Genomic DNA, 248875 nt, shown 5'->3' with positions numbered 1-248875 from the left:
AATTTTGAAAATTAGTCATGTGTGATATGTTCATCAGTAATAGTCTATGAATCAGAAGATTCCTCAGAATACTCCCTTCTCTCCGTTTACCTTGATAGAAGGTCCCACTTTGAAGTGTGATTCATTTGGGATATTTACTTTGCCATCCCTCCCCATCCCCACCCCCAAATTCACTATTTTCAAATATTAGTTACCATCTACAGAGCGTTGTCCTATAGGTTTGCCTTCATTCTTTCTAATTCTCACAATAGTTTTAAAAAGTGTGGATTTTCATGTATAGAATTCCCCCCCCCCCCAAAAAAAATACATTTAGCAACGATGGAAATCATACAAGATGGTGAAATTTGGGAACTTCATCTTTCAAGCCCCATTACGGTAGCAATCAATTATTTGCATTTTTGTTTCTTGCCAGTCATTGTCCCTCTTACTTACCAGAATGTGCTCAATGAATACATTTTTTTTCCCCATGAAGTAGGCATTTTACATGTTATTTTACAGATGAGGAAGCTGAGGTCAGAGGGCTTCAAAACACACCAACTCTAGCCGAAACCAGTTTGGCTCAGTGGATAGAGCTTTGGCCTGCGGACTGAGGGGTCCCGGGTTCAATTCCAGTCAGGGGCATATACCTTGGTTGTGGGCATATCCCCAGTGGGGGGTGTGCAGGAGGCAGCTGATCTATTACTCTCTCTCATCGATGTTTCTGACTCTCTATCTCTCTCTCTTCCTCTCTGTAAAAAATCAATAAAATATATTTAAAAAAACAAAAATAAAAACAAAACAAAATAAAAAACACCAACTCTGGAACCAGAAAGAGCCCGCTTAGAATCAGAGGTGTGCTGGTAAATGTGTAAAAGCTGGCTTCTCAATGGGGGAACAACAGCCTGATTTGTAGCATTTGCCAATTTCTCTGGTGTAGATGCCCTAAGCATGGCTGATGCCATGGGGCAAGCTACTCAGCCTGCTGTGCGTTAACTTCCTTCTCTGTAAAATGTAACTCCAAAAACCAGGGCCGTGCCTAGTTCAGAGGCCTGTGTAAATGCTAGCACCCTCCCTTCATTCAGGAAAGAGAAATCCTCCAGAGAGAAATGTCTGGTACAGGATTTTTCAAACTGAATCACGAATCCTTATTGGATTGTAGAATCGATGTATTTGTGGATTGCAGCTATAATTTTTTTTTTAAGAGAAGAAAAGAATAGGAAAAAACAACAACAACCTAGAATAGAACAGAAAACAACCTGAGCGCAGCAGGCGTGGGAAGAGTATGTGTTATTCCCTGAAATCTTTGTTTTTACGCCTACATATGTACAGGTATGTGTACTAGATCACGGTGAAGGTATGTTTCTTGCTGTAGGTTGAAGCCAGAACAGTTTGAATTCACTGGGTTAGTGAGCCTCACTTTCTAGAAAGAGGTGCTTTTACCTTATAGAGGGGTGAGGTGAGAGGGAGGCTGGCATTTCCTTCTCTGCAGAGAAAATGGGGATCCCAGGGCAGACCCTGGGTGGCCAGTGTAGGATGTGTGTTTGGGGGGACAGGGGTTGGGCCCCAACACCCTTGGCCTCCGCCATGGCCAGGGTAGGCTCCAGGCAGCCCTCAGATTGCCTCACCAGCACCAGAGGAGGGAGGTAACCGTGCATGGGGGAGGAGGAGGAAGCTGCACAGGAAATCCTGGCTGCAAGCTCGCTGCTGCTGGAACCCACCACAGCAGCTACCAGACAACCAACAATAGTGCCGTTAGGTAAAAATAACCCCTGGGGTCTGTGGTTCTGCCATGCAGGGGCAGGGGCATGCTGTCTAGAGCTGAAAAGTCTCCAGGCTGTAGCTGGGGTCCTGCTGCTTGGCGCCAGGCATTGCCTTGATTTCCTGATTGCGAATTAGAGGGCAGTTTTCCAGGTGCAGGCCCTGGGGCTGGTGCCAGGGATGGCCCCTTGGCCCAGGGTCCCGGCTCCTCTGCTCTCTTGCACAGGGAGGTATGCAAATGCACTCATGCTACGACCTTACCTTCTGAATGCACCATCCCTTCCAGGTGGATTTTCATCTTAAAAGAGGGTCCCAGGAGGACCTCCCCAAAGCTCCTCTCATTCAGGGGGATGTTGGGCACCATGAAGACAGAGACCAACCTGGTAGCCCTCCAAGGCTCTCCTTGACCATGGCAGGGTCTGACCCTGGGCTGAACCCAAAGCCCCTGTGTAGGCTGAAGAGAAAGGTCCCGGCCCCTCCGTGCCCAGGCTCCACCAGCTGTCCCTCCTCCAGCACTGAGGACTGGAGGGAGGAGCTGAAGGTCACACCCAAGGTCACTTTACCACAACAAAGCCCCGGAGGATCTGCAGCCAGCTCTGGGACACAGAGAGGGCTCCCCTGTTTGTTCTGGCCTTGATGTGTGCTTACCGGCTGGTAATCTAGTGAGAGCCTGCTTCTCAGCTTCCCCTGCCCATCCCAGAAGCACCACAGCTCTCAAAGACTCACAGAGTTCACCCGGACACTGTGCCCCCGTTTGCCACACAAATACACACATCTGATCTTTCATTCATCTCCTAAGCGGCATTTTTTAGGAGTAGAGTTGGGCACAAGGGTAGAGTTCAGGGGTGTGTATGAATTTGGACGGATTTAAAATGGCATCTATATTTTCATTAACCACCAAGTAATTTAACATTCCCTGCTGTGAGGAAGGTAGGCAACCAGCCTCCGTAGTGTCAGCACACCTTTGATTGTCTTCAGTAACAGTCACGTGGCTTTTCATTCTCTTGGGACACTGGCAGCTATTATGAATTACCATCTGTAGGTATGGCCACCTCAACATTACACCTCCTGCCCAGTCGAGTTAGGTGAAGCATTAATAAAGGAGGACACATGATTTGATCACAAATGTGTTTTTAAGAAATCTTTTGAGAGCTGTATTGCAGCGTAATTGATTTTCTTTGCAACACTCCGAATTTTGTTTTATTCATCTAAAGCATTATTCTAAGAGGATTAAAACTCCCTCAAGTTGCCGAAAGCATCCAGGACACAAAAAGATTAAGAACCCGCTGAGGCTCTGGTGCTGGGGCCTGAGCTGAGCTGGAGAGGAGTGTGCAAAAGTGAGGAAACCTCACCCAAACCCCAGGGGCTCAAAACCAAGAGAAAAACCCACGAGCAAACCAACCGCTGCAAACTCGCCTGGGTGCCGGCAGGCGGAGGTCACGCAGACCGAGGGACACTTGGGGAATACCTGGGAAGGCCACTACCTCATTTCAGACTCTCGGGGGATGGGCAGCCACCTCTGACCAAAGAGGAGGGAGCCCATCGACCTGCCCCATCCCGGGCTCCTCCTGAACATCTCAGGGCCACGGGTGGGACCGCTTCTGTCTGCCTCTGCCTGAGACGTTTCTCAGAACTTTCGGTGCTAAAACCAGGAGTCCCGGGCAATCGGTAAGGCGGTTGGTCACCCTGTTTGGACAACCCCACCCCCTTCTGACCTAGGACTAATTCAACTGCCTGGAATTTGGGTCAACTTATTCCCATAAGCACCTTTTCTGTCCGTTTGCCCACCTCTGTTTGTACCTCCCTGGCTCTGGCTCTCTTCCCTCCTGCCCTATTTCCCAAGTTGGTCAAAGTCCCCAGCTCCTGCCTGTCAAGTGCTTTGACTTCCAGGGGCCTGCAAAGCACAGCTTGCTCTTTGTTTCTAATGGAGGCATAATTTACATAAAGTGCTCAATTCCCATGTGAATAGCCCGGTGGAGGCTCACACACCCATAAAACCACCACCGAGGTCTAGATATAGAATGTTGTCACACCCCAGAAGGCTCCCGAGTGTGGCTTCACTGTCAATTACTCCTCCACGGAGTGACCACCGCTGGGACCCCACCGCCTTCATGGAAATGGAATCCCGCCCTCTGTAGCGCGCAGGTCCTGCCAGCGGGGCCAGCGTTGACAGCCTGGCCGGGAGGAGCCCATCTCAGTAGCATCATAAACAGGACTGGACGGAGAATGCAGGGAAACATTAGGCCTCGTGGCTGAAGGGAATAAAGAGCCTCATTTTCAATTCAGGACTCCAGGTCTCCAGGGACTGGGCTCAGGAAAACAGAATTGAGATTCAAATCCAGGATCCCAGGGCAACGACCTTCCTTCAAACCTCGCTGCCTCCTTAAGCCTTGCAAAAGCCAGGGCTGAGTCCTGCCCGCTGGAGGTTTTTGCCTGGGAGAGGCCTAGTGGGCATCCTCTGTTTGCCCTGCTCCTCCTCTGCCCAGGTGCCCCTGGAACCTGAAACTGCAGGGCTGCAGAGCTAGGTGCTCCATGCTCGCTGCACATCAAAATCACGGGGGAGCTTTAAATCATGCTCAGTGCGCAGGCCTCACCCAGTGAAATCAACGTCTCTGAGAGGAAGAACCAGGCGCCACTATTTCTTTAAACTCCACAGGCGGTTCCAACTTTCTCAGCCACGTTTATAAAGCAGAAGCACTTCTCAAACCTTATGTGTGGGTCCATGGGGGATCTTGTTACAAATGCAGGTGCAAGCGGGGCCTGACATTCTGCATTTCTAACAAGCTGATGCTGAGGCCAACCCCGCTGGGAGGTCCAGGAAACACACCTAGAGGAGCAAAGCTATTCTGCCCCATTCTTCCTGCCTCCTAGTTCTTCATAGAAATGGGTATTTTGCATGGATTCATTTTCAGTTTGTCTCCTGAACATAAGGCTCACCCATCCACCCAAATAATTATGTATTTACCCACCTTTCCTAGGGTAAGGGTACCATGATTTACCCATGTGATCACTATGGGCCAGATATTATCATCAACAACTTTAAGGGCAGGGGAATAAAGAGGTTTTAAAGATATGACAACATCGGGTGTGAGGGATGGAAAGAGATTAACCAAAGAGCTTATATGCATCCATGCACAGCCCATGGGCACAGACAATGGGGTGGTAAAGGCCTGGAATGGGATGGAGGCTGGGTGATGGGGGAGAAGAGTGGGAAACGGGACATCTATAATATTGTCAACAACTTAAAAATATATATGACAACATCGAGTAGAGACATAGGGAGCAGGAATAGAATACTTAATCACATCCGCTGGGGCTTCCAACAGAGATTAGAAAGAAAATAAAGGTATACGATATTCAACAAGAAAATGGAGAGAATTTGTCATAAATGATTAAAAGCAACATCCCAAGTATTTGAGAAGGCCATTAAGTCTCCCCCAAAAGATAAACACACATGTAGACACAACAAACTAAAACATAGAAAACCTAAGACAAGAGGGACATCCTAAAAGCAGCCAGAAAGAAAAAGACCATTGACTTCCGTGGAATTAACAGTAACGGACTTCTGAAGCCCTCACCCCTCCCAAAAGGAAAACACTTGGAGATGTGACAGTCCCATTTTCATGATGAGGAACAGGAGCTCAGAGGCCCACAGAGCTGTTGGGAGCTTTAACTCCCAGGTACGAAGGCTCTCATGGCTAAATCACCTGCCCCTCCCTACCCACCCCTCATAAAATTTGTGAGTACTGCATCAACCTTTTGGATCTAATTAAAAATTGACCGTGGAGGTCCAAATCTCACTTAGTCAAAGTACAAACTTCTCTAGAAAAGGGTCCTGTCATCTTTCTAATCTCTGCCTCCAATCACGTGTTCACTTCTGAGCCCCCTGAGTCCTTGCCTGGCCCAGTCAGACTTTCACCAAAACTTCTTTCCATCATCCCTTCCTTCCTCACCACCGCCACTGCCCACCCCTGCCCAGCCCACTGCCCCAGTCCAGGACTATGGCAGGGCTTCTCACCTAGAGCAGTGGTCGGCAAACTGCGTCTCACGAGCCATATGCAGCTCTTTGGCCCCCTGAGTCTTTAGCAAAGGCCAGCTTAGGAGTGCCCTAATTAGGTTAATAATAATGTACCTACCTATATAGTTTAAGTTTAAAAAATTTGGCTCTCAAAAGAAATTTCAATCATTGTGCTGTTGATAGTTGGCTCTGTTGACTAATGAGTTTGCCAACCACTGACCTAGAGGGTTAGAGAGAGCTGTCCAGCTAAATGCCCTTAAACAGCTCCCCCCAGAACACCACAGTCCCAGCTCTTTTCTCCATCCTTTACCCAACACCACCAGGTAGGTTGGGGTGTGGGATCCCCCAATAGTCCTGCCACCAAAGAGAATTTCCCTATAGAGGTGAGGGCTATGTCCCCAGCATTGCTATAGCAATTTAAGAAGCCATCTTACTCTCCCTTCACCAAGGGCAGGACAGATGACAGTAGATAGCAGACAGCAATGACGCCCAGCAGGACTTCCCGGCTAGCTTTGCTCATTGTCATTTTCTTGCTGATAGGGACCAGCAATGAGTAGAGACATGGAAGCCTGTGTCTTGTGGCTGGGGGGAGGGAACCATGCATGAACTCTCACAGGGGTCTTCAAACTACGGCCCGCGGGCCACATGCAGCCCGCAGAGGAGTCTGATCCGGCCCGCCAGATTTTTTGGGCAGTGAGAACAGCCGAGGTGTTACAGTAGGAATTAGTAGTTCATATAGTCCAGCCCTCCAGCTCTCTGAGGGACCGTGATCTGGCCCCCACTTTAAAAAGTTTGAGGACGCCTGCCTAGGAGGTGTGACTAAATCACCACTGATGAGCATACGGGGCCATCGTGGGCCAGCAAGGCCAGCTGTCCAGTGAGGGCAGCCTTGTGTGATAACAAGGAAATGAATTTTAGAGTTGGAAAGCCCCTAGGTTCAAATCCCAATTCCCCCACCACTCACTAACCGGCCCTATGACTTAATTCTCTGTGTTTTCATTTCCTTGCCTGTAATTTGGAGAAAGACAATAATAACTCAGTAGAGTAATTATTGTAAAGATCAGGTATGTATCACGTGTGACATCTAGCATGTATCAGGTTTAAAGAATTCTCTGCCGCCGAGAGGGTTGCAGGGACCAGGGCATGTGGAAGGGGTCAGTGAGCTGAGCCTCTGGCTCACAGAAGGTGCTCACCAAATGTGGCCTGTCTTCTGTCCCTTTCTTGACAACCATCCCTCTGATGCAGACCAAGCCATGTCTCTGCTCTTCCTTTAACCCAGGTAACAAAGGAGTGTGTGGTAGGGCTGAGATCAGGCTGCCAACCTGCTCCCCTCCCCACTCCCCAAAGCCACCCTTCCTGGGAGCCTCCCTTGACCATTTGCAGCCTGCACCTTTGCTAAAATTCCCGGGACCAAGGAACGTCTAACCCCAGAAGTGCAGTGGTTCTTGTAGGTGAGAGAGAAGAATGTTGGCCTGTGGACTAGTTCACGGTGGCCCCAGCTCACAGGCTGCCAGGGATAATCACTGTTTATCAACTCAACTTGTTGGAAAAAATGACTACAATTACATTTTACACATCAACAGAAAGGAGGAAAAAAAAAAAAAAAAAAGAAAGAAAGCCCATTGGAATATCTGAGTCACTCTTCAGAGCCTCTAAATTACTCATTCATTTGTCATGACCCTTCTCCTTCCCGCCTCCCCTCCCGTGCTGGGGAAAGGGCAGGGCACTGCACCCGGCTTTTGCCAGGTGCTTGCCAGCCTGGCCAGATGTCCCTGCAGATCACCTAAGATTTGGCCCTTTCAACAGCCGCCAAAGAGTGAATTATAAAGAGACCAGTGGGGCGTGGAGGGTCTTTTACCGGCTCAGTGCTCTGGGCTCCTGGTGACTCGGGTGTATCACTCACACACAGTTACAAAGGCTGGGAGGAATCACGTTGACAAGGAGACTTGGGGCCGGCATTTGTGCCAAAATGTAAACCTTCAATGTTTATAAAACCAATCGCTTCCCTTAGAGAAAGGGTGAGAGGACTGAGAGGTGTCTCCTTCCCATCCCAAGCCTTGTACCTCTTCTGCCTCCAGAGGTGAGCCGACTAATACATAATTTGAAACAATCCATATGCCCCCTAAAAACTGGGCATAAGTAAAACTCTGGTCTCTAAGATCACAGGTGAAATGTACAGAATCACTGATAGTAAGAATATTTTGGGGATCCCCCACCCCTTGGAGGATCTAAGCTTCCGCTTTGGTATTATGACCAGTGGTCGGCAAACTCATTAGTCAACAGAGCTAAATATCAACAGGACAATGATTGAAATTTTTTTGGAGAGCCAAATGTTTTAAACTTAAACTTCTTCTAACACTACTTCTTCAAAATAGACTCACCCAGGCCGTGGTGTTTTATGGAAGAGCCACACTCAAGGGGCCAAAGAGCCACATGTGGCTCTTGAGCCGCAGTTTGCTGACCCCTGGTATAGACTTTCTCCCCATAAATACTACACATTGCACACCCAAGGATTTCACAAGTTGCTCTGAGAGGCAAGGTGTTGGGGAGCCCAAACTGACCTGGGCAGACATATTATCTGAAAAAACAACAGACTCGGTGGTGAACTTGCTGTGAAGTGTCCTTCTGTCTTAGGAACCCCTCTCCCACTTTTCCCCTTCTGTGTGTTTTCTAAGACTTCTCCTCGACAAGCAGGCCCTTTGCTTATAGAAAGAGAAGCAGCGTGGGTACTGAGGCCCATGGGCCCCTGTCCCAGGTGGTAATGCCCCCGGGTCTCGCCTTTCAGCTCATTCAGATACCGAGACATTCTTTCCAAAGGAGGCAATCCGATCAGGCGAACCTCAGCACAAAGTGCCCACTGTCAGGGCCTGATGCGTAGCCCGGCCTCTCCCAGGTCATTCCATGTGCCCTGACGACAGGACTATCTCTCCACCAAGCCCACAGTCCCTGGTGCCCCAAAGGGAATGCTACTGAAGGGCAAGGCGAGACAGGTTTTCAGGATGAAAATGCACACTGTGAGTGCTGCCGGAGTCTTGGCTATTGTCCATTCATTCTTGGATTTGGTCATTAAACCTGTGGGCTGCAGTGGGCGGTGAGCAACAGGCCCGGGCTGGAGGAGGCTGTTTACCAAGCAGTTTTATGCCCGCCAGTCTGTCTGTGAACTTTGGACCGTTTGTCTACCACCGCAGTACAATAATTATCAATAACGATAGTAATGATTTATTTCTTACATGTGTATGACATTTTACCTTGTTGAAAATGCTCGTGAATCTATTTTGATTGTGATAAAATATTCATAAAATATAGCATTTTAACTGTTGAGTGTCCAATGCAGTGGCATTAAGTACATTTGTAATATTGTGCAACCATCATTACTATCCATTTCCAGAGCTTTTTCATCATTCAACCCAGGAACTCTGAACTTTCTTGTCTCTATGAATTTGTTTGTTCTAGGCGCTTCATATAAGTGGATCATATAACTCATATATATCCTTTTGGGTATGGTTTATTTCATTTAGCAAAAACATTTTCAGATTTATTCATGTTGTAGAATTTCATTCCTTTTTATGATTGAATAATATTCCATCATATGTACTGGTATATGGTACTGCATTTTGTCTATTTATCGGCTTATGGACATTTGAGTTGTTTCCAGCTTTTGGCTGTTGTGAATTATGATGCCATGGACACGCGTGTGAGAATATCTGTCTGAGTCCCTCCTTTGAGTTGTTTTGGGTATTTCCTAGGAGTGGATTTTCTGGGTCATATGGTGATTTTATTACATTTTCCTATTTATAGTGCAAGAAACAACTCTTACTTGATTATAACCAATTAAACATGAAGATACTGAAGTCAGATAAGTGAAGGGAATGAAATCACTCAGTGGAGGTTGTTACTAACCCCCACTTCACAAGACAATCATCTTACATTTACTTCTCCAGCAAGAGGGCATGTGGGAAGATGGGATATTTTTCTTGATAATTAATTCATTCAGCAAATCTTCATTGAGCACCTACTGTATGCTTAAGCTCTGGGGACACAGAAGTGAACAAAATAGCAGGAAGTCCCTGCCTTTGTGGAGCTAACATTCTAGAAGGAAGAGACAGACAATCAAATAAGTAACAAAACATCTAGACTCTAGTGGGCCTGACAGTGATTGTAATGGAGAGAATGAAGCAGAGGATAAGGAATGCTGAATGGGGCTGGGAGTGCCATTGTAGACTGGGTGGACATAAGAGTTCTCATAGGGAAGGGAACATTTTAGCAAAGACCTGGAGGGTGTGAGAGAAGGAGCCCCAGAACATCTGGGAAGGGCATTCCAGAGAGAAAAAACTGCCAGTGCAAAGGCCCTGGGCCAGGAGTGTGCCTGGCCAGGTGAGTCACTCTTGTGGCCCTGGAGGGTTGATTCTTCTGTACGGCATCAAGTAGTCTCTTAGACTTGCCACTGAACTTGCCACTGAAGAGGCAAGTTCTCAGGTCCCAGCTCACACTGACCCTCTCCTAGGAATCACAAGGGTGGCAGCTGTGTTTGCTCTTCCTTGGTCTGTCGGGTTCTGTTTTCCGGGAGATTTTGCTAATGGTCTGGTCTGTTCTCAGGTAGAGCTGCGATGTGGCCCCTAGAGCCATGGGGTGGCCCATTTGCACTCCCCCATCACCTACACACACACCGAAGCGGAGGAAACCGTTGGTGAAGAGATGGCGAAGCGGATGCACAGAAAGGGGAGAGGAAGGCCTGAAGCAGAGATAGATCAGCATGATAGATAGACCAGAGGGACTGACACAAAGACTGGGGATGGGTGTCGGGAGAGAGCCTGTCTTTGGGGTTCCAATAGTTCCAGGTTCCTGTCTCTCCCTGCAGAAGCCCCCCGGGTTCCTCCTCTCGGATTTCACCAGCTAGCCCATCTCCATAATAACTTGGACTCCCACCTGCCCCTTTGTCTCTCCTAAGTGAGCTCCAGAGCCCACCTTCTGGGATTCTTCTCCTTCTTGCTGCTCATTCTTCAGAGGCCAGCAAGCACTCTCTCTCTGGCCATCTGTGTCCCTGAAGGAGTGGGACTCCAGGCCAGCCCCTGCTGGCTTTAGGCAGCAAAGAGGACACTGGCCTGAACTCAGGTGCCGGAGTTCGTCCTCCAGCTTGTCCACGTACTAGCCACACAACCTTGAACAAATCATGTGAATTCCTTGAGACTCTCTCTTCACTTCTTTTTTTTTTTTTTTAAATAAATATATTTTATTGATTTTTTACAGAGAAGAAGGGAAAGAGATAGAGAGTTAGAAACATTAATCAGCTGCCTCCTGCACGCCCCGCACTGGGGATGTGCCAGAAACCAACGTATGTGCCCTTGACCAGAATCGAACCTGGGACCCTTCAGTCCGCAGGCAGATGCTGTATCCACTGAGCCAAACTGGCTTCAGCTCTCTTCACTTCTAGTGTGGAAGTGGGGGCTGTAACCACCCCGCCCTGCCTGCCTCTCCACAGTGCTGTGAAATGACCTAGAACCTATATGGACAAGTTCTCCCGTTGTCAAATGCTATGTAAATGCAAGTAGCATGACCCTCCCCAGACCAACCCCCTCTCCCCCGAGCCCCTCAGCCACAAGCTCGTGACTTAGCTGGCTTCCTTGGCCGGGCGCCCTGTCACTCAGCCCTGCGGCTAAGCCTCCACCTCAGTCCCACCCAGCCTGGGTTCCACCCAGCTTCTCTCTCCTTCCTGTTTCCTCCTTCTCTTACCTTTTAAGTTTTCCTATTGAGTTGGTTACTCTGAATCAGTCCACCCTTCACTGGCTTCTCAAAAATCTGCATTTTTCCCCTAAGCTCCTTTGCTCTATTGAAGTCCCCACCTTCCCTGAACGGAGGGGCCCATCTATAACCCCACCCACCCTCCCAGAGGCTCCCCACCATCTCTCTCCACCTGCCTCCTGTAAGCCTGGTGTCCTATCTGTTCTAGAAAACACTCAGAGACTCTGAACCCTATGCTCTTTCCCCTTCAGAACCGACACATGTGCTGTTCCCTCTTCCTGGAATGCTTTGCCTGACCAATCCCTCTCATCCTTCAAGAATCAGCTTAACTGTCTCTTCCTCAGGGAGGTCTTTCTTGATTCCCAGATCCAAAGGGCCCCTCTCTCACCCCACTCATGCTCCTAGTTTCCTCTTCCCTTTCACAGACTTGGCATAGTTGTAAATATATAGTTACCTGTGTGATTTTTGTTTAATGTCTGATTTTCCACTAGAATGAGAGAAGGATCACATCTATCTTGTTATTTCTATCTAATCACCTTCAACCTAATAGATTTTAAATAAAAATTTTAAAATGATAACAAACTAACACATGTTCCTTCATACCCCCTAGTTTGGTACATTTTTCCCATTGGCCTAGCATGCACCAACCCTGTCCACAGCCTCCATTCTTTCCCTCCTAGAAAACTCCTACTTATCCTCATGACCCAGTTAAAAAAGCCCATCTCTACAATTCCTTCCTGGGTCCCTCCTTCTCTGGAAGCTGATAGTCTTTTCCTTCTTGTGGTATTTTAGTGACTTGCTTGGGGACCTTCTTCCTACTGAACCTGAACTCCACGGTCATGTCCCTTCCTTCCAGTGTTGGTCATGCTTTTGCTGGACAATTAGACAAATAAATGAGCACCTTACTTAGCTGTAATGTTAGAGTAATGAATGTACATTGAGTAATGTACATAGAGTAATGAATTGCTCAACGTATGTGCTGAACTTGTATCACCATAAAGTTCTTAGGCTGCGCTCCCTCTGGCCAGAGCTTTTGGGATCTTCTCTAGTTGGGTCTGGAACAGGTCTTTGACGCAGGCTACTGGATGGGCTTCCAGAGTGGGGAAGGCCACGGCATTCTCTGCTCCTGAGGAGTGGGAAGGGGAGGTGCCAGCCCCATGTCCTCCTCCGCCCCAATTACTGGTGAGCTGTTTTCCTGGAGGGGGGAGAGGAGGGGCTAATTCTGCTTTAGGCCCCAACTGGCAACCATGGAACTGTTCAGAGCCAGCAGGCCTTTGTTCCAGACTGCGGAGGGTAGGTAGAGACCAAGGCTAGGATGGAACGAAGCGAGAGTCTGCACCAAGGATGAGGAAATGAAGACGTGCTTCACAGCCAGGCTCCTGGAAGGCAGTTCCTGGAATTTTCCAGCAGCTGCTCCCTCCTGCCCGAGGCACTGGTCCTGAGGAAGGGCCTCTGCATTCTCAGGACTGCCACTGTGTAGCGCGGGTCCCGGCCCAGGCAGCTGGGTAGGAGCCCGCTGTGTTGGTTCACGTCTGCTGACCAAGTGGAGAGAAGAGCGGGCCTGGCAGGGCCCGGGGAAGTCACCCGGGAACGCAGCTGAGGGCCCCCCACCCAGCACGGCCCCGCCCTGCTGTCCTCAGGCCCACTTTCTCTTCCCCTGACCAGCTCCCCAGCCTGAATTATAAGGAGGTAGGGGTGGGGGTTGGGGGCGGGAATGACCTTTGGAAAAGAACCACCTACCATGTGTTAGGAAATAGCGCTGGAGAGTGGGCAGGAGACCGCTGTCCCAGGTCAGCGCAAGGTTGACCCTGTGCATAATAGTAACAGTAGAAGCCAATGCTTAGGAGCACCTCCAGAGCAGCAGGCCAGTCACTTTACCTTACACAGCTTGTCCTGTTTAAGGACCTACACCTCCTCACATGTCTCCTAAGCCCCTGTATGCAGTGGTTGTGGGTATACTGTAGGAGGCTCCTCTCATGGGCCACCTCGGCCCTCTGAGCCTCACTGACTCTGGAGCTCTGGCCTACTGGCTTCGCTCCAGCTGCCTCTGGGGCAACCAGCTCAGCAGCGGTTCTGACAATTTTCAGGGGATGCAATCTTCCAACCCCTTCACCTCATACCGGCACAGTACACCTCTCCTTCCTACCTCTGGGCTTCTGTGTTTCCTCTGAGGTGTGAGATCCCAATAATGGGCCTATACTCACAGCCCCAAAGGGTGAGGGTGGGCAGACCTTTGACCAATGGATGCAGGACCCTAGACACAATTCTTCCCCTTCTTCCCCCCTGAAGGGGCTGTCCTGAGACTGAGTGCTTCACACACCTCTGGGAAGAGGGCCCCATCATGTCAAGCCATCGGTTTATTCAATGTAAGCGCGGGCCAGTCCAATAGCAAACTGAATGTTGGTTCTTCTTGCTTCCTGCCTCTCCCCACTTTTCGTTTGCTCTTGCTTCCCCCAAACTCACCCCCCCCCCCCAATAAAGCGTAGCATATCAGTGTGTGCCTCTCGCTCTGCTTGCTGAGGCAGGCTGGTGGGGAAACAGATATGAATGCATTTGGCTTATGCTAAGGAGAAAATAAGATTGACAGGGAATTCCAGGCTGAACATGATGAGTTTTATTCTGTGATAAGAGGGATCTGTGATTTGCAGAAAGACAAATCTCATGGGTGGGTGGAGGGGAGACATGAGAAAATGGAGACAGAGTCCAGCTGGTAACCATGGCACGCATCTGGGAAGAGCTGGGCTGCTCTGGCAGCTTTGGGGTAATATTTGCGCGGTGGACTGTGGATGACCACTCTATTCTGGAGGAATCTTTTGAGACTTGCTTGAAACGTTTTAGGTGGGAGCAAAATAAGCCTGAGTCCAGGGCCAATTTTCCCCATTCCTGGGGCAGACAGTGATTTGTAAGCAAGAGAAGGACGTGCTAGGATTTGCATTTAAGAAAACCTTTCTGGCAGCCTGAAGGAGATGAAGGGAAAAGATGGGGAGGGCAGAGAGAGACCCAAGCAGAACCCACTGCTTCTCTAGAGAAGGGAATGAGGACCAGCTCAGGCAGCAGCCATCGCAGGGGTTGGTACACCAGGTTTGGAATCCATGGGCTTCATGTGGGCAGAGGAAGAGGGAATAGGGTGAGTGTGAAATGATCCAAGATTTCCCATTTGGGCTTCTGGGTGGTTCAGAAGAAATGAGATCCACCTGAAGCCATTAGAGGGGTTACCAGAGGCCAGGAGTTTGCAATCACACCTTCTTGAGTCCTCAGAACCAGAGGATCAATTCCAGGAAGGAGGCAGCGCTGGGACCCGTGCAACCTAGCACTTACCCTCTGGGAATCTGTCTGCTGGGCTTTTTCTGCCGCTGGCTCAGTAGGACGTCAGCATTCACATCAAGATCCTGAGCATCTGCGTCTTCTTTTGCCCATGACATCACAGACTTTCTCCGGTTCGAGGAAAATATTTCTCTGTGTAAATGTGCCATCTGGTGCCCTGATGACCTTGGCATTTTTAAATGTGGTAGATGCCTCAAATTTACATCAATAGTTCTGGTACTGCCATTCTATTAGTCTAGGGTCAGGTCTGACTCTTTTGAATGAAAAAAATGTTAGTGAAGAATTTCATTCATAAAATGTTGAAATGGCCTCCCTCGTTCTCATTGAACGATCCAGAGAAATGTCCTCAAGGCCCACAGAGTCTATGTTTAGTCCCAATCTGTGATCCACCCTCTTATCTATTTTCAGAAGAAAATGTTCCTCCATGAGCTATCTACCACACATATCATTCCCCTCTCTTTGATGTAGCAACATGCCTTCTGGCAGGAGATCTAAGAACAGTAACTAAGTGGACTGTTGGAACCATGACTTTTGGGAGGAAATGTACTTTGTCCACACCAGGGTAAAGAAAGAGTTAAAAAAAATTTTTAAACCCAAGCAAATGAAACTCATTTACTTCCTCTCTCTCCTACCTCCCCGGACTGTGAATTTGAACCAAGAGTAAATAGTATCTCTAATGAGCTTGTCCAAGTAACAAAGTGCCTTCCCCCTGCCAGGGGTCCAGGAAAGACAGGAACTGGGGTGCTGCAAGGATTCTTGTTTCCCCCCAGGATAATGAATATTTGGGGCCCAACACTGACAGCTGAAGAAGACGGAAATTTTAAATGTAAACATCACAGTTTATACATTTTGCAAATTGTTGGGGCATTCTCTCATTTCCTCTATCTCCTGTGTGTTTCACACATACATGTACACCAAAGAAAGCCAATGAACTGTACTGGTGAAGTCACATTCAGGGTTTGTTGTAATTCTTAAAGACACACACACACACACAAAACAACAACAACAACAACAACAAAAAACAAATTACTCCTCCCCGCCCCCCCCCAATATTAACTGAAGGTAACAGAGATCCACCTCAATATGAAACCCCCTCGACTATTAGGTGAGGGGGGAAAAAAAAAATCTGAAACAAAGGGTTAAATTATGTGCGCAATGAATGCCATACAAATGATCTGCCAAGATGCAGGCCCTACCTGCCTCACAAAGCTAAGAAAATGCTAACTCTGGTCTGTCTCCTGGCATCAGATAGGCAGCTCTTAAATGATCCCAAATACCAAAACATGCCCAGGCTGTAGTTCTTAAGCACTGATGCTGAAATTTCCAAATAACAAACCCCAAAACAGTTGGTTTCCAGCAGTGCATGGATATGTTCAAGCCTGATTCTGTACAAATCTAGGGGAAAAGAACAGAAGAATCTAGAAGGAGCAATAAGTGGGGAGTGTTGGGGAGGGGGTATGAGGGGGAATTGGTGAGGATAGGAGAGCACTGAGTAGAACAAAATTCAAATGATGGGGTGAAAATAGAAACAGTCTCCCGGAGATTAGGAAGAGCAAGTATATTATTAAAAAATAATTCTCAGAGAAAGGTAAAATTATGACGCGCATCCTATATAATAAAGAGCTAATATGCTAATTAGACTGAGCAGCCAAATGACTTTCTGGACGTCCTTCTGGACAACATTCCGGACAAAGATGGGGCTTCGAGGGCCGGGCCTCTTGCACAAATTTCATGCATCAGGCCTCTAGTACAGATATAAAATTGTACATATTCAAGAATTTATTTTCTTCATGATAGCAACCAGGCAGATGTTCAAAGGAAAAGTCAAAAACACACAAATTTATATAGAGTGAAGGAATGTTAAGATGAATTGGAGATAAATGGAGATAAAACTGGTTTTAGGAAGTCAATTAAATCTCTATCAGTTCAGAATTTACAGAACTGTCACTTACAGAACATTGCAAGATAGCTCAAAGACAATGAACAATAGAATTTGAGAACCGAAAGGATGTGCTATAGACAATGCATAGTTTTCTACAATATTCATAGATGTTTGTTAAGCAGAAGTTGTTTCTTTGGGGGCTTGCAGTGGGCAGGGACATCCCTTCCCAGAGAGGATGAGGTTGTGGAGTGGTTATACCCATAAAGGATCAGGGTAGGGATGTTGATGGGGGCTTCTAAGGCAAGAAGAAAACAATAGATGCAGCCTAGTACTTTCATGATTTATTAAATTTCTCTCTCTCTCTCTCTCACACACACACACACAGATACACACACACACACACACCCTAGCACTAATGTGGAATCAGACTATGAAAACTAGTAGAGACCTCCTTGTCTAGAGACCTCCTAGTCTAGGCTCCCCATTTCACAAATGAGACACTAGACTGGAATTTGCTCAAGGTCACTCAGTGTCTTAGTGGCTATGGGCTTGGTTGTTTATAGTATGTAGCCTAGTGGCCATGGCCAGGTGTTGGCAGAGGATCCACCCCTTCCTCACCCTCCATAACACCCCCACCTCCACATATGCAAAGTTTACTAGCATCATCAAAGAGCAGTTTTCTCGGGAAGAGTCTAGAATGTTCATCATAAAGGTGATCCTGGCTTTACATTATGCTCAGCAGTACACAAGATACACATCTAAATCTAGTTATAACAAACATGGTTGTCATGTGGCTACCTTCATAGAATTTTCAAAAAGCTTTTTTTAGAGGAAACATTTAATAGCCCACATCTCTTAAATTAAAAAGGAAAAAAAAAAAAAGAGGTTAAGAAATTTGAACAATGCATTCCTTTTCCCTGTAACAAGGGAAAGCATTCCAAACAATTCCCTTGTTCCTTCTAAAGTTAACTGTTTCAGCATTGAGTTGAAATTTTCTGTTGTGAGAATGTGGCATACAGGAATGTGGTTTAATTACTGTGTCTCTGTGCATTCTCTTTCCACCACTTCTCCAACTCTTGCCCTGTCCCCTCCCACAGCAGAAATGGCACTAGGGGCCTTTATGGGTGGAGGGGGGGGGGGGGGAGAAGAAGGCACTCCTTCCCCATAGCACACTAGCAAGGGAGGTCAACATGTTCAAATGGCCATCAGACTGAAGGATTTCTTTTGGGATTCCAGCTGTCCCCAGTCCTCACTGCCTCCCTAGCTTTTGTTCCTCCACGAATCCAGGGCTGGTAATGCAGACCTTGCTGTAGAAAGTAAGTCAATGAATAGAAGAAATTGAAACGGGACAAACTGAAAATGAATTGCAGGCATGGTGGTCAAGAACTTGTTTATCTAATGTATGTACTCTACATTGATGGTCATCAGTTCATCCCAAAGCTCCTGGGAGTGGATCTCTCTAGCTGGGCATTTCAAATAAGGGTTAATCTACAAATCACAGGTACTCCCTTCAGAAAGAAGCAGACCAGGGCCAGGGCAACTGGGAACCAAGCAGGGGTGAGTGGACCTTCCTGGGGCAAGGCAGCAAGGACAACAGGGGGGCTGCCAAGTGCTCCTCTGTACCTCACCTCAGGGCTACTATCTGCTTTAGGAGTGAACTTTGCATTCAAATGTCCATCTTGGAGACTCTAAGAGCCTCTGCTGTGAGTGCTCAGTGGCTGCTATTATCAACAGAGATAGTGAGGACAAGAGAAAGCAGAAACTTTGAGGGAAGAAAAATACTGAGAGAAAGTTTGGATATAGTGAACCTGGGGAGCCTGAAGGACTCCTGAATAGATATATCTCTAGACCACATGTGTCAAACACAAGGCCCGCGGGCCAAATCCGTCCCGCCAGGCCTTGCAATGTGGCCCGCACCGCGCTCTCATCACTGCACACCGCTGCGTTTCCATCACAATGACAGTTTATGACTGTTCAGTAAACCATTGGGCCCGCGATTTAGGCTGGATTTTAGATTTTGGCCCCTTCTCTGATTGAGTTCGACACCCCTACTCTAGACCATAGGACGGAAGAGTCCGGAATTCAGAGGAGCAGGCAGACTGCAAATATGCAATGGGAGAGTCATCCATGCCAGTTGGGCATGGGTCAGAGTTTTCTATCCAGCAGCTGTGGGGTGTTGGTTAGGAAGAGACTGACCCCGCATCCTGCTTCCACTGTTGTGCATACGCATTGAGTGAAAGGCAACTGACTGCAATTAGCAAGCGGAATACAAAGGCCCCCTGCCCACCACAGAAGGGTTCTCTGCTGTCAATCCTCACTTCTCATGGAACACTGTGGTCCCTGTGGGTGAGTGGGATGTTCTGATTCATCCAGCAAAGGATGGCAGTGTTTGTGCGGCTGTCATCCGGTAGCTGGATTTTCTGTCCATATTAGGCTGGGAGTAAGGGTGTCCTTCTGGGCTCTGTAAACCACTAGTGGGTGATCCGATCCGTTTGCACCTGCCACATCACTCACCGATGACTTCAAGCTGCTGTGGCAGCCAAGAGAAGAGAAGGAATGTGTGGGCAAGGCATTGAGTCACCTGTGTATCTGCCCTCTGAAGACTCAAAAATGCCCACTCTGTGCATCCTGAGTGATTCTGTGCCAGGTTCCCAGACAAACATCGCCCCCAGCTTTCTCCTTCCCTCTTTCTTTCTCTGCACTCAGCCCTGCCTACTCTCAGCGGACCGAGTCTGCACTCAGTCCTAATGTCCAGTCATCTGCCTCCAGGGCTGGGAGTTTTAAGAAAGGGGTCTGGGCTCCAAGAAGCAGTAAGACCTGATTGGTAATGAGCCCTAACTAAGGAGGTAGAAGACCTGGGTTCTGATTAGTTGCATGGCATCTCTCATCTCGTTGACCCTGAGTGTCACCGTCTGTAAAATGGAAATGATGGAAACGACACTATTAACATCTAATGGTCTTTTGACAACTATAAGAGAGGATGTCTTTCAAAAGTGTAGCATGTACTGGCAGCTGACACTTCTGAGTGTTTACATTTTATCAGGCACTCTTCTAAGCATTTACACATTTACTCACTCGTTTAATCCTTATGGTCCCTATAACAATCCCAAGGACCAATTATCCTAATAGGTGAAAAAAAGTGAGATACAATGACGTTACCTAAATTGTCCAAGCTCCCAGAGCTAGAAAGGGGTAGAGCCATAATTTTCAGTCATTCAAAAGCAAGTGGCTGAGAGCCCACAGGCTTAGTGTTTATAGAGTGGGTGGTTCTCAAAGTGTGGTCTTTGGGCCAATAGCTCAGGAAGCAGCAGCAGCAACATCTAGGAACTTGATAGAAATGCAGTTTCTCAGAACCCACCCCAGACCTACAGACTCAGAAATTCCAGGGGTGGGGTTTGACAAGCCCTAACAAGTAATTTTTCTTGTCAGGATTGAGACCCACAGGTCTACATTCCTCATTCTACCTCCTTAGCAGACAGCTGAACAAATTAAATCCTTTTCCCTCCCCTTCTCTCCTCACTCCCAGTGTTAGCACTTTGTGTGTGATTGCCATTCAAGGCTCACAAGAACCTTTCAAGTCTGGTTTCCACCACCATCCTACAGACAGGAAACCCAGACCCATGGAGGAGCAGTGTCTTGCCCAGTCCATACCACCAGTAATTACTGTTTCTGAAGTCATACTCCTCGCTGCTCCCAACTTATGACATTCCTCATGCTGGCCATGTCATGTCACCCCCCGGCCCCCTGCCCCTCTTCCTCACTCAGTCTCCCAACAGGGCCTCCGGACCCCAACTTGCAGGCCCAGCACCATTACTCCAGGCTCAGGAACCAGTCCTGGCGCTAGGCCCTGATGCACCAGTCCTAAGTTGGCTCTATTGGCATTTTCTTGTGACCTTCTGCTTGAGGGTAAGCAGCAGAGAATCTCCCAGGTTCCCATGACCAGCCTCCACTTGACTCCCAGCTCCTGATACAGAGATGCTGTATGGTTTCCCCTGGGTTTGGGCCAGCTGATGAGTTCTCCAGTCTCTTGAGCTTATCTCTTGGAGTCAATCCCTCCGGGACACAAACAGTTGTCCCTTAGTCCCCGCCACTAGCACAGACCCTACTTCCCTTTCCTGACCTCTTTCCCCTGCCCGTCTCAGGCTTCTGGTCACCAGGCTCCACCATCCTTCACTAATTGCCAGTCTCTCCAATCCATGACATTGACTCTTACTTATTCTCTGCCTCACTGAGGAAATAGGAGCCTGAGACCCTGCCCTTGAGACCATCTTCATGCAAACTCTTCTCTCCTTTTGAGAAAGGAAACCTTTGCCCAAGGGGTTGCTGCTATCCCATGGGCCACCCTATTGCACCCAGGCCTGTCCCTTTTGCCCCTAAGCCCCTGACCCTGGTCCTCACTCCCAGTGGGACTTCCCAGCAGTGGCTCCCTCAGAGGACCCCTGGCCTGATGCCTCATATGTTCTCTGTGGGCTTAGAGTCAAGATCAGGTCCACATGCAAAGAGGTCAGGGCCTCCAAAATGGATGTTGAGGACTCTTGCCAGGTGAAATTCAGAATGAGACTTGTTGGGGACATCTGTCCATCCATCCATCTGTCCCTTCACCAATACCACAATCCCCATTACTGTGCTGTGCAGTGCATCTTAGTGGTAGGTAGTGTGAATCTTCAACTTTTTTCTCCTTTTTCAAAATTGCTTTGGCTTTACCTCCTCACATAAATTTTAAAATCCACTTCCCTATACCTCCGGAGACTTCTGCGATGATTTTGATGGGAGTTGTGTTAAGTTTATAAGCCAGTTTATGGAGAATTGATAGCTTAACTCTGGTGAGTATTCCAATGCATAAACATGCTCCCTTGAAGAGGCTGGAGGATGCTAAGACCCAGCCTAGGTATGAGGTGTCTCCCAGCCCAACTCTAGCTATAACATCTGAGTGATCTTGGAAAAGTCACTTCCCCTCTCTGGCCCTCTATTTCCTCCATTGTAAAAATGGAAAGGTTGGGTTAGATAAACTGCAAATTCCCCTTTTAGCTCAGATATTCTGTGATTCCCAGTGTAACTTTGAACTGGCCTGCCAGGAACATATGCAATGTGATTGGGTCTCCTCTCCGGACCTATCTGATGAGATGGCCCTACAGCCACTGTACCAAAAAGGCCAGCTCCAAACGAAAGAGTTTATGTGGGACCCCTACTGAGTCAAGAGTTCGGGGGCTACAGCCAGCCAAGTGCCCTTTCTTATTCTTGGGGCAACACGGGCCAGCTGAGGAATCCCCCAATGACAGCCCTGGTAACCTGGTGACTCTGGAGGAACCTCTTGTTTCCTGGTGAATATGGGGTCCCTGAAGACCCCATTGCTTCTGATTGATGTTGGTGTCCCTGGTAGATCCAAGTGTCCCTAGAAGACCCAGTGTCTCTAAAGGAACCTGGTGCCACTGGGAGATCCTGGTGTTAACAGAGAGCCTTGGTAGATACTGATGTCCTTAGTAGATCTGGGTGACCCTCAATACCTGATGTCCCTAGAGGTCCCCAGTGTTTTTGGAACACCCAGGAACATCCAGTGTCCCTAATGGATCCCAGTGTCCCTGGTAGAGCCAAGTTTCTCTGGAAGATCCCGATGTCCATGTGGGCTCCAGCGTCCTTGGTGGATTTGGGAGGCATGATGGACGCCAACCTGTCTGTGACAAAGCAGCAGACATGGGCTTGTTTCCTCAGCCCAAGGAAGCAAACAGACCTCTTCAGGAATGCAGGAGAGAAGGGGTTCCTGCCCCCATCCCACCCTCCTCCTGGCCAGGCGAGGGGGAGAAAAGCCAGGTGGCCCCGAAGTGCTATTTATAGTGCTAAAACACTGGAGGCAACCCAAATGCCCGGCAATCAGAGACCGCTTAGACAAAGCGTGAGACGAAGGGGCCCTGGAATCCAGTGTAGCCACGAACAACGACAAGTATGCAGGTTATGCATCAAAGTGTGCAATAGATAAAATAACGTCAAATAAAAATGTTGAGAATCAAATGGCACTTGCATACCATTACAGGGATGCTAACATGTTTAGAAATTCCATTGACAGATTTGGAAAGAAATCAGTAGTAATGCAAACAGCCTGTGATTGATAGCATAAATCCAGCAGCTGCTCGGCTGAGGCGCTGTCCTAAGTGTTTTGGGAGACCCAGAAGGGACTGTGGCCCCAAGCTTGTCCCAGAAGGACCTCACAGCGTAGTTGGGGGTCCATCACCAAGCATGAGTCTGTGAGCAAACTCTGACCAGAGGCTGCTTCTGCAGTTTTCTGGAACCCGGGCTCAATGGTTTGGGGCCTCAGGGCCAGGGTCTGCAGGCCGAACCCCCTCCAGCTGTGCCTTCTGGAGTCCCCCAGATCCCCGCTGGGGCAGATGGGCCTCCAGCTCTGTGCCACTGGAGCTCCTGTCCTTTGGGTGGAAGGAGTGGTGGGTCACTGCCCTGCGGTGGGTCTGCTGCCCTGAGAGCAAGGGCAATCCAGAGGCCCTGCTCGGCCAGCAGCAGTGGGCCAGGCTGGCTGGCAGGGCCCTGGGTTCTGACTCAGGCTCCCCTGGCCTGCTGGTGATCTCAGGTGAGTCACTTCATACCCTAACTTGGGCTTGCACCGCCCTACCTGGAGGGCTTGCGTGGTGCTTTACAAAGCACTTAAACTTTCACTAAAATAACGGCTTCTGTGATGTCTGTTTATGGGTAAGAGACACAGGGAGCCTCAGGGATTAACCCGGGTCCCGATCCTAGGTGCTTCCAAAGGGCTAGGGCTTGAGGGTTTCTCCAGAGTCAGGTGTTCACTCTCAGAACAGTCCCAGCCTGACCTCTGGGACCAAGGAGAGTGTTGGCTTGATCTCTGCACAGTGATCTACACTGGCACCTGCAGATATGGTGTTTAACTCAGCCCCCTGTGGATTCTAGGGCCTCAGTGGGTCCTTTGGGTAGGAGGCTGAGGAGCCAGGCTTTGTGCCATAATTACATCACCCCCCTGGTTGATAGTTAATTAGTTAATTACTGTGGGAGAGGCAGAAACGCCAACTCTAGGCTGGAAGCAGCACTTAAACCATGAGTAACTCTCGTTAATTCTGATACCAGGTCTGTTCTGCTGGGAGCACGGGGGCGAGTGAGGCTCCCAGAAGGCCCCTGGATGCCCAGGGCAGCTGAGCACTGGCCAGCTTCCAGGGCAGGAGAACAGGCATGAATGGCCCCACAGTGCCAGCCCCGACCCAGCAAGAGCTGGGGTTGGGGGTTTGGGTGGTGCCCAACTAGGCTAGGTGGGTTTAGACACCATCCCTCCCCACCCTGGGCTGAAGGAAGACCCTGCCTACTTCCGGCCTCTCTCCTGAAGGAAGTGCTATCCAGGCTTTTGGAATTCTTCCTCACGGACCCTTCAGAGGCAAAGCATTCCATCTTTCAGCCTCTCTGGGTGGCTAGCAGAGCAGCTGGTGGTCACAAAGAAGCTATGAGACTAGGTAAGAACACAGTCACTTCCGATACTTACAAAATAATTATCGTAAAGGCAGAAATGATCTCATTAGTGTTGGGAGACATGTCAGGCTGTGCCCCCGCCCCCTCACATGATAAAAGATCAGAAGATCTCTCCCCCAGCCCCCAGCCACTGCCTCCTCAACGACCTCCCCACCTCCTCAAGGAGAGGCGACTCTATCATTTATCATCCAACCTGGCAGGGTTGGAGAGCGAAGGAAATGGTGCTATTCATCACTCCCTCAGGCAACAGGCATACACCATGACCAGCCCCGGCAGACCGGTCACCTTTCCTCAGGAGGACATCCAAACTGCTCTCTGTGGCACATGGAGTCCTTCAGGACAGGCGCCTGCTGGCGTTGCAACCTCGTCTCTGGACACATTGCTCCTCTCCCTGCCCCCAATTTATCTCTTTTAGTTCCAGTCCACTCTCTCCCCACTGCATCTTTGCATATGCTGTTCCCTCTGTCCCCCCCTTTTAAAAAATATATTTTATTGATTTTTTACAGAGAGGAAGAGAAAGGGATAGAGAGTTAGAAACATCAATGAGAGAGAATCATCAATCAGCTGCCTCTTGCACACCCCCTACTGGGGATGTGCCTGCAACCAAGGTACACGGCCTTCACCGGAATCGAACCTGAGACCTTTTAGTCTGCAGGCCAACACTCTAGAGCCAAACCGGTTTTGCCCCCCCCCCCCTTTTTTTTTTAAATCCTCACCCGAAGATATTTTTATTGATTTGAGAGAGAGTTTGAGAGAGAGAGAGAGAGAGAGAGAAACATCGATTGCCTCCCGGAAACACCCCAACCAGGGATTGAACCCACACTCTAGTATGTGTCCTGACAGGCAACCCTTCGATGTACAGGGACACTCCAACCAACTGAGCCACCCTGCCCAGGGCAGGAACATTGCCACTCCTTCCAACTTATTTCAAACTATCTTCCAATTATCAGTATAAACAGCACTTCCCCTCAAAGCATTTACCAACCTCCACTTCCACTTTCAAGTCTGGGTGAGATGCTCCTGCTCGGTGTGTCCCTCTGTCCACCCCTTATCACTGCACTTCCTCCCTCTCTTGCTGGTCCAGTCTCAGGTCTCCACTGTGGCTCCATGAGCTCAGGGACATGTCTGTTTTGACCACCATTGTCTTCCAGAGTATCTTCCCATACAGAGTGATGCTTTGGAGTGAGGCAGCTTATCAGAACTCATGCCCTTTTCAGAACTTACACCCCACCTTGGTGAGAATGAGGGGTGTTTTCACCAAGGTGGGGTATTTTCATTCAACAAGGGGCAAAAAACCCCAGCTGGTTTAAGCTAAAGTGATAACATTTTGATTATAGGTTTCAAATGTCAGCAGCCAGTTTGGAAATCACTCCCCTGTAAGTGGTGGCAAATTCCACTTAAAGCTGACCCTGGTCTGGCTGAAGGTCATAGCCGGAAAATCACCCCTCTCTTTGTGACATGGAATCACTTGAACTCTCTAGTCCTTGGGAATCCTTGGAGCATTTTATTTTTTTTAAATACTGACCTTTAGTCTCAAGAATAATAACATTTTAGTACTATTTCAAGGTTGCAAACTATTTGCATGTATATTAACTTTTCTACCTCACACAACCTGGCAAGGAAGCAAGGCAAACCCTCTTACACATGAAGAATGGATACCCAGAAAGGGCACATCTTTTGCTGGAGGCCTCACAGCCAGCACACAGCTGAATCTGGAAACCCATCTGGGGAGCAGTGCCCGGCGGGGAGGAGGGTGCTGAGTACAATCCCAAAGCTCTCTCCACTCCATATGTCATTGTCAGCTCAAATGATGTTCTCCCATGTTTTATTTTCCCCATTCAGTTATAACTATTTAAGATAAGATATTTATTATTTTCATATTTACATATTTTCATATTCCTTCCATAGTTTCACATGCTTCTAGAATGTAAGTTCAAAGGAGGCAAGGACTTGCCTCTTGTCCGCAGACACATTCCTGCACATGGTGAGTGCATGATACATATTTATTGAAGGGGATTATTTTTGTATTGCAGGGGAGAGGCCCATGGCAGAGCTTGTGGGCACAGAGGGTCCTCAGTAGATGCTTTAGACCCATGCAAAGGCAAACACTGGCCCCTCCAGGAGGGTGATTCTGCGAGGTAGGTGTTCTGTGAAGAAGGCTGGCTGCTGAGACTGATTGAAGAGCCTAGATATTTGGGAGGTAGTTGTGCCTTCATCTGTACATTCCACCTATTGAGAAAGAAAGGTCTTAATAACAGCAAATGCTAGGAGCAGAGATGAGGCAAAGCCTGGGGCTCAGGCTTTGGAGCACTTAAAATGCCCTCTTCCAGGGCAGAACAATTGATTTCACAACAAGATTGCAGCTCGAAATCCTCCCCTGTAAGAAAGTGTATCAGGAACAGGAAAGCTGGGCATGAGAGGGCAAATCAAGACTATGAATCGAGGATAGAAGGCTTATGTGCTGACTTGAGAGTCTAAAGTCAGGGGTGTCTGATTGGGTCAGGCCCATTGTTGGTCAGATTGCCTGGACTCGGTCACTTCCCTCCTGCAAGTCTTCGTATCCTATGGTTATGTCATCTCGGTCCCATCAGAAGAAGGTGCTGAGCTGGTGGTATTAGAATGGATACTAGTATCCTAAACCATTGGCTGATTTGGGGAAGGCAGGAAGAAATAAGAAGACCTGAGCCCAAAACACTCAAACCTGAAATATTTTTCTATAGACTGCCTGTTCACAGCGTCCCTTTCTGGAGTGCTACCCTTAAATAATAAACCCTGGGCCTAAGACAAAGAGCAAGTCCGTGTCGGGTGGCAGCCAGCAAGCCTCCCTCCTGTGGCCTGTGATCATCTGTTGGCAAGGAAGGAAGCCTTGGCCCTCACGTCAGAGAAGCAGCCAGCTCACTCAAGTGCATCTGAGCCTGGGCCAGGCACTAGGAATGCTAGAGTTTCTTTGCTCCCACAGGTGACTCATGGTCTGGGCTGTCATTGGGACCTCAGATGTGAGTAAAGCAGACCTTGAAAACCATTTGGGGTCAGGAGTTGGTGGAACTGTGACCAGGGATGGAACTGGGAGCCTGAGCACACTCAATGAGGGGGGAACCTGGTAGAGAAAGGGATGTCATTTTAGAGGAGTAAGGTAGACCTCCCAGGAGTGAGGCCCGGGATAGGGGAGGAAAGAGAAGGTGGGCATACTGGAAAGTTCAGGGAAATGCTTCCACAACTCATCACTTCCTCTCTACCCTGACACCATGTTGGAAAGTTGGGCTCCGTTCAAAAAAATATCTAAAATTAAAGGACTTCAAAGAGCATCTGATCCTGTTCTTTCTTCTACAAAATGTGGGAAATGAGTCCCCAAAACATTAAATGACTAGTCTAAGGACTTCCTGCCGTCAGAGGCAGAGCTGTGGGGAGAACTGGCTCCGACTGGTCTCAGAGCCCCTCCTTTACCACACTCCAACCTGACAGGATGTTGTGTAGCCGGTGCTGAATGGAGCTGGAGGGCCGCCAAGTCTAGGACAAGAAAAAGCATGTCAGAGGGTATCAGGTGAAGACAAAAACACAAACACCAGCATCCTGGGGGATGGCAAAAGATTGTGGGAAGAGACAAGGAAAGGCAGACTCTAAGAGTCGATTATATATCAAGGACAACTTGATGAATAACTTGTCCAGGGACTTACTGTAGTACTCATCGTGATTTAATATGAATATTTGTTCTTACAGGTGTTTCTCTCACTAGCCTGTGAGTCCCTTGGGGCAGGATCTATGGTTTTCCTTTTAATTCATCATAAAATCCATGACTCAGTTAATGTCTGGTGGGGGAATGAATTAAAGCATGCATGCATGAATATCAGTAGGGCTTATGGGACAGGATTTCCAGAGTTCCATCCTCAACTCTGCCACTTACCAGCTATAAACCTAGGCCAGTGGTCGGCAAACTGCGGCTCGAGAGCCACATGCAGCTCGCCAGCTGCGGTTTGCATCTCTGTTGACTAATTAGTTTGCCGACCACTGACCTAGGCCAAGGAACTGAAAAATAGGAGTAATGACAGTACTCACTATATAGGACTGTGTGAGGATTAAATGGGATTGGGGATATGAAGTGCTTAATAAATAGTAGCTATTTTTGTGATGACTCTTTTCGGGAAGCAGAACCAAGGAGGAAATTGAATTAAATGAACCTGGAGGGTGGCATACAGCTCCGGAGGAGTTAGGCTTAGGCTCATTGTGTGTCTTGGTTTCCCTCATCATCTCCACTTTCCTCTCCCCTTGAAAACCAACTCATCTTTATTTGAGAAGATCTTTATTTGAATCTTCCTGATCTTTGTTTAGGAAGATCTTTATTTGAGGATCGGGAACACCTTCCCTGTGTTCAGTTTATATGTTGCCATATTAACACTTGCTTTAGTCTAAGAAAGACACATTAGAACTAACCACGTGTTGGCGAGAATGTTGAGAAACTGGAACTTTCATGTTGTAAAGGTGCAGTGTGAAATGGTACAGTCACTTTAGAGAAGTTTGGCAGTTTTCTGTTTTTGTTTTTTTTTTGTTGTTGTTGTTTTTACATATGAAGTTAAAAATACTTGTACCATGTGATCAAGAATTTGACTCCTGCCTGGCCTGCATAGTTTAATGGTTGAATGTTGACCTATGAACCAGGGGTTCCTGGTTCAATTCCCAGTCAGGGCACATGTTTGGGTTGGGGGCTCAATCCCCAGTGGGGAGTGTGCTGGAAGCAGCTGGTCAATGATTCTCTCTCATCATTGATGTTTCTATATCTCCTCTTCCTCTCTGAAGTCAATGAGAGAAAAAAAATTTTTTTTAAAAAAGAATTCTCCTAAGAGAAATGAAAACACATGCCGACACAAAGACATATATACTGTATATTCATCACAGCCATATTCATAATAGTTCCAAAGTGGGGAGAAAAACAAATGCCCCTCAGCAGATGAATGGATAAAATATCCTGTGGCATATCCATACAGTGAGATCCTACTCAGCAATAAGAAGGAACAGACTACTGACACATGCAGCATCATGGATAAATCTCTAAAACACCGAGAGAAAGGAGCCTGGTACTAGAGAAAACATACTCCATCACCCCTTTTAGATGAAATTCTAAAACTGGCCCAACTAAATTATAGTGAGAAAAAGCACGCTCGTGGTTTCCTGGGGTGGCGGGGCAAGGGGCGATTTGGGGTGATCGAAATGCTGTTTTCTGATGAATGGCATGTGTATGGCTGTACATACACTTGTCAAAACTCATAGAACTGAACACTTAAAATGGGTGCAATTTTTGTATATTAGCTCCGTCACAATACAATAAGCTTAAAAAGAGAAAGCAATGTAACTTGCTTGCAGTTGTCCACATCAGCAGGGGCTGCTGGACCCTTAAAGAGGAGTCTGTGTGCATCAGCTTAGGTGAGCTGGCCCGGGGGAGTAAGGGAAAGGATGGGTGGGCCCCACACAAAGAACTCAGAGGCCAAATCAGCCACGGGCGAGCAGAGACATAAACCAGCCAGAAAGTAACGGCTTCTAGCGGCAAGTGGCGGTGGAAGGGAGCAGGGGTGAGAGAGGGAGATGGGAGGTTGCAGGGCAGCGGGTGGCGAGTGGAGGCCTCTGCCAAAGAGCTCCACGGAGGCAGTAGCTTCTCTTTCTGGAGGCTGGATCCAAAACGCTGCCCAGTTTCCTGTAAGGAAAGACCGCGGTCCCTGTAAACTGGATTTTTTATAGCAAGCTCAAGAAGCATGCTTTCCACCCAGGGAAGTGAGGTGCCCACTCTGGCCCTACCCCTGCAGGCTTGCTTGATTTAATTGGGTTCCTGGAGGGCAGCTGGTATTGAGTTGCCTGAATCCCACATGATCTTAAGGTCCTCTGACACTGACCATCATCTCAGCTTGTCATTTGATTTTCAGGGCTGTGATACAATAGCAAAGTGCCAAAGATCAGTGATTTCATTGCTGGCTACCATGCACTTACTAGGCAGCAATAGTGTGCAGTTCAATTATTAGGAATGTCCTGGGGAGAAAGATCAGTAGAATGATTGCTTCTCTTGAGGCCTTATGATCTATTTAAGACACAACTATGTTAGGCAAATATTTGAGAACTAGAGGCTCAGTGCATGAAATTGGTGCACTGGGAGGGGGGTCCCTCAGCCCAGCCTGCGCCCTCTTGCAGTCTGGGACTTGCTCCTTACCACCCAGCTCAATGCTCCTTAGTGCTGGAGGTGGGAAAGCCTCCTGCCACCACTGCTGCACTTGCCAGCCATGACCCTGGCTTCTGGCTGAGCATTGCTCTCCCTGTGGGAGCACACTGACCACCAGGGAGGCAGCTCTTGCATTGAGCGTCTGTCCCCTGGTGGTCAGTGTGCATCATAGCAATCGATCATTCCATTGTTGGGTCAATTTGCATATTAGGGCTTTATTGTATAGGATAATTACAAGGAAGAAAAGAATGGATTAATGACTATATATTCAAGATCTTTGACAATAAAGACTTTGCCACCTCATGGGAATCAGAATATGAGGAGAGAAGGACTATGACATTAGGTCACTGCATGTTTGGGATTTCAGCATGTAAGTGGTTGGGCTACTTCATATATATAGAAACACTGGCCCCAGATAGGGCCTTGATACAGCAAGGCATTATTATTTTTTTAACTTTGTTATCTTTAAAATAAATGTTAGGTAGATTTATTATTAATATATCTGACCATGATAACATTGAAAGACAAGGTTTAGAGAAATGAACACCTGGATATGACTCACACCAGCCACCAGCACAGAGCTGTCGTGAATCTAGTCAAAGGTTGACCTCTCCCCTGTAAGTCACCCACACGCTGCTCTGAGAGGCCAGGCTCAGGTCTAGGCTCAGCGTTTTGCCAGCTCTGCCAGGGGTCAGAGCCTCATGTCCAGGGACTAAACTTCATAGCCCGTAAGGCCATGCATGTCAGCTTTTAGGAGGGAAAGCCCTGGGTTAACTCCTCCAAGGTACATAGGCGCATGATGCCATGGAGACGAATTTTCCTTACTCTCTGTCTACTCTTCTATTTTCTTCTTTGAATGACCTCAATCCAAGCAACCACTACTTTTCCAACCACATCTGGTATAAAACATGCAGTTACAAAAATCCCAGCTTCCACCAGAAACAACTAACATATGAGTTAGTACAGAAAAAAAAAATCTATTTAAGGACCAACACATGACAAGGTTATATGTTTGCCCATATAAAAAACTGTCCAATAGATTTGTTACTCATTTAAAAAAATTTTTGTATCTTTTTCCTTACAAAAATGTCATAAAACTTAATTACCTCACTTAAAGAAATAAAATATAAACGATATTTATTTAAAATTATGATTTCACCAACTTGATGTTCATTTTTTACTTGACTTCTCATTACGTACAACACTGAAAATGTAAACTTTTTCAAATACAATGTTTTCCTTTATGGTAAATTTAGACAAAGCTTTTTAAAAATTAATAAAAGTGCTAAGGCTTTTTGAAAGAATTGAGCAGATAGAGCTATTTTTTTTTCAAATAGAAAATTGCTTTTTTTAAGATTTAAAAAATAAAGTATGCACTCACTGTAAGGAAAAGACACATGCACACATGCACAAGTTCAAGTTCTCAATGCTGGTGGCACATCCCATCACCTGGGAGTTTTAAAGGACCTGAAGCCTGGGCCCCACACCCAAGAGATTCTGATTTAATTGGTTTGGGCTGGGGCCTACATGGTAATAGTGACTTAAAAGCTCCCTGGGTGACTTAAATGTACAGCTAGGGCTGATCTATAGAGAGGCATAAATAAGAGAGTACCACCCATACTCCCATTCTCTGGAGCTGGCTCTTTTTTATTTTCAGTGAGTTCAACCAGATGGGTCATTGGTGCAGACTTTGGGAACTGAATCAAGAAGTGAGAACATTGGTGTCTATACCTGTCAAGGAGCATCAGCTGGGGTGCTCCAGGTTTCCTATACCAGAAGAGATTATCACTCCCATTGTCCTGCCTTGGGAATCAGGTTTTAAAGCCTGTGTGGCCCTATTTGTCTTTATCTCTCAGGAGCCCAAAGAAGCCAGAAAACACAAACATCTAGGTGGCATTTAAAGTCTATGAAACAAGACTCTGGGAGACCTGGAATGGGAGATGTGGGAAATTCCACAGTAACTCCAGGGCACTGGGCATCCTCCTAAGCCCGCCCAGCCACCAGCAAAGGATACTTGGCTAAACCCAGAGCTTCTTCATTTGGTTGACTTGACTAAAAGCAGGGACATGGGCTTGGAAACACAATGGTCTAGTGACATGGAGAGGACTCACATCAGAGGAAAGGTGGTAGTGGTGGTGGTGGTGGTGGTGGTGGTGGTGGTGGTGGTGGTGGTGATTAGAGATGGTTTCTAAGAATGGAAGAATCTGAGAAACCCCCTGTGCCCCCATGTTCCTGACACTGCCTGGAGTTCATTAACTGTACCAAAAAATTGGTCCACCTCAAGCCCAGTTCCAGCCCTGAACTTGGGCAGCAGACCTGGAGAGTGAGAGTCCCACTGTATTTATAGAATGAGATATGAGGCCAGATTGGTGAACACAGGGAGTCCAACCACCCACTTCCCAAGGTGTTGAGGGATTATTCAGGCAACAGAGCAAGGTGTTGGCAGTCCTGGGAGCAGAGCAGTTGTCTCCTGACCACCAGCCCAGTGGCCTTTCTTACCACCCTGGGGCTGTAGCTCATTTGTCCTTACCTTGTGTTGTGCTGGAATGTCTTGAACTATCATTTACATTTGCTACCATTTAATTACACATTGGATATGAGTCTTGAGGTTTTCTGTTTCTATTCTAAGACTGTAAAATTTTTTTTTTTAGTCCTCACATCAGGATATTTTTCCATTGACTTTTAGAGAGAGTGAAGGAAAGGGAAGAGGGGGAGAGAGAAAACATCGATGTGTGAGAGACACATTGGTTGGTTGTCTCCCACACACTCTCCCAAGCCTGCATCTGAGATATGTGCCCTTGACCGGGAACTGAACCCGAGACCTTTCAGTCCATGGGCAATAGCAGCCAGGGCTCTAAAACTGTAAATTTGGGAGGTGAGGAATGAAGAACAATGAGGCAGTAGCAATATTAATAATGGTGACAATCATAATGAGCAACATGTATTGAGGGTCTCATATGAACTTGGGTATTTTTCTATGTGCTTTGCACGTTCAGTTCATTTAATCACACAGTGACACTGAGATGTAGGTAATTATATCAATCCTTATTTTACAGATGCGGAAGCTAAGACTCAAGTGCTTCAGCCAGGGGTTGAGCCCAGACCATCTGAATGTGCCATCGGGAAGGCTGGCACTGGTGTTCCAGCCTCCATGAAGGATCTGGGGTTCAGTCTCCCCAGGGAGTGGAGGCCAGGCTCCTGGGTTCCCAAGGCTGGGGAATAGTTCAAGACAGAGCAACAAGCAGAAAAGGGTGGAGAGCAGGGGGAGGAGGCTAGCTGGCTACCCTTTTGTTTAGGGCACACACATACCTTGCTGATTAGCAACGATGGGAAAGGAAACATACACAGAGGGCCCTTGACAGCTTAATGGGGTTTTAGAAAAATACACATCTATATTTTTAAACTTTTTTTTTCCATTCAAACATTTTTAGCTTCATGTTCTGGTCTGAAATAGAAACTATCTTAGATAACTCTTCATCCTTAGGCTCCCACATTTGGAAAAGGTCTTGGCTCAGCTTGGGTAAGAATGAGAGAGAGCAAAAACACAAGCTTAGTACAGCATCTGGCACACAGGTAGTAGATGTTTAATTGATACTGCATGAATGCATGGGTCATTGATGGCTGGATGGATGGCTGGATGGATGGCTGGCTGGATGGGTAGGTGGGGGGAAAACATGGTTATCCACAAGACACTCTGAGAATTTAGAGACCCTGCTGGGGAGATATACTTTGCAATGACCAAATCCAGGGTCACAACTAAAAAATAAGGGCCTAACCCCTTAGAAACAATTTAAGCAAAGTCTGGAAAAAGAAGGGCACATACAATTCAGTTCCCATGTGCCGTCACTTTTAGAGCTTCTGACTACTCTGGACCTCTCAGATCTTTCCTAAACACACTGTGGCAGATTCCATAGTTTGGTTTGATCAACATCCATTTCAATACCCTTCTGCCTTGGCTTCCTGTAATATAGGAGGTAGACAGAAATACTCAAATTCCTGTCTTGAAAATTAGGTACCAGGTTAGTTATTCCATCCCGGCTGGTTCAAGGTAGGTTAAGGTCTTAGAGGAAAGCTGCCCTCCAATATAAATGGAATAAGCTTTGGCCATCATTTAGCCCTTCTTCCTGACTGGAGCTATGATGCAATGTTTGGAGGAGCAGCAACCATTTTGTGATAAACAGGGCCTTGAGCTAAGGATGTCAGAGCAGGAGGACAAAATGAGTTGGGTTCCCCAAATGGCCTCATTAAATTTCCACACTAGCCCTGTGCTCTCTCCCTCTGGTCTTATATGAGAAAAGTGAACCCCTTACTTGTTTAAGCCACGGGGTTAGGGTTTTCTGCTACCCCCTGCCAAACACAATCCTAACTGGCACACAGATCGTTCATATTAGGCCTGCATTCCTTTGTGCATGTGACCCTCCCTGTCTGAAATGCCATTCCATGTCTTATTCAATGAACGCTTATTTTCCATTCATCTTCAATCTCTGTAGACTTCCCTGAGCTCCTCCCGCCCCTCCAGGCTGCTCTCTTTTGTATCCTTGTATCACCTAAGGAGACCATTTCTCCTCACCCATAACATCCCAGACAGAATCTCTCATTTCTTCCCATCTTGGGGTTTCATCCACATTGTCTATAAAGAAATGCTCAGGTCTCATCAATCTTGAACAAACCTAGGTTTGCCCGTGTTGCCCCCGTAAGCTACCAGATTCTCTTTACCCTTGCACTCTGACCAACTGTCCTTGGTTTTCCTCTGACAGGGAATATGGTGTAAGGGAAGTGGAGTTGAATCTACTAGGTTTGCATCTGGTCTCCACCATTAACTGCTCGTTTGTGTACATTTGGGCACCTGATTCTGAATTGTTAGACATTCATCAGTAGCGTGGGAATAATCATCTCAATTTTTTAGGGTTGTAAGAAGTTAGCATGGCCATGTGTGCAAAGTGTGTGGCACAAAATGTGTACTGGAGGATTCATTTCCTCACTGTTTTATTTCCTTCCTTCCTTTCCTCCCTCCTCTCTTCTATTCAAGGCACCTGACTAGTTTAAACAACAGCAAGTTGACTCAAGCATGATTTTCCTCCTTCTGTCACTCCTCAGCATGATCTACTCCAGGCTTTCATCCATAGCGTATTTTCAGTTCCACTTGTCTGTTTCTCGAAGAGCTCAACTACTTTCACAGTTTCATGCTTCTGCTCATAGTGAATCAATCACCCCTGATTTTGCAAAGCTAGGACTGACTCTTCTAAACCTCACGCCCCATCCTCTACTCCCTGGAGACATCTCCCCCCGGAGGTCCTGCACTCAGCTGCATTCCTCTTTCTTCCCAAGCAGGAAACACTTGATAAACATTGACATGCCCAATGTCCCTGAAGGTGGTAAGGAACAGGCATGATGAATGGCACCACCTCATCAATCATGACAGCTATGAGACACAGGATGTACTCTCTTTTAACAAAAATGATATAAATTGGGAATGCTGTGTATGAACCAATATAACGGAGTTGGAGTCTCTTGTTAATATTGGAAAGCGTGGCTCCCAGCAGGAAAAAGGATGGGAACAAGGTGGAGCTGAGCTTGCATGTGCGGCCTTAAGCCCATTAGGGGGATTCTGGACTGCCATCTTGGGAGAGCTCCATCTCTGTGCATAGAGGGAACGCATTTATCCCTTCCCTTAGGGTGAGCCTTAGGCCTTCGCAGTGCTCACAAGCACCTCCCACACACCCCTCCTGGACTTTTTTAATGCCTAGTTTGCCCCAAACAGTCCCAGTTCTCTGCAGCAATAACCCTGAAGCCCCCATAAAACACTTGGAGGCTTTGTATGGAACCCACCCCCACCTCTGGGCCTGACTCTCTTCTTGGAGGACAGGACCTCTTGCCACTGGCCAGGCCCCTTGCTCAGCTCCCCCAGCTGACCCACTAAAGAAGGGCAGAGGGCAGAAAATAACTCATGAGAACCAAAAACAAAACCCCATTGGAACCACAAATGGAAATGGCTTAGGAAAACAGGGTCCTGGGATGCTTGGGCTATTAATAAAGCCATGTGTGCCTCAGCCCTCTTCTCCCAGGGAGCAAGCCAGGCCAGCTCAGGGACAGGCATGTTCATTCTAGGAAAGACCCCACTTTATCAGATGAAATGTGCTCCAGACCCTGTTCCCTCCGCAAGCCCCTCCCAATACACACACACATGCACCTTTCTATCAATCTTCTAGGCACTACATTACCTTCAACCCCCTCTTGGCCCCAGTAAGGGAAGAAGGCATGGGAACAAAGGGTACTGTACTAGGACTTGGAGACTTCTGAGGACTTGGTCGGAGGTAACTATGTCCTTGTGTTTATTCTCTATGACCCTGGAAAGATTGAACTACCAGGACTTGTACTATATTCTCATTAAGGATAGACAGACAGATGACATATACACTTGCTCACAGATTAGTAGGGGATAAAAAATCCCTAGAACTTTCTTTCCCCAAAGTTGTCTGCTGTGTGCAGCTTGAGTAGCCGATAGAATAATAATTTCCACTTCTTGCTTGAATTTTTACCACTTCTCTCTTCTTTACTACTCCTCCCCCATGCCCTGCCCCAGGATCATGGGGAACCCTAGGGAATACTCTGGAATGGACTGCTGCCTGCAGAGCTAGCCCTTCCCAGCTCGCATCTACGAAAACAGCATGTGAACTAATTGTCACCTCAGCCATGAAGAAGCTCTGAGTCACAGGCTCTAACAGAGATTCTGAGAGGGAGAGGGGACCCCAGGTGGAAGTCCATCCAGCACCCCACCCTCAGGCAGAGAAGGTGTCAAGCCTGTTGTGTGGATGAGGCTGCTGACACAGCAAAAGCCCCTCTCTGGAGGGCTACATTGCTGCTGGATCCACCTGCTTCCTGAAAATGTTACAGCCTTGGACTTTATCCTGGCTTCTCGCCTCCTGATATTCACTAAACCAACCTGGGCAAGGGAGGGGGGCAGAGCCATGACAACCCATCCATCCCACCATCCCCACAACATTTAGTGTGGTCAGGAAAGCCAGAGTTAGCCACTCTCAACCTGATTCAGGAATAGCACATATCTTTATTAACATAGTCAGGAGCTTAAGTTCCATTCAAACCACCCCATGTGGTGGGAAGACCTGGGTACAAGTTTCTATTCTGTCCTTTGCAAGTGGGAAGGTTGACCTTGGGCCACCGTCAGTTTCCTGATCCATGTAATGTAGACACTATTGTTAAGCTCCAGATTCCTCAAACAGCAGAACAGATGGCAGCAACCGCTCTGCTTTGTACACGGTAGATGCCCTTTTTTCTCACCACTGGACACCTGAGCACAGCTCTAAGCTCATCATAGGCATAGAAAATTGTCAAAGAAATGAACAATGAACCCATATCAACCTATTATTTCGACAGGAAATGCTTTCAACATAGCTCCCTTTCATGTTAAAGCTGGTGATTTATCTCAGTGTTGGTTGGGCTTTGGTGGCCTGGAGCATAAGAAAGTATAAGCTTTGGTTCAGGGACAGCTGTTTGGATCAGAACTGTCAGACTAGGCCACTTGGTGTAGGACGAGTGCAAGCTACCTGTGTTGTGAGTGCTGCTGTGTGTTGGTGTGGGCACTTCTCATGCTTCATTGCAGCAGACATTATAACAGAAGTACCTTGGCCATGTAAGTTGCAAGTCCCCGGTGGTGGGCAGGGCCACAGGAATAGTGCACATTTAGCAGGTGCCAGGAGCACTGCATGCCCTGTCACATTTGATGCATACAGAGAGGCTAAGGCACTTGCTAGAAGTCACCCAGCTATTAAATGGAGGAGCCAGGATTTGGAGCCCAGACTCTGACTTGAAAGCACTTGCTCTTTAGCAGCTGTGCTACTCTGAACCACACGCAGAGCCAAAGAACCAGCCACAGATAGCCAGCGCTGGGTGGACTTCACCCAGACCCCTATCTTGTGGATGAGGCCCAGAGCCTCTGGCTTACAACCCATCTTCAAAGTTTGCTGTTTGTACAGCCCTCCCCATTCCTTCTCCATTCTGCTGGCTAGAGCTAGATCCCCTTCACCCACCTTCCCACTGCCCCACGGTCCCTCCCAAGGCAAGAAAAGTAATTTAGAAGAGACAGAGATTCAATGCGTCCTAAGCACACCATCATTTGCTGGAGACTGAACAATGACTCACTCACAGCACAGAGACTCGCAACAGTAGTAACATAATAAATGGGTCGCCATGAGGGATAGTAGAGACTCATTGTCTTGAAAGTTTAAAATTTCGATAGCTTGCATCCTTCATGGACAGCTGAGGCAAAGCTGAAAGGACAAACTAGCTCCAGGATTCTTAACCTCATCAGACCCCACACCTGCTTTTGTAGCAAATAGTTTATAATACCCCATATATTATCCTGAAATAAAATTCATGAAAATATAAACCACCTATATACTATATCATTTCAAAATTTCAATTTAATGCTTTAATTATAACACAAAAGAAGAAATAAAACAATATTATACATATATATTATATATACATATATATATGTATATATGTGTGTGTGTGTATATACACTCATACACACACAACTCAATATGTGATTGCCAACTACCATTACACTAAAAGACATACTGAGAGATGTCTGGATCTCTATGTGGAATCACTGTGAGACAGCAGCTACCCATGTAGACTGATAGCCGTGTGTTGTCTTTTTGGTGTCTCTAACACCAGGAGCAGAGTTGCCATTGGCGATGTGATTTTCCAAAGCAATGAACAACTCTTAGAGTACTGCTCGAAATCAGCACAAGTTCCCCTCCATGCTCACTGTAGTTGTATTTCTGGAATATTCAATATTTATTAAAACACACAAAATACTTTGTTTTTATATATAATATGGAATTAGAGGTTCCAAGCTCAGACACCTGGGGTTTTCAGTACATGAATGTCTAGAGAAATAGTGGAAAGACAGGTGGGTTAGAGAACAGCTGTTTGTACAGGACTGGCCCATGCATACCAGGACACCTAGCATTTGTGGCCCTGATCAGCAAACAGGAGCAGCCCATAGTTTTCTGGAACACTCCTGGAGGCTGAATTGCCCCCTTCAGAAGAACTGGATTAGGTAAGCTTTCAGGTTCCCCCTTCCCAGCCTCTGCCAACAGAGAGTCCATGGGACGCAAGGCTTTGGGCTGAATGATGGGGCCATTGTGAAGGGGAAATTCAGATAAACACCCTATCCATGCCCTACAGTGTGGTGGGGGAAGGGGTGAAGGGAGAAGGAGTAAGAAAATGAAACATGTAGTTCCCACCTGGCTTTGAGCATCTGGGGACAGGAGCTGTGAGCTTAACTCTCCTTTTTAACCTCCCTTTGGCCCTGGTATGGAGATTTGCTAAGTCCATGTTGCCTGTTGGATGAAGGAAAGTCAGCAGATTGGAGGCTAAAGAGGCTGAGCCTCTGTTTGTATTATGTTGCAGAGATGATTGAAATGAAAAGTGGGTTTTGGTGGTGGTGGGAGGAAACATTCTCTTGGTGACAACTACTGACCAAGAGTGTAAGGGAGACTAGGAATCAACCCAGTGACTGCAGAGTCAGCGGGTCAAGGAAACCAGGAAGGAGCTCTAAGGCATCCCCCTCCCCCAACATGCATGCATGCACACACTGGGTTGCCCCCTCCACCTCCCAAAGGGCATGCTCTTCAATTCACACCAGATTGTCCTCTGGGTCAATTGTCCTCCTATTTACAGATTGGGGCCAAAGCGACTGCCATGCCAGCCAAGAAGCATCTTGCTTGCCTCCCAAGAAGTAACAACCTATCCTAGGCTTGGCCATCCTTGAACTTTTCAGGTAGAGGCTGTTCTGGCCAGAGGGAGGAGAAAGCAATGCTTAGATTATCTGCTAGGCTGAGCAACCCTTGCTTAGGGCACCAGCCAAGCAGGGCAGAAAATGTATTTTTGGAAAGATATTTTTTAAGCAGTAAAGTAGTCATCAGGGGAACAATCAGAAATCTGTGGCACCTCTCACATTCTTCTACGATTTAGTCCTAGTTTTATTTTTGAACTATGTGTGTGTGTGTGTGTGTGTGTGTGTGTGTGTGTGTGCATGCTATAAGCTTTTCTGTGCTTAGAGTGAAGCACCCTGCAGTTAATGGTTCAGCCTTTGGAGTCAGACTGGCGGCCTCTTATTAACCACATGACCTCGGGCAAGTTACCACTTCTTTGTGAGTCAGTTTCTCTCTGTATAAAATGGGATGATTATAGTACTTATTTTCTAAGATTGTTAGGAGGATAAAAAAGAATTAATATACAAAAAAAAGCATATAGTACAGCACTAAGCATATTGTAAGTACTATGTAAGTATTTGCTATTAGTGGTAGCATTACTATAATATTAATGCCACTAAAGGTCTTAGTCTGGCCCTAGGAGAAAACATGGGAACATGGGAACGCTGTATGCTCCCACACCTGCCAAGGAGTCAACAGCTCTTGAGTTTCTGAATTTTGTGTTACAAGGATTGAGAAGAAAAAAAACACACAGGGGATTTATGGGTAGGAGGAGTTTAAGAACATTGGTTTATGCCAAGTGCTTGCTTTCCCTCTTCTAAGGATGACCTTGATTTTGGGCACTGGGAGTATAAAAATGGTTTGTAGACTAGGAAAAATCACTAAAAGAATCCCATTTCTGGAAAGTTAGGTCAAAGTTGGCTAGGAGTCATTGGAGTGGTAAAGAAGGTACTTGATGACTATGGTCGGGCTGCTTGAGGTTAGCCTTCTGCGTGTCTGGATGTATGTGCATGTAAGTGCATGTGTGTCCATGTGTGTGCATGGGTCTATCAAAGCATTGCTGAGGTGATGGGCTTCAGCTACAGGGGCCATTGAGCCATATATCCCTTTGGCTTTAAGGAGCAAACATTAACGTTGGGCACATCCAGACAGTGATGACTTTGCTTATCCTAACTTCCTAGAAATTTGGATCATTTACTCAACAGGTCAAGACCCTACCTTGTGCCAGATGCCACGAAGAGAAACTAAGATATGGACATGTACTGATGCCAGGCTCTAATCGGAGCACATTTGATCTTCATAGTAGTCTTATGAGCTAGCTATCACTATTTTCATCATTCCAGGGGAAGAAAATGAGGCATAGTTCTTTAATAACTTGCCCAAATATGCACAGTTTATGATCAGAGCTGTAATTTGAACCCAAGGAAACTGGTTCCAGAGTTTATGGTCTTAACCTCCAATCTTTGCTTTGGGGCTTTGACCCTCCAGGCACTTAAGGTGTGTGTGTGTGTGTGTGTGTGTGTGTGTGTGTGTGTGTGTATGTGTGTGTGTGTGTGTGTGTGTGTGTGTGTGTGTGAACAATTAACAGGTAACTCAAAGAGGAGCTATAGCTTATGTCCAACAGTGAAGCTGAGGGCCTCATAGGAAAACAACCAGTTTTAATGTCCAGGTCTCTTCTCTTTGCAACTCCATCAGAGGATGCTCTTGTTGTTCCTACTACAGCTTCTTTAGATGCCTGCCCCTCTAGGATTTTACCTTTTGCCATTTTCTGCTGGAGGTATAATAATCACCTCCACTGCAAAGAGAACTCTCCCTACCCATAGACCCCATGAGAGCAAACCTATCCCTTCTTTTGTTGTGTCTATGTTGATTGGGGAGGAGGGAAAGACTAGGGATTGACGTGGTTCCTTCTTTAAGTCCAGTCACTTGATTTTTTCTAGAACTAGCAATGGCAAGTGTGAAGCCACCTGTTCATCTAGCCCTATGTGGCAAAGGAAAGGACATCATTGGTGGTGAGTACAATGTAGACTCTCCCATCTGCCACTGTGTTTGCACTTGGGACTTGAATCTAGCAAAGAGGTAAATCGTGAGATGAGGTGCTAAGAACTAGCTTCATACAGCCAAGCCTTAAATACAAGTGAGTCTGTCCCTGTAGGAATGAACTTCCAGTCTTTAACAAGACCACTGGCACAGTAGCCATCAGGGAAAATTGCCTTGGTGGCCTTTGGGTCCTGTTGGCTTTGATTCCGATCTACCTCTCCTAAGCCCCCTAAGAACTTGGAGCAGCCCACTTGCTTTCTGGTTTTCCATCCTGCCTAGACACCCACTCCAACTGCATTCCTGAGAGTTTTGGTTGCAAGCAATAGAACCCAACTCTGGTTCACAGTCATTGGAAGGGACCTGGGTCACTCACAGAATCAACAGAAAGGCTAAGGAACAGGGCGGAGCCAAGAACCAAGGGTGGCAAAGGCTTGGCTAAGCCCAGTAGCTCAAGCTACTGCTGCCACAGACACAGCCACCATTGCCACAAGACCCCCTGCTGCCCTGCTGTAGCCCATCAGCGCTGAACACTTGGCAATCCCCCAACCCTCAACTGCAACATGGCTGCCAAGAATAATCCCTCATGGGACCTTGAGACTTTGCATGATGTCTCTAGATTTCAAGTGCCAGGCAGGCGCCTGCGATTGACTGCACCTAAATCCCTGCGAATATTCCAGATATCAGGGCTGAGGAAAAAGCTCTCTCCCCCGCACTTATTTTCCATAGTTGGGAGAGCCATGCTGTTCATCTGTTTGATTAATTTCCTCCAAGAAGAAAGGGTTAGGAGGAGACAACCTTTTTGAAAACCCTGCCCTATTGCAAATTCCCCTGAAGGGGTGACATTCTCTTTGTTGGCTGGGGAAAGGTATCCAAGCTTCTCCCATGGGTTCTCTTGCACACAAACGAATAGGTTTCCATGTTAGCTAAACTAATTTAAATATAATCTTTGTCATTTGCAGCCAAAAGAATCCCGAATCAGTACTTTCATCCCCCTACCTGTGGTTCTCAGCCAGGGATGGCATAGCCCCTGGGGATGTTTGGAAATGTGTGGAGTGTTTGTTTGCCATTTGGTGTATGTTGGCTAAGGATGCAGAGCATCCCGAGAGCCACGGCACAGTTAAACACAGGCAGAACCGCTCTCGTCCAAAAGCCAATAGTGCCGCTGTTAGGAAACATGGCACCTGCAATGGGACATGACAGATGGCACTGATCAACCTCTTCAACTCCGAGTTCCCACTGAGGTTGGCTGTGGCTTCATTTTTCTCGACACAGTGCAGAGCTGTGACTGATTCCGCATGGTTGGCAAAATCACACATGTGCCATCCCTGAGGAAGACCAACTAATTTTTTACAGCTAAAGAGACTGAGACAAGGAGAGAAAGCGTGAGTTACCCCAAGTCACACAGCTCAGTCTAGAGCCAGTTCTCTGCCCCGCTGCGTGCTCTCACTGTGACATTCGGCGGCCCTTGCTCTTTTCACCCAGGCAGGCTTGGGAAGTCCAGACTTGCCTTCAAAGTGTTTCCAGGAAGATTTCGGGGAGGTTCCCTGGCTCAGGGCAGGGCCCCGGGTGCCAGGGTGCCACCTGCAGAGGCAGACAGTAAGTGGGAGAGAGGCTGTCTGCGGAAGAGGCTGAACTCTGTGGGCAGAGCTGGCACCCAGCAAAGGAATAAACAGGGAGCTGGCCTCTCCCTCAGGGGAGAGCAGGGCTGAGGATGATTTGCAGAGACCTGGAGCAGTTGTTTCAACCAGATAATCACACAGGAACTAATTAGCACCACCTTTGAGCACAGCCTTCTCTGGGCTGCAGGATGCTCAGTGGAGAAGAGAAACCCATTAATTACTTTATCAGGAAGCACTGATAAGTACCTGAAAAAGAGGTACCTGTCCCAGGCTCCCAGCTAATTAAAGAGGGCTGCAGGATGAAGGAATGGGGAGAGCAGAGCGCTCACATTGATCCTCAGCCTCAACTGCCGCCAAGACTGAGTGCAGCTAGGGGCTTCTGCCCGCCCATTCCCCCCAGAGACTCTACCCTAGCAGTGTAGCAATCCTAGCCTGGGTCTTTGGGAATCAGGGAGTCTGCTGGCTGCAGTGCCCACCAGACTGGGGGCGGATGGGTCCTCAGCAAGATGTCTGGTCTATTTCCTGAGACTCCACACAACAGCCCCACTAGGATGTGCTGTGCTGTGTGCATCTTCTCCTTGGCATTATTAGCATGCCATGCCCATCTTGTGGGGGTGGAAAACAAGTCTCAGAACCCATTCTGTCTATAGTCAGGGACCTCTCAGGTAAGGAGAGGCAGGGGACCAACTTGAATCCAGGTTGCTTGCACCATGCTACATTACTCTGTAGGGTCTGAGGCTCAGTTTCTAGCCAGTAGACCTGGGCTCTAGTCTGGGGCTCCTTCTTCAGCTTTTGAGGTTGATCCCATCATTTCTCAAAGCCTTGGTAACCTCATTAGTGAACTGGGGCCAATACCACCTGCTCAGTTGGTTATAAGGAGGAGCACTATGCCACAAGATTACACACTCAGATCACCTAGAACGGAGCCTGTGGGCCATTAACTCTTAATGCACCGGTTTGCACACTAATTTCTAGCTGCAGAAATTTTAGTTCAAATGCCATCTTACAGAAATGACCAACATGCGAAGAGCTAAAAGCGGGACTTCTCTGGGGGGAGTCTGGCTCACTCCCTGCTGCAGAGACCCAGCTGAGCACACACAAGTTTTCAGAGCAGTTAGACAGGCCAGAGCTAATGGGAGCAAGACACCCTGCTATCTCAAGGGCCTTGGAATAAATGCCCCACCTTAAAACAAGTGGTGTCCTTTTATCTCACAGAGGACCTTAATGACCGAGAAGGGCTAATGGATTTATATATGTCCCTCTTGCCTTATTCTCAGATGGTCACCTGGCTAGGAAAGAGGGAGGGAATATAATATGCATAAACAGGACCAAACTCCTGACCTTGACATCCACTGCTATACTCTAACCCACCCCTCTCCACCCCCCCACCCTCCCTGGCTAGGCAGCCAGTGGTCCGTTAAGGCAACAGTGACATTTTGTGTAGACATGTTTGTTTTAGGACTTCCAGGAAAGTAAAGGGGGGGGGGGGGGGAGAGTCACATTATTAGTAATAGCATTGCTCCACCTTATATGGTAGCTTAGAGAGGTTGGAATGCCTTTTCTAAGGACACATCTGGAGATAAGAGTGGGGTCTAGAAATCCTGAAGTCTGGATGCCAGGAGGTGAAATGGTATGAGTGCACGTCCTCATTTCTCAGACCTGGAGAGGAGATGCCGCTACCCTCCCGCACCTGCACTCAGCTCTGCCCTGCCAGGAGGTAATTATTTTATTTGCCAAAGGTGGCCTAGACTCACAAAGTGAATTTGCCTTCTGAGGTCAGGATTGAGGGGCTGGGACAGGAGCATTTATTGCAGATTCTTCCTTCTGGGAATGTATCTGTAATTATAATAGAGGACATTTTAACTCATGGATATTTGATCTCCTGCGTCTGCCCTCTCCTCTGTCAAATCGGCTGCTCAAAATTCAACTACTATCCGTTGAATGGCCAGATGTCTACTCTGGGCCTGATACTTGCAAGGCACATCTCAGGTGTTACTTCACTTAATCCTCAAAACTGCTGGCAATTCAGAATCCTTGTTCCAATTTATGGACATGAAACTGAGGCTCAAAGAAGCTTGGGCCCTTAGCCTTGGCCTCACAACTACTGAGTGGTCAGAATTTGAGACCAAGTCCTTCTGAGGTTAAGTCCAGTGCTCTCTAAAGCCTTCCCCATGAAAACTTTCCAGAGAAATCCTACCTGTGTCCATCATTCTAGATGCTGCCCAGCAAAACAACCTGGAAGCACTGAACAGCCTAGAAGATTCAGCCTAGAAGGTGATCATGAGAGAATGGGGAGACCTGGGCTCTAGTTGGTTCTAATTTTAATCAGCTAGCTAGCTCACTTCTCTAGATCTCAGTGTTCTCAGCTATAAAGCAGAGGGAGTGGCCTTCTGAGCCACTTCCTGCTCTAACCCCCACTGATGACTGCCTGTGTATGTCTGAAGGCAGCTGTGCTTGGTTGTGTTTCAGTCTGACATGTTGACATACCCACAGGCTTTTCTGCCCATGCTCAGTCTGTCCCCAGGAAGGATGCCAGGCCTGCCTCCTTCATCCTCCTGTGCTGTGGGTCCTCACCTGGTTTCCCAGTTCATGGTGCCTGAATTCTACTCTAGGGAAGTTAGAAAGGAATTAGGACCCTGGAAGGTGGAAGGTGACACAGCCCCCTGGTGGTTGTGGAGGAGGCAACTGCAAGTGCCTGAGCTGAGGACTTCTCCCTCAGCCCTCTGGTGCTCCCAACAGAGCAACACTTGGGCTGGTTTTAGTTTGGTTGTTGTTAATATTTTTGTTGTTGTTGTTAATTTAAAAAAAAAATTTTAATTTAGAAAGGGAGAGGGAGAGAGAGATAGAAACATAGGCTGCCTTCTGCATGCCCCCCACTGGAGGCCAAGCCCACATGTGCCCTGACCAGGAAGACAACCGGCAACCTGCTGATGCATGGGACAATGCTCAACCAACTGAGCCACGCCAGCTGGGCTCTTGGGCTGTTTTAATAAAAAGGTAAATGGATGCTTCCCTGTGCTCATTTTGTATTTTCCGGTGTGTGTGGAAATCGTAGACTTGTTTAAAAAAAAAAAAAAAAAAAAAAAAAAAAAAAAAAAAAAAAGTCAAATGTATTGTGAAGTGCAGTGAGAATTATAAGAATTCCAATACCAGCATTCAGGCTCAGTGCTTGACTGTTCCCTGGAAGCATCACCCCTCCCCAAGGGGTTCACAACAGAAGCAGATCACTGGATTGGCATACAGGCTACAAGGTGGTGAGGAGGGGGAGAACCACATAAAGGGTCAAGTTTATCCCAGTAGTTCATTAGCAAAAGAAGACACAGGGAGGTGCTAGGGAACAATACGAACAATACGACCTGGCCCTTGTCCTTGTGGAGCTTAGCATCATAAGGGAGTAGACAGACAATAAATAGGTACAGTAATAAATATGTAATATCAAATTGTGAAAGTGCTAGGAAGGTAAGCAGAGTGTAAGGGGAGGTGTGGGAAAAGGCTTCTATTAAAGCATGACTGTAAAAGAAGCTCAGTTTGGGATGAAAGTCATGGAACCATTGGTTTAAGTGATGGGGAAAGAGCCTGAGTCAAGGTCAAAGGTCCTAGAATAGGGGCCCTGGACTTTTTCTATAAAGAGTCAGATAGTGAATATGTGAGGCCCCATAAATCTCTATATTGCCTGTGTTCCAATAAAACTTTGTTTACAAAATAGATGCAAACAGCATTCTGCCAATTTGTGCCCTAAAACAAGACAGCACTGGGTATGTGCCAGGAAAGAACAAGGCTGGCCAACAGGGAGCAAGAAAGTAGTGTTTTGAGGTGAGCTAGAGCAACAGACAATAGTAAGGTTGTGGAGGGCCTTGTAGATCAAGGTAAGGAGTTTGGGTTCAATTCTAAATGCCCTGAAAAGCCACGGCAAGGTTTTAAAGCAGCAAAGATTCCTCTGGCTATTGTATGGGGTTGGAGAGAAGAAAGGAAACAGGAAGATCATCTTAATCCAGGGAGAGAGAAGGAGACTTAGCCATCAAGTGGACATGACAAAATGTGGATGACTTTGAGATAGGATTTGGAGGTAGAATCGGTAGGACTTGCTGATGGAGGCATGTGGGGCTGGGGAGAAGGGAGCTCAGGTTTCTGGATGGAGCAAGTAGGTGAATTTACTGAGAAATAGAAGATAAGAAATGGAGAGTCTAGGGTCAGTGGTCAAGGGATAGATTTGGAGAAGCAAATCAAGAGTTTAGTCTCAGACAGGCTAAACTTGAGATGCCTGTGAGACATCCAAGGATTTCAGAGGAGGGGTAATGGGGCTCCATGATGTACCTCCTTCCCTGGTTCCACGTGGCTCCATCTGCCCTGGCTTCGCCTTTGCCCTGATTCCCGGGTGGACCCACCCCAACCATAGGATGGCCTCCCCATAGTCACAAAGCTTCACGGCCACTGCTGTTGCTTCATCTCCTGACACTGCTGACCAACCCTCCAGGGATAAGAGTCAGGCTTCATCAAGATTTCCATGACTCCTGTCGTGTCAGGGGGCTCAGTGACTCCGGAGCCTAGGCCCAGCCACCCTGGGCCTCTGAAGTCTCCAACTTCCCAACTGCTGTTCAGGGGGGGCCCAGTGACATGACCAGAAAATGCAAAAGGGCAAACATTGATTAATGTAAGACAGATGATAGGAAGGAACAGGCAGATAAATAGTTTGCCTTCTGCCCTCCAATAACTTTCAAGAGATGGTGGTTCCATATGGCCTCACTGGATGGCTTTTGTCACCAACGAGCTACACATTTCTTGAGAAACTGTAGCCAGTTCCACAACATCCCACCTCATGTTTCTTCCCTCCCTCTCTCCCTTACTCCCTTCCCTCACTCTCACCCTTCCCTCCTTGCTTCATTGCCCCTTTCCCTTAGTCCTGCTTTCCTGGTAGTACCTCCTCCAATGAAACATTTTGCCTCAACTCAGTGTTGCAGGAGACTGGGCTAATATGAGGGGTTTAGGTGTTAACTGTGGTAAGAATCATTTACTTATTTCACAGACACTAAAAAGGACTTGCTATATGCCAGGTATTGTTCTGTCCCTCAGATGGTAACTCCTTTTATCCTCAAAGCAAGCCTAAGAGGAAGGTATTACTGTCATCCTCATTTTACAGATGAGGAAACTGTGACAGTGTAAGCAGCCATTTGGATTAGCGCCATCCAATAGAAACATAATGCAAGTCATATATTTTGAAGTTTTCCAGCAAGCGCATTAAAAAAGTAACAAAAATGGTAAATTTATATGTAATAATGTATTTTATTTAGCTTAATATGTACAAAATATTATAAATTTTACATGTAGTCAACATTAAGCGTTTTTTATTGAATAGTTTATTTGTTTTTATTTATTTAGGAGGAAAAAGGAAATATATATATATATTTTTTAAATCAGACCCACAAGGAAAATATGTCACAGTCCTGAAACAGCAAACAGACAGGTTGTAGTATCATTTCAAGTAATAAGTTGGTAAAAGACAAGGTCTTATCAAAACAGTAAGGTGCCAAAGATGGGGTAGGAATACTGCATGTGGCAAAGGCTCCAAAAAAAGTGGTTTTAATTTAGTTTAATTTATTTCAATCACAGTTGATATTCAATATTACTTTATGCTAGAGGCCCAATGCATGAAAATTTGTGCAAAAGTAGGCTTTCCTTCCCTTGGCTGCCAGCACCAGCTTCCCTCCGGCACCCAGGACCTGGGCTTGCTTCGCTCCAGCTCCACCTTCATTAGGAAGGATATCCTGAATGACATCCGGTCTAATTAAAAGTATATTACCCTTTTATTATTATAGATTATTACAGATTAGTTTCAGGCATACAGCATAGAGGCTAGACATTTACATAATTTACAATGTGATCATCCCAATAAGTCTAGTACCCACCTGGCACCATACATGGTCACTATAATATTATTGACGTTTCTTCCCTATGCTGTACTTTGCATCCTCATGACTCTTTTGTAGCTACCAACGTGTACTTCTTAATCTACCTTCTTTCGTTCATGTAAGTCCTTGAAATCCAGTGTGTATTTTAAACCCACAGCATCTCTCACTTTGCACGAGCCCCATTTCAAGTGCTTAATAGCCACTTGTGGCCAGTGACTACCCGAGGGGACAGTGCAGAAATAGCGCGTTGTCTTGGGAGTGGATAAGAATGTAGAGAAGGAAGAATGCCCTCTAATTGGAACACACCGGGCATTCCAGAGGGTGACTGGACAAAAATAGTTATCAGGAAACCACTCTCCAGATCCTCCACGTCCATGGCCCTCTTTCCTAAAATGGAATTACCTGGGGATAAGACTGAATTCACACATGAGGGCTCTCCCCACTTCAGGAAAGAAGGTCAGGGAGGGGGGGGGGGCACCCAACATACAGGTCAAGTCCCTGGGCAATTCCATACCCATAGGGTCTGCTGCACTCAGTTTTCATTGAATGACTTTGTTCTTGCTCTTACTCTCATCAAAGAATGCAAATGCTGAGGCAGAGGCCTGTGAGAGCAAAAAGAAAAAGTATTAAATGCTAAAAATGGCTTTTTCCATTTTAAAAAAAAGTGATCAATAAATTACTTTGAAACATAAGAAATGATACGGGGTAAAAAAAAATCTGTGGAGGAACTAGGAATAGTAACACACCTTCAAAGAGATAAAAGGATGGAACGTTTCTAAATGTTAAGTGAGCTCTTACATTTTTAAGTGAATCATAGTTGGTATCAAATCATAGTTCATTGGATACATTGAAAAGTGTGGTGTAACAGTTTTAAATGTCAATATTTACAATATGCCAGAGATTATCCCTCTCTGCAGCTATTAAATTTAAACTTAAACAATATTTAGACTTCATTTTTAAAATGTACTGGAGGTGGGAGTGGATAGTTTTAAAAAATTATGTTAGGGATACATACATAAGCAAGCAAGGGTGAATGAATGTCTATGCTTTTTCTCACGTCTCTACACTGGCCCCCGGACCTTCTCAATATTTGGGTAATGATGACATCAAGAGGCAATAAAGACGGGGACGTGAAGGAAATGGGGAGGTGTTAGTACACATTATCAGTTCTGAGCTGAACAAGTTCTAAAGATCTAATGGACAGCATATAGACTACAGTTGATAGCACTATATTGTATACCTGAAATTTTCAAAGAGAGTAGATCTTAAATGTTTTCACTATAAAAACTGGATCTTAAAAAGGCAATGAAGAAATAAATAACCTTTTCTTCGGAACTCTGGAAAGTAGGTGGGAAGCCAATATATAATGATTGAGTGCCCACCATGGCCCTGGGCCTAGTAGAGGCTTTGTGTCCGTCAATCTTTATTGTTCACGGTGGGCACGATTAGCCCCATTTTACTGAGAGGAAAATGAGGGCTCAGAGGGGTGAATGAGTGGCTGATGCAACTTACAGCTGCCTTATGCTTTATAATTCAGCCCAACTCTATCTTAATTCAAAACCAGTGCTTCTCCATTGTACTACGAAGCCTCTAAAAATCAGAGAAGTATCTGAATCCACCTTAGGGTTTTTTCTCACTCTGACCAAAACAAAGGCTCTGTCTAATTCTTTCCTCCAGTCATAACATTCCCTAAGGCCAGGGACATAGCGCCCTCTAGCGATGGGGCAGACAATTGGAGGTGAGCTGGTTGGATTCCAAGAGAGCTTGTCAGGCCCCTCCCATTTCCCTCTCCCTCCAGGCTCCACAAGAGAGCTTGTCCCAGACTCCGCCCCTCCCCAACCGCAGTGATCAAAGGAAGGGAGGAAAACAAGAGGCAAAGGGCTTGATGCTGGATGGGGATTTTGGTCAGATGTTGAGTTTACCTGGAATGCCCCGGGCTATTTTGGGCAGGCAGACATCCTCGGGAAACAATGAAGTGGGAAAGAAAACAACTAAAGCAAAATACAGAGTCCAGTTTTTGCCAAGTCAGCCCCATGCGGTCCACACAGGCCCTGGAAGTCCAAGTCAGGGAAGGGCTGAGGCCTCAGGTGTCCAGATGACTAGCAGGAATGTGAGTTGTAGAAAAAGGTGGTGACAAAAGGGAAGATCCTGGGTGAGGTGAAAGGGGAGCCCACCCTGGCCCGAGGTGGAGGTTCCGCTCCATCATTAGCTAGTGGGGTGACCTTGGGCAGGTAGTTTCCTGTAGAAGATAGAGAGACTCATAGGGTTGCCTGGGATTTCTGTAAGAAGGCAAATTAAAAGCCAGGACCATAACATGTTTTGATAGAATGCTGACAACTACTGGCTGTTCCTGCTTGAGCACCAAGGGGACTAGTTAGTACTATGTAAACCAAGCATGTCAAACTCATAGGCTAACATGGGCCAAGTAAACTAGGCATGTGGCCTGCGGGCCACAAGTTTAACATGCTTGATGTAAACTGCGACTGTCCTTAAAGCTCACATTTCTCAAAAGGAACAAGGAACACACCCATCCTTTAATGCAGCTGGCTGGAGGAACCAAGAGGAAAAGCATTTTCCATGTTGTTCTCTTTTCCACCACCGTGGAGAGACACACCCCTCTTCTAGGTTCTGCCTCCTCTGAAGAGGAAAGACCCCATCCCTCTTTCTTCCTGAGTTTTGAGAATTTCTGTTACTGTGCTATAGGGACCAACCTGACCCTCCTTTCATCCGGTCCTCTCCTATCCGGCGAGGGTACACTGTGCTTGGTGTGGGGGTGAGGGGATGTGAGAGAGGGAGTTGTTTTCCAGAGCGGTTCTAACCGTGGCCAGTTGGTGCAAGCCTGACTTTCCAGCCACAAGTCCCCTGTCCTCCAAGTTCAGGATCCAGCAAGTCACACCCCCAGGGGCTGACTGTGGGCAACGCTTGGCACCTTGGTCAGACTTGAAATTCCAACTGAGACGTTTGTGCCAAGGAGGCTACACTGCTCCTCAGATCCCTCCCAGGGAACTAAGGGAGGAGAGAAAGTCTTGCCTTGGAGAGTTAGTGTCCATGGGCGGCCATAAAACCACCACAAACGGGCTGGCTAACAACAGCAGGAACCTAATCTCTCACAGCTCCAGAGGCTAGAGGTCCAAAATCAAGGTGTCCCACACAGCCGTGCACCCTCTGATGGCTCCGGGCATTCCTCGGCTTGTGGTGGCACAAGGCCAGTGTCTCTCTCTGTCTTCATATGGCCTTCCACTCGGTGTGTCTGTCTCATCTTCCTCTCCTTTCCTTTATGAGGACATTATCACTGACTTTAGGGAAATCCTTAACTTAAATCTGCAAAGACCCTATTTCCAAGAAAGGTCACCAGGTGGTAGGTCTTGGATATATCTTTCTGGATAAAAAAAAATTTTAAATATATTTTATTGATTTTTAACAGAGAGAAAGGGAGAGAGATAGAGAGCTAGAAACGTCGATGAGAGAGAAACATCGACCAGCTGCCTCTTGCACACCCCCTACCGGGGTTGTGCCTGCAACCAATGTACATGCCCTTGACCGGAATCGAACCTGGGACCTTTCAGTCCGCAGACCGACACTCTACCACTGAGCCAAACCGGCTTTGGCTCTTTCTGGATAAAATTTAACTCATCACACCTGATCTGGGGTTACTTTAAAATCCTGGCTTGTTAGCTTTGTGACTTTGAAAATGCTAGAGAGGGGGGTTACAGAGGCAGTGAAGGGGAAAGGCTTGCAGGCCAAGGGTCAAGACAGAAAATGATAAAAAGCAGAGGCAGGAGAATCTTTTCTTTAAAAAAAAAAAAAAATATATATATATATATATATATATATATATATATATATATATATATATATATATATTATTGATTTTTTACAGAGAAGAAGGGAGAGGGATAGAGAGCTAGAAACATCAACCAGCTGCCTCTTGCACACGCCCTACTGGGGATGTGCCCGCAACTAAGGTACATGCCTTTGACCGGAATTGAACCTGGGACCTTTCAGTCCGCAGGCCGACGCTCTCTCCACTGAGCCAAACAGGTTTCAGCAGCTGGAGAATCTTGTGTCTGGAGTACCTTGTTCCTATCCTGCCCCATTTCTCACCCCTTCCCTCTTTGCAGCACCCCAGCCTCTTCTTTTCCAGAGGAGGAATGAATGAGCCACCTCCTTCCTGAAGCATCCAGCGGAGCTGGGGAGCACATGCAGGAACCCGGCGGCCAGGAGCTTAGCCAGCCCGTTCTGGAAACAGACATCTGTCTGTGCCTCTGTCTATGCCCCTGGCCCTCACTGCGATGGGGGAATGTGACACCTTGACCCTGCCCAGTCCTTCTGTTATCCAGAGGGAGGTTAGCGCAGGTTGTTGGGATGAAGTGGGTAAAAGTTATAAGCTGGAAGCTTGGAGTATTTGGGGTGTTTTGCCAGTACCTATTTCCAGACTCATAGAACTGACCATACACTAAGGAAGGAGGAAGAGGTGGTGGCTAAAGGGCAGGCTCTGGAGTCAGGCTGTCTGGAGTCAGCACTACCTCCTGGCCACTTGCAACTTCAGGCAGGAGAAATGGGCTTAATCTCTCTGAGCCTCAGTCTTCTCATCTGTAAAATGGGAATGGTGAATGTATCGATACCTACCTCACACAGTTGCAAGACTTGAATGAGGTGAGTGAGGCACAGAAAACACAGTGCCTACCACAGGGCAGCTGCTGTAATTAAAGGAAAAATCATCATAATGGTGTTGATTAGAAAAATAACAAAAAGACCCCAGTTGCCTTGTTGAACAAGATTCTCCAAAGAGCAAAGTTTTTAGAAAGGGGTCGGCATTTGAATCACGTCAGCCCCGCAGCCACAGAAGTGCTGACAAGGCACCAGGCTCCTCTCCTTTCGGTCTTTTTGGTTTGCAGGCGTGCTCCTCTGTCTGAGGAGTAGCTTTCCAGCTGCGAGATAAACACAATGGACTGGGAGGTAGACATTGTTCTCCAGCAGCCTGGCCCCAGCCCAGCTGGAGAGAGCATTTCCTTTTCAGCATTCCAAGCGGAGACTGTCCCAAAAGATGGTTAAAAATCAGCTTGCAGTGGCAGCCGAGTAAAAGGCACTGAGCTCCGGAGTGGGGGGCAGACAGGGCATCCCAGGTTATTACATAAGCACGCTCACATCTTATATAATCCACTACTTACTACCGTGTTTCCCCGAAAATAAAACATCCTTCGAAAATAAGACCTACTTACAGGTTTCCTTCTGAGTGAAATATAAGGCATCCCCCCCGAAAATAAGGCTCTCGAAAATATTGCAATAAACAAGTCATTCAAAGACAATTTGCGCGTGGAAATTAATGACTACATTGAAAATAGAATGGAGAGAAATCAGCGTGGAAACTTTGTGAAACCTAAACTGCAAAAAGTTGTGACTTGGGTGAAGAATTCATGGGAGAAAATCACTGACAGTTGCAAATGCACAGTTGCAAATGCATTGCAAATGCACTGCCAGCAGGCTACCATGACAAGAAGTACTCATTTAAAGACAGTGCTATTGCTAAACATGAGAGATTTGGTCCACTGATTCTGAAAGAAATGGAGTCACAAGAATTCACCAGGAAATTCAGGAATTGGATTGTTATGATGATGTTCCAGAAGATGATGACATGATTGTCATTGAATAAATGAGTAAATTCTTGATACTGTAGGATTCACAGTTTGTCTGGTTTGTGTTGACAACTACCGTACTACCGTACCGTATACAGGTAATAAATTTCCTTTATTTTCATTTAACAATAAATGTGTACCGTATTCTTCTTCATGGAAAAATAAGACATCCCCTGAAAATAAGACCTAGCGCATATTTGGGAGCAAAAATTAATATAAGACACTGTCTTATTTTTCGGGGAAACAGGTTAGCTATGTGTCTTTGAGCAAATTACTAAGTCTCTCTGAGCCCATCACACAGGGCGGCTGAGAGGTTTAAATGAGATGATATTTACCAAACACCAAGAGATGATTACTATATGATTGTCCTCCCTTACCCTTCCTTCCATTGCTCCCAATATGAAGCAAGATCTGGGCAGCCAGGGTGATGTGGTCCTAATCCACTGTCTACATACAAGCTGGGATCTTAATAGAGCCCAAATATATTTAAGACTTATTTTACCATGTGATTAATTTTACCCTGTGAGCAGATTCATGTGAAAGTTTTAATGTGATTCAAGTGTGGAACCATTTTTTGAGGACCACAAAGGTGAGTCCAATGAGACACTCTCACAATAGCTGCATGTCTCACACACACACACCATACACACACACACACACACACACACACACACACACACACACACACAGAGCAGCTGGCAGAGCCCACGCCCTGGTTAACGTGATGGGGCATTGCCAGCATGGGGCTTCACTGGCCAATGAGGACCCCATTGTCTAGGGTCAGGGAGGACTTGTGTCACCTGACTTCTGCTACAGTGGGTCCTGTCATGGTCTAGGTCTTAGCACCCCATGTTTTCTTTGCATTGTCTCATTTACTCCTCAGACAACCTGTGGATCAGGTGCTATCAGTGTCTCACCTTTATAGGTGAGAAAACGAATGCTCACGGAGGGCAAGAGACTTGTCCCAGCCGAAACCAGTTTGGCTCAATGGATAGAGCGTCGGCTTGGGGACTGAAAGGTCCCGGGTTCGATTCCGGTCAAGGGCATGTACCTTGGTTGCGGGCATATCCCCAGTGGGGGGTGTGCAAGAGGCAGCTGATCGATGACTCTCTCTCATCGATGTTTCTAACTCTCTATCTCTCTCCCTTCCTCTCTGTACAAAATCAATAAAATATATATTAAAAAAAAAAAAAAGAGACTTGTCCCAGGTCATTCTGCTGCTCAGTGATTGGGCCAGGACCCTGACCCAGGTCTCTATGAGCCTAGAGCCCTAGAGTCACCATTTCTACACAACTTTCATATCGAAACTGGAAAAATACACACCTTAGGAATCCGTCCTCTGTGTGTTTTTGGACCACCAACATGGCATCACCTGGGAGTTTGTTAGAAATGCAGAGTCTCAGGCCCGCCCCAGCTCTGCTGGATTAGGGCCCATGTTATTTTTGCATGCACCGTCACACCTGAGAAGCCCAGTTCTAGGTTAGATGTGGTCTGATTACTAGTGTCCAGCATGTTCATAGGAAAGAAAAGTGTTCACGGTCAAATGAGTTTAGGGAAGAGCAAGTTGAACAAAGCCAAACTGGCCTCCCTGTTACTGGATCTCTTGGTGCCTCTACCAAGGTGATGTGTACATTACAATGTGCTAATTGGGGGTGGAGTTTACAGTATTCCTCCAACTTATCTGACCTTAGAGACCTTTCTTTTCCTTCTCCGTTTTCTTTTTTAGGCAGCATGCAGAACTAGTGTACCAAATGCATAGCTTTGCGGAACGACGGAGTTGGACCAGCTGCCTCGGAGCACAGCTGTTGTAAATGAGGTTTCAAGAAGTCGTTTTGCCCAAGGTGGCAGGCAGCTGAGTCAGCTGGCGGCTGTGTGGGACTGCGTGGGACTGCGTGTCAGGCCTGCAGACGTTGTGTACTGTGTTCTTTCCAGGGCCTGGCTCTGGGAGGCCCAGAAAGTTAACTTTGATCCTGACCCATCGCCTCACAGTTATGAGGAAATAACCAAGCCCCGTGATGGAGCTCGGGGAGAGGAGGTTGGAGTCAAACAGGTTAACGAGCTCCGCTCCAGAGTCCAAACCGCAGGCCTGAGATCACAGAGCTAACAAGTATCCAAGCAAAGGAGGGAACACAGGTGCGTCTGGTCCCAGTGCTCGGGCTCCCTTTTTCCCTGGAGGCAGGGATCCTTCCAGTTTGGCAGCCACACCGGGCAGAGCCCAGATTGTGTGAAGGTTGAGTCCTGAAGAAGGAACCGGGCCTCCTGGCAAGCCCTCAACCGCAGGATTACAAAAAACAGTGAGTCACAACCCAGTGCTTGGGAGATAGCAAAGACAGCGTGCATGTGTGTGGGGGGGAGGGGGAGGGGGGGAGAAGGGGGTGCGAGAAGGGATGGGGATGGGAGGGGACATTTCTGGATTTCTAAAAGGGGGCAGGGATTGAGAGGTGCCTACCACTGTCTGAGGCTCTCCGTTGTGAAGGGCCTTCTCTGGATCTCAGAGGCAAGTCTTCCAGTTGATGCCAGTTTGGTGGTTGGGTAGAACAAGGCCATTTTCTTGTGGCAGAACAAGCCCTTTATCTGGGCATATCAGGGGCAGGGCCAGTGAGAACCAGTGAGGTCATGGAAGCATCCTCTTAATCATCCAAAAAACAACACACCAACATAAACCCTCAATGGTTCACCTCCTCTGGCTGCACCTGCCTCTCTTCGCTCTGGGCCTCCTCCTGGTTTCCCTTTGCTTGGATGTCCACGATTCTTCGGTGTGATCCTTGAGCCCATACTTGTAGGTACAGAGTGTGTGGAAGTCAGTCCACTGAGCCACAGTCGATGGAGGGAGCTTCTTTGGAGGAAGCAGGAGACAGAGAAAGTGCCCTCCCCAGTGCCAGGCGCTGAGCTTGGCACTTAGCATGGTATCTCATCTCCCAACAGAAAAATAGGCGAGCACTGTCTATCCCCCCTTTCACTGGTTAGGAAACTGAGTCGCCGAGGGCCAAGGAGTGTGCCAGAGGAAACTGAGGTATAAGCCCTCAGCTTGTGTGCTCTACCACACTCTTGGGCAGGGGAGGTCTTAGTCTGCGGAAGCAGACAGAGGGAAAGGAAATATCGGGGGGCCATCCAGCTCTGGCCTTCCCACGCTCGGCCCCTCAGACCTACCGTGGAACCATCGAAGGCGAGACTCTCAGACCAGATCCTAACTTAGTGAATCTGCATCTCCGGCTGGTTGCAGCTTGTTGAAGCTTGCCCAGTGATTCCAGTGCGGTCAAAGTTGAGAACCAACCTCCTTGCTTTCTAGATGGGGACACCGAGCCCCTGAAGGGGAACCATAACACCAGTAAGGAGCCCAGCAAAGGGGCTGTTTCTCCTCCAGCCAGGACTGGCCGCTAGGATCACCTTTCCCACGGAATAAGTGTGTAGCCTTGAGCGAGCCATTTAACCTCGGGATGAAAGACTTAAATATCTTTAAATTCTCTCAATGGTGTAGGTGTTCAAGAAACACTAGCCTGCTCCCTACCCCACCCCCTCCCCAAATCCAGCCCACTTTCTGCTATACAGAGATGGACAGAGAAGATTCTGAGCAAGGGTGGGACTGAGATTCTGACCATCCTTGAGCCTTAAGGACAAGGCAGGGCTTGGGATGCCCTGGCGGTGTTGCCTGTCCAGAGGGGTCCTGGGGAAGGACCCAGATGCCATAGGTTGACTAGTGAGAGGTGACTGGGGGAGCCAGCAGGGCGAAGGACACTGGGGTGAGACCGCTGCTTCTGATCAGACAGGCAGCCCAGAGTGAGTCCAGTCCCTCCTACCAGGAAATGCAGGTGGAGCCACCAGGTGGGCAGTGGCGCTTTGTCTTAAAGAGTCTGGCAAGGTACCCTCCAGGCAGGGACAGCTGAAAGGCAAGGTAAAGCATGCGCTTCCCCTCCTGCCCGGGCCTTGGCTGTATAAATAAACGATTAAAACCCTGTATAAATATCCTCAATTGTTCACGGTGCTTGCTGCCAGCTCAGTGGGATGGGGGTGGGGGGGGGCACTTTCACTTCCTTGGTCATCTGTTTCTTTGATATTTAGCTTGTTCCTAACAACCATTGTACGACTTTTGTCATTAAAAAAAAAAAAAAAAGAATAAATTTTGAAAATGCTAGTGTGAATATTTGCAAAACACCAGTTACCTGTGTGCTCACGTGGGACAATCAGTCATTTGGAGGAAGATTTCCAAATCGTAGCAGCCCAGGCACAATTTGGTGCCCCTCTCTTATGTGAGCTGTTTTAAATGACAGCTTCCTTCATCCTGGGGTTACCCTTCACTCTCCCAACAGGAAGCATCTAGGTCTAATCAGCTCTTCTCTCCCTACTGTTGCTTTGCCACTGGAAGCACCCCTGCCTTCTTCCCCGCGCATGCCCAGGTGCTCTGTCAGCCCCCATCACATCAGAGATGTCTTTTCACCTCTTGGTCCTCAATAGCAAGAAGACACATGCCTCAGGGTGCAGGATTACTTGTCCCCTTAGCAAAGGGTAGCTCAGTGCAGGAGGGGTAGCGGGAAGAGGCTCTAGAATATGAATGTGCTGGAGAAACATCACTGATTCATGCCCCAAGCCTGGCTGTGTCCAGGTGTAACATAGTGAGGAGACAGCAACAGGGAGCATTTCAAAATGAGAAGCTCTGAAAAGCAAAGCAGGGGCTGGCTAGGTGCCCAGGTTCCACTCCTCTGGGAAGTGCTCACCCTGATCCTGCTCCTTTGCCCAGCCTGACACACCAGGCATGGGAGTGCTGAGCAGAACTCTACTGTGGTATCACATCACATTAGCTTAGGGACAACCGTGGGGGCACTGGGCCTGCCATCCACTGAGTGGGCAGAGGTGCTAGAAGACGTGGGTCTGCTTAAGTCATGGGTGAGCTTGAGTCTAGTCTTAACATACACACTTTTCACACAATATGGTCCCCAAATGTAAGACAGTCAGCTCAATGCATGCTCAGCCTAAGTCACAGCGCCTGTCCCCATGCTGGTGTGGACACCGGCTGGTGGGATTTAATGAGAGAGAGTTTGTCAGTCTCCAGCATGGTACCTTATCTTTTTGTTGTTGTTTTTATCATATTTTTATTGATTTCAGAGAGAATCAATAAAAATATGAAGAGAGAGAAACATCAATGATGAACAAGAATCATTGATCAGCTGCCTCCTGTACCCTCCCTTCACACCCCCAATTGGAGGTTGAGCCTTTGACCTGGACATATGCCTGATTAGGAATTGAATGTGAGCTCCTGGTTCAAACATACTAGGTTGATGTTCAACCACTGAGCCAAGTCAGCCTGGCCAGCACAGTATGTTCTGAAAGAGAAGTCGAGGAGATTTTGACCTGCACACTCCTTCATTGTGCCTTGAATTTAGAGAAAGTACCTCCGAAGGGTGGGATCCCAGCTCCTGCTTCATTGGCTGCCAGCATTCCTTTGTTCTCTTCCCATCCAGCTCCAGATTCTGGTCCCCAGCTTTTGACACCACCTGAGGCCTTTGCCTGGGATGGAAGGCCAACTGCCCCATCACAGGGGCTCCCTGGAGTATCTGGGTTAGATCAGAGGCCACCAGAATTTGGGGGGTTCTTCCAATCCTGCCATGGCCACAAGGACTCGAGGGCCGGGTAGTTAATGGAAACGGTGTTGGCTTTCTCAGGGAACTCAGCTGGAAGGATTTGTGTTTAAGGGTGCCAATCCCTTCCTAGTCACAGGAATCTGAACTATGAAGACACTGGATGGGAGACAAGGCCCTGGGCTCGGAGACAGATAAGTGTTTCTCTGGAAAGGAATCTTGGCCTCCTGCAGACCTGGGAAGTGCCAGGGCTTAGCTCCTGCGTGAAGATTGCTGGCGCTGACAGCTGGGAGCCAGGGCTCTGAGGCAGCTTGTAGCGCAAGAGCCCAGGAGCCAGAGGTCCTGGTGCGGGAGGAGCCCTTCCAGCGCTGTTCTGCGTTCCGTAGATACCCACTGGCTGGCCCCTCTTATGGTGTCAGAGCCATTTCCCAAGCACCTGCCACGGTTATCAGCTCAGGCTGAGTGTTGCTGGAGTGCAGAGAGAGGGCAGAGGGAGAGAAGCAGCTGAGGGCTTCCGCCCTGGCAGCTCAGTGGCCCAGGGGAGCTCCGAGAGTCCTGGGACGCTGCGCATTCCCCACGGAGTTGTCTCCAGGCTGCTGTTCAGAGCACGCACTTGGGGTCTGGAAGGCTGAGACTCCAGTCCCATTCCTGCTAGATTTAGACTGAGGGCTGCGGACAACTCACACTGGACTTCTCTGAGCCTCAGTCTTCTCACCTGTCAATTAGGGATAATAAGACCATCCTCACGGGATTGTGGCAAGGCTACCCAAGAAAAGGGACAAAAGGCCAAAGGTGTGTCATAAAGTATGAGGCTGCTGGGATAGGCTGGGCCCCCTGATGGGGGGACAAAGAAGGACAGGTAAGGATCCCAGACAATGGAAAGGCTCTTTGCTTCCTTAATGATGTCTTTTGTTTCATTTCTAATAGTGATTTTGAGGAAAGGAGAGGAGCTCCCTGTGAGGAGAGAAAGGATCTAGAACACAGGGTGGTGGTGTAGGAAAGAAGGCCAAGAGGAGCTGTGACCCCTCCTCCTTGGGGACCATGGGGTCTGCCTACATATTTTTATTTCTCACATATCAGGCCAAGACTCCTTCAGTGCCTTGGAGTAGAGAATACCTCTTTGCCCAGTGCACCCCACACCTTGTCTCCACCTGTGCATTCCAAAGCTGGCGCCAGGCTGGATCACAGCAACCCAGTCTTAAATGGCACCCATGCTTCCCAGTGTCCATACCATAGGCCAGAACCAGACAGATGCTTCAATATAGGGCGTAATGAACAGCCCACTGTAGAAACACGGAAGGAAGTGGTAACTCTGGCTTGGGGAATGAAGGAAAGCTTCATCAGAAAGAAAGAGATGAACTAGCACTGAGAGATGGCTAAAGTATTGATAAAAGCCTGAGGGAATATTGTCAGCCAAGACTTGGAGGCAGGAATAAATGAGGGCTGGAAGCATTTTTTGGTAGATACGTCACATGGCCCCCTGACTCAGAGCCAATCACTTCCCTGTGCATGAGTTGAAGGAACGTGAACTTTGGAATCTAAAAGGTTTGATTGTATATGAACCAGGTGATCTTAGGTAAATTATTTAACCCCTCTAAGCTTCCATGTGTTTTTCATCTTACTACCTGCATTAGCCATCTCACAGGGTCCTCTGAGCTTCAGATGTGCTATCATGTAAAGCAGCTCACCAGTGCCTACTTGGCACACAGTAAGCAATAGCTAATGTCTCCTCCTATTTCACCTTCCCTACAATGCCAAGAAGCTGCTCTGCCCCCATCTCAACACCATCCTTCTCAGGAGTCTGGTGGGTTACTGAGATGTTCCAATTCCTCAGAAGCAAGCAGCACAGAGGGGGAAACTAGCTGTGGGCTAGGATGACATCACATGTACACATGATTTCCCCAATAAAAGGTGCCTTCAGACGGCATCAGGAGAGGAAGCTTCTAAGGAGAGCCAAGGGTGGAGCTGGGAACCAACAGGAAGAGGGGAAAGGGGAGAGAAGAAGGAGGGCCACATTGTTTTTCATTTGCACAACTTCCAGCTCTTTCATTGCCATTGACACGACAAAGCCAAACTTCTTGGCTCAGGCTTGATTTTTTTTTTTCCTTTAAAAAAAAATATATTGTATTTTATTGATTTTTTACAGAGAGGAAGGGAGAGAGATAGAGAGCCAGAAACATCGATGAGAGAGGAACATCGACCAGCCGCCTCCTGCACAACCCATACCAGGGATGTGCCCACAGCCAACGTACATGCCCTTGACCGGAATCGAACCCGGGACCTTTCAGTCCGCAGACTGACGCTCTACCACTGAGCCAAACCGGTTTCGGCGATTTTTTTTTTTTCTTTTCTGCTCTTTATAAAAAATCCCAAAGTGAAGAATGTATCTCCTTTAGAACTGTGTCTGACAGCCCAGTCCTTTCTGTCTGTGAGGGTCTAGCTCAGAGCTAGTCTGTTTTGCCAAGGTCAAAGACTGAAGTCATTGGCTCCGGCACTTGGGAAATGGAATGCTGCAGAAGGCCAGGCATGGAGGCTTTCTCCCGGTGGAGAGTGACCCTTCTAGATGCCTTTCCTGTCAGTCTTTTAAACTCCTGTCCTCCTTCACACTTCCGTGTGTGTGCACGCTCGCGGGTGCATGCATACATGTGCATGCCTTCATGCTGTGTCCTCTGTAGGGCCACATTCTTAAGGGGGAAGCATGTCCACGTCTGTCTGCAGCTAGATCTGCAAGAATCACATGAAATGGAGATATTAGGCAATTATTCCAGTTCTTCAGTTTTAAACTACTTCTACCCAATATCATCAGATAAGGAAGGTTGGAGTAGGTGGTTCATTCTGCTCAAATTACTCATATAATAACCTTGATTTTCCCATTCACTCCATTCACTCTGGGTGTATGAGACAACATTTATCATTAATATCAGCCGGGTCAAAGAACATAGGTATTAAATAAACCTTGTAAATGAAGATAGAAGTTCCCAGCCCAGTCTCAGTGGTGTGTTTAGTCATATATTCAACAGACATTTTTCAGGCAACAAATATTTATTTTGGCAGACACTGTGCTAGGTGTTGGGGATACAATAATAAAAAAGCAAACTTGGGTCCTTGCCCAGGTAAAGCATTTATTTTGGTAAGAAAAAGAAGCAACAATCTTACCTAATAAAAGAGAAACATGCAAATTAACTATGTATCACTCCACCATGCCCACAGCCAATCAGAGTGAGTATGCAAATTAACCCAACAGAGATGGAAGTTAATTTGCATATGGAGGCAGAGCTGCTGGGAGGGGCATGAAGCCTGCTACGAGGGGTCGAGGGGTGTGGAGGGAACTATAGGAGCCATGCTCAGGACAGAAGCGAAGAGTTGCTGGCTCCCACAGACTTGCTGGCTCTGGGCAGGCTGGGAGCTGGGACCTGCCGGCCCACGGGCAGCTAGGAGTGAAGCCAGGGGAAGAAAGGCCTATTCTTGCCCGAATATTGTGCAAGGGGCCTCTAGTAACTAAATGAACAAATATGATGATTGGAAATTATAGCAATGGTCAGAAAGAGTAAAAAACTTTTCTATGCTTTTTGTAAATAAGTTTTGATAACCGTCCACAAAATTAATTGACACCTGTGTGTGAAGTTAGAGTGCCTGTGAAGATACTTGGTGATTTACCTGGTCATCACCACTAGCCTCCGCCAAGGCCAAGGGCTCACCTCAGGCTAACTTAAATCAACAGGTTGGCAGGGAAAACCTGAGTAGCCCTGAGCCCACAGCCCAAATAGCTGAATGAGCAAGTCACTTTAGTCTTTTTTTTTTAATATATATATATATATATATATATATATATATATATATATATTCTATAAAATGGGCATCACATCAACCCTACCAAACCCAAGGGTTCTTGTGAGGATCAAGGGATTAGTGGGTGAAAGTGCTCTGAAAACCATAAGATAAAGGAAGCAGTGTTGGTAAAATTTCTCTACGAAGAAGTTTAGTAAATCCAAGAGGGAAGGGAAGGGGAGAGGGAGAGGAAAAGAGAGGAATAGAGAGGAGGTGGGAAGAAAAGAGGGAAAGGGGAAGAGATGAGTAAGGATTGTCCTGGCATTATCCTATTTAACCCCCATAACAACCCTATAGAAGTCTCATCCAGCCAAAACTGGTGTGGCTCAGTGGATAGAGCATCAGCCTACAGACTGAAGGGTTCCAGGTTTGATTCCAGTCAAGGGCATGTACCTTGGTTGCGGGCACATCCCCAGTAGGGGGTGTGCAGGAGGCAGCTGATGGATGTTTCTCTTTCATCGATGTTTCTTACTCTCTATCTCTCTCCTTTCCTCTCTGTAAAAAGTCAATAAAATATATATATAAAAGAAGTCTCATCCTCATCTACAGATGAGTAAACTGAGGCACAGAGAGCCTAAGGAAGACACATTGCTAATCCGTTGGGAGCTGGGTTTGATCTGCTCACGTTCAAAGCTCTGCTCTTTACCACAAAGCCATAGCCAGTGGAGGGAAGATGACAGCCTCTCTGCTCGCTCTCTCTCTCTCTCTCTCTCTCTCTCTCTCTCTCTTTAACTTGAGACTTAGGGTCCAAAATTGGGCTTTCCAGGGAAATGCCACAGGTGATTCTAGTTACAGGAAGAATGTGACAAAAACAGACAACTTCAGAATATCAAGAGATAATTTATCCACTGTTTTTTTGTGGATCAAAAAAGGCTCTGTAAAGTTTAGATGGCTTGCCCAAAGCCAATAACTGATTTGTGACAGCATCGAAGAAAAACAAAAGGGGGAGAGGGTGGGGGGGAGAATAGATTGATTGTTTTTCAAACTGTGGATGCTTCTCACTAGTGGGTTATTAAAAAAAAAAAAAAAGTCAGTAGTGAGTTATAACCAGGAGTTTTAAAGGATAAAATAGACTAGGGTAGGAAATAGAGTACCTCATAAAGGGAAGTACCGCTTCATGATACTTCTCAGTTCCCTGTGTACAGAGCTTGAACGAAAAATCCCTGTGTGCCATCATCAAAATCTCTGAGTGTCCCAGGCTGGAGAGCAAGCATGGAGGAGGAAGAGACCCATGGGACTGACAGGATGTTTGAGCAAAATCCAAGATTTACTCCTCTGATTCAAGCAAAACAGCTCTAAAATAACCACAGAGCCTATTTATAGCTTGTGCCAAAATTACTTTTCCTTCATCTCTGGCGTTGACCAGGAGGGCTCCTCCACAGCACACTGTTCCGAGAGAGATGACAGGGGCCCAGAAAAGCCATCCTGCAGGAAGGAGGCCAGGGGCCAGACTTTTATATAAACCCCCAAGCTGTTTCCCTCGCCTTACTTCCTCTGCCTGCCTGGGGATAAAAGCAGGGCCTCGGAAACAGGGAACAGCATCCTTCACAACAGGATGTAGCGGGGGGACCACACACTGCTCTCTGAGTCAGGCCACCAAGGAGCCAGGCTCTGGCCCCACATAGTCACTACAGGGCACCTTAACCCTTCAGAGAACAGGAGCTGACACAGCTGAGGGCCTGAATGGAGGATGCAGGGGCACTTTCCAACCTGTGACCCTATGGACAGGCCTACCACGGGCTTGGGTTCCAGGTTCCTGCACCTACACCTACACCTGGACCCCACCCAGTACTCAGAACTTGGCAGTTGAGAGTAGGCATCATTTCAAGGATTCCTTTCATGTCAGAGGCATGGTTGGGCTCGTGTGTGTGTGTGTGTGTGTGTGTGTGTGTGTGTGTGTGAAATGGGGGAGGATGTGGGTGTAGAAGAAACTAGAATAATCAGGAACCTCATTCCTGGATCATGGGAGAGGTTGGGTGAGGGCCCCCAGTGTTGGTTACAGCAGTGCCAACCTTTATCTTCTCATATGTACAGGGATCAGTGTATACATGGGTATGAGGAGTGGGAGCAGAGTGAGAGTAAAACTATTTATGACACCAAGGAAAACTTTCAGTCTTGATAATGGATTATAACTAAAGAGCCAACCAAGTGAGAATAGAAAAAGTAAATATTGAACACTACAGTCAATTTCATGAGCCATTCAACATTTAGGTCTAATTTCCATATAGACCGGTGTTGATTATGCTTGTCATTAAATTGCATGTGAGACTGACTTTGTTGTAGGTTTATTTGATTGCATGAAGCTCTGCTCATAGGTGGTCAATCTTCATTGAGTGTTGATCCTGATTCAGAGCTGCTGTGCTCACAACTTAAAACATTCCGAAGGGAATCCTGAGAACTGGTTCCAATCTCTGCCCAGAAATTGCCTCCTTGGGAGAGAAGTGCCTGCTCGGGGCACATGGCCAGTGAGAGGTAAAGCCAAATGCCTGAGTGTGCTGACGCCCAACCCCTAATCTGCAAGGCTGGGCTGTTCACAGTCCCCCTGTCTACACCCCAGATATTCTGGTGGGAAGGACTCCTAGGAAACAGATTCCTGGGAGAGATTCAGGGCGGCTGTGAAGCAGGGCCAAGACTGTCTTGCAGCTGGAGACACAAGAGTCTATCTTAAAAGACCACAGTATCCAATGAGAGAGACACACCTGACTTCTAATCCCAGGTTTTCTCTTTTAAAAAAAAAACCTTGGCCAAGTCACCTAATCTTTCTGAGCTTCATTTTTCACATCTCTTAAAAGGAGATCATTGTACCTGCCTACTGAACTGTGAGAATTAATTGAGAACAGTGAGCAAAAGCTCCTAGCCCAGGGCCAGTAGAGAAATCTCAGCACTGGAACTTTCCCTCTTTGTAAGGCTGGCATTGATTTAGAGCTGACCCTCAGGGAAGGAAGGCCCAAAGCTGTCAATGCTCAGGGTGGTCTCGTAGCAGCTAGGGCTCCTAACTCATTGAGTTCTAAGACTCCCCTTCCTTCTAGCATGGCCTGGGGGGAGCTAAGGCAAAGAGTTGCTGCCATGGCTGCAAAGCAATTGTGGCTTGGAAAGAATCTCTGGCATGTGTCATGTGTCCTCCACAGCCATGATCCATGGTGTGTTGGAAAAGTGCTTTGTTCCGGGACCAAGAGGTCAGTTTGTGGGAGGGTCGCCCATAAGTCTGCATGCTGGGCAGCTAACTCGTCCCCAGAGCCATCTGCTCTGGATCACAGATCCAGACAGAGACTGGGTGGTTTGTGCCTGAGCTTAGAGAGGGCTACTAATGGGGGAGAAAGAGGCAAGGCCAAGGATTTGTGAGGAGAGGTCATGGAGTGGTTTGCCTACCCGGGTGACTAGTAGAGACAAGGGTTGGTTTGGGACACCTCAAGAACCAAGTTTTCTCAGCTCAGTCACCCAACTTCATTGGGACCCATGCAAGTCATGTCCTTTCTTTGGGCCCCACTTTCCTTATTGGTGAAATGAAGGGGTTGGACAATTTCTAAGTTCTCTTCTAGCTTTGCTATTTTTAGGCCATAAACTCCTAGTTTTCTTACAAGGCCCACAGTTTCCTATGAACAGAAGCCATAGTTAAGTAAGTTGAAGTCAATAGGATGGAGTGCAGAATGGGAAAGGGGGTGGAGAAGACAAGAAGTAAATGCAGAGGGTTTAGTTTTCCCAGTTGGATGACTGGTATGTACAATGTCACTTTCTTTAATTTTCTGCCATCAGATTTATTTTGTATCTCAAGCCCCTCTTCTGGCTGATTCAGAAAAACTAGTGTAGTTACTTCCAGGTAAATTAGTTACTTCCAGGCGAATCAGTCACTTAAATCATTTTCTCAATCATTTTAGTTCTCAGCTCTATTAAATTCAGAATTTTAACTTTCATTTCCCCTCACCCTATCTGTGGAGAGAGGGAGACTATACCTCTGCTCAGTCTTCTCTGAGTTCTCCTTTGAAATGTTACATGTTCCTGTGTGATCTTCACAGTGCCCCTACCTACCAACCTCACCTAGGCCTGCCTCTGGCCCAATGCTCCATGCTCCCACATTGTCTCTGCATTGTGCCCTCATTCCTGCCCAAGGTTCTCACTAGGCACATTTCTACTACCCCTGGAAGAGCCATTGGAAACCTGGGGTGGAGGGTGAGGTGGGAGGGTGGGGGTGAGGTGTTCTTTGTCTAGGCATACCATCTGCCACTTCTACTCTATAGCTCTATAGCACACCATGGATAACTTTGAAAACTCTCATAGAGTGTTGCTCAGTAAATGTTTGAGCCAATGGCTGGGATCTGAGATCTCCACAGCCTTGACCCAGCCAGGCTTGAGGAAGATCTGTGTGGGACTTCTAAATCCATGGGGTGTGGAGGGAGAAATGCGTTGTCACCATCTTGAAGTTAAAATGAGTAAGATAAACATGGAGGCTTCCTTTAGAGTAGAACAGGCCATAAGGAGCTGCTATTGAGCCTTTCTCCTTCTACCTTGGGAAGAAGACATTTCTTCCCTCCTTCAACATACCCTTTTTGGATCTCTTCTGTGGGGTCCAGGCACTGTGCTGGCACTGAGGGCATGGTGATGAATGAGACAGAGACGAACTCTGCCCTCCCAGAGCTTGTAAGAGTTACAGACAATGAAACAAAGAACTATGAAGAATGTGGATACTGTGATGCACCTGGGGAAGCATATGGATGTCTAGGAGCACTTGGTGGGAGAGGAGTGCTTAAGGTTAGTCAAGGGAGACGTCCTGGGAAAGGGGAAATTTAAGGGGAGACTGGTGTTTTAAGCCAAGAAAACAGTATTTATGGATGATAAATCCCCTGCTGAGATTTGTTGATGGTTGGAGCACAGAGGGCTACAGGACAGAGGAAGGTGAGGCTTGAGAGGTAAGCGGGTACCAGTAAGAGGCGAATGAGTGCCCCTGGTTTGATGGCATCAGCTAAGTACTCACTTCCTCACTCCCTTCCAGTCTTAAATCCTGAGTGCAGATTCTAACCCTTTTCATGTCTTCATAACATCTACCATGGGGCTGTGCATACAGTAAGTGCTCAATTAATACTTGTGAAGTCATTGACCAAGGATAGGGATCAATGAAAAGTGAAGGACCTAGTTCTACATACAGACTCTTAGAAAACTAAAGCATGCACTTCCAATCACATGACCTGTAAGTTTATAGCCCTGTAGTTGCATTTTAAAAACTAAAACAAAATACTTGTTAAAAACTAATAGGAATGTGTAAAATCAGCACTGGCAAGTCTCCATTGGCAGGCAGGGAAACCTGGCTTCCTGAAGGCTGCCTGGCTCCATGGCTGAAATATGCCTTGGGTAGAGATGCAGAGGTGAAAAGTCACTTGCTTCTGGGAGCAAGAAATGAACTCAAACTCAAAGTAGCAGGTTTCAGCTCTCTAGGGCAAGACATTGTGAGTCTCAGAGTGTTAAGGATTGCCAGGTCACTAACAGTCATTGCGATGGGAATTCAGAAGAGGCAGCCAGTCCTAGCTGGAGCCCTTAGGGGAAGGGAGAGGTTGCCAGCTCTCTCCTATGGCTGGGCCTCAGCCAAGTCAAAGGAGCCCACAGCCTCCCAGAACCAATCCTCTCTGTCTTTCAGAAGGCCACTGCCCCCCCCCCCCAACTCTTGTCCCTTCCAGCCACCCTCTTCTGCCTGGGCCTTACCACTGAGCTGTCCATGCCTCCTCGGTATACATTTGCTTTCACTTCTACACACACACGCAGGCCATCCTCAAGCCCAACATTAGCCCCTATACCAATCCCTTAGTTAATTTCTCAGCAATTTAGATATGCTTAATGCAGAAAGTCTGGTTTTCTGGTTCAACATCTTCAGATATTTTCTCTTCTCACCCCTGATCTCCTTCCTTTCCAGGCCTTTCTTCCCAGCCCTCATGCCCCCCATTGTTTGATTTAGGAGTTGAATGAGTTTTCTAGAAACACGCCACAGAACTAAATTCCTCAGAGGCAATGCAATAAATTATCTGAGATATGCATGAGTGATGGAGCCTTTTGGTAGGAGACGCTGAAGAATGCTAATCATGGAAAAACACAATTCAAGAGGCCAAATTTTACAGGGAGCAATTAGTATTAAATGAGACCATGTCAGAGGCACCGGGGCATTGGAAACTGGCTGCCCTGCCTCCTTTTGTGAGTCAGGTTTACTAAATGGAACAGAATGATATGTAACCAAAATACTGGAAGACCATTTCTTTGCTAAGGAGACCCAGCCAACAAACACAGTGGAAAAAATAGGAGATAGCTCCCCCCCCCCCCCCCTCTCTCTCTCTCTCTCTCTCTCTCTCTCTCTCTCTCTCTCTCTCTCTCTCTCTCTCTCGGAGTTTATTTTCCAATCTTCTGTTAGAGGACAGAACCTAGAGCCTTGAAAAGTTCTAGGATTCAAAACAATCAGTGAGCAAAATTCTTTAACTCCCCTGAACTGGGTGCAGATAAAAATGTCACTTTTAAAGAAAGAAGGAAAACTGGAATTGTTAGGTTAAATGTTTGTATTTGCGAACCATCTGTCCTGTGTTAAGAAAAGGATTTTTTTTTTTTAATATATAAAATAAAAATCTGTCTTGTCATCTAAATGATTGGCTGGTTTGTGCCCTCATGGGGAGTCTAAAGAGAAAACTATTTGGGTTTAAAAAAATGGGAAAAATTAGTCACTAGTGATTCACAGAGACTATAAATATATGGCTGTGTTGTTCACTTATGTATGATCCAGCTGGGATGAGCTGTTTGGGAGGAAATAGGAAGATACACAAACAGCGCTGAGAGGCAGCCGAGGCCCTGCTGCACAAGTGGTGGAGTGACCAAACCTCCCCTCAGAGCCTCCCCTTAGAGCCTCTTTGTATCAGTTCTCAGTCCTGCCTGCAACAGCCAGTAGCAGCCTCTGTTAACTAGCGTTTTTCCTGAGCCACAGAAAGCTACTTTGGGGAGATATGGATACATATGTAATATTATACCTCAATCCATTAAAAAAAAATTTTAATTAAAAAAGAAGTGCTAGGAAAAAATTCAGTATATATATTGATTTAGGAGTTGAATGAATTGGTCATACTACTCTGGCCAAGTCACACCGGGCTGATAGTGCTAGGGAACCCGCATCTCCCAGGAGCAGCCCTCAACCAGTGACGAAGGAGAGTGTGCCTAACATCCTCACCCCTGGGGAGGGAGAGAGCCCAGGCTCTACACCTTTCCCAGAATTTCCCCATAGGATTGATTCTGCTCTGCTCACCCACAGGAGTAGCTGGTTAATATCACACCCTTTATTAGCTGCCCCGCCCCTGCCCTACTTCCTCCCCCCCATACCCCTGTGTTTCCTGCACTTGCCATAAAAACTCCTTGCCCTTGAATACTTGCCTCAGGGCGTGCTTCTGGGGGAATCCAAGCTGAGACACTGAGCTACATTTTTTTTCCTCCCTGTGGCCTAATGAGCCTTGTTATTATTAACTTCCTTTGCACCTCTTTCCCTGCACAACACCCTCAGCCGTTCCTCTCCTCACCAGACTCAGCCCTTTACCTGCCTTCACTATACTCCCTGCCAGAACCCTCCGTGCTTCCTCAGCTGTCAGTGCAGGACAGAGTCACCAGTAGGTCGGAGTGGACCTTGGGTCTGGGTGGCTGAGGCTTCCTATTGGTCATGCCCTCACCCTGGGCCCCAATACTCTGCAAGTTTTCTAATCAGGTGCTATGGAGTCAAATTCCAATAGCCGATCAATAGCACTCCTGGATCTGACTGTCAGTGTCCACCTCATTGTCCATTCTACCAGGAGTGGAGCCCACAGGGGTGGTCAGGGCTGGCAGGAGAAAGAACACTGCCATTTCTGGGGTGCCCGGTTAGTATGTTCTAGGCTCTGTGCAGGTGTAGCCTTCTAGCAATTGGTAACAAGTACATAGGATTCTCATGCAATTTTTAAAACTAACGATTGCATCCACAATAAAAGGAATGACTTTTATAGAAATTTCAGAAATCATAAAAAGAAATGAAAGAAAAATACCACCCATATTCATGCCATCATGAAACCACCTGAGATACTAGTTTTTCTCCTCCTGCCCCTTTATCCTTGTGTAAGCAGTAGAAATCACACTGGCTTCCTTCTCCACTCAGTATTAAAGTAGGAGAATTTCTCCCATGTCTCTTCCTACTTTGCAAACATTAGGACAGAATGCTTGTCTCTTGCACATTCTATATGGTGGAGAGAGAACACCCCGTCCATTCCTGTGAGATGGGCACTTTGGGGAAGAGTTCTTTTAGCATCGCCGATTGATCAGTGAGATCAACAGAAGATCAGAAGGGGAACTGCCTCTTTCTTGTCTCTTTTTCTGATTTTTTAAAATCAAGAAGTAACTAAAAAATTGTTGTTTTTGGGGGGGTTTTTTGGTTGTTTTTTTTTAGATAAAATATACCAAATACTCAGCTAGGCAAATTGAAAATGGTTGCTTCTGGAAAGAAATAATGGCAAGTCTTATTGAACTGCTTGCCTCCTTAAACCTTATTCTAGTGTAACTTCAGTGAAAATGAAACAACTTCAATGAAGGGGGATGAGACATGATTTATCGACTTAACAGCAAACACAGGTTTTGTTATAAACTTGGTAAACGTCATTTTTAAAAATGTTTATTGTTTATAGTATTACAAATAATAGTACATATGTCTCCTTTTTTCCCACTCCATTGACCTTCCCAAGGCCTCCCCTACCCAGCCAGTGTCTTGTGTAAACATCATTTTTAATGGCTCCATATTATCCCATTATTCTACATTTTATTTATCTTCCTGTTATTGTACATTCCAACTGCTTCCCAATTATATTTAGATACTACTGTGATGAGCAACCTTGTGCATAAAGCTTTTTTTTTTTTTTTTTGTAAATTTGAGATTTTCTTTGTAAGAAAATGAGAGTGCTCACAGGATATAAGAGTGCTCATTTCCCCATACCCTAACCAGCTTTGATTAAATTTACTTTTAAAAGTTTCAATTAAGTAATGAGTGTAAAAATTATTTCCAATTTTCAACAGCTGATTAATGAGCTCAAAGACCTCCAGCTGCCCAGGAGCATACAAGGTTAAGAAGTGGTGGAGCTGGATTCTAAGCCCAGTCTGTCTGCCTGCCAAGTCCTCATCTCAGTAGAAAGGCCTGGTGGAGAGCAGTTACTAGAGGAGTTAGGTCTTAAGACCAACTTTTTTTATTGATTAGGTAGTACTCTTTTAGTCTCAATTTCCTTGCCTGTAAAACAGAAGTGCCTCACCAGCCCATGAGATAATGAATATCAACACTCTTGAGAAATTCTAGAAAGTTCCATTTGATTATAGACTTCAAAAGGGCATGGACCCGGCATTCTATTTTCTCTCAAATATATATCTGCATCTCGTGTTTATTTATGGCAATTGTAGGTTAAATGCTTTAGATGAATTATCTCCTTTAATCCTCCTAACAGCCCAATCAGTTCGGTATGATGGATTCTGGTTTTGAGATGAAAAATTGAGGCTACATCCCACAGCCTGAAAATGGTAGAGATGAGCTTGAACAAGGTGATCTGACTCTAGAACTTGGGCTATTAATTGTTTTAAAATTTAGGTTTTATTATTCTTCAGATATGATGAGGCCAATGGATTAGGAGATGATTTCTACTAAAAAGAGAGTTTGTTACGGTTCTCAAGAGGAGGGGCACTCCATGTCACATAGCCACTAGGGGATGTCCTAGGTTCTGTCAGGAGGCAGAAGGAGTGAGAGAAAAGCATGAGCAAGAGCTTTCATTGTAGTTTTCCTCGGAAAGAATGGATTTGGCAGGGTAAACAGGTTACAAAGGTTTGGTTGACTAGTTTGAATATTTCAGCAGCCCTCCCCCCACCCCTTTTCCTGGGGGATAAGTGAAGGTGCTTAATAAATATATCATTTTCTCCAGGTAAGCAAGAAGAAAAAGAGACCCTTAGCAACATTAATAGCCAGGATTTAGAGCTATGCTTGTGAAGGGCTCTTAGAGGAACCTATGGAGTTTTCAGATTCTGTCTAGTGAAGATCTCATGAATGTTACCAGGATTCCTGACATTGTCTTCAAAAAATACATGCTTGACTCCTTACCTGACTAGGAATCTGATTTTAATCCTCTCTCTCCAGGGCCCAAATGTCTGCCTTATTCAGGCTGTCGGTCACCTGAAGAACACAATCAGGAGATTCTGGCTGTTTTTCATCCTCACATTTCTGTCCTCATCACCCAGGGCATCCCAAGCATCTTTAGTCATTTACATGTATGCACACAAATAAGAGTGTTTATTGTGCACAATGATTTGGATTGGTCTAGTTCATAGTTTATAAATGTCTTCCAGGAGGACCTGACTAACAGAGTCCTATTTAACACATTTTGCCACATTTGTCAGAATTGGGGATTCTGGGAATTGACAGGTGGAGGGCTGAATACACCTTTTGGGTAGGCATTCTGAGCTCTAGAATGGGCCTATGACCAAATGGAGGAGTGTCCTTGTGTTGTGTTGGGACCTAAAAAGAAAATTCTCTGCCCTCAAGTTTACAAAGAATAAATGGCAATAGAAAGAAAAAGATCCACCACATTGAATATTGTTAACATGAAGTGAAAATATATTTCAAGGGGATCATTGACAAAGGAAATATGCAAACAGCAAAATAAATATAGTATACATTTGATTCTGAACTACTGCATTCTCCAGAGGTTCCCAAGGCTCCATCCCATCTGCTCATGCCAGTGGGATGTCCCACTTTACTCTCTATCTCCTCTCCCAGTCCAGCTCATTGGAAGCTTTTTTTTTTTTTTTCCAGAGAAAACAAGAACCAATGACTGTGCAAAATTAGAAGGACCAGAAAGTAGGAGAAAAAGATGAGGATTCAACTCAAGGGAGGAGCTTAAAGGCCCACCCCTTATCCAGAGGCTGTCAGGTCCACTTCCTTCACCAGCCCCATTCCAAAAACATCTCTCTACAGTTATTCAGGGATGCCTGTTGCCATGGCTACCGGGTGACAGATGCTTTTTGAATCTGGTATATGAAGAGCTCTTCCAATTGGAATTCGACCCGGAGCAGGTGGCTATTTTTAGCCCCACATGCTGCTAATACATGCATTAGAAAAGTCAGTTCCTTGCCTTGTACTTAAACATCATCTTTCTCCATACCCTCCCATTTCACTGCCCAAGTGGCTGAGTCATGGACACGAATTTTTGTTTACTGTTATTGCAATGTGAAAGACACAAATAAGACCCCAAGATTCAGTTATAAGAGCTGTATTTCAGGCTCAGGATACTCATCAGGAAGCCAGCACAAGCCCAGGGCAGTGTGTGTCAGCTTTCTCTCTCAGATGGAGGGCTGTCCTCTCCAGGGCAACTCTGAATGTTGATTTCCCACTTGATGCTCTGAGTGGCTGGCACCACCTTGCTCAGGGACTCTTGTGTTTGGCCCATCTTTCATTAAGGGCAAGTTCTCAATCTCTGTGCTATTATTTGCAAAACAACACTTAGGATTCTGTGTTTTTCCCATGCATATATAAAGGCAGTCTAGTCTAAGGAGATGAGTTATAGACTTCTTTCACCTCCAAGTTAGTTTGACATTGAAGGGCTCACATGATGTGACCTAAAGTTATCTCTCTAAACTCTCAAAACTTGCAGACTCCAAGCCTGAAATTTCCAGGGTATTCTCCAAACATGCAGTGTACTCCCACTGGAATTCCTACATGGTTTTTAGTGCCTGTATCAAACTCCACATGCCCAAGAATTCCTCCCTGCACCTCTCTCCCTACCTCTTAGTTAAAATCATTCAAGCATAGCATTCTTTCCTCCCTTTAGATTCTCATATTTCATGAGTAAATGTTTTAGAGCTTGAATCATTGCACATAGCATCTGGTGCAGTTATATGGGCATTTCTTAACTTCCCCTTACTGCAAACTTTACAGAACCAGAGGGCAGTTTTTCTTCATCTTGTATCTCTAATGGCTGATTCAGGGCTTTGCCAATAGAAGAGACTCAAGAAGTATCTGTGGAATTGAATTGCTTTATAAAAGTCTTCAGACCATGTTTCTAGTATTAATTCTGTCACTGACCTTGAATATAACTTTCCCAGATCTCAGTTTCTACATCTGAAAAAAAGAAATGACAATATATACTTCATTTCTCTCACAACTTTATCATTAGCACCAAACTAGCTTTGCCTTGTAAATGATACCTTCTAAGATAAAAACACGTGTCCTTTAGAAATGGCAAAAAAAAAAAGAAAAAAGAGTGAGGAAACACTGTAGGAATGCTGGATCTATTACAATTAGATACTAGAGCTATAGAAAGCCTCATGACAATTTTAGCAAGCTACCCAAGAAGAAAAATAAGTGGGGTTAAGGTGGAGGACAAGGAGGAAGACAAAGAGGCAGGAGAGATAGAAAGATATCAATTTGAAAGTGTGGTGTGGTCACAAATCATACACAGTCCAGTTGATGGCAGAGGGCAACAGAGCAGAAATAGTCACTGATATGAATGCAGTGTGGAAAGGCAGAACTGAAATCCACTTTCTCACTACTGGCCAGGGTTTTGTCAGAGACAGAGGTTTCCCAGTCCATAAGAAGGGAAAATAGGAGAAGAGCCCCAGGTGAAAGCAGAAGAATCACTCATAGATGGAACCCAGAAATCTCAGTGTTAGTGATGGCCACAGAGGGTTTTGATTCAGCTGGACTCTGAGCCATTCTTTGAGAAATAGTGCTAGATAAGACAAATTAACATTAAGACGCCTATTGGTTAGCTATTTCTGGAACTAAAACACCAGAAGTAGGAAGTGACAGTGAAGTAAAGCATCGTAGAAAGACTGAGAAGCAAGGAAGAGACCAACAAAGCAATTTAAGAGAATACAAAATGTCTTGAAGGGGTAAAAAACATTCACACAATATCTGTATAGCAGGATGGAAAGCAGATGCAAATGGGACAAGTGGCATATATATGCAAAAGGCCAAAGAGAAAAAAATAGATGCATCTTGATTTTCATTTTTTATTATTTCTCATAGAGGTGGGTTTACTCCTGGAACCAAGAATAGCAATATGTAGAAAAGAGGGTTTATGGAGCATGCATGGAACTCTGGACCAGTAGACACTGCCGATCCTGATGCTCGCTGAAATGTAAGAAGAGAAATAGAAACAACACAAGACAGAACAGTCAGTGAGATTCAAAGGAGTAAGTGCTGCAATAATGACCAAGTAATTAACAAGCCTGTTAGTCAAGAGCCCTAGGGGTCAGCATGGGCTCAGGACAAGTGATCTCAGGACCATGGATAGCTCTGTGCCTACTCTGTGACTGGGATAAAGGTGGCCTATTAACACAATGCTACCTTCTTTTCTTTTTTTTTCCTTTTTTTAAAAATATATTTTTATTGATTTTTATACAGAGAGAATGGGAGAGAGATAGAAAGCTAGAAACATCGATGAGAGAGAGTCATCGATCAGCTGCCTCTTGCACACCCCCTTCTGGGGATATGCCCGCAACCAAGGTACATGTCCCTGACTGGAATCGAACCGGGATTCTTCAGTCCCCAAGCCGACGCTCTATCCATTGAGCCAAACCGGTCCCGGCACAATGCTACCTTCATTGGTAGCACTGCCTGGGTCCCATTTTGGATATTGAAAGGATCTGCTTGCTCAGTTAAGGTATGAGTCTTTAGATCTGGGGAATAGTTGTTATCTGTCTGGTGGCCTTCAATAACTCTATTCAGAGGTGGATCTGATGGTAGAAAGAAAGAGTACTGGGCTTGCAGTCAGGAGACCTTTGTTTTGCTCTTAGCATTGCCACTTGCTAGATGTATGGTTTTAGTTAAGTCTAACTTGGTGAGCTCAGGTTTCTCTTCTGTAAAATGGGTTTTATAAGTTTTTTCTCTACTTTCTATGAAGACTTACTGATAAAACCAAATAAGATTAGTTATGTAAAAGCAGTTTAAACTGTAACAACCTATTTGAGAATGTGCAGTTGTTGGAATTAGTCTCACAAAATGAAGAAAGGGGTTCTATAAAAATTCTTCAGATCAGGAAACAGGTAGACCAAAGGTGTATCAGAGCTCAGCATCTCTAAGAGTAGAAGTAGAATGCTGAGAGGAACCTGGATTTCCAAAAGTAGTGGAAGCCAGTTGGAAAGATAGATAAATGTAAAAAAGAAAGTGTAAGGATAAAGGGGGAAAAGAAAGGAAAGGAACAAACTTTGAAATATTCATGACTTTTCCCCCAACAAAAGCAAAATGGAAAGGTTGATTATTTCATGGCAATTTATGGATAATACCTGAGACAAGTTAAAATATCAAATAGGTGAAATAAATTCCTCAGAAATTTAAACCCATTTCATTAATATCAAACCTCTCTGAAAAATCTCCTTTTTGTTATTTTTAAAGCCTTAGTTTTAACCTTATTATAAAAGTAATATATGATTATTATAGAAAAAAATTAGAATAAGCACCAGAGAAAATATTTTTAAAATACTCTTAATCCTATGAATCTAAAGACAATCTTTAACTCTTCTTCTAATTCTTCTGTGCACATAGAAAGAACTTGGTTCACTCACCACCTTTTTAAAAAACAGAAAAAGGATCAACATAATACCATTTTGCAATATGTCTTTTTATATAACCATCATGTCAAATATTTGTCACATAGGAAATAGTAAATAAATTTGGGCAATATAATTTTAACAGTTAGGTATAATATTTTGTATAGATATATCATATTTATTTAATCATTATTTTATTGTGGAATCATTATTTCCAACATTTCTTTATTGCATGCTGTGCTATAGGAAGTATGGGTTAAACTTATATGGTCCAGTGACAAATTCACTTCAGCTCCCAGATTCCCTGCATAGTGACTGTATATCTTTGTGAAAGTTTATCTCTTTAAGGCTCATATTCTTTATTTATGGAATGAGTTTAATAATATTACCAATACCAAACCCTATTGTTAGAATTAAGTAAAATAATATATTCAAAATGCTTTGCATATAATAGGTACTTAGGAATAATGTTCATAATTTAAACAACCCTTATAGCTAACTTCTATACTCATCCTTAACTCTTTCTATAAGATAAATTTCCAGAATGAGAATTTTTATATCAAAGTAAGGACATATATAATTTAGGTCAATGCCATATTTTAAATGTAGAGATAATGCAGTTGTTATGAAGGAGAGAGAGCTAAATGTTAAAAAGAAAAAGTAGTGTATGGGTACAAAGATGCAGGGCTCTTTGCTATTAAACTAAGAGTAAGCATATCCTAGAAGCAATAAACCTATTGCTAAGAAAATAAATTAAATTTAAAAATTGCATGAATATATACACATAAACACATTCAATGCAGTATTATTTATGGTAGCAAAAATTGATAATAACCTATCTTATTGATAGGAGAATGATTAGATAGATTATGGTACATCCATACAGCTGAGGGAGAGGTCCAGCATGTGGTTTGTCTCTTGAGAGCCACTCACAGGACAGCCCTGCAAATGGTCACCCAGATGTCACTGCTCAAGGCGGCAGTACCATCAGCCTGATGACAGTGACATGCTCCAGAGCATGTAACCTCACTGCTAAAGACGACACACTTTCTTACACGGATATCAAAGTGTAGAAAAGTGCTGAAATGGCCAATGAGTGCAGTAAAGTGGTGCTCATTTAAAGTATAGGAAAGGAAATGATGCTGGGAAGGAAATCTGCGGTTCAAGAAGGGAGAGTTTGTGAAACCTCAAGGTGGACACAGAATCTCCGTAGCCTTTCTACCCTTTGTGTTTCCCCTTCTCTGCTCCAGCTCAGCTGGCTTCTCCCTCCTTCTTTACCTGGGCGGGTCAGCAGCAGCACTGAGGGTATCTCCAAAACATGGATTATGCTCTCTCATGCAGACAGAAACAACTGATTTTTTTCAAATGGAACCTACAGAGAAGGCCAAGAGTGCTTGGGAAAAATAAACCCAATTCCCATTCCTCAAATACTCAAAATATGTTAATTATAAAAATAGAGCCCCAAAGCTTAGATGGATGTGGCTGTCACCATGTAATGCGCATGCAATATCCTGATTTATCTATGGCTCAACTCAGCTCCATCTTGTCAGATTTCTCTGAAATACACTCAGGATTTGGTGAGTCCCACTGTTGCTCTGCAGATCCATTGTTCTACGCTTGTTTCTTGGGCCTGTTCTCACAAAGGGTATTATTGACCATCTTCCAAGGAGCATCTTGTCCTTAAGTTAACTCTTGCATGAGAGGCAAACTTCTAACACTAACAGCTTCTGGTTGAACAGAGTGTTCTTGGTTTCAATCCCAACATCACCTGAGTTCTTTTCTGCTCAGATAGCTAACTCCTCATGCATCCCCAAGTACTTCAAGGGAACGAACCCGTTCTCAGTGGATCATTAACTTAAAAAAAAATTAATATTCCTGCTCTTATACAAGGATTGAAATCAACTGCAAAATAAAAGTTCAAGAGATTGCACAAAAATGAATATACTTAACACTCCTGAATTGCACACTTAAAAATGGTTAAGGAGTAATTTTATATTTGTATTTTAGTCTCATTTTTTTAAAGCTCCTTGGGAAGCTATAGGACATTTTAAAAAGTGGGACAAAATAGTACTATCTTCGGGATGTGTTATTAATAATTGTGTTGGCAGAGCACCTTTTCGTTTAGAAGGCACTTTTACACACCTTCTATTTGATCCTTATAGCCGTGTTGATAAACAATTACAGATGTTTATTATCCCCATTTTATGCACATGAAAAATGAGTCTAGAATGAATGTCCAGGGAGGCAAAGACTGGAATGAAACATGGGTCTTATGATTCTATACGCATATGTTCTGATACTAGGCTTCGAATTGATGAGAAAAGAGGTGCAAGTGCAATGGAGAGCTTAGAAGCTGACATCTGTGGGCCCCACGCCATGCCAGGTACGTGCAGGTATAAAGCGCTGTAGTACCCAGGCATCATTATCTCTTTGTCTTAACCGCAAACCTATAAGGTCAGTTCTACAAGTATCCTGATTTTATTGTTATTATTTTAAATTGTTTTTTAGAGAAAGAGGAAGGGAAAGGGAGAGAGAGAGAAAAATCGATGTGAGAAACATCAAGAGAGCAAAATATGAATGGGCTGCTTCCTGCACACCTTTTCCTGGAGATTGAGCCCAGGGCCCTGACAGGAAATTAAACTGCCAATCTTTGGGCGCTCAGGCCAAGGCCCAACCAACTGAGCGACACAGCCAGGGCTACAAGTATCCTGATTTTAAAGTTGAGAGAACTGAAGCTCAGAGAGGTTAAGTAACTTTCCCAAGGTTGCCAGCTAGTAAGGAAAGGACTGGATTCAAGACAATATAATATTTAGGAGCAGAACTGCCAGGAGAGAAGAGTGGGAGAAAGTGATTCTGCAACACCTATCTCTGTGCCTCTAATTGTCCTCTGGTCATGAAAGATTTTGAAGACATTTGGCTAAGTTAACAGAAGAGAAGGAGGTAAAAGGGCAGCCACAGGTACAAAGAACAAACCCTTTTCCAAAAGTAAAAGCGGAAAAGGGAACAAAGGGTTACAATCTCAAAGATGTAGACAGGAGAGCAAAGTTGCAAAAAAACCAAACAAACAAAAAAAACACCTATAATTAAGGTGTCGAGAGCACTGGCCAGAGGAGGAAAGGCTGCTTTAGAAAAGATAAAAAGATCAAAGGTCAAAGGAATTTTATTTTCTTGCATGTGGTGCATTTATAAGAAAGTGATAGACAATGTTTGTAGGGAAATATGTGAGTTTTGTAGGAAAATTATAAACACAATTAACATTTCACTAATTTTTAAACAATGTTAAATGCTAGATGATCCAACGGATAATGCATGGGAAATGCTTAAATTATGAAGTGTTATACAAAAGTGGAGTGGTACTTATTTTTATATGAGTGTATTTATAATAAAAGTGGAAAGAAAACCAGGCCAAGGGGGCTGAGCTGAGGCTCAGCTGGGCTCTGTGGCGGCTCTCACTGCGCATGTCTTGTCCTAGAGGCTCCTCTTTCTCTTGTTGAATCACAGCTCCGCGCCCCCTCTGGCGCTGGGTGCTGATGTGGTGCAGCTGTCCAACAAGGGGCCCACGTTTACCTTAGGTGTGGTATGTGAGGAATCAGATGAACAATTGCTCTGCTATGTGTTGTTGGGGGTTTGCAGAATCCCACCACGATCCTGAAAGTCCAAGTCATCTCCCCAAAGCTAACAACCTGTGTTGGAGGAGTAGGTTCTGCGAGTGAATGGGGAAGTGGGTAGAGTAGGAATCTTACAGTTGCAGTGAAGGCACCCTTTGCTTTCCTGGGAGTTCCTAAAAGATGTGGTTTGCTGTGTGGCCCTGTCTCTCTCAGAAACCTTATTGCTTTTCAGGTGTCCTAGACCTGCTCTCTCTTTTCTCTCTTCCTACCTAACTCCTTTTCCCTCTTTTACTTTCTTCCTTTCACTTTTCTCCTTCTCTTTTCCTTATCTTCTTTCTTACTCTGCACCACTGTTTTTCTTCTTTCTTTTTTCTTTTGGCCAATTACATTTTCAGAGTAGATCATGTGGGGCTGAGAGATGGACTAAGATGTGGGATTTGCTGAAAGATGAACTGCTCTCAATCGGACACCACACAAAGACAGCAGTTCCTGCCAACTTGAGGGTCAGGCTGTGTGATCAGAGTCCAGGGTTGCAGAAGGGATATTTGCAAGAGCCATTCAGTGATCACCTCCTTCAAATAAAAGCCAGCAGTCTCCCTCCAAGAGAGCCTCTGGGAGCTCCACACTGGGAGCTTTGGCACTGAATACGTTTTCTGCTCAATCTAACCTGCTGTCTTCAAACTGCTCCCTCCCAGCCACGGGATCTGCTCTGCTCCTGGACAGGCGAATCCTTCTGGAGACTGAAGGTTTAAAGGAGAGATCCCCATTATTTTTGCCTCCAGGCATTTGCTTTTGAAATATTTGGTCTCCAAGCAATCAAATGATTTTTTTTTAATGACCCATTAGGATGACTTTGTTTCTCCATGTTCTAATTAATCATGGATGAGTGTGTTTGTTTGTCAGGCTTCTCATGAGCATGAGGTACTCAGCGTTCCCACATGAGCAGGTACAATTGAGCCTGGTGCAATGCCAGTTGACATTTCAGTTGACCTTTGAGGTCTTATGACAGATAAATGTGCTCCTTCCCTCAGCTTCCCGAAATGTTTGAACACCCTTGGAGACCCCAACACCCACTATCTTCCTGGGGAACATTGCTTTGAGGTGCAGAAGATGATGATTAAAATGACTGATGATGGGGACACTCATCAAGTGAACCAAGGAACGTGACATTTAAAGGGGCACTTAGGAATGGATATCCTCAGGAAAGAGGGAGGGAGAAGTCTTGCCTTCAAGAGAGAAGGAGGAAGCTGAGACCGGTTTGGCTCAGTGGATAGAGCGTCTGTCTGCAGACTGAAGGGTCCCAGGTTCGATTCCGGTTAGGGGCATGTACATTGGTTGCGGGCACATCCCCGGTGGGGGGTGTGCAAGAGGCAGCTGGTCGATGTTTCTCTCTCATTGACATTTCTAGCTCTCTATCTCTCTCCCTTCCTCTCTGTAAAAAGTCAATAATATATATATATATATATATATATATATATATATATATATATATATATATATATATATATTTTAAGAGAGAGAGAGAAGGAGGAAGAAATTCTGAATGGGGTAGATCCAGGTTTGGTGGAGTTTGAAGCTTATGCCATTTGGGGGGCCTTCTCCAAGGTACAGGTTACAAAAGTACAAATTTAAAATGAGGTACCAGGCCTTGAGAGGTCCTCCTGCTTTAGGGCTACTAGCCAATCTGCTTCGGCCATGTCTTTTGTTCCTTGTGAGGGAGGCCCATGGCCTAAGTCTTCACCAAGCTCCAGAGTGTCAACCTGTGGCCACTGCAGACACACTGGTGATTTGAAAACCACATTTTGTGAACAACAGCCTATGGCATAGCTTTCCTGTAAGGAGTTTCCCCCAAATTAGAGAACTTCAGAATCTAAGCTCAGAAATTTTTCTAGAACAGCTCCCATGTTATCTTTGGTTCTCAGAGGCAACCTAAGGCAGAAAACGAGCTATGAACGGAATGGCTTTGGATTCACATAGACTTGCATTAACATCTCCAGCTCTGCTGCTTACTACAATAGATGGATGACTTTGAACCTAGTTACTCCATCTGATTCTCCCCTATAGGAAGAATCTTCCTATGAAAATTACATAATAAAATCTATGTCAAGGACTAGGCTAATTAATGAATATAAGTTTCTGTCTCCCCCTTCCCCCCCCCCCCCCGCCCAATCCAGAGTGGGGCATATGTGGGGCTGGTTCCCCCCAAACACACCCAGAAGGATTTTACATGAGGCAGGCTGAAAAAACAAGACTGAAATATTATGCTCAACATTGACTGGGAAGAGCATGGGGAGACCAGACCACCCCTGGGAGTTGGGTGGAAGCAGGATCCTGGAAAAGTCAGTGGACTGGAGAGCTGTGATATTCTAGTAAAGAGGTGGTCCTGGGAGAAAGTGAAGTCAGCAGTGAGTCTTCTCCCTTGACGGGGGCTGCAGGCTCCCAAAGGCCATGTGTAGGCTGCTTCATCACTCAAGGGCACACAGCCTATTGAATGTACTGAAGAAGCATGGATGCCAGTCTCTGTCCCATGAGGGACTTCCTAGTAACATGCTTGTCACTGGTGGATGTGATAAGTGACATTTGTCTAAACCCTAAGATTTTACTGAGCCCAATCCTAGCTGCCTCAATCGCCTAATGTCATCACGCTCTTTCTCAGTGGCCCTAGGCACAGAGAGGGGAGTTCTGTAAACACTGAGCACATCTTGCAGGCAGAGAGACCTGCCCTGCCTGGCTTCCAGCAGCAACTAAATATCCACAGCCATGCATGGGTCTCCACTGAGTGCTTTTCCTAAGTACTTTGTGTAGGGGTACTTAGCTATGGTTGGTACTAGTATCTTTTTACTAGTATAGTTTTGCTCAACTCCTACTGTGTCCAGTCCTTGCATCAGCCACTGCTCTGTTCCTTGGCACTAAATGTGAAGCATGAAGAACCCATTTAGGACACTTTCTGAATTATTTGATGTTTTCCAGATTCTCTAGCCTAAGGGTAGCCAAGAGGAGGCAGAGACACAGGACTATGACCCATCTATGATTTGTCACCTCTGACTTGACTTTGTCAGGAAAGCTTCCAGCTAGAAGAGTGGGAGAGTTGAAAGGGAGGACAGGGAAGGATAAGATTCTGGTCCGGAAAGAAGAAAGCAGGATGCCTGGGGGCAGGAAGGATGAAGTCATTCTGCTTCTCCAAAAGTCCCTGCTCTGAGGAGTGCCCCTCTCCCAAAAGCCTTCACAAGAGTGTTAATATTAAGATCTGGGGAAGATAAACAACTCAGCAAGGATCCAGGCTTTGCTGAGTTCAGAGTTGGCATTGATATCCAAGTCCAAGTTAGACCCTGGCTTACCAAACCCAGCCAAGCCTTGAATTTTAAAATTATGGTGAGGTTTTGTTGTGATTGTTTCCAGAGGAAGAGAAAGATGAAGAGAGGCAATACTGCTTTGAATGTTCTTTCTTCGTCCCAGAAAATCTCCCTTGCTGTTGGAAAGGGACGGATCTAAAAGCTAAATCCTGAATATACAACACCTCAACTGAGAAAGGATGGGGACCAAGTGCCTTAATGATAATTCATGAGCAGAGGTTCCAAAGGTGTTACCTGAGTGCCAAGCAGCTGTATTAAAGCTTGAGAAAGGCATGTGCCTTTCCAGCCTTGGGCTTTCATTAAAAAGCAGAGCCAGGAATATGGACACTGTCCCTTTATGTCCCTCACTGGCTGGACCATGTTTGAAGCGCTGGGCTGACTATTGACAGAGGAAATCTTCCAGTTGGCAGACACCCTCCACTCATTGCCACTGCCAGCTCTTATTGCTCCACCCCAAGTCTGGTGTCCCCAAATCCAGAGCTAATCTGATGGGTCAGAATGGTGAAAACCTACCATCTATGCTTCTTCAGGTTCTGGTCTCATTTCCCTCTGAAAAACCACCTCCATCATTCTCTGCCTTACAAGTTCAATGTCTACCTCTGAGCTCTAGAAATATGCACATGACTCAATTCTGAGACTTGTAGTTAGAATTCTTAGGAAACATAAGCTCATTTTTAGCTAAAGGTGAAGCGGAGAGGAAGTGAACCAAAGCTGTTAGAAGCAACCCTTTAGAAACATTTGCCTGAGAGGAACATCAACTTAGTCACTTGAGTCCACCAGTTCCTGAAGCAAGACCTGCCCTTGGCCCCAGTACCTTGGAGTTATATGAACCAGTAAGTTTCCTTTATGCTTAGGATAGGTTAGGTGTCTGTTCTTCCAAGCAGAGGAATCCTGATAATGCAGATAAGGGATAGGTCAACATTCCATTGGAGCTTAGAATTAAATAACAATTTTTTTTCAAATTTTGGATCTATTTTTATTTTACACTTATAATAGTATTTTTATATTGACCTCAACTGTCAAAAACATTCAAAATAAAAAAGCCTGGGTGGGGGAAGTGGTGAAAGTCCTCTAAACAACTGAAATTGGGATTATAATATTCAGGTTTTCATAAGTGAGACCCTTGGACCCACAGTCATTGTGTTTATCTCAAGTTCACTTTTCCTTTACTAAGCATTTTATTTATTTTTTTAATGATGTATAATTGACATTCAGTATTCTATTGGATTCAGGTGTACATCATAATGATTCGATATTTATATACATTATGAAATAATTCCCAAAATAATTCCTGACTCAGACTGCTTCTCCAGTCTCTTCCCCAAGCCTCCCACATGTCAATCTTGTCCAGGACCCAGTGTCCCCGGGGCCTGAGGATCAGGAATCTGAGCTGCTTTCAGGTACAGGGACCTCTCCCTCCTGATCCCAGTCAACATCTCTGTGCTTTGTCCTTGATTCTGATTCTGTGGCTGAAACCCCCTGATTGCAGTGGGTTCTCTAGTCTGGAGCTCTGACTGCCTGTTTGGATTTCACAGAGGTCTGAACTTCTTGGAATACACTCTGGCTACCCCTGAAGTGCCTCCCTACAGCCAGGTCCCTTCATTCTGAGAACAAGGGTCTTGAGCCAGGCAGCCTGAGGTCTACCTCTAAAGAAGCTTCTTAATTCCAGAGTGATTTAGATACACCCAAATGGGAACCCTCTCTAAGGGGACCAAACAGGATGGAAAGGAATCTAGAAACCAGGTCCTTAAAGTCAGGTTCAATAGAGTGGGGTGACATTTGGCCTGGAAAAAGAGTTAGGTTAAAGGAGAGACGTGATTTTGTTCTGTCGATATTTATAGGAATGCCACATGGGACTAGAGCCAATGAGTGAATGTCCCAGGGAGATGAATCCTGAAGCAACAGAAGAAGGAACTACTTTGGATTGTTTTTGTGCACTTGAGACTTGCCCTTCACTTTAGCAGAGACATCCTTAACATCTTTGTCAGCTCTCAAATGCCTCTCCCTGTTTAGGTTAGCAAACAATTGTGGATGGATTCCTGGGATTGGCACCTAGGGAGACTGGAATGAGCTTGGGGTGACCTTCAGAGAGAACATCCACTGCCCAGAGCTGGAGCAAATGGCTGGGCTTCACCAGGCTGGAATTAAAAACCTTGCCCATAAACCAAGCTCAATTCCAGGGAGCTGAACTATTTCCTCACTGGGGAACAAAAGAGGGAGCCCCCCTCACCTCCTTATCCCCCTCACCGCCCTCTCCCCCCCTCCCCCCCCACACACACACCCCACGCATGGGCTAAATCGGGAGGCAGCCATCTTCACAAGGCTGGTGGGAAATGGGGGGGCCCAAGTTTAATAATGCTAAACCTATCAAAACCAAACGGACATAGCTCACATCCTGTGGGCAATAAACATCCACAGGTGAAATTTTATGAGGTTTTAAAGGGAACTTTATGAGTTTTGAGGGAGCCTTCGTGTAAACTGAAACCAGCGATGGAAAAACAATATAATGTGAACTGTGGAAGGCAATATCTGAAAATCCTGTCACTGTTACCAAACCAAAGAAACTGTTCAGGGGAACGAGAAAGATAGGCTAGACTTTATGTCTCTCCCATGATTTCTGGTGAGGTAGAATGTTCTACCAGCAACATTTTTAGTTCTCTGAGAGCAAAGGCTATTAAAGGTCTCCTGTTTCCCACACAGCACTCGTACAATGTAGGTGCACATGAGCACATATAAACACATGAAATATGCCCAAGAGATGGGGAATGTTTGTGAGTACTCTTAACAGCAAGTCCCCAGTGTTCTTGGTGTTTTTTGTACCACAGGTAGGAAACTTAAACTCTGAGTGTTCAGAAGCTTTCCCAAGGTCACATGGATAATAACAGCTGAATCCTAATTTGAGCCCATATCTGTCTGTCCCTAGAGTCCATGCCCTTTCAACCACATCTATGGTTGCCAGACTTTTGGATTTCATCAACCAATACAGTTTCAAAAACACTTAAGGGAACCCTGATTGAATTGCCAACATTTTATTAAAAGGATATTGTTAAAAATTGAGAACGTTGTACTAACAGCATCCCCAAAAGACAGATCATGATCTCAAAATAAAGAAAGTGAATGTATGAAATACTCCATTCCTTAAGGCACACGTGCATATGTGTGAACCTGTAAAAATATTGTCATTGACAGACACCAGACTAGCTCTTGGAACCGCTCTTTCCTGCCACGCTTTGCCCTCTTGATCCCTGTAGCACCAAACACAATGTCCTACGCGAAGTATGTACTTAGAGTATTGTAGGATTAACCTTATTTGCTCTTTTCTGTTTGATCCTCTAAAAAGACCTCGATGATACAGGTTCTTAGCAATGTCACAGACCTGGACGACTTGTCTCATCTTGTTTAACTTTGTACTTATGGCTTAAATACAAAGTTAAACATAAAACACCTCTCCCTTCTCTTGGCAGATTTCTCCTCTTGGCAGACCCTATCAATACAGCTTCATCGTTGCCCCTCTGACCTGGAATCTTACCCTCAGAGGTTCTTCAGGAATGGGTCAAGGAGGGCTGACGCTTCTACTGGGTGACCTTCGGAAATCCTCTCTTCTTCGTGGATCTCAGTTTCTTTAATGTACAAAATGAGGCGGATTGGGCCAAAACACCTCAAAGGGTGTTCCCAATCTTGGAGATCTCCATGCCTCTCCCATCTGGCCGATGGCAGCTCCTTCTACATCAGGGCTCCTTTTGTTTGAGAAAATCTGGAATTCGGGGATGGATTCAATGACAAGTTGGCTCTTGAGGAAGATTCTGTAATATGATCACACAGCTAGCTGTTTAGTGATTCTACATGAGTGTCAGATCACTTCAGGGTGGAATGTCAAAGTTTACCAGACATTATCTTGGACCAGTTCTCCTTTTTCCATGAGACCAAATCATTATCCTCAAAAGCATCATTAATTGTGCACATCCACGAGATGCGGGAAGGCCCCAGCTGGGAAGCAGAGGACTCATGCTGGGTGTCATCCACCTCGCTCAGGTTACTCCTTGGCGGGGCTTACACTGGAGGGCCTGGCACGTAGCCAGGCTGTGCCCTGGAATAAATGACTTGTCAAGTAACCAGCCACAGCCCCAGGAGGTGCTCTCACATGCACTTGGCCTTTCATTTATCTTTACAGCCGTGAAACTGGGATAACAGTTAGGCTATCCTGGGAGCCTACCTCACTAAGAGGGAAAGGTTAAATTACAGGGCCCACGTTTAAAAACATTTTTTAAAAGACTTCTTTGCCCTTTAATTTTAGAATAGTTACTCTCTGGCACCCCATCAGAACAGGGCTATTTGGATGTCATCTAGAAACAGAGAAGGAAAGGAGAGGGCTAGCCTGCTGGATTGATTGTGGTTGCTTTTTCACACACAGATCAAAAGCCTCCTGAGCAGTTAACCCTCAGCCAGGGAGTGACTCCTACAAATACAGAGGATTTAGCATAAGCAAGAGAGCACAGCGTGCAAATGCTGTGCACTAATCAGTGCTGGAGCTTTCTGGTCACCTCTGTAAAAATAACTTGAAAAATATCCATTCTGCTAAGGCCCTGAGATCTATTAGCCATCTTAATGTGCAGGAAGTAAGTTTCCCCAGACCCTTGGAGATTGCATGGCTATCCTTTCTCAAGAGAGAAACTGAGTGGGATAAGGGGGCGGGGGGAGGTGGCAGGGGAGAGAGTCCAGGTATAAATGATCTTTGTCCTTGGTGATACTTTTCTATATTATCTCTGGCAATTAGTATAAAAGCAAGAGTAAAAGTAGAAAATCAGAGTTTTGGAGAAGGGGCAAGACGAAGACAGAGATACAGGGAGTGATGTGCTCAAAGAAGAAATATTGGGAATGAGTAGATTCAGGGACGGCCTTCAGGGAGTGGCCACAAAAGAAGTTTGGAGAGAAAGCAAGAGCTCAGAGAAACTGACTTGGGGAAGGGATGCCCCACACGAGGGAACACATCTCTGAGGAAATACCTGTGAGTGTGAGATGGGGACTGCTCTGGTGGCATGGGGACATTCTGAAGTCGGGTCACACCTGACCTCTACCAATGGCCCAGAGAACCTGGAGGAAGGCTCCTCAACCACTCAGCAACCAGGGAAGTTGGAGGGAGAAAGCCAGTCTAAAGGCAGCTGGGGAGGAGGAAACAGGAGGAAGGAGACCTGAGAAGATGTTAGGTGGAATTTAATGGGGGTTCCGACCACCAAAGTGGAGTCCAGGCACCCTAAGAAAGAGCACGCTGACCTATTTCAAAGGGCTATGGAAAAAGAGTAAAAAAATTGAAAGGACAGAGGAAAGACTTCTATTCAGGAACCACATAGACCATCCCACCTGGTGAGCTACAAAGGATGTTCTTCTCTTTCTGTTGACAGATTCGTTCCACATCTGTAAAGACAAAAGTGTCTTGTGTCAGCTTCGCAGAGTTAGAGACGCATTCTACGGTCTCATTTCACTCATGCGGATACTTAAGGTCACCCTGAGAGCTGGTGGAAGAGCCCTAACAGGAGCTCTCCTCCTTCCCAAACCCCAATTCCTGCCACTCCCCCATCCATTCTTGGCACTCAGAGAGTGTGCTGCCCTACGCCCCCATTTTTGGAATCTGAGATTCTCCCGTGGTGTCTGCCTTTCTCTCTTCCCTCAGGATCCTCCCATCTCAGCCTCTTGCTCACTTGAACCTGTGTCTCCTCCTGCTGTACATAGCAGGTCTCTGCCCTTGAGCTCACAGTGACGTCAGGCTCTGCTAATGAGTGTGGGCCTGTCTACTGCCATCTTTCTCTGCCAGCTCAGGAGCCTCTTCTGAGACCAAATGCACAGGGGCCCACATGTTCTCTTTCTCCTTTCAGGACAGGCATGAGTGAGGTTCTGGGCGAAAGAGGGAGGGAGTATGGATGTGCAGGGAGCAGGAGAGCGTGCAGGCAGCTGCTAAGACCCATCTCCAGCCTCCAAGAACATTTCCAGACACACAGATGGGAGAGACGATCACATGTGGGTCTATGGGTAACACATGTGTGAGTGCAGCCTACACTCTGTTCTAGTCCAACAATGAACAATGAGACTATCTGGAAACTGAGGGATGCGAATTTCTTAGGCTTCTGATTACGGGTTCACTGCGTGAGCCCAAAGCTTCTGTCACTTTGAGAACTGGTTAAAGGGTAAGAGGATCTGTTCTATCGAAGGACAAAAAGGTCATTTAAAACAGGTTCCCTTAAACCAAGACCCCATATAAATCCAAGCAGAAAAATAGAAATGAGAAATAGGGACAAGAAGTGAGGCTTCACAGAAGGAGCTGGTTTCTGTCTGAGGGGGGTTGAGCTGTCAAATCCTTTGCTCCAGAGAATCACAGGCTCCCCAGTGGCCTTGAACTGGGATGGACTCAAGGCTGAAGGACAGGCTATGAGAAATGATCCTTCTCAAGACCCAGCATGTGCGCTTTGCCCATCTCTCTAGATACCAGAAACCCACCCTTTGTTCTCTTAAGGTCAATGACCCCAGTTTTCCCACTGAGACTCTCTATGTGCTATCTATTTCTTTTAAACCTAAAGAAAAAACAAAACAAAAACCAACTTACTAACCACCTGTTCTGAACCAGGGCTCATGATTGGGAGTCCTGGGGGTGCAAAGATAAGCTGAACAGGATCATGGCCTCCCAAAACTTAGAACAAGGTCAAACTTCCTTTAATTTGGGAAGTTTCAAAGTGTTTCCCAAGATGCTTCTCCTGCATTGCTGAGGTGTCTACTCCCCAGCAAGTCTGATTGCAGGTGACGTGAGAGCCACTCTCTGATGAAAGCAGGTGGCTATGCAGTCATGTCTGGGTCCCTCTCACTTTCCTTGTCATAGTCACTTCCTCTGTGGCTACCTGAGCCCAGTGCTGAACTGAGGCATTGCTGGTGCTCCGGGACCTCTCCTGGTGAGTCTGAGTGGCGTGTCTGTGCCACGGCACGTCCCCCAGGGCGGCCCAGGAGGCTTCTCTCCATTTTTGTCTACAGCTTTCTTTCACATCCATGGACGGGGGTGTGGAATGGACTTCCAGGGGCGGCTTTCAGAATTGAAAGCCAGTCCTGACCAAGGCCCCCGCCGGATGGTGAGAGAGCATGGGAGGAAACAAAAGTGCTTGTGTTAACAGAATGTCATTTCCCAACATGATTCAGGCCCTACGCTCAGGCAGGAAAAGGAGAGCAAATGCCTTGCCATTCATCACATCGGACACAGTTATTTTTAGAGCACACACCAGCTCGGCACTGGGCTCCAGGGCCCTGCCGTGGAAGGAAATGAGGCTGGGCTGATAGAGTCAGTCAAGAATGGAGATCTTGCAGGCCTGTGAGGTGTGTGTGTGTGTGTGTGTGTGTGTGTGTGTGTGTGTGTGTAAAAGGAGGAGTAGGCAAGTGGCTTTCCTCCCAAACCACAGGCCCTGAGTCTGGTGCCTTATGTGAGCAAGAGGAGGGAGGGAAACTGAGCATGGAGGTGGTCAGGGGGGAATCCTTAAGGGAGAAGAGAGGGCCTGGAACTCAAGGGGGCCCAGCCACAGGTAGTACCGCTCCCATCCCCAAGGTGGCCTGACCTTCCCTTTCATATGTACTTAAAAAGTCCTCCCAGGTTGAGGGCAAGGCAACCTCTGTCCTAGTCTTCGTAGGATGCCCTTGGCTTTGCTATCACAGCCTTGAAAACATCTGGCCAACACAAAGGCCTCCTCGCCCAGGTGAAAAGGACAGACCATCTGGACCCCGTGAGCTGTCATCAGGAGATAACTTCTGCCCCAATCAGCACCCAAGCATCCATTTTTCTAAAAGGCAAAGTCTTACCTGGGCATTAAAAGAGACCCTCTTTTTGCAAGAAACAGAGAAGAGGTTTTCTTTATTTTACCCTTGTCTGGCTCTCTCCTTTCTCTAGTGATGGAGGAGAGAGGGAGGCCTGTGGTTGAACTCAGCCCAGAAGCAAGACTGAGACCAGGGGGTGGCTCCCAGCAGTTCTCCTCCCCTTTTATCTTGAATACCCTGCCCTCCTGACTTCTACCTCCAGAGATCTGTGGCCCTGAACAAAGATGTGTAAGCTACCATCCCTATCCTGACTCTAGCCAACAGCCAGGGGGAGCGCATCGCCCTTCCTCCTTTGCACAGGGCTTTCTGGATGTGCTTCAAGGTCTAGGGAACTGTACTCCGGGCTTCGTAGGGCTTTCAGGGCCGCAGGGATGATTTACTTTCCATTAATAGCTCAGCTGGCCCTGAGGTTCCAGCCAGTTTTGAACCTTCTTACTGGCAGAGAGGGTTAGAGCACTTCCCACCCAACCATTGGACAGCCTCCCATAGGCCAAGGCTACTGGACCAAGCCTCTCACCGTGGCAAGTCCCTGCTACTGCCTCCTCCCAGGAAGCAGGAAAAGCTCACGTGAAAGCTTGAGAGGGCCAGCAGCACACCGAGAAAAGGAGTCTCCGTTGCCCATTATCACCCAACAGGTGGTTTATCTGCTTTGTACCATGACCTGGGGTGGTACAGGGATAGGAGAGGACTAAGGAGGGTGAGAGTGTGAGTGTGTGTGCACGTGGGCTTTTGTGTGTGTGTGTGTGTGTGTGTGTGTGTGTGTGTGTGTGTTATGTGGGGGGATCATCAGAGGAATCCTCAAGGCCACACAGACACACATATCACATTGTACACACAGCAGGTTGAGATCACCTTCCCATTTATGTTACCTGTATCTTTTCTTCTGAAGAGTTATCCCAAGGAAGTGCCATCCAGCTGTCAATTTAGCAGCAAAAACGCACCAGACTGTGTTCAAGGATTCTCAGAATGACCAGAACATGGGCTGGCAGGGGAGGACTGCCTAGGAAGCCAGGTGTCCCAATCTCATCTCTGCCACCTATTGACAGCCATTGTGACCTTGAATCAACGGTTCACCTATCTGACCAAAAGAGGAATGGCTTTGACCAAAGCACCTCAGAATAAATTTAATGGGGGAAGTGGCTTCTAAGAAATATGCTGCCTTGCCAGGACCGGTTTGACTCAATGGATAGAGCGTCGGCTTGGGGACTGAGGGATCCCGGGTTCGATTCCGGTCAAGGGCATGTACCTTGGTTGCGGGCATATCCCCAGTAGGGGGTGTGCAAGAGGCAGCTGATCAATGACTCTCTCTCATCGATGTTTCTAACTCTCTATCTCTCTCCCTTCCTCTCTGTACAAAATCAATAAAATATATTTAAAAAAAAAAAAAAAAGAAAGAAAGAAAGAAAGAAATACGCTGCCTGGAGAAGTTAGTCCTTATGCTGCTGGTGGAAGCTAACTGAGTAGAATGATAGTGGCTTAAAGTTATTGATCTTCTACCAAATGCCAGGTACCATACATGTCACCCCCAATCCTTACAAAAGCCCTGGGAGGAAGGTATTATTTTCCCATTGTATAGACAGATAAATTGAGATCGAAGATGGTCAAGGTCACAGTGTGGCAGAGGCAGGACATCTTTGTGATGCCCAAGCCCAAGTGCTTTCTGTCACACCATATGTGGATCAAGGAGAACAATACCGGCTCGTTGGTTTGTTTTTCTCGTACTGAACATCTTTTTAAAGTTTGTTCTTTCTCTGTACTTCATTATTCCTGTCCCTAAAATTACTTATTATAAAAGAACTGTCATCCTATCCACCTCAAGCTGTGCTGAAAACAGTATAGAATAACGTTGATAAAGCTTCTGGCCTCACAAGCCACCATATTAGAGTCTTTTATAAGTGATGGGCAGATGACCTCATTTGAAAGCTTCTGTGGGTGCTGGGTGCTTGGAGCTGAGTAGGATGAGTCAGATTCCAGCCTACTTCTTTTCCAAGGAACCGAAACCAACCAACTTCCTGATTCCCCCCCACCCCCCCACCCTTTGAAGCCCTATGTTTGCTTGTGCTTGAATGTCCCTGGGAGGGTTAGGCTATTTGTCTTGGTCCATCATGAGGTCTTTGGTGCAGTAATCAGAGGTGCCAGTGTATGCTACATACTCTCTGCTAAACCTTTTCTTCTTTTCTCTTTGTCTTGCCCTGTGACTTTCAAAACCTACTGCCCATCTCTCTGTTGCAGTTTTCCCCATCTTTCTTTTTCTTCTCTCCATTCACGTTCCTTTGTAGCTCTCTGCCCTTCTCCCTCTGGCCTCTCTGCCATTCTTTCTTCTCTTTGATGACTGGGTGGCTGACAACTGCAGAGACACCACATTGTACGTTGAGTTCACCTTCCCACCGACTGCAGCAATTTCCATGACACTGCAGTGCAGAGTGAGGGCCCAGAGGGTTGACACAGGAGACTTCCACTTGACACTCAGCACCGGCTGAAGCTGAAGGAAACTCTGAGCCCTCTGCCTACAGGAGGCGACCGTGGGAGTTCACACTTCTCCTTCTCTTCCCTCCTCACTGACACCCTGGTTGCCTATGGAGATTTTTGGGCCACAGAGGAGTGTCAGTGCCCTGTGTCTCCCTAAGGGCCACAGAGGAGTCCCGGAGACACAGGGCACTGGCAGCATTCTGGAGTAATCTGGCGCTGATCTCTTGCTTCTGATCTCAACAAGGTTTACTTTTAGAGGAAATTGACAAATGAACCCCAGCCTCAAAGACTGGTCCCAATTTCCTCTGAGCCCAGGAAACTCTTCAGGCTGAAGCACCAATGAAATTGGCATGCTTTACTGCTCGCTCAGCACAAATAGCTTCTTGTGCTTGGTACATGGGTGAAAGGTGAGGAGAAAGAATTGTGGAAACGAGTACTATTCAATAGTAGAGGCTGTGTCCAGATGCATGGCTCTGTGGGGTCAAGGCTCTTGGCATATTCCCAGTCCCACCTCGGACTCTCTGCGTGACCTTACACGTTGTTTTCTTTTTCTGTGTCTTGGTTCCTGTATTTATAGATAGGCTTGTACCAAGAAGAAACCCATACATAACTGGAGAAAAGAAAATACTATGTAAATAATATTAGAGATCCCCCTGCTGTTTGCTTGACAGCAGTTAGCTTAGAAGATCCAAGATCCTTTTGATCTGAGTTGAGAGGGACCAGCTGCTGAGAGATGGAGTCTGATTTAGTCCAGAGTTAACCTTCCAGACGATCTGTGTAGATAATTTGTGATGCTTCTTTGTAGTCTAAATCCAGGACAAAAGTGGAGAATATGTCCTATGGGACTGGTAACAACCGTATACTATGACTTCTGATGAAAACATTTTTTTTTTTTCTGTCTCATTTACATTTCTCACATTGGTCATTCTGTGCCGACTCAAGGACCAGTCCTCCCGGACAGGTACTTTTGACCTCACAAAGGCTTGTATTTTTTATTAACATGAAGACACGATAGCCTCACCTATCAAGAGCTATATAAAGTTCAGGATGAAAAGTACCCAGCATTTTTGACTCCCTACTTTGAGGGGTGTAAAGACAATGTGGCTCTGTATGGCCAATATGGAAAAGGGCTAGTGTGTATGTGGGGGTGAGGAGGTTGGGGGGGGGGAGGGGGGAAGCGGAGGTCATGCAATGTACTCACTGGACTGCATACAACTGTCTCCCTGCAATCCTCCCTCACGTCTCCACGGCCAGATTGGAGCAGCCTGTGGAAAAAATTCCTGTCTATTTTCAGAAACAGATAAAAGCATTCAGATTATGCAGTGCAAATCTCAGCCTGAAAGCGGCTGGAAAAATCTGTTCCTTGCCACTGTCATTGACCCCCCGACCCCTCCAAGTAACGACATTCAGGCCCGCTTCCCCTCCCCTCTCCTCACCCCTACCAGCACAGACTGACCCTGCGCCGCACATCTGGTCCTTGTCTGGACTGTCAGAGAGTTCGCTCCTCGGAGAACTGGAGACAATGGACTAGAAGCTGATAAAAAAATAATTATCAATTGGTTCAAGGAGAAGTCAGTGTTAAACCCATGTGTGTTTTTAATCTGGATTGGGGGTGGGGGCATATTTACAGAGCTGCCTGGTGGTCCACTCCCTGCCCAGGGGTCTCAGGGCAGGAGGCCCGGTTTCCAGCCCATACACCACCACCCCCTCATTTGCTGAGGAGACCCACCCTGGGGAGGACAAGTCTCTCCTGAGCAGAGCTGCCTGAGACCAGATGTCTGTCTCCCTGTCCTGACCTCCCCTCAGCATCCGAGGTTTGGGAACACGGCACAGTTCATCAGGCTGGATCTCTGGTGCAGGGGATTATTCCTGGCTTTAGGGAAAAGCCTGCTCAGAGACGCCTCCACTGTCCAGTGCACTCATGTTTGCAATAAATCAGTCATGCTCCGAAGACACGAAAATGTAAACACAATAAACCAGGCTTATGCTTAGCACACCAAGGAGCAAATATCAGTCAAAACACACCGTGCAGGACCACTCCGTCAGCTCTATCACCCGGGAGGCACTGGGGTCTCAGCGCTCCGACCTGGAAGTGTCTTTCCTCCCAGAAGGCCTTATCCTCACTGAATAATTCATGGAGCACCAAACTCCTCCTACAAGAGCACTTGTTTTAAGTGCTTGTTTTTCTTCCTCCGCTGGACGCAATGGGTTCACAATCCAAATGGAAGCCTAACAAAACCAGCCGCCCAAGGAGCCAAGGGAGCCAGACCGGATGACTCTTCCCCAGGGGATGGGATGAGCTCCTCATTCCCTCCTCCCTGGCTTCCTCCCCCCCCCCCCCCCCCCCCCCCCCCCCCCCCCCCCCCGGTCGCCAGCAGGAAGGTGGGGCTAGAATGGAGAAGGCACCCTCAAGCAAGAGACCTCTGAAGAGGGAAGCAGGGCCATCCATCCGGCAGGTGGATGGAGCCAGGAGTGGCAGCAAAGGCGGTTCCCAGGCTGGAGACACAGAGGGCAGGGGTAGAGCTGCAGGCCAGATAAGATCCAGGTGCTCCCTCAGCCACAGGGCAGATGTAGACAGAGCAAGGGGACTCACCGAACCCAACGAAGGCTCAAGGTCCACGTTCTGTTTCTTTACTTTATTTTTAAAGTATATTTTTATATACTTTAAAAGAGGAAGGGAGAGGAAAATCAAGATAGAAACATTAATGATGAAAGATTAATTATTGATTGGCTGCCTCCTGTATGCCCCCTACTGGGGATTGAGCCCACAATCCGGGCATGTGCCCATGACCGGAATCAAACCCAGAACCCTTCAGTCCATAGGCCCGACATTCTATCCACTGCTTCTCTACTTTTAAACTGAAGATTCATAGTCTTTGAGACAAGAACCAAGGAGCACAGTGGAAATGGTGGTGATGTTTAGTAAAAAGCAATGGCAGACTACTACAAAAAGAGAGAAGCCATAGCTCAAATCATCCCCTCAGATATATCCGTGAATGTTTTCTGTGTACCTCCAGGCCTTTGTTCAAGGTGGTCCCTCTGCCTGGACTGCACCACCTTCTCTGCCTGTCAAACTCCAACTCATCCTTAAAAGCTGATTCATGTTTCCTCTTCTGTAAGGCTTTCCAACGGTCCTTCAGTCAGAACACACCCCTCTCCCCTTGTACCCCTGCAGAACCATCTCTCCCTGTTGTGATGTTGCTTGTCTTTGGTTGTGTTCCAGGTAGTGAAATATGTGTCTACCAGTAGCCTTGAGGACAGAGCCTGTGTTTTATTTGTATTGTTTCCTACCCACTTTCAGAACCTAGCACAAAAAGTTTTTGTCTAACCGAATCCTAACATTTATGAATCACAGTAGAATCCAAAATGCCAGCTTAAATGGAGTGCAGTGATGTGTATAGGACCCTTCTCATTCTTTTTTTTTTTTTTTTGGGGGGGGGGTGGAGGGGAAATAAAATTCACATAACATAAAATCCCCACTTTAATAATTTTAAAGTGTACCGTTTGGTGGTCTTTAGTATGTTCACAATGCTGGGCAACCATCACCAGTAATTCTAAACATTTTCTCTCCCCAAAGAGATGCTATACTCATTAAATAGTTCCTCCCATGGTCCCTTCCCCCAGCCCTAGGGGACCACGAATCTAGTGTCTGTCTCTATGAATGTTCTTGTTCTGGACATTTCCTTTAAATGGCATCATACTATACATGCCCTTTTGTATCTGGCTTCTTTCATGACGATGTTTTCAAGGTTCATCCATGTTGTACTCTGTGCCAGTACTATTTCATTGCACGGATATACCCCATTTTGTTTATCCATCCATCTGCTGATAGACACGGGGTTGTTTCCACTTTTTGGCAACTGTGAATAATGCTGCCATGAATATTTGTTTATGTGTTTTTATGTGGACATTGGTTTCTAATTCTCTTGGGTATAGATACAGATAGGAATGGGATTGCAGGATCATATGGTAACTATATTTAACATTTTGAGGAACTAACAAACATTTCCAAAGCAGCTGCACCATTTTTCATTCCCATAAGCAACATATGAGGATTCCAATTTCTTCACATTCTTGCCCATACTTGTTACTTTATGTGGTTTTTGTTTTGTTTTGTTTTTTCATTTTTTTTATTAAGGTATATATGTGTACATATCTTACCTTTCCCCCCACCCCTTTTTTAAAAATATATTTTATCGATTTTTTACAGAGAGGAAGGGAGAAGGATAGAGAGCTAGAAACATCGATGAGAGAGAAACATCAATCAGCTGCCTCCTGCACACCCCTTACTGGGGATGTGCCTGCAACCAAGGTACATGCCCTTGACTGTAATCGAACCTGGGACCTTTCAGTCCGCAGACCGACGCTCTACCACTGAGCCAAGCCTATTTTGGCTGTTTTTGTTTTTTTATTATATAATAGCTGTCTCCATGGGTGTAAAATGGCATATCATTATTTTGAGTTGTATTTTATCTAATAATTAATGAGATTGAGCATTTTATTTATGTGCTTTTTAGCTATTTGTGTATTTTCTCTAACAAAATATCTATTCAAGCCCTTTCCCCATTTTAAAAGTGGGCTGTTTGACTTTTTGTTATTGTGTTGTAAGAGTTCTTAATATATTCTGGATACTGGACTCTTATTTTCTCTCATCTTTTCACTTTCTTAGAAGTGACCTTCAATGCATGAGAGGTATTCATTTTTATGAAGTTCACTTTATTTTTTTGTGTGTGTGTTCTTTGAGCTTTTGATGTCATAAATAAGAAACCATTGCCTAACCCAAGGTCCTATGTTTCCTTCTAAAAGTTTTATAGTTTTAGCTCTTACATTTACGTATTTGATTTGAGTTAATTATGTAGGAGGTGTGAGGTCGGGGTCCAGATTCATTCTATTGTTTGGGCATATCTCGCCTCTCCAGCACCATTGATTGAGAAGACTATTCTTCCCCCATGGCATGGCCTTCATACCGTTGATGCAAATCAATTCCTCATTCATATTTTATGCTCCTACTTTCTTGAATTCACCACTTGAAATAAGTGATGTGACATCCAGTGCTGGTCATTGTATTAGTCACCATTTTTTCATTACTTTAAAGCTCTTAAACATTTACTTGTGCCTGTCAGTCTAGATTATTTATTTTACTGCTTCAACATCGAGAAAGCTATTTCTCCATCGATCTGGAAAACCTTCTCTGCAGATCTTTAGTTTTGCCCTATAATTTGTCTGTTTACCTGTAATTCTTAGCCCAACTGGAGTTTCCTCTATGATAGTATATACAGTATTGATCAAAATCAATCATTTTCTAAATTTGTGACTAAATAAATCTTTACGTACTCTCATATATCACACATTGAATAATAAGATTGAATTCTGGATTCTCTCTTCTGCTGTATTGATCCCTTTTTTCAATTTTGGGATGAAAATCACTATGTTTTAATTATTTATGTTTGTTTTTCTTGGTATCTCTGATGTCAACTAGATTGACTTGCACATAGTATGTGCTCAATTAATCTTTACTGACTTGTATTGAACTGACAACATATACTAATACCATCCTAAATTTCAATCCAGACTATTTTTTTTAATTTTTTAAAAAAATCAACTTTTACTTTATTTGCTGGCTGATTGAATTATATACACTTAGGAGTCTTTATCTCTATTATCTCCAGAGCATCTCAAACTCCTTCCTACATTTATTTCTTGCCACATTCCTCTGAGAAGTACGAGAAGTTGAAATGATGGGATATGAAAATAGGGGAGTTTCCACAGCACTTTCACACATGCGTGATCTCATGTTAGTCTGTGCAGCCTCCCCAAAAGACAGGCATTCTTGTTGCCTGGAGCAAAGGGAAGCTCAGAGCAGTCCACCCACTCACCAGGGTCACACAGCCTGGAACTGTGGCTCAAACCCTAGATACCTGCTTCTAAGTCCAGTATTCCCACATGTTCCTGATCTTATAAATCCCAAGGTTTCGGGCCTTTGTTATCCAGCCGCACAGCTGGTGAGCCAGTCCATATTTCTAGGCCAAAGGCTGACATGATGAAATGTTTAGAAGGAGCCATCTGGTAGCTCAGCCACAGTAAGGTCTGGGAGACATAGCACAACTCCCCACCCAGTGCTAATTCTGACCACAGCATAAACTGTGGCTGTAGAGGCATATCAGGGTTGGGGAAACCAGACCCCCAATCTGATACAGGGCATACCAGACGGTGGGAATGGCGCTTGAGCATCGAATGCCTCCAGTTTCAGATCGTAGATTGCTAAAGGGAAGCCAGCGTGGTAGGCTGGCATTTGAGCACAGAATGCCTCTTTTTAAACGCAGGCCTTGAGCTGACCACACGGCTCACAGGCAGAATGGCACACAGAGATGGGGCTATAAATAGCAGCTGCAGCTGGAAAGCAAAAGACGGGCCTGACCCGTGCACAGTAGAGAAAGGACCTCAGGCATCAGAAAGCATCAGTCTTGCCTGGTGCTCCCTCCCACTGCGTTGAGCACCCTTCCTCCAGCAGGCATCCTCCTTCCAGCAGACAGAGAGGGCGAGATCTCACCGGGAGAGTTGTGCGCCTGAGTGGATTTCTCCATCCCGGTCTCAGGAGTTAAAACGGCAAGCCAGCTGCGGATTTGGGGACAGCACTCCTCTGGGTCTGCCTTGCAGGGCCAGGAGCTGATCCTTTATTTATGCTAGGGTGTCTGTCTTTGTCCAGTGCTGTCTGCTTCCCCAGATTGGAAATGGTTTTGCTGGAAAAAATTATGGCACTGTCTAACATGATGTAACAAGATGTCATCTTCTAACTCTAATGCATAAAATGGATTTACAGGAAGGAGGAGGGGGAAAGACTAAGCTCTGGGGAGCACTTGAGTCAGATAAAAACCACTGGGTTTTGTTTGTGAATGCCAAAAAGCTGCATGTTATTTTACTTAGAAGAACATGAGAACAGACTGGCATTTCAGGGGGAAGCACAAGATATATATGCTCCACAGTGCAGAGGAAATGTCTGCTAAGAAAACTTAAACTAACATTAACTTCACATTGCACACACATACAAACATGCCACAAACTCTACCTATGAATCACACAGAAGCATAAAATACGCCCCAGATACTGTGCACACACACAAACACATGCCGACCACCTCGTCTAACCCTCACCCAGGCACAACACATACTCACCACCCACACGCATCAGCCCATGCCTTCCAACATCATCCTGACAACGTTGCCACAAAGGCCAACACACATGATTTTTTTGTCAAGAATTCTGTAATGCCTTGCCCTAGCTGGTGTGGCTCAGTGGTAGTGCATTGCCCACACACTGAAGGATTGCAGGTTTGATTCTCGGTCAAGGACATGTACCTAGGTTGCAGGTTCGATCCCTGGCCCCATTCAGGGTGTGCACAGGAAGCAATTGATATATCTTTCTCCCTTCTCTCTCTCTCTCTTCCTCCCTCCTTCCCTTCCTCCCTCCCCCCTCCTCTTCCTTTCTCCCTCCCCCCTCCCTCCGTCTCTCTTTCTTTCCCTCTCTCCCTCCTCCCTCCCTTCCACTCTCTCTAAAAATCAATGGAAAAAAGATCCTTAGGAGAGGATTAACAAAACAAACAAACAAAAAGAATTTTGTAGCCCTAACCAGTTTGGCTCAGTGGATAGAGCGTTGGCCTGCAGACTCAAGGGTCACAGGTTTAATTCTGGTCAAGGGCATGTACCTTGGTTGCAGGCACATCCCCAGAAGGGGGTGTGCAAGAGTCCCCTAATCCAGTGTTTTTCAACCTTTTTTGGGCAAAAGCACACTTGTTTCATGAAAAAAATCACGAGGCACACCACCATTAGAAAATGTTAAAAAATTTAACTCTGTGCCTATATTGACTATATATAAAGTAATTCTCTTGAATAGGAATCAAATAAACACAAAGAAAGTATTTTATAATTACTTTATTATGAAATATTAAGTAAACAAAATAGTGAAAAATTATAAAATTCTTGTCTTGTCTGCACCTACGACACACCAGGCAACATCTCGCGGCACACTAGTGTGCCGCGGAACAGCGGTTGAAAAACGCTGCCCTAATCAATGTTTCTCGCTCTCTATCCCTCTCTGTAAAAAAATTAATAAAATATATATATTTTTAAAAAGAACTCTGTAAGTGCCTATACCACTGAGCCACAGGAGTGAGCATGGACTCTGAGCTTAAACTTTCTGGTGAGCATCTGTAGGTCTGTCATGAGCTTCACAGAGCTTTCTTTCACGAAGCAGCCTAATGAGAGAGACAATGTAGAAAAAGGGTCAAAGGTTTTGTGGTTCTTTTTAAATATATCAATACAATGCTTCTAGAAAGGCACATTCCAACCAATCCCAATAGAGAGCAGGGAAGTAACATGAGGAGGCAAGGATCTGATAGGGTTCCCCTGTCATTTGTGTTTCTTAAACACTACTGCCTTATTTCTGCATTCAGAGCAAGTTCTGGTGTGGCCTCTGGGGATGGTCAGTCCACCCCCACACACTTGACCTGGAAGGAAAGGGACCCATAGATCAACCCATAGTGGGTATGTTTTTGTTTGTTTGTTTGTTTCCTTTTAGTCCTTCCTCACTCAGCAGTAAACTAAAGTTAGAGAGTGTTAGTAAAATGTCATGTGTCAAGAATGAGATAAAAAATAATTGAATTGGCTGAATGCAGCATTTCCACTGTCCTGGAAAAGCTAAGTAGATATGCAAGTAAGACCTATGAAATACTATGTGATTTCATGGTTACACATGTGAGTGAAATGCTCTTGTATTTAAAACTGTCATTTTCCAGTAGAGACAAATGGTAAAATTCATGCTGACAATTTTTAAATTGTAATTTTCTTAGAATGACCTTAAATAGTAAATTGAAAATGTCATGACAAGTCCAGAGAGAGATTACAGGGGGGGGAAAAAGAAAAACTTTATATTTGAGTGCCTCCAACAACACTTTTTTCTACTATTTGAATGTGAGGCCCCCACATTTCTGTTTTGTACTGGGCCCCTCAAATTACCCAAACAGATTTGATCGTGTGTTCCCCTGCTATCATGTAAGCTCTCCCTGGGTGGGATTTAATCCCTGTCATATCCTGAGCCCGACAGTGCCTGGAACATAGCAAGTAGGCTTTCGATAAATATTTGTCGAATAAATACATCAGTGAATAAGTGAATGTAAGCCTAAGATGCCATGCCTAGTCATCTGAAGGCAGAATTAGTTAGAACCCATTTCATTCTACGATTTCTTTCATTCTGGAACCAGCCTACTTATTCAACCTCACCTCCAACAATGTCCTCAGTCATTCATTTATTCAACACACATTTACTGAGCATGTTTTATGTACCAGGCAAGGACAGATAAGCCTTTAAGGAGATTGGTATTTAGAAATGGGGAATGTGAATTTAGAGGGACAAAAGCAATGACGTGTCAGAAGTAGCTTGAGATGAGTTTGTGCAGGATACATGGGCAGGGCTGCTCAGTAAAACATCGAGGGCTCTGGAAAGAGGCTGGAAGGAAGTATCAATAACACTGACTTTCCCAACGTTACCCCTGGGCTCTGATACAGCCAGTCTTCTTATTGCCCAAACTATGTCACAGAGGCCTAACCTCCTCACTCTCCTGACTCTCTGCCACCTCCATCCCTTTGTACGTGTTGTTCAATCCAGAAAATGACTTCTCTAAATTTCTTCCATCCTGCAAGAACTTTTCGGTCCAAAATGAACTCCTCTCTTTCTAAGTGATGATAGAGGAATTCTGCCCTCCATCGTACATTGGTTTGAACTGTTCCACCATTGCTTCCTGCGATAAATCATTCTGCAGCCCCCCGAACGCCACACACACCAGCCCAGGTGTAAGCTCCTGAAGAGCAGGGAGCACCTGGATTATGTCTGCATATCATGCAGGATGTGCCTGGTCCAGCATCAGTGAAATCATCTGAGCAGCAGTGAGAGACACATGTGGCTCCTCTCCCCTAAACCATAAGCTATAAAGACCTGCAGGTCTGAAGGGAGAATAAGTTAGCCCTTCAGTCAGCTCAACAGCTGCGAGGTCCTCTTCCTCTAAAGGCCCAGCTGTCTGGGGCTGAGCTAAGAGGTCCAATGACCTAATACCGTGTTTCCCAGAAAATAAGACATCCTCCGAAAATAAGACCTAGCACATGGAAAGATAAGACATCGCCTGAAAATAAGACCTAGCGCAACTTTGGGAGAAAATATTAATATAAGACACTGTCTTATTTTCGGGGAAACAGGGTAGCACTACCTACCAAATGGGAAGGAGTGAATCCAGGCTCCCAAGCCCTTGTGTTCAAGCCAGTGCACTAAAACGGAACCATCTGATGCAGATGAAAAAGCTATTAATTAAGCGAACAAAAGCTGTTTCCTTTCTGACTAGCCCGGGCAGATGTTTTCTCTGGACTCAGCTTTTCCACAACGATCACCAAGAGTGCCAAGACACTAAGTCAAGCTGGCCTCCTCCTAGCATCTGAGCCCTAGCATTTGCCCTCCCATGTGGGGTGAAATACTGAATTGCCAAGAATGGTCATTTACCTTGTGCTTCTTCCTTCACTGGGGGCCAGGGCTTGAGGCTTGAAATGTGTTGCCTCACACAACACAAAGTTGGCCAGCTGATTGAAGGGGATGAGCTGATGGAAGAAGTGGCCACACCCTCAGAAGCAGAATCTGTGGGGTCAGTGGGGTCATAATATGACTGTGAGCACCAGTGAGCACAGGACTCATTGATTTCAGTTGAGCATTCATTGAGCATATACTATAGGCCTAGGCCAAACCTGTAGGGGAATTCATAACTTTTTTTTTCCTCTGGAAAAAATAAGGCAATAAGGAGAAGAAGAAGTGAACAGGAGTATATGTATAAGGTTTCAGCTCTAGATAAGGTTGCCAGAACTGCCACTCCCCAGATACTTAGCCTTGGGCAAACTAAATCTCAGTTCCCTCATCTGTACAATGGGATTGATAATAGTGCTTCCTTAGTATTATATTTAATATATCATAGAGATTATATGATGTATTAAATATAAAACTCTTAGCTAGTGGAGCCACAGGTGTTCAATATGTTTGGAGGAGGAGGAGGAAGAGGAGGAGGAGGAGGGGAGGAAGAGGAGGATTAAAAGAGGAAGTCCTTGTTTTTTTGTCGAACATGGGAGAAATATCTGTTTCCAAGTATATCCTTTTCCCAAACTTTTCTTTCTTTCTTTCTTTCTTTTTTTTTTTTTTTTTTTTTTTCCTATCTCAGAGTGCAAACAGGAAGGTTTAATATTCATTGGTGATGGAGCTGCTGAATTGATGATCCTAGGTTGGGACACCAATGCTTCAGCTGAGAATAGACTCTGGGAGGCAGGATTGGAGCAGGGGGTCAGGACTTGTGTGGGAAAGCTGTGGCCAGTGTCTAGCCAGAGAACTAGCAAAGGCCTAGATGAAGAGGAGATGAGGGTCAGGATCTCCAAAACACCAAGTCAGGTGCATACAGAGTTCAAGCTTGTGCAAAATCTCACACATTCAATTTCCAGTGATTAAAATGGACAACTTTTAAATTCCACACTGCGGAGATGGATCAAGCAATTCCCAGGAGCTGCAAAGCTTTGGAGTCTCAGAAGCTGGGGTCCTCTGTGACATTTAGCAGGGCTGTTATTTTGTCCTCTGGGTCATCTCTGACTTCTGGGGCACCACATGTGTTTATAATGTAGTGATAAAGGACAATAGGGGTCTTTTCTTGAAAAGGACCAACACCCATGAATGCTTTCACTTTTCCAATGGCTCATAACATTTTCTTCTTCCTTGATCAAACTACCCATCTTAACCCCTGTCTTTCTTTGTTCTGCTCTGTGTAACTGGACTTCCAATTTGGTTCACACACTGCTCCCTCACTCCAGTCACGTTAGTCTCCACCGTTTATTTGCATTGTACCACCTTTGCCTCTGCTAACCCTAGTAACTGCATAAAATAAATCCTTTTTTTCCAATTTGATTGCTTTGTCCTTTATTATTGCTTTGCCTTTGTTGATGCTGTATGGTCAGGAAACCTGGATGTGATACATTGGCTGTGAGCATCCCAAAGTAATAAATGCTCTCCCAAATCTCTTTCCGGCAGTTCATCACCAACCATCTCTTCCTCCCTTGAAATGTTTAGTTTTATTACTCCCTTTGTTTCCTGCCCTTGGGTCAGCCCACGTTCTGCTGGTATCAGTTTTTCTCTTACCCCTCAGGCATGACCTTGAAGGCCATTGTCATTTCAGGCCTTCATAGGTGAGTGCTGTGGTTGTTGCTTTACTGAGTCCTATGGTTGTTGCTTTACTGAGTCCTGTGGTTGTGGGTTTACTGAGTCCTGTCTGTTTTCCAGCAGAGACCCTCAATGGGCTGCAATATCTTGCTTGCAATTTCCCCACTGTCCCTGCCAGCCTTTATCTTGATGGCCAGCCGAGCCCAGGCAATAACTACTCTGTCTTCTTTATCTAGATCCAGAGCTATTTGTCTTATGACGTGAACACTCCTTCACCTGCTGTCTGAGTCTTCCATCTCTTCATCACTTGTAGAATTGCTTGCTTCTGTTCAGTGCCCTGTCTCGTGTTCAAATTCTCTCTGGTAGACTTTCTCGGTTTTGGTTTTGCATGCGTCAAAGTCTGATGAATCAGGAAAGAGCTGTTTGTTTTCTACTTATCAATAGAGAGGACGAGAAATGATGGAGAAATCCCATAGCTTGCTGTCACTCACCGCTCCTCTCTGGTTTGATTTTCAGAAGCAATGCTCCATGCTTTTGCTTTTACACATGAAATCTGCAAGAGTTCCAGCCTAACTTTTGCTGCATACTCCTTTGAATCTGAAGTCATTTCTGGGATCTCAAGAGCTAGCCACCAGACAGCATTTGTGAAGTAATGGTATCACATAGGAACTCAAAGTTCCAGTTCTCTCTCCCCATCCCCGTGAAGGTGTTCTGACACACGCTGGAACTTCCCACTTCTCTAAATTAAAATGAAGTAATGATAAAAGATGGCAGCCCTTACATACACCCTCCCTCCCTGAATCTCTGTGTGCAGGGGTTGGGGTGTACTTCCTGGGGACCAGTACCCTTGAGGAGCAATAATGTGCTCACATGTTTAAACCTCCTCCATGGGCAACTTGCTCTCCATATGAAGAGTGTGTTTCCAGGACCCCCTGAAGGTTATTGTACTCTGTTTCAGTCTCCCTGTCTGGTTTGGAGTAGTGACCCTAGAGCGCAGGTGACTGGCAAAGTTGAAATGAAACCAGGAAATGATCTTCAGGAGTAGGTGTTTTGAAAACCTCACTCAGAATGACAACCTCTAAAATTCCACACAGACTTCATCAGCAAGAAAAGAGGTTTTCTGTGGGAGTTCTCCCTGTCTCTCCACCCCCCCCCCCATACACACACACCAAATAAAAAATAGTGTTATTAATTTTGGTGTCTCCAAAGCAAGCAAGGAACAAAAGAAACCAGTGAAGAGCCCCTCTGCATACAACACAGGCCTGGGGGCTGCACTACCCGTTCTTTTAATTTTTTATATTTTTATTGAGGAAGGGATAGGGAGAGAGAGATAGAAACATCAATGATGAGAGAGAATCATTGATCAGCCGCCTCCTAGATGCCTCACACTGGGGATCAAAATTGGTTCACTTTATTTACTGATACTTTTATTTTCAAGGTTAATATCAGATTCTTCTTATCAGACATCCTGGGCTGAAGTTCATTTATCTTTTATTCACATTCATTGTTTTCTTAACTGTTTCTTTTGTTTGTTTGTTTGTTTGTTTTCAATTTTCTGGAAGATTTTACTTACTTTCAGCTTTCTATGAAATTTTCTTCTGACTCTTTGGAATTTTAAGAATTGTTTCTTGTTCAATGACCTTATTTAATTGCATCCCATTCTTGTTTTATAGATAAAATATATATATAAGTGCAGACCTGGCAGGGGAATCACCTGAACATGTGATTATTCAGCGAATGTTTTCTGACATCTAGTTAAGACTCTGTGCAAAGAGCTCATAGGTCTGGAGGGATACAGAGATCATGAGATGAAGTAGTTTCCTGCTTGGGAGGGTCATTTGCTCCTTGGAGGGTGGAGGTAGGAAGTAGCACAGACACAGATGAAAAGTATAACAGCTGGCCAGACTGTGAAAACGTGTTAGTGAAGATTTAATGGCCCTGACTGGGTAGCACAATTTTGAAGTTCAAAATTTTAGATAAATAACAAAAAATTATTTAGGGTAAGTATATCCCAAACATTTCATGGAATATATTTATACTAAAAAAATATTGCACAGAACATATATATATATATATATATATATATATATATATATATATATATATATATATATATTTGTTGATTATATGAAATGCAAATTTAATTGGGCATTCTGTATTTTACCTGGCAACCCGACTGGTAACAAGAGGACAAATACATTTTTTAAAAAGAAGTTATTAATCAAATAATTCTATAAAACTTTTCAGAACTGAGTAATATAAATGCCCCAATTAAAAAGTCCCGTTGGATATTAAGAAAAAATGAATATCAAAGGATTCACGGAATGACATTGGATTTCTCAAGAGGAACTTGGGAAACTAGACTACAGTTAATACATTTCACAAAATTTTGTGAGAAAATATTTTTCATCCCAGAATTTGCTAATCAAGCAATCTACTAGACCAGTGTTTCCCAAAGTGTGGTACGTGTACCCCCAGGGGTACGGGAAGAGTTTGGTGGGGGTACGTGTTGCACCGGAGTTTGGTGGGGATATGCACTGCACCGTGCTTAGCTGCGCCTAATACATCTATATACATACATATATATATATATATATATATATATATATATATATATATATATATATATATTTTTTTTTTTTTTTTTTTTTTGATGAGGGGTACTCAGCATTATGAAAATTATAAAAGGAGTACTCATATATCAAAAGTTTGGGAAACACTATACTAGACAAGTATGAGGGCAGAATAAAGATATATTCAGAAATGCAAAAACTCAGAAGACTTACCTCCTAGGTGCCCTTTTTTGAAAAGTTACTAAAAGATGTGCTCCATCAAATTCAAGGGGAAGCCAAGGAAAAGATAAACACAAGATCCAGGCAACTTCAGAAGAACAGCCAAGAGAAAAGTCAGGAGACAGGCTCTGGGGCAGGGAATGGGTGGGAAATATTGTAGAAGCTGGTGACATGCTCTCCATATGGGCCTTTTGGTTCCGTTTGATTTTTAAACACTGTGCAGGTAGTATTTGGTTTTCATGGCTGTTAGAAGAGAACATTTCACACAAGGAAGTATAAAATTAGATTGTGAAATTTACTCTGGTGGCATTCTGGTGACTGGATGGTGAAGAGTGGCAGCAGGAAACACAGGAGCCCAGTTCAGGGACTTCGGAGATAACCTCGCTGACAAGGATGAAAGCAGAGAGTATCTGAATGCAGCCCCTCCGTGCCTTTTTATTTTATTTTAAAATATTCTTTTATTGATTTCAGAGAGGAAAAGAAGGTGTCGGGGGAGAGAACGAAGCAGATTACAAATCCCTGAGAGAGAATCATTGGTCGGTTGCCTCCTGCACCATCCCCCTCTCCACTGAGGATCGAACCTGAAACCTGAGCATGTGCACTGAACAGAATGGAACTGTGACTTCCTGGTTCACTGGGCTCCTCGCTGTGTTTTGGAGGCGTGATGCCAGTGACGCCTCCTGGCTTCTCTCTGACCAAATCGTCACTCTCCTGGCTAGCCCCCATGATCTTCCCTCTGCCAGCCATCACGCTCCCCATTCTGTGGCGATTCACCAGGCGACCAGGGGTGGGCATATATGGGCACTTGCAAGAGGCATGTTATAAGATTGGAAACTAGTCGCCAAGGCAGGGGGTGGGGGACCTCCCAGGTTGCCATTGCCGTAGTTACATCGCTGCCAGATCCTGGCCTCAGTGTCCAACAGCTTTATTATTTACCCAAACACCGTTATAGGCCTGCTCCCTTACCCACTTCAGTGCCTGCAATCAAATTTCACAATGCCAGTGCTGGAAGCCGGCGCCTGCTGGTCATTTTCGTAGAATTTTTGCCAGTTACCCATAGTGTCTCTTAATCAAATTCTTCCCTTCTTCTGAATTCCTGCATTCCTTCCTTGCTTGTGCTGTTGACGTTGGCTATGGGGATGGAATTTTCCAGTTTCATAGAAACTGCAGCAGTTTTAAGGTTATGGCTGCTCAGTAAACTGTTTCTATTCCAGCCTTAGCCCTGGGGCTGCTGAGGAAACAAACATTTTATAGGATATAAGGTTTCTCTCGGAGCAGACTCCGCCGGTCAAAGCACAGATTAGCATCGCATCAGTTAGCTAGAAAAGCCCTCCATTACGGTTTGACGTGGGTTGTTCTGACTAACGTTGCTCATTTTGTAAAGAACTGAAAGAAACTAAGGTTGAGAGATGTGGGCACTTGGGGATGGGGACAAATAATAGTGCAAGATGGCCGTGTAAGCAGCAAGACATTGTCAAGTGAGCAAAGCAGGTTACAAATCCCCGAGTACAGAATGACCCCATTTTTCTAAACGTGTGTGTGTATCTCTGTGTGTGTGTGTGTATTCTCATGTGCATGTACATGCGTGTGAAGGCATACACAAAACTAGGAACATTCAACAGCGATCCTCTAAGACTGGGGGTTTGATGAAAGATTTATACTTCCTTCATTTTTGCTTGCCTGGTTTTTCCAAATGAACATGTGTTATTTTGTAATAAAAAAAAACAACAACCCGAAGTTATTTAAAAACATAAATAAAAACAGCAAGATCCTAGGCAAACACCATATGTTACTGAATTCCAAAGATCCCAACATGAAGGGCCAATGACTGGCCTGGCTGGTGGGGGGTCCTCAGAACTGTGGGTGGGAGGGAGAGAACTTTTCCCAGGTGGCAGCAGAGGATACCAAACTGAGCAGCCAGCAGTTTCACATCCCTTTCAAGAAGTCAGACCCACAACCATCAGATGCATGGCCAAAAATCTGACAAAACAAAAGAGACAGAGGCATGTATAAAAGTTGCACTCAGAGCCAGAAACATCCAGACACATTCATAAGCTCATCCATGGAGCACCCGCTCTGGGCCAGCGCTGTGCTGAGAACCAGGGCGTTAGGAGCAAGGGCCACCAGGGTGGCTCCTGGCCGGGTTACTGTTCACGTGCTGCTGGCAGAGCTAGGTTGTAGGTTAGCCTGCCTGGCTTAAGGTCCCCCAAGAAGAGGAGCCACGTGCTAGGCTTTACCTGGAGGGAAGGGGGACAATGCTGCAGCAGTGAGGGTCTGCCCCACTCGGACCCTCGATCCAGCCTCCACATTGCACTTTCTGCATTAATCCACATTTCCAGGTTTGTTAGAAAAACCCCTCGGCACTAGGGTGACTTATGTTTCATTTCTAAAAATGTCTTAAAAACTATAATGTACACATATACAAAGCACTTGTATATACATTATCTTCACAATAATGTGAGTAGGATAAAGTAGACACTGTCACCACAAGAGAGTAAATTGAGGCTCAGAGAAAATAATCACCCATACTTCGATAGTGGTCGGGTCACGGCTGGTCTGTTGTATCATTCTCAATGCCTCAACTCTGATGCTATACACCTGGAGATCACCAGATCCCACAGGTTAAGGTCTCATGCCGGAAACCAATCATTGTCTCACTAATAGAAAGAGGCTGGTCAACCTTGAAGCTCTGAAAGGTCAGAGCCAACCACCCCCTATCTAATTGAGACAATAATAACTGAGGCAACTTCCCCATCTTGTAATCATGTAAATCCTCACTGATATGATAATCCGCTTATTACCTGCCTAAGGGCTTTGGGTGTTTCCCAAAGCTGCTTAAGGGTAATGGGTATATACCATAGCAGCCTCAATAAAAGGGATAGTAAGGCCAGAGCCTAGAGAGTCTTCCCACTAGAGCACATGTGTCAAACACAAGGCCCTCGGGCCAAATCCGTCCCGCCAGGCCTTGCAATGTGGCCCGCACCGCGCTGTCATCACTGCACTCCCGCTGCGTTTCCATCACAATGACAGTTTATGACTGTTCAGTAAACCATTCGGCCCGCGATTTAGGCTGGATTTTAGATTTTGGCCCCTTCTCTGATTGAGTTCGACACCCCTACACTAGAGGTTGACTCCCACCTGGCCCCCCATTTGTCCCAAATTAACTCTTTTCTAGTCTCTCTCTTCATTTTAGTGTGTGACCTCCTCCAGAAACTGGACCCTGAGTGGGCCCTAATCACGCGGGTCATATTCAGGGTTCCCACAGTCTCAGTCTCACAAGATTAAGTGCCCCTCATTTCAGATGCCAATCTTCAATAGCAAGTCCAGGTCATTAGCTGTACTTCTGTCAGGTTCCCACGACCCCTTCCTTGAATTCGACTAATTTACTGCAGCGGTTCACTCACTAGATTATTATAAAAGGGTATGATTCTGGAATTGCCAGATGGAACAGAAACAAAGGGCAAGGTATGTGGGAAGGGGCTTAAAGCGTCCATGACCTCGGGTGTGCCGTTCTCCCCACATCTCCACGTGTCCTTCAACAGAAAGCTCTCTGGACTCTGCCCTTTTCCGTTTTTGTGGAGGCTGCATTACGTAAGCAAACTTGTCTCAATCATTGGCCATTAGTAACTGAGTTCACTTCCAGTTTTTCTTCCTTCACCAGAGAGGTGGGACTGAAGATTCCAATCCTCTAATCACTGAGTGGTTCCCCTGGCCACCAGTCGCCATCCTCAGGTTACCTTGGGGCTTTCCAACAAACCACATCATTAATATAAAGAGACCCCAAGGGTTTTAGGAGCTCTGTACCAGGCCCAGGGAAGAAGAAAACATATATTCTTATTATAAATCACAGTAGCACAGGCGGGCACATGGTTTTCTGGCCTTTAGTTCAATACTCTTCCCACTGTCCTATCTCATACTTGTTTTTTTTTCATGCATCCACTTATTTCCCCAACAAACATTGATTAGTATCTATTATGTGGGAGGCACCAGGCTAAGTACTGGGGATTCAAATACAAAGTCATTTACACGTTCAACTCTCCTGTGTTCCGATAATCAAGTATGAGTCCCAATAATTATACTCCAGTCTCTGACCCAGATCAATGATACTCAATCTTCAATGCACTTAGGTTGCCTGGGGAGCTTTCAAAAATATCAGCGCCCAGGCCCCATCCCAAACCAATCCAATTATGGTCTCTGCTGTTTTAAAAGCTCCCTAGGTGATTCTCACGTGTAGCCAATGTTCAGAACCGGTTCTTGAGAGTAAGCACAAAGCGTGACCATTTGAGCTACCTTCCAGGAAGCAGCAGAAGCTGCAAATATTTGTGAACCACCTAATTTTAACAGGATGGTTCTGGACGCTGCTTTTGAACTGCCTGAGATCAGGGGTTCCTCTTTTGCCATCAGGTACTCCTTGTCAGGTGGGAATTAAGTTGACTGTGGTAGGGGATGACTTTGAAATAGGATGGCCCAGAAAAGCCAGTTTTCCAGACAGCATCCAGAGGCCTGATCTGTGCCCCAAACCTCAGGCTGGGGAGAGCTTGCTTTAAGGATAAGGGATTTGCTTGGCTCTCCATCTCCATTACCATTTTCTGAGTTTTTATTATGCAAGTAGAGAATATATGGGTAGAAGAAGGAACCGAGAAGAACTAGAGGAGGCTTAAAGAGGATCTTATCCAAGCTCCTGCTTTTACTAGGAAATTGAATCTCAGAGAGAGGAAATGACATGAAACAATTAGAGAACAGTGCAAAACAGGACATGATTCAGTGCCAGAATGTGGCTGCAGGCCAAACTGCTTACTCTCAGTGCTTTTGAGGACTAATGGTTCACCATGGGTCATAGTGTACTAGCACTTTCTTTCTAGGTTGATTGACATTCACATTTTCATTTCCCCAGGGCACTTAGCTGGAACAAATTCATAAGCCAAATTAGATAAAGGTAGGCAGGAGAGGAAACAGGGAAGCGAAAGCCATTTCCACCTGCTAAGCATTTACTGCCTTATAACAAACAGCTCCGCAGGCACAAACTATTTATTATTCTCATTTTACAGATGAGAAAACTGAGGCCTAGAGAAGTTAAACTTATTTGCTTCAGATCACAGAGTTGATGAGTAGCAATGGAACTTGACTAAGCCTATCTCTCTCTACCATATTTACCATTTAGGAAACCACGGCAATAATTCTTAAATTCACTTTATATTGGTAACGTGCCTGTAGGTCTGTGAACTGGATTACATTTTATGGTGACAAACTGAGGATTGTGGCATCTGCTATTCTTTCCATCCACACTTTTGATCTATTTATTTCTATTTCCCTAATTTGATTGCTGTGACTAACATAAGCTGAATATGATCATCTAATATGCATGGCCTGGGGTGGAAGAGGTTGAGAGAGAAATCAAGAAGTAGGAAGTTAATCCGAGGTGAATTCTGCAACCTGAATCAGAAGCCTAAGGTCATCAAGGACAGAGCAGCCACCGTAGACAGTTTCCCACAAAGAAATGCAGGGAGAATGGGAATGTGGACTTTTTTCAAGACAGTTTCACTTTATCTAGGAATCGAAGATACTACCTTCTAAACACACAGACACATAAATGATGGCAATGGGGGTACGTTTTTTCTTTTGAGGAAACTCCTGGAAAGAGGCTTGAGCTTCCTGACCATCAGGGGTACAGTCTGTTTTATTTCACCAGTATGAACCAAGCATGCTATATCCATCAAAAGGGCTCTGTGACCTTGAGTGCAACCATCATTGTCCATGGCCTTATTTGTAACAATAAGGCAGCTTCCCCATGCTTGCCTCTTCTTATCTGTTCAAGGGCACTTTCTCTCGACACCAGTCAACAAAGTAAACCAACCTAGATTTCTGAGAAATTTGAATCACACTCATGTCTGTGTGTTGGTTTGCATTATAGAGTCTGGGACATTTATGGCTATTAATCCTTGATGATGAGGCTTAGGTCTACCTTGTTGTCTCCATTTGGGATTTTTCTCAGATGCCTTTCTCTCTCTCTGGTGTAGAAAATGATGATTTTCAGGTTCTATAAAACAGAATATACTCTGAGATGCTCAGAAACCTTGGCTTGTCAGCAAGTCTAAAAGCGGGGAAGGGGAGCATAAGATTATTTATTGGGCAACTAACCATGTACTCCCAGCCCCAAGGGGCAAATATTATCAACCCAACTATAGAGAAGAGAAGATAAAGGAAGGAACACTCTATTGAAGGCACTGGTTCAGCATCAGATGAACTGACTTGGGTGTGCATCTTGGCTTCCCCATGGCCAAGTTCTGTAAACTTGGCCAGAGCCTCTGCACTTAACAGTTTTATTGAGGGATAGACACATAGCATAGCATACTTCACATATTTGTGTAAAGTATGCACTTTGATAAATTTTGATACATGTGTGTACCCAAGAAACCATCACCCAGTCAAGATAATCACAACCACGACTCCCTCACCCTCCACAACGCTTTCTCCTTTGCAGGCCCTCCTTTCTACTCCTCTTCACTGTTTTCCCCAGCATCCACTGGGCCACTTCCTGCCTGAGTGCAGTAGACAAAAATAATGGGCCCCACGAGGTCCTTGTCCTAATTCTCCAAACCTGTGAATATGTGCCTTCCATGAAAATATGGGCTCATGTCATGATAAAGATGCTGTAAGGGGAGGCAGGAGGGTCAGGGACAAAGGAGATGGGATGATGGAAGCAAGGGTTGGAGTCAGAGAGAGGTTTGAGGAAGGAGGAAGAAGCCATCAGCCAGGCATTCAGATGGTCTTTAGTACCTGGAAGGGGCCAGGGAGGCACACTTTGGCCATGCCTTTTCTTCCCCCACATCTTCCCCCTCCAGGGGAGCTACCTTTGCCTTTCTCTCTCCTAAGCTCCAAGGGCCCTTCTGCCTCGGCTACTTGTTTCCTGAGCCTACACAGCCCAGCTGGCTCACTTCTACTTCTGTAACTTTCTAACATTTCTCTGATAATTTGGAAAAAAAAAAAAAAAAAAAAAGAGAAGGAAAAAAGAAAAGAAGGAAAGAAAAGAAGAAAGGAAGGAAGGAAGGAAGGAAGGAAGGAAGGAAAAAAGGAAGGAAGGAAGGAAGGAAGGAAGAAAGGAAGGAAGGAAGAAACTGGAAGAGGCAAGGGAATGAATTCTCCCCTAGAAGTTCCAGAAGAATGCAGCCCTGGCAGCATACAGGAGTGCTGACACCATGTTTTAGCTCAGTGAAACCCAGTATGATAGGCTGTATAATGGTCCTCAAAAATACCTAGGTCCTCATTCCTGCAGCCTATGAATGTTCCCTTATAGGCAAAAGGGACTTTCCAGTGATATTAAATGAAGAAATTTGATTTTGAGGTGGGAGATTATTCTGGATCATTTGTGTGGGCCTTAAATGTAATCACAAGTATTCTTTTAAGAGAGAGGCAGAGGGAGATTTTACTGTGGTAAAGGAGGTGATGAGATGGAAACAGAGATTGGAGTGGTGTATTAAAAGACAGAAAGGGGCTACACACCACGGAATACCAACGGCCATTAGAAGCAAAAAACAAACAGGGGAGAAAATACACCAATATAAAAACAAAAACACACATACAGAAAACAAAACAAAACAAAACAAAACAAAACAAAAAAACCAAGTGCGTGGCCAAAGCACACACACACACAAGGAAATGGATTCTACCCTCATAGCCTCCTGACTCTGTATTTCTGACCTCTAGACCTGTAAGAAAATAAATTTAAGCTACTGTGTTTGTGGTAATTTGTGACAGTAGCAGTAGGAAACTAATACATGGAGCCTCAGTTTTACATCTGTAAAATTAGAACAGTATATCATTTCGGCAGTTATAGTAAAATTAAATAATTGAGTTTGTGGCAGATGGAGTTCCTTTCCCATAATGTCCCCTGTTCCTTTCTCTGCAGCCCTGAAGCGCGAGGTCTTTGACGTAAGTCATTGTAGCAGAGGAGGGCAATGCTAGCAGGGAGATATATTTGTTTGTAGGAGCTCTGCGGACCTGTGAGCTCATTCTGGGGAGGGACAGTAAGACCTAACCCTGCGGTTGGCAAACTGTGCCTCGTGAGCCACAAACGGCTCTTTGGCCCCTTGAGTGTGGCTCTTCCACAAAATACCACAGCCTGGGAGAGTCTATTTTGAAGAAGTGGCATTAAAAGAAGTTTAAGTTTAAAAAATTTGGCTCTCCAAAGAAATTCCAATCGTTGTCCTGTTGATATTTGGCTCTGATGACCAATGAGTTTGCTGATCACTGACCTAACCAATTGTAGTTCAGGACCCATAACTCTACAGAGCAGGTCCCTGGGTAGAGAGGGCAAATAGATAGAAAACCACCAAGGGAAGTAGGATATGGAGAAGTGTTTTGTTTTACACTGTAGGTCTTATCATCATTCAGATAAGGTGAGGCCAACAGATTAGAAGATTGCCATTGAAAAGATAGCTCTTTACTTGGAGGGAAGGTGGTGGTGGAGGTGGATGGCAAGAGTTTAACTGGGAATTTATATGCACATACGCACAGCCTATGGACACAGACAAGTGTGGTGAAGGCCTGGGATGGGCAGGTGCGAGGTGGAGGGGGCCATTGGGAAAATAAAAAGAAAAGGGGATTATTTGTAATACTTTCAACAATAAAGATAAATTTAAAAAGAAAAGCTAGCTCTTAGCGGCTGCCAGGCTGAGAGCAGCCAGACCCGGAGCAGCCAGGTCAGGTGCAGCTAGGCCCGGAGCAGCAGCTGCCAGGCTGGGAGTGACCAGGCCCGGAGCGGCCGGGCCCGGAGCAGCTGGGCCCAGAGCAGCTGGGTCATGTGCGGCCAGGCCCGGAGCAACAGCAGCCAAGTTCAGAGCAACTAGGTCGGGAGCGGCAGTGACCAGACCCGGAGCAGCTGGTTGTGGAGCGAACCAGAGCAACAGAGGCCAGGCCCGGAGCAGCCAGGCCCGGAACAGCTAGCTCCTCGCCTGCCCCTGCCCCATGGCTGCCTCTCAGACATGGCTGGAAACTTTTGCGGGAACTTGAGGGTCTGCTGAATCAAGTGATGAAGGCTTAGATCTGGATGTGTTGAGTTAGTATAGCGCTGGGGTGTTGATCTGTGAGTGTTTTGGGTGGGGCCTGGATGAGGCTGGTTGACCTATTTGGAAATGTCTTTTGTGTGAAGTGTATCATTGAGCATGTGGAGGTATTATTGATATGAGAAAATGCTAAGTAACTGATTTACTATCTGAAAATGGATTTACTATCGGGGAAAGGGAGGGAGGAAGAGTCTGAACATAAACTGTGCACCTATGGATGAGGACAATGGGCGATGGGGAGGGGGCGGAGGGTGGGGTGGAAACCTGGTGGAGGGGGGAAGAAATGAGGAACCTTTGTAATAATATGAACAATAAAGATTGATTTAAAAAAAAGAAAGAAAGAAAAGCTAGCTCTTTACAGTTCAAGGAGGGGGCATACTATATCACTGGGGAGTCCCACAGGGAAGCCCCAGGCTCAGTCAGGAGGATAAAGCAACAATGCCTCACAAGAGAATATCTTTTCCTCTGTTTATTCTCTCCCTTCATCTCTGAAGTCAATAAAAATATGTTTTAAAAAATCAATGGGAAAAACATCCTTGAGTGAGGATTACAACAAAAAGTTCACATTCATTGCTCCATGGCCACAACATGGTTTTCACAATCATATCAAAGACAGGAATACCTTTTCTTTAGGTTCCACCTCTTCACCCCAAGAAAGGCCACAGGCTAAACGGAGAAATAAAGAACCCTGATAATTCATTCCAGTCAGTTAACCTTTACTCAACATCCATTGTATTCAAATGTGTGGAGTTCTTTTTCTCAGTTGGCAGGTCTACTCCATTACAGAGATGCAGAGATAAAGTATTACATAATTCCTGATTTCAAAACCCATCTCCAGTGCCTTCAGGGGTTTCCCCATCTCCCACATCAAGAAATTTAAAAAACGTGTAGGAGTGGGGGAAAGAAAAGTTAGAGATCTTTTATTCTAGCAATCTCATTTTAAAGATACAAATCTGGCTTAAAAAATAATAACAACAAAAAGAAAACACAAAAAATGAAAACAACAAAGGAAACAATATTTTAAAATGTGGCTCCAGTTCACAGAGGTAACTAACTGGTGTTTCCCTATTAGGGTTTATATTCCTTTTCTAACGCAATCTTATCCAAATAAAGAGGGAATCTGCTAATTGACCCTCACGTGGTTGTAAAGATGGCAGCACCCACAGCCAATAAAGAGGGAATATGCTAACTGACTGCCATGCAGGTGGGCCCAGCTGCTCCATGCCTGCCTCCAGAGTCCCCAGTCCCCTGCCACCCAGGACTGACCCACGGCACAGGCAAGCCTTGAATGGCGGTTGCCCAGCCACCTAGGGCTGCCTGAGGCTCAGGTAACTAGGGCTGCCGAGGCTTGTGCTGCCGGCAGTGGCAGCAGCAGAGGTGTGATGGGACATCACCTTCCCCTGATCATTGGGTTACCTCCTGCCCCTGAGGGCTCCCGGATTGTGAGAAAGGGCAGGCTAGGCTGAGAGACCTCCCCCTCCAGTGCATGAATTTTCATACACTGGCCTCTAGTCTTAAATATTTCAGTATTTCTGAACACAGTTGGAGAGGTTATGAAGCTGACTTAGGAAAGGGGCACAGCAATTTGGCTCCCAGGAACTTGGGGATATAATTTAGTTATGTTGAAGCTATGCATCCCTAACCTAAGTATTCATTATTGTCACACCATAAACATTGTGAGGACAGGAACCTTGTACTTCCACCCTCTTCCCCTTGTTGAATGAACAAATAAAATTCCCAAACACACACAAATGACTGAGAGGCTATGTGTGTGATGTGTGGCTATATTACATTCTTTTAAAGGTTTTAATCAGTGAATACTTGTTGAAGGTCAACAGGAGGAAGGAATTGTTTTGGGGAAAAGAAAAATAAAAGGTTTAGCCCTAGCTGGTTTGGCTCAATGGACAGAGCATGGGCCACCAACTGGCCCATTCCAGTCAAAAGCTCATACCTGGTTGTAGGCTGATCCCAAACGCTGATCAATGGGTTGGGCGGGAGGGAGGACAACCAATCAATGTCTTTCTCACATCGATATTTCTGTCTCTCCTCTTCCATTCTTTTTAAAAAAAATATTGGAGCTGAAACCGGTTTGGCTCAGTGGATAGAGCGTCGGCCTTTGGACTGAAAGGTCCCAGGTTCTATTCCAGTCAAGGGCATGTACCTTGGTTACTGGCACATCCATGTGTGCAGGAGGCAGCTAGTCAATGTTACTCTCTCATTGATGTTTCTGGCTCTCTATTCCTCTCCCTTCCTCTCTGTAAAAAAAAATTAATAAAATATATTAAAAATATTTTTTAAAAATATTGGAAACATACCTTTGAGGGAGGATTAACAACAACAAAAGAGGTTTTGTCGGTCCCCACCATTACGGAGCAGGTTAGGGACAGCCCTGCCCCATAGAAAGTGATGAGTACATCTCATCAGGGGTAGGTGAAAGGCTGCTGCGCAGAGGAGACCTCCCTGCTCTGGGGAAGCACTGCACCCGCTGGGGTTTGCGTCCCAGGACCGCTGCTCCCTCTGGTTGGCCCCCTGAATCGGCCTTAGTGAGTTGGCTTGTAGATTATTATTTTTTAAAAAATATTTTTTAAAAATATATTTTATTGACTTTCCACAGAGAGGAAGGAAGGGGGATAGAGAGCTAGAAACATCAATGAGAGAGAAACATCAACCAGCTGCCTCCTGGACACCCCCTGACAGGGATGTGCCCGCAACCAATGTACATGCCCTTGACAGGAATCAAACCTGGGACCTTACAGTCCGCAGACTGACGCTCTATCCACTGAGCCAAACCGGTTGCGGCTGGCTTGTAAATTAAATTCCTCAGATTTGTTTTCCATCTGAAACTCTACAAGCTGAGGGCCTTCCGTACAGTTGGGACCGGGCCCTGTGAGTTGTCTCATTTCAAAGGTTTCTCCTCTCTACATCCCTGCCTCCCTAGGTCCGGTCCCGCCCCGCCCCGAGGCCCGGCGAGGAAAAGAGTGCGGGCCCTTTAAAGGAGCTCGGCTGGACCAGCGCCCAGGGTGCCCCTGGCCCGACGAGGAGCAGGGGGCGGGGCGCCGGGGACCCGGCTTCCCACGCAGCCGGGGACGCCGCCGCGTCACGGCTCTCGCAGCCAATCAGAGTGAAGTCTGTTGGGACGCCTTACTAGGGCGACGGTCCGCACGCCTCCCGCTCCGGGATGAATTAGCGGCGGGTTCGCCCGGAGGTTGTGACCCTCGCGGATCCCCCAGCTTGCGCACGCGCCGCCTGCCGTGTCGCGCGTCCTCCCCGGCTGTGGTCACAGGTGCGAGACGGGAACTGTCAGGTGGTGGGTTACGGCGCACGGGGGAAGATGGCGGCGGCCGCTGGGGGGGGGGGGGGAATCCCTGAGGTGATGAGGGGGAGAGGCCGTGCGGCGGGCTCTTTCCTCTGAGGCGCGGGCCTCTCGGGCGACGGCCCGGGGTAACGGGCACCTGACCGTGGAATTGGGGCCCTGGCGCAGCAGGTAAGAGGGAGCGCGGAGAAGCGACTCCCGGAGGCTGGAGGAGGCATGGGGGGCGGGGGTCGCGCGAGAGTCGTGGTCGCGGGGGCCGCCGGGATGTGGATGGAGGGCCTGGCGACTGGTCCTCGTTTACAAGTGAGCATCAGCACCTTCCTGCGCCACACCGGGGCGGGCCTGGCTGCTGCCCGGCCCTAAACACATTGTAGGAGCTCCACCGCTTTTCATCCCCGTGCAAAACGTCCAAGAAGCCGCCCTGCGCGAGTCTTGGGCGTGAGCCGTCGAAGTAGGGCCTGGAGCTGCCCTATCTGTGTCTCTGCCAGGTACCAGACACCTACCTGTGGGTTCAGAGTGGCAGGGACAGGAAAGGGGAGGTAGGCCTCACTCAGGCCAAGTCTATGATCATGAAGGTATATCCTAACTTACGCTTGCCCATTGGAAGAGAAGACAGATAAAGGCAAGGGAGGGCACTTCGGTGTGGCTTTCGTGATGTTTGGCAACCCTGCCCCTGGTTCAGGTGGGTTCATGGCATCTGCCTTCCAAGCTCATGAACGGTATTCCATGTGCACGTGACCGTCATTAAGGCTGAGGATTGGGATTCAGGTTGAGGCCAGGAAAGTATTGAAACTAAAGTGTTGGTCAAGGTCTGAGGGAGGTGAAATATTTGTCCAGTCATTGTCAGGAAATATCAAGAGGCGGGTGAGCTTTCAAAAGTCTAAAACTTGTCCCGATGGAAGTTCTTTTTGCAAAACGTATTTTTTAGAGTAGAAGAAAATGACTCGTTTTGAAGTTTCCCCTCTTTGTAAAGTTTCTGTGGCCTCATTGTACTCTGATGTGACAGATAAGCATAATCTGAAGGGACTGTTCTTTTTGGTAGCAGGCTTGATGTCGTGGAGTGCCTTCCTCTGTTATGGAGAAAGCACAGAGGCACCGTGTGTTTCAGCCATCAGTCGCTCTTTGGTGACTGCTGTGTGTGCCTGCTTAGAGTGTCTGCTGTGGGTCAGACACTGGGACAGCGAGGCGTCGCCTACCTTTTCACTTGAGCAAATGGGGTAGGTCAGCTGTTCCCACCAGGTTTTTGGGCTGGCTGTTGCTGACAAGAATAAACCATGCCAAAAGCCCAAGAAGAATCTTCCTGACTTGATTCTTGGAGGTTTGCTCAGTTTGATTTGTGTTAGTATGGTTTCCAGTTCCTACTGTGCCACTTAAAATAGCTTAGGGACGACCTAACCTCTCTGTTAGTAACTTACCTCTGAAATGGGGATAGCATTTTTGTCCAAATGATCTCATTGTACTGTTGTAAGTAAAAAAACAACTATATGTTAACAGTTGATATTTATCAGTACACTTTTACCCTGCCAGGCACTGTCCCAAGGGCTTTATATGTGCTAACTCAGTTACATTGTCCAGTGGATGGTTTTGTCATCTTTGTTTTGCAGAGGAGAAAACGGAGGCACATTGAAATTTAGGTTGTTTGCCGCAAGTCACACAACTAGCATTGTGATTCCAGCTTATGTTCTTTACTACCATGCAGATATGTTACATGTTAAGTGGATATATATGAACACATTTTTCATTGAGGTAATTTTGTTTGTGATCTTTTAGTTGTATAAATAATAACTGTGACTCACTCCATTGGCATCTAATAGTGATTTATATGGTGATGACTAAGTTACTTTAGTTAAGTGCCATATTCATTCTACCTTTGCTATCCATTATTTTAAAAGGTATTTTGAAACAAATGTGACTAATTCCTAACAGGAAGCACAAATCAATAAGGGATATTTTATTTTTTATTAAACTCTTTAAAATAATTTGCTGGTGGCTTTTAAAGGAAAAGTTAACTCCTTAAGTTTATATTTAAAGAAAAAAAATCATATGAATAAAAGAGGCTGCGACATCCCCCCCCCCCCCCCCCCCCCTATTGAGTCTTTATGGAATTGCCCTGCCAAGTCCTTGGGATGTAAAGATTAAAGCCTGACCTTATGCTTCAGGAGGCGAGGGAGAACCCTCGGGTCTAGAAGTTTGTAGGCCAGTGAATGAGATAAACAAATAAATGATTAGCTAATGCAGTATGATGTAGTTGTAGTGGGTACAAGGGCTGTGGGAACACATTCAGGGAATAGTTGCTTTTGCTGGAGTGGTACTGACCAAGAAAGGAAGAGACTGACTGCAGGAGAAAGGGAGAAAGGGCGTCTAGGAGGAAGCAGTGCAGTCCAAGGGGAATAAGAGTGCTTGAATGTCTAGGGGTCAGACCAAAGTTTTGCAGGAGTTGCTGGGAGAGAAGCCAGAAAAGGAAGGGCCAAGTTGTGAATTCTCAGCTAAGAGAATGACTTAATCCTATGGGGAGTGGAAAGATCTTAATCGGATGGATGACAGGGTGAAAGACAATGTAAGGAGGAGGCCAGTGAGTGAAGGAGGACAGTTTCCACACACCAGATAAGAGACAGTGAGGAAGTGAACCAGAGCACTGGCTGTGTTCAGAGTCCACCACACACACTTTGAATGGAAGATTGTGTGGAAAGAATAATGAGGTGGGGGGAGGGGAACACCTGCTGATAGAAAAGAGAAAAGTGAGTTGTTTTTTCTCTAACTGTATGGTTAATGATGGGAGATATTGTTAACTGATGTAGGAAAAAGGATGGAGCAGGCAGTTTTTTGTTACTGGGTTTTGGGAGTATTGTAAACCCTTTAAGGTTGTTGGGTCAAAAAATATGTAACAAATCCAGGTTTATAACTTCCTCTACATCTCTGATTTCTGAGATTATAGAAAACGTTAATTATATGGTAAAAAATCTGCAATGTCTAGCATAAAGTTGGCTCATTTGGAGATGGTAGAAAAGCCACACAAAAGGAGTGGGAAGAACTATCTAAGTCATGTTTGGGGTAAAATGAAAGAATAGTGGTTATTTGAGTGGTTTTTCTTTCTTTTTTTTTTACATTGTTTTTATTACATTTATGCAGAAGTTATAATACGGAACTAATCACACATGAATTCTCTAGTTCTAAAGCTAATCTCCACTGTAACATTCATAACACTAGAGTTGTCTAGCACCCAACAGACATACACTCTAAATCAACTGCAAGGTGAAATTGCAAATCTTGCAAAGATGCAGGATTTTATTAATTCAGAGTGAGGTCGAGAACTGCTCAGAACATTAGTGCTAATGATTCCATTTAGTTGAAGTTCAAAAAACAGATCCAACTATTTCCTGGTATACATGTAGTCAGAATAGTGGTACCTTTGGGTGGTGATGGTGGTGGTGGTGGTGGCCTTCTGAGGGAGCCTTCTGAGATATTGGAAATGTTTTATATCTTGAGATGAATGGAGATTACGGGGTGCATGTACATGTGAGAATTCTAGTTGCAATCCTAAGATTTGTGCACTTTACTGTTATAGTTTAATTTAAAAAGAGGCATTAGTCTAGTGAGGATTTAACAGTGTTAGGCCAATTAAATTTTGATGAAGAAAACCAGCAGGGTAATGATGAGAGAGGTGTTTATAATTTTTTTAAAAGTTGTATCAGAGGCTCTGGAGGAATAAATGATGAAATGTATCCATTTTTTTTTTTTTTACTTATTTTTTTTTTTAAAAGTTTAATTTTTGTTTATAAAAGCAGAGTCTAAATTGTTGAGGGTAAAATTGACATTTTGCCTTTTGTTTTGCAAAAGGCAAATGTGAGGTCAAGGTTGTCATGTGCCGTTTCTACAACTTTTCACAAAATTACTCCCAAACTCTACCACTTGATTAGTTTCTTGTCTTAAAAATTAGTGCATAGTTGCAAGTGTAGCTTACACTTTGGTAAATATAAGATACATTATGGAAATAAATTTACATTTTGCTTCTCTTTTTGGGAAAACACAAATCAAATCTCATATCATTAGGAAATGTGTCCATGTTTAGGAGAAATTACTGTGCGGACTTTTCCCCTACTATGCTGATTGCTCTTGGATAATGAGGACTAGAATTAATTAATTCCTTTGGCTGCAAGATTTTGAATGGTATAGGAGAGCTAAGAAAAGTCTTTGGTGAGCTGCCTGTAGCAGTGAGGTAAAGCTCTGTGGCCTCAGTCTGATTTGGCAGAAAGTGTTCATTGTGCCTCTGTACCTGGTCCTCTCCTGCCAGGGCCATGGTGATACTCCTGTGATAACTGGGCAGCAGATGGAAAGACTTCTGAGGAGCAGCCTTCAGTGAAAGCTGTCTGGAGATGATTAACCAGCAATCTTTCACAGTTCAGGTTTCTAAAAAGATAAATTGTTCACTTCCCCAGAGGAAGTAAATTACTGTTCTGAGGATGATAAAGGAAGACTTAGGCTATGCATGGTTTTCCATCTCAAATGGAAGACCACCTCCATTTTATAAGTGTACTAGAGGCCCAGCTTTTAATTGAAATTGCTCGAGAAGGCACCCCTGGGGTGCCAGGACCCGCGCCTGACTCATGCAAGGCTGGCTGCCAAGGGAATCAGGCTAGATCAGTGCCTGACTCTCAGCATCCCCCGGCCACCCTGCCTGTGTCTGCTCCCGGGCCGACTGAGCCGCTGTGCTGGCTCAGGCAGGCCCTCCTGTCTCTGTCTCCACTCTGGGCCTCACCTGCATGGGCAACATCCTCCTGTCTGGTCATGACAGTGTCCTGGCCTAATTTGCATATTACCTCTTTTTATATATCTGTATATATCTGTATAGATATATGCAGATATAGATAGTTTATCCCCTTGGGAAAACTTGTGGAGCAGGGAGATAGCATGCTGGTGAGCTGGTATCCAGTGATGTCACAAAGCAAATGATGGATAAAAGATAGGAAAAAGGGAATGATGAGGGAAGAGAAGTAAGTGGGGGCACCCATTCTTAGGGCTCTGTGTGGCTAGAGTGAAAGCATTGTGTTTAACTGTCACAGTGACACCTCCCCCACAGGAATGTTTAGGTATCTTGGGGAAGGTAGCTTTGTCTGTGGCTTACTGTTTCTGCTGTCCCTGTTGTAATACAAGCACTGTCTTAGAATTATTATTTTTTTAAATATTGTTCCCAATAATAGGGCAGTGCACCATGCATTTGTCTTATATCATAAGTGTAATAATAATAGTTTTAGGTTTTTTCTGTAGATACTCATTGGCTAATTGAAAAAGTTCCCCTTTGTTTCCTTTTTCCTTGGGAGTTTTTCTCAGGAACAGGTATTGAATTTTATCAAATAGTTTTTCTGTATTGATTCTTATGATCATATAATGTGTTTTTTTTTTCAGTTTGTTAATATTGTGGATCACATTAATTGATTCTTGAATATTGAACTAAACTTGTATCCCTGGATTAAATTCAGCTTTTTATATATTGCTGAGTTCTATTTGCTAATATGCTAAGAAATATTCATGTATCAGTCTATAATTTTTGTGTGTTTTTTTGTACTGCCCTTTTCTTGGATTTGCATCAGGATAATACTGCCTTCATAAAGTGAATTGAATAGTACTTTATTCTTGTGTTTTCTGAAAGAGATTGTGTTAATTTTTCTTTAAACATTTAGTAGAATTCTCTAATGAAACAATGTGGGCCAAGCAATTCTTTTCTAGGAAATTTAAAAAAATATATATTTTATTGATTTTTCACAGAGAGGAAGAGAGGATAGAGAGTTAGAAACATCGATGAGAGAGAAACATTGATCAGCTGCCTCCTGCACACCCCGTACTGGGGATGTGCCCACAATCAATGTACATGCCCTTGACCGCAATCGAACCTGGGACCTTTCAATCCGCAGGTTGACGCTGTATCCACTGAGCCAAACCGGTTCCGGCTTTTCTAGGAAATTTTTAATCACAAATTCAGTTTCCTTAATAGTTACAGGGCTATTCAGATGATCTATTTCCATTTTGAGTAAGTTGAGAGCTTTTAAGGAATTGGTCCATTGACACACAAAGTAGGACTCCTAGCTGCTAGGCAGGGGTGGAAGATTCAGTTTCTTCTATTATAGTTCTCCTCTGATGCTTCCTTGCTTTCATACTGTTCCCCACATGGTCTCCACCGTCACCCTTGGGAAGAGTGAAAGTCCTGACAGTACTAGACCTTGTCTCATACCATCTCCATGGGGATAAGAAGAATGCATTATTGTGTGGGAGTGAAGTTCAGGCTCTTTAGGTGGTCCCCATAGACAGGGTGGCAGGGAAAGTGGGTCTTACTACCTACTGCCTGGCAGGGAAGGAAGTCTGGCTTTTGGTATTACCCCTGCAGGGGTAGGAGGTTGAGGTGGGTCATGCCAAGGGACATCACAGCCTAGTGAGAGTGAAAGTTTAGGTTCCCTCTTTGGCATTTGCTGTCATGGGTCAGTTTTTTCTGTAGGGGTGTGCGTTGTGCTTTTTTTTTTATTATTGTTATTTTATTTTTTCTGAAGTGCAATGGTTATTGTATAAAAGTTATCTGTTTTGCTGTTTTTTTCTTTTTCTTTTATTTTATATTTTATTGATTTTTTACAGAGAGGAAGGGAGAGAGATAGAGAGCTAGAAACGTCGAGAGAGAAACATCGACCAGCTGCCTCTTGCACACCCCCTACCGGGGATATGCCCACAACCAATGTACATGCCCTTGACCGGAATTGAACCCGGGACCTTTCAGTCCGCACACCGACGCTCTACAACTGAGCCAAACCGGTTTCAGCTGTTTTTTTCTTTGTCCTTTGGAAAAACAGGTACTTTTTTTTTTTTTTTTAGCATTGGCTCTCTAGCATTTCTGGATTACTGGCTTCTTCAGCTCTGTCCATGTGATATATGATGCAAAAGGAAAATCTAGGGAACTCAACATTGTGTTGTTCCATGAGTCCCAAGGTCCCTAGCCTAGTTCACCTTCTCTCCACCTTCACAGTCTTCTTAGGGAAAAGTACATTTACTTGATTTTACTAGAGATGTAAATTAGATTAGGATTACTTTTGCTGACTTTAAACAAAAAGTCAACCAGGTATTTCTTCGGAAAAATTGTTTTATTCAGGAACAACAAAGAATTGCAGTCTAAAACATGCAACCATGACAGGCCATGTTCAAATCTGCTAAAACAGAGTAGAGGAAACTCCTGTAGAGGGAAAGAGGATGTTGGGAAGGCTGCTTGCTACAAGAAGTTCTTCCTATTGTGCTTTACCATGCAAGAGCTCCCACTTCATTTTAAATGAGGTTTCTTTTCTGTTCAGTAATTTTTTATGCTTGTGTAGGGAAGAAAACAGAGTGGAAATTAAGACACTTAATGTAAAGTTTTTGCGTCAGTTACTTGGAAGTGACAATTTAACTATGTCTTTACCAGAGAGTAATTCTGAGGGTCACTGTTCAATAAAACCAAACTCTTACTAGTTTTAGATCTTTTGGAAGCTTGACTATCTAATGAATTAATTTATTTCTGCATTTATGTATAAATTCATAGTAAGCCTAAATTTCTGGCTTAGTCTGTGATAGAGAAAAATTTATCTTAAAGATTGGTTTTACGGAGGGGACTAATTCAGTTTTTCTAGTGGTTGGTAAAGATCTTGAAGATGTGTATTATTTTCTAAACAAAGAAAGAGGTGTGTGCATAGTGACTGAGAGATATGTAAGGAGAATTTGTGAAAATCTTTGAAATGTACCAAAAGGATTACTGGGTGTCTTCTATGGAAATGAATTGATATCTAGAGCACTTTTCCTAGAGATCTATTCTAGAGTGTCCGCAGCTTTTGCGGTTTTTTAATTTACCTTACAACTTTATAATTGTGAATGACAGCAATGCAAATAACTCTTATCCTTAGACTTGCAAATGAAATTTGTAGGTTGGAAGTACAATTGATTTCTTTTCTCTTTTGTGGATGAAGCCCTTTTTTGGATCTATTAAGCAAACCCATATCCTCATTCCCCGATTGTTTCTATGTTTGCGCTCTTTGCATTCGCTTTTGAATGAGATGGCACAACTTGTTTCATAATTAATGAGTTAAGTAAAATCACAGATAGGTGTTCGTTTATATTTATTTATTTCTCTTTTTTTTCAGTTATATGGAGACACAGTTACCTTTTTGTTTGTTTGTTTGTTTAAATTATCTTTTAACTTGAACTTTGAACTTAGCCTAATGGGCTTGTGTAGCATTTACTGTCATTGTGACTTGGAGAAGGGAATTTTTTTTTAAACTACATCAGTTTACCCACTATAAAAAGGGGTCCAGGGTGCTGTTTTTGTGCTGTGGTGGTTGTGAGGATTAAAAGAGATGTTGCAAGTAAAACACTTCTCACAGTACCTCATACATCTTAAGAACTCTGTTTTTTATTATTAGAAAACTGTGACTATTAGGTCTAGTAATAATTAATGTCGTTTTCTAAAACTTTTTTAAATCGAATTTATTTAAACAATACAACAAAATTTAATCAACAATATAGTTGCCGTTGTTTTCTACTACTTGTGCCCAATGCTCAGGAAGAATTTTAATCCCTCTGTTGTAAAATTCTTGTGATTTTGATGCAAAAAATTTGGTCAATGCATTTTTGAGGCATTCTTCATTATTAAATTTTTTTCCAAAAAGAAAGTTTTGCAAAGAACGAAACAAATGGTAATCGGAAGGGGCAATATCAGGAGAATATGCAGGTTGAGGGAGAACTTCCCATTCCAACTGGCGCAGTTTTTCAGCAGTGATTCTTGCAGTATGCGGTCGTGCGTTATCATGGTAAAGAATTACGCCCTTCCGATTAATCAGCGCGGGTTCTTTTTCTCTTAATGCTTGGGCTAACCTTTCCAATTGGGCACTATACACTGCACTTGTAATGGTTTGGTTAGATGGTAAAAGTTCATAATGAAGAATTCCTTTAAAATTCCACCAAACACACAACATCACTTTTTTCGCATGCAAGTCAGGTTTTGGCGTGGGCTGCGGAGCCTCATTTTTCTCCAACCATTGAGGCCGCCTTTTCAAATTAACATACAGCACTTATTTTTCATCTCCGGTAACAATTTGCTCTAAAAACGGCAAACGGTTTTGACGAGAGCGGAGCGAACTGCAAATTGTGACTCTCTGATTACGGTTGTTGTCGGTCAACTCATGAGGAACCCATTTTCCAAACTTTTGGACTTTGCCAAGTGCACGCAATTGATTGGAAATTGTTTTTTGTGAACAATTTGAAGTTGTCGCAAGCTCTTGTTGGGTAATTTGAGGATTTTGCACCAAAAGAGCTTGAAGAGCTTCTTGACCAAAATTGGACACACGGCCTCGACCACTCTTGTCATCTAACGAAAAATTTCCCTCGTGAAATTTCTCAAACCAACGCTGGCATTTTCTGGCGCTAACTGCATCTTGACCAAGAGCACTACAGATGTTTTTTGCAGCCTCACTTGCTTTTCTTCCTAATTGGAACTCATAAAGCATGCAGTGCCGAATATGCTCTTCATCCGCCATCTTCTTAGCCCTAGTTTTGCAACAAAAACCAAACCAAACACAAACTTTTTCAAGCAAAACTTGTTAATTGCACTTCACATGTTCTGCAGATACCACGTGTTTGAAGGTTATGTCAATACAAGTCAACGCCAAGCAAGATTTTAAAAGAATGTTTAAAAACGACATTAATTATTACTAGACCCGATAATTTTATCTTCCTGAGACTTAATATCTTAATCTGTAAAAAAATAAAAATAAAAATAAATTAGGGGATTTTTTACTTGGTTGTTAGGTTGCAAAATGTTCTTGGCACTAACTGGAAAGAATGGGAGAATGTAACTGACAATAGTTACTTTTGGAAAGAAGAATATTTTTAACATGCAAGTGACCTTGCTGCTCTGAGTGAGGGAAATGTAGAATTTAATCTGGTGGGATTTAAATATAGGGTTTGATCTGGTGAGCAATTACAGTAGTTTAGAAGAGCAGCCTGCTAATTCAGTTCAGTAAACACTGATGGAGATGATCCTGCTCTGCCTGCCTTTGTACTAGGAAGAAACATTAGGACTAGAAATGTGGCTCATCAGGGTAACAGAATTAATTACCTTTTGCCTTAAAAAATTTGAAGGGTGGATCCTGCTGGATGGAAGGCTTTAGAAGTGAGTAACTTGATAGTGTGGGCATGCTCACCAGGGAGTAGGAACTGGAAAGGGCTGAATTTTGCTTAAGCTAGGATTGACCTTTTGGATTTTTAAAGACAATTTCTGGGTGAGTAGAGATGTGGAGTAATTGAAGAAGAGAAAGGAGCAGGAAAAATGGCTTAAGGGTATATCTGTTTAAATTGATTATTCCCTTTGACCCTTTGTATTTACAAAGGTTTTTATTTAAGGATTTTTTGGAGGGTTTGAGGGTGAGAATGGACAGGAGCAGGGTAGAATTGGTGAATTGGTTGAGTCAGTTACCTTGTTCTCTCCTTACAGGCTGAGAGAATTTAAGCTTATCAGAAATTAGCAGTGATTGGGCATGATCTGAGCCTTCTATGGGTTACGTAATTGGAACAAGTTAGGGAGTGGTTCAATCCAAGAGCATCTTCGGCTACTATTGTGTTTCCCCGAAAATAAGACATCCTCCGAAAATAACACCTACTTATAGGTTTCCTTATGAGTGAAATATAAGGCATCCCCCCGAAAATAAGCCCCCCCACCCCCCCAGGCTAAACAGGAGAGATTTGGTCCACTGATTCTGAAAGAAATGGAGTCACAAGAAATTCACCAGGAAATTCAGGAATTGGATTGTTATGATGATGTTCCAGAAGATGATGACATGATTGTCATTGAATAAATGAGTAAATTCTTGATACTGTAGGATTCACAGTTTGTCTGGTTTGTGTTGACTACTACCGTACTACCGTACTGTATACAGATAATAAATTTTCTTTATTTTCATTTAACAATAAATGTGTACCGTATTCCTCTTCATGGAAAAATAAGACATCCCCTGAAAATAAGACCCAGCGCATCTTTGGGAGCAAAAATTAATATAAGACACTGTCTTATTTTCGGGGAAACAGGTTATTAATTTAGGATAATGAAAATAAGCCTCAGTGGAAAATGTCTGTCTTGTGAACAACAAGAAGTTTACTAGCCCGGTATGCTGTCCCAAACTCTATCTTCCCTTTCTTCTCCCATTTGTCATCTTCACTGTCTGAAAGTCAGAGTTGAGACTTTTTCTGAGAAGCTAGGAACGAAAGGATGAGATGATGTGTGCAGTGTGGGGAGAATAAATTGTGATGCTTCTGAACTATGGACCACTAACAAGGCAGTTTCTAGTTATTGAATGTACTTTCTAAAAGCTTTGAGTAAGTATTTGTAATGATTTCTATGTCTATTCATCCTGCTTTATGAATCTGAACAGGAAGCTTCTGTGAATAGATTATTCACAGTTCTGTTTATATTGCTGTTGTTTAAGTGTTCTATAGTTGTTTCATAAACATTTCTTTGAAAAATAAACATTTCTATTAGAGAGATGCATTGTACGTTTCCTGTTGCTAGAAAATAAAATGGTACATTTTGGTCAAAGAACAAAACCTGGCATTTCTGTTTTGAATTTGGTCATATGATTCTTTTTGAATCCTTATGTTAAAAATGAAGTACCATTTTGTTTAAAGTCCAATGATCTGGAGTTCAGCCCTTTTGATGCTGTGTACAATATCTTGTTTTTATTTAAATCAGATAGGTGCTTATATGGGACCATTAGCTGGTATCCTTTGAGTAGTGAAGGCTTTGAGGGTAATTGGGGTAGCCTAATTATGTGGATAACTCTGATAACTAATTTTGGCCATGTCCTCTTTCATTTCTAGATTCATATCTGTCCTGTGTCTGTTTGAAATCCCTGGTCATTGCCTTTGGTCTCAACTGGGCTAGTATTAAATTAATTCTCAATTCAAGCTTCATTTTCTACGTGAATATGTCTGCTTTTGTTTTATTTATTCATCTAGACTTGAACCTTTATACTCAATATGTTCTATTGCTTCTTTGGTGATGCTTTTGATGTTTTTCTCTACTCATCTTTATGCTTGTGTTATTTTTATAGCATACAATTTTAACTTCCATTTATTGTGATTATGATGTAATAAAAAATATATCTGGTCATTAACCCTGGCTCCAATCACAGAGCTTCAAAATCCTTGGAATTTCTCAAGTGGTAGGAGTATCTTTGTTCTTCATAATAAATTATACCTGAGTTTATACTACTGAAGTGACTAAGGGTGGTCTCTACAATAGTTTTCAGGGTAGCGTCTAGTCACACCAGAAAGACTTAGCCCTCCATTAGAGGGTTGGAGATTTTTTAAAATTATTTTTTTTAATTAAAAAAAACCCAACACCTTTATTGTTGAAAGTTTTACCTATGTGTCCCCCCCCCCCCCCCCCCCCCCCGCGTCTTCCCTGCCAATGACCTAGTGCACCCCAATCCCCCATCCCAGGTCTTCACCACCCCATTGTCTTTGTATGGGTTATGCAAGTTCTTTGGTGGATCTCCTCCTATCCACCCACCCACCCTCACTTTCCCTCTGAGGTCACAGCCTTATCTTTGGGCTGGAAGAGGGACTGGAGTTTGGTCCTGTAGCCAGTGATTTAATTAATCATGCCTATGCAATGAAGCTCTGTATATATACTCTGGGACAGTGGAGTTTCCGGTTGATCAACCCTTTGATCTCCTGGGAGGGTGATATCTGAATTTGTCCTCCTAGACCTTGCCCTACACATCTTCCATTTGGCTGTTCCTGAGTCTTATCCTTTATAATAAAACTATAATCATTAACGTATAATGTTTTCAGTGAGCTCTATCTATTCTAGCAAATTAGTGCACTTGTAGGAGGGTTGTGGGAACCCCAAATCGTAGCCAAGTTAAATAGAAATTCTGTTAGCTTCAGAAGCAACAATAGCCTTATTGGGTACCTTGCCCTTTAACTTGTGGGATCTGATGCTAATCCAGGTAATGACTGTCAGAATTGAATTGTAGGATACCCAGTTCAGATGCACTGTGCTTACCCTCTGTCAGGGATTGTGGTACGGTCTTTGTTGTTGTTAATCCTTATCTGAAGACATGCTTAGAGATGTTCTGATTATGTGAAATTAGCCCACATGATTATGAATCCTCATGATCTGTCTGCAAGGTTGAGAGTCAGGAAAGTCAGTGGTGTAATTCAGTCTGAGACCCAAATTTCAGTCTGAGTGTGAATGGTGTGAATAAATCCCAATCCAAAGGCCATAGAAGATGAGATGTCTCACCTACCCAACTCGGTGAGATGGGAAGAAGGGGATGAATTCTCCATCCTCTGCCTTTTGGTCTGTTCAGATCCTTAACAGATTGGATGATGCCACCACACTGGAGAGGATAATCTGTTTTTTTCTAAATTCATCAATTCAGATGCTAATCTAATCCTGAAATACTCTCACAGACACACCTAGAAATTAAATTGTTTAATTTAGGTATTCACTGGTCAGTCAAATTGACACATAAATTAGCCACTACAATGTGCCTCTTAGTAGTAAAAGGAATTGAAATTAGCCAGGTAGCAGCAGTGAGGGAAGTCAGTAGAAACCTCTACCTGACAAGATAGAATCTGCATATCTCTGTTACCTACAACAATCTCAAAAAGAATTGGAATGCGATATGGTGGAAGGGTGTGCTATAAACAAAGCCAAGTTTTTCCTGTTTTTCCTGTACATGTGACTATGAATTACAACTGGGAGTTAGAGAATATTTGAGAACAAAGAATTCTGCTGGACCTTCTTGGAGCCTGATGAACCTTTACAGTTGTATCATCACTTTGAAAATGAATACAGACATTTTAAAACAACTTGGTTTTTATTTAAATATTGGTTATACTACAGATTCAGGTTTGAGTTCTGTTATAGAAGTTGATAATTTTCTTTTTGCCACTGGGTGTTTTTATGAAAAGCTATTGGAGTATGTCACAAGGTTTTATATACTTTGCTTTTGTAAAGATATGATAAAGTTGCTTAAAATTATTGGGATGACTTATTGTGCAGTTGGAAAGAGCCCAAGTTTTTTCTGATAATCTGAATCACTTAACTTACACATAAGAACATATAAGTATTATGATTTTATAACCTAACCTACTTTTAATTCCTTCTGAATATTTTAATGTATGTTTAAACAAAATAATTTTTTTTAATTAACATGCGTACTTTATACAACGATGCAGTACTTCTCTATTAGCTGGAATACATGCTAAGTGGTGCTTTCGTTTTCATGATTCTTTCTGATAGATTTCTCCTAATATTGTGATGCCCTCTAGTGAATTCAGCCTTGCAGATAAGAAGTTTGTGAGAGGCAGTAATCAGTATAATAAAATCTTTAAAAGGAAGATTCTAGTAATTAGAACTTGCGTTGTTGAGATGGCAAGTTTATGTCTCTGGAAATGTTTAGGCATAGATTTAATAATCTCTCATGAATCTCATTATTGTTGAATTAAGTGTAATTAATGTTCCAGAGACTTAAAAACCTCAGCTTCAAGGTTCTAGATTCATATGAGCCATTAGTCATCATTCTGAGGTTTGTGAAAGTTTCAAAGGTAGTGTTAATTTATGGATGTGACTTAAGTAACTTACTGGGTGTACTGGTTAATAATAGCGGATTTTGTAATCAAAGAAAACACGATAATTTAAAAAAAATGTATTTTATTGATTTTTTTTTACAGAGTGGAAGAGAGGGATAGAGAGTTAGAAACATCGATGAGAGAGAATCATCGATCAGCTGCCTCCTGCACTCCCCCTCCCCCACTGGGGATCTGCCTGCAACCAAGGTACATGCCCTTAACCAGAATCGAACCTGGGACCTTTCAGTCCACAGGCCAACGCTCTATCCACTGAGCCAAACCGGTTTCGGCAAAACACGATAATTTTAAGAGAAACATCAAAAGTGCCTTATTCAAAGTAATGTCTGTCACTAGCTACACATTTCCCCATCTTTCAGGTAATTTGTGGATACCGTCCCAATAGAACTTTTCTTGTTTTGAGGCAAACCATTCAGAGACCAAATTTTCAACTTCTTTGTATGTTTTGAAATGCTGCTCAGAAAGTTCGTGTGCCATCAATTGAACAAGTAGTAATCCGAAGGAGCGAGGTCTGGTGGGTTAATGCTTCCCAGGCAAGATCTTTAATGGGTTTTGAAGTGTGTCAGGGTGCGTCATCATGAAGCAAAATCACTTTGCTGTGTCTTCTGGACCATTCTGGTCGTTACATGATCAAAGCATGGTTCAAATGGATTATTTGTTGTCCATAGTGATCAGTATTAATGGTCTCACCTAGTTTTAGAAGCTCATAATACACCACACCTTCCTTATCCCACCAAATGCAGAGCATCCTCTTCTTTCTGAAGCGATTTGGCCTTGCAATCGATGTTGATGATTGACCTGGATCAATCCATGATTTTGTGCATTTGGGATTCTCAAAATAAGTCCACTTTTCATCGTCAGTCATAATTAATGCAAAAAAAGACTTTCGTGCGGTTGAAGCAACATTTTACTGATGACTTTTTGGTTTTCCATTTGTCTTTTGTTCAATTGATGTAGCACCCATTTTCTGTCTTTGATCGGAAATTGTTTGCTGAGTAATGTTTAATCTTTCTGCAAGTTGTTCTTGAGTTTGACATGCATCTTCATAATGCTTGTAATTGGCCTTCAAACTTTTTTGGTTGACTTGGATGTCTTTGTCTTTCACACAGAAATAATCTCTTTTAAAGTATTTAAACCAGTGTTCACAAGTATTTTGAGATGGAGCATGTCCACCATAAGCTTCCCGAAGTTTTCAGCAGCACTTTTCTTCAAAATAATGAATTAAAACTTCCCGCAAATGTTGTTTTTTCGGCATGAAATAGGATTTTTTTAAAAATATATATTTTATTGATTTTGTACAGAGAGGAAGGGAGAGAGATAGAGAGTTAGAAACATCAATGAGAAGAGAGTCATCGATCAGCCGCCTCTTGCACACCCCCTACTGGGGATATGCCTGCAACCAAGGTACATGCCCTTAACCGGAATCGAGCCCGGGACCTTTCAGTCCCCAAGCCGATGCTCTATCCATTGAGCCAAACCGGTCTTGGCTGAAATTGGATATTTTTAAGTGTAAAAATATCTATGATGTTAACACCTTCAGCAAATTTGACATAGGAAGTTTTGAAGCTTGTTGTCAATACAACAAAATAGCTTACATATCAAATCACATAGCATATATATCAACATATGTATAACTCCATCTATTGAAAAAAATCCGCATTATTAACCTGTACACCTAGCTAGTATTTGCATCAGTTTGGAGAAAACAACAATAGCTAGCCTTTATTGAACATTTATTTTGTTTCTGCAGTTTCTCTAAACACTTTACCTTTATGTCATTTAATCCTCGCAGTAATTATGAGGTAGTACTAGAAAACCATGCACTGGGTGAGGGGCCGGGGGTCTCTCTGCTCGGCCTGCACCCTCTAGCAGTCTGGGAGCCTTAGGGGGATGTCTGACTGCTGCAGAGGCGGGAGAGACTCCTGCCACCGCTGCTGCACTGGCCAGCTGTGAGCTTGGCTTCTGGCTGAGCGGTGTCCCTGTTGGTCAGTGTGTGTCATAGCGACTGGTTATTCCGCCAGTCAGTCCATTTGCATATTAGCCTTTTATTATATGGGATGTTACTAGGCCAGCAATTAAGACCTAGAGAGTTAGCCGGGACCGGTTTGGCTCAGTGGATAGAGTGTTGGCCTGCGGATTGAAAGGTCCCAGGTTCGATTCCGGTCAAGGGCATGTACCTTGGTTGTGAGCACATCCCCAGTAAGGGGTGTGCAAGAGGCAGCTGACCGATGATTCTCTCTCATCGATGTTTCTAACTCTCTATCCTTCTTTCTTCCTTTCTGTGAAAAATCAATTAAATATATTAAAAAAAAAAAAAAGACCTAGAGAGTTAAATAATTTGCCCAAAGTCAGTAAGTGATGGCACCATGACCAGCTTATATCAAGCAATAGTGGGTAGGTTAAGATCATTTTTAATTGTTTACAGGTTGGCAGTTCTCTGATGGGCTATTTACTTGTCTGTATCAAACTAATTATGTTTGGCTATATTATTTTTACATTGCTGCACTTAAGTGTATGGTTTCTCTTGAGTTTCAATAACAGATGTAGTAGTTTAATAATTTGTACCTAAATGTTTAGTCTACATAAGATTTTTGGCCCATAAGGTGCTTGCTTTAAACACTTATTTGACAGATAGAATGATACAGCCTTACTTTCCTAGTTTACTTTATGTAAAACATTCCTTCTTTAATGTTTAGAGAATCTACTGCTCATTTCTGTGGTAAAGAATGCTTTTGAGGGCATTTATAACAGGTTTCTTTTGGCTTTCAGAGTCATTTACCATCTTCATTGTATTTTAAGATTAATATAGCCTTTTCCTTTTGGTTTTCATCACTTGTAGAAACAGATTTCTTCAGTTGTTGGTAAGTTAAGTTCATCAGATTAGGAGCTGGCTTTTTGATACACTGGGATCTCCCTATTTGTGGTGTACTCAGGTCAGTGTTTGGTTGTACAGAGATAATAAAGGATATATCTGCAGTCTAAGTATTAGAAAGCTAAACTATAAGCACAAAGGAATGCTGTATTGTGAGATATAAGGTAGTTTCTTTTTTCATTTCTAGATACTTGTCTGGTGTTAGTCTATGAAACAATTTATTTCTAAAAAGCGTTTTTATATATTTCCTAACATGTATGTAGTAAGTTACATATTACTGGTGACCACATTAATGGTTACCATTGATGGTAGTTAATTGGTGGGCAGCATGAATTAAGGAGATTTCTGGGTTGCAGGTCATGTTCTGCCCTGCTCTGGGTGTACTCACTTTGTAAAAATTCATCAAGCTTTACACTTAGGATTTGTATACTTGACTCTGTCCTCCAGTTTTAAAAAGGTAGAAAGTGTTTTGTTCTCCTTCCTGGGAGTATGCCTATGCCTTTTCTTTCTTCCTCTTAGTCCCTCAAAGGCATGCACCTCCTAAACTCTAAGGGACTTCATAAGATTTGCAACTAGGGGAGCAGTGGGCAGGTACAGCTTGTCCAGGGCTAATTTCTGAACCTGTGCCCAAGGCTCCCTTTCTCTTGACTCTCCATTGAGCTGACAGCAGCCTCTTCCAGGCTCACTTCTTTCCCATAACGTTTCCAAAGAGCCAAAGCAGCCCCGCCTAAGCTCTCTCCTGTTACTTCTTCTAGCCTAGGCCCATCCTTGTTTCAATGTCCCCAGCTTTAATAAACATACTTTCAAAATAAAAAATATGTAAAAAACAAAAACATTGAAAGTATGCAACCAAAATAAAATACAAAATAGAAAAAAGTGAAAGAAACAAGGACTGACTGGATTCAAACCTCAGATGTACCGCTAAAAACTATTATTTTAGGCAATTCATTGATGTTTGTGAACCTTAGTGATTGTATCTGTAAAATGGAAATAATGCCTGCCTTCTGTATTTCAACTACAGTTAATATTTGAAATCACACTGGGGACTAGGAAATGCTCTTGAAAGCAGTATTTTTGTTAATACTTTTACATTTGTTATATTGTTACTCTCACATAAAATGGACCCCATATATATTTAAAAGTAGTAAAAGGACCAATAATTGAAAGACCTTTTGATAAACTGAAACAATTTTTTTCATACCTGGTGTTGAATTCCTAAAAAAATATAAAATGGTAGAGCAATTTAGTTAGCTTTCCTCCTTTCTAGTGCTAAGCCATTCAACAAGTAGTAGTCCAGTTTTTTCTAAGTGTGCTGGGTCTTATGTTGAGGCAATAATAGTGAACAATATTAGCATGGTCCTCAAAATTGTGGAGCTGTAGAACTAAAATTTGAGAGGGAATGATAGGAAAAAACAAACAAACAGACGGACAAATAAAACAAGTTGTAATGAGAGCCATAAAGGAAGTAATAAATTGAGGCAGAGAGGAACTACAAGGGGAACTTGCTTCCAGGAATGGGTCAGTCTTAGTGAAAGCTGACACCTGAAAGGAAGAAGGGAGGGTAGTTAAGCAAAAGTCTGTGAAGACCATTCTAGGCTGCCTGGACAATTTGCACAAAGCCCCCAGGCAGTAAATGACCTATTGGATTATTTGATTGAAGAGAGTGGTTGGAGTGTCAGTGAAGGGGAGTGGGAGATGTTATATGTACTTAAAAAGATAGGTAGGAACCAACTTTTAGAAAACTTGTAGATTTTGATAGAAATTTGATTTTTACTCTAGCTTAATGTAAGACCATTAAGGAGTTTTAAGCAGGGAAATGGTATTATGCGATTCACATTTCAAGATCTTTATCTCTCCTCCCCCCCCCCCCCCCCCCCCCCCCCCCCCCCCGCAGTATGGCAGTATGGAGAAAGGACTGACTATGGGTGGGTGGGGTTCTGGTTTGGCCACGAGTGAAAAAAAGGAAGTCAGTTATAGTCCAAGCAAAAGATGATGATGTCTTGGATTATGTGGTGGCAATCAGAATGAATGGAAAATGTTAGCTTTAGGATATATTTTGGAGGTAAAGTTGACAGGTCTCTTGCTGATTTTATTGGCTTTGGAGAGTGAGGGAAAGGAAAGAATGAAAGGTGACTCTTAGGTTTCTTGGGCGAGAATCTGAGTAGATGCTATTACCATTTATGGAGATGGAGAAAAACTGAGGGGTAGAGAGAGAGGACTAATTATGACATTTATTCTGAATATGTTCAGTTTGATAGAACTATTAGACACCAAGTATCAGGTAATCAGCTAAATCTGAGAGTTTGGAGCTCAGAGGAGAGGATTGTGTTGGAGATATATTTTGGAAAGGTTAGCATGGAGATAAATAATGTAGAGGAAGGGTGGAGGAAGAAAAGGACTGAAAGAAGATGACCAGTGTCTGAGTGGTAGGAATCCACAGCAGTTAAAGGTCCAGTAGAAGAGGAGGAGCCAACCAAGGAGTGCATGAGAGAGGGACTAGTGAGGTCAGAAGAAAGCCAGGGGAGTGGTGTCACAAAAGCCAAGAGAGGCTAGCATTTCAAGGAGGAAGAGGCCATTCGTGTGGGAAGCTACCAAGAGACAAGAATAAAATGAGAACAGAGGCCATTGGACTTGGCAGTGTGAAAGTGGACTTTTTTTTTGCTGAAGTGGTTTTAATGGAATGATAGAGGAAAAAGCTGGACTGTAGGTGACTGAAGAGGGAATGGGAAGTAAGAAACATTGTGTGTCCTTACAGTGCATTCTTTGTTGGGTAGATAATCACTTAATGTATATGAGGAGTCCAAAAAACACATTCAACAAGCTTGGGGGTTTGCATTGTCCATAAATATAAATGGCCATAGGAAATTAGCTTTTGCCTCTACATAAGTTTTCTGTAGGTAGCATTTGATTGTTAATTTCAAATGTCCTGAATTTCATAGGTGTCTTCTATTTTAGAGTAAAATAAAATGTTCAGTCTGTGTTAACTTCTACAGTTAGTATTATATTAAGTTGAAACTTGGGAGTATTTGCCTTTTCAGGAAAGTAACTATAAGCCTTGAAAATCATGCAAGGACTACTTCATTTTGAAACACTTAAAAATTCATTTTGGTTTTGTAATTACAGTGTTTCAGTAGAGAGACATCTAAACAGGGATTGCATTTGGCAATTATGTGCTTGTTCTTTTTCTAAACTAAGCAATGTTTCTGTGGTTTAGATTTTTCCTTTAGAAATAGAATTTTAATCAGTATAGGTTAAACTTTTCCCCAAGCATGTTATAATTAGCACTGGCTACAACTTAATCCTAAAATGTGTATAATTTAATATTTTATGAGTACTCCTGCCATTAAATGAAAGCAAAAGGAGTTATTTGGATATCCAAAAAATTTTCTAGCTTGTTTTTCCATAATATGGCTACTTAAAGAGAATTAATACATTGCCTGTATGATCTGTCACTGGGAATGATATTACTTATTTTAGAGTTTTATGGTCTTAATATACCATGACAGCTTATTCATATGTTCTTTTGAGTATAGGAGGAATGATAGAGGCAATGATAGGAACTGTATTAATGCAGTTACTGGGAAAACTACTGTAGGATCTACTTTCCAAATGTGTTTGGTCTGCCAACTCAGGTCCACTGCTCTGGCCAACACAAATTAAAAAAAATAATTTTTATTGATTTTTAAAGAGAAAGAAAGGGAAAGGGAAAGAAAGATAGAAACACAGATGAGAGAGAAACATCATCGGTTGGCTGCCTCCCACACGCCTCCGACTGGGGATTGAGCATGCAAGCCAGGCATGTGCCCTGACCAGAATTGAACTGGTGACCTCTTGATTCCTGGGTCGAAACTCAACCATTGAGCCACTCTGGCCAGGCTAAGGAAATTAAAGTAAGGAAATTTAAAGTATAGGCTTTAGTTAATAAAAATGCATTAGGGCATTATCTTAGAACTGTAGATAGCCTTAACCACTGTTTAAAAACATTATTAATGTAAAAATTAAGTCATGAAGTTTTAACTTTATGAATCACATTTTATGTAAGTCATAGAAAATTGAATTATAAATATAAAAGTAATAAAATTAACTTAACATTCTTAACACATTATCAACTTGTGCTATTTTTCTCACTTCATTGTAGACTGGTAGAAACTGTGACATATATGGGGATTGGTCTTCAGTTTACATTGGGGAACCATTGACCTAACCCAGTGGTCGGCATTTTACTCTGTTATTAGATAGGATTATTGAGTCATGGAAAAACAGGCATAACTGGTTGCTGGTAAGCGGATACAGTTTGGCTACGCTTAAACTGCTTTCTTCTCCTCTTCCTTTCCTCCCCCATTGTCCTTTCTTTTGTGCTATGTATCATATGAAAATGTTCTTTTTAAAAAACATTAAAGAAAGATGTTTCCTCTTTGACCACCATCTTTAGTCACATCTCTTCCATAGTTATATAAGTGGCCATAGTACCATTGGTGTGAATCCTTCTACGCAGTTTTATGTGCATTTTACATTTGTCATTCTTTCCTTTCCAAAATGATGTATTTTTTACGTAGCAATGTATCTTGGAAAGCTGTTCATGTTAGAAAATATAGCTTGACCTTATTTTTTTCAGCTGCTGCATAGTGTTTCATAATGTTGAATGTACCATTTATTTAGCTGTTCATTTATGTTTCTGATTTTTTTGTTACGCACAGTGCTGTAATGAAACTTCTTTATACTTGCAGTTGAGTATTTCTCTAGGGTAGATGCTGATAAGGAATTTATGATGTTCAAATTATAATAGCTACTTATCAGTTTGCCCTCTGAAGTTTTACTGCCTCTAGTTGTGGAGGCAAAGACACCAACAAATGATTTTTAGAATATCAAAGACAAAATTGAGATGTATTTTGCCAGTCTGTGAGAAAAAATGGTGCTTTGTTGTTTTAATTTGCATTTTCTAAAAATAGTGAGGTTGAAGATTTCATAAATATATCAACCATTTGTATTTTCTTATAAATTGCATATATGAAATTGTATTGCTCATAAAGTATTCAGCTCAAATTATTATATACATAACGTTTTTCCTGCATTTTTGAAATAGAACATATATATAGAAAAGTGCATAATCACAAGTATACAGCTTAGTGAATTTTCATAAAGTGAATACACCATGTGTAACCATAACCCAATTCAAACAAAGCATTACCAAAACCCTTGAAGCCCCCTGGTGGCCTTTCCAGACACTACCTGACACATCTCTTCCTGGTAACCATTATCCTTACTTTTACCTTATAGTTTCTTAATGCTTTTGAACTTTATTATAGATACATAGACTCACATAGGACATACTCTCTTCTTTTATGTGTTAACTTTTTAAGTACATTTTAAGAATTGCATCATAGTTTAGAAAACTATGACTATACAGATAATTTCTTCTCTCATTATAAACTTCAAGAGCTTAGTGTTATTTTTATATAATCCTTGATGTCCTTATCCAGTTCTAAGAACTCTCAGAGTGGACTCCTTCCCCCTCAACTCTGTTACTGAAATCTTGTTACTGAAATCCCCTGCTTTATTTTGGGTAGATTTGAGGTTTGATTGATTCCATTTTGCTCTTTGATCCCTGTGTTTTATCAAAATAAGTAAACTGTGGTTTTATTTTGTCTAAGTTCTCTCTAAGGAGAATGCCTGCTTACCCTGTACTTTTTCTTTTTCTTTTTGTATGGGGGAAGGTGGTATTCTTGTATGGCTTTAGGAAGTATGAAACTATCGAGTTGGTCCTTGCTTGTTACTGTTTGGGTCCTTTTCCCAAACAGGTAAAGGTGTCAGAGCAAACTTTATACGTTATCATTTCAGCTTCCCTTGCCTGCCTTATGAATTCTTAATTGATCTGGAAAGATGTTTTAAGTTCTATTTGGCTTACTTTTTTTAAAATTTCTTTTTGGTATTTTGCTTATTAAAGGAGTACCCTGTAGTCTTCAGAATATCTTGAATATAAATTCTAAAGTAAAAGTTTTAGTGATTTTCTGATATTATACTTTAGCAGAGACTTTTTTTTTTTTTTTTTTTTTTTTTAAATATATTTTATTGATTTTGTACAGAGAGGAAAGGAGAGAGACAGAAAGTTAGAAACATCGATGAGAGAGAGTCATCGATCAGCTGCCTCTTGCACACCCCCCACAGGGGATATGCCCGCAACCAAGGTACATGCCCTTGACCGGAATCGAACCCGGGACCTTTCAGTCCCCAAGCCGACGCTCTATCCATTGAGCCAAACCGGTTTCGGCTTTAGCAGAGACTTTTTAAAAATGTTTAGCAAAGTAAAGATGAATAAAGTCACTAATGGTGACATTCTTTCAAATTTATTTTTAAATTAATGATCTGCTTCCTAAGAATTTCAAGTGATTTACAATAAGATGTGTGATAATGCTAATAAGAATACAAATAAAGGATTGTAAGAGGAGAAGAAGATAATTATGACATAATCTTTGCTTCTGTAATTGAATGTTAAATTTAGCTATGAGCCTGTGTTTTGAGACTTGAAAGGAAAACAAATTCAGTTCTCATTGGGGAATGAAGCATACCATTTTATCAGGTGAGACAGATGTGTTTTTGTTATTAAATTCTGAAAAATGCAGAAATGTTCATCAGAATCAGGTCATGCAAATTAGCATGCATTTGGGGATTTAAAAACGTATTGGAGCCCTAACCGGTTTGGCTCAATGTATAGAACGTCGACCCGATCAAGGGCATGTACCTTGGTTGCAGGCACATACCCAGTAGGGAGTGTGCAGGAGGCAGCTGATCGATGTCTCTCTCTCATCGATGTTTCTTTTTTTTTTTTTTTTTTTTTAATAAATCTTTATTGTTCATATCATTACATATGTTCCTCTTTTTTTCTCCCTCCATTGCTCCACTCCACCAGGTTCCCACCCCACCCTCTGCCCTTTCCCCACCCCCCATTGTCCTCATCCATAGGTGCACAGTTTATGTTCAATCTCTCCCCACACCCCCCACTCCCTTCCCCCCCCCCCCGAGAATCGTCAGTTCACTCCCCTTCCATACCTCTGATTCTATTATATTTACCAATTAATATTGTTCATCAGATTTTTTAAAATTCCCTTGGTTTTTAGATTCACTTGTTGATAGTTACGTATTTGCTGTTCATAATTTTTATCTTTATTTTTTTCTCTTTCGAAAGAACCCCCTTTAGCAATTCATATAATTCTGGTTTGGCAGCTATGAACTCCTTTAGCTTTTTTTTATTTATTAGTGAAGCTCTTTATTTGGCCTTCGATTCTGAGTGATAGCTTTGCTGGGTAGATTATTTTTGGCTGTAGGTTCTTGCTATTCATCACCTTGAATATTTCTTGCCATTCCCGTCTGGCCTGCATGGTTTCTGTTGAGAAATCAGCTGATAATCATAGGGGTGCTCCTTTATAGGTAACTACCTGTTTCTCTCTTGCTGCTTTTAATATTCTCTGTCTTTTGCTCTTCGAATTTTAATTATGATGTGTGTTGGAGTGGCCTTCTTTAGATTCCTTTTGTTTGGGGTTCTGTGCACTTCCTGGACTTGTAAGTCTATTTCTTTCACCAGGTGGGGGAATTTTTCTGACACTCTTTCAGTATATTTTCGGTATCTTGCTCTTTCTCATCTTCTGGGACCCCCAATAATTCTGAGGTTGGTTCACTTGAAGTTGTTCCAGAGGCTTCTTCCAATATCTTCAACTTTCTAGACTCTCTGTCTTCTTGCTTCTGCGGAGGAGTATCTTTTGGCTCTTTATGTTCCAAATCTATGACTTGATTCTTGCAATCTTCCATTCTGTTTTTAGGACTCTGTATAATATTTTTTATTTCAGACAATGTATTCTTTATTTTTTGTTGATCCCCTATTATTTCTTGTTGATCCCTTATTATTTCTAGTTGATCCCTTTTCATATCCTCATAGGTCTCGTTTATTTTATCGGCCTTTTCTAGGAAATTCTTGAAAAACCATGTAAGTGTGGTTTTGAACTCTATATCCAGTCACTTTTTGTCCTCCATTTCTTTCATTTGTGATCTGTTTCCTTGTCTGAGCATTTTCGCAGCTTCCCTGAGTTGGTAGCCTTAAAAGTCTCTGTGTTCAGTTTGGATAGGGCGGAGTTTCAGGGTGGAGCCTACAGCCTTGGCTTCTGTCAGCCTCGCCCCACGAGGCTCCTGAGTCTCAGTATTCCTCAGGGTTCTTCAGTACTTGTTGTAAGCACCTCTGAGAGTAAGGTGCCCTCGAGTTTCACGCGCTACCATACAGTCTAGGCTCTCCCCCAATGAGCCCGGAACTGGGGTTCAGTTCAGTTGGAAGTGAGGTCAGAGCAGTCTGGAACTATTGTCTCCGTCCTGCTAGGGCAATCCAGTGGCACAGTCAACCGCCTGTTCTCTGCGAGCAATGTGTGCGCCTCCGGGACTGCCTTTCGCCGCTCCCCTGGGTTTCCGCCTTACAGCCCAGGCTCCCTCTGTATGAGCCTGGGTCCCCGGGATCTGGCCTAGAACTGGGGTTCAGTGCAGTCAGAACTGGGGCTCAGCACAGTCTGGAGCTTTTGTCTCCTTCCTGCTAGGGCAATCTAGCTTCAGAGTCAACAGTCCGTCCATTGCGTGCAATGTGCGCACCTCCGGGGCTCTGCCTTTTGCCGCTCCCCTGAGATTCCGCCTAACAGCCCAGGCTCCCTCTATATGAGCCTGGGTCCCCAGGGTCTGGCCTAGAACTGGGGTTCAGTGCTGTCGGATCTGGGGTTCAGCACAGTCCGGAGCTTTTATCTCCTTCCCGCTAGGGAATGCCAAGCAGGCACTTGGCCGCCCCTCCTCTCTGGCTCCGTCCTCTCTGCGCATGCAACGTGTCTCTGTACCTTATGCTTTTACAGCTCCTCTGATTTTCCTTCTGGTTTTGTTTTTTCTTCTCATTGTAGAATTTCTAGTCGACTTTGCTGTAGTTCTGGGTAATGTCCATTTTGTATTTTAGTTGTATTTTATTGAAACTGTTGTGTGAGGCTGCAGTTAGTTGTTACCTATGCCGCCATCTTGGATTCTTCTCTCATCGATATTTCTAACTCTATCCCTTTCCCTTCCTCTCTGTAAAAAAAATCAATAAAATATATTTTAAAAATAAATAAAAAATGCATTGGATTTGAAAGAAATTAATTAGCTCATAAGTATTTCACTTATATTCATCTACAATAGTTTATACGACTAGTTCACAAAAAGCATTTGACTTAAATTACTTAATTAATGAACACAGTTAAATTCTTTTACATTGTGGAATCTCAATCAAGCTGTGATTATTTCAGCTATATGTTAAGACATTTTTATTTTCATTTCTAAGTCATTTTGCAGTAATCTACCCTATATAATAAAAGCCTAGGTGGCGTCTTGTCCTCATGTCATGCCCTCGTTCAACATTGTCACAAGATGGCTGCCGTAAGATGTAGGGCTCATGGCACTGCTGCAGCGGCACAAGCATCTCCTGATCAGGACTGATTGGGTGCGAGCCCATGGCAGGCACAGTGGGGCTGCGATGAGCTGGAGCGGCAGGTAGGAGATGCAGGCAGTATTGGACTGTGGGTTTTGGCCCAATCCCTGCAGAGCACCCAGAGGGACCCCACCCATGCATGAATTTGTGCACTGGGTCTTTAATATATATATATAAAAGCCTAACCGTCTTACCAGTAGCTATGACATGCAATGATCACCTGGTGGTAGAAGCTCTGACCAATAGCTATGACGTGCACTGACCACAAGGGGGCAGATACTCAACGCAGGAGCTCCCGAGCTGCTGTGACTTGGCAGCTGTGGTTCTCGGGTGATGCACTGGAAACCTGAGAGGAGGGAGCCCGATTCTGGGGTGCATCACCTGAGAAGTGCCCTCTTGAAATCTGGGACCCCCTTGGGGGATATCGGAGAGCCAGTTTTGGCCCCACAGGATAGGCTGAGGTACTTAACTGGTGCACAAATCTGTGCACTGGGTCTCTAGTTATTTCATAAGCAACAATTGATCTTCGTCTTTACACTTTTATTATACATATTTGATTTTGGCATCTGAATTAAAGCCAACATACTGCTTATTTATTTTGGACTGGTATTGGGAAACTCATAAACTTGTCTCATATATTTGTCTCAGCTGATTCCCAAGGGTTGTTTTTTTTTTTTCTGATAGTATTTAATTTGGGATTAAAACAAAAGTAATTTTAACCTGGATTAATTATGTTCTTAAAATTTTTATAATTAAAACATTTTAAAATATAAAGTAATGCATGTTTATCCTTTATTAAAATTAGGCTAATATAATAGTACATGAATTAAAAAGTAAAAGTTCTGTTCCTTTTCTGTTTCTACTAAAGATTGGAGAGAAGCAGCCTATGTCTTTTTTTGTTTTTGTTTTAATCTTTGTTGTTGAAATTATTACATATGTTTCCTTTTCCCCCCCATTGAACTCTCTCACCCTGGTCCCCTTATAGTGTCCATTGGTTTTGCTTATTGCATACAAGTTCTTTGGTTGATCTCTTACACCCACCCTCCCCTGGCTTCTCTCTTGAGGTTTGACAGTTTGTCCCATGCTTCTATGTGTATGGGTCTATTTTTGTTTATCAGATTATGTTGTTCATTAGATTTCACATATGAGAGGGATCATGTGATCCTTACCTTTCTCTGACTGGCTTATTTTGCCTAGCATATTGCTCTCCAGGTCCATGACATTATAGAGGTACATCTATAATGCTTTTAATCCAAAGAAGCCAGAGCCTCAGGAAGCAAAACTGAGGGTGGTAGGAACACAGACAATTCTTGGTCCTGTGTAAACAAATTGTTCAGCACTTATGGTCTTATTCTATTTGTACTTTGAACCATTTTGTACATATGTCATTAAGCTGTAAGTATTGGTAGAGATTTGGTAATATATTATCCAGGTAAACTTGATTTTGTATTAAGGGATTTGACCTGTTTCATTGTTTGTCTGACATTTTTAAAGCACTATGACATTTGAAATAGTATTTGTTTCCTGTTGTGATTATTTTAAAATATTCAGAGGTCTTGACCACTGGAATATCTTTTTGTAACATACATTTCAGGCCATTATCATTTTCATAGTTTAATAATTTTTCCAATAGCTTATTATCCTGAGGTAAACCATATATTTTCTCTAATACAGTTTAGGTTGTAAAATCAAATGTTTCATTATTTTAGACTATGCTTCCAACAGTTTAGTTTAAAATATCAATATTATGTTCTTCCGGTTATGAGGACCCATGAAAGTACAGCTGTCCCTCAGTACCCAAGGGTATTAGTTCTTTGGACCCTTGTGGATGTAAAAATTTGAGGATCTCAAGTCTCATATAAAACTAGTGGCCCGGTGAAATTTGTACCATGAGGCGAGGGGGGCGGTGGCTCAGCCTTCTTCAATCTGGGACCCCTTGGGTAGTTGGACATCCCTCTTGCAATCCAGGTCTGCTGGTTCCTAACTGCTCACCTGCCTGCCTGCCTGCCTGCCTGATCACCCCTAACCACTCTGTCTGCTGGCCTGCTTACCACCTACTGCCCCCCCCCCCCCCACGCCAGCCTTCTCACCCCCAACTGCCCCCCCCTTTGCTGGCCTGCTCACCCCCAACTGCCTCCACCTTGCTGGCCTAATTGCCCCCAACTTCTCCCCCCTGCCAGACTGCTCGCCTCCAACTGGCCCCCCTGCTGGCCTGCTTGTCCCAACTGCCTCCCTGCCGGCCTGATCACCCCCAACTGCCCTCCCCTCCTGGCCTGATCACCCCTAACTGCCTCCCTGCCAGCCTGATCACCCCCAACTGCCCTCCCCTCCTGACCTGATCACCCCAACCTCTTTTGAATTGAGTTGTCTATTTCTCCTTGGCCCTGCCACCATGGCTTTGGAAGGATGTCAGGAAGGTCTAATTAGCATATTACCCATTCAGTAGTAAAGACTAGAGGCCCGGTGCACAAAATTCTTGCGGGGGGGGGGGGCGCCGCGGGTGTCCCTCTGCTCAGCACCCTATCCAATCCGGGATCCCTCGGGGGATGTTCCCAAGCATTGGGCTTAAACTGCAGTCGGACATCCCTCTCACAATCCTGGCCAATGACTCATAATTGCTCACCTGCCTGCCTGTTTGGTCACCCCTAACTGTTCCTTCCTCCCCCCTCGCCTCCCTTCTGGCTTGATTGCCCTTTACTGCCTCTGCATGCGGGCCTGATCACCCCTAATTGCCCCCACCCCCAGCAGCCTGGTTGCCTCTAACTGTCCCTCCCCCGCTGCTGGCCTGGATGCCCCCAACTGCCCCCCCCCCCACCTGCCTAGTTGCCCCTCATGCCCTTCCTGTCGGCCTGGATGCTCCACACAGCCTGCTGTTCAGTGTCTGGTTGTCCATCCCCTGACAGTTTGTTATAAGCAGCCATCTTGTGAGGGCATGATGGTCAATTTGCATATCACATCTTTATTATATAGAATTATTAATAATGAACTACAACATTTGCCAATGACTGATTACTATAATCATATTGCATTCATTTCCCTTATGCGCCTTATGCGCAGGCGCACCATTTCTCTCCAATATTTTAGCAGCCAATTGCCACGTCATTAGTCTTGGACTGACTTGTTTGATGTGCACAACAGGAAATATTTCGCTTTCAAAGAACAAGAAAAATAGGTTTATTGGCATTACGCTTATTAGTGCAGTTATTCAGTTTCTGGTAAGTTAGTGTTCAAGAAAAATTAATTTTTATTAAAAGATTCTATTTTATGTAAACGATTACTCATTTATTTCAGCCCTTTGTATTCAGCATGTCTCTATTGAAATAAACCTACATTCCTATGAAAATTGAAGCTCTCCCCCGCCCCCCCCTTCGGCCCACATAAATTTAAACCTTTTTATTTAGCCTTTGAGTTTGCATGCTTACTGTAGCCCTCTCATTAAAGGTTATTATATATATCATTCTGAGATTGAATTTGAGCAATTACATATACAGTAACAAAATATACCTTTCCTTTTATGTCTTTCAGAATGAGGGTGTCATGGAAAGGGATTTACTTCATACTCACTCTGTTTTGGGGAAGCTTTTTTGGAAGCATCTTCATGCTGGGTCCCTTTTTACCTTTGATGTTTATAAGCCCATCCTGGTATCGCTGGATCAACAACCGCCTTGTGGCAACCTGGCTCACACTTCCAGTGGTAAGTTACACACTAGAGAAGGAAATTATTAAAGTGGCCCAATGTATAGATTTTTACTTTGTTAGAGTCAGATTTAGTCAAATGTTAGATTTAAGTCTTTCCTGTTATATAAGAGGTGCATTAAATTTAAAGGGACCCAAAAACTAGAGAGAAAAATAATTGTCCTTTGAAGTAAAATATCTAATTGAGACATTTATATTTTAATTTAAATTCTTTTCATTGAGATATGTGTTAAATATAGCAAAATATACAAATCTAAAGATACAGATTGAAGAATATTTGTATCATCAATTTTGCATAATCACTTTTGCATTTCCATTTACTTTACAAAACAATGACAAAAATTAAGATTTAGATAAATTTTTTTAAAACTCCTGATATTGATGTGATTGCTTTAAGTCTTCTCAGTAACCACAAAATTTAAGAATAAAGTGGTTTCCTATCTGTGGGCTAGGTCAATAACATCTGTAAAATGAAAGTATATACAAAACATGTAGTGAATTCTTGGAACTGCCAGGTATCTCTGCAAGGTCAGTGCATGCTGCTGTGAGCGTTCTCCCTCTGATCTTGAGCTGGGGACTCAGTAGGATTCCAGTCCAGACTCCTCCCTTGTCTGGGACTGCAGAGGCTTCAGCCTTCTCTGAAAATGGACATGTATGCAGTTGTCCTTATCTTGAATAGGCCGTCTATCTTTCGTGAGTGTTACGTTCTTTCTTTTTCTGAGCAACACCTAGAACTTACTATTACTGGTTTACTACTTGTTATGGTGGGTGTTATACTCAAACAGGAGAACTAGAAAGGAATCCTCTTCCTTCATTTGTTGAAGGGTCTTCTTTACCTGCTTCTTTTGAATTGAGTTGTCTATTTCTCCTCAAGCAGATGCCATTGTTATGTTTGTAGAGAGGAGAGTATCATGCTGATGGTACGGACCTCTCAGGTAGAGATTGATTGGGAAATATTTCTAGACGCAATGGTGGTTTACTTACCTTGATAGAGCAGATATTTCTTAAAAGTTTCCTGTAAATTTAATTTTAATAAATCATTTACAGTGTGCCCTTTTCATATTTAAAAAGGAATCCTCTGATGAATAATTTTTTGAAATTAACTTGTTCCTTATTTACAAGATTAATTTGTTTTAAATTATAGATATTTGTCTTATGAAATGTGATACTGTTTAACTATAAGTAGCCTCCTGCCTCTCTCTGGTCTCCTTCCTCTTATCTCTCTTCTGTATTTGCACTTTAAGCTGTCTGTTTTACAGGCACAGGGAAAGAGACAGCATACTTGTAGATAATAAACAATTGTGGTATGGTTGCATATTTAATTCAGTTATTAGGAGAAAAATGAGAAGATTTTGTTGAAAGGAAAGGTCAAGGTAAAAATTCCTGTATAAGGATGATCAGAGCTGCTGACCACTTTTGTGGCAGATACTGTGTTTAGGAGATGGCTTCATTTCAGGGGCCACTATTGTCCCCATTTTATAGAACAGAATAGACAAGTTTTGAGAAATTAAATAATTTGCCCAAGGTCACACACAGAAGCAAATTATTTAAGCACAGATAAGATTAAATCCAGACTGTCTGCTGCCATTAGAGCCTTAAGTGATAGGATTCATCAGACTCTCATGGAGCCTTAATAACTCTTCAGTGGTAAGAAGTTCACAAGTCCCTCTTGAATGTTTCAGAGGGGGGATTAGAGTTATTTTGAGCTGAGGAATGCCTGACTAGAGGAAAAATATCTGAGAAAGTAGTAATAAAATCGGTCTCAGTAATGTGATGATTCCCTCACAGTGGAGAGGAAAGTTAGCAAGAAATAGTCGTAGAAAGCCTTTTCTTTTGGTCGAGAAGCAAAAGACATAGGTTGTTGAAATACCTGAAACAAGGTACCTATTAAAATATTTGTTGGATGAGTAGACAGACATAAGTAAGTTTCAAGGTCAGACTGCCCAAACTTTGGTGTCAGAGTAGGCTGGCTTCATAAAACTAGTTGTGCAATGTTCTCTCTATTTTTGAAGAAAATTATATTTATATAATTTTTAAAATTATGGTTTAAAAATTACCTAATGCAACCTTAGTGTATCACAGTCCACTTAGAGTTAATATTTATTGCATCTTGTAAAATGTAAGAACCTTGTAATAGTTTAATGCATTTATTCTTACATCCTTTGTGCTGCGTTATCATATTACAAGCATGTCAAACTTACAGCCCATGGACCTTATGCAGCCCACAAGGATAAATATATATATATATATATATATATATATATATATATATATATATATATATATATATATATTTTTTTTTTTTTTTAAATATATTTTATTGATTTTTTACAGAGAGGAAGAGAGAGGGATAGAGAGCTAGAAACATCAATAAGAGAGAAACATCCACCAGCTGCCTCCTGCACATCCCTTACCGGGAATGTGCCGCAACCAATGTACATGCCCTTGACCAGAATCAAACCAGGGACCTTTCAGTCCGAAGACCGACGCTCTATCCACTGAGCCAAACCGGTTTTGGCCACAACAAATATTTTTGTGGCCAAGCTAATATAAATGGTATGTAAGAAACGTTTTAATAAAAATTTCATGACTTAAGTTTTACAATATCCTGTTATACATAATTATTAATAAAACTAAAACGTTTGCTAATGACTGATTACTATCATCATGTTGCATTCATTTCCCTTACACACTTTATGCACAGGCACACCGTTTCTCTCCAGTAATACTAGTAGTAAATATTTTAGCATCCGATTGCCATGTCACTAGTCTTGGACAGACTTGTTTGGTGTGTGCAAAAAGAAATATTTTGCTTTCGGAGAACAAGAAAAATAGGTTTATTTGCATTACACGTTAATTTGTGCTGTTACTCAGTTTCTGGTAAGTTAATGTTCAAGAAGAAATATTAATTTTTATTAAAATGTTCTATTTTATGTGAATGATTATTCATTTATTTCAGCCCTTTGTATTCAGCATGTCTCTATCAAAATAAACCTATGTTTCTATGAAAATTGAAGCTTTTTTTCTTCTGCAGCCCACATAAACTTAAACCTTGTTTATTTGGCCTGTGTTAGCCTTTGAGTTTGACATGCTTGAATTACAATTACTTACAAAATTACCTCCATAATGCAATGTTATAATTTCTTGCTTTAAATAGTCATGTCCTTTAAAGAAAATTGAAGAAAAAATATAGCCTCTATTTAAATGTTTTTCATATTTAGAGTTCTTTATGTTTATTAGAGTTTCCACCTAGTGTCTTGTCCCTTCAGCGTAAAGAACTGCCTTTAGCTTTTCTTGTAGTGAGGGCTCCTATAGCTGAATTGTTTTCATTTAATTGAAATTTTCCTTATTTTGCCTTATTAACTGATTCGAGAACTTAACATATAGGCAAGATTCAACCACCACCATAGTATTATATTGGTACCTATATATTTGAAAAAACTTATACCTAGCTGTTTAACTCAGTGCCTTGCTCACTAGTAATAAATAGCCTATCACAGTGGAGAACCTTCTAGTTAAGAAATTTATTGACCTCAAATCCCCTATAGGTAGGTTACAGAAAACTGATGTTATAATTTTGAGATAGTATACATCTCTGTTAAAAGAAATGGAGAAAAACTGTCAAGGTGTCTTTTATGATTGTTTATTTCATATTTTTCTAAGGTACTAAAGGAGTTTTTATTTTGAAGAAAATAGGTCACATTTTATCTAGGAGGAATTTAGTCATTTCCCCCTGTAGTAGGTATACTTCATTTTAAACAATCCCAAACAGATAAAAATTTTTTTACTAAAAATAAATTAGGATAAATGCACTCCGACTAATTATTGCTCACAGAAATAATCACAAAGTGATTTCAATGGAAGGCGTTTTTTTCCCCCTTGTACTTTTTTTTTTTTAAGGAACACATTTTTTAAGTTAAATGAGGTACTGCAGTAAAAACTTTTTGATTCTTAGATGAAACCTGCAGTAAACTAGTCTAACTTACCTGCTGTGCAAGAATTCTTTAGAGCAATCTGTGGAGTGAACCTTTCAGTCTCTCTGGTACATTTGTATAAGTATCAGTGCATGTCTTTTGTATATTTCATTTTTTGATTATACCATTTAATGTAGTACTATTGGAATCAAACTTTTCATTGCCCAGAGCATTTTAAAAAACCCACATATTTTTTTGATTTTTTTTTACAGAGAGGAAGGGAGAAGGATAGAGAGTTAGAAACATGGATGAGAGAGAAGCATTGATCAGCTGCCTCCTACCACACCTCCTACTGGGGATGTGCCAGCAACCAAGGTCATGCTCTCAACCAGGATTGAACCTGGGATTCTTCAGTCCACAGGCTGACACTCTATCCACTGAGCCAAACCGGTTAGGGCTCAGAGCAGTTTTGGCTTTTCAAAATTCTTTTCAATAATCCAATTGTTAAGAGCTCTGTCCTTTCACCATAAATCATGACTAAGGAATTTAAAGGTCATTTTCTAACTACCCACCTAGGATGCAAGTCTCTTCCACAGACTATGGATTTCATTCCAATCCTAGAACAAAAGAGGTGTTTAACAAACACAGACTAATGGATATAATTTCTGTCTAGACTGCTTCTCTTAAGAAAGGGGTGCTCAATGTTTGATGAATGACTTGGGATTGCAAGGCCTTAAATAGTTAAGGATTTGAGGAGCTGGGCTGAAGCTCTGCTGAAGACAAAGCAGATGAGGAATGTCACATATTTGTTCTTACCTCAGATTTAATAAAGATCTATTGGAATGATAAATGAGAGCATAGGACATGGCAAAATCTATTCAGTGATCATGAGGGGAACCTTTCCTTGTAATGTTTTATACACGGGGAACTTTTAGAGGTAGTAAATGGTACATAAAAGATCCTCAGAAATTGCTCCTGTATTTCTAATTCTAGGAGAAATATTTGCCCAATTAGGTAAAAGTCATGAGAGTTGTAGTACTTAGTTCAACAGAAGAAATACAGCATTATGAAATTTACAAGATTATAATAGTTTCTTATTGCTAAAGAAATAGTACAAATATGAAACAGAAATAGTACAAATATGAGAACAGTGTCTTTTTGTTTTATCATTTAATCTGGATTATTTGAATTTTGAAGTTCTTTATACACTTGACAGCTATATCTTTGTGTAGTGTATTTGTTATTCTGCCTTGCAGGAGCTGTAAATAATGTTGACTAGATATGTCTTGTCTGGTATTAAAAATGATTAATGTGAGCTTAAGATCTAAGCTGCCCAAAAGGTTATATATAACTTTCAGGCACATCCTGATTGAGTGCTAAGATGGTAAGGGAGAAAATGTCATTGATATGCTCCTGGACAAATAGTCTGGAATTCTTTATTTTGACATTTTTCATAATTAAAAGCAAAAGATTGTTTTTGGGATCCATAGAAAACATATGTTAGAAATTGCATGTAAAAGGTTAGAGTTGAGGTTTTGAGTTTATAGGCTTAAAATGTGAAACTTTTCTACAGTACAATACAATTAATAGTCTGCTTCCTCTTTCTAACAAGTTAAGGAAAGGATATCCTGCATTTCAGTTCTTTGCAAAACAGAGGGGAACTGATCCAAATTAACCTTGGATGGTGAAGTCACATGTATACTCTTGGTCAAGACATACAGTTTAGTGATTCATTTTGGTAGTTGATGGTCCTTTATACTTACAAGTGGAAAGAGATATTTCTTACTATGGGTCCAAGCATACCAGTAGAAGTCTCTGCCATGATTCTCTCTACCATGAAGTCTTCTACATAGGGACTTAACTTCCCAGAGGCTTTGGAGTTATAATTATTTGAGTGCTTATGGACCCTTTTGAAAATCTGATGAAAACTATTAGACATTTTGCCTAGCAACATACTTGTGTACAATTTCAAGAAAGGGTACATGTTTATTGACCTCCTGAAAGCCATCCTTTTAGAGTTTAATGAGTGCCAGGTCAAATACCTAGTCCATAATGTGAATCTTAGTCAAGGAAAAGTAACTTAATGGGGACCTGTGGGATATCTATAGCTGTGTTACCTCAAATGATCTTTCGTTTTTGTTAACCCTCACCTGAGGATATGTTTTTCATTGCTTTGCAGAGAGAGTTGAAGGGAGAGAGAGACATCTACTGGTTGCCTCCTCATGCACCCTGGGTTGTGGGGTAGGGAGTGAACCCCACAACCCAGGTACTTGCTCTTGACCAGGAATTGAGCCCATGACCCTTTGGGTTGCAGGCTGATGTTCTAACCACTGAGAAACACCTGCCAAGGCTGATTTCTTTTCTTTTTTTTAAAATTTTGTTAAAATTTTAACACTGTACTTCTTTGGACATATAACATTTCTAACTTATTTTTTTCCCTTTTCCTTTTAGCTAACATTTAATCTTTTTAAAAAAATCCTATTTATTCTTATCTTGAAGAACTAGTGTTGTTTTGTATTATAATCTTTAAAAAAGTAGATTTTTGTGTGAAATGTAACAAACATACTGAAAAGTTAATAAAACATAAACACATATAATTTAATAATTTTAAAGTATAACTATTAACCAGGTCAAGAAATAAAGCATTGCTAGCCTTCCAGCAAACTACCTACCTAGCTTTCCAAAGCACAACATCCTCTTACTTGATAGAAGTAGCCACTAACCTGACTTAGAAAGGTAGTTATTTCCTTGCTGCTTATAATTTTACTACCCATCTATTTACCCCTAAAATTTCTTAGTTTCTGTTTGTTTTAGAAAGTTTTATGTAAGAACACTTGTTGTATATATTGTTTTGTTTGCTTTGCTTCTCAACATTGTTAAAATAAACAGATGTATATTTGCTTTTGTGTTAACCATATTATTGTTATGGTCCTTCATTTATTTTCATATTGTATTCCATTTTATGACTGCACATAGCATATTTGCTACAATTTGATCAAAGTTTTCATGATATTGTCAAGGAACTTTTTATTTTCTTATCTGCATTGGACCAGTTTTCTCTCTATTAATAGGGAAGTCAAATAATAGTGAAGTCATATATTATCTAGTAAATTTATTACATGTAAATTAATTGAAAATTTAAATGGGGACTAAAATCGGTAATCAAGTTTTCGTATTACATGTTGAGTCTCTTTCAACACTCCAGTCTATAGTATAGTATACTTTTCTACTAAATATTTTATATCTATTATATGCTGGGCATCAGAAAAGTTAATTAAAATATACAGCAACTGTTTGAGTATTTCCTATGTGTCAGGCACTGTCATAGGTGCTATAGGTGCAACACTCTAGTAAAAAGAGTTATATTTTATTTTTTATACATTGTTAAATAGATATGTGTATTTGTATGAAAAAAACTCTTGACTTTTTGTCCCTTTACCCAGGGTTGACTTTGTTGACTATCCTTTCTATAAAAGAAGTAATAATCTATAATAATAAAAGCTTAATATGCTAATTAGACCAGACAGCTGAACAACCTTCTAGACAAAGCTGGGGCTGCGAGGGTCTAGCCCCTTGAATGAATTTCGTGCATCGGGCCTCTAGTCATATATTTATAGCCTTAAAAATTACACAGTGGAATCTTGTATGCCCTTTTCATTTTAACTTAGTATATTCAAGATTCTAATGAAAGTTAACTTTTTTTTAAATTCTTTATTGCTTAAAGTATTACATATAATATTACATATGTCTACTTTTTCCCCCATTGACTTCTCCCCAGTCCCCCCCCCCCCCCCCCCCAAACACATGTTCTCACCTCCCTAGTGTCTGTGTCCATTGGTTATCCTTTATGCATGCATACAAGTCCTTTGGTTGATCTCTTACTCCCTCTCCCCTTTGCTGCCTTCTCTCTGAGGTTTGATGGTCTGTTCGATGCTTCTATGTCTCTGGATCTGTTTTTGTTTAGCAATTTATGATGTTCATTATATTCCACAAATGAATGAGATCATGTAGTATTTATCTTTCTCCAACTGGCTTATTTCACTTAGCATAATGCTCTCCATATCCATCCTGTTGTAAATGGGTATGAGTTCTTTTTTACAGCAGCATAGTATTCCCTTGTTTAGATGTACCACAGTTTTCTAATCCACTCATATGCTGATGGGCACTTAGGCTGTTTCCAAATCTTAGCTATTGTAAATTGTGCTGCTATGAACATAGGGGTGCATATATCCTTTCTGATTGTGTTTTTGATTTCTTAAGACATATTTCTAGAAGTGGGATTACTGAGTCAAATGGGAGTTCCATTTTTAATTTTTTGAGGAAACTTCATACTGTTTTTTCACAGTGGCTGCACCAGTCTGCATCCTCACCAGCAATGCCTGAGGGTTCCTTTTTCTCCACATCCTTGCCAGCACTTGTTATTTATTGATTTGTTGATGATAGCCATTCTGACAGGTGTGAGATGATATCTCATTATCATTTTGATTTGTGTCTTTCATGTACTTTGAGCATGTTTTCATATGTCTCTTACGAAAGTGAGCCTTCTATATGTCCACTTTTGAAAGTGTTTATTTAAGTCCTTTGCCTATTTTTTTATTGGATTTTTTATCTTCCTTTTGTTAAAATGGATGAATTCCCCACAAACTTTGGAGATTAGGCCTTATTGGATATAACATTGGAGAACATATGTTCTCCCATGCAGTGGGCTTTTTTGTTGTTTTGTTGATGGTTTCTTTTGTTGTGCAGAAGCTTTTTATTGCGTTGTAGTCCCATTTGTTTATTTTCTCTTTAGTTTCCATTGCTCTAGGAGTGTATTGGTAAGTTATTGCTTTGGCATATGTCTGAGATTTTGCTGCCTGTGGATTCCTCTAATATTTTTATGGTTGCCTATCTTACGTTTAAGTCCTCTATCCATTTTGAGTTTATTTTTGTGTGTGGTGTAAGTTGGTGGTCTAGTTTCACTTTTTTTGCATGTATCTGTCCAATTTTCCCAACACCATTTATTGAAGAGACTGTCTTGACTCCATTGTATGCCTCCTTTGTGAAATATTAATTGAGCATAATAGCTTGGGTCGATTTCTGGGTTTTCTGTTCTATTTCATTGACCTATATATCTGTTCTTGTGCCAATATCAAGCAGTTTTGAGAACAGTGGCTTTGTAATACAGCATCATATCTGGTATTCCAATTTGTTGTTCTTTCTCAAGATTGTTGCATCTATTCGGGGTCTTTTTTTATTCCATATAAAGTTTTTGGAGAGTTTGTTCTAGATCTGTGAAATATGCTGTTGGTATTTTAATGGGGATTGCATTGAATTTGTAGATTGCTTTGGTTAATATGGACATTTTAATGATGTTGATTCTACCAATCCATGAATATGCCATTTGTTTATGTCTTCCTTTATCTCTTTTTTCAATGTCCTATAGTTTTCCAAGTACAGGTCTTTTACCTCCTTAGTTAAGTTTATTCCTAGGTATCTTTTTTTTTTTTTTTTTGGTGCAGTGGTAAATGGGTTGATTTTTAGTTTCTCTTTCTGTGAGTGCATTATCTATAATAATAAAAAGATGGGGCTGTGAGGACTGAGCCCCTCTCACAAATTTTATGCATCGGGCCTGTAGTTGGTGTATAAAAAAGCCATGGATTTCTGGGTGTCAATTTTGTATACTACTATTAATACATTGTCAAATTCATTTATTAAGTCTAGTTTTTTTATGAAGTTTTTAGGGTTTTCTATGTACACTATCATGACAGTTTTACTACTTCTTTTACAGTTTGGCTGCCTTTTATTTTTTCTTCTTGTCTGATCGCTGTGGCTAGCACTTCCAGTAGTATGTCAAACAGGAGTGGTGAGAGTGGACATATTTGCCTTGTTCCTATTTTAAGGGGAAATATTAGTTTTTGCTCATTGAGTATGATGTTGGCTGTAGATTTGTCACATAAGGCTTTTATTATGTTTAGGTATGATCCCTCTATTCCCAATTTGCTGAGAGTTTTTATCAAGAAAGGGTGTTGGATTTTGTCAAATGCTTTTTCTATATATATATATATTTTTAATATATTTTATTGATTTTGTACAGAGAGGAAGGGAGAGAGATAGAGAGTTAGAAACATCGATGAGAGAGAGTCATCGATCAGCTGCCTCTTGCACACCCCCCACTGGGTATATGCCCGCAACCAAGGTACATGCCCTTGACCGGAATCGAACCCGGGACCCTTCAGTCCCCAAGCCGATGCTCTATCCATTGAGCCAAACCAGTCCCGGCTGCTTTTTCTATATTGATTGGTGTGATTATATGTGATTTTTATCTCTCAATTTGTTTATGGGATGTATCACATTTATTGGTTTGCAGATATTGTACCATCCTTGCATTCCTGGAATAAATCCCACTTGGTCATGGTGTATGGTCTCTCTAATGTAATGCCAGATCTGGTTTTCTAGGGTTTTATTGAGTATTATAGCATCTATGTTCATCAGAGATATTGGCCTATAATTATTTTTCTTTGTAGTGTCTTTACCTGGTTTTGGGATTAGGGTGATGCTGGCTTTATAGAAAGAGCTTGGAAGTGTGCCTTCCTCTTGAATTTTTTGGAATAGTCTAAGGAGGATTGGTTGAAGTTCTTCTTTGAATGTTAAAACTCCCCTGTGAAGCCATCTGGCCCGGGCTTTTGTTTGCTGGAAGTTTTTTGATTACTGCTTCAATTTCCTCCATAGTTATTGACCTATTCAGATTTTTTAAAATTCTTTCTGATTGAATTTTGGAAGGTCATATTTTTCTAGGAATATGTCCATTTCTTCTAGGTTGATCAGTTTGTTGGAATAGAGTTGTTCATAGTATTTTTTTTTTTTTTTTAAACAATCCTTTCTGTTTCTGTGGGGTCTGTTACTTCACCTCTTTCATTTCTGATTTTGTTTATTTGGGTCCTCTCTTTTTGCTTTGTGGTAAACCTGCTAGAGTTCATCAATCTTGTTTATCCTTTCAAAGATAGGATACCAGCTCTTGGTTTTATTGATCTTTTGTATTGGTTTTTTTTTGGTTTCTATGTTACTTATTACCGCTCTGATCTTTATTATTTCCTTCCTTCTGCTCACTCTGTGCTTTTCTTGTTGCTCTCTGTCTAATTCTTTAAGTTATAGAGTTAGATTATTATCACTTTTTCTTGTTTTTTTTTTAGGTAGGCTTGACATGCTGTGAACTTCCTCTTAGGACTGCTTTCACTATGCCCTGTAAATTTTGGATAGTTGTGTTTTCATTGTCATTTGTTTCCAGGATGTTTTTTATTTCTTCTTTGATCTTGTTGGTAACCCAATCATCCTATATAATTAAAGGCTAATGTGCAAATTAATCAAACAACAGAACAACCAGTCACTATGACATGCACTGACTATCAGGGGGCAGACACTCAATGCAGGAGCTGCTCCATGGTGCTCAGTGGCTCCCACAGCGGGAGCGCTGCTCAGCCAGAAGCTGGGCTCACAGCTGGTGGTGGGAGCCTCTTCCACCTCCGTGGCAGGGCTAAGGATGTCTGGCCTAAGCCGTCAGTCGGACATCCTCTGAGGGCTCCCGGATTGCGAGAGGATGCAGGCTGGACTAAGAGACAACCTCCCTCCCCCCTCCCCACACACACACAGTGCAAGGATTTTGTGCACTGGGCCTCTAGTTGTTTAATAACATGCTACTTAAGCCTCCAAGTGTTTGAATTTTTTTTATTTTTATTGTTTTTACTGTAGTTCATTTCTAATATTATGTTATTGTGATCTGATCAGATGCTTGATATTTCAATCTTCTTGAATTTGAAGAGACTTTATGTTAGAGTCCCAATATGTGATCTATCTTTGAAAATGCCCCATGTGCACTTGAGAAGAATGTATATTCTGTAGCTTTGGGGTGAAATGTTCTGAAGATGTCAATTAAGTCTATCTGATTTAGTGATTCATTTAGGATTGCTGTTTCTTTGCTGATTTTTTTTTTTTGTCTAGGTAGGGGTGTCGAACTCAATCAGAGAAGGGGCCAAAATCTAAAATCCAGCCTAAATCGCGGGCCGAATGGTTTACTGAACAGTCATAAACTGTCATTGTGATGGAAACGCAGCGGAGTGCAGTGATGACAGCGGTGTGCGGGCCACATTGCAAGGCCTGGCGGGACGGATTTGGCCCGCGGGCCTTGTGTTTGACACATGTGGTCTAGAGGATTTATCTAGTGATGTTAATGGGGTATTAAAATCCCCTACTATGATTGTGTTGCTGTTGATCTCTTGATATCTTTCTTTTTTTGTGTATTTGGGTACTCTTGCATTGGGTGCATATATATTTACCAGAGTTATATCCTATTATTGTATTGATTCCTTTAGTATTATGGCCTTCATTCTCTTGTTATGGCCTTCACTTTGAGGAAACTTACCCCAGGAAAGTTAGCATTTTTAAATTAGGAAACTGCCAGAAACTTAAATTAGTAAAACTAAAAATAGAAACTGTGTCTTCATATTCTCATTCTTCTGGATCAATATAGAAGATTCATGGGAAACCATAACGTTAATTTGTTATGTATTTTGTTTTTGTCATAGGCATTGCTGGAAACCTTATTTGGTCTAAAAGTGATTTTAACAGGTGATGCATTTGTTCCTGGAGAAAGAAGTGTTATTATCATGAATCATCGGACAAGAATGGACTGGATGTTCCTGTGGAATTGTATGATGAGATACAGCTACCTCAGGTTGGGGAAGGTGTGCCTCAAAGCCAGTCTCAAAAGTGTTCCTGGATTCGGTAGGTTATTTACAAATTAAGTTTTTCATTCATTTTATATGGAATGGATGTACCCACCTAAAAAAAAATAACTTACTGAATAAACTCCACTGATGTATTAAAGCCATTCCCACTTTTTCTTAGTGGATCCTAACAGATTACTTTATTTGAATCTCTTTTTGAAACATTTTATGTAGAAAGAGAGGATAAAATTGTTTTCAAGAAAGTAGATATGGTTCCAGAGGGACCAACAGTAACTTTTTTTTTTTTTTTTTAAACTCACTTGACATATTTGATTCAGAGAGAGAGAAAAACATTGATTTATTGCCTCCTGTATAAGCCCTGACGAGGGATAAAATCACCAACCTTTGAGTGTCTGGAACAACAAGCTACACCAGCCAGGATGATGGTTCAGTAACTTTTTATTGCATGTAAGGCTTATGGTAATTTAAGCCGGAAATTGGCTTGTGCTGATGAGGTAAATACATATTGAATACCCATTGATTTTAAGCATTATATGAGGTACTGGTATTTTCTTTTTATATATTTATTTTTCAATTACAGTTGACATACAATATTATTAGTTTCAGGTGTACAATATCGTGATTAGACACTTATATAACTTTTGAAGTGATTGCCCTGATAAGTTCAGTATCCACCTAATATCATACATAGTCATTACAATACTATTGACTATATTCTCTATGCTGTATGCTATAGCCCTGTGCCCGAATTTGTTTCTGTATTGTTGTTCATTTATTTTTTAGATTCCACATATAAGTGCAATTATACGGTATTTTCTTTTTCACATAGCAGTCTAGGTCCATCCATTTTGTTGCAAATTACATTCTTTTTTATGATGATTCATATTCCTATATATTCAATATATGTACCACTTATTCTTTATCCTTTCACTTAGGTTGTGTTCATATTTTTACTATTGTAAATAACGCTGCATATATCTTTTCAATTAGTGTTTTAAATTTCTTTGGATAAATACCTAGCTGTGGAATTGCTGGTGGTCTCTAACTTTTACAGTAGACAAACTGTATGAACAACCTAATTGTGAATTTAATAGGTAAATTGATAATAAAAGTGGTATATGTACTCACAATAAGGAATATGATTTAGCCATAAAAATAATTAAATCTTGCCATCTGTGACAACATGGATAGACAGTGAGGATGTTAGGTGGAGTCAGACGAGAGAAACAAATACATATGATCTTACTTACATTTGGAGTTAAACAAAAGAACACTGAACTCATAGATACAGAGAACACATTGGTGGTTACAAAAGGCTGGGGGTTAAAGAGTAGGCAAATGGGTGAAAGTGGTAAAAAAAGCACAAACTTCTAGTCATAATAAAGGACTGGGAATAATGTACAGCATGGTGAGTATAGTTGATAATGCCATACTGTATACTTGAAAATTACTGAGCTAGTGGATCTTACACATTTTCATCATAAGAAAAGAAAAATTTGTAACTGTGTGGTGTGATAATAGATGTTAACTAGACATATTGTGGTGATAATTTCACTATGTACCAGTGATTTTCAGCCGGTGGGCTGTAAGAATGTTTAAAACATGCAATACCTGACTATTTAGTCAAGGACATTGATCTCTTTTCCCTTAGACTGTCAAATTAAAAATGACAACACAATAGCTATCTGGTGTGAATGAACCAAAATTATGCTTTTTTTTTTGTCATATCAGCAAAAAAAAATATTTTTTGGTGTGCTGTAAAATTTTAGTAATTAGTTTATGTGTGCCACGTGATGAAAAACTTGAAAATCACTACTCTATACACATACGGGGAGGGCAAAAGTAGGTTTATAATATGAGTAAATGAAACAGAATTTTTTCTTATAATATTGTCCATACAACCAACTATAAACCTACTTTTGCCCTCCTATATATGAAATTGTTTTGTCATATCCCGAAAGTAATACCACATAAAATTACATCTCAATTTTTAACAATGTGTATTGTTTTTTTGGATGATTGTGAGGATTAAATTAAATGCCAGTACAGTAGTATTTGCTGCTGCCTTTTCTTTCTATATTTCCATCTGGAACATTCACTTCTTGTCTTACAGAGATTCGTATTAGATCTCTGATTTCTCCAGTGCCTCACAGACCTATATTCTCTTTCCCTCATCACTTCATCTTTATTTCCACCTACTCTGCACCGCCACAGCCATTTTTATCATTGCAAGCCTGTCTCTCCTCTTGCCTGTGTTCCTATGTAAGTCTGTCATTCTTAGCTTTTTCATTTCCCTATTTTCTTTTCTCACATGAGTTTATAAGCTTCTCACATATTGTATCTTATATATTGTAGGCTCTTAAATATTTGCAGTCTTAATAGGATTTCATGAAAATGCAAACCATTAATGAGAACAGATTTTTGGATTGGAGAGAAACAAGATTTTAGTATAATATTTTATATTGACTATAGCAAAGTAAATTAAGCAGGGCAAAAGTGTAGGCAGCAAACAACAACTCGTATCCTAACCAGTTTGACTCAGTGGATAGAGCATTGGCCTGCGGACTAAAGGGTCCCAGGTTCGATTCTAGTCAAGGGCATATACCTTGGTTGCAGGCACATAGCCAGTAGGGAGTGTGCAGGAGGCAGCTGGTCGACATTTCTCATCGATGTTTCTCTATCCATCTCTCTTCCTCTCTGTAAAAAAATCAATAAAACATATATATTTTTAAAAATACATAACTCGTTTGCAAATGAGAGTATTACAGTTGGAATTTGCAGGAGGAAATGAAAGAACAGGAAAAGCATGAATGCATCTTAGTGGTCAGCTATATCTGGCTTCAGACTATGCTAGACTTAGCTTGTTGACAATTTGGCATGACTGTAGGGAATATTTAATATTGCTATTTATAATTATTTTTAAACAAATGTTTGCTTACCAGATGTTTGGAATATAATGACCAAAGGAAAATAATATTTTGTTTCTATAGTGCCAGGTTGGAGAATGTGTGAGTTTGGAATTTGTAAGTTCTTTTCTTAAAGTATAAAAGTAACAGACTTATGAAGCAGCCAGGAAAGAAATCATTAAGAGTGTTTAGATTCTAGATCAAGTTACAAAGAGTTTGTGTAAGTTAACTAAACTGCCTAGAGTTTGCTAAGATATATGCAATTAGATTTTAAGAAAAAATGTTCTATAGTTAGATGTCTGCTGTTCCTAATGATGATGCACACATAGATTCTAATGTTTAACCAACTTTGAAAACACTTAGCAAAATCTAATAAAATGAAAAATTAAATCCAAAGGTGGCATAAAAAGTCCATTTGCTTGGTGAGTTTGTACCAGGAAATGCATGTGCCATTTGTGCCACCCAGCTCTTGCTTGGTTTTTCTGGATCATTAATTAATCACACTAGAGTAGCAGAAGAGTTTGAGACTTTTAGAAAGCATAAAGAGATTGTGATTTAAAAAGTGACCAAATCATGTATTAAACTAAAAATCTTCCCGACAAAGTAAATTGTTGTATAATTCAGTTCTAAAACTGCAACATGAGCTATCAGAGAGAGAAATTAAGAAAATAATTTCATTTACAATTGCATCAAAAAGAATAAAATATTTAGGAATAAATTTAACCAAACAGGTAAAAGCTGCAGTTTACCTGCAGTTGGAAAACTGTAAGATTGAAGAAGTTACAAATAAATGGAAGGATATACTATGCTCATTGAAAGAAAGAATTAATATTGTTAAAATTTCCATACTCCCTAAAGCAAGCTTTAGATAGATTCACTGGCTTTCCCCTCTCCCCCACAGAACTAGAACAAATATAATAATCCTTAAATTTAAAACCACAAAAGACCCTGAATAGCCAAAGCAATCTTGAGAAAGAATAACAAAGTTGGAAGTATAATGCTACCTGATTTCAAACTATACTACAAGGCGATAGTACTGAAAATGACATGGTACTAGCATAAAAATAGCTCAATGGAACAGAATAGAGAACCCAGAAATCCATGCCTATGTGATGTTGAGAAAACTAGATATATACATGAAAAAAAATAAAAGAAAAAAAAATAAAAGAAACGGATCACTTCTTTTTTAATACCATATACAAGAATAAACTCAAAATGGATTAAAGACAAATTAAGTCCTAAAACCATAAAACTCCAGAAGAAAATAGGCAGTAAATTCTTTGACATCTGTCTTAATTTTTTTTTTTTTTTTTTTTTGAGGAGGTATGTTTTCTCAGGCAGTTGGGGGCAGGGAGGGAATAAATGGGAATATATTAAACTAAAAGTTTTTGCACAGCAGAGGAAACCATCAAAAAAATGAAAAGATAATCTACTGAATGGAAGGAAGGAGATAATTGCCAGTGATACATCCTATAAAGCGTTAATATAAAAAAAAGTAAGGATATTACAACTTAATACCAAAAAAACCTCCAAATAATCTGATTTTTAAAACGGCAGAGGACTTGAACAGACATTTCTCCCAAGGGGACATACAGATGGCCAATAGACATATGAAAAGATGCTCATCAGGAAAATGCAAATTAAAACTACAATGAGATATCATAACACACTTGTCAGAATGCTGTCATCTGTAAACCAAGAGTTAGAAAGGATGTAGAGAAAATGGAATCCTCATGCACTGTTGATAGACATGCAGATTGGTGCAGCCACTGTGGAAAAGATTATGGAAGTTCCTCAAAAAATTAGAAATAGACTACCATGTGACCCAGCATTTCCACCAATAGTATTATCCAAAAAAATCTAAAACACTAATCAAAAAGATATACTGTATGCACACCTATATTCATTGCAGCATTATTTACAATTATGAGTCACGAGTCCAGCACTACCTCTCTTTCTGGGTCCCACAGCAGCCATTACTGGTCTGGCCCTGCCTCCCTCTCCAGCCCTTGAAGCAGCCGGGGCCATTGTTGATCAGGCCCTCCTCCAGGGCAGGCACATGGAGGCCCCTGCGATCCCACCCCTGAGGCTGTGTGCTCAACCTCCTCCTGTCCGGTCCACCCATTTTGGTGTCTGGTTAATTAGCATATTTTTCTATCTACACTAATAAAAGAGAAAGATGCAAATTGATCCTACCTTCGAGAAACCGACCAGCCAATCAGGAATGAGTATGCAAATTAACCCAACAAAGATTGTGTGTTAATTTGCATACACAGGATCCCACTGGGGGTGACAATGCAGGCGTTCTGCACTGCCCCAGCCACTCTGGGCCTCTGGGCAGCATGGGAAGGCGGAAAGGTGGCTCTGGGTCAGAGCAAAGGTGGTGCTGGCAGCCAGGGGAGGGAAGGCCCATTCTTGCACAAATCTTAGTGCATCAGGCTTCCAGATAGATAGATAGATAGATAGATAGATAGATAGCTTCCATATCATGGCTATCTATCTATCTAAGTGTCCATCTGTAGATGAATGGATAAAGAAGAGGTGGTACATATATATAATGGAATATTAGCCGTAAAAAGTAATGTAATTTTGCCAATTTGACAACATGTATGGGACCTAGAGGCTATTTTGCTATGTGAAATAAGTCAAAGAAAGACAAATACCATATGATTTCACATACTATATGTAGAATCTAAAAAATAAACTTAATTGCCGAAACCGGTTTGGCTCAGCGGTAGAGTGTCAGTCTGCGGACTAAAAGGTCCCAGGTTCGATTCCGGCCAAGGGCATGTACATTGGTTGCGGCCACATCCCTGGTAGGAGGTGTGCAAGAGGCAGCTGGTTGATGTTTCTCTCTCATCGACATTTCTAGCTATCTCTCTCCCTTCCTCTCTGTAAAAAAAATCAATAAAATATATTAAAAAAATGATACAAAAAATAAACTTAATTGATGGTAACCAGATGGGAGTGGGTCCAGGGATGGGTGTAAAAGGTGAAAAGATTAAGAAGTACACATTGGCAGTTATAAAAATAGTCACAGGGGGGTAAAATACAGTATAGGGAATATAGTCAATAATATTTAATAACTGTATGGTGCTAGGTGGGTACTGGACTTATTGAGGTGTTCACTTTGTAAGTTATATAAAAGTCTAATCACTGTTTTATATCTGAAACTAAAAATATTGTATGTCAAGTGAAAATTACAGTAAATTACAATCACTGTTTTATACCTGAAACTAAAAAATTGTATGTCAAGTGAAAATTACAATAAATTGAATAAAAATAAAAAATTACTACATTAATTAGTATAATGCAAATTAAAGTTTTGGAATATTGAAACAAAAAAATAATAAAAGCAATGAAAGCGATAGCATCAATTGCTAGCAAAAGTTAAAAAAAAAGGAATAGTACTAGAAACTAAGACCTGGGCTCTGCTTATGCTCTGTAGCACTTTCCCATTACTGCTTGTAATGGAGTGGCTTCAACAGCACATCTTTACTGTCTCACAGTGCTGGAGGTCAGAATTCTGTCTGCTTGAGAAGGCAATGCTGATAATGTAAATGGATTGTAGAAAGAAGATAGTAGTAGCAACACCACACCAGCATGTACAGAATCTGTCTTTATCAACTTGCCAGGCTCCTAGCTCTTGTCTGAGAAATTGAGGTGATAGAGGGAATGTCCTTCGATGGAAACATATGGAAAAGTCGAGTTACTGGTATATAGCCTAATTTCAAATGACATGATCAGTTGCACTGTCTTATATCAGCTCACACTTACAAAATAAATACCATAAAAATGTACATTTGAATATTTAAAATGTTAAGAGATATCTTGATATTGCTTTATACTTAAATAAAATATGCCTTGATGGCAATGAAATGGGGAGAGGAGGACTTCATAAGGTGTTCCTGTGATTTTTTTGAAAGGGAGAAAAATGTTTAAGCTAAAAGCAGTAAAAATTCAATGTATAAATGGAACATGACAAGGCAAAGGCACAAAGGGGAAGAATCATATCTTCAAAGGAGAGTCCAAGAGGCTGACTGATTCAGCCATTTGTCTTCCCTTTGAGATTCCTGAAACATGCAGAGCATTAGAAGAGTTTTATGGCACAGCTCCACAGATCTTGCTACTACTCCCTCCCCCGAGGGAGCAACAGATACCCTCACTTGGATGGAGAAATACGTTCTCCCTGCCAGTATTGTTCAATGGTAGAACATCCTTTACAAAGACAAAGACAATTTAGAACTGACGTTTGAGGAGAATGCACAGTTTTAAAGATAGTCTAGTACTAAAAAATGCCAAGTGTAGCTTCTAAGGAGTAGTTAATTCACTGAGTAAATGATGTCACTATGTTTAATAAGTACCCTTAGAGAGATTCAAGTATATATTGCTGTTTAGTGCACTGGTTAAAAACATCAGCTTTGGAACCAGACTGCCTACATTTGAAACCTGATTAGTTCTTTTGAATCTCAATGTGCCTCAGTTTCCTTATCCATAAAATGATGATGATTTTACCTACTTCATAAAGCTGTCTTAAGAACTAATTGAATTAAAGAAAAATGCTTTGAACAGTACTAAGCACATAGTAGTCATTCAATAAATATTTTTATTAAAATTATTACTATTGCATTTGTCATAACATTTTTTTTCTATTTGCCCATATATTTTGGCTACTACGAAGAAGAACCAAGTGTAAATCTTAAAAATTAAAGAGATGATTGCTGCAATAAGCTCAGTTAGTAGGTCATCACAACTAACTAAGATCAAGTTAGTGAGTTGGATGATCAAGCCAAGGAATTTTTCTTGAACACAATGCAAAATGAAAGGAGATGAAAACAGATGTTTTAACATCTAACAGAAGCTCCAGACAGCAAGGTTGAGAGAATGAAGAGGAAAAAAATATATTCAAAAATTAATCATTAAAGCTTCCAGAGGAAAGGAATTGGGTTATCTACACCAATCAGGATGATGTCAGACTTTTTGTGAGCCTTATTAAATGATAGAAAACAGTGGGAAGTAGCTTTGAAATTCTGAGGGGGAAATGATTTGGAGTTTTAAATTTTGTTTTCAGCTTTAGTAGTCTCCAAAACTGAAAACACATTCCAGGCATTCTAAGATTCAAACATTTCTTGAAAGAAATTCCTTCAGGAGGACTAATAGAAGGACATCCTATATAATATGCAAATTGTCCCCTCAGGAGTTTGACCACATGTGCTGACCATGAGGGGGCAGTGCAGAAGGAAGGAAGGCCCCCCGCTGGCAGCCAGCAGCCCTGGGAAGGAAGGCCCTGATTGACCCTGATTATCAGCCAGGCCTAGGGACCCTGCCTGTGCACAAATTTCGTGCATCAAGACTTTAGTAGGATATAAGAAACACTGATAAGCAAAGAAGCCAACAAACTTTAGGCACCTCCACTGCAAGATTTTTTAGATATTTACAACAATATACTATATTTTTCCCTAGCTGCTATTGTCTCTGTTTTCTGCTTTTTTGTCCATCTATTTGCATTTGTATGTACTATTAAGGAACCCAGCTTGCAGCACCACCCACCCTCGAGTTGCCTAGGGATATTTTCCCATTGATTTTTAGAGAACATGGAAGAGATAGGGAAAGACAAACAAATATCATCCTGAGAGGGACACATGGATTAGTTGCCTCCTGCATGAGCCCTGACCTGGACACGCAGTGCAGCAGCTCCTGTGGCCACTGCTGGTCCAGCCCTGCCTTGCTCCCCAGGCCCACAGCCTGCTGGTATGGCTTTGCTTTGCTCTTTGACCCCGAAGCCTGCTGGTCCAGCCCTGCCTCACTCCCCAGGCCCTATGCTGGTCTGGTCCAGCCTCCGTCTCCCACCCTTGAAGCAGCCACAGCTGCTGCTGATCAGGTTCTCCTCCAGCACAGGCACTGGGAGGCCCCTACTGCCCGACCCTGATGCTGCGCTTGCAACTGCTCTTGTCCAGTCGACTTATTACAGTGTCCCGGCCTAATTTGCATAATACTTCTCGATAGATAGATAGATAGATAGATAGATAGATAGATAGATAGATAATTACTGGCTTATTTTATCCATGGTTCAGGCAAAATTTCTGAGACCATCTTATTGGCTAAGATAGTTTATATGCTTGGGCCAAGCATTTCATGTTCCATAGACTGTTGAATAGACTTTAGATTGGCTGACTTCAGTTAGGTATTTACCACAGTATTTCTAGTAATTTCTGGCCAGGGAGGGATGGCTGGTGGATAAAACACAACTCTTTTAGGGCTGCCTCTTTGGTGACAAGGTTGATTTGCCTAGAGAAAAGGAATGTGATCACAATGTATATGTGTTTGATGAATATGTTTATAGTCACTGCACATTTTCTCTTTTAAATAAAATCTAAAGAAGTGGCTAACATTGAAAATAGCTGTTGAATTTAGAGATTGAGTAGTACAGAAGTAGAATATTAAAGTCTGCTCATATACATGATTTGAGAACAATCCGATAGTCTAATATTTCTTGTAGGTAGCTTGGTTAAAATACCTATTTAATTATAATTGTTAAAATTTTGGTTGAGTTATTGATAATATTAGGGAAGGTTTTTTTCTTTCTTTGATATTTTAATAGCTAGGTTTGGCTTGAAAAGAGGTTTTTGAGAATTTAGTAAACCCCAGAATTTAACAAACTCCTTTAAGAATATTTTCTGGTATGTGTGTTAATTTAACTCAAGATATGTGCTGAGTTTAAAGTATGATATTCTTATTATTGTAGTAAATCATAATAAAACAAAAACTGAAATATTATATTCAGTAATATGGATGTTGGCAATAAAATTGTATGTAAATGCTTGTTAAATTGATCCTAGGTTGGGCCATGCAAGCTGCTGCCTATATCTTCATTCATAGGAAATGGAAGGATGACAAGAGCCATTTTGAAGACATACTTGATTATTTTTGTGATATCCGTGAACCACTTCAACTTCTCATATTCCCAGAAGGGACTGATCTCACAGGTAAGGTAGCCTGCGTTTGGATTACAGAATTTTAAAAACTGAAAGGAATTTAGGAATTATCTAGTCCCATGGTTGGCAAACTGCGGCTCGAGAGCCACATGTGGTTCTTTGGTCCCTTGAATGTGGCTCTAATTAGTATATTAGCTCTTTACTAAATTGGATTAGTAAGTGTCCTGAAAAACAGAACCAAAAGGGTGTGTGTGTGTATAGAAAGAGAGAGAAGTGAGGTCCACTCACATTATGGAGGGAAATCTGCTTTACTGAAAGTCTACTGTTTTAAATACTAATCTCATTAAAAATACCTTCACAGAAACCTCTGGAATGTTTGGCCAATTTGACACATAAAATTAACCATCACAATTGGTATACCATAATTTTGGGTTGTTTCTCTGATTTGGAAAGATTTTCTAGGTTTTAACAAATAGAACCTTACATGCAATTAAGCACCCTTGAACATAAAATTTCTTTATTTATATTTGAGTGCCTGGAGCTTTATATACAAAACAAAGTTCCTACTTACATAAAGCTTAAATTCTATGAGGAAAGTTATATAAAAATGATAAGTTAATAAAAATATGTTAGGTATTCATGAAGCTGTGCAGAAAAATAAAGATAAGAACAGAGTGATAGAAAATGGGGCATAGTGTGCTATTTTTATAAAAGGTGGTTAGATTTAGGTAGAAACCAAATGAACAAACCAGAAAACCATGTAGACATTGGGGGAGAAGGCATTCTGGGTAGAGGGAAGAACAAATACACAGACCCCAAGGTGGGAACATGCCTGGCTGGTTTGAGAACAGTAACATGGCCAATCCACCCATTGGAGTGGAAGCAAATGCTGGCATTAGAGTGTTTCAGGGAGTGAGCTGACAGGACAGGAGGCTGTGGTAAGAAAGAGGGGTGCTTGTGCAGTTACCAGTAACCCCAGAGTCTGGGTGTGGGTAGCTGAAGCGGGGATGGAGGGAAAAATCTGCATCTCTAATCTCTCTGTCTCATTGTTTCTACCTACTCACATTGTGATGGGATGTTTTAGAACTACGGTATTTGGATTTGTATGAACAGTCTGCAACAGAATTCAGTTGGTCTTCAGTTCCCTAAAGTCTGTGATGAGCTGGAAGAGCAAACTGAAGAGTAGTTAACTACTCATCCTTTTAGTGTCCCTGAGCTTCCTCATCCCATGTAAGCTGTCACTAAAATAGTATTTTATACTCTGTGCCCAGAATATTCTCCTCAAATGAATGTGAAAGGAGCTTACTACTTTTCATGTTTAGGTCTTTACTTTTGACTTGCTGGGAAACTCTGAGTATTTAGTTATTTGTCTCAATTTCTCATTTATTTAAAAAAACAATAACGTATCTTTTATAGGAGTGTTCTTTGAATATTTTGAATCCATATCTGGTGTTTTTAGGTATGGGGGACTCCGTGGTCTTAAATTTACTCCCAGGAAAGTTGTGTGTGTCTATGCCTTTTTCTTATTTCTTGGAATAGTTATACATTTCAGGATGCAGCTGAAGATTGCAGGTTCTAACATCTGCTGTCATCAGAAGCTATTTCATGATCTCCTCCAGGGGTTGAGGCCAGATTTCTGAACACTTCACTTTTTCCAAATATATTTGCTGAATCATGGGTTTGGTTCTTCTTGGAACTTATAAAGTTATTTCATGGAATGGAAAAAAGTTTTTGCCAACAGTTAGAGCACATACTTAACTTTGTAAGTGTACTCAGCCAAACCATGTTCAGATGTTTGTACAGGATGTGCTAATCATGTGCCCAATCTGTTGTGGAGTGGTTTTGGTTAGTAATATTAGCATGCTCTGAGCAAGGAAGATATATCACTTTGCATTAAAGCCCTAAATTATTGGGTTGAAAAAAAAGTTGATATATGTTTGGCAGATTGCTAGTTATTTCTTCTGTATATCTAAATCCCTTTGTTTTATTAGCATCTTATATTTTAGTATTTAAGTTTTATTAACTAAAGACTATCTTAAGAAAATTTTCATTTATTAGGATTTTATTTCAGTATTCACTGAATATAGACTTTTGTGAAATCTCTTAAAGAATTTTAAAGATAAATCTATAAATCATTATAAAAAGGTTATTAATACCTTATAAATTTTTCAGAATTCCAATAATTCTCAGATCTTTTGTAGGGATTTACTAAAGTGTTTATATCTTCTCATTTGACTCACAATACTATACTATACTCAGTAATTACAGAAAAATTAACTGCCATTTTTATTATAGAAATTCTGTAGTGTTTCCTTACTTCAGATTATCTCCCTTTATTTTATGGCTTCTAATGGTCTATTGTTTTGTTTAGAAAACAGCAAGGCCCGAAGTAATGAATTTGCTGAAAAGAATGGACTTCAGAAATATGAATATGTCTTACATCCAAGAACTACAGGCTTCACTTTTGTAGTAGACCGTCTAAGAGAAGGTAAGTACCCATTTCAAAGTGGCAAAAATTGCTAACCTTTATATATACATATTCCTTTAGAATTTACAAAGCACTTCTTTATATTTATAGAGATACCATAATGAGATATTATATTTTTACACTAAGTTGAGCCCATGTATTAAAATATTATATATTCTTTAGAAATATAAAAGATATCTTTAAAAAAATAAAAATGTTCCCCTCCCTTTTTAGAATAGACAGAAAAATGATATCTACAGTTAAGCTATCATTCCATTTTTAAATGTTCTCAAAGCAGCAAAACTGTCTTGAAAGTATCATACTTACACTATAATTCTTTATAGCTTAAAAATATTTTTACATTTATTAATCCACTCCAACAAATGATTGTGGTTGGTAGAAAGGCAGTGCAGTAATGCTTCTTCTATTTTATATTTAAATAAAACTGGCATCTAGGGTGGTTAGTAAAGTTTTGTAGGTCAGAGATAGAACCTCATTTGTCTGCTTCCTAGTTTATGGCTCACGTTACTACCTCACACTTGCTTCTTCTAGAGCCTTGTCTATTGAAGCAGCAGTTGCCAATTGGTGGTCTGCGGACCACTGGTGGTCCGTGAGGTCTGAAAGGTTGGCAACTGCTGGTTTAAGGAAACCTTTGGAGCAGCGGTCACCAACCAGTGGTCCAAAAGGTTGGCGATCGCTGTGTTAAAGGGACAAAGTTATTCCATTGATGATACTGTACCCAACACCCATTTAAATGCTTGAGTTTTTGATGTTTTTATGTCAAAAACTAATTGTATATTTTACTATAGCTGCAGATTTGTATATTTATATTAATGTGTTCGTAAAAGGAACTATCCAAAAACATGCTGAAGTGTTAATTACAATAATTTTACAAAAACAATTCAAAGCCCAGAGTCACCTAGCAGAAGAAAAATCTTGTTTGCATGTTTCTGCTTTCCACTCTAATTTCTGGCAAACCATATTGTATAATGGTGACATCTATGACAAATTATCACTTTAATCTGGCAATTGCTTCCTTGTCACAAAACTGCTTATTTCTAACATGAAAGGCCTTGAAACATTATGTAAGTATATGTAAGTATAAAGTTCTGTGTTCTTTCCTTAAATGACATTGTTGTTTCATTAGGATTTAATGTGCTTTAATATATTAAGTCTAAGCTCAGTTAATGCACCCTGCCAAAATGAGGCATCTTTACAGCTAAGTACCCATGGTTTTAAAGAAGTATACAGTCAATCTGAAATTACAGTAAAAACTGAAAATGTGGACCCTGTTAGTTTGTCTTGCTTTCAGGATTCTGTGTTTATAGATAGTATGAAATGGATGTGTGGGCTTGATATTTGTATTGTGTATGAAGAGCAAGTGTCCGTCCACTCATAGAACTCATAGAGATGCAGCTCTGTGTTCCCATGACAGGCATGGGAGGCACAGAGACACTAAAGCAGTGATGCTCTTTTCCTTTTTCTTCTTCTTCTTCTTCTTCTTTTTTTTTTTTTTTTTTTTAATGTTGTACCACTTATTGTGGTTTCCAGTTCAAAATCCCTCTTCTCATTTGATAATATGTTTTCTTATTTCTTCACATAATCTGGTATTTCATGGTATTTAATGATATCATTGAAGGTATTTCTGATATCATGGAACACATCTCCTGGATTTCTCTGTTAATATAAGTATGCTGTTAGAACACATCTTTTGCTAATAAAGATCTTTATAAATGTAGGCAGAATCATTGAGAGCTTATTTTATAGTGGATAAAGATATATCTATAGTTCTGAAATCTGGAAAATATTTTAGTAGAGAATTGATTTATCACTGTGCAGCATATGATTTACTTAGTCATCACTCAGAGTACTAGTCAATAACCACGTGGCAACTGATGCCCCGCCCCCCACTATGTGCCAATAAAAGACACATGTCATGCCCTAGCTGGTCTGGCTCAGTGGATAGAGCATCGACCTGGGGACTGAAGGGTCCCAGGTTCAATTCCAGTCAAAGGCACATGCATGGTTGTGGGTTTGATCCCCAGCAGGCAACCTATCAATGATTCCCTCTCATCATTGATGTTTCTGCCTCTCCCATCCTATCTGAAATTAATAAAAATGTAAAAAAAAAACACCAAAAAAAACCAAGACACATATTAGATGATTCTATTTGCTGCAGTTAGAAAAGTAGAATGGAACCTATTTACTATAATAATAATAATAGAAATAATAAATATGATGACAATAATTATTTTAGGAACAGCAGTTAACATGTATTGAGTATTTGCTAAGTACCAGGCATTATGCTAAACATTCTGCCAATTAATCCTCACAACTCTACTTAATAGTTACCTATTGATATTTAACTTGTAGAGCCAAAGTGAAACAGAAATTAAGGTGAAGCTCATCAGAGTTACGGGAATATGATTTGTGTGACTTAGTAGCCGTGCTCTTTCTACTATAACATGGTGCCTTTCATATTTGTAGCATGATTGTGTTAATAAAGCACCTTTGTAATAATAGTGATATGGTTTTCTTCAAGAAAATATTTTTAAAAAGGAAAAAAAAGCCTAAGTGGTCATAAGATCATAGAGGGATGGTGGTCACAAGGGAGGTGATTATGATGCTGCCTGAAATGACAAGGGGAGATGACAAGGGGAGCTGGCACAACCTAAGGAGGTGTCAGGTGGAGAGTGAGGGCAGCTCTGCTTTAGGCAGGGGTTTGGGAAGGGCTGGTATCAGTAAACAGAAAAAGTTTCATAAAAAATCAGGAGTGAGGGGATCTTAGAGGTCACCTAGGCCCGAGTATCCTTTTAGAAAAGGAATCTGACTCAGAAAGGGCCCAGCATAATTTTTTGGTCTTTACGCCGCTGAGATCTGCTTCTGATAATTTGAAATAGAATTGTACACCTAAAACTATATAACTTTATTAACCAGTGTCACCCCAATAAATTCAATAAAAATTCCAAAAAGAAGCTGCTGTTAAAACAAATGACCATTAGAAATAAATACACTAATGAAATCTTGGAGACCACATACTAAAACCAATTACCATTAAGTAACATCTTTATTGCTCACACCTATAACTGAAATCAGTGTTGCTGACATCCAATAGTCAGCACAAATGGGAAATGAGAGGTGTATGACATTAAGAAGTTAAGGATAAAAAGTCTTACTAGGAAGCAATGGATAAGAAAAAAATGCAAATTCTTTCTGCTCCGAGAAAGTTTGTGATGACCTAAGAAGGAGATGCAATATACTGAACATAGACAGCTCAGTCTTTAGCAGCATGGTTAGATTATTTAATTTCTTGAACTTTTTGCTTTGTACATAACTATCCAGTCTGTGTCTCCCGTTGGCTATACTGTGGGGAGTAAAGATGGCCAGCAGCCACCACTCTCTGTGGCTCGGCTGCACTTATCTTAGTTGGTGTGTCCCCTTCTTCCCCCTCCAGGATTGCATTTCAAAGATCCTTTCTAACAGCCAGCATGTTCTAGGAGGCCAGGAAGAAAGACAGACAACTATTACTAAAATATTGGGTGCACTAAATGCCATGTACTCTGACCTTTTCATGTGACTTTTTATTGCTGGAGACTATTTATGAAATAGGATAAGACCTTTCCCTTACGTTAAAAAATGTAATTGTACAGTATATTTTTGACATTTGCTAGAATATTTTTGGAGACCGTTTTACATTTCCCCAAACTTGCAGATATCTTTGTAGCATAGCAGTTGACCCTCCTTGGGGCCAATTTTGCAAAGAATGAACCTTTTCTCTGTTTATGGTGATGAATAGAATACAACAAAAGCTAAGTGAAATTTGGATACTGATAAGTGGGGAAAGCATACAGATCAACTAAAAGACTTGGTTCTATGCATTAAGAAGCAGAAATGAATCAAATTTACTTTGGCAAAATTATGCCAGACCATCTGTCAAAGACCTCTTTGGAGTCACTCATGTTGAATTTTTGAATACCATAGTACAGCTTTAGATAATATTGTAAATGGCATTTATATTGGTTTTTCTTTGTTCTCGTTTTAGTTCATTCTCTGCCTTCTCTCATGGCAAAAAAAATCTTAGATACTCACTTTAAGACAGATCTTGTCATTGATTTAATTTTTAAAAAAGTTGTGATAGCCTTAATGAAAAATGATAGAAGCCCTATGTTCTGTACATAAAAGCAGCTATCTAACATTTACCAAGTACCTACCTATGCCAGGCATTGAGTTGTTCACATGTTTCTTTCCCCTACCCATATGGTAGACCTGCCCAGAACCACTCTCAGACCTGCTGAGTCACAGTCTGGTGGTGGGGTCCTGGGCTCACAGGTACCCCAACAGCCACTTTCACACAGATCACTGCCCTAGATGGTGGTTTGCATCGCACTACACTCAGGAGCTGACTCACTTTAGCAACTTGCCCAGGGTCAAATGGCTGCTAAATAAAGGCACCATGACTTAAATCCAGGTCTGTTTGATGCCAAAGTCCACGTTTTTTCACACTTTGTAATATGTTAACAGTTTTTCTGTTGCAAATACTATAAAAATGTCATCTTGTTTTTCCCCCCTTCTCTTTCTAAGATTTCTCCTTGGTATTCTTAGCTGTACTGCACATTTTGTTAAGTGGGAAAATACATTCAGGATATCCTTTTGGTAAGATTTTATTTTCCTGGATCCTCTCTTTACCAGCTTCTCCTCCATTTCTCTAATCCTTAAAGTAAAACAAAATTTAAAAAAAAAATGCTGTTCAAACTGTCTTTTCAAATTTTGGTTCTGTTCCCCCCCCCCCCCCCCCAACTTTCAGAAAAAAATAGGCTGACAACTTGATTTTCTCACACTACTCACTTCCTACAAAAACAAAAGATATTTAATTACTATAAAAACAACATATTTGTTGTTTAAAAAAGGAACATTAATTACAAAGAAAAAAAAGGTATTCATAATCATTTCAATCACTTCTCAGAAATAGCCATTGCCTGCTTTGTGACACACAGTTTTACCATGTTTTTATTTTTATTTTTTAATTAATTTATTTATTTTACCACGTTTTTAAATAGTCAAACAAAATTGGGGTCAAAACAGATATTTTGTTTCATAAAGTTTTTATAACTTACTGTAACATACACATTTTGTTGTTATCCTTACATAATTTTTATAGGTGTGATATGTTAATGTATGCATGATAGTCTTTCAGATAGAGTGACCAGTGTTTAATCCCCTATTGTTAAAATTGTTTCCAACCTTATTAATAATACCAAAGCTTGCATGAATATTTATATAAATGCCCACGAGTGTGAAAGGTAGCCCTGGATGATGATAAGTGCATGTCTTATGGCAAATAAATAAATTCTCAAAATATACATTCTATTGGTTCTATTATCATTTTCATAGATGAGTAAAAATTATATACACCCATTTTACTCATTAAAAAAGCTTGTCTGTGCTTAAATATCGATGTCCTATTACAGGGTTTATATTGCTTTCTCAAGTAACCTGCTGAAAAATGCTGATAACTGATACAAACTATGTTTATTTTAAAATCCCAGAATTGTGGAAGAAGCTTTGTAAGTAAGATTTGTGGCACTGCCTTTGAGTGATAACTCTCTATAGACAGTAGACTGACTATAAAGAATGTTGTTACATACACTAAAATGTTCTGTCAGACTTCCCTCTGAAGACAAAAGATGCCCGTAGTTCTGTTGTCACGTGTTAACATATTATATTACCTAAGTGACAGCTACGCCCTAAATTTTATGTTCTTATAATGTTGTTTTGGAGCATAATATAAGCGTTTCAGTGCATGTGAAAAATGTATGTAACAATATACTTTAGCTTCCTGTTCACATGAAAATCAAAATTTATTCTCACTGAAGTTGAGATGTTGGCCTGAATCTACTAGTAAACCCTGTGGATCCTTGAATCCAGAAATTCATCTTAACAGGAGCCCATGCTTGTCTTTGTTTTTTTCTAGTGTACAATTTCATTGTGCATATATTACATTTCTTTTTTGGGTTTTTCCAAAAAAGCTATACCTTGTTTCTCCTTTATTCTGGGCATGTATCCATTTCATTATTTATAAAGGTTGTGCCTTTTCTCTTTTGGCTTTATAGATTTTTTTTCTTCCTTATTTAAAATAACCTTTCTGTATTTTTCCCCCCCAGTTGCCAGGACCTTTTCTCTTAAAAATAAATTGGTGTTTGTTTTGTGTATTGCAAGGGTATAGTTTAAACAATATTGACCTTGCTGGGGTGTGTGTGTGTGTGTGTGTGTGTGCGCGCGCCTACAAAAGCAAGTTCATGTGTCTACATTTTAAAAATATATTCTGATAAAAAGTCAATCCCATAAGAATATGAAACTAAATACAGAAATTCTTTACTTTTAATGATGAAAATTGTTTGAACAGCTTTCTAAAATGAACATTTTTCCATTTTCTGCATAATTATATTTTATATAGATTATAAAATAATATAAAATTGTATGATCTATATATATTATTGTCTGTGTTCTGTTAACATGGGAACTCTACACTGATCATTTAATTCCTGGAAGCACCCAAACTCACTTTGTCATAGAACCTGGACTGAGTAGAACAAGCCGTGGTACAGTTATCATAAGCTGGCTGCCATGTACTGCATGTAGCACAGGATGTTGAAAGTATGTTAGTGACTTTCCAGTTCGCCTGCTTTCTCCTAACAAAGTCAAGTAAGAGAGGAACGCATACATGTCCTCAGTGGCTTTAATTCCCTGCACAGAAACTATTACACTTGACCACATGGAACAAATTCCAAGTATTGTTCTGCCTGGTAAGATGACTGACTTAGAGAAGCTATCAGATCATACACAAAGCATGCATAAATACACAGCATGCCTATGTTAGTGTATTTATCTTGTGACAGTTATAACTTAATGCAAATACTTTTTATTGTGTGTTAGTCATCTTTTTTATGAGGAATGATAATTTAAAGAAAAATTAAAGTAATATGACCACTAACATACATTTATTTCTTAATCTTTGTTTTGTCAACTACCTTTTCTAGTTAGAGTCTCATTTGAATGGAATAACTAATAGTAATCTACAATGTGTTGGATTCTTTTTATCCTAATATTTTACATGAAAAAAATTGCTCTTACATCTGATAACAAGTGTCATGTTTGTGCCATTTGTCTTTTATTCTCTCTGTTCATGTTCCATGTCTATTTATGGTGACCAAAATACTTTTCTAACAAAAACTTGGGCCCTGGCTGGTTTGGCTTAGTGGATGGAATGTTGGCCTTTGGACTGAGGGGTCCCAGAATCAATTCTGGCCAGGGGCACATGCCTGGGTTGTGGGCTCGATCCCTAGTGGGAGGTGTGTAGGGGAGGCAGCTGATCAGTGGTTCTCTCTCATCATTGGTGTTTCTATCTCTCACTCTTCTTTCCTCTCTGAAATCAATAAAAATATATTTTAAAAAAACACGGGTGATTCCTTTTTATTATATATAACACATTTTAAAACGCTACAAAACACTGAGGATTTTTAGACTTCTAAAACAACCAGCCTTGGATACTGTGAAGGTGCTACACAATTTCTTAGAGGCTAAATTTGAGAAATTTGTGTTGAGCATTATTTGCTGTATCTGCATGTTAATAGCTGCTTTCTTTGAAGTGATTGATTTTATCTGCCTAAACTGCCCATTCTTTGGATTACTTTTGCTTTGTATAAATGTAGTCTGAAAGTAGTTTGGGATTCCATTTAGAAACTTCGAAAAAACTTTTGAGAATGTTTTACAAAAGTTTAAAAATCCTGTACTCATAGTTTATGATCCACATCTTCCCTGTTTCCTCATAGATTTGAAATAGCCTTTAGCAGAAGATAAAATAAAGAAAACTTGGCTCACTGTACCAAAGCCAGGTGTTCAAGTATGTGTGCACAGGGCTTTATTATCCAAGCTTAGAAAAGCTGCTGTAGTCAAATGTGAATCTTAGCAGTGACCTTCTTAGTCATCAAGGTCTTCCTATATTTTACTCACTGCATTGGTTCTGACTGAATTTGGTCAACCACTTATTCCTTAAATCTGGACAACAAACTATTCTAGTTTTTGCAGACTGCTCTTAGATGTCATTCTTATAAAAGGTCTACTACTTGGCCATGATATGCTTCCACTCAGGAGAGGAACTTGATACTGTTGGTGTGAGTACATGGAAAGTACAGGAGTCCCCATTTAACATTTCCAGTAGATTCTTGGAACTGTGGCAAAATGACATATAGCAAACCTGTTTTACCATAGGCTAAACACAGGGCTATAACAAGGGTTAAGTTCCAACAGCTTCCTATCAATGTCATAACAAGACAATAAACAAAATGACATCATACGAGGATCTGCTGTACTTGGAACATTTTTTCTTGGTCATAAGACTTACTTTCATCTACCGTGTTTCCCTGAAAATAAGACCTATTTACAGGTTTCCTTCTGAGTGAAATATAAGGCCATCCCCCCAGGCTCTGTCTCAGAATGAGAATTAATTTACTGTAAACTGGTCGCTAGGGCCGCCCCAACTGGCGTGTAGCAACCAGTGATGTTACGCGGAGTCCTAACGTCACTGCTGTGTGGAGGTGGAGTGGAGGTCGGAGTGAGCGGTGAACGCAGGGCGGGAGAGAGGAGGAGACTTTCACAGATGCCTGTAGAAGAACAGGAGGATTAGAGTGTACGGGACGCGGTGAAGGTGGTGAGTGCTGGTCTGTCTCTGGTGACACTACCTGATGCTCGCGGCCGCCCTCATGATGAATGAAGGTTCTCAGTCAGTGGCAGACCCTGCTCCAGCCCAGATCCAGGCCCCAGCAAGCCCAGTGACAGTCCCCAGGCAGGCCCCAAGGGGTAAATGTCTGATAAAGAGGTAGGGAGGATGTCTGGTGAAGGTGTTCAGTGGCACAGGGGTGAGGAGAGGGGGATCACTTAAAATGACACAGGAGGATCAAAAGGGGTTACTAAAATGGTAATCCCCCCCCTGATTCTCCTGTGCCATTTTGATTCCCCCCTCTGATCCCCCGTGTCATTTTAAGTGATCCCTCTCCCCCCACCTTGATACCCCAATTCCTTTTTTTACCCCTAGAAATGAGCGCAAAAAGAAAAAGCTATTCTGTGGAGTACAAGAAGGGAATCGTGGAAGACTCTTGGGGCCAAAATCTTACTGTTTTCTGTAAAGAGAAGATGTTTAGTATCCGATTGGTCCGAAAATGGCGAGCAGAGTATGGTAACTTCATTGAACAAGTGGACAAGGGAAATGCTAAAAAGCGCAAGTGTGGATCAGGTCTGCAACCATTATTTTCTGAGCTGGAAGTCCTGATCTGTGAATGGGTTGTTGACAGGAGAGCAAAGGCTTTGGTTGTGAATAGGGCTCAGATTCAGGAATTTGCCCTTGCAATGGCACCACAGTTTGACATAGCCCCCGAAGACTTCAAAGCATCACAACACTGGCTGGATAATTTCCTTCAGCGAAGTGAATTGTCTTTAAGAAGATCTACCGGTACAATGTTTAGGTTGGAAGATAATCAAGATATTAAGCGAGCACTTGCATTCAAGTCCTTTATTGATGATGCTGACTTCTCTAAATACAATCTTTCCAACATGATTGCGAATAGTTTCATCCGAAACTGCAGTGTTTATGGGCCAATCATCTCAAACAACAATTGAACAGCGGGGTGCCTCCTTAGTGTACATTCCCTCCACTGCTTACGAAAGTGCACATGTTTCCTGTATTTTGGCAATTTGTCTGGATGGCACTAAAATCCCACCTTTAATCATTTCTAAGGGCAAGAAGGAAAAGATTGAACGTGTTTTGGGCGTTTTTATTCTTGAAACTGAAAAAGCCTGGGCCACACAAACAGTTATAAAGAAGTGGGTTGATTTAATGCTGCTGTTTGTTATGCAAGGGAGCCAAAGAGGACTGCTGGTCTGGGATGCAGCCAGCACTCACCCTGCTAAAGACATGAAGACATTTCCTCACGAAAGAAAAATAGATGAGATAATGATTCCCGCAGGAGTGACGGCCTATCTCCAGACTCTTGATATTGCAATAAACAAGCCATTCAAAGACAATTTGCGTATGAAAATTAATGACTACGTTGAAAATAGAATGGAGAGAAATTAGTGTGGAAACTTTGTGAAACCTAAACTGCAAGAAGTTGTGACTTGGGTAAAGAATTCATGGGAGAAAATGACAGTTGCATTGCAAATGCACTATGAGCAGGCTACCTTGACAAGAAGTACTCATTTAAAGTCAGTGCTATTGCTAAACATGAGAGATTTGGTCCACAGATTCTGAAAGAAATGGAGTCACAAGAAATTCACCAGGAAATTCAGGAATTGGATTGTTATGATGATGTTCCAGAAGAGGATGACATGATTGTCATTGAATAAATGAGTAAATTCTTGATACTGTAGGATTCAGTTTGTCTGGTTGGTGTTGACAACTACCTTACTACTGTACCGTATACAGGTAATAGATTTCCTTTATTTTCATTTAACAATAGATGTGTACCATATTCTTCATGGAAAAATAAGACATCCCCTGAAAATAAGACCTAGCACATCTTTGGGAGCAAAAATTAATATAAGACACTATCTTATTTTCGGGGAAACAGGGTAGAACAGAATTTTAACAACCGCAATTGGTTAATAATAAACCGAAACAAATTTTTCAAATAGTTTACCAGTTAGTTTTTGTTAGACTAATTATTAATAACTTTTCTGATCAGTAAAAACATCACTAATATGTTGATTCCAATATTAGTTTCTTCGGTAATTCAAGTAGTCTGTAACCACCTCCTATGTAACTAAACAGTCATAACGAAGGCTTTTTTTTAATACAGAGGCTCCTTGACTGTTAATAAGTTTATGTCCTGGTAAACCCATTGTAAGTTGAAAATACTGTAAATTGAAAATGCATTTAATGCCCCTAACTTCCTGAACATCATAGTTTATCCTAGCCTACCATAAACATGTTCAATATGCTTAGATTAGCTGATAGTTGGGCAAAATCATCTAACACAAAGCCTATCTACACTAATAAAAGAGAAACATGCAAATTAATAATCACTCCACTACACCCACAAGCAACACCCACCAACCAATCAGGAGCAAATATGCAAATTAACCCAACCAAGCTGGTGGCTGGCCACGGACCTGGAGCAAGCAGGAGGCTTGGGTTGCTCCCAGTGATGGAGGAAGTCAAGCTTCCTGCCCTGGCCGGCCCTGGCCCCTGCTCAAAGCTACAAGTTTCAATTATAGAAGAAATATAAATCCTAGATACTTGCTTCTAGCCAGTTCTGGCCCTCGCTCAAGGAGGTGCTGAAAAAATAAAAATAGGAAAGTCTGGGACCTTGGGTCGCTGGGGGAGTGGGGGAGACACGGGGATAATAAGGCCAGGATGGGATGGCAGGGGCCATTGGGGGTAAGCAGACCAGCAGGGGGGCCAGTTGGGGGTGAGCAGGACATCAGTGGGGATCAGTTGGAGTGAGCAGGCTAGCAGGGGCGCAGTTGGGGGTGAGCAGACTGGCACAGGGACAATTGGAGGTGATCTGGCTGTCACGGGGGGTGTTGGGAGGGGGTAGGCCAGCAGAGTGGTTAGGGGCAATCGGGCAGCAGGCAGGTGAGCAACTGGAGCCAGCAGTCCCAGATTGTGAGAGGGATGTCCGACTGCTAGTTTAGGTCTGATCCCTGTAAAACTGCAATAGGACATCCTTCAGATTAGAGAGGGTTCAGGCCAGGCTGAGGAAACCCCCCATGCACGAATTTCATGTACCAGGCCACTAGTTTTATATAATAAAGTGTTGAATAACTTATTTATTATGCATATCACTTTTGCCCATCATAAAGTAAAAAAAAAAAAAAAAAAAAATTGTAAGTTGAGCCACCCCAGGGATGGACATTGGTGAGAATTGAATTTAGGGAAGACTTTATAGGAAACGTTGAATTCTTTTTAGACTTAAACAGAATTTAGGCAGAGAGAAACAAAATTTGTCCCCAACATATTATCATTAAAATTATGCTTACATTCTAAGTAAAATGTCTTCTTTATAAGTGCGTATAGTCTGAATGTTAATACTGTACAATCAAGGCATGCTGGTGGCAGCATCAGAATTAAATTTATGATGATCCCATTCCTATGTCCACAGTAAGTACCACAGAAACAATATACTAGCTCATAGTAGAGAAAATTTGTAGTGGGCAGCAGAGTAAGGGATAGAGTGTAGGGAACTGTACTTTGAATTAGATCTTTAGGAATGTGTTGCAGATCCAACAGTGGAGACAGGCCTGAGTGGAGTCCAGAGTCCATCTTTTCAAGTGGTAAGACCTATAGATAGAAAATCTAACAAAGTAAGAAGAAAAAGAAATCAGAAGTGGTGAGAGTTGTAAAGATATCATTTATGACTCTGTAAGTACTCTGGAACTGGTGAGTAAATTATTCCTTGCTTAGTATACCAAGGAAGTTGATTATCTTCCTAAGCAGTTTACTACTTTGTTCTCAGATAAAAATAAGATCTGTTGGCTTTATCACCATCATAGTCATCACAAAATAGTCTTCTTTTGAGATTTCTGCATTAATTATGTTCAGATCAGAGGAAGACTCAGTAAAAGTAATTGCATCTCATGTTTTTTTATATCTCAATCCACAAGTGAGGTATTTACAGACTGTATAATGGCGTATAGTAGGAAAAAGTATGATTCATCATAATTATGAAGCTTTTTCTTAGAAGAGAGTCCTTGGGGAAATATCTTAATTCTGTTTTTACAAATGGTTTTGAGACTTTTTAAAAATATCTTGCCTTTTCTGTATATGGCTGCAAATGTTCATAATTTTATATTTGCAAATTTTGGTTTGACATGAATTAATCTTTCAGCAATATTGGCCTGTTTGCAAGGTTAGATACTCATGGACTTTATGGGTTTATTCTTGAAAACATCAGCACTGCATCTGAAATAGAAGAGTCACCAAGTGCAGCAACCTGGATGTATTTGTTGACCTTACAGAAAATAGGGTCACAGGAATGGGCATGTCAGAGCCAGATTTGAGTGGCGGGAACATGAATGTGAATAAGTAAAGCTAGAAAGTATAGATGATTCTTACAGGGAGTTTGCTGATAAAGGGCTGGAGAGTATTGGAGTAGTGAGTGCAAGGAAGCCACTTCAGGGATGATTTAGGGGAGGTGCGTATTTTTAAAAGTTGAGCAAATTCAATAGAGGGAAAAACTGGAAGTGAAATGAGTTCATGATGGAGCAGATTTTTTGAAAAATTAGGAGGGGATATAAACAAAGTTAAGGGAATTCCTCATTTTCTAAGGCAAGGCTGGACATGATACTTGATTTGGAGGAGTAGGTAATGAGGAATGAGAGATTACTTGATTGAAAGATTGTTCTCTCTGTCAGATCAGAGGTTACATATTCTGATGATGATAGAGGGTGGGGAGAGGGCAGGTTGGTCAGTGAAAGTTTGTAAGAGTCACTGTGAAAATGAGAAAAGGAAGCTGATGAAAACAAGTAAAAGCATTGCTGAGCTCTCTGACCTCCAGCCCTGCCTAACTTACCACCACAGCTTTAATCTCCATGCAGAGTGGTGGCTCACATTGCCTTCATTGGCCTCACTCCCTGTTATCATCCGCAACACTCCCAGTCCTTCTGGTTTGGTTCTAGTCTGCCTGTTTTTTTATGCCCAGCTTGGGTACATTGTCAGCTGGAAGTGCTTTCGATCCCCCTCCAGTCTTCTATAGCGATTGAACCACTCTTAAGATAAATCATATAGTTTGCAAAAATATTTTATCTTCCTTCCTAGATTATAATTCCCTTTGGGGCAAGAATGGGTTTTCCAGTGTCTGTGTTTCTGTTTCTGTTCTCTGCCTAGGGCAGTGCTGCTATTTTTTTCAATAAACAGTGAATGAATAAATCAATGAATGAAGCAAATCCACTGCAACCAAACTGTATGAGAGCCATAGACCTCTATAGGAAGGTAAAGTATCTCAGAATTCTTTATCAGGTTAATAACCCACAGGTATCAACTTGAGAATATTATTTTGTGTATATATTTAACTTTCATAATAGCAGGGAACTATATTGTGTCTATAGATGATTACTATAACTTGGTGGCTCGAGTTTTTTAGTATCTGCCTTATTTATATTTTCCTAACTATGAAGAGCTCACACCAAACACAGTCTCTTTACTGGCCAACTTTTTAATTATGTAGCACTTATGTGGATTTTTCTAATTGTAAAGATGCTAATGCCAGTAATGCACCACATACCCCAAAATTAGATTTCTTTTTTAAATTCCTTTTTAGTTTTTTAATCAGTGACTCTTTGTGCTGTGCTGAAGGAACTTTGGGTACCAATGTGAGTATCTTATGCTGTTGGTCTTAAAAGGTTTGGCTGGGAGAGGAAAACCCATGATGAAAACAACAAAGAGGCAGCAATTATAGGAAATGGCAATGCTCGACTTAGCAAAGTATGATGGAGCATACCTGATAATTAGTTTTATGAAGCTTTGATTCCTACTGTCCAAGGGTACATAACACTTCCACAAATTGAAGATTGCTATCCTACCTAATAAAAGAGTACTATGCAAATTAACCATCACTCTGCTACACCCACCAGCCAAACAGAGTGAGTATGCAAAGAAACCCAACCAAGATGGTTACAGCCACAGAGAGCAGGAGGGAGGCTTGGGTTTCCCAGTAATGGAAGAAGCCAAGCTTTCCGCCTGCCCTAGCCAGCCTAGGCCTCCACTCAAGGCTACAAAGTTTCAATTATAGAAGGTAAACAAATCCAAACAGAAATGGCGGCAGCCACGGAACAAGCAGAAGGCTTGACTCCACTCCAGGCTACAAAGTTTCAACTGTAGAAGGCAAATAAATTCCAGATACCAAGGCCTCCGCTTGGGTTGCCAGGGGGTGTGGTTGGCCTGCAAAACACCACAGGTCCCTTTCTCAGGCCGCCCCATGTCTCAAGGGAACCCCCACCCTGATCTGGGACACCCTTCAGGGCAAATCAGCTGGCCCCCACCCGTGCACCAAGCCTCTATCCTATTAAATAAAAGAATAATATGAAGATTGACCATTACTCCAACACACAAGATCAAGATAGCTGCCCCAGGTGGTCAAAGATCCTGCCCCCATGTGGACACAGATGGCCACCACAAGATGGCCAGCAGGGGAGGGGCAGTTGGGAGGCACCAGGCCTGCAAGGGAGGGCAGTTGGAGGTGATGAACCCTGCAGAGGAGGGCAGTTAGGGGTGACTAGGCCGGCAGAGGAGGGAAGTTGGGGGCAAACAGACTGGTAGGGGATTAGTTAGACATCAATCAGTCTGGCATGGGAGTGGTTAGGGGGTAGTCAGGCTGGCAGGCGAGCAGTTGGGAGCCAGCAGTTCTGGATTGTGAGAGGGATGTCCGACTGCCCGTTGGGATCGGGCCTAAATGGGCAGTTGACATCCCTCGACTAAAACTCTCAACCCTTTGCAGTTAGTCTTCCACCCCTCGTCTTCTAACTGAACAGTCCTTCAGGTGGCCGCCTTTTTTTTTATGCCCAGCTCTATCTTGTCCCTTCTTGCCCTGTCACTATCACTTGACCCTGATGGACAGCCCCTTCCTCTAAAAACATCTCTTGCCTTGAGGGGAATTTAGGGAAAATTGGAGGAGGTAGAATTAGAAGATTTGACGATTTTCTGAGATTTCTGGAAATTCAGTTCTCTTCGTTTATAAAATGTTTAGGCAATTTGTGGTTATTTCAACATGGTAATGCTTTAAAAAAATAATGTTGAGACTAGAGAATACAGCATCTTTTGCATGTGGTTATTATAATTTCAAAGGTATTATTTTTAGTAACTATTTGTTATTGTAAAATTTCTCAGAAATAGAAAACACTAGGGGAACTTGAAATAGAATCTAGCTGTACTGAATTTAAAATCCTAAGATCTCAAGATACAGACTTTGATGTATAAAGTTATCTTTTGAAGTCCTGAAGTCTGAAAAATTCTCTTGTAATATAGGTTTTTATATCTATAAAAATACTCTTATTATCCAATGTAACTTTTCAAAAAGAGTTAAGAGAAAATGGAAACTAAATGGTATAAAAGAAGTAAGTAAATATTGAATATAATTTTCTCCCTTTTCTAACAATATTAATTATCTGAAGAACTCAGTTGTTAATGGTAAACATATTTTTTCCCAAACAGCTCTTCTTTTAGAACAATAGTTTATCTCTCTGTTAGAATTGGAACAATTTGATTTTTCCCAAAAACAATGTTTAAGAGATAACTGGCTAGTCTTCAAGTTGTTGTAGTCATTCCAAATGTTCCTAATCTTCCTACTGTAAAGATGCTAATGAAATCATACTAACACAAAAGGCCCTGTCTTGGAGCCACCTGCAGCCTGGCTGCAGAACCTCAGTATTTCTCCAAGTGTCTACCAACACTTTCTAAGTATTTCTGTCCCACTGGTTCTGACTTCTGGTAAGTCTGCTCTGGAATTCATGCAGGGAAGCCACTTTGACCAGTCCTCTTATGCTGGCACTGACCAGGAGACACTGCTTCTCTACACGGGCATGACTCCATGTGCTTCCCAAGCTGCCACCACCCAAGGGCTAAGTGGCCCTGTCCTTCCTCTGTCCTGTGGAAATCCCTCCAGGATAGAGTTCCTTCAGCTTTTAATTAGAGTCTTCTCTCCTGGGATTCAGGCCTCCTCCTTGGGGAAAAACACCTTCCTCCTCTTCTGCCTCTTTTTACCAATTTCTGCTCCTGTGTCTGGGCCCCAAAGGTCATCTTCAAAGGCCTCTTTGCACTGCCCTATTATTCATGCACATAATGAGGGTGAGGAAGAAGTGGGAGAATGAATGAAGGCAGCAGTGCAGCCATCTGAAGCCAGAGCTTCAGGGTTCCAAAGCTTCCAACTCTCCCTTCCTTTAGCTCCTTCTGCACACTTAGTTTTGTCCAGCTGCTGCAAGTTAATAAAACACCCAATGAAATCCTGTCACATAAAACTACAGAAGTCTTCAAAAGTTGTTACAAAACTCTTTACTTTCCAATGTAAACTACTACAAACTTGACAGTTAAACAAGTTTTCGGTAAATAGGACATTTTGTAAATTCTGCAAATTGGTTATTTGGCATTTAGATCCTTTAGCAAATTGGCCTGCGTGCTAGTTCATCAGATATTAAATCTCAGCTTCACTTGGGACTTCCTATTGCCATAGCTCAATGAGTGTTTCAGAACACTCCTCAAATATTATGTAATGTCTTCCCATTGAAATAATTGTTCCACATTTAGTTTTATTGAGAACAAAATGTTGTTATCACGCTGGGGTTTATAATCAGTGTATGCAACATAATTACAATAGCTTCTTTAGGACATAGTGTTAGAGCACTTTGCAACATACCTGGTTTTAATCTATGTTCAATTGGATGAATTGAGAAAAGGGTGATAACTAGAATATGTATTTATCCTAAGCCTGGAGAATAAGCAAGGGGTGCCATGGTGAGGAAGAAAACATAGCTATAACTATAAATGAAAACTATTTTATGTTTTTTATTCAGAGCATATTAAAGTATCCAACTATGAAGGATGGGCTTTTACCCAGTAATTTAATAGTGCCCTTTGGCTTTGAGTCTGCTGTTGCTCTTACAACTTTGTTTCCTTTTTGTTGTCTTTGACAATTATTTAGTCAAGGGCCAAGATGCTTTTTTTGCTGCTCATCCAGTATTTGAAAACGGTCCCTTATAATAAAACCCAGCATCCAAGAGGTGACTCAGACTAAGTGTTCTGCCTTCTGTATGACATTTTCATTTTTATTAAATTGTTTGTTTTGAAACAGGTGATAATTATGTTTCCTCATGAGCAAGAAGAGTTCAAGGGCATCTGCCTTCCTTGTTGCCTTTCTGGTGCATTTTATTTCACTTATATAATCATTCTACTCAGTGACTACCTAAAGATGATGTTTGGTGCATTTTATTTCACTTATATAATCATTCTACTCGGTGACTACCTAAAGATGATAAACACCTGCTGTGTTTATAGAGTTACGAATTCTTCTGCATAGGAAGGGCTTTCATCCAAACAAACTCCTAATGATTCCAGAACATTTATGGCTGAAAAATATGTGGCTTAAAGTATCACTTATTAAAAATAGTTTTTGCCTGCTGTTTACCTTAAACTTCCATTGTTGACCTTAAAATACTCTAAGGCTTTTGAGAGATTGCTTTTCAGATAAGAAATAAGATAGTTGCTTAGTTATTTTTTTTACTAAGTTAAAGTTATAGGTGGCAAGGAAGTCACTTGATTTATTAAAAGAAGTGAAGAATGCATTAGAAAAAATAAGAGATTTGATTTGCCCTACCAAGAGGCAGTACACCTATTTATTACCCACCCTTATGTGAAGGTGGACCTAACATATATTATGAGAGTGATGAGGCATGGCTCATACACAGAGGAAGGAAATTAATAGGCAAATTACAGATTAACTTCAGAATAGAAACTTGGCATTCAAACAAATCATCTTATGTTTCACTATTTGAAACTCAGTAGGAGTTTCAGGAACTAATTATCTAGCAGTGGGTAGTGACATGGAAATATATTAAATATACATAGAAAACTCAGATACTCAAGGCCCAAGTCAATTTATTTTTACACTATAAAACAAGGTTCAAGGGTGCCAGATATATTAAAATAAGAAAAAATAGAACTAATAAACCATGAAGTACATGCCAGGACAAGACTAATTAATATGCCATCCACTTCTTATCTAGATATCACAAATGAAATGCACAAGTTTAATGTGTAAAATTTCCCCTTCTTTTTTATCCTTCAACTTAGAGGTAAAATTGGAAAGCTGATAAGTAATTTGCTTTGCATTTATCAATCAGCAGGCAGAAGAGTGCTACTTTCACATTTAGGGTGTTGTAAAAACAGTTTGTATAACTAAATATATGTATTAGACCTATAATAGAAAAAATGTTACTTTCCAAACTAGAGTGGTGATCAACTTGCTAATGTATCTCCATCACATCTGTGAAATGATGATACCTGTCTCATAGGATTATCATGGAGAACAAATTACATCATCTGTGTAAGGGCTTAGCTCAATACCTGGACCACACTTAGTGTCCCATAAACACACCACCATAATTATTCCTAACTAGAGGCCTGGTGCATGAATTCAGCCTAGCCTGCAGGATCAGGCCAAAACCTGCTCTCCGACATCCCCCAAGGTGTCCTGGATTTCGAGAGAGTGCAAGCCAGGCTGAAGGACCCCACCACTGCACGATTGGGGCCAGGTTGGGACACAAGAGGTTAGCCAGTTGGGGCGGGATCACAGGAGGGCCTCAGGGCATGCCCGGCCCATCTCACTCAGTTCCGATCTGCCAGACCCCAGCAGCAAGCTGACCTACCATTTGGATCATCTGCCCCCTAGTGGTCAGTGCACATCATAGCAAGTGGTTGAGAGGCCTTAGCATATCATTAGCATATTATGCTCTGATTGGTTGAACGGACTACTGGACACTTAGCATATTAGGCTTTTATTATATAGGATTATCTGCCCAAGGACAGATATCAGCTTCTGAGTTTTGAGTTTAGCATTGAATTTAAGTAGAATATTTATGTTGTATTCTTTAAGGTCATCAAGTGAAAGTCTTTTTGGAACTATTTTTGTTGCATTCAATAAATAATGGATTTTATTAATTTTAAAATTTAGGTTATCTTCTACAAACATGAACAAACAAGTATTTTATATTCAGAATGTTAGGGTAACTGGTAGAAGAAATAATCAATTCTATGAAAGTTTTATTGAGCACTTGCTATAACTAGGCCCTGAAACTACAATAATTAATAAAACATAGATATATCTTTCCTAATAGCCTAAAGCCCACAGGCAATTAAGGAACACAAACGTGAATAATTAATAGAACACTACACCATTTCATCTTTCTCTCTTTGCCTTAATTACCCCATTTAGCGTGGAGATAAATACTTATACACCTAGAAAACTGGACGTAGTTTTTTCTCTTCTTAGAAATTTTTCTTCCTCACCCCCTTCACCATAGTTCCTTCCTTCCTTTGAATGTTTCTATATCTTGTACATTCTTACATTAATAGCATAGTAATTTGTTTATTCACATGCCTATCTCTTCTGCAAGACTGTTAAGGTCATGAGAGTTATCATTCATCTTTGTGATCCTAGCTGCTAGCACAGGGCTTACTACCTACCAAGCACTTAATAAATGTGGATGAATTTTACTGTCTGCTACTCTTCCCTCTCCAGTTCCTTTCCCATATTCTAACACGCACCTTGAAAAGAAGTGATGGAACATCACAGAAATGAACCAAAACCCTTTAACAAAAAGGAATAGCAAAAATCAATTTGATTGATAAGAAAACATTTTTTTCCTAGATTAATAGTTATATTCATGCATAGTGAAGCCCTATTAAAGTGACTTTCTCAATTTATAATGAATTATATTGTTTATAGACCAGAATTGAAATTATCATTATTTCTTGTATGAAGAAGGGGCTTGCCAAGCAGAGCTCAGTGTGAATAAGAATGCTGGAGGGTTGTTAAATCATTTCATACGTTATAATAGCATCCGTTTAAAAATATTCAGTTACTTGATTGATTATAAATGTAATAAATAGATGATTCTTTTATTATAAGCATATCCAATAGGAACTATTATTTGCCAACCAGCTACCAGCAGTTCCTTTAACAAAATACACTTGAAGCAATAAAATGCCATTCTTGAAGAAATCTGAAGTGTAAAATACTTCTTCTTCCCAGTTAATCCAGATTAAAGAGCTCTTGAACTCCCTAACCTGTGATGAGTAGCTATAGAGTAAAAGCTTAGTTGGAAACTCTATTAATTTATAATAAAATCCAATATACCATTATATTGTGGCATATATTAATAGATCATAGATTCTGTATATCCCTTCAAAACGAATATTCAATATTTATGATAAAGCATTTACTGATGGTTAATTTTATAAGGATTACAGATCTATTACATAAAAATTATTATTCAAGAATTATTCTCAACATTTGGAAAGCTACTTTTGTGAGATTAAACTAATTAATGACCTAAGTCTACACTCCTTTAGGAAAGATAATTACTTTTACTACTAATGTTCATTGTTATTTTAATGTTGCCTTATTTGATCTATGATTCTATATAACAAAATTAAGTATTGCAGGGTAATGTTCCATGTCACTTAAATTTTTCCTGGTCAGCCATATTTGTTATTTGAAAACTAAGGTATATTTTACATTTATACTAAAATGAGGCTTAGTTTGTGTGACAAAATTGGAGTAGATAAAAACAGTAATAGAACTGCCATCTATTTTGTATCTCCTGGACTTTTGTGTTATTTAACTTCATATCAGTCTGCCTGCTTGCCCATCATCTCCTCTTCCACCTTTCTATCTTTAGCTCCTTCAGTTCATGTAAGTGTATAGCCAGGAAATACAGAGCTTTTTTTCAGTTGTCTAAATTATCTAAGGCAAAATGAAATGTCTTAAACTTAAGAGAATACCAACACTACCAAGAGAATATTATATTGAAACTTTAGTAAAATATCTGATTGATTATATTTTGTCTTTCCAAAGGAAATCACATTAAAGAAAATATTTTTCCTATGCTTGGTAAAGTGTTCATTATGATTATTGGCAGGATGAATTAGAATTTAACAATCGCTTTTTAAGAAGAGTATCCCTGGCTAGCTAATCAAGTATTGGACCATACCACTTAAATCGTAGTATGTCTGCAAATTCCATTATGGAAAAAAAAATTAATTATTGCAAAATGGCATATCGCCCTTATATTTTACTCGGGACTGATCCAAGCATCTATCTAGTTGGAGAACAGAAAATTTTGCCTGAAACAAATTTCAAGGAAGTGTAATCCAATCCAATATAACCTAGTCCTCTCACATAGTATTTCACTCAGGTTGAGCTCTTAATCAGTGGGTTGGACAATGATATACATTTTCTGGTCTTAGTTCTTAAATTGATTTGGCTTCTTAATCAGCTGAGCTTTCTCTTTCCCTTGACTGAGGTGTCAGTCAGCAGCACCATTAAGAGACCACTGCCATACCAGGCTCCTTGGGTTTCCCTGTGATTCCTTCACTCCTACTCCAGTCACATGCAGAAGACATTTCTGTGACATCCTTTTAGAAGACAATTTTGTGTTTCATCAAAACATGTAATATTCTAATTCTAAAATTTTAATCATTCCATGACTCTCCAATTGGTTTAATTCCCTTCTACCTATTTAAAAAAAAAATATTATACAAGAAATGGAATAGGTTTTATTTTTGAATAAAGTTTTAATGATTTCACCCTTATATTTTTAGGAGTTGAGAACATGGGAATATGATAAGGGCCTATTGTTTTTCATTATGAACTTTATCATACCATATGACTTTTTAAGTTATATGTATATGTTATTCTAATAAAAATTAAGGGGGAAAAAAACCAAAATGTTTCATAAATATATTCATGACAGGTGCATGCTTTTCAAATAGTCCTGCCAGTTCACCTAGTTTTTACCCCACATTTTACGATATTATGAAAAAATTCAAGCATAAACAAAGTTCAAAGAAGTTTACCCTGCGCACCCTCCGCTTACCATCCAGATTCTACCCTAACATTACTCTTCTTGATCTGTTAGATGATAACCCCTACTAGATATCTTTTATGAATTCCCTTTTTTTTTTTTTTGCTTACTTTCCTTAATTTGTATCAAGTTGTGTTGTTGTTTCATTTAGTCTTATTTCCTAAGACCCCTTTAATCATTTTTGTGTGTACATTTATAGGTATATACACACTTTACTTCTATGAATTAACCAGCATGTGTGAATGTCTTATTTCTCAGCGCAATGTATAAAATTGTGATCTCCCTTCTATTGCTACTCTTGTTTCAGGAATTCCATTTTAATAGAAATGAAACAATACATAATTAATACTTCTCTAGGAATAAAAACAACAATGAAGCAAATTTTACTGGATATTTTTAAAGCTATCTCTACAAAGTTTATGCTATTTTGGTACCTCATATAATTCTCAAGTATTTTAACCAAGCATAAAATAAGCATTATATACATATATATTTCCCCCATAAACCATGAACCTAAAGAGTATCACCTTGATTATTCTAATTTTCAGAAATAATTGCCTACAGATTTTCTTTCTTTTTTAAATAAAATATACTTTTATTGATTTCAAAGAGGAAGAAAGGGAAAGAGATAGAAACATCAGTGATGAGAGAGAATCATTGGCTGCTTCCTACTGGAGATTGACATGTGCCTTGATGGAAATTGAACCATGACCTCCTGGTTCATGGGTCAACACTCAATCACTGAACCACACCAACTGGGCCCGATTTCTTTATATTCCATCAGCACCCAGTTACTTTCAGTTTTTACTGACCTTAAAAGGTATACTTTAAAATAATGTTAGAAAGCTTTATTTATTTATATAAAGTGATATTTATACCGAGGGTTTCAAATAATAGGTCTGCATAGTTTTCCAGAAGCAAGCCTGCATTTTAGGATTCTAAATTTGAATATGGTATGTTATCACTTTTCAGATATTTCTTACTGCATGCCAAGAACTGTTGTAATATTTCTGGGCAATTTTTCAACACTGAGTTGTTCTGTGAGCAAAGATAATTACTGAAGTGATAAAACAACCAAAGCAGAACACTAACTTTACCTCAGAATATTATTTCTTTTGGTTCAAGACCAACAAGACCAAAATTGTGGGTTTAATCCCATGTGGGCCAGTTAACTTCCCACCAATAAATACTTTTCCATATTCACATGAATATGACTAGTTTAGCGCAGACCCATTTATCATTTGTCTGTGGTACAACCTTCATATCTCAAAGTTAGCAAATGCAGAAAGCAATACATTTCAATGAAAGCATTTAAGTTAACTGGTAAGGTTTCTATTGTTTTTTTTAAAGCAGTCCCAGAGACATACAAACAAAGTGATATGTGTTGCATGTAAGTTCTTCATAAATAGTATAAAGTCATTTGGTGTCTGTCTGTCTCTCTCTCTCTCTCTCTCCCCCCCCCCATATGCCTGAGGCAACCAGTCTGGCAGGAGGGGTTAGTGAGGGACAACCAAATGACTGAGCAGCAGGCTGTGTGGGGCCACCAGGCTGGCAGGGGGGATAGTGAGGGATGACCAAACTATTGAGCAGTGGGCTGCATGGGGGGACCAGGCCGGTGGTGGGGAGGGGGCAGTGAGGGGCAACCAAATGACCAAACAGCAGGCTGCATTGGGCAACCAGGCCGGCAGGGGAAAATGAGAGGCAACCCACAACCCAGGCATGTACTCTTGACTGGAATTGAACCCGGGACCCTTCAGTCCACAGGTCTATGCTCTATCCACTGAGCAAACCAGCTAGGGCCTGGCAAACTTTTCTAGATATTCTAAGCTGTGAGGCCATATGGTTACTTTTGCAGCTACTTAACTCTGCTATTGTAGTGCAAATGAGTGAGTGGGTCTGTGCTCCAATAAAACTTTATTGAGAGACATCAAAATCTGAATTTTATAACTTTCAGATATCATAAAATATATTCTTTTTACTTTTCGTCATTCTCTCACAAAATGTGCAAACACAGGTAGAATTGGCCCTAGGCCTTATTTTGTTGACCCTTCTTTATTTTGACCCCCATATATTTTTATTGATTTCAGAGAGAAAGGGGCAGGGAGATATAGAAACATTGTTTATCAGCTGCTGCTTGCACACCTCCTACTGGGGATCCAGCCTGCAGCTGGGCATGTACCTAACCAGGACTCAAAGCTGCTTACCCTGCTCTAATTATTTGAAGAATTGCTGTGCAGAAAAGCTAATATATTGTTTATTTTTAGAAGATAGGCCTAAAACTCAAGAGTGGGAGTTGGGGGGTTTCTATTAATCGGAGCTGCCTGTGCAGAAAAGACTGCCTCAAGGTGTCCCTGTGTTTGAAATGTTCGCATAGTGGTAAGAGATTGCTCAGCTCCCTTTTAATTCTTATATTTCATGGCCCTATTACAATTAAATTAGATCGTTTAGACAAAACTGTTTTAACGTTTTCCAAAATACAGTCACTTCCCACAGTTTTAGGACAGTTCTTAGAAAAAGTTAGGGGTGTGTGTGTGTGTGTGTGTGCGCCTGTGTTCCCTTAAGTATTTTAAATTAAGTATCTATGGTGCCAAGTCTGCAGACTACTTGCTAGCCTAAACATGTTTGCACACAGCAGTATTTCCTAAGTTAAATTCAATCACAATTTCCAAACATCCCTAGCCTAGACTAGCTAGGTATAGACTTCATTTTCATCTCATTAGGCCACCTGGAAGCTGCAATCAGTAAGTTGTCTTGGTGTTAATAGTCTTTCTGCTTCATTAAAATGTTAATTTCATGGATTTAATTTCCTTTGTAAAATGTACCACTGCAGGACACTATATGCAAATTTATTCTAAAGGAAGATCAATTTGCATGTCGCATTTTAGTATATTTATTTCTCTAGATTTCTGTGTATTGCTATTCCTAGATATTTAATATCTTTAGATACTTAAGGCAATTTCAGCCTAGCAAAATGAGTTTCAAAAGTAATTCTGAAAGCAATTTTCTCATCAGTGACATAACTTCTAATTCTAAGAGTGAAATATACATCCTTTTTTTCTCCCTGAAGCTCTGAACCTCCATCTTTAAAAAGAGTTTCAATTGCAGTTTCAGTGAATGATCAGAATGAATCTGGATAGTGCGCGGTCAGAAAATGGATGAGCAGAATATTTTCTGTCCTATGGTGTCCTCTCCATTATCTGTGCCAGTTTAATACCACATTCACATTTTTACTCCCCAAATCTTAAATTCTGACTGATTTCCCAAAAGGGAAGGTTAATCAAAAGATCTAACCAAGAGGCTACTGCCTCCCTGATAGAGACTTAGACTCTCCTAGTCAGTGCCCTGAAACCAGTGATCAGAATGATTGCACTACAGGAAGTTCAGGTAAAAATGTGCTAGTGGGCCCAAACCCTGTGGACGTCTTAGACATTTTCTTTCGTGTATTTGCCAGTATTTTCCATCTTGCTGATTCTCCTTTTAACTGCTCTCTCCTTTCAGCTCTCCTGTGCTGCCTGCCTTTGCTTTTCTGGTCTCCGCGGAAAAGCCATTCCCTAAAGTCTGTCTCTGTTTGGCTCTTCTCTCATTTATTATACTAAAGGACCAGTGCACAAATTTGTGCCTGGGTGGGGTCCCTCAGCCTGCCCAGCGATCAAGGCCTATTGAGGGGGGTGGGGGAGCCAGTTGTTGGGGGGGAGGGGCCCTGGGAGGTTGGCTGGCCAGCGGGGGGAGGAAACATGGGAGTTTGGCCACCTTGGGGGAGGGGCTGTGGGTTGGCTGGCCTGGGGGAAGGGACATTGGAGGTTGGCTGTTGGAGCACACTGACCATCAGGGGTCAGCTCCTGTGTTGAGCATCTGCCCCCTGGTGGTCAGTGTGCATCATAGCAACTTGTTGACCAGTCATTCTGGTGGAACGGTCGCTTAGGCTTTTATATATATAAAATTCTTTTCTTCCTTAGACTCTATCTCCACTTTTCTGTCTCCTGAGGTTTGACCTGTGTCTCCCATAGGTGGATGGGATAATTTCATTTCAGTCTATCACCTCCCCTATGTTTATACCAAACTCCTACTTCCTTCCCAAATTTCTATTCACCAGCGCCACCATCTCCAGCTAGAAATGTTCTAGGAGGTGGCTCACAAATATTTAGTTTATTCCTTTTGATGAATGCCAAAAATTTGTCTTGGCCTCGGTAAATTGAATATAGTTGGGTTCTTTTCAGCCCAAATATAACCAGAAAAATATTTTCCTATTAATAATGGCCCAGTGAGATTATTGTTAGTCATGTACCCTCAACTTCCACCAAAGCAGCATGCAGACATTCATGTTGCTCATCATTAGGCTTGGGGGGTTGGGGAACAAGCCATTCTTATGATCAAGAATTGCATATCATTTGAAGTTTTTATAAAAAATGAACACAATTATTCTGAAATTACTCTGTTCTCAAGCTTTGTAACCAATGGTTGGCCCAGGGCTATTGGCTGCAAATAGACCTTCCCTAGTTACTTTTAAAAATAGGAGTTTAGCAAATAACATTCCACTCTATTTCTTGGATGAGTGCAACTCTTTTTTTTCTCATGCATATGACTGAGGTTCAAATACAACTGGGCTAATAATTCAAATGCAATAAAAAAATAGAGCACCCAACATTCTGGCCAACCTGATACCATTTTCACTAATTGATAATGAGTTTAAAGCCACATACCTTTAAATTTGCCATTTTAAGATATAATTTACTACTATCACATTGATGTTTAATGAAAAGGAATGTTAACAAGGCTAAGACATTTTTTTTAAGGCAATTATGACCGTTATCAATTTAGTCAAAAAATATCGGTTGCCTGTAAAGAGACAGCATTGAACTAAGTGCTATCGGACATACAAAAGCATTATAATACCCATTACTCCTCAGAAATCTGTATGCTCTAGTAAATTTTTTAACTGAGTTCCTAAGTTTTAAAAAACAATGAAAAACTATGAGATTAAAAGCTTCTTGTTTCCCTATGATTCAATGTTGAATTCCCGAGATCTATGACAATTTTTGGAAGTCTCAGGTGTTAATTTTCATTTGTATTCTCCTATTTCCAAAGGGGTCTAGCTGATTCTGAGACTACTTTTAAGTAATTCTAAATACTTAATAGAATCAACAATGATGTATTTTCAGGGACCCCATTCTACCCCTAAAGCAGGAACAGCTTAGTTTGATTTTGAAACCGACGTTGACCTTGGAAGTTAGAGCAGGATCACACACACACACACACACACACACACACACACGTAAGTGAAAATAAGTTACATCACAACAGTATATGAGACAAATTAGCCTTAGAATGATTGAGCTGTTTTCTAGGCTGAAAAATACACCAGAATGCAAGTTAAGCCTTCATTTTGAATGTCAAGTTAGTGTTTCTGAGAGAGTCTTAGTGAGTTTACTTTTGCTATCAAGTTGCCTTTCCCAGTGTGGACAATGTTTTTGTATGTATAGCAATGGTTAAGAAAGGTGGAGATTACATCCAGAGAGAGACTTAGAAGCTAGTCTAGCCAGAGAGACTGGAAGTCATACTGTGACTCTAGCTGAACCACTGATAACAGAGTATTTCTATTTCTGTTGAGAGACAGGGAAATATTGCCCCAAGAGTCACTGATGAATTTTCATAAGAATGATGGATAGTAGCAGCACCATAAAGAAAAAGCTATAGACAGAGATAAATGAACCACCAGAGAATATTCGTTTATATGGTCATTCTACTCACTTATAAACTTTCATTTTCTCTGTCAGCCTAGATACTTACTAAAAGAAAGTTTATTCATATTATTAAGTAGCAAATTTACTGTAAGCAATGTAAATTCACTGGAATAAAAGATAACTTAGTTCAACTTAGGAATGTGATAGATCATACCATTTCTCACTTTATTACAGATCAGTGAAGGAACTGTTTAAAAATTCACACGCGGGCCATAATTCTTTCAAATATAATTAGGTTTTCATAGTCATACCTAGAAGAAGAATGGAAAACTTTTTCATTTCAGAACCATATGCAGAAACATACCATAATTTAGTCCTTTTCCATTGGACACATTCTCAATTAGAACAGTGTGTTTCTTCCACTGAGGGTAAAAGTTGATCAATTGATGTCTTGCTTGTAATATGTTTCAGAAATGGAAAGAATTTCAGTTATGTTTGCAGAATAATTAAATTAAGATATTTAAGTTTGTCTAAATGACTTTTGCTCCCAAACTTAACATTTTGAGAGACTTTAAAAAAAGATAATGTAAAGACCAATTCTATTCTTCCAGATTCTAACTTTTTAAAATGGTGCCTATTGAGAATACCAGAGTACAATTTGGGAGCCTTTGCTCCAGTTCTTTTATGCAATGGAGTGAGCTAACTAACGCTGAGAGGCAAACTAGCTTCTAAATTTAGTCCTTTTATTCAGCCAACTCTAAGCCTCTTTGAAAGAGTACTTAATCTTCAGTTTACCAAACTGAAAATGAGAAAGTCTTCAACTGTCTCCCACTATTAAATTCTTGAATCTAATCATCAGGGCTGTAGAATGAGAATGACCTAGGTTAAACCGCCCCTGCCCCTTATTGGCTTTGCAACCTCAGATAGATTACTTAACCCAGGTCTTAAGATCCACTTCATGGGGTTACTGAGAGAATTGAATAAAATAACATGAAAGAGTACCTACATTTCGTGTATTTCTTTTTTTTTTCTTCTTAGTCTTTGTAGTATAGAGGAGTCATTTCTCTTATTACAGGTGTTTCTATGTTCAGAGCCACATGGAGAATACAAAGATGAGAAAGACCTTCAGCTTTCCCTTGAGGAATATAAAGTCTAATCCAAGAGATATGATTTTGACATAAACACTTAGTATAAACTAGAAAAAATGGTAAATGCCATAAGAGAAACTCACAGAGAGAGTGGTGGGATTTAGAGAAGGAAGACATTCTCATCAAATCCAGCGTCCCAATGACAGGGAGAAAATAAAACATAACCTTGGATGTTACATTATTAACACAACCATGGTGATGTGTATGTAAGAAGCAGCTGTTATCCCTTTCAGGTTGTGTCAATTTGTATTGAAAAGATAACATCCTGATAAGATTCACTGAGAAAGGAACATCTCCACTTCATGCCAAAATGCATCACTTGGTTTTAATTATGAGGAAACACCAAACAAACCAAATTGAGAAACATTCCACAAAGTAACTATCAACATTGGTTCCTGGAACCAAAAAAAGGACAATAGTGGAACAGTTGGCAAAATTTGAATAAAATTTGATATATAGATGAACTAACAACAAGATGTCAATGTTAATGTGATTTTGTTTAAGTGTATTATCTATATATATAAAAGCCCAGCTACCATATGGTGGAACGACCAGAACAACCGGTCGCTATGATGCACACTGACCACCAGGGGGTAGATGCTCAATATAGGAGCTGCCCCCTGGTGGACAGTGTTCTTCCACAGTGAGAGTGCTGCTCAGCCAGAAGCCAGGCTCATGGCTGGTGAGTGCAGTGGCGGTGGCGGAAGCCTCTCCCACCTTCATGGTAGTGCTAAGGAATGGCGAGTCTAGTGGTAAGGAGCAAGCAGGCGGGCGGTTAGGAGTGAGAGGTCCCAGATTGCAAGAGGGCACAACACAGGCTGGGCTGAGCATTGTCCTCTCCCGCGCCACCCCTGGGGTCGCGAATTTTGTGCATTGGGCCTCTAGTGGTTGTATAAGATGCTAACATTTGGGGAAGTGCGTGGAGTTTACTGGAAGTCTTTTTAGTACTTTGCAACATTTTCTGTAAACCTGAAATTATTTCAAAGCAAAAGTCAGAAAAGAAAGATAATGGATTCTCATATAGTTTAAATTCTTTGCATTTTAAGATAGTTTAACAAAAGACCTAAAAGTTTTCGATTTATATGTGAGAATTAAGGAAAGCTAAGTACCACTGCAAAGCACTTAAAATTTAAAAATATTTTATAGGTTTACTCGACTCACAACCAAAAACTGTGCACACAAATACGTATTACTGAGATCTCTCTTAGAAAATTGCTGTCTTCTGCAGCAGGACTGTTTTCTAATAGTTAGACTTTTTGTTACATCTGAATTTCCCCATGTTAAAAAAAAAGCCTAATTTACCAATTCTCCCCCCCGTTTATTTTTAGTAATTGCATTTTATTTAGTTTTCTGTAATGAACCAAGTGAAAAGCAGTTGTGGTAAATAAATCATGTGCAGGGGAAAGCAATACATTACCATTAGGATTCCATTATCATTTAATTAGGCATTCCATTATCGAATTGGTGTCTCTGGCTTCTCCTCATCTCTGACTAATCCTGAAACAAATCCTTCTTTGTGGACAAATATTAGCCTGTAGTAATTAGAGTATTCTTCTAAGCTGAGGCTTTTCATTAAATCTCTTTCTGATTAAGATAGCTCCCCAAGTACAGACTGATTTAATTTCATGTGATTTATCCACTTGTATATCAATGTCTGGTGGAAATTGTTTTTAACATCAGAGGATTAGAAATATTAAAATCATCTTTATAGTCACAGATCTTGCTGTTTGAATGGTTCTATAAACCTACATTTGATGTCACTTTGCTAAATTTAAGAGTATAGCAAGTGCTGTAACAGGCTGTCATAGAAAACAATACACTGATTCTATTTTATATTAAAATAGTAAGCTTAGAGTTAGTACATTCTGTGTTCCTTGCGTTTAGGAATCAATTTTCATTCCAAATATTTCAACATATTAAATGTGCTGTTCTCTTTTATCAAAAATTCAGTGTCACCAGAAACAAGCAGATTATAGATAAACATCCTGAATTAGGAGCCTCCATGGACATGAATGTTATTTGTTTTGTTTTTAATTTCTTGGAATTGACCATTATTGCCTCTTGACCCTCTGTCTTCTTTCTTTTCCTCTAGTTTCCAGTGGTGAACATTTAATTTTGTCCAAAGTCTGTTTATGTAGTTATTTTCACTTTTTATAACAAAGCCCTTATTAAAGTCTATTATCTTTACAAGAGAGTTATGACTCCAAATTGAAACCCAGTCCTTACCCTTAAGTAAATAGCATGGTCAGTAAACACTGAGAGAAGACTTGCACTAAAATAAAATGAGCACAACTTAACAAGTTCAGTAGGAAGGGTAGCATGGTGGGAAAGTTGCTGCATCTCTATTATTATTAATATTGAAAGAAAAATAGAGTGAAATGCATAGACTTTAAATGTACAATTTGATGTAATATCTAATCTAGATATAGAATGTTTCTACCACCCAGAAAATTAACTCATGCCCCCTTCCAGTCAGTGTGCATGCCCACAGCCCACTATGGTACCACGGATTAGTTTTTCCTGCATCATATAGTTCTTTAATCAAAGTCCACATCAAAAATCTATCACTGACAATAACATGGATCAGAACAAAAGGACATTCAGACACTGCACCAACACTGTGTGCCTTGGCCAAGACACTTACCCTCTCTGGGCCCTGTCTACAGTGTTCCATTAGGTAATCCTCATGATTCCTTAAAGATCGTATTCTCTGCTTACATTTGTAATCTCAAGGCCCTCTTCCCCATCCACTTGGTTCCCTGGACCAGCAACAAACCTGGGCTCCGTTCACCTTTTCACTCTGTGACATTAGTTCTACTTTATAACTTTATTGGACATGTCACTTCCTTTGGCCTCTACCTTCCACTTCCAGTCTTTCCTGCCTTACAATGACCATCAAATACTCTTCCTACCGTTCTTGCCCTTGGTCCTTTCCAAACCATTCTTTCATTGCCCCCAACATAATTCTTGCTCAAATGAAACCATGGATCCCTTCCTATTAAAAACCCTGAAGTGGTTCTCCACCACTTGAGCTATTTCACCCCCCTGCAGAACTGAGTTCCAATTCCCAAGTTTGACAATTAGGGCCTTTACTGCCTGCCTCCAACCTGCTCTCTGCCAGAGGTTCATTCTACCCCTTCCCCTTCCTCCTCTCCCCTCCCTCCACCTATCTGTGCCTGTTCCCTCCCCCCTTACAGATGCACCTCTGGTCTGTTTAGGACACTATGCATGCCTATCTCTCTGGTTCTGTTGTGAACGCATGAGTGAAGTTAGGGCCCATGTTTTACTTATCTCTTTATCTTCAGCATCTAACATATGACTTTGCTGAAAACAACCCCAGAAAAATTCATCACAGAAGTGCTAAGGCTGGTGGTAATACTGGGTCACGGTCTTATTAGGACTTCAAGTTGTTAAGTTAAAAAAAAAAAAAAATCATATGGACATTTTCATGGGTTTCTGGCCACTTTATGAAGTCTGATTCTGAGTTTTTCTTTCCAGTAGCTGTCATGGCAATATTGGGTTAAAGGTGGACAGTTTGTGGTGTATTTGGAGAGAAGGGTGTATTAATAGGAGGCATCAAAGCAGTGAATCCTGTTGGTATAAGAGGGCTGATCCTGTGCTTTTTCATTTCTGTCTCAAACCTGACTTGTGTGCTTATCTTTTTAGTTCTAGGATGTAGGTTACTATTTCTACGAATGAAGATCATTTCTCTCTAAAACCAAAATGACTGGTAAATATTGACCCATGCTTAGAACACCAGTATTTATAGCCCTGTTTGTTCCTCATGGTTCACTCTGTTCTGGTAGTTTTCTGGGTTTTGGCTCTGCCTTGCATTGTGGGTCAGCGTTGCTGCCCAAATTATATAATTCAACCTGTCCTTTCATCTTTCCACACATAGGGAAGAACCTCGACGCTGTCCACGACATCACAGTGGCATACCCTCACAACATCCCTCAGACGGAGAAGCACATCCTGCAGGGGGACTTCCCCAAAGAGATCCACTTCCACGTGAACCGCTACCCAGTAGATGCCCTGCCCACGTCCAAGGAGGACCTGGAGCTCTGGTGCCACAAGCGGTGGGAGGAGAAGGAGGAGAGGCTGCGCTCCTTCTACCAAGGGGAGAGGGATTTCCGCCTCACCGGGCAGCCTGTCGTCCCTCCGTGCAAGTCAGAGCTCAGGGTCCTCGTGGTCAAATTTCTCTCTATACTGTATTGGGTCCTGTTCAGCCCTGCCATGTGCCTACTCATATATTTGTACAGTCTTGTTCGGTGGTATTTTATAATCACCATTGTCATCTTTGTACTGCAAGAGAGAATATTTGGTGGGCTGGAGTTCATGGAACTTGCATGCTACCGTTATTTACACAAACAGTCACATTCAAATGCAAGGAAAGAAGAGTAAGATTATGAGGTCCACAGTGTGACAACCTAGGAAATATTTGGGAAATGCAAGCCTTTGTAACTGAGATGCGATTTTGCATGACTAGGTCGAATATTTCCTACTACCATCATTATTTGTGAAAGGTACTTTGCACTTAAGTTTTGTGGGAAAATATTGCCACACACGAATTTTTTTTTTTTTTTTTTTTAAATCTCTGAATGTGATTGCAACATGCATATCAGGGAGCAGTTGCTGTGAATTGCTCGCTCGGGCCAGAGTATTCTTAAACAATCATCAAGCTGTTCACAGAAAAGGTTCGCACAAGGTTTCTCAAAGGCTCAATCCCATTTTCTAATGACTGCGTACAAGAGGCAGATCTGGGGCCTTCGAGCACTGGCCCAGCTCAGCTGCTGGCACTTCCTCCTGGCCCCTCCCTCCCAGCTCCTTTCTATGCCAATCAAACCACTGCTTCCTGCCTGCAGACCAGAAAACAAAACTCTTGTCCTTTAACTGACCAACATTTTGATAGAAGCCCTTCATTATTCCTAAGACCGTGGCGGTTACCTTTGGGCCGACCTGGGCGTCAGAAGACTGCCTGTGCCCGTTCTCCTCTGGAGAACAAGCCTGGGCTGTCTCTGGGCAACCGCAGGCTCTCCCCTTAGAAACCTTCACTTACTTTTTAATGACAGGAACTGATACAGTTTAGTTCTTCACTTCTACTTGATTGCACGTGCTCAGTGCTGGTTTCTCTACAGCCTGTCAGCAGGTGTAACCTCTGGTGTGTTAAAAACAGTAAAAACTCACTTTTTACAGGAAAGTGTAGACCGTTCCATTGCTGCAGTCAGAAACTCTCCTTTGAAGTTGTCTCTTTTGAAATATTTCTCCAAAACCTGCCTACAGAAGGAAGGTTAGTATATTTTCTACATATGCATGGGTCTCTTTTTCCATTAAAACAACAAAACCCTTGCAGACAAGGCAATAATGGTTTATTCTAAATTACTGAACCCTTGCAGCCTTGCCAAGCTCTCTTAAAACCAAAATAACACAAAAATGAATCCTTTTTATTTATTTTTTAATAACAAGGGAGGTATCTCATTTTTAGTACTAGGCTTCCTCTGTCAGTAGTAAAATTTAAACCCAGTTTTGATCAGTTGTTCACCTAAATATTCCAGTCATATGGAGTCGGTGGAAAACCCAGTAAACCAGCACCAGCCTCCTGAGGCATGAAAAGCACATGGCGGTGTTTCCCCTTTACTGAAGCCGCCACTGCTTTTTGTTACATAACGAGGATGCTCGTTAGAGCAGCAGAAAATCGGAGGGAATTAAAAGGCTTTAGTTGTTAGCAACTCCTGCCTGGAACCAGCCTCAAAAGCTGTTTATTGCTCCAAATACTCTTTTGGCATGGATGCCTTCCCCTTACTTGCATCTCATTTCTGCTCGACGGTGACTTCTACCAACAGTTGAAACATGAGGTACGCACGTCGTGAGCTGAACTTACTGAGCGGTTTCTTTGAGAAAGTCCTGTCTGCGCACAGCACTGTGGACACTCCGTCCTCACTGGAGGAGGATGAGCTCAGGCCCCGCCAGACGCACCAGCTGTCTGTAACAGCCCTCGAGGCTGCTAAAGCGCCAGGAGCGCCTCATCACTTCATTGTGTGCATCTGCTGCAAGCCCAGCTGTGTGTCGTTTTTAGGGCATTTTTATTTTATTTTAATATTTTTCCTAATAAAGGAGGTTTCTAATGTAGGTTTCTCTCAGGCTTTCTTTGGTTATATTCGGAAACATACAATTAGTCTTACCAATCAGGACGGGGATTGTCGTGGGCCTAGGGGAGAGGTGCTCACACCGCAGCCCCTCTTCCAGCCTCACCGCTCACTGCTCCCGGGGCACGTCGTCCTTAACGCTGCACCGGTGGGAGGGAAGTCCCTTCCTTTCAGTTTTTTCTCATAAAAATAACATGTTTAAGATAAAATGCAAACTTTTTAACCTGCCCAAAATTCATAAGCACTAAAACTAAGGTATAGAGACTCTGTACTTCAGAAAAAAAAAAGAAAAAAAAGTTGCTTATTTATGTTTTCCAACACATTTGTTTTCTCTTATTTAAAGAAATTAAAGAAATATACGGTTTCTGATCTGGAACTTAGAGCCATCTAAGGTTGGCAGGGAAATGTCAAGTAGAAATTCATTTAGCTTCTGTGTTGTGGTTGTCTCAGGAAGGTTGTCTCCACACCTTCCCACATCATCTCTGTGGGCTCAGAGCAGCTGCTAGGCACCCACTCGTCGCCCTGTCAGGCCTTCACAGGGAGCTCACTGGCCTCTGAAGTATTTAGAGAGCTGTGCGTCCAGCTGTTAAATCGTTGCCACCCGATACGCTCTCAGTAACCTGCGCGTGGTTTATAGAGGCCGTGCATGACCCACTGAAAACGGGAGCCCAGGACGAAGGCACTCGTTCCTCCACTAGAAATCACTCACCAAACAACCAAAGGAATAGTGAAATTCAGTGGAAGAACGTGGTAAATGGTTAGAAGAAAAGTGTTAGAGCCCATCATTTAAAACTCCTAATAAGCCAAAACCGGTTTGGCTCAATGGATAGAGCGTCGGTCTGCGGACTGAAAGGTCCCAGGTTCGATTCCAGTCAAGGGCATGTACATTGGTGCGGGCATATCCCCAGTGCAGGGTGTGCAGGAGGCAGCTGATCAATGTTTCTCTCTCATCGATGTTTCTAGCTCTCTATCCCTCTCCCTCTCTGTGAAAAACCAATAAAATTTATTTTTTAAAAAGAAAAGAAAGTATATCCATATATATTTAAAAACAAAAAATAAAACTAATAAAACCCTTCCTCGTTCATTACACACAGGGTAGGGGGAAATAACAGCATCCACTTAAGTCACTTGGAAATGAGTTAATCCCCCCAGGACTGGACTCTGCCGAAAGGGCTTGGAGCTCTGTCCCCACCCCACGCCCGGGCACTTTCACAAGAGACTCTGATTTGGGGAGTGGGGGCGAGGGGGGGGCTGTTGGTATTCAATTGTTTACATTTCTTTATATAAATAATGTGCTTTCAGTGCCTTAGTTACAGTTCCCTTTCTTTTTCTTGTTCCAAGAATTTTACAAGGTATTTCTTAGGTAAGTCTCTTCGCTACTCACTGGGAGTGGTTCATAAGCCACCGAGCACCGTGGTAAACGCCGCTCAGATGCCACCAGGAGAGCCGGGTGCCTGAGAACTAGTATGCCCAGGAGAACACGCATGGTCTCGTCACAGTTGCGCTTCAGATTAGATGTGGCCCAAAAGGTGTCATGTACTGACCTTAAATCTTTATAGCAGAAGAGAGTCTTGTTTTGGGTAATTTAGTTTTTTAAAGGGTCATTACGTGCAAAACACCAAGTTTTTAAAGTAACTCACAGAAGGCCTTAGTTTTCCGTGTCCCCTAGTATGTTTGTGAATTGTGTGATCTGTAATGTGAACCCCAGAATAAATCGGAGTGAATTAGAGTTTACACATGGGCTTTGTTTCCATTTTTGCAGGAAAGACAAAACTCTACTTTGTCTCTACACGTTGCTCTAGTCTTGTAATATGTAATAGTCAAAGACTAGTCAGTCCTTCCAAAGGTGTTCAAAAGTGACTAAGCAAGGAGGGGATAGATTGCCTTCCTAACGGGGAGTCCAGAAGCCACCATTGAATTCAGGGTTAGGGACTGTCTTCCCTCTCAGTCGCCCTATCCACTGAGCCAAACTGGTTTTGGCCTAATCCTCAATTTGAAGCCACCTCGGGGAGTTGGTTTTTCCTGGGTTTCTCCCATGTATAACAAGGGACACATATTAGTAGACTTTTGTTTGTTTTCTCTTGTTAATCTTATTATCACAGGGGCTTCAGCTAAGAACTCGGAAGGGCAGGGGACAATTATTTTCCTTCCTCGCAGAACCTACTTAAAAGCTCTGCAGGCCTCCACTGTCTCCTGGTTGTGCAGCAAGCACCCAGCTTGGAGAGTCTCCTGCGGGGAACCCACAGCACCATCCTCTGGGAAAGAGGCGACGTATGGCGCCCGAGAGCACAGGCCTCTGGAGCCCTGTCAGGAACTGGCCTGTCCATGGCCATCTAGCCCCTCGTGTTCTTCCACTTGACTGGTGGCCAGCCTGGGCTTGGTGCCACCAAGGATTCACAGGCTGGCCACGCCCCCGAAGAAGTGTGGGTTCCCACTGGAGGGCAGGGCCAGCCTGGGTGAAAGACCACAGGTGGTTTGCAGGCTGGCCACACCCCCGGGTTTGTCAGGAAGGACGTCCAGAATGACATCCGAATGACATCTGGTGTATCTGGTCTAATTAGCATATTACCCTTTTATTAGTATAAATTACTATGACATTGTGTGCTCCCAGCCAAGCCGATTTGATTAACAGAATCCACGTGGGGCTTGGTGCCTGCAGTCGCTTCAGCATACATCCTCTCGGGTTCAAGACCAGCTAGATAGACCCAAAGAGTCTCCTTCCCACGTGGCTCAACCCAAGTCCTAAGTTGAGTTCAGTGCTCATTCCTGAACCACTTGCTTGCTGAGAAATATGATGGGGTTACTCGCTGCCCGGCCCTGCTGACACCACCCCCTGGGACAGGGTGAAGCTTGTGCCCCTGGAACATGGGGGCCTGGTGTAGGAAGGGGTTTTAAGACAAGGATGAGAGAATAAGATGACGCAGGTGGCCAACTGTCCACTATGGAACTTTCCAAACCCCCGGGTGGAGTCGGGAGAAAACCAGGTGGCTTCCAGAGAGGGTCCTAGCCCTGCACAGCGGGACACACAGAGCCGCCCAGCAGCTTCCCAGGGACACCTGGGAACCAAGAGTCCCCCTGTCTGTGCACAGGTAACCTCAACCTCATCAACAGTCGGTCTACCTGAATTCCTCACTCATCACCACGCAGTTCCCTCAGACCAGCCACTCAGAATAGGAGCCCTCTTCCTCCCCTGGGAAATCCATTGGACACACAGCTCCCGCCTCTCCCTGTCCTCTCTCCTGTCGCCTGCTGCACTTTTTCTCCCAGCAGGATCTTGCCATACCACCCATTCCTCCCTCGTCTGCCTGGACAGTCAAGGTGTCACCTCACCCATTCCCTCCCCTGGGGCCAGCCCTTCCTGCTGCCTTAGTTCTGCAGGTCTGCCAGCCTCCCATCCGCTCTCCCTGCCCCAGGCTCTCCACACGCCGCTCTCAGCATGGGACTTGGTTTCTCACACCCTCAATGATTTCCTGCTGGCTCAGATCCTCCTTGGCCAGGGACTCCCCCAGGTGTGAGCCTTTATCAACACAACTGGTTGCCCAAACGTCGCTGATGCCAAACCTCATGTACCCCTCGCCTGCCCCACCTTTGCTCTTGTGAAAGGTGCTTCCTCACCTACCCCATCCAGTCACATCCACGGTCTGCTTGCAGCGGTTCCTGATCCGTGTAGTTGAAATGGCCTCCTGCCGTGGTGATATTTCTCAGCAATGCCCGCTGGACTGGATCGCTATCTTGTGTTAGTTATTTTTCAGTCTTCTCGCCTCAGCTGGATTAGAAGCTTCTGGAAAGCAAAGATAAGGATGTCTCATATTTCGCTTATCCCAAACAACGTTCAGCCCAACATCTAATTCATCCTTTTTGCCCAATAAATTCTTAGCCGTGATTCCCTGGAAGTCATTCAGAAAGGGTCCTTTTCTAAGCTGAAGCCGGGTGCAGAGATTACCAAGTTTAAAATAACAACAAACGGAGCTGCAAACCCATCCACTGCTTCTTAAAAAAATGAGAATCCAGTCATGCTTGACTAATGATATAATTTATCAAGATATATTGGTATGAACTCTTAAAAGGAGCAACTTGGCTCAAAATGTGCTTTATTCGTTGCCCCTCTGCCCACATGCATGCTTTCCTTCTTCCCAAAAAACCTAGGAAGCACCAGCTTTTGGGTATGAAGCCAACCAGACCGAAACGAAGAAGGTAAGTGACAGGACGTCCCGTCCAAGGCCCATTCTGGTGTCAGTGTGGGTGCCCCGGGACCAGCTGGCCACAGAGGCACTGGCCCTGCGGCTCCTCGGTCCACGGCACAGGGCTGAGGAGGTGTCACCCACAGCAGTTGGTGGGGCGACTTCCAGAAATGACTGTAAAACAACAAAGCCCACAATGGGATTTTTCCATCCCATGGCTGGTGGGGACAGTCTGTCAGAGAACACACAACTGTTGCTAATGCAAGTCACGAGGGCTTGGGGACTTGGGAACCTAGCAACAGAAAACCCAATCGCTGCCTTAAGTTACAGTGAGAACTCAGAAAGGTAATTTGCAGGGGATTGCAGCACATGGCATGCCTTAACGAAGCTATTAATTGTACCGTGGCCATTTGATAATCCCCAAAAGTCTGAAATATTAACCCCCATGCTGTCCCCACACAGGCACTAAAGAGCAACAGGCAGATAGATTGCAGTTTGCAAAGCACTTTCGCAGACTTTATCCATGTTATGAAGACATCAGCCCCAAAGGGTTAAGGGCCGTGGCTCAGCTCCTAAGCGGTTGAGCCAGGATTCAAACTCACAACCCCATAGTCCAAGTATAGTGCCATTGAACTGCAAGCACTTTCTCATGTGCAAGGCGACTAGTCTTGGGAAGGAACGGGACATGTGAAGAACTACTGGCTCCCTATTAAAAGCTGACTTGGGATACCTTCCTAACTGTGTGATCTTAGGCAAAATACTCAAAGTGAGCCTTGGGTTCCATGTCTGAGAACTGGGAATGCCCACGACCTGGTTTCCTTCCATCACGGAATACTATGAGATTCTAATCCAAGAATGAGTGGGAAAGGAGAAAGGTTTCCAGCAGGTGTCTGTAAACTTACAGACAGGGCCTGGCCTCTTCCCATCCCCACAGTGGACATGCATTCAGCACAGGACAGGGCACACAGTAGGCCTGTAGGCCCTGCAGTCCAATCACTTAGTGTCTGGGATCAGCTGACCCCTGGTAGTGACCAGGGAATGGGAGTCTTTGGCCTCAGTCACTGACCAGCTCTGACTCTGGCCCCAGGCCCTGTGTGGAGGAGCGGTGGGCAGAAGCTGACCATTGTTCTGCCTAACAACACCCCCCATTTGGACATTTGCAGGCCCCACTCATGGCTCCTGCCCTTGACCTTCCTTTCTTCCAGCCAAGAAAAATGGCGCATTGCCCAGCCTTTCCCATCAGTGATATTTTTCTTCCCGTCTCAATAGGAAGATTGTGGGGACATTTCCTAAAAAGTGAGCAGGAAGCGCGTGGCTTGATTGACTGGCATTCGCCTACAGTGGAAAAACTGACAAAACTGGCCTCGCATGTGTAAGGGGATGGATGAGCAAACCACGTGGCTATCTGGGAAAAGGCAGCTTGGCAGAAGGAACCAAAGAAGGCTGAGGCAGGAGTGTACACCTCCCCCAGCTCCCCCAGCCCTACCCTCTTACCTAACCAGAGTGCAGTCAGCAAAACCAAGAAATGGGCAATGATGCCATAGAGCTCTAATTTATAGAACATACTCAAATTTAATAGGTTCATAAAGAGGTGTGCAACATCACTGGTTGCCAGGGAAATGCACGTCAAACCACAATAAGATGTCACTTCACAGGTGTTAGAAAAGACAGGAGGTAAGTGTTGGTGAGGGTGTGGAGAAAAAGGAACCCTCAGGCACTGTTGGTGGGAATGTGTGTTGGGGCAGCCGCTATGGAAAACAGTATGGCATGTCCTCAAAGAGTTAAAAATAGAACTACCATATGACCCAGCAATCCTTCTTAGGAAAACGCTAAGTCACAGAGATGGCAGCATTACTCATACCAGCCAAGATGTCGAAATGAGCTAGGTGTCCATCGACGGATAAATGGAAAAAAGAAGATGTGTAAGACACAGACACACCCACAACAAAATATTATTCAGCCACGGGAACATGGGAATCCTGCCTTTTGTGACTACATGTATGGACATTATGCTAAGGGAAACAAGTCAGAAAAAGACAAAAACCATATGATTCTACTTATATGTGGATTCTAAAAAACCTGAACTCATTGAAATAAAAGTAAAATGGTGGCTGCCATAAGTTGGGGGATTGGGGAAATGATGTTGGTCAAAGGGTACAAACTTCCAGCTATAAGATAAATAAAATCTGGGGGGGTTCATGTATAGCATGACAACTATAATTAACAAAGCTGCATTACATACTTGAAAATAGTTAAGAGAGTAGATTTTAAATGTTATCAACACACACACACACACACACACACACACACACGGACACACACAATCGTAATTGTGCGAAGGGATGGAAATGTTAACTAGTCTTACTATGGAAGTAATTTTGCAATATATACATGTATCTAATCAAGTTTTATACCTTAAACTTGAGTATGCTATATGTCAATAATCTATACTAATAAAAACCTAGGTGGCCCTCTTGCCCTCATGTCATCACAAGATGGCCGCCCCCACATTGTCATAAGATGGCCACCACAAGATGGCTGCCCCATGTCATCACAAGATGACCACCACAAGATGGCCATCACAAGATGGCCAGCAAGGGAGGGCAGTTGGGGGTGATTGGGATGGCAGGGGAAGGCAATTGGTGGTGATCAGGCCAGCAGGGGAGGACAGTTGGGACAACCAGGCCTGCAGGTGGGGAGCTGTTGGGGGTGATTAGGATGGCAGGGGAGGGCAGTTGGTGGTGATCAGGCCAACAGGGGAAGGCAGTTGGGTGTGATTGGGCCTAAACCTGTGGAATTGGGCCTAAACCAGCAGTCGGACAACCCCTGAGGGGTCCCAGATTGAAGAGAGTGCAGGCTGGGTTGAGGGACTACCCTCCAGTATGCGAATTTTGTGCACCGGGCCTCTAGTCCTATGAAATAAAGAGGTAATATGCTGACGGTTGTGATGCCCTCAGGCTGTAACGACCATTCAGCAGAAGGCTGCGTGTGCAGCGGCATGGAGTCACAGCGTTGCTCCAGAGACAAGGCGGAAGCAGGGAGGTGTCCGGAGGAGGCACCGGGCCTTTAGTGATTCATAATTATCAGGGAGAAAACGGTCACTTCTTATTGTATGGCGAATGCTTCGACCTTGAGTAGGAGAGAAATTGAAACAATCCAAGCAGATGCCCACTTCCCACATAGAAACATGGCTTTTTATGCAATTATAGAGGCTTAAAGAGAAAGCCTCCTTTCTCCTGAATAGAAAGAAAACCTTCAGCTTGGCAATGTCAAGACCAAAGTTATGGGGAGGAGCCTGGCCACCGACCATCTCCTGAAGGAGGAGAAGCAGGACCCAGCTTTGGCCTCTCAGGTCAGCACCCTGGTCCCAGAGGGGCTGGCAGGGCTGGAGTCCAAGTCCTTCATTTGCCCAGGACTGTGTTGTGATGCCATGTCTGCCCGGAAACAAAAGGAGGAGACCCCGTTTTCACCAGCCAACTCCTTCACTGACCCCCCAGCTCTTGTCTGTGGCCATTCAAAGACTCCCACAAACAGGACTTCCACCAAGTCACAAAGTCAGGGGCCACGTGTGCTTGAAGAGGCAGCCTTCTCTCGCCCTCCTCACACCCTCCAACCCTGCCCACCAACTTTCCCCAGTCCACCCTCCCCTGTCCTGTTTGCCAACACCTTCCCCAGTATCCTCAGTCTCTCCTTGCCTGCCAGCTTCACAGGCGCTGTCCTCCCTTCCCGAGCTCCTTTCCTATGGCCTTGGCACTTGAAGCGATCTGTATGTTCTCTCTCCCCTGGCGGGTTTCAGGCCCCTCGGGCCTGTGTGTCCTGCAGTGCTTAGTACCACGCTCTGCACTCAGGAGGAGCTTGGAAAGAGCTGAAGGAAAGACCTGAACTCAGACTTGGAATAAGAGCCTCTGCTAATGGGTGCTGGTCCTTCAGCTGTTATCTTTCCCTGGTTACTACTCCTCAGCCTACAAGTAGAATCGCCAATTGTAAATAGTGGCCCCGCCCAGGGCCCATCAAGCCTTTCACTTGGTCCTCAGACAACCCTTCTCATCTGTGAACCGAGCAGAGGGGGGAAGGGGACTCACCCAGGTGGGCCGTTCTGTGTCCTAGAAGCTCATGTCTGAACGGCCGGCCCACGGGAATGTGCTAGAGCCGGGGACCCTGAGAGCAGGAGCCACGGCCTCACAGGGCCCTCCGGTCCCCGCAGGGAGACTGCTAAAAGCCCAGCTTCAGTCTTAGGGCACGTCTCAGACCCACATCTAAAGGCCATTTCATGTCCAGCTCGCACCTCCCGGACAACCAGCCCACGCTTCACTGTGCTCCACATCCTTCCCCGGCCACGCTGGGAGGGTTCCCGCTCCGGGGTCGGAATGAGAAGCAGGCTCGCTGACTCGCATGAACTCATTTGCTCTCCGAGCTGCTCTGCACCTGCTCCCTCCTGGGCCCTGAAGCAGCCGTTTCCACAGCAAACAGTCATAAAGGGCCGGAAGCAGCCGGGACTTCAGGTGCAGGGGAGTGAGTGCGAGCACTTTGGCAGGGCCCATCGCATACAGATGTTTTTAGCCATAAACTGGGGGGGACTGCAAAGCACTAAGCGGGCGGGTTGCTAATGACCAGGCCTGCGAAGAACATTAGGCCGACGCTCAGAGGGTGACTCAGAGCCTCCGCAGGTGCCCATGGCCACACCCGACAGCCTGGGGCTTAAGGCTGGAGGCCCTGGGAAGTTGGGTGCGCAGCCCAGGGAACCATACCACGAAGGCAGGCCCTGGGTGTTCAGAGGAGGTGCACTGACACCTCAGATTCCCAAACCCACACGGTAGCACTTAAAGTGATGTGTATGAGGTGCTGTGTTAGTCTACTTTCCTTGATTCTAGCACGATGCCTGACCCCTCCCTGGGGTCTCTACCAAGTTCTCAGGGTCTACAAGTAAGACACAGTGTCTGGCCCGGCCGGTGTGGCTCAGTGGTTGAGCATCGACCCATGAACCAGGAGGTCATGATTCCCGGTCAGGGTTGTGGGCTTGATCCCCAGTGTGGAGAGTGCAGGAGGCAGCCAATCAATTCTTCTCTCTCATCATTGCTGTTTCTCGCGCTCTTTCCCTCTCCCTTCCTCTCAAATCAATAAAAGCCTGTACTTTTTATAAAGACACAGTGACTGTATCTGAGAGTCTCCCATTGTGTGAGGACGGGCAGAGGCACAGTGGATGGCAGGGGGAGCTGTGTCTTGTACGAGGACAGAGGCACAACGTGCAGGGGAAGCAAGAACCTGAGCAGGAAGGCACAATACTGGCCTGGGGCGGAGGCAGGGGGAGGTGACCCTCCCTGGTGGCTGGGATTTGGACAGATGCCGAAAGGAAAGCACAGGGCAGTGCAGGGAGCAGCATCGGTGAGAGCGTGGCAGTGCACCGGTATCCTACTGCCATGGTCGGCAAACTGCGGCTCGAGAGCCACATGCGGCTCTTTGGCCCCTTGAGTGTGGCTCTTCCACAAAACACCACGGCCTGGGAGAGTCTATTTTGAAGAAGTGGCGTTATAAGAAGTTTAAGTTAAAAAAATTTGGCTCTCGCCAAGATCGGTTTGGCTCAATGGATAGAGCGTCGGCTTGGGGACTGAAGGGTCCCAGGGTCGATTCTGGTCAAGGGCATGTACCTTGGTTGCGGGCATATCCCCAGTAGGGGGTGTGCAAGAGGCAGCTGATCGATGACTCTCTCTCATCGATGTTTCTAACTATCTCTCTCCCTTCCTCTCTGTACAAAATCAGTAAAATATATTTAATAAATAAATAAATAAATAAAAAATTTGGCTCTCAAAAGAAATTTTGATCGTTGCACTGTTGCTACTTGGCTCTGTGGACTCAGAGTTTGCCGACCACTGCCCTAGAGTGCTGGAGCACGGCATGGGTTGGGTCATACACAGCGAGGAGGCTGATCTGGGAGATGGTGCTAAAGTGTAGGTGAGATCCGGACAGAGGAGGTTCCGGTATGCAGGACTAAGGGCATTTTTTCAATGTTTCAAATGTGAATTAGTTACCAAATCTTATGAAGTCAGCAGTTTTACAGACCAAGCTGGGTTCTTGGGAACCTCTGGAAGGTGGGCCACCTGGGACCTTGCTCCTCTGTGGCTACATGTAGCTGTGGCCTGCCCTGCCTGAGGTGCTGACACAGGGACAGCCCTCTCAAACACATGTGCACACCAGCCTGGGGCTTGGCAGGCCGGAGCACCAGGGACCCAGTTTGGGGATTCTCTCAGCGGAAAGGCTGGTCAGGGAGGGCTCTGTAGAGGCAGGAGGTGGAACCAAACCAGATTCCTCTCTTCCCCCTGGCAAGCCCAGCCCTGCCTGCCTGGGTAGTCATTCCTGCATCCCAGCCCCTGGTCTGAGGACACCTGCCAGGAAGGGACTCACTCTATCAGCACATCCCTGCGCCCACCACGGCTTTGCAGACAGGGAGGGGGCTGTGGGCGTGAGCCAGGCCGAGCTGCACTTCCTCTCCTGAGTCACAGGGTCGATTTTGTCCATTTCCTCTGCAGCCCTCCTGGGGGACAGGGCGGGCAAGGCTGAGTCATGGGAGCCTTGGGCAGCAGAGAGGAGAGCGGTGAGTCACAGCTCCGCTTCTTCATCGGAAGCATATTAGAGACCAAAAGAGAATGTGTCCCTGGGGCCCAGCTTGCTGGTATCTGTCCGCTAAACAAGGGAAGATGTGCCTGTCACCGGAAGGTGGTCTCACCTAATTCCTGGCTGGGTCCCAGGGTCGGGGGACAGAATCATCTGTGTGGTTCTTGGGTGCTTGTGTGTCCCCGCTACTGGATGCTGGGACAGCAGGGAGCTGTCTCCTTAGCATCCAGTCCATTTAAAATGAATGATTAGGTGAACAAATGAGTGAATGAATACATGGCTCCATTAGGAGTTATGATTTAATGTAAGTGTGGGTGTGTATATGTAACCTGTTTAGATACATAATACGGGTTTACAGTTGTTCATATGAGAAAATGATACGATAATTAATAAATATACAAGAATAAACTCTGTTTCCCACACAACTATAAACCTACCCGCCCCGTGTCTTCTGTATGGAGTAACTTTGGAAGAATAAGAATTCACAAAACACTAACAAATAGAGCTTGCTTCCTGGACTGAAGCTGGGGATCAGCGTCTGGGGTAAGAAAATATTTTCAGCTCCTCTTCCTCCCCACCTTTCCCTGTTGGCGTTTACAGCGAAGCTCATTGTTTCGCACTGTCTCATGGAGGACCCCTCGTGTCTGTGTACCTGGCCTTGGACTGGCACCTGTGTGGGGCTGCTGTTCCATGTCCTGGCTCTCTTGGAGCCCGTTCTCCGCTAGGTGGACTCCACACATGGGTCTGGGGGTGCTGGTGTGGCCCCTCATCTCTTGGGTGTGGTGTCAGGTTCTTGAGGAGCTAAAGGCCTGCAGGGCAGCCAGCTGGGACCTGGCCACAGAGTGGAAGGGTGGGGGCAGCAGCAGAGCGGGTGCTGTGCCTGAGCAGGGAGCCCAGGCAGACGGGACAGGAACAGGGCTGAGTGAGGTCAGAGTGGAGTCTAGAGAGCTAGCGGAATCTAGTGGAGTATGGGGTACACTGTGAGCTGTGCTGTCTTCCTCTATCGCCAGTGAGCTGGCTGAGCCCCGTGGGCTGGGCTGGGGCTTCCACAAGAAGACAGCACCCCCCAACCCCCCACCCCGGGGTGAAGATGGATGATTTATTTCACTGGCGCCAATAATCCAGAGCCTTCCTTTCCTGACCATCTTCCCTCCTGCAGGGCATTGTATGTCAAATACATCTCAACAAAGCTTCAAAACACAAAATTAAGTTCCATTAACAAGCAATGTGTCTATAAATATATAAAGCAATTTAGCTCTGATAGAAATGAATCTGAACATATCAGCCATCTCATTAAATTTGAAAGGATTACATTTGTTTATTTAAATAGAAATTATTGGATTGGTTGAAAGACAGAAAGAATACTCTGTTATATTTTGCTGATAAGAAACACATAAAAAAACAAGGGATCCCAAGAAACATATGTAAGCAATAAGGATTTCTAAGGATAAAAGTGAAAGGATGGCCAAAGCCGGTTTGGCTCAATGGATAGAGCATCGGCTTGGGTACTGAAGGGACCCGGGTTCGATTCCGGTCATGGGCATGTGTCTTGGTTGCAGGCATGTCCCCAGTGGGGGGTGTGCAAGAGGCAACTGATCGATGACTCTCTCTCATTGATGTTTCTGGCTCTCTACCTCTCTCCCTTCCTCTCTGTACAAAATCAATAAAATATATTTTTTTTAAAAAAGTGAAAGGGAGGATATATATACCTGTGCAACATGAACAAAAAGAAATCTTATATAAATAATCCTACCAGAAAAATAGCCTAAGAGCATATAAAAGAGGGACTAAAAAAATTCATAATCATAGTGAGTTACTTTAGCATGTTCCTATAGAAATTGTTAGGTCATAAAGATAAGTAGCCAGTGAGGATACAGAGGATTTGAACAGCACCAGTAACAAACCTGATTTAAAAGTAGAATTCGCCACTTACTAATTAGAGAATACATATTCTTCTCAAACACACTTAGAACAAATTAGGCTGTTCTCAATTCTTTCCCTCTCCTCAGGAAAAATGAATCAAGCATAGCACTCTTTAACATGGATGAGGCGTAGAAACACAATGTTGAGTGACAGAAGGCATCCCGTTTCAACATCCAATCCATCATTAGCTCTTGGATGTGAGGGCGATCTGGCTGCGACATCTGTCACCCCATTGATCGCCAGGGTTGATTCGGCTGATCTGGCTGGCTAGGCGGGTGTCCCCCTCCTCCCTCACCGATCCATGTGCGTCCCTCCCGAAGCTGCGCGCTCGGTCGAAGAGGACGACTTTCCCCCAAGAGGAGAGGACCGGTCTTCGGTCAAGGGTATACGAGTAGCTGCGCTCCCCTGCTAGAACCTCCAAACAAGCTCTCAAGGTCCAATCCATCATTAGCTCTTTCCTGAGTGCCCGCCTCCTGACCTGCTACCCTGAGCGGAGACAGTGGGTCAGAGCATTCAGTGGGAAAGGCACCTAGGCTGCAAAGCCAGGCTCTGCTACTTCCTGACCCACAGAGAAGACTATCTCCTCAGAGATTCGGTGTGAGGATGAAATGAATTAACGCTTCCAAAGAGGCTGTGACCAAAAAGCTATAATCAAAGTAAAAGGTTGATGAAGGAGAGAGACTATAGAATGAGAAGGAGAGGGGGAATGGGTCTTGGATGGGTCCAGTGGGGAGTCACTGGGCAGAGCCAGGGACACATCACCGGGTTTACGTCTCTCAGTACACAGGGTGGCCGAGAGAGGCCTCCGACTTCTGCCTACTCTTGTACAAGGGCTCACAGGCCCAGCAGGGGCCAGGACCTCAGCTCCGCACAAAGTAAGTGAATTCTAAAAGTTCGCTGTTGTCAGACCGGAGTGGCTCAACAGTTGAGCATTGACCTATGAACCAAGAGGTCACAGTTCGATTCCCGGTCAGGGCACGTGCCCGGGTTGTGGGCTCAATCCCCAGTGCAGGGTGTGCAGGAGGCAGTGGACCAATGATTCTCTCTCATCACTGATGTTTCTATCTCTCTCTCTCTCTCCTCTCCCTTCCTCTCTGAAATCAATAAAAATGTTTAAAAATAATAAAAGTTCCACTATTATTATCATCGCCTTGAATAAACCACTTTGCCTTTCTGAGCCGCAGTCTCTTGCCTGTAAAATGAGGCTTTAACATCCCCCCAGCCCCGTGGGAATTTGAAGATTAGCAGAGATAGCTTGTGAAAAGCACATAGCAAGCCCTGGGTAAACCGTAATTCCTTCCATTCCCCTTTGCACTGTCGTTTCAGGAGGCCATGCCTTGAAACCATAGGGTTTGTCTTGAGTGGGACAAGTTTGTCTGTGAGTGGGAGCCCCTGTTCCTGGGAGGCACTGTGCTAGGCAGACCAAGGTAAAGGACCATCTTTGCCTGCCAGGAACCTACTGGCTCCTTAGTACTTCCCCTCAACCGGGGGGATGAATCCTGGACAGGAAGGCACAAGGCTTGGGTCCTGGCCCAGGTCCACCTGTGAACTGTGGTACAGGATTGGCCACTCTGTGTACTATAGGGAGGTAGACCAGGTGACTCCACTGGCTTTATTCAGTCCATTCTCCCTCTCTTTCTCATTCTAGGTGCCCCACCCCCCACCCCCCCACCCTTCTCTCTCATCAACTTTTCATTTTGAGTATAGCTTTTTGCTCATGGTCTCCAGCGTGTGTTATTCTCTGGCACAGCCCAGCATATTCATTTCTCCCAGATGCATTTCTCTGCTCTGCCTGGAGAATGGTGATGAAGTGACATCTCCATGGAAACAGATGTTGATCCCACAGTTGCTTAGCGATGTGCTGCAGGATGATGTAAACCAAGGTTTGGTTTCCCGAGGGGCCTGCCATCCTTTGATGTGTCTTTACTACTGAGTTGGGATGAGTAGGAGGTTCCTTCCTTTGCTTCAATTATTTTTATGAAAACTAAAAAGCAAAAATGAACTAGAAATTCACCTTTTTGGGGAGGAATTCTATTGTAAGGAGAGCAAAGCGTTAGGAGTCAGAACTTGAATCAGAGATAGGACGATGAAGGTGATGTGTTCCAGAGAGCAGGGGGAGGCCTTGCTCTTGGAAACTGTCCAGAGGGGGAAGCTGCTGGCCAAAGACAAGTACTCAATGTCCCCAGTCCCTCAAGAGCACAAATGGAGGCCACACAACATCTCTTTAAGTACTGAAAATTATAAACCAAACCAACAGATTGTTCGATAAAATACATTCTATTCTCTGAGTTTGGCAACTGTGGTAGGCAGAATAGTGTCCCCATCTGCCCCTCAACTCTTCCTCTACCTCCCCCCCCCCCCCCCCCCCCCGCAACAAAGATGTCCAGGTCTTAATCTCAGAAACTTGTGAATATATCTCATGAAGGTTGTACACAGAATTAAGGTTGCTAATCAATTGACTTTAGGAAGGGGAGCTTATATCGTAGGTGATCTGTGTGGGCCCAATGCAACCACCGGGGTCCTTAAAAGTGGAAGAGGTAGGCAGAAGACACTGCCAAAGAGAGGCCATATGAGACTATTTGACCAGCCATGATTAGCTTTGAGGATAGAAGAGAGCCCAAGCCAAGGAATGCCATATCCTCTAGAACTGGAACAGGCAAGACAATGGATTCTCTGCAGAAGCCTCCAGGATGGAATGCAGTCCTATCGGCACCCTGAGCGACTTCTGATCTATGAACTCTACTGGTAAGATGATAAATTTGTGTTGACCGAAGCCATTACGGTCACAGTAACTTGCTATAGTGCCCATAGGAAACTAATACAACAACCATGCCATGATAGCCTGCTTATGTCTAAGGTAAGGTGACCAGATTGTCCGGCTTTTGGCGGGACAGTCCTGATTTTCAACAATTTTTCCTGCGTCCCACAGCGTTTTAAAAAAGTCCCAATTTTTTGAAAGATTGGAAAGATTCTTAGACTCTAAGGGCAGAGCCAGTCCTACCACTGGAGAAGAAAAAAATCATTTCTCCTCTCCCTCCCCTCCTTCAACAGCCTTTTCAAAACAAAGGAAAAGCCCAAACAAATGAAACAGCCAAAACCTTCACCTGAACCGTGTCCAGCACGGCATGGGGTGAACCTGAGGAAGGGCGGTGAAGGAATAAAGAAGACGGACAAGAGAATACATTTGGGGCTGGGTAGGATCACTGTGCCTGGATGAGGAAACAGTGACATAGCCTATAAGCCAAAGCTGTATTTTATAACCAGATCACACAAAGCAAAACAAGGGGCGTGGTTTACAATGTTCTTGTTTACATGTTTACAATGTTCTTGCGAGTTTCAAGTCTATTTCGTTACTCAAGCCTTGTTTTGGCAGCACCTGCTGTTCCTCCCACAGCCCATTAGCTACCTAGGATCAAGGGAGGACTATAAGGTCAAGCTTAATTGTGCTAGTAGGGCTCTGCCCTCCAAGCTGGGACTTGTATGTGGCTCTGCTACAGGTCAATCCAAGGCTTGACCCTGTAATAAGGTAAATTGGGACTGTTTTAAAACGCCGCAGATGCGGGACAAATTGTTAAAAATCGGGACTGTCCCGCCAAAAGTGGGACGTCTGGTCACCTTACCCTATAACCACTCCCTAAATTCACCTCAAAGTCAAAGCAGGAGAAAGGAGGGCAGCTATTTTGTGTTAGAACAGACTGTGATGACTCAGGCCCTACTGGAGGGGAGATTCCCACTCATTTGCCTCTGTCAGTAGCGAGCCTGACCTGCTGTACCTCACGTTTTCACCTGTGTGGTGGAATTCAGTGAACACAGCAGGCAAGGAGGAGTTCTCTTTTCCTTCCCTCGGCTGTCTTGCAGTTTAGTGAGTGAGTTGTCTTGCTTAGCTCTGATGGGTGTGTTCTGGACAGTCAGGAATCCCACAGGGATCCCTGCTAAATGCTCTCTCTCTGCTTCGTCATTCTGTCTCCTGCAGGTTCAGGGCACATCCCTCTCCTCCAGGAGCCCTACCTGAGCTCTGCTGGTCTACAGCCCTTTAACACCCTCATTTTCTTCTCTGAGTGTAGCCACACATTACGCCATGTTTAGTATAAACTCATCTGCTCAGAGACTGTCCGTGCCCCCAGTCCCTAACAGGAAGCACAATGCTAGCCACATTGCAGGTCTCACCAAATCACTGCTGGTCAACTGATGATCAGTTAAAGTAGCCGAGGCCCTGGGCAGCTGGTCAATTTAAATCAAAGCCTGAAACAATTGTAAAGGCTCAAGCTCACCTCCTCTGATGAGTGCAGCGGCCTGTTTGGTGTCACGTTTATAGCCTCCTAGACTTACAGCTGGCCCAGGGTCTGTTTCCTCTACCACCCACCCTGGCCGGGGTCTGGAGTCTTGCTCTGGGCTCTGTGTCCCCTGCGTGACCCTCACATGTCTCTTACTCTTGGGACACCTATTGACTTACCTGCCAGGATACCCTCTCCCCCACTCTGCGCTGTCGCAGCCTCCCTCCTGTCCCTCTGTATACATTGGGGTTCCCAATAGGCTCTACTTCATCCTCCTGCTGGCTCTGGGTCCGCCCTCTCACACCTCACCTTACCTAGTGCATGCAGCCTTCGGGTGCCGGCTCCTGGTAACTGGCCTCTGGCTTTCATCTTTATTCATTCCTTCATGTACTCGTCCACGTTGTCACTCATTCACTCAGCAAATTTGCGCTGAGGGCCTGCGCTGGCAGGCAGCCTTCTGGGTGTCGGGCTGCGTGCTCCATGCCTACCCGAGCTCTGACCCCTGAGTCTTCACCAAGGCCCCGCCCTGAGCCCCACGTGGCGGAATGATCTTGCCCGGGGGTTTGATGGTGGCCACCTGCAGTGCAGTTCGTAACGATTAAATTGGTAGCACAAGGCAGAATAATATAGGCTAGGTTAGGTTACCATCCTAATCCTGATGCAGTTCTATGGGGGTAGAGGCACTTGAATAAACAAATTAGCACATAAACGCTGCATGTGGCTGTTTTTTAGTCATTTAATGTAATATGCGCACAAATCTTTCAGGAAGTCCTGGCTGAGACTTCTTTCCGTCCAGGAGTTGAAAAGGAATTGACATCAGTGGTTACAGTTCAGGAGAAATGGAAGCTCGGCGGCCTGGACCACCTCGCTGTCACAAGCAGCCTTTGGGCAGCGACCTCAGATAGGCCAGTGTCTGTGGGTGTTGTAAACGCACATGGGGAGGGGGCCACCTCGCCGAAGAAGGCGCTAAGACACTGTTCCTGCACCAGCCAGCCTAGAAAGCTGCATAGTAAGTGTTTTAGTAACAAAAGTGCAGCACTAACTTCGCATTTAAAATAACATGGTACGTTTACTACTGCACCCCAGAGGGTGTGCCCGGCGGCAGTATTTGGCTCCTGTGCAGTGGCAGCCACATGGCCATTCTGCGCGGGGCCAGCAGCGTACATACTCAGCGCACCTCGGAGCCTTTTGTGCTTCTTCCCTCGACAGACAGGTTATCGCAGTTAAAAATAGCCTCACGCAAGAGCTGAATACAGGTTTCTTTAATCACCTCCTCTGGCTGGTTCTCAGCCTCCTCCTGAATCAACGCCAAGAAATGCCACCTTCCCCGGGGAACTGTCAGCGGGAGCCCATCCCATTGGCATGGAGCCAGCAGGAACCAGCCCATGAGCTGCCCTTCCAGAAACCCCCCTCCTCGTCCCACCTTCACCCCCATCTTCCTCCAGTAGAGGAAGGGCCAAGCCATGGCGTTTGTCCGGGTTGAAGCTGCCTACAACCAGGGTCGCTGTTGAGCTACAGCCCGCCCACCCTGAGCCCCGAGCTCCACTCTGCGTCCCGGTGGGGTTTTGAACTCTGATGAGATGGTTTGTGCAGCGTACAAAGGAGGCAGAGGAGGAAGCAGCAGCAACCATCCACAGGGACAGCCAACATCTCCAACTGGAAGATGCAAACATCCCCCCCAAATCAAGGTAAACCAGTGACCCGTAGCTTCAAATGAGTCTGGATTGCACATCTCCAATGCCACCTGCCTGGTGTGGATGGCCTTCTTGGGAGCCAGACCATATCTCCACCTGGGACTCAGCACGCAGGCAGGGGCGGGGGGGCAGTTGGGGGCAAGCAGGCCAGCAGGCAGAGTGATTAGGAGTGATCAGGCAGGCAGGCAGGTAACCAGTTAGGAGCCAGTGGTCCAGGATTGCAAGAGGCATGTCCGACGGCCAGTTTAGGCCTGATCCCTGTGGATCCTTCTGGAGAGGGTGCAGGCCAGGCTGAAGGAACCTCCCGGCCGCCACCCCCCACCCCCCGCCATGCATGAATTTTGTGCACCAGGCCACAGTTTTAAATAATGCTTCAATGAAGGTAAGGGCGCGTATATCTTTCAAATGGCGTTTTCATTTTCTGGTGAAAGACTTGTAAGCCGAGGTGATGTGGTTTCACCCAAGTCTCCTGGCCAGCAGGTGGCAGAGCAGGAAGCTGATTACCTCAGGACCTCAGGCTCCATTCTGCTCCAACAAATCACCAAATTCCTTAGCCCACAGTGCAACCCCCGTCTCTGACTTGCACCCCCAAATCTATTTGCCTGTTTTAAAAGACAATAATAGGCAGGTTGGCTTCTAGGCATGGGAGACCCAATAGCCAACTTCGATTTTAAATCTAGGAATGGATTAGGTATTGTGAAGTTTATACAATTTTGGAATGCATCTTTAGGACAAAATATGCGAACACATACCACCGTTGCAAATCTCACAGAAAATGCGGGGCTGTGCAGTGCACAGGCTCTGAAGGTGATGCTCCATTAGCTCCCAGACCATCTGCCTCTGCCTGCACATGCTGCGGATGGCTGAGGGCGTGCACAGCCTCGGTCCCTTTCCCCTTCTGTTGGCACCTTGCCCGGCACAGGTGCAAAAATCCCAGAATCCTTGCATTGGAAAACAGCCCTGTCATCCCAAGGGCCCCAGGGCCCTTTATAAATGCCAGGCTAATTATCAGATGATTAGATAATGGCTACAGTGCTGTCTGGGTTAGCTGCTGCCGCTACCAAAACACCCCGTGAATGCCAACCGACACGTCTGGAAAGCGGGAAGGACCTGGTGTTTCAGGTCTGGGCGGAGAAAACCGGCTCCCAGGTCCCCTCTGTGTGGGAGCGCCTTCAGAAGCAGAGTGTGGGAGGGCATGTGGGTGGGAGGAGGCTGAGGCAGGAGCCCGCCTCTCGTCCAGAGAAAAGGACAAGGCTACAGAAGGAATGGACTGAGCCAGCGACTGAGTCCACCCTGACTCCGCCCTGCAGCACCCGGCCTAGGGCCCAGCCCAGCCCTGCTCCTTGGTGCTCATTCTCTGCTCTAAGTCCTGGTGACCAGCGACGGGATGTCTCTCGAACCGTACTGTCTATATTTGTGAACATTTTAATGTGTATAATATATCTCTACAGTAATGTATGCCACGCAATTTAAAAATAAATATGTATTTATGGGCAGGCTGAAGGATGTTTTGCTAGTAAGAGGACTGAATTAAAATGGGTTTAAACTGTGCTGGTGCAAGCCTTCCAGTAGAGGGGGCACCGGGAAGGGGGTTTTGTCCCCTCCCTGCCCCTTGGCATCAGTCCCTTTAATCCCCCAAACAACCTCTTAAAGGGAGGGCTATTATTATTCCAAACTACCAGTTGGAAACGGAGGCCACACAGCTGGTACGTGGTGGGACCAGTATTTGAATCCGAAGCTCCAAGCTGTGGGTGGTGAAGGTTGCCCTGGGCTAGGATACCCTCTCCCCATCCCAACCCCCTGTTTATATCCTGCTGACCCCACCAGGCCCAGACCTGCCTCCTCAGGACCGCTGGGCAGGGCAGATGGGAAGGGTGGTGCCCCAACCAGGTGAGAGCTGGTGCTGCTCCTCTGGTCCCCAGAAAGGGGTGCATTAGGTTGATGATTGGCAGATGTGCTCCATGGAAACCTAGAAGGAGGGAGGGGGAGGGAGAGGAAGAGCTGATGGGAGGGGTGTGTGAAGGCGTAAGGGAGCGCCAAGAACCCACATGGCCAAGTCCAGCCAGAGCCGCCCCACCTGATGTGAGGGGCTGGGCTTCCGGACAAGGGTGTGTTTGGATAAAGGGATCTGCGCCCCTGTGGTCTTCCCAGCGCACACCCAGCACACTGGCTGGCAGGGTTGCCAGGTGATACAGTGAAAGTGGGCCCTCAGCTTCATTACGGCAATTTGGCAAAGCTGTGAACCCGTCCTCCGAGCAATACTTTTAAACGCATGAAAGGGAATTCATAGCTTTACAAGGGGAAGCAATTACACTGAAAATGCAATTACCAAAATATTTTTTAAACTCTCAAGTGGGTGATAACGTATCCCATGTGATTTCAGCGAGATCTAGTAACAGGTCTAACAGCCACCAATCACTCCAAAGTGGTGACACGTTTAACCGATGATTTAAGGCATCCGCAGCCAGGGAGCGCCCTGTGATACGAAAAGTGCCCGCCATCTCTGCTGGTGACACATCACAGATGCTGCCAGGGGGTCTGAATTCATTGTCTACATTCACAGGAGCAGGAACGAAAAGTATGGGTTGAAGATTAATGAAGATAAAGTATGACATTTCCCCGTCCACGTCCACAGACCCCCTGAATTCCGACCTCGGGCCCAGAGGCTGTGATGGAGCCATCAGCACAGCGAGTCTTAGGCCTCGGGGTGTCCACCCTGACTCCGCCCTGCAGCACCCGGCCTAGGGCCCAGGCAGCCCTGCTCCTTGGTGCTCATTCTCTGCTCTAAGTCCTGGTGACCAGCGACGGGATGTCTCTCGAACCGTACTGTCTATATTTGTGAACATTTTAATGTGTATAATATATCTCTACAGTAATGTATGCCACGCAATTTAAAAATAAATATGTATTTATAGGCAGGCTGAAGGATGTTTTGCTAGTAAGAGGACTGAATTAAAATGGGTTTAAACTGTGCTGGTGCAAGCCTTCCAGTAGAGGGGGCACCGGGAAGGGGGTTTCGTCCCCTCCCTGCCCCTTGCTCCCCCATTACGGACCAGCCCCTACAGTGTGTGCCTTCCTTCCCAGAACAGGGCATCTTCCCATCCTTGCCCCTGGCCTAAGCTACCTGTACTCCAGCCCTGTCACCAGGAGCCACCACCCTCCCAGGCCTGGGCAGGAGCAGGAACAGCTTCTCCGGGCGCTGGGCCTGGCTGCCCTGGCCCCTCGCAGAGCCTCGCCCTGCCTCCAGGGACAGGTGCTCGGGGCTGCGGGAATGAGCCTTAGCCCAGCTGAGCCGGGAGAGAGCAACTCCGCCATGAGGAACGCAGATGGAATGCTTTTCTGTTCGGCTTTTCCCCCACGAAAATCACTTGGAATTTATGTCCCTGCACATACCGTCCCATGTTTTTGCTCACATTCCTCCCACCACTGCCTGGAGGCGTCTGAGTTTGCAAACAAACAGCCCTGTCCCGGCATTTGGGAGGTCAGAGCCATCCATCTCCCTGGCGTTCCATTTCAACACGGATTCTTTGAGTCCCGATGGAGAGCCAGGTCCGGGGATAGGCACCAGGGATCCAGAGAGAGCAACATGGAAGAGAAGGGCAGGGATCACCTTTTCACGGTCCCATTTTCAACTGCGTACCATAATCCACCCTCCCAGAAACCGAGAGATTCCGGTTTATCATCCCATTTCACAGGGAGGAAACTGAGGGGAGGTAGGCTGCCTAACGCTCCTCCACAAGGATGTCCGTGTCTTAATCCCCCAAACCTGGGAACAGGTTCCCATACACAGCCACGGGGCTTTGCCTAGGTCAGTGGTCGGCAAACTCATTCATCCACAGAGCCAAATATCAGCAATACAACGATTGAAATTTCTTCTGAGAGCTGAATTCTTAAAACGTAAACTTCTTCTAACGCCACTTCTTCAAAATAGACTCGCCCAGGCCGTGGTATTTTGTGGAAGAGCCACACTCAAGGGGCCAAAGAGCCGCATGTGGTTCGAGAGCCACGGTTTGCTGACCATGTGATTAAGGATCTGGGGAGGAGGGGTTATCCCCGATTATCCAGATGGACCAGTGCAGCCACAGGGCTCCTTAGAAGAGGGAGGCGGGAGGACCAGAGTCAATGATGGAAGCAGGTGTCTCAGTGCCCAGGAGCCACGGGACGAATGGCAGGGAAAGGCCAGGAAGTGGATTCCCCCTGGAGTCAGGGGAGCGCAGCCCTGCAGACACGGGATGAAAGCCCAGGGAGACGGGTTCTGACGACACAGTTGTGTGTTTGAGGCATGAAGTTTGTGGTGATTGCTTTCGCAGCAATAGGAGCCGCATACAGAGGGCTTCGACTCCCCCGAGGCTCCGGAGGTGGGGCGTGGCAGAGGTGGGGTGTGAACCCAGGTCTGTCTGACTCCGAAGGTCCAGCAGAGGCCCAGGAACTTCCCACCAGAGCTGGGAGCCCGGGAGCCGAAGGAGCCCTTGCTTAGCCAGGCAGGCGTGGTGTCCCCGGCCTGCAGCAGAGGTGGAGGGACAGATGCTGGAGGCTGGAGGGAGGTCCGGCTGAGTGGAGGGTGAGGGAGGCGTGGGACGCGGAGGAGCACACAACCGCAGAGAGGCCCCGATTGCTTCCGCCCAGAGGACCTGCCATGACCTGACGGCTCTGGTCCCACAGGCGCCAGGACCAGGTGCTGCCCCCTCAGTGACCCCGCTGGCCAGGCCTTCTCCTGACCGGCAGGGCTGGAGCTGGGGAGTCAGCAGAACTTCTCCTGCACGTGGAGCAGCTGCGAGGCGGGGACCTCCCCTGAAAGGCTCCGAAGAGGCGAAGCCTGGCTCTGCCAGGCCACCGGTGGGCCCTGCACCAGTCCCCGATCACTCCTGCCCCCTCCGGCTCCCCACCTGACAAGCGGGTGACGGCGCCTACTCGCAGGACTGCTGGATGGATCGGCTGCCGGTGGGTCTACAGGGAGCCGAGTCTCAGCCAGATGTGGCCACCGGACCTCCCCTTTGCCAACAGTCCACTTTCTGGCTGTAGGTGCTGGTGGCCAATGGTCTTAAGGGCACCACCCTTGGGTTCCACACCTGGCAAACAGGCCTCTCTGGGCAGCACTCCTGCTCGGAGTGCTCACTCCCCTGTCGAAGAGAAGCTTCTAGAGCTCTCCCCTGGGGGGCACATCTGTGACCGGGCCTTCTGGCATCAGCCCAGTAAGGAGCATCATCCTTTCCACACACCCCCCCCCCCCCCCCCCCCCCCCCTGGCTCCCTGCTTCCCCAGCTGCTGGGGGTCAGAGCACAGGTCTCCTCCTGGCTCTCCTGACTGGAGCACAGGGAGGGAGCCGCGCGGACCGCCCCTTCCAGGAATTCTTCCCGCATTTGTTTCGAAGGCCTCGTTCCGTGACACAAGGGCTCCCGTCAGCCTATTTATCTGTGAGAGAGGCAGGATGTTTTTGAACAGATGTCATTTCTGGCTCTCTCCCTCCAAGAAAAGAATTTCTCATTCCTACTCACTTCTTCCTGCCTCAGCTTCTGCCATAAGCACACCCACGCGAGTGTACACACACACACACACACACACACACACACACACACACGGCAGGCCTTGTTCAACAGAAACCCAAACTCTGGGGCTGCCTCAGGCCTCCCTAGCCCGTTGGACAGACAGACAGAAGAGCGGGGAGACAGAATAGGGAGGAAAGCACCACAACCCCCACCCCCTCCCGTGTGAGGGAACTGGGCACGGGCGGGAGAACAGGCCTGAGGGGCACCTGCCAGGGCTGGGGCTGGGCTCCGGGTCTGACGTCCAGGAAGCTGCCCAGCAGATGCCCAAGCTCGCAGCTGGCAGGGAGCTGAGCCCTGGGACGGGGCGGCTGAAGCGGAATCCAGGATGGCAGGGCGAGCTGCGCACAGGGCCAGGGGAGCTGCTGCAGACAAACACCTTCAGCTGCGCTCAGAGGAAACCACAGCCACCTGCTGGCCTCCGCAGGGGGCAGGTCAGGGAGGGTTCTCATGGCGTCCCCATCCCCGAGAGGCAGGCTGCCGCTGACTCCTGTGCTTTCTAGAAGCTCCGTCATGTCAGGCCTCACGTCCACTTCGAGGTCCTTTGTGTCCAGCGTGGACGCGAGGCTCGAGGTTGGCTCTTCCCTTGGTGCGCACGGATGTGCAATTATGTCAGCGCCAGTTGTTCAAAAGAACGGCCTGTCTCCATTGACTTGTCTCCGTGCTCTTATGAAAGGTCAGTTGGCGGAACACGTGTGAATCTATTTCTGGACTCTTATTACCATTGATTTGTACTTACACGTATTTTTTTTTCCTCCGAAACCACACTGCCCTCACCGCGGCAGTGAGTCCGCGGAGTGCTGAGACCAGCCCCTCTGCTCCTGCTCTTCTTCTTTGCAGCGGGTTTGGCCGTGGGCGTTCCTCTGCCTTCCCCGGTCCACGTTCCCACCGGCACCGTCCATTTCTACGAAGCGTTTTGCAGGGAGTTTTTCTGCAGTTGCACGAAATGGACAGATCCATCCGGGCGACCTGACATCTCCATGAGCCCTCACCTCGGGGCTTCCCTCTAGGCCTGTATCTCAGAGGGAACGTGCTTCCTGCTCTCCATCCTCCCCTCACCATGGTGTTAGTGCTCCTTGGTGTGGCCTGAGGGGGGAGGGGGGAGGGTGCAGGGGAGCGTCCCTGTGTCTCCACAGGCAGAAGGCTCCCTGACCCTGACTCGCTCACCCTTCCCTGGCCCCAGCTCCTCTTCCTGTGCCCTCTCTGGACAACATGCTTGGGGGCTCTTCCCCCAAAGGTGGGTTCATTTGCCCACAAGGGGTGCAGGGAGAAGGAGCTTGATGCACTTCTCAAAGCACGGATCCCTCCCCCCCCCCCCCCCCCCCCCGGACCCAGAGGGTCCTCCGGCCTGTCCCCAATCTCCCTGTGAGCACCCAGCGTGACCACGGAGAAGGGAAGAGGGGACACAGGAGGGAGACACTCCCGGTGACTGTGGCTCCTTTGTGGACTCCGGTCTGCTTTCAGCTCTCTCACTCCGCACCTTAGCACCCCCTCCTCAGCACCCCTGGGAGGCAGGGCTAGTTCTGCCCCCTGGAGACAGGAGGAAACAGAGGCCCTAACTTCCAACAAGGGCGCCTCTCTGAGGGTCCCTCGGGTGGAGGGGTGGGGGGACTGGGCTCCGTGGCTGCTGTCTAGTGAGACTCCGGGCGGGGAGAAAAGAAGGCAGACGCTGAGAGGGGCGAGCTGGTGGTCTCAGGCCTCTGGTTCAGCGCTGCTGGCTGAGGGGCCCAGCAGGACACGTCTGCACGTCTGCATGGTGTCTTCCCAGGAGCATGTGGGTCCCCAGGGCTTACAAGCCACCCAGCCAAAAAGACAGTTGCTGAAGGGGTTTGAGCAAGGCAGGCTTAGCGATTGGGAGGCAGTTCCCCACAAGCCACTGCAGCTTCAGGGGTGAAGTTACCTGGGAGTTTGAAGGGGTCCTGTCAGGTGAGACAAAGAGGAGTCAGGGGGTGCTTGCCTCCCTGAGGTTCCCAGTTCCATAGAGAGCCCAGGCTGAGGCCCAGGGCAGCGGGGCCTTGACTGATGGGCACTCCCTGGAAGCCAGGCTGTGTGGGGAGGGCACCTTCCCTGAGGGTCCAGGCCCTGGTTTCTAGTGCCTTCCTCCCCCCCCGCCCCCCACTGTCTTTTCTTTCTTTAAAAAAAAAAAAATTATATATATATATATATTATTGATTTTTTACAGAGAGGAAGAGAGAGGGATAGAGAGCTAGAAACATCGATGAGAAAGAATCATTGACCAGCTGCCTCCTGCACACCTCCTACTGGGGATGTGCCCCCAACCAAGGTACGTGCCCTTGACTGGAATCGAACCCAGGACCCTTCAGTCCGCAGGCTGACGCTCTATCCACTGAGCCAAACCGGTTTCGGCACCCACTGTCTTTTCTGCCAAGGGAAGGTCTGGAACCACCAGGAGGCCCCCACTCAGGGCAGGTGCGGGCCAGGCAGGGGGACTGGTCTGATTCCTGGCTCTGCCCGTTATCTGCCCGCCTGCCTGTCCCACACTCCTTCCTGGCCCAGGGGGAAGGCTGCCCCTCCTCCTGCAGTCCTTACAAAGTGCCTGGCCAGGCTCCCCATGCACCTCATGTGGTGAGAGCTCAATAAGCAGCTGTGGCTATTGTCCCCCAAAGCCTGCCATCGCGCCCTCAGGGGGGTGACCACCTGGAGAGAGGGCTCGGGTCCATGGCCCCATGCTGCCACCTGGTGGCCATAAGGAGGAAATGAAACGAATTCAAGAGGCTGATACATGACGGGGGAAGAAACAGCTATTGGATGTGGAGTTTTCACCAAGGCCCGGTCCCAATGCTTTACAGGGATTACTTCACGTACAGAGAGAACGCCTCACATCCCATCTTAAATAAGGAGGTACTGCTATTATGTGTCCAGAGACATGACTCGGGTCATTACTTCTCCATCCTTACAACAGCCACGTTAGGTCGAGATTTAATCTTTCCGCCAAACAGAGACAGGAAGGTTCAGAGATGTTAAGTGACACCCCCCCCCCCCCCCCCCCCCCAGGCCACACAGCAAGGAAACAGCAGAGCTAAGATTGGAACCTCTTCTGTTTGGAGTTAAGCTCCTGCTTGTGTGGACATCACTGCTTCCCCAGAGAGCCCGGAACCTGCTCACAGGGTGGGGCCTGGCAGGGAGGACCGGAGGATGACGGGGAGGCTCAAGGGGAATCAGGGAGCACCCTGTTTGTTCTAGACCGGCTCTGGGCAGAGACTGAGGACAAGGTCCCAGCCCTGAAGTCTTCTTCGGAGCCTGGGAGGAAGGCGCAGTCCCTGGGAACCGCGATCAAGGGAACACTTCCCCTTCACCCTTATGCTCAGAGAGTGTGCGTTTCACATTCCTCCCAGGGCGCTTGACCTGCCTGTGTGAAAACTCTCACCATGGCAGGAGAGACCTCAGAGATCGCTGGGTTCCTAGTCGTCACTCAGCAGTGTGTTCAGAGAAAGAAGGGAGGAGGAGTCTGGTCTGAGGCACTTCCGGGGCCTCCTGGCCCAGGTTCTGCCCCTCCTGCCGTACTGTACTGACCCAGCCACCCAGGGCAGCAAATGGTCAGCCCTTCGAGGGACCGGCCTGGCCCTCCTCTGGCAGGGGCCTGAGCCAGGAGCTGGTTCCTCCGTTCCTCCCCCGGCCACGTGGCCTGTGGACAGAGACACCCCCCCCCCCCCCACCCCCGCCTCTGAATTCCCACACTGCTCCTTGAATCCGTGTGGCCTTGGGCAAGGCTCGCAGTTTCCTCATCTGATAGCTATGGAGTTCATTCTTGAAAGAGGCAATAAGGATTGGAGTCAGAGGGGCACAGTTCCTGGCCTATAGTGGGCACTTGGAAGCCGGTGGCCCTTGTTCCTGAGCCAGCAGGGATTCCATCTGGCACGCACACTCTAGTCTGAAATACCGTCTGTCCAGAGCGTATGCCTAAGGGGCTGCCAGGCAAGGGGGCCGAGCCCCAGAGCCCATCCTCCATCACACATAGGAATCAATTCCGCCTGTGGAGCCATTACCACCGCGTCATCCATGAAGCAGACCCATGCACTCTGTTTGGTTTTCATTTCAGAAACCAGGTATGAATACTGACCTTTCCATGGGGCCCTGGGGCGGAGTGGCGCTTGTTAGCCTGAAGCACCCTTCCCCTATCCCAGGCCAGGCAGTCCTCACTCTCCACTCCTCGCCCTTGGGTGCCTCGGGACTCCTGGGAGCTTGTTCAATGCAGATTCCAGCCCTCCCACTCCCGCCCAAGTCTGCTCATCTGGAAGCTGTGAGGTAGGCCCGGGAGCCTGTGTTCACCAAGCTCTCCCAGGGATCTCGCTGGGGAATCCCTCCCCAAGAGCATCCACAGAACATCTGCCGCCCTGTGAGTCTCGCCAAGGAGAAGGCCAAGGAGTGGTGCTGGGAACAGTGACCCCACGGACCCCACCAACAGGGAAAGATTCTGGTACTCAGTGTGGGTGAAGCCAGATGACCACAAAGCTACTCCCTGAGGCTTCCTTCTGGCTGGTTCTGCTACCCTCTCCATCGCAGCACCTGGAGCCGGGATGGCGGCAGGCCCTGGCGTGAAACACCCACAGCCAACGAAGCTATGTGGTCCCCTCTCACGGCCATGCACAGGCCAATGTGTGGCAGGAATCGGGAAGCCCACGTGAGCTGTGTGCCCCAGCATCCTGGCCGGGATATCCGGCCCAGCACGTGGGCCTAAGTCCTAGGACCCCTGACTACAGTGTTCAACATGAGCCACGGCAGAGAGACAGGGAACAGGGCGATTGCAAGGGGAGGACGTAAGGGCCAAACTCCTATTTGAAGGAACGAAGGTCAGAGAGAGAGGCAGCTGGAAGGCTGAGTCTACAACCCAAGGCTCTGCATTCCTCACAGGGCGGTTCATGCTGCCCACGTTGCCGTGGGGAGCATGGGAGACCGGCAAGTGCTAGAAGCTGTGATGAACAGAAGTGGCCACTAGGTGTCACCGTCTCATCACCCTCCGCAGCTGCACTGTGGCCTGATCCCACCTTCCCCAGGCAATGTCAATGCCAAGGGCCAACTTGGGTGAGTGAAGGGGCTTTGCATTCCCACGGTCACCGGCCTCCTCCTCGTAAAAGGAGCAGCAACGCCCAGGCTGAGGGAGGGAGGAGAGCAGTGTGGGGTTTACGTCCCCAGAGAGTGGTTCCCAGTCAAAGCTGCTTGTTGCTGCTTGGCTAGGGGCTTCTTTCCTGGCGAGATGCTGCCCCTTGATCATGACTGTGTGTTCAAATCCTCAGGACCTGGATCTCCAAGTGTGTGACCTGGCAAGGACCTCAGAGATCTCTAAGTCCAGCTCCTCCACTTTAGTGAAGAAGGAGGCCCAGAAAGAGAAGGCCATTCCCAGCCACAACCCACACGATGGAGGCAGAGCGGGGTCTTGAACCTGAGGCCCAGGGCTCCATGCAGTCCACCATGCTCCCTATCTTCACCCTCCATAGGTGCTGTCATGCATTCTCCTTACACCCACAGAGCACTGACTAGATGCTATCTTCTTATCTTTGTGGCTGAACATAATTGGAAACTCTCAAAAACGTAAGCTGCCAGGGCACGTCAATGACAAAGTCAGGGAGGCTCAGCCAGGGGGTCAGTTTCTCTCCCCTTTATGCAGAGTATCAATCAACGCCACCCACTCTTTATGTGAAACAGCAGAAATGAGTCCAGAATTCAGGCAGAGACAGTCAGATAGCTGATGGGGTAGTTCCCAGCCAGGGCAGCTCTGAGGGGGCATGCTCTGCGGGGCAGCTGGAGTGCTCCCTATGGGCCCACCTGGATGCTTGAATGGGAAGGAACCTTTGGAAGGTGGACATTTCAAAGCTGCAACCACTGTGACCACCAGAGGGCAGTGTTTGGTCACCTCCTGCCTGGTGTAAGGGACTACTATTTTCCTAGCACTGAAGAAAGTAAATCTTAAGGAACGGGGGTGTTTAAGATAACAGTCTACACGTGGAAAAGAAAGAGATGCAACGTCTGGGCTTGAAATTGATCTCTTAACGGCAGTCATCGTATCGTCTAGCTAGCCGGTCCCTCCTCTCACTGCAGCAGCTATAGAGTTGACACAGCTATTAAAGTTGGAGAAGGATGCTTCTGTGTCCTGTCATATGGCCCTTCTGTCTTGGTTCAGAGTTGTTCATAACCTTAGATGTTCTCTCAGAAAGAATGATCTAGAATCTGGTGAGAGACCTCACAGCCTTTGCAGCCTGAAGCCAGCCCACCTTCCTCCCCACTGCCCTCTACTGGCTGTAAGGGAGAGCCCACGGCCATTCTGCATCTGTCTTCGCAGATACAGCCATCACCCGCTTGCAGCTGCTGCTCTGCTCATTATTGACCGTTCTGCTGGGATATTAAGCACTTTTGGCTCGGCTGGGGGATGGTTCATCACCGAGTTGTCAGAGTGATGGATTCTTCGAGGATTATTGCTTAATTAGCTTGTTTGGAGGTAAAAATCAACCAGGACACCCGTTCTTTGAGAGCTGGGAAGAAGGGGAGGGGTGAGGAGGGAGCTGGGAGCTGGACGGGAGCCATCTGGAAGATGTGTGGCTAGGGTGGGGCGGGTAGGTGGGGTCTCTGGGCATTGCAGCCGCAAGCCTAAATTCATTAGGCATTCTATCCATCGGTGCCCAGAGTGCTTCCACTGTTCAGTCACCAGAGCGCCTGCTCCTGAGCTCAGCCCTGGGCAGTAGAACCCTGCTCTGCATCCATCTGGTGGACACCAACCCTGCTGGCACCAAGGAGAGCACGGACGCCTGGGCTGCGGACGGCTGACCCAGGTCTGTAGGTTCTGCCCTCCTTGTCTTCAGGGCCCAGGCAGGCCGGAAGGAGCCGGGGTGGTGTGCGGTCGGAGCTGCGGAGCGTGCGGGAATGGTGTGTGGAGGACTACATACCTGGGCAGTAGGTGAGGCTCATCTTCGAGTCCTGCCAGAAATGACTCATTGGTCCTTCCGGGCTTTCCCTTTTCAGCAGAGACTGTGCTGACCTGTCAGTACCGGCGCTTTGTATGTAGAAAAGCTTATGTAATGAGGCAGCCTGGCAGCTTGGGACTCCGGGTCTTCGGGCTCTGACTGCCCGCAAAGCCCACGACGCTGCTGACCATGGCCAGCTGTCCTGGTTAACCAAGCACCGGGCCGGAGGGGGCGTGACCCAGGCCGGCTTCGCTGTCTGATGGCGCTAACCATGGAATGACCAAGACACTGTGCCACCGTCCCTGTGCGAGGCGGGTGAGTCGGCTGCGTGTCCATCCCTCATACAAGGATGTGTCCACTTCGGAATGCCACCTCGCTCTTGTGCATGGGAGTTTGCATAATGGCACTTCCCTCCCTCTCCCCACACCACTGCCACCTGGGGGAGGGGGCGCGTCTGGTCACACTAAGAAAGGCCCCGCCTTCCCACCCTCCTGACACACAGAACTGCGAGGGTTCCCGCGGGGGAGACGCTTCCAGGATGAGCTCTCTAACCGCAGATTCTCCCGGGTGGGCTCTGGCCTGCTCACTGGCTGGAACTGCTCTGTGCTCTGTGGGCCACGATCTCAGGGAGAGACACGATGACAACGTGAGGGATTCGGAGGGAGGGAGGTGCCCACCTCGCTGGCTGGGTTTCTCCTTCCCCAAATGTGTTTTCCATCCAGAATGAAGATCCTACCCGCCATGGAGTCCGAGACCTTTACGGGAACCGTGTTTCATTTTGCCATTTGGCTGTGAAGCACTCCGGATTCAGACCCTGGAGCGTATGATTACTCAGCTAACACCCAGTGGATTGATCCCGGGGCACCCACAGCAGCCTGTGGGTAGGCAACTGGCTCATTCCGGCTTTTCTAAGAAATGTGTGGACTGGTGGGAGGGGACCGAGGTGCGGCTTCTCCCCGCCTTTCCCAGAACAGAATAGAACGTTTACTTCATTGTCCAGAAGGTTCCCGGCTGGTGTCCCCAAACTCTCGGGTGACCTGCTCTGTGACCTCGGGGCTACCGAGCCGGACCCAGTGGAGGACCCAGCCCAGCTCCTGGAAGGCGGCTGTGACTGCATCGCCAGAGGGCAGATGCCATTCGCATCACCATCCCAGGAGCAGCTCGGCCCGTTGGAATGAGGGCAGGGTCTTGACCAACCACTGGGAGTCTGTCCTGGAGGAAGGCACAGCTGCTCAAACACAGGAGCCCAGGGAGAGGAGAGCTTTTCTTTCTGTTGAGTGGCTGCAGACACACAGCCCCATTCCCATGAACACTGCTCAGGACCACCAGCAGGGGGAGCACACGTACCACCTGCAGATAAGGCTGGACCAGCCCCATAGTAGCCAGGGCTCCCCAGTGGATGGGAATGTCAGCATCTCATTCTTCAGAGATCCCTGGAGGCACCTACCCACCTACTCTGCCCGTCTGAGTGCAAACCGCAACTTACTTAGCACCAAGTGTCTGCAGCAAAATGGAGAGAAGTTGGGGAGCAGAGATGTCCCCAACCTCCACCCCACCAATGGGCTGGAAGGGCTCCGATCTGATCTGCGGGGTTTGCCCTCCATGGCTACATTTCTTGGATTAAAACGACATTCCTGTATAAACATTTCTTCTACAATTTTTCCATGTGGCAAAGCAGCCAGACTCCTCTCTCTCTCTTCTTGAGTCTCAGACTATGTGACAGTTGGCTACTTGTTTTTCATAAAAATCCAGCCCCAGTACTTAAGTGAAACACAGAGCTAGGATTATAAGGCATGAAGGAAAGACTCAGCCCCCTGTTCCATCCCTACCCTGAATTCCTCTCTCCAAACTCTTTCTTCTGATGCCCACCCCATATTTCTTAATAATGTGCTCCATGGTTAACCCTGGCTTATTAATGAGTTGCCTATTGACTGATGATGGAAGATGGGGCTGGAATGCTCCTCGCCCACTTGCATACATACCTGCACCTCTGCTCCCTACATTCTCTAATAGATTTATGTCACATTTTTTGTGAGATCAATATCCCATTTTTGCTTTATTACAATTATATATGTACTGTTGGCTGCTGAGTGAAGAAATACTCTGGGATCATGGTACTTTTCTTCTATAATTCTTTGTTCTTCCAGGAATTAATAATGACCTCATTTTAAAAATCCGCTTAGACTACGTTATTATCCCAATAATTCTTCTAAGCTCTCCAGCCGAATTTTAAAATCTATCTGAACACCATTTCCCCACGATGATGCCGAGGTCAGAGAGAAATGCTGGTTCCTCCCCCTCCCCCCCAAGGGCCCCTGGTCCTGCTCCCCGCCGGCCTCTTGCTCTCTTGCTCAGCTGCCTAGCTCTGGTCCTTGGATGGCTGGATCTCCTTTTTCCTGGATTCCAACTTGCTCCTTCTTGGTTCATGCCCTTGGAGGGTCTGTGTCATTGTCCGAGGTGGCTACATTTCTCTTTAAAATCCAGCTACGGAAGCTGGACACCATGGGTTTGAAAGATACCTGCTCACCCACA

The 248875-nt window shown here is 43.9% G+C and overlaps 1 protein-coding gene across 6 annotated transcripts; it reads left to right on the top strand.

Annotated features, from left to right (window-relative positions):
• The first annotated feature begins 57436 nt into the window (after positions 1 to 57436).
• On the top strand, positions 57437 to 215478 carry LCLAT1 (lysocardiolipin acyltransferase 1). 6 transcript variants are annotated; one of them, XM_036434861.2, is made up of 6 exons: positions 57437 to 57622; positions 154489 to 154657; positions 167135 to 167333; positions 177042 to 177188; positions 179509 to 179625; positions 212958 to 215478. In XM_036434861.2, exons 2-6 carry the CDS (start codon positions 154490 to 154492, stop codon positions 213458 to 213460), a joined length of 1134 nt encoding a protein of 377 aa, XP_036290754.1. In that variant the 5' UTR covers positions 57437 to 57622; position 154489; the 3' UTR covers positions 213461 to 215478. The 6 variants fall into 6 exon arrangements, with proteins under 6 accessions (XP_036290754.1, XP_036290755.1, XP_036290758.1 ...); XM_036434862.2 differs by lacking the exon at positions 57437 to 57622 and adding an exon at positions 123753 to 123922; XM_045580565.1 differs by lacking the exon at positions 57437 to 57622 and adding an exon at positions 124003 to 124123.
• Positions 215479 to 248875: the final 33397 nt, after the last annotated feature.

The sequence above is a fragment of the Pipistrellus kuhlii genome, unplaced genomic scaffold (assembly GCF_014108245.1).
Source record: "Pipistrellus kuhlii isolate mPipKuh1 unplaced genomic scaffold, mPipKuh1.p scaffold_m20_p_13, whole genome shotgun sequence".
Classification (NCBI taxonomy): domain Eukaryota; kingdom Metazoa; phylum Chordata; class Mammalia; order Chiroptera; family Vespertilionidae; genus Pipistrellus; species Pipistrellus kuhlii.
This window is presented reverse-complemented; position numbering and strand designations above follow the sequence as displayed.

Excerpts from the sequence above, each read along its gene's own strand:
- LCLAT1 (XM_036434861.2), top strand. The coding sequence starts at position 154,490 with ATGAGGGTGTCATGGAAAGGGATTTACTTCATACTCACTCTGTTTTGG. Across the intron at positions 167,334-177,041 it reads CAAAAGTGTTCCTGGATTCG|GTTGGGCCATGCAAGCTGCT; the intron begins GTAGGTTATTTA and ends AATTGATCCTAG. Across the intron at positions 177,189-179,508 it reads AGAAGGGACTGATCTCACAG|AAAACAGCAAGGCCCGAAGT; the intron begins GTAAGGTAGCCT and ends TGTTTTGTTTAG.